Below are 284,289 nucleotides of genomic sequence, written 5' to 3' on the forward strand. Positions count from 1 at the left end.
CACACTCCCCCTCACAGATAAAGCCACAGCTGTCTGGACATCTTGCCCTCTGTCTAACCTTTTGCGGTCTCAGTATTCTGCGGTGTCCTGTCTGTAACCTTTGTCTCTGAGACCTTTGTCTCCTTCGTCATACACTGTGCAAGGGGAAAATGAAGCGGTGGAAACAGGTGCCAAAATAGCTTTGTACCACCCCACGATCTTGGGACTGGAAGATGCGCAAAGGTCACAGCCCAAAATGTATCTGCCTGGTTTGCATATTGTGTCAATACAAGGAGCCTCCACAGAGCTGGCTGACAGCTTGCTTGCAGCTCACCTGTGCACAGCTCACCTGCATTATCAACTCCTGCCTCATGTCCCTCACTTCAGGACCAAAATCTCAGGAGATCATACCAAAATCTCAGGAGAACAAAAGCTCCCCTCCCTAATGACTTGTCTTACTTCATACTTTGGATGCATAACTTTGCTGTGTCATGCTCATGGTAGCAAGTGCTAGCTGACAACAATGTAATATGCACAGATGGGAATGCAGCTTGTACGTAATCTTCCATCAAGTTGTGTGTCAGTTTCTCCCCTCCTCACCACCAGTGAATTTCTGAAATAGCCCTGTAGACTAGGATATAGGATTCCTGAAAGAAGAATGGACTGTGGCTTTACCTACTAGTTTAACTGTTGATTGAATGATAAGTCTAAAATCTGTGGTTGTCCTCTTTGCTGTGCTCATTCATTTCTGGAGCTCAGCTTTCTGTCAATACAACTGCTGATGCAATGTTGAGCCGCTAAGGAAATAGGAATTTGCCTGTGAAGGCACAACCCTACCATGGAGATGCCATTAAAGGTGGCAGATTTCTGCAAGGGTGTCAGGGTAGTGACTGCCAGACAACTACATTGCACACGGATTTCCTAGACAAATTACTCTAGGGTGGCACCTTCGTGCCTATCATGGTAAAGGAAGTGCCAGCAAGGGTATGGGGCATGAATGAGGTATAGTTGGTTGGATGGCAGAAACAGTGGCTTAGCTTCTCACCTTAGACCAGCCTTGACCAATCTCAAGCCTCCCATCTGTTTTGGACTCCAATTCCCATCATCCCTGACCATTGGCCATGCTAGCTAGGACTAATGGGAACTGGAGTCCAACAACATCTGGAAGACACCAAGTTGCATTCAGCAATGGAATAGGCCAACCCTGATCCTATGCATTTGTGATATGTAAGCCAGCCAGTGGATTTCAACATAAAAAGAACACAAAATTATACAAATGTGTATAACTGAAAAGTGTATTGAGTTTCAGGGCTCAGACTTTTAATATTTGAGTTAATAATTCAAAATATGACTTAAGAATATTTGTGGTACAACTGCAGCGGACAGTAAATTAAAAATTACATGCTAAATGAGCAAAAGTTTATTGTATGGACCATTTTAAAGGTAACTTCATATGTTTACATTTAGCTCCAGGCAAACTATGCATCACAGCCTTCTCACTAGAAGAATGTAATAGGAAACCGGAAGATAAGGCTACTAAACATGAAGACTATGTTCTCCACCCCAGTATGGTTCTGAATACCAGTTGCTTGGAATCAGAAGTAGAGAGAGCACTGTTGTCTTTTCATTAGGCATCTGGTTGGCCACTGTGAGAACAGAATGTTGGACAAGATGGGCCATTGGTCTGATCCCACAGGCTCTTCTTATGTTTTTTAAACTCCACAGATGGAACTGAAGCCACTCAGCAATGATTTCTGCAATTCTGACAGTGCTCTGATTGGGCTCTAGTGGTACTGTGGCTGTGCTTGATTAGACCATTTCATATATTACATTCTCTCTCAAATGCCACCTAGAAGGATGCTTGGGATGCTTTGCTTGAAGCTCTGTGAACTAGAATTAAGTCAGTCAGCTATCACCAATCAGCTGCCCCCTGGATGTTATGGGAGTACAACTTCCGACATTTCTGGCCAGTGGCCATGTTAGTTGGGGCTGATGAGAGTCCCACCACATCTGGAGAACATGTTGGGGAAAGCTGTCATTAAACCTGATGTGAGTTAAGCTCTCCTCACACATTAGACACATGTGATGACCGGGGATCAGCCTGCTCAACTGGTCCCACAATTGCTGCCATTTGCCTAAGCTAGTCCTGCCCCCAGCCTCCATGTGTTGCGTGTGGACATCAGAAGCGGAGCCCCTATGCAAAGGTAGCTGCTCATTCGCAGATGTTCCATGCAATTGGGAGCCCAGTTGCACCAGCATCCTGGTCACATGAAGCCCCTAGGCTGGAGCAGATGCTCACAAATAGGGTCTCCTTCTTCAGATGTCTGCACTCAGCAAACAGATATTATGTGGGCAGAGCTAGCCTGGGCTTACAAGCTTGGTGGGCAATGCTACCAGTGTGTCCTTTCTCCTCACTCAGTGCATGAGCAACATGTGAAAGGTGATTTCCCATCAGTATAATTATGCTTACAGTTGAAATGCAAGCCATGCAAATGGAGTATCTATTCATTTCCCCAAGCTTGCTTTGTGTAAGCAGATCACACACACACACCATAAACACTACATAGAATATTTGAAGGTCATTTACTCATTAAATTAAATTTTAACACATCTGTTTGAAACTGGGAAGGTGGCTAATTCTCTAGTTATTATTATTCTCTCTCTTGGCATAATTAGCCTATACTAAATCCAAAGTTGTTTTGATGATGAGTTTAAACTACAGAATGATTGTCTTTAGCTTTCTGCATTCACCTCCCTATTGCTAGAGGGCAGGCAATATTAATCCACACCATACATTTAAAGCACGTTCAACAAAAATTTAAAGCACACTTAAAGCTCCCCTCCCCCCAAAAATACCTGGGAACTGCAGCTTGTTGAGGTGCTGGAAATGATAGCTCTGTGAGGAAGAAACTACAATTCCCATGATTCTTTGTGAGAAGCCATGCTTTAAATTGTGTTGAATATGCTTTAGTGGTATAATGTGGATTTGCCCAAAGGAAGGAGACTTGAAAGTTCAGGGCCACCATGTATATTTTCCAAATCCAATGCTTTTGAAAAACACTTAGGTCATCTAAAGTTCTCATCCCCCTTCCCCCAAAAATGTTTTGGCAGACACAGGCATGAATTTTGAGTCATTCAAACTCCTAAAGGTTCAGCTTTAGGATAGGCTCTGCTACTTGACTCCTGCTTCTTTCAGTTAGAAAATATCAACCATCCATGTACATTTTCTGCTTGGAAACCTGAGCTTCAGTATTGAAGATAAAAACAGTTCCACTTAAGCTGATGCCTTAAGAACACTTACAGGTATAAGTGAATTACTTCCAAATACCATGTTTAGAATTGCAGTCTCTTAGAACTTTATTAGCTATCAAGACTGCACAGTTACCAAGTTAAATGCAGACCATCAGCCTTGTATGGTGGCCTGTTAGGAACTGGACAACCTCTTTGTTTTGCAGGCCTAGGCAACAAGTTGTTTATGATGCTTCTGGAGGCAAGCCCAGCCCTACCATAAAGGGAGGTGACTGATGGGTGCTGATGGGGTGGGTGGTGTCAACAATGTGTTGGAGCAGAGAACAGAGCTGTTGTCCTTCATGTCAGGCTGCAAAAATCCAGGGTCAGTCCTACCTAGAGAGGACAGCTGTATCTGGAGTTGGGGTTTTATTTGACTTCACATGCCACAAGTTGGCACTTCATTGTAATGATCATTGGCCTCAACCATTAAAAATCTGAGCGAATGAGATTTCAGATGTAATGTAACACAAAACATGATTTGGTGTTACAAGAAGCAAGTATGAGCCTCTTGCTTCCTTTCCTCTTTCCTTCTTCCTTTCAAGTTTTTGATCACAGTTTCTGGAGATAACGGCATAGTGCAATTTGGTCTAATTTCACTTAGCTTAAGCAAATAATGATCACACCATGGTTTCAGAACCTAGTTTGGTAACTAAGTGCTGTTAAAGCAAACTGCAATTCTCCTTATTCAGGCATATTCTCAAAACCACACCCAGAAGCTTAAAACTTCCTCCTCTTACGCACAATGAAGGAGGGGGGGGGGAGCAAAAACCTACCTAAAGCTTTTCTGTGGCATGTTCTTGTCACAACCAACCACGTAACGTAACGTCAACACTTTTTAGTTGGAAGTGCATCATCAAAGAATTACATTTTTCAGCCATATCTGACTAGAAGTGAAATTTATTTCTGTTCGTTCAAATATAGCTTGCCCTTCGCATTTTATCAAGGTGTGCTTGCTGTCTTTTAAACTATGCCTCAGAGAGATTAATATCCTAGCAACTGCAGCTATGTTAGAAATAACTATAATAAAGCAGCACTTTAAAAATACATGGCTCCTTACAAAGATGAATGGGCTTTACAGTATGGTAAACTGCCATAGCTCATTTGGACAGGGAAGCAGTTAGGACTTCTTATTCCAATGCGTACATGCATTTGCAACTTCATTCCTGAGAACCTTCGCTCTGCTCATGTATTACTCACTGAAAAATGTGTGGAGCAAGGAGTGAATGGGGCCACCTTCATGTTGCATCTCCCCTCGTTCCTAAATAAGCTTATGTTGTGTGAGGTTGTGTGAGCGGAAAGCCCAGGTTGAGAGCTCCTTATGGACCTCTGGTCCAGTGAGCTCTGTACTGTCTACACTGACTGGCAGTGACTCTGTGGGGTTTCAGGCAGAAGTCTCTTCCAGCCCTACCTGTAGATACCTAGAATTGAACTTGGAACCTTTCACACACAAGGCAAGAGTCTTGATTGTGTGGACCTACTACTTGGAAACTTAGGATTCCTATTCACAGAGTTTTCAACACTTCATAATAAATGTTTCATCTTCTTAGGAGCATGGGTTCGAAGCACCACAGAGGAAAATGTGTGCTCTGGAGAGGCAGAACTAGCACGTTAATTTAAAAATCCTGACCAGAGCCTTCTGCGTCCTTCACAATTGAGCGGGAAGATTACACCATATGCAGTATCTTTTGAGAGGACAAATTCCACACAGGTGAATTTCTAGGAGTTTGAGACTTTTGGTTCAGGTGGCTTTTCTGTAAGGAAGGAAAGAAAGTCATAGGAGCCTTTGAGTTGGCAAATAAGCTAAATGAGATGTCAATTTGTTTGGCTTTCTAATCATCTGAATTAAGTCAATGACTGCTTGTCAGCTTCTGTTCTTAAATGTGCAAAAATAAGTCTGGAAATGGGCACGAACCCAATGCCTGTGCATTGTTGGACTGCCAGATCCAATAACTTATAATTTTCTCACTATTAAGGGAAATAGGCTCTCCTTAAATTAATCCTATTTCCCACTAAATAAATAGTTAGAGGGGGAAATCACTTAATATTGTTTCCAAAAGAATTAGGATTCTTCTAAATTACTCAGAAGTAGGTTGCTGGGTTCCAAAATTCTGTAATATCAGCTAAGTTTTATTTATCTGTTTATTGTACTGATCTCCACTTCGTTCATTTTTGAAAAAATTGAAGCAGTTCACATTGGGCTCTTGGTAATAATTCACCCATCCAGACAGTAGCCTGCATTTGTCCTATTTATTTATTTGTTTCATTTTATTAATTGCTTCTCATGAGGCATCCCAAAGCAATTTACAATATAGTAAAAGCATACTCAGAACAACTGCATCTAAAAAAACTTAGGAGAATGTAAGTTGAGTGGTTATGTGCCAGACCTCATGGGGAATGTATATATAAACCTTCCATGAAGAGGGAATTGTGCACATTTTTCAGTCAACACACATAATCTCCAACAGGTCTTGGGAACTGTGCATTTATCAGCTGAATTTTGTACACTCTCTGCCCATCATGCATAATCTGCAACAGGCTTTGGAGAAATTAGCATATATTGGCTGGTTATTTTTTAAAAATTCTCCTACCACCCGTGGGGACGCGGGTGGGACACCATGGTCTAAACCAGTGAGCCTAGGGCTTGTCGATCAGAAGGTTGGCGATTTGAATCCCCACGGCGGGGTGAGCTCCCATTGCTCAGTCCCAGCTCCTGCCAACCTAGCAGTTCAAAAGCACATCAAAGTGCAAATAGGTAAATAGGTAAACAGCAGGAAGGTAAACAGCGTTTCCATGCACTGCTCTGGTTTTGCCAGAAGCGCCTTAGTCATGCTGGCCACATGACCCGGAAAAACTGTCTGCAGACAAACATCGGCTCCCTCGGCTAGTAAAGCAAGATGAGCGCTGCAACCCCAGAGTCATTCGCGACTGGACTTAACTGTCAGGGGTCCTTTACCTTTTTTTACCATTATGCATAGTATCCAACAGGCCTTAGGGAATGTGCATTTCTCAACTGCATTTTGTACATTCCCTGGGCACTATAAACTTGCTTCAAGCAGTATGCATAGTCTCTGAAAGACATGCCTCTTTTTGTCCAGAAGTGTGCAATCTATATCCTAACAAACCTTTCCACTGATCAGTCAAGCAGCAGGTGCAGGGTGAGGGGACCTCCAGAGAAGATTCAGCATCCCCGTTTTCACCACTTTCAACTGTTTGAGCAGAACAAGGGGGATTTCAGGGACATAAAAGCTTTAATTCTTCCCTCCCTCTCCCAAAATCAGGGTGTCACCCGGTAGTGGAGGGTGTTGCAGGGTGCCACCAATCACCTATCTTTCAGTCAATCTTATTGCTTCTTTTTATTGGGAGGTAGAAGGGGGTGGGCAAGATGGCAGAGAGGTCAGCATGGTGCAAACACACTGGCAGAGCCAACCCAGTACTCCTGCTAGTGTGTTTGCACCATGCAGTCTGCTACTGTTGCTACCACTGAGAAGGATCTAGTAATTTAGCTGGAGTGGAACTGCTACCACCATAAACCCCTTTTCACTCATGTCTCTGCCATGCTGTGGTTCTTCATGCCACATGCTACATATATTGATGTTGGCTTATAAAATTGCTGGTGTATTGATTCATAGTCCTGGATTGGCAGGATGTCTTTAGCTCCTTTAAGCTGGGCTATAAACCAAGAAGAGTACAGCATTTGCATGTGGCGGATCTCACAACGGATGCTGGAAAAATTGATTAATTTTGACTTCAAAAACAAGCTACTTGTTTTTATGTTGTGAACTGCCCTGTGATCTGTGGGTGAAGAGAGGTATAGAATGTTGATGAATAATAAAGAATAATATGTTATTTTCATATCATTTCTGCATATGCTGAGAGCATAGCACTCAGGACACTAACTCCATCATCTGCACTCTTAAGAGGCTTTTTGCAGACCTTCCTAAGTTTTCTTTCAAAGAAGTAATACGAAATGCAAATGAAGAGATCTCCATGGATTTATCCTCTATTTAATCCTGTAAGCTAATGTGGGCGATAGCAAGGCAGCAGATGCTATTTTTAGGGAAACAGCCTAAAGTTCTCATAAATTTTGAGAGATGTTATCAAACATTCTCAAACATCAGAGGGATGCGCAAGTAAGACTAATATCGGGCAAGGATTCAAGGAGTAGCACGTGTCTAACTGATATTAATGGCTTAGGAGCCTCTTGCCAGTCTGCAATGAAACCAACCAGAGAGGCTTAATCTTTGCATGGATGTCACTACAATTGTTTCTAGTCCAAAGCATTTTGCTTCAGCTATCCTCTTCCTTGCTGCTATGAATTCCTGCACTTACATCTCCCCTGAAGTGGGAATAAAAAATATTATAACTCTTTTGTTCCCGGTATCTTGGCTACAAAGAGCATCGTTTTGAGCACACTCTAATGCAGCCTTCACCAGTCTGATGTTCTTCAGCTCTTTTGGACCTCAACTCCCATCAGACCTAGTCAGCACAGCAGCACTTGCTGGGTCTGATGGGAGTTGTAGTCCAAAACAACTGGAAAGCACCAAGCTGGCATGTGCTGCTCTTGCCTCTGCCACTGCTTCACTGCCACAAATAATAAGTGGGAGAAAATTCTGGCCTCATTCATAATGGAGCTGCAGTTGCACCAGTACTTGCTTATCTTCTTCCTTTTTCATTTTGCATCTATATGTCTATTCAATGGCAAACCTGGGAGCAGAGCATCCCTTCCTTTAGGATTCACCTTCTGATCCCCTAAATCCCACAGAAGCTATGGACTCTTCTTATCCTAGAGTCTGTCTGGGACATTTATTTTTCCCTAACCCACTTGCCTGCTCAGCAGTGGCTTGTGTGTACACACACATACACACAACCGCAGGTCATCCATTAAATTTGATACATAATGGTCTCTCCACTGTAGTTTTCAATGTCCACATCTGTCTTGCACAATGCACACCTGTTGTTCTAAACTTTTCATTTCTCACCTGGTCCTTGCTTGCTTGTTTATTCATACATAGTTGTTGACACCCACATTGCCTTGCAAGTTCTATATTTTGCAGCATGCTGGAGTAAGGCTTCTTTTTTTCCTGAGAAGGTGCAATACTCAAGCAGTACATGTTATTTATGTGGAACTATACATGGTGGCGCTGTGGGTAAAAGCCTCAGCGCCTAGGGCTTGCCAATCGAAAGGTCGGCGGTTCGAATCCCCGTGGCGGGGTGCGCTCCTGTTGCTCGGTCCCAGCGCCTGCCAACCTAGCAGTTCGAAAGCACTCTCGGGTGCAAGTAGATAAATAGGGACCGCTTACTAGCGGGAAGGTAAACGGCGTTTCCGTGTGCGGCTCTGGCTCACCACGCTGGCGATGTCACGCTGGCCACGTGACCTGGAAGTGTCTCCGGACAGCGCTGGCCCCCGGCCTCTTGAGTGAGATGGGCGCACAGCCCTAGAGTCTGTCAAGACTGGCCCGTACGGCCAGGGGTACCTTTACCTTTACCTTATACATGGTTGAGCATGCAATCTTAAGAAGCACACTTAACTAGGGTGTAAATCTCATTGTGTTCAACAGAAGGGGTTTTGCCCAAGCACTCTTGCATAATGAAAGCTTTGTGATGGTGTTCCAGAGATTGGTCCAGGATCCCATACAATGTTGGGGCTCTTCATATTGCTGCTGAATGTACAATGCACCCTGTATAATGCAGGGTGTGCATTATATTACAGATATTAATATTGTGCAGCTTGAAGCAACTGGATGCATAAAAACTGACTCCTTTTGGAATAAAACATAGTCCAGGCCCATCAGTATTTGATTCAAAACTTTACTTGCAGAACCTTCTTCAAAACAGAACAAAAAACAAGTGATACATCCAAAATAGTTGCATAAAGTATCTTGTGCATCTCCTGCACAAACTCAGCATCTTATAAGAAATAATTTTACTTCTTCCAGAATTCAAAACTGTGGCTGAATCTACAGATATTTAAAAAAACACTGTAAAAATGCTTTTAAAAAAAGTTTTAAAAAATAAAAATATGGAATTTGCCATTAGCTCACCAGCACTGTCTAGTGTCACATTTGTATAATGCACTTAAAACACACTTAAAATGTTACATTTGCAGTTCTGGGTCTCTTTCTCATTCCAGCCTACATTAGCCTGCATTCTGCGTAAGGCTCTGGAGTTCCTGCAGAGCCCTTACCACAACCTTTGTTGTTTCTGTGGTGTCCACAGAGTGACTAACTGACAACTCCCTTCAAAATGGTGATTTACATTTTAATATCTTACTCATGTGATCTAAGGTTAAACACTCACAAGTTTAGAGCAGAGAACTTTCTCAGTTAATCATGTACTCAGTTAGATCTCAGAAAACTCTTAGTTTCCTGCCATGGAATATCCCCAGTGTTAGCAATACGCATTCAGGTATTCTCCATTTCAGTGTCAATTAACCAATTATTCTTAGCACATTATGCATCGCTGGCAAGGGCACAGCTAGCCAGTGCAACCTCACAACACAATCATACATGCTTTCAATATGTGAGAGGGTTCCTATATATCCTCCCATATAGACGTCATCTTTGTGCATATGTTCTGTTGCTGAACTGAAAAAAGCATGCATAGACTAGATGTGGATGCACATCTTAAAATGAATTTGAAATATGATATGCATTTCAGTGTTTGGCATCAGATGTAACATGATGTAACATGTCATTAGTGTGACATGGTGTGGACAACAGTGCACATTTTCATATGTTTTTTCATAATATTTTATTAAGATTTTCACAAAATAACAGAAAAAAAACCAAGGAAAAAGTACAAAAAAATACAAAAAATAAGAAACAATTAAAAACAATTCCATCTTTCAGAACATATCTTACATTTGCTTGTTTCTCGGACTTCCCCACACCTCCCCCCTTTGTATTCCAATTCGGTTGTTTGTTCAGCAAATCCTTTCCCTCTTTACCTTTATCTTAATTTGATCTTAATATATTTTAACTTTACCTTTCCATCTGTTAACATTCCATTTTTACATATTCTTTCAAACATTATTGCTAAAAACCCCTTAGCCTCAATCGAACATCATTCTATCATTCATTAATTTTGCAGTGTTTATGTAGGTAATCTTTAAATTTCTTCCAATCTTCTTCCACCAAGTCTTCTCCCTGGTCTCGGATTCTGCCAAACAGTGCACATTTTCATCCCCACTGCAGTGGGGATGGGAATTTAGTAAACCTAACCATAGCTCAGGCTGCAGATATACACCTGGATCAACACCAATATTTCTTACTTATCATCCCTTTGTAATATCTAATGTATTTCCCTTGTTTTGCCATTCCAAACTGGTGTCTTTCATATTAAAGTTTTTTTTTTGTAGTTTTTCAGGCAATTGTTATATATTTGAATTGAACTGTTAGATTGAAACCATTTAGCTTTCAGTTTGTGTTCCTTCCCTATCGCTGCTGCCACAAAAATAGTCAAAAATAATAATCAGGAAATTCAAAGTTCTCTTCACAATCCTGTTCAAATTCTATTAAGTTCTTTACAGCTTTGAAGAAATACACAGATTTACAGACTGAAGAAATACACTCTTGTTTTTGTTCTTGTAAATCAACATGATATATGATGCAATGTGTTTTCATATTAGGAAGTGGAGAGATATTATTTCCTGTATTGTTTCCTGCAAATCATTTTGCTGTGTTTATACATGCGTAGGCTATAAAACATATTGGCACCCCATGCAGAGATAGGATTAGGAACAGACCCTTAGATTGTTGACAGGGGCATTTTTAGGTCGGGAGCCTTCAGCCAAATCACCTAAAAACATATTTTATATTATTACTAGACATCTTTATCTAGGGATGTTTTGTTTTTCTGGGACCTTCATTGGAGTCTATTCATCTTGCTCTTTGAAATGGCAAAGTTGAGCACCTTGGTTAGTATAAAAACTATGACATTTTTAAGCTTATCTTATAAAGCTAGTTTGTCTAGTCCCTTATATTAAGGTAAATGAGGTAAATGAGTCAGAGGAGATGGAGAGGAAACCAATTTTCCTCCCCATCTGCACCACACACTCTGCATACTACTAGTGAATGGGTTCCACAGGAGAGAGCAGTCAGTGGGAAAGATGTTGACTTCTGGTTCTCACTGGTGAACCAGCAATTAGAGTCATTGGTGGTTAACAATGGAATCATCTGGTGTAACCAGAAAACATCAAAATATGTTTGTATGTGACATCTTGTTTAATCTATTTAAGCAGCAGTGGAAGATTAAATTTAAACAATTAATCCAAATTGCAGAGAATTTGTAATCTCAGATAACATATGGATCTGTCTTAGAGATGGGAAGGCCTGGGGGTGGGGAATGAAAAATTGGGTAAAAAACCAGGGGTTTTTCCGTCCCCCCCCCAAAGCCGTTTTTTCTGGGAAATTTTTTTTAAAAGTGTGTGGAATATTCAAACCATATCAAACTGTGCCCCCCCCCCAATTTTTACAGAAAAAAACAGCTTGGGGGGGAGGGGGGAACCTGGTTCCACCCTCCACCCCCAATTTTCCCAGTCCCCCCCCCTAAACCTTCCCATCTCTGATCTGTTTTAACAAAATTTTATTTTAAATAAGCCACAGTCATGCTCAGGAAACTGTGATTAGCTTAGTGAGAATAAGCCATGGTTTAAAACAGCTGTTTGAGCTTTCCCCCTCATCCAACCAGAGTTTAACAAACTATATCTTTGAGCATCATTGGGAACTGGGGTTAGTTTAAACCTCAAAAGCAGAAGCTTGATTTCTTCAACACTGCAAATGACAGAGAGAAGCATACAAGCCCAATACTGCCCATGGCTCACTCTCATTTTTGTAAACCACAGTTTGCTGTTATATCTGAACTGACCCTCTATACTTGCAGTTGCTAGTTAGGAATACTGGTGCAATGAAACACTGTCATTCACCAGCGGCACAGAAATATGATGCAACTCCGATACACCGTTTAATAGCAAATATTCATGTTAGCAACCATTTTTGCAGAAAAGGCTTTCCAAAAGAATGTCTTCTTCATTCTCTTGCATTTCGTGTTAAGTTTTATCCCTACCATTTTAGTGAATCCTTTCCAGAGTCCATATGGTAGTCCATCTGTCTTCAGCCTCGAGAGTTCAATCCATAGCGAATGATATATGCATAAATATTAAAGAATAACAAATTGGTTACCATGTAAACATTCAATAATACATTATATGGTCTATTTACTTTTGAAATGAGGAGTAAGGAAATTGAAAGTGGGTAGACAGGGTGCTAATATTTCATGTCATTTAATGAAATAAATATGTAGGTCAGATGAATTACTCTTAAGTGCCTGGGATAGTTTTTTCCCCTCTGGCCTTTTGAAGAACAGCTGTTAGGTATTCAGCTTTTCCTGCAGAGGCTTTCAGAACAGTAGAAAGGTCAGCATTGCATAGTACAAGCCAATTATTTTCCAGACATAACAAATGAAACTGCCTGAAAATAGTAAACTCTAAGTCTGGTAACTTGAAATTGGGAACAGGTGACAGTTCTTCCCCGCTGCCATCGTCACAAGAGTCTCAGAGTTTCTTTTTTTCTAAAGTAATCAAAAATATTCACATACTCCTGTATAATAATGCTGCCTCTGGGATTAGACGCACACAGCCCGATGAGGCTCAATTCAATTAACTAGCACTTCATAGATTTGTGGTGCGGGTGTGCACTGACCACAAGATTTTCTCCAGACCCCATTTTGGTCCTTCGGATTACAGTCCACAGTGATCTGGAAAATTTCAGAGACTGCCCAACTCATTTTGTGGTTTGAGGCTAAGTTCACTTACAGGAAAACAAAGCTTTGTTTGAAATTTAACGATGGCTATAGCTTTCCCCCACTTTATACAGGCATCATAGCCTCTCCAGAGTGGATTAAATGTTTGAAGGGGGGGGGGAATGTAGGCATCATAAACCCTTGAGTGGGTTATGTTTGCTAAATTATAGGTCCAGGGATTTTTGTTCTAGGCATAATAATAATAATAATTAATAAATAATAATAGATTGTTTCAGAGGAGATGAATCCTGCCAAATATCAAAAGGATAGTGGCAGTGATTGTCCTGTGATAGAAGGCTTTGCGTTTACAGGTCTACCATGGAGAAGCCCAGAATTCTTTTGAAGCTCTCCACTTCAGCTTGGGATCTGTGATTCATCTGAAGTCACTGCACACCTCTAATACGATGTTATTAGCCCAAGCTGGTAAATAGCCACTTGCCTGGTTGCTTTTTATGAATAAAAATGGTGTCCAAGAGAATCAGAGAAAGCATTTCTTAAGTTGGAAAGGAGTTTTGTTTCATTTTAGAGATGCGTTTAATGTTTAATCTGGCCCTTACAATGGGTGTAAAGGTTTAAGTTATGTTGAAGCCTGTTCTATCCCTCTTATTGTACCGTGGATGCTCAGGTTGCGAATGTGATCTATGCGGGTTGCACGTTTGCGTCCCACAGTGTCCGCAACCCGCAGTGGCGCATCTGCGCACGCGTGGGTTGCAATTTGGCACTTCTGTGCATGTGCAACCGCTGAAACCCGGAAGTAACCCAAAGAAACACAACCTGAAGCATCTGTAACATGAGGTATGACTGTATATATATTTAGTATATATTGATTTTAAGAATTTTAAAGTGTATTTTTATTGCAGATTTCAAATGACTGGTTTTAATTTTGTGAGCTGCTTTGGGGGCTAGTTTGTGTCAAGGCCTATAGTTAATTTTGTTGTTAGTTCAGTCTAAATATTAATATTTTTATACTGTAGATAAATATTTTAAAACTTGTGCTCTCCCACCTTGAAGCAACTGCAAGGAGGATTTTGTAGGAGATTAACAGCAGTTAATTTGACAACTGAACCTAGGCAAATTGTACTTAATCTTAACGATGGTTTGCCATCACAAGCCAAGTTCAGTGTGGTTTATGAAGCTGCAAGATTAACCGCGTAACACTAAACTGTGGTCAACGTAAAATGGAAGTGGAAGCTTCCAGTCTCCTCACAGTTGGGGAGGAGGGGAGAGAGAGCATCATATAAGCCCCAAACTCACATAGACTTTTCCTTGCAATGCTGAAACAAAATTTACTGTTGTGTGTGCAATGCAGCAGCTGTATTCCTCCAGGTAACCGTGCATAGGATTGCAGTCTAAATCCAGTCTAAATTACATGCATGGGACTGTAAATGTAATCTATTCTATCCACTTGTTTTAATGGAAGTTCTGAGAAACACACCAAATAATCAGAAATTCACTTTACATGTTTTCAGTTATATTTTCAGTTATATTTTCACCAGCAATGTGTTTTTAACAGAGAGGAGCTGGCGCGGCTGGCATACATCATACAAAAGGTGACAGGCTTCTTTGGTGTGTGGACTGAACTCCAAGTGTGCTTGCCTGTGACTTAAGACACAATTCACGCCAGTTAGAAATTATAATAGTTTTGAAGATGAAATCCAGATCAGCTCTCAGCACTGAAACAAAACCCCATTACCCTAATTTATGATATTATTAACTTATTCCATCAGGCTCCTGCTTTCATTAAAGCAATGTGGTTTTTGGTAAGGCTTAATGTTACTCTTTAAGCATGCTATTAAATACTTGCTTTCTCTAAAGCACATACTTAATTAGAAGGCTCTATTAATGCAGGCAACACATTCCCCACCCCCCACAATTCTTCTGATTTCTGCAGCCAAAACTTAACATTAACACAAAACAAATGATGTTGCTTCTCAACAACCTTACAGAGAGAGCCTAAATGTTGGACTTAATTTATTTTTCTGCTTGAATGATGGATGTCATTTTGACTGCAGGCTAGATTTCTCCGTTAGCTTGCCTTTCTGCAGCTGTAAATAAAATCCTCAGCAAGTAAAGAAACCTATGACATGTTGAAATGAAAACTAATATAGTGACAAAACTCCTTGATTATGTACCAGGCAGAAAACATCTGCCCTAAGCAGCATCATGGGACGCGGGTGGCGCTGTGGGCTAAAGCCTCAGTGCCTAGGGCTTGCCGATCGAAAGGTCGGCAGTTCGAATCCCCGCGGCGGGGTGCGCTCCCGCTGTTTGGTCCCAGCGCCTGCCAACCTAGCAGTTCGAAAGCACTCCCGGGGGCAAGTAGATAAATAGGGACCGCTTACTAGCGGGAAGGTAAACGGCGTTTCCGTGTGCGGCTCTGACTCGCCAGAGCAGCGATGTCACGCTGGCCACGTGACCCAGAAGTGTCTCCGGACAGCGCTGGCCCCCGGCCTCTTGAGTGAGATGGGCGCACAACCCTAGAGTCTGTCAAGACTGGCCTGTACGGGCAGGGGTACCTTTACCTTTACCTTAAGCAGCGTCAGGGTGGGGTGCAATGCCCAGCCATTCAGCAATCTATGGTACTGTGAACAGAGAGAGGACTTCACCAGATATACGAATGAAGGTTGTTTATTTATTATAACAATAATTATGAGCATTTACATAGTGCATTTCAAGTGTTGAAAACTCAGATATTCACATCATGATGGTGTTGCCCTGAAGGTGTTGTTGGAATCTAGCTTCCACCATTCCTGACTATTGGCCATGCTGGCTGGGAATGATGGGAATCCCACAATATAAGGGGAACACCAGTTTCTTCTCCCCTACCAAGAAACCTATAAGAGAGGCAAGTATAGTTTTCCATATTTGTGCTCTGCAATCAGGAGCAGAGTGTGGATGGGGAAAGAGAACACACAAGATACAGGATACCTTTTAGTGGATACAGTTTCACAGAAGCAAGGGGTCCATGGCAAGCATCCTTAATTCTGACATGTGCTATCACAAATGCTTCATCCTGCCCACCTGCTGGGCCATGTTGAGAAGATGGAAGCAGGCTACAACTGCCAGCAACTTACACCACTCCCGCAACTGTGGCCCATCCACTTGAGGCAAAGCAGTGGTGGTGTCCCTTGAGGTGGGTTGGCTCATCCTGATACCCTCAAGGTCCCTCCAGTTCCAATATCCCTATCCTTCTTGATTAAAGGTCCTGTCTGTTGTTTGTTAAGGTTCTTGTGAGTTGCTAGATCACCCCTATTTCTCTCACAGGGCTATAATTTCCAGAGTGATTTAACAATCAATCCCTCTTCCCAGGGAACTCTGGGAGCTGTAGTTCTGTGAGAGGAATAGCAATCTTCTAGCAGATCTCAGGACCCTTAAGAAATGATAGTTCTCAGGAAATTTTTTAGGGGGAAGCCATGACTGTTTAAAGTGGTATGGGACTGCTTTAAATCTACAGTGCAGCTGGGGTCTAAACATTCACCTTTATTTTAGTAGTTGTGTTGTTGTGAATGTAGAAATTAGTAGATATTGGGAGAAGCTGACCTGTCTGTGACCAGTTTTTACAATAGTATATATGGTCTTACTGTTCCTTTTTGGATTTCTATTTGTAAGTGGTTTCAAGCATCTCCATTGATGGAAACAGAAGGTTATATATATTAATCAACACATAAATAAATTCTACTTTTAAAATGCATTACATAGTTTTCTTCAAGTTTTATATGGAGCAGAGAGATTCTTACAAGGGATTTGCCCGCCTCCTCCTCCATATTTGACTAGAAATAGCTCAGTGGAGTCCTGGAAATGGGTGGGCGTGTTGCGTCTCCTCCCTTGATATAAAAACTATGAGTTTCCTAGTCCCCCTCCCAAAGACCCCAATCCCCACATGCTGTCTGATGATCACACCATTCAGCCAATTTCAAACACACTCAGTGAGAGATTTTCCTGGATGGATTTTGACAGCGTGTCCAAACAATCTCTTAAAGTAACAATGCTAAATAAATAGTGTAGTGCCTGGTCACTCTTCCATGCTCAGTTCTCTCTGCATCTCCCCTCTAATCACATCAAAAAACCCTCTGGCTTTGGGAGGATGAAGTGAATACAGACCTCAGAGGTTTTATGCCTGTTTGCCCAGGTCTATCAGACTCAGTTGCCAATGCTCAGTGATTTGTAAATGAAGATGCCAGGTCAGGTTACATTTGCCTTTGCACTTCTTCAGGTGGCATCTTCATGACAGCACTCCAAAATCTATCATATCTCCCAGACTGGGCTGCACTCTCCCTGAAGGACAAGGGCTGTTAGAAAGTCATTTGCTTGCTTTAAGAGAAGCTGATTTCTTGTTTTAGGTTTGTAGAGCCACTTATTGGGAACACAGAAAGCTGCCTTATACTGAGGGCTTGTCCACACTCCTATTTGTCCCATGCCTAGGAAGCATGGGTCTGAGAAGTTTTCCCCATGTCCTGCTCTTTTCCCAGGGAAAGCCCAGCTCTAAATCAGAGCAAACATCAAGCCAGAGAAAACCTGAATTGTCATTTGCTCCAACTAAATAGTGGTTTATCCCAGGGGGAAGCAGGAGGAAGGATAGATAAGCCCTGAGTCAGATCACTGATCCACCTAGCCCAGTTCAGTCTATTTTGATTGACAGCAACTCTCTGGATGTCTGGTTGAGGTCTTCTGCATCTCATGATCTGTTTAACTGGAGATGAGTATAAAACCTTCGCTGTGGGTTAAACCACAGAGCCTAGGACTTGGCGATCAGAAGGTCGGCAGTTCGAATCCCTGCAATGTGGTGAGCTCCCATTGCTCGGTCCCTGCTCCTGCCAAACTAGCAGTTTGAAAGCACATCAAAGTGCAAGTAGATAAATAGGTACCACTCTGGCAGGAAGGTAAACGCCATTTCCGTGCGCTGCTCTGGTTTGCCAGAAGCGGCTTAGTCATGCTGGCCACATGAACCGGAAGCTGTACACAGGCTCCCTCGGCCAATAAAGCAAGATGAGCGCCGCAACCCCAGAGTCAGTCACGACTGGACCTAGTGGTCAGGGGTCCCTTTACCTTTACCTATAAAACCTTCAGTTTTTGCATGCAAAGCATATGTCCTTCCGTAGGGCTATGGCTCTTCCCCTTACAGGAGAAAGGTCACTGCAACCTGTATACCTGGCCATCTGCCTGTAAGTTGTTGCTAGGTTGCTGTTGATAGATCAATAGTTAGCCCCTTGCTGAGGCCATCACAGAGAGAGAGAGAGAGAGAGAGAGAGAGAGAGAGAGAGAGAGGAAGCAGCAGGCAGGTACCCTTCATTGTACCTAGATACAGCTCCAGCTGTATCCTCTCTCCTCCAACTGACATGATTAAGGCCACCAAAATCAGCAGCAGAAGAAGCCCTTCTATTGTCCTTAGATCCAACTCCATGACCTGCTGAATGATCTCCTACTAGACAAAGAACTGGTGCCTGAGATGGCTTTTTTTCTCCTCTCTCTCCAACCGCTTTCCTCTTGGGCTGGCTGAACAGAATCAGGAAGGATCCAAATGCTTGCTATTAGAGGTGAATTGGCTGCCGTTATGCTAAATTAAGCCATAAGGCCTACCACCTCCTATTCCTCTGTCCGGCTCTCATCAGCCTCCTATCCCCTCTTTCCTGACATTAACCATCTCCTCTCCAACTTTCCTATTTCACCCGCTTGCTGTTCTGTTTTGCTCATTCCTCACACATCTCTGTGTTCTGCACGGTTTTAACCACAAAGTTGCTGGTCGAGTTTAAATACTGCAGGCATGTCCAAAGTCGTTTTAATGGGCTTAATCTGGCCCTGTGGTGGTTTACTTCCTGGGGTAAAAAAAGGTCAACAACTTTGTTCGGTGCTTTGTTCGGCCCTCGCGCATGTTCACTTCATCAAATCTGGCCCTCTTTGAAAAAAGTTTGGACACCCCTGAAATACTGCATAGATACTTCCTCTGCCTCTGTAATAAACCATGTATTTATGTACCCCAAACCCTAGCTCTGCTTTCCCCCCAACTTGTGCTGCAGTTCTTCTTACCACTGTACACTGTGACTTTTTCTTAAAGATCCCTGTATGTGTATGTCTGTGTATTGCTATACACATATAGATGAGAGCACATGGTACCAGGGGCTTCTGCCAGATCCTAGAGACCTTCAGCTAGTGGAACTGAAGAATAGGATTGCACACTTAATTGCAGCGTAAGTGGGGGAGATGATACCAACGCCACTGAGTAATGAGGTCAGAAAATGAGGGTTGCTCATGCAGTCAGTTCTCATAAATAAGATTAGAACTAGAAGGAAGCATGAAAAAATTGAATGTAATGGCTTGATTTTAATGTGCACGGTAACTGACATGGAAAGAGATTGTGGGGTGTGTAATATTTTGTGGTGCAGGAAGCACAAAGTAAATCTAAGCTTTAAACCTTGCTCTTCAAAACCCCAGCACAATCAGGGCATCGTTTCCTATACTGATCCTAATGATACTGAAATGTGTCTGTGTTTGTGTGTGTAGCCATAGCATGTGCACAGCAATATTTATGTTTTGATAAACATAGATCAGCTCATTCCATTCACCTGAAATTATGTTAAGCTCTTGCACACAGAAAAGTGTTGATCAAGATTATACATCATTCTCTATTTATAGCTGAAAAGCTTTTTTTTAAAAAAAGTGCTATTTTATTTTACCAAAATATGTACATTCAACATTCCTGATGCTTAGCTCCATTTCTTAAAATGGAGCCCAAATTTTTATTTTTAAGCACTGGTTATATTTATGGGATCTGGGTCAAACCGAATGTTAAAACGAATTAAATCAAAGAGGATCGTAATTGGAATAAAGAAGATTCTGCCAGCTCCAGTGACCTCACATGTTGCATGGAAATCAACAGAGCATTGGTTGTCTGGTGCAGCTGTGGTTGCTATGGCGATGCAATCATAGGAGTATTCCATCTGCCGAGGTAGGGACAGCTCGGAAACCCCCTCGCAGGTCTGGAAATAGGAACGCAGTAAACAAATGACTCATCTGATTATGAAGGCAGATTTTGAGGTGCAGCTCTTTTGACCGATCCAGTTATGCTAATAATAAGGTTTAAAAAGATCCTTGTTTCTGAAATGGAGGGCTTGGTCACCATTTTTTTTTTTTTTTAAGGATTTCAAAATGTCAGCGGTTCAGACAAAGACTGAATGGCTGCATGCATGTGCGTGCAAAGCCTAGAAGGTGCCCCTTGGTGCACCCTTCAACATTTCACATTTCGTTGGTCAAATTCCCAGTTGTGGGATTTTGATGATAAAGGATATTAAGCTCAAAACATGCTCAGAGCGGCTGCAAGCAAATACGTCAGACATAAAGATGCCCCTGGCTTTAGGTTTCTTAGTTTCCAGAATTAATTCTCTTTTAACTATTTGTGCTCAGTATCTTTGACAATATTGCAATGTGTGATTATGTACAATTTTGCATATTTATAACTCACTCGTCGGTATCAAGCCTTCAGCTACAGCGCACCTGGCCTGACCCTCTTCAGCACCACTAGGGGCTTTCTGTCTTTAGCAGACCCTCACTTGTCTACCTGTGTCATGAGAGCAATTGTCAGGGGTGGGGTGGGGTGGGGTGGGGTGGGGGAACAGACCAGACTGGACATTTTATACAATTGTCTTCCCGCTTGTGGCTCATGACTCTCCAGCGCAAAAAAAGGTGGCTGCCTTTCTCCCACACTTCTGAGTTTGTGCTATTGAGGCTGCAGACACACTAATCTGTTTGTAGCACAAAGAAGTATTTAAAAAGAAAAGAAAACTGAAATAGTTCACGCTTTTCCTCAACATACTGCTTTCAGTTGTTTCTAGATCCTGCTGTACGCAAGGATGGGTGCGGTAACTTGATATGCATTTGAAAACTTACCCATGCCCTAGGTGAATGGAGGAGAAATTCACAATTGTGATATTGGTATCTAAAAAATGTAGTATAAACACCGACAACTGGGAAACACTGGCCTGCGAGCGCTCCAGTTGGAGAACAGCCTTTACCAAAGATGTAATGGGCTTTGAAGACACTCGAACTCAGAACACAAGGGAAGAAGAAGAGTTTGGATTTGATATCCCGCTTTATCACTACCCTAAGGAGTCTCAAAACGGCTAACAATCTCCATTCCCCTCCTCCCCCACAACAGACACTCTGTGAGGTGAGTGAGGCTGAGAGACTTCAGAGAAGTGTGACTAGCCCAAGGTCACCTAGCAGCTGCATGTGGAGGAGCGGGGACGCGAACCCGGTTCACCAGATTACGAGTCCACCGCTCTTAACCACTACACCAGGAAGGCACACTTGGCAAATCCACACTGTGATTAACTCCCGCCCGGAAACCAATGTCCCCACTGTGGAAGGATGTCTGCGTCCAGAATTGACCTCCACAGTCATTTACATTGTTAAAACCATGTTTATGAAAGACAATGTTACTCGGCTACAAGTGACTGCCAAAGAAGAAGATACACCAACCCAATATTATTGGACAAATGTCCACACGCACACACTTGCTGGGCCCACCAACATCTGTTTTCAAATGGACACACTGGGATGTAATGCAGAATCAATCAGCAATGAGCTTTTATTTTTAGAATGAAACCAGTTTCTCAGGAAGTGCTTTTTAGGAACAAAAGGTAAGCAACAGATCTAGACTGCAGGGGAGGCCACATAGAAAAGTCAAGTACTGGGTCTCCATTGATTTTAGAATAAAATGCCATGTATGGTAGAACAGTAACCATAGTTTACAGCACAGTCTGGCATGCATGAAGTTATTTTATTTTCCCTCTCTCCCCCTTCCGATAAATTCCTATAAATTCGAATTGTTATTGATACAAAATATATTTTACTTAATGTCACCAGTCTAATCAATACATGTTACTATACATCATTTTATATCTGCAATAATTTTGGGATATACATTTTGACACAACTTTGTTAACATACAGTGGTACCTCGGGTTAAGAACTTAATTCGTTCTGGAGGTCCGTTCTTAACCTGAAACTGTTCTTAACCTGAGGTACCACTTTAGCTAATGGGGCCTCCTGCTGCTGCCGCGCTGCCGAAGCATGATTTCTGTTCCCATCCTGAAGCAAAGTTCTTAACCCGAGGTAATATTTCTGGGTTAGCGGAGTCTGTAACCTGAAGCATCTGTAACCTGAAGCGTCTGTAACCTGAATCGTCTGTAACCAAAGATACCACTGTATTCAGAAGTGTTTGAGTGTTTATTTTGTTGTTGTTTTTATGTAATGGTTGCAAATCATATTCTCTGACGTAAACAAATATATATTTCAATGCAACCATGTTAAACAGTTTCAAGATGAAAATGAACAAAAACTATGTCATAAAGAGAGAATAAAATGTCCTGTGAGCGCAGCCCAAATCTATGGATGCAGATTGATGGGAATGAATATTGCATACTGCACAAACAGAAGCTGATGGTCTGCAGAAGCATGAAGTGAATCTGGTTAGTAGCAAAAGGACACTTCATAGTCCCTGTCCCTTTTTAAAAAAGAATCTAGCCGACAGCTCTTCTCTTCCTCACTTGGCGTGCTCTCTCTGAGTGCCCACCTTTGCTGCTTTCAAACTTCAGGCTCGGTAAGAGCTAGAGAAAAATCTGGTGGTGACTGAAGTTCCTTTGCAAGTAGAGCATTCATGCAGACACTTTGGCAGGAGTGCAGGTAGAGATGGGAGAGAAAAGCTCCAGAGTCAAAGCTGAACTTCCATTTCAGTGCTCCTATTTTTGTGGAGGGGCGGCTATCCTTAAACAGGAGGTCCATTCCATCCTATCTGATGGTGGATCTAGGGATGCCCTCCCAACAGGTCTCCAAGCTAGCCCACATTGTGGAATGTGAAACTGGTAATCAGGAAATTAGACTGAATGGTTTGAAGTCCCAAAATACACGTTACAGGGAGGTGTGAGCACAGCTGAACCACTTCCCTTTGTCACACCCACAACCTCCAACGGACTGAATCAGATTGGCGGCTGCTGGCAGGGTGGAGAACCACAAAAAAAGACAAGATGACATTACTCTCTGCTTTCCCCCACCCCCAGCAAACATGGCTGGTGACCAGAGGTAGAGTCTTTTCTGTGGTGGCATCCTGTCTTTTGCAAATTCCTCCCCAGAGTGGTTTTCTTTTCTTTTTGTCCGGCTTTTAGTTATTGTTATGTTGTTGTTGTTTTAACCAACATAGGCTTATGTGGTTTGAAAAACTGTGATTTTTGTTAAGCTGTATTAATATTTTGACTGGGGGGATTCTTAACCGGTTGCTTTAATCATTATCCATCCTGTTGTCTGGATGAAATACAGGGCCAGATTTATAAGGAAAGGAGGAAATCATGAAGTTCTCTGGCTAAGCAGCGTAATTCCCCCCACTTCACTATATTTCTGTTGAGAAAGCCTGGTTGCAGTACATTGACTTCTAGAAAGAAAGCAGTGTAATCTGTGGTGGAATATAAGGGTGAGGGGGTTTTTTGAGGGGGGGGGAGACAGGGGTTACCTAAATCTGTATGCATCAAAAGAAAGTGCAGTGGTTACCTTTTCAAGCAGGCTTTGAAGGTAAAGGTAAATCCAAAATAAAATATGTTGAGGGACTTGCTGAAATCTTCTTGCAGGATAACTCAAATGAAATTTGAAGCTTCTGGCATCAAGAAACCTTTCACACAGAACTTCATAGGACTTAGCCGCTTGTTAGACAAATTCAGAGGCTGTTAAAAACAAATGAAGGATCAACATCGGAATGTTTTATTGGAATTACCTGAACTAAATAATGAATGCAGCACTATGTGAGATCATCGCTCCTCAACCTCCAGAGCATGGGAAGTCACCCAAAGACTTATAATTTGGCATAAAATTTGGACTATTTGATCGTATTATAATTTGGAATGGTTTTAATGTGGCTTAATTTGGATTGTTAAAATGGAAAACTTAATAAATATTTTTTTTAAAAAAAATATGGAAATTTGAAGCTTCTGAGATCTCTATTTATACAAGCTGAATAGAGTGATTCCTCCCTCCCCCAGCTACTATTGTCAAATAAGAAAGTGCAGTTGTTTGCTGCAGGGAACTGATAAATAATAATTCAGACTGCCTGTCATTTAACTACAGGAGGTTCAAAGACATCAAAGCCCACATGTCACACCAAGAGTCAGAGAGCACCGAGAGAGCTTTCGTGAAGTCTAGACTGAGGGGGGTGGTATGGAAAAACACCTACGTCTCATGCATCTTCTTATTTTTGTTTGCTACATGCTGCATCATAAGCATTGCATTTGAGTGACACCAGACAATGAGAAGAGGGGAAATGAAATTAAGTGGAATTCCAGATAGATTTCCCGAGGATGTCTAAAACAGCCCAGAGGTACGTTGGATATATGAAGACCGACGGCAACATATTGCAAGCTGTCAGAAAGTTAACATTTCAACCAAGCAAGAATGTTTGAGATAATCAGACTAGAGATTAGGGGGCTGTAGGACAGCAGAATGGCCCAAAATATTGAATGTTCCAGAGAGGAGCCCTTTGCAGGCAGCCATAAATTTCTGATCTTTTAAAAAAAAAAGCCAGCTCTCCTTGTATTGCACATATTAGCCTTCTTCAGGTCTGAACATGCAAAGACGCATGCAGGAACATGAGAACTGAGGTCCACTTCCTCAGTGATGCTGCACATGCCAGGTGTACTTCTTGGCCAATGAATGACTGGCGTTAGCCTAGAGGGGGCTGTCTGACTTGTGCATAGGGCTTCCAACACAGTGACAGGAACCCTGCTCAATCAGGTGTCAAATGGAGAGCAGAATATCCAAACATGGAAAATCAGTTGCTTAGCAACTAAGTCAGCACGTTGAATCAAAGCCACATGCATCTCTTTCAATGTCCTTTGGGCCAAAATTTAACCAAGCACCAAGTGTTCTAACAGATGGGGTGGGGTGGGGGACACACAGAGATTGTGCCTCTTGCTCTCTGTACGCTTCTTCCAAGTCTGCACCTCTCTATTAGAATCTACTTCAAAATACATTAGCTGCCAATCTTCCATTTTTGCTACTCCCTGTGTCTCATGATAACTTCTTGTAAACCACTTCAATGCCTGTATGGGAAGAGGGAATCATATTAAGCCTGAATTGTTCCCACCAGGACAAGCACTTAGCCAAAAGGTCCCTTAGTCAAAATTCAAACATCTTAGAACGTCTTTAGACTCTCTGTTTTCAAATATCCTTTTGCAAATTTCTTTCTTTCTTTCTTTCTTCCTTCCTTCCTTCCTTCCTTCCTTCCTTCCTTCCTTCCTACCTACCTACCTACCTACATGAGATTTCTTTTTTCCTACTTGAGATTTCAATGAATTTGTGGGGTAGCTCCAATCTCCCATAGTAAGTGCCCTTTTTATAGATACATGACTTAAGTTACTCTGCCCACAATAATTGTTGCTATAACTGGATGGCTGCTTCCAAACTCCAGCGGAGATGATCTCCAGTAAGAAACACCAGGGGGGAAGGGAAGAAAACCAGCTTGTACTCTAAATCCATGCAAACTGCGTGCCCTAAACTTTCAATGCTGCTTGAACATCATACCTCATTTTCAAAAATGCAGCCAGTCATCCTTCGAAGGTTACACAGTCCAGAGTCATATTGGTGGCAATGGGAAGTGCTGGCTTTCTGGGGTTGTGCCCAGTTGTCTCTCTAGCTCAGCCTTCCCTGACATTTATTTCCCCAGTTATTGTTGGATTCTAGTCCCCATCACTCCAAACCAGCGTGGCCAATGGTCAAGAATGATGGTAGCTGTAGACCTACAACATCTGGGAACTCAGATGTTCAGGGAAGGTAGCTCTCACTGATTACATCAGAACTTGACTGAGCTAAAGAACATCCAGCGCTAGGATGATCATATGAAGCAGAGAAAAGAAACTACCATATTAGACTGAATATAAGTCTCACTTTTTCCCCAAATTCCAACCGTGAAAAGTTAAAGTGCAGCTTATATTCACAACCTTACAGTATGCAGCCAGGAGGCAGGGCAAACAGCATACCCACCCGTGCGCAGTCCCCTGTTCTCTCCTCCAAGGCCAAGAAGGGAGAGAGGGAGGAAGGGGAATGGCCACTGGCAACACAGTGTGGCTCCCCCCCCCCCCCCGTATGCAGCTAGGAGCAGCGAGGAATAGATCAGCTTATATTCAGGTATATCTATTTTTTAACACACACACACACACACACCATTTTAAAGGTGCGGCTTATATTTGGGTGCGGCTTATATTCGGGCCAATACGGTAGTTGGACATTTATACCTCTGAGGAGGCTCTATTAATCCATTATCATTTATCATCTTTAATACTGAAAGAAGACTGAAAGAACTAGATCATCTGCTGTCTGTTTCACATCAGTTAAGAAGGTCTAGTCTGTGGCCAGAGACTTAACTAAGCTAAAACTTTTAGCACAACCACATTCACTAGTTAGGTTTGCAAATCTAAATATAGACACGGATCTCAACAATTAAATGCATCTGCTTTGTTAATAAGCATACAAAAAGGGCATGCAATAAATGTTATGCAAAAATATACAATTACACCATTGAACACCTTACCATATCATACATATTTATTCAAAATAAATCTGCCCATAACTAATGTCTTTTGGAGAGTGTATTGTAGAAGCCAGGCAAACCTGTTGACTTGAAATGTGAAATAGTAACAAAAACAGTTGGGTGTATTCCTTCAGTCTTTAGTTCTTTAAGATCATGATTCTTGAAAACCACCTTGATGTCTACCTGTATTGGTGGAAATGGAAAGACGCTTTGGTCTCATCCCATTTGTCTCCCTCTCAGTTTTATTGACTGAGTCTGGCAGAATGCCAAAAGTGACTGGGCCGAGTGTGGGGAAGGTTCATTGTGTGCTTTCAGACAATTAGATTATTTTAAAAGCTCTGTGCCAAGGGAAAGCATGGCAAGGAGGCTTTCCAGTTACAGCGATAACGAAAATAGTTACAGGCAAAATGTCATTTGAAAGGGAAGGAGAAGAAAAGCAGGGGAAAGGGATGAAATGTTGTCCTTCACTTGCTGTCTCTTTCTCTCAGTCTTCCCCATTGCACTCCAATTTCATGAAGCTGGCTCCGGAGATGGAGATGGTCAATGCTTCAATTGCCCCATTTCTTGATCAGAAAGGTGGGTCACTTATCTGGTTCAATGGTTTGGAGCCTGAAGGTGTGTGGTGTGTGTGAGAGAGAGAGCTTGTTCTCTATTTCTCTTCAGCCTAAACTACAGGTGCTGGGTGGAATTCATTCTGTTGTTTAGTTGTTTAGTCATGTCCATCTCTTCGTGACCCCATGGACCAGAGCACGCCAGGCACTCCTGTCTTCCACTGCCTCCCGCAGTTTGGTCAAACTCATGCTGGTAGCTTCAAGAACACTGTACAACCATCTTGTCCTCTGTCGTCCCCTTCTCCTTGTGCCCTCAATCTTTCCCAACATCAGGGTCTTTTCCAGGGAGTCTTCTCTTCTCATGAGGTAGCCAAAGTATTGGAGCCTCAGCTTCACGATCTGTCCTTCCAGTGAGCACTCAGGGCTGATTTCCTTCTGAATGGAGAGGTTTGATCTTCTTGCAGTCCATGGGACTTTTAAGAGTCTCCTCCAGCACCATAATTCAAAAGCATCAATTCTTCGGCGATCAGCCTTCTTTATGGTCCAGCTTTCACTTCCATACAGTTCATTCAGTTTGCATTTAAAGCTGAAACCACCTGATTCACATTTTCCAAAACATTATGTAAATATAGCCATCCTTCAAACTTCTCTGAATTTTGCAGTGCTGTTCCCCAGGGAAGCAATATGTATAAAAATGCATATACTATAGTAAGCTGTGCATGCAAATGCAAATATCAGTGAGAATTGCATACACAGCTGCATCAGGGGAAATTGCTTTTGAAAAATATGTGTATTAGGCAAAATATCATAGAAAATGTGCGTATGGGGGGGGGGAATTGCACTAAAATTGATGGATTTTCACAGAAGCTTCCCAAAATTGCAAACTGATCTGAATTTAAGATTGGGTAAACAGCGAAGTGAGAGAAACTGAAACTGGCAGATTCGCCCTGAATTCCCTCATATCTTGCCTTGGGCTAAAGGACTGAAAACAGTAATACACATATACACAGGTATTTGCTTTCCATACTTTACAAGTGTGTGGTAGGAAACTGTGGTGTATATGCAGCAATTGTGTTTCCAATGCAGAGCATGCAGTTTCCTGAAGAACATCTGCTCTGATATATTTCTTCAGACACAGCATCTTCCTGTGACAGGTTAAGTGGCAGGAGAATGAATAGGCAAACCTAAGAGTTTGCCTATACTTGAAAGAGCCCTAACCTGGAAAGGGAGTGAGGCTCACCTGATGTCTCTGAACAAGATAGGCATACTGGGGCTCTGAAGGTACTTAGGACTCACAAGAAAATAAGAGGAATCTTCACAGTATATATTAGGCGAAATGGCATGCCAAAATCAAAATAAATTTGAACCTGATGATATTTCATGTGGACTTTAAAAAGAGTAGCAAGCAGGTGTCAACAGGTGAAGAACTGAACTTTAGATTGGAAAAATGAGAAGCTGAGAGAAGCCAAAACCAACAGATTCATCCATCCCTAATAAGCAGAGTTGCCTAATTGTTTAGGTACCCTTAATTCTTAGGCATATTCTACCAAAAACCAGTGTGGTGTAGTGCTTAAGAGCGGTAGTCTTATAATCTGGTGAACCGGGTTCGCTTCCCCGCTCCTCCCCATGCAGCTGCTGGGTGACCTTGGGCCAGTCACACTTCTCTGAAGTCTGTCAGCCCCACTCACCTCACAGAGTGTTTGTTGTGGGGGAGGAAGGGAAAGGAGAATGTTAGCCGTTTTGAGACACCTTAGGGTAGTGATAAAGCAGGATATCAAATCCAAACTCTTCTTCAAAATGGAAGTTTTGTAACCCCACTACAGGCCATAGCAAGAAAGACAATGGGGTATCACCTAGCCCAGAGTTTTGCCAACCCAAATTAAATTTGTTTTCTATTGCTTATGTATCAGGGGGTGACCCCCACTTGGATGAATGAGTATTTGGATGCTGAGTTTAATGGTTGATTTATTCAAATTAGTCTTCCGCAGCCAATAGGGAGAATGGGAAGCAGGGATGGTGAGCAGGTATGGCCTGGAAAGAGGCCCCAAAACCAGAGGGAGAGGCTTGGAGGAACACGTCTGGGTTTCAGCCTAAGGCTCCTCAGCCCTTTGTTGGGGGAAAAAGTGCACTGTATCATGTCACTTAGTGGGTAGGGTTGCTACTTTTTGCATGAAGGTCCAAAAGCTAATAAAGATGATGATGATGAAAGTATGGCAAATATACAGAGAAAAATAACAGCTGAATTTCCTGACTTGCTTGTGTCTCTGCTGAAATATAACTTCCTGTTGGCCCAGTTAGCTCTAGAGTGAGTTTACAAAGAATAAAAATTGCCAGTTGTTTTTTGTGCTTTTCTGATGTATGAAGCTCACCAAGAAAAATTAATGAACTGAATTAAGCTACAGAATTACATTCAGAAATGTTTCTTTAGTGGGGTGGGGTGCTATTTAGTAAGTGGGTTTAATTAAAACAAATAGAGGGTGGCATTCTCTATGTTCCACACAGCAAGACCCAAATATTTATTTGAATCTAAAAATAGCCATTTCATTAAGGAATTAATGATCACACGGATTATATTATTACTTTAGCCTGCTTAATATGTAGTTTACTGGAAGCAAAACCACAGGCAAAAGCCATTTCTTAAGCAGCTGCATTGTGTTAAGTTGCAAGCTGTTTATATCATTATGGTAGCTCCAGCACCAACCCAGACCGTGGTGCTGTAGTATTGGGGAAAGCTATATGATTTAGAGTCTAACTCACTCCACAGTTTACTTCTTAAAAGAACAAGCTAGACCAGTCAATTGGTGAAACGGGCATTGTGTTGAATTTTCTGCTGCTGGCAGTCTTCTGTTTTCACTTGTCAATCAAGTTCAGTCCAGTAAGCAATGATGAAGTTTATCGTGTGCATCAAGTCAGCAGAAAATTCAGTATATTTTGCCTTATAGGCCAATCCTGTTCTCCACTGCTCTGAGTTCATGATGCATCATGGCATCTGGCAAAAGGATCCAGGGCTATTCAACTTGCTTCCATACTAAGGCATGACTCTATCCAATCATATTGCTGAGAAAAATCTGTATCCACTGTCTGTGTGACATTCACAAAACCACTGAGGAACTGCTATTAGTCTATCCCCAGCATCATATCTTTGCACTGGTTATCAAATGAACAGGCAAATGTTGGGGGAATATGGAAGAAGGAATAGCAGAAAAGAAACTTGAAAGTAAATGACAAAGCTCTGGACAATGTACCTCTTCTCCGTCTCCCTCCTCCCCTGGTTGAAATTGCCCCAACTAACAAATATTGGGACCTAGGTGGCACTGTGGGTTAAACCACAGAGCCTAGGACTTGCCGATCAGAAGGTTGGCAGTTCGAATCCCCACGACGGGGTGAGCTCCCATTGCTCGGTCCCTGCTCCTGCCAACCTAGCAGTTTGAAAGCACATCAAAGTGCAAGTAGATAAATAGGTACTGCTCCAGTGGGAAGGTAAAGGCTTTGTCATGCTGGCCACATGACCCGGAAGCTGTCTGCGGACAAACGCCGGCTCCTTTGGCCTATAGAGTGAGATGAGAGCCGCAACCCCAGAGTCGGCCATGACTAGACCTAATGGTCAGGGGTCCCTTTACCTTTACCAAATATTGGGGCGACTCAGATGGGTTCAGTTCCTAGGAGTTGGTGCCCCTGCCCTGAGCTATGCCAGCTGGTCATTATAGGAATAACTGTTTAAGAATTTGTGCCTGAGTTTGATTTCCAACTCCCTCTTCCTTCCCTGCCCCTTTTACTTGTGTTGCATGTTGCGCTGTGGTTATTTTGGTTGCAAACCTGAGGGCAGGGATTGCGTTGTTTTAACTGATCAAATGTAAGCCCCCTGGAAACCTTTTTGGCTGAAAAGTATTTTTTTTGCACACACACACTTGCTCCAAAAGAGCCCTTTGAAGTAAGACCAGGTCATTCCTGTGTTCTCATAAGGATCTATCACATGTATCCAACAAAATGTTAAATAAAGTGCCAAAATTTGTTGTGAAAGCGTTTTGGGGAGTGAAACATAAGACATTGATGGAAGCTGGCAAGAAGCCTGGAAAGCAAAGAAAAGTAGCAAACAGAAAAAAATATGGATGTGGAAATCAGGTTGGAAACTACAACAAAGTGGTATTCTGTACTCTTTCTCGTGGTCAAAGCAGTGATTTGTGAGAACTAGAATACCGTTCTAAGGTAAAGGTACCCCTGCCCGAACGGGCCAGTCGTGTCCGACTCTAGGGTCGTGCGCCCATCTCACTCTAGAGGCCGGGGGCCAGCGCTGTCCGCAGACACTTCCGGGTCACGTGGCCAGCGTGACAAGCTGCATCTGGTGAGCCAGCACAGCACACGGAAACGCCATTTACCTTCCCGCCAGTAAGCGGTCCCTATTTATCTACTTGCACCCGGGGGTGCTTTCGAACTGCTAGGTTGGCAGGCGCTGGGACCGAGCAACAGGAGCGCACCCCGCCACGGGGATTCGAACTGCCGACCTGATGATCGGCAAGTCCTAGGCGCTGAGGTTTTACCCACAGCGCCACCCGCGTCCCTAGAATACCGTTCTATGCAATGCTAAACCATGGTTTGGTGTTACAGGGAGGAGCAACATTGACCTTTTGGCTCCCCCCCCCCCTTTGCCCTCCCCTTTCCCCTTCCAGTGAAGCTGCAGAGAGTTTGGAAACTTCTGCTTCCATTTTAAATTGAACATTAAAACAAACCCGTTTGCTACCACAAGGACCCTGGCGCTTGCGTTAGGAGAACGCTGGGTACAGCGCAGAGAGTTTGCCGCCACTTAAAACCTGGCTATTTATAAAGCAGCATATGTTTGTTTCATTTTGTTTTAGCAGTGCTTGATTTATTTGTTTTGTTTTGTTTGAAGAGACACATTTAATTGGACAGCCTTGTGTACATACCACCGGAAGGAATCGGTGACAAGCACTCATATGTCTACTCTGAAAGAAGAATCACTTGATACTTTGTTTGGAGTTTCTCCTCAACAATGAGCGTCCCTGTAGTGGAATACAAATGAAGTTGTACAGCTGGTCACTCTGCAAAGCCTATTAGAGTAAGCTTCATTAGCTCTTTTGTAGAGTTTCACTAGGGGCTAAGCAGCGCTCTTTTCTGTCTTTGTCACTGTTAACGCATGTCTATGCAATCTAAATATAGGAACCTATAGATGCGCAGTTTATTGCCAAGGCGCAGCTGTGAAGTTACTGCGTACAACCAAATTAGAGGAAAGGAACAATTGTAGGGATCAGAGACCTCGCTAAAAGCTATTAGAAGCTTTGACTAAATGGGATATTGCGTCTTCTTCCTCTCTCTTTTTTTCCTTCTGCATGCCAATATATCATCAATGAAGAAAACAAGCTTCATTATCAAAGTAATAATTAGGTTTTTGCTGCCAATTTTTGCTTTTTCTTTGTACCACTCGATATTTTGTATGGGGGGGGGGGACTCCCACAGATGACTATGTCTCCTTTCTTCCTTTTTTCATCCTTGCCTCCTAAATTGGCTGGATTCAGCAATTACAGTTTCAGGCTATTTGTGTTTGTCAAGCAAGCAAGCTTCCACTACACAGCTAGCTACTTGTGTATGCACCTAAACAGCGTGAGTCCTGTCTTAGAACCATTTCTATCACCATCCTGTACATCTTTCTGTACAGTAAGAGCTGTTGGATAGTGGAATGGACTCCATCGCAAGGCGGTGGGCTCACCTTCCTTGGAGGTTTGGAAGCAGAGGTTTGTTGGCCATCTGTCCTGGATACTTTACTTGAGATTCCTGCACTGGATCCCAGTGGAGTACAGGGTCAGATTTAAGGTGCTGGTTTTGACCTTTAAAGCCCTAAGCGGCCTAGGACCCTCGTACCTACGGGACCGCCTCTCCTGGTATGCCCCGCGGAGGACCTTAAGGTCCATAAATGACAACATTTTGGAAGTCCCAAGTCGCAAGGTGGTTAGATTGGTCTCAACTAGGGCCAGGGTCTTTTCAGTACTGGCCCCGACTTGGTAGAACGCTCTGTCACAAGAGACCAGGGCCCTGCGGGACTTGACATCTTTCCGCACAGCCTGCAATAAAGAGCTGTTCCGCCTGGCCTTTGGTTTGGACTCAGTCTGACCCTTATGTTTCCCTCCCCTTATGGTTTTGATCTATGGGCTACTTTTAAAATGAGGCTGCATTTTAACCTGTATTTTAAATTGGTGTTTTTCCCCCTATTATGTTTTTACTGTGATTTTACTGGTGTTAGCTACCCTGAGCCCAGCTCTGGCCGGGGAGGGCGGGGTATAAATAAAATTTTTTTATTATTATTATTATTATTATTATTATTATTATTATTATTATTATTGCAGGGGCTGGACTAGATGACCCTTGGAGTCCCTTCCATCTCTACAGTTCTATGATTCTATTATCTCTACTCAGTTGTTAGCATTGTTCAGTTCAATGCAACTTACTCCCAAGTAATTGTGTAATGCATTTTGGCCAAAATCGGACAAAACCTCTAAATGTAATTCTGGGAACTTTCATATTCTCCTATAATATCATAAGGTATGTATGTATTCCTATGAGGCGTATGTGTATCCTTTGACATTTAAAACACATTTGCCGTGATATGGAAGGATCTAATGTTACATATTTGCTTTTGGACTGACTTTCTGTATGCAGTTTGTCAAAGAACCGTCATTGGTTGTGCACTCTCATTTCATTAATAGTTATTTCCACTCGAATTTAGCTCTCTACTGCAACCTGCTGATATATCAAAGAATCACACATTCAAAAGCAGGTTTCCATTCACCAGCATTTTCTGAAACACAATAGTTATGAAAGAGTTCAAAGTCTCTGAGCTGAAGACAGATTATGTTGGTTGAAATCAATGGGGTGAGTTAGTCGTGACTGAAATTAAGTCCCAATGATTTCAGTGTAAATTAAGTGCAACTGTCTTAGAATCTGATGTTGCTTCAGTGTGGGGAAGGAGTCTGCCCCACCCTGGAAGCCAACCTTGACAGGCCACCTGACAGTTATCTGCCATCATATTGTAGTCAGGTGATTGACAGGTGTGTTGTTCTGCCCTTGGTAGTGGAAGGACATACTACTCAAGACATGCTAGGTTTTTCCTGCATCATTTCCTTAATTCTTCTGCATATATTCTTGGATATAAGGCTTACCGAACTCATGGGACTTCCTTCTGATTGTTTTCTTATTAAATTTATATCCTGTCCTTCCTCACAAAGGAACCCAGGATGGCAAATAGCAGGCAATAAAACAACAAAAAACATCTTTTTGAAAGCATCTTAAAAACAATGCAGCTAGGAGGAATAGAGCTTGTTCTAGCCGGTCAGAAATGATTGTGTCATCCTAAATTCTGCTTTGCAGGAAAATGAAATTATGCATCCTTTAATTGCCAAGCAATCAGGTGTACTTCACAGCTAGCGTCACAGGAAGAAGGAAGCACCTCTTAAACACTTCAGACTAAATGAAAATTACTTAACTAATAAGATGCAGGAGATTTTGCAGATCTGTTGAAGAATGGCAGATATTTATTCATAAAGAGAAAGGCATGGGGGTGGATGGGGGGGGGGCACAGACAGGTCCATGCAAACCTACCATTTCAAATTACAATAAGAGTTTTCATGTCTCAGAAGTATTGAGCTGATCCAGTTTTTCTCTCCTGCGTTTCCATCATAACATGTGTGGACTCTTGCGTCGTATCCGTCTATGCTGTTGTGCTCTTGATTTTGTGGTATTAATGTGTGGTGAGGATTTAGTACCAGAAATGAGCTCACAGCCCTTTCATGCAGACATCCACTCTTAGTCTCCCCCTGCCCCCAGGTATCTTCACTTTAGCAACCTAGTTTAGAACATATATTCTTGTTGCAATGGTCTAAAAATCAGGAAGCACAATTCTGGCAAATATACTTCGAATCACTCAGGAATCAGTTTGTAAACTGGGAAACAGAAACTTGTAGTTCTACTGTGTCACCCAGAGATTACATGGGCTGAGCCTACAATAAACCATGGCCTACCCTCCATTTGTCAGAAACTGCAGACAAACATAACTATGCATGAGTGACAGTTAGTGCGTGAAGGGGTTAAGACCAGAGAGTTCTGTTCCTAGACTTAGCTTGTGTTGCTTCCTGTACCTTACATTCTCTTCGCACCATATAATTGACCAGACTGCATGCGGAAAGCTATCTTTCTGTATTTTGTACCCAAGAGTATTTTACCTGTGTTCTCCTTCCTGCTGCATGGAACAATGCATGAATCAGAACTTTGGATTTAGTAAGTAAAGCTTTTAAACTTATTTAAGAGGGTGTGGTCTGTTCATTGCTAGATGGGTAGAGAAAGGGGGCAAGAGCATTAAAGCAGACTAAATGGATTATGCAAAAGGGTTTAAGAACCTATATTCCATGCTATACTGCTTGTTAACTCAGAGTTTTAAATTCTGCTAAGGTGTCTCTCTCTCGCTGGAGAGTGTGCAAACCCCATGTTTTGATTCTAGGCGTTCAGCCAATACTTTTGTTAATTACCTACACATGGATCAGATCTTTTCCCACCTCCACAACTTTAGGCAGCTTGCTCATACAACTCATTCCAGTGCTATTGTTCTGGGGCTGTCTAGTCTTTCCTCAGTTTCTTGACCAGTTTTTCTGCTTTTTTCACTCATATCCACAGAAAACATGGCTTCCCCCAAATAATCATTAGTAATTTATCCATCACAGGGCTAGTGTCATGGGCCAGGAGTCAGCTTCACCTGTTGAACAGCAGCCTGAAGGGAGAGAAGGCAGAGTGACTCCACCTGCAGCTGATCAACCTTCAGGTAGCCAGAGGAAAAGACTCTGATGAGAAGCAGCTGGCTTCAGCCTTCTTAAGCAGAGCTTCCAGTGGTGGTCAGATGCTGATAACAATGCTTGCAGTTCCTGGCTCTACTTTGCTGCTTCCTGTTCATCTTGACCCTTGACCCCATGATAATCAGATTCCCTGACCCCTGGACCGTCTGACCACATGGATTGTTGTTTGTCCGACCCTAGGGCTGGACCTGACTTTGGATGCTGACTTGCCTCCAGGCAAGTACCGGTATACCTCAGAGACTCTTCTAGTTGGCTGGCCTCCCCTTCCACTGAGTTCTGCATGTGATTGCTCAGCAATGAGACTATGACAGCTACAAGACCCAGCACCTTTAACAAACTACAGTTTCCAGAATTCTTTGGGGGAAGCTGAAATATACTCAGAGTCGCAAAGTGATTTCATGCTCTTTATTCAGCTCATAGTGGTGAGGAGGAATGAATGAAGTCCCCTCAAAGTATCTGCTTTATATACATTATTTACACAATGGGCTGCACATGATTGGCTAATTCCGGAATTCTACTGTAAGCCAATCAGGTTGTGGATTCACTTCTATCTGGAGCATGATTGGGTGGTTCCTGCCAACCAATCATACTGCTGCATTGTTCTAGGACCAATCAGACTGCTGCATTCTGAATCCTATTGTTCTAGGACCAATCAGACTGCTGCCTTTTGGATCCTATTGTTCTAGGACCAATCAGACTGCTGCAGTTTGTATCCTATTCAAATCAGTACATAACAGAAGCCATGTGCTTAAAGTGTGGGTCATCTGCAGTTCTCTTGAATGCCAAGGATGGCAACCCTACAGATTTGTGCCCACTCTTCTATTACGTTAGCAAATGGATTGAAATTGAGTAGAAAGGCTAAGAGTAACATAGAAGCCCTAGTGGGCACTGTCAACAGAACCATTTTAACCAATCAGCTCCCCCTCCCCCACCACCTCCCTTAAGGGTCATATTCATATTTAAATCTGTCAAGCAAAAATTACCAAGCAGGACATATTGTCAGGAAATGGTTTAAGGGCTATCTGTCACCCGCTGTTGCTGAATTAAAATGAACAGAGTTCACTCATTTCACAGAGTGCATTGGTAACTCAAACACTTACAGAGATTGGGATCGTAAGGAACTAATTTATGCAGCAGAATTTTCACCAGAGGAGGCCAGAATGCACACATACTTCAGGCCTACTCAAACCCAGGGATTTATTCTTGGGATATGGTATTTGTTTAATTCATAATTACAAAAGCAGGGGGTGTCAACATCTGCTGCTGCAAGTTGAATGTATTAACAGCTCAGCAGTGAGTGATTTTACTTCTGAGGCTAATGCAGATGTTGCTTTGAAAGCTCATGGCACAGAGTGAAATAATTGTAGCGAGAGAGCAGGCTGACATGGCAACCACAGCCACACATATACAGCAAGATCAGTGGTATATTATTTGGGCAGTAATTATATTGGAAGAATGTGAATGCCCATCACACACACACACACACAGAGAGAGAGAGAGAGAGAGAGCTGAAAAGATGGGGGTATGTAAAATAAGAGTTTCGAAATGACAAGAGTGCTGAAGGAAGAACAAAGCTGTGGTCAGCAGAAGTCAAGACAAATAGTGCACCATATACAATGGAATGCCTTTAAACAATCTGGGCTGCAATCCTGAGATCTCTGGGAAGTCATCCCATGGGACAACAGGATAGAGCATGGGTAGGCAAACTAAGGCCCGGGGGCCGGATCCAGCCCAATCGCCTTCTAAATCCAGCCCACGGACGGTCCGGGAATCAGCGTGTTTTTACATGAGTAGAATGTGTGCTTTTATTTAAAATGCATCTCTGGTTTATTTGTGGGGCATAGGAATTCATTCATTTCCCCCCAAAAAATATAGTCCAGACCCCCCCACACACACAAGGTCTGAGGGATAGTGGACCGGCCCCCTGCTGAAAAAGTTTGCTGACCCCTGGGATAGAGCATATCTCCACCCTGTCAAGCAGAGCAGAAGATCTGCATTTTCCTTGCAGCCACAGAAGTATCTACAGCAGACCCGCCTCCACTGCCGACAGCACAGAAGACGGAAAGGAGGCATTCTGGAGTAGGGAAGGGTTCCCCTGATGTCCACAGAATGGGGAGGGTGGTAGCTAGACCTGGAGCTGGTGTGCTTGTTTCCCCTCCTTTTGGGACACACTCAAAAACCTTCTGCCCTGCTGCCATAAGCCCAGCATGACTTTGGATTTGGTGCGTTCTTCAGTTCCTCTCTCCCACACTTTCAGATGACTCCACTCATCTTTCTCATTACAGAATTCTATTCAGCATTCTATTCAGCAATCTTTTCATTGTGTTACCTGAGGTGCAACAAAGGAAGGGCCTTGATGCAGAAGGCAATTGTTGCAATTCAGAGCACCAGGTTCTTGGCCATGATGGAAGCACAAAGGCTGTTCTCAGATGCATTAATTTACTACTGTTTGTTCCATTATGTTCAAACCCTGCTTTTCAGCCCAGATGGGCTCTCAAATCAGCTTACAATTTAAATTCATATAGCGGTACACAATATCATTAAAGTTGTGTTGATGCAATGACAGAGGTGTACCTAGGGTCCCCTTTGCACCCTTAGCTGTATCGGGCCACCACCCCACCCAATGCTGGGGGGGAAACCCACTTTACCGTAGTAGCCTCATTAGAAATTACATTTTACACAATGAAAAGCAATGAGAAACCTAGACAGCATCTTAAAAAGCAGAGACATCACATTGCCAACAAAGGTCCGTATAGTTAAAACTATGGTTTCCCCAGTAGTGATGTATGGAAGTGAGAGCTGGACCATAAACAAGGCTGATTGCCGAAGAATTGATGCTTTTGAATTATGGTGCTGGAGGAGACTCTTGAGAGTCCCATGGACTGCAAGAAGACCAAACCTATCCATTCTTAAGGAAATCAGCCCTGAGTGCTCACTGGAAGGACAGATCCTGAAGCTGAGACTCCAATACTTTGGCCACCTCGTGAGAAGAGAAGACTCCCTGGAAAAGACCCTGATGTTGGGAAAGATTGAGGGCACAAGGAGAAGGGGACGACAGAGGACGAGATGGTTGGGCAGTGTTCTTGAAGCTGCCAGCATGAGTTTGACCAAGCTGCGGGAGGCAGTGGAAGACAGGAGTGCCTGGCGTGCTCTGGTCCATGGGGTCACGAAGAGTCGGACACGACTGAATGACTAAGCAACAACAACAAAGTCCTCAAAGTGTCTGGAGTGGGGGCAAGGTGGAAAAATTGCAAGTCAATGTGCCATGGTACAAGAAGGATGGGAAACTTCTCCTGCATGTGATCTTGCCATGACAGCAGCGGTGCATCACTGCTCACATATATGTCATAAACTCCATAGTCTGATAGGTGATTTGGGGGGGGGGGGGCTGGCCTGCACCTTTGGTGGGAGCTGATTTCGCCAAGCACAGGTACAACTCTGTGTGAGAAGCTGCTTATTCTAGTCCTTGGAAATCAGTAATACAACACAGGTTAAGCAGACAGGTAAGCAGTGCCACCCTGCCCTGGGGCACTGTGCTCGACTATTTATGCCCTTTGCGTGTGGCACTCTGGCTCATTTAGTCCTGGACCAGTGCTACATGGTTCCGCTTGTATCTCTGATGGAATGCATGCAAGTAGCAGCTAAGGGTGGAAAGATCTGTTGACCTTAGTTCTCTAAGTTTCTCATTTTCCCAATCTTAAATCTGCCATTTCTGCAGCACTCTTCCATTTGGTTTTTTGGTTTTATAATCCTCATGAAAATTATTCAGCATATTACCATGAATGTCTCCTGCTGAAACATTTTTTAATGCATAGTTGATTAACCTACACATTTTTAAAAGTAATTCCTCATAATAAGTTTTAGGTTGTTATTTTCACCAAAATGCAAACTTTAGAAGGCAGCCCTGTATTGGGAAGTTTTTAATGCTTGATGTTTTATTATCTTTTTATATGTGCTGTAAACCGCCCACAATGGATGGGGAAACAGGCGGGACAGGTGGCACTGTGGTCTAAACCACTGAGCCTCTTGGGCTTGCTGATCGGAAGGTCAGCAGTACAAATCCCCGCTACGGGGTGAGCACCCGTTGCTCTATCCCAGCTCCTGCCAACCTAGCAGTTCAAAAGCACCCCAGTGCAAGTAGATAAATAGGTGCCGCTGAGGCAGGAAGGTAAACTGCATTTCCATGCACTCTGGCTCCTGTCATGGTGTACCAGAAGCAGTTTAGTCATGCTCGCCACATGACCCAGAAAGCTGTCTGTGGACAAACGCCGGGTCCCTCGGCCTGAAAGCAGGATGAGGGCTGCAACCCCAGAGTCACCTTTGACTGGACTTAACCATCCAGGGGTCCTTTACTTTCACCTTTACCTTTACCTTAAACAATAAAATTATTGTTGTTGTTGTTGTTGTTATTATTATTATTGTTGTTGTTGTTGTTATTATTATTTATTTAACCTAACATATGCATTTGTTTAAACATTTGTTGGTTGGAGAACTGGGTAACTGCAAATTTTGAAGACTGGCTGTTTTTTCAGTTCTTTTGGAAGGTGTGGGTTTGGTAGATAAATCTTTAAATATGAACTGAATGCAATTTCTCTCCTATCCCTGCTGGTGAAAAATAGTGATTTGGCCAAAAGTTCATGACATTTACTCAGTGATTCAAGGAGATACAGTTTTGTGAAATCATCCCTCCCCCACCCCCAAACTTTGTTTCTTCAAATAATTTCCTTTATTCTTCAGCACGTTTCCTTGGAAGTAAATCCCACTGAACACATAAGGCTTATTCTGTTTCATTTGTTAGTTTATTAAACTTAAATCCCGTCCTTTCTCCAAAAGCAGCCCAGGGTGGCAAATAACAGGTGACAAGACAACAAAAACATCTTAATAACATCTGGAAAACTATTCCAATACAGGTGCAGACTGGGAAAGAGCTCTACTTAAAAGGCCCTAGACTTGTGAGACTACAGTACTAACCAAGTGAAAAGCTGAACATCCAGAATTTAAGTATCGTTACCAAGCCAAGGAAGGTAAAGGAAAGTTCAAAAAGTATAAAAATGTGCGTGCAGTTGCTAGTAAACAGAAAAAGTCTGACGCTGCCAGGCACAAGTTTGCCTCAGGCTGTAAGCAGTTTGTATACGATGTGTGGACTACCTCAAAATGGGGTAGGGTCTTGTATTTATTCTATTATAAGTGAATAGCTTCACTATGATACTTAAGATCCAGAGCAGCAGCTTAATCATGAAACGGACCTGCCACAGATCCTAAGCCAAAACAACTCAGGCAGCTACTGGGCGCTTTGCCAAGCAGACAGATGCTGAGGCTTTTGTTCCCACAATCTGGTGTCTGCCACTGAAGTCTAGAGGATAAATTTTCCAAAGCTCCATAACAATATAGCAGGAACGTCAGGACCTCAGGTTTAAACGTCAGCACTTTGGCTTTCCTTTTTATTTTTGGTGATTGATGCGTATAAAGGCGAGACTGTTTTCTTGGAAAGAATGTGATTTGGACTACTAAAAAAGACAAAAACCAAGACTCTGCAAGCAGGACCTGTGTACAACAACATCCTGCCAACTTGTAATTCCAAGTAACTGTAATTCAGAACAGAGCAGAGCCATTATATCTAGTAGGCATCATGACTAGTAGCCTTTTCCTTCATGCATTTGCCCATTCCTCATTTAAAGCCATCCAAGTTGGTCACCATCACTATCTTTTATGGGAGCGAGCACCATAGTTTTATTATGTTCTTTCAAGTGGGATAGCTCAGTTGGTACAGCATGAGACTCGTAGGTGGAATCTACACACATATAAAAAACGTTCAGAAAATGCTTTTTAAAAACCAGTTGTAAAAAAAAAAAAGTACGTTGAATTTTCCATAAGGCTCGCCATCGCCAACTAGTGTCACATTGTATATTGTGCTTAAAACAAAATTAAAACGTTTTATTTGCAGCTGTATAGCTGAGTCCTTAGGGACTCGGGTGGCGCTGTGGTCTAAACCACAGAGCCTAGGGCTTGCCGATCAGAAGGTTGGCGGTTCGAATTGCCATGACGGGGTGAGCTCCCGTTGCTCGGTCCCTGCTCCTGCCAAACTAGCAGTTCGAAAGCACATCAAAGTGCAAGTAGATAAATAGGTACCGCTCCGGCGGGAAGGTAAACGGCGTTTCCATGCACTGCTCTGGTTTGCCAGAAGCAGCTTAGTCATGCTGGCCACATGACCCGGAAGCTGTAAACCGGCTCCCAAGGCCAATAAAGCGAGATGAGCGCCGCAACCCCAGAGTCAGCCACGACAGGACCTAATGGTCAGGGGTACCTTTACCTTTACCTTTATAGCTGAGCCCTTAATCTCAGGGTTGTGGGTTTGAGCCCCACATTGGGGGAAAGATTCCTGCATTGCAGGGGATTGGACTAGATAATCCTCGTGGTCGCTTCCAACTCTAGAATTCAGTGATTCTGTGATCCCCCCCAGCATTCAGCTTAATCAAATGGCCCTGAGTTCTGTTATTATGAGAAAAACTCCTCTCTGTTTTCTTCAAAGAGAAAGGTGTGGGTTTTCCCCGAATAGCTCTTATTGCAATTAGATAACAACCATGAATTCACAATTTCAGACCAACAGCTGCAGCATGGGTAGACTATACACAACATTTTCTAGCCAGTACTTTATACAGCTATGTTTGAATGTTAGTGCTGATTCATGGAAGGTTTCTTCAAATAATGCTGGGAGTTGTAGTTTGTTAGTTATTTCAGCAATGGAACGGTCTCCCTGGGGAGGTTGTGGGCTCTCCATCCTTGCAGGTTTTGAAGCAGAGGTTGGATGGCCATCTGTCCTGGATTCCTTAGTTGAAATTCCTGCATTGCAGGGGGTGGGACTAAATGACCCTTGGGGTCCCTTCCAAATCTACAATTCTATGATGTTTCACATGTATAGCCATCACTTGATGTTTCATCTGAACAAAACTGAACATATGAAAGACCTCAATGGTGGGGGGGAATACTGTATCTGATAAGACAAAGTAGTTTGAAATTCATGAATGGTAACTGGTCAGCGAAGACCACTATTTCACTCATTAAAATTTCTTTCAGGGCTATGGCCATCATAAAAATCTATATGTAAGCTTACCCTTATTTAAACAGAAAAATGTGATTAAGGAATATCCAGATAATTACAGTAATCAATAGCAAACATCACAGGTGGGTTGTTGTTGTTTTTGCCGAAAAGGTTGAATGGATTATTGTTATGACTTGGATGCATGCATGGGAAGCTACATCTTTTAATTTTCAAAAGGAATTATATATGAAACAAGGCAATTGAACTGAAATAGATTTTATTTCTTTATGAGACAGTGGTGATTGTACATGAGCAAAGTTTCTTAATGAATAGTCCAGCACATTCTCATTCTCATTCTCTCTCTCTCTCTTTCTCTCTCTCTCTTGTTTGTGTGTGTGTATGTTGTTTTGTATTATAAAACCATTCATGGAATTAGCCACTAGAGGGAGGCAGGAATACATAAATTCACAAACAGTTCCAGAGCTAGTAAAGGAGGCTATTCACACGACAAAGATTTGTTCAGTTTGAAAATATTGTGAATAGCAATCAGTGCAAACTGCTCTGGTTCACCAGAACCGGCTTAGTCATGCTGGCCACATGACCTGGAAGGTGTATGCCAGCTCCCTCGGCCAATAAAGCGAGATGAGCGCCGCAACCCCAGAGTCAGCCACGACTGGACCTAATGGTCAGGGGTCCCTTTACCTTTATTGTGCAGGGGAGAAGTGATATTTTGCATAAATGTTTTTTGATAAAAGATGCCTTGATAAGTTTTTTCAAGCCAATAAATTTGCAAAAATTTGAAGGTTCGATCTTTATGTCCCATAGTTAGCAAACATAAAAATATAGAGAAACTAAAGCATCTATCACACCAAGAGAGTCAATTAACTATTTTGCTCTTAAAGAATAAGGGTGTCAAGAGAGGAACATGGGAAGCTGCCTTAAACAGAGTTAGATATCTAGCCCAATATTGTCAGTGCTGATTTGGCAGCACCTCTCCAGGGTTTCAGGATGGAATCTTTCCCAGTCCTTCGTAAAGAGGCGAGGGATTGAACTGGGGTCTTTTACAACGGAAAAAAATGTGCTCCACCACTGAGCAATTTGTTTTGCTTCATGGAGCCTTGTCAGCTGTGAAAACAAATTTTCAAAAGCTTTTATCTTTGCTGCAACATATATGTTTGCCTGGGAAACTCTGTCTTGTACATTGAACTGGCACGGACTTTGAAAATATGTTACAGAACAAGGGAGCTGGCAATTGGGGTTTCCATATTTTTCGCCCTATAGGACGCACTTTTCCCCCTCCAAAAATGAAGGGGAAATCTGGGTGTGTCCTATGGGGCGAATGCAGGCTTTCGCTGAAGCTTGGAGAGCAAGAGAGGTCGGAAGACAACCACAGCCTAGGCAGCCCTGTGGGAGTTCCCGCAGGGCTGTCTAGGCTGCGGATAGCAGCCTGCTTCCCGGAGTGCCGGACGCACTGAAAGCAGAGCGCCCGGCGCTTCGGGCAGGCATCCGCAGCGTGGGGAACCCTGCGGGAGTTCCCGCAGGGCTCCCTACGCTGCGGATAGCAGCCTGCCGCCTGCGCGCGGGCACCTTGAAGCAGAGCGCCCGCGCGCCGGGCAGACATCAGCCAGCCCCACAAGCTCAGGTGACAGCGGGGAGGCGCAGCCCCACCATCCCGCTGTTCCTTGACCTGGTTTGGTTTCCCCGACCTGGTTTTGGGGGGGAAATAAAGCGGGGGGATTTTCCTTTATTTCCCCCCAAAAAAACTAGGTGCGTCCTATGGGACGGGGCATCCTATGAGACGAAAAATACGGTATTTAAAACAAAATTAGATATCGCCCAGCATGGTTTGAAAACAGCCACAATAGATTTAAGTTGAATGTGTATGTGGTAGAACATCCTCAGCTGCATTCTGTGTTGTGAGTCTGCTCCATCTCCAGACCATACTATTTATCATTTCATGTTCCAGCCCTTCCCTTCGTTGTTTCACACAGGAGATATTAGTGTCAGGGACACTAGCAGTTTATGGAGCTCCTCTTTCCCGCTCCTCTTTGGCCAATGGATGGCAAAAGAGATGTCCTGGAAGCCCTAACATTACTGGATTGAAATGTCCAAGCCATTGATGCTTGTCAATATAGCCAAACAATTAGACTATGTACACGCTCTTGTTTACTCTGCATCTAATGCGTCCTACCGCTGGTTTGAAAAGCAGTGCACACACAACATTAGCCACAATCCATATCTATCCTCTTATCAAATACAGTGGTACCTCAGGTTACATATGCTTCAGGTTACAGACTCCGCTAACCCAGAAATAGTCCCTCGGGTTAAGAACTTTGCTTCCGGATGAGAACAGAAATCGTGTGGCAGCGACGCAGCAGCAGTGGGAGGCCTCCTGAACGAATTAAGTATGTAACCAGAGGTACCACTGTACTGCTTTTTGATGCATTTCCCACAAAAACAGCTTTGATCCACATTGAAGGGGGGGGGTGACCTAGCTGTATTTTAAGTTAGCAAGGAGCCTTAGAGTGGATCTACACATGGGGGGGGGGGGAGACGCTATAAATAAGTCAGAAAAAAAATGCTATGTAAAATATATTCCAAAAACATTTTGCTCTCCAGTGCCACCTAGTGTTGCATGTTTATAACACATTCAAAGCACTGGTGTGTTTTTTTACTAATGTAGCTGAGTCCTTAGTCTCTGCAATGTGGGGGTGAGGGAGGCAGTAGGTCAGCAACAATTCCCCCCCCCCCCCACGCGCAGCCACTGCAGCCTTAGGAACTTTTTAGTAAGGTCCAGTCATTACTTTGTGGCACATAGCCTGGCAACTCAGATCATTTGAGTTTGTCTGCAAATATTTCTAGTTCTTACAAAGGCACTGGGGTGGGTGGGAAGCTTCACCATTACAGTGGGAACGAGCTGGAGGTCTGGCACAAACAGCTGTTTATGCAAAGAAGGGTTATTTATAGATTAGAAAAACAAATTAAGGAATCCTGAGGGATTTGGAAGGCATGATTGAATTGAATCGGAAGGAAATAGTTGATTATAAGATTCTAGTTTGTGAGAACAGGCATAAAATGCATGGACATTGGTGTTGCCGAAAGATTGTTCTGCCTCTACCCTAAACCTTAGATAAACTGTATGTGACAGCAGAAGTTTTCTGTGTTTTCAGCACAGAACTGTCCCTGTGACGCAGAAGTATAGCATCATCTTCTGCTATCCTCGTTGCATTCCCTGTTCCCAAGTGGTTCTTGCCTAGCTGTAGTCATAGCTAGTTTACAGGAGAGAATTGGTTAGTGAGAGAAATTGCTGGAGGGGAGGCATGGGCAGAGTTCTTCACTTTCACCACATCCAGAATGTTCCTTTTGGTTCTTAAAAACGAAACTTGCTCTCTTTATGTGACTGGTTCGGCTGCATGCTAAACACGCTATCGGTAGTAGCTAATGTGTTGAAATTTTTATTTGTATTTTTTTTATTTTGCCATTCTCCATCAGTAACTGAGAAAACGAATTTTCATTGGAAATGATCTAAGGGGAGTTAAAATGTTGGTGAAATTCTCATGAGTGAGGTGCTACACTTACTGTACTTTTGTGGTGGCGAAGAGGTGTCTGTGAATGTCCTTTATTTAATCCTACAAATCATCTCACCAGTGGAATGCACTCTGCAGCCATCCCAGGTGCCAGCTGTCCAGTTAAAGCCCAGGGGTGTTTCTGAGTCTATTTTCTTTCAATCTGCAAATCATGTCACCAGTGGTCTGTACTTTGCAGCCTCCCCGGGTGCCTGCTCCTCAATTAAAGCCCAGGGGAGGACAACAGGAGGCAACTCCTCCCATGCAGCTCTTTCAGACCTTTTCAAACAGGCAACTGGGGAGGCTGCAGAACACTGGAGAAATGCTTGGTGGAAAGAAAAGCAAATGCTTGGCCACCTTGCAGCAATAAGGTAAGCTCACAAATCTACACCCATAAAATCCCCAGTGCTATGGAAATGTGGCAGAAAAAGAAAATTTTGTGGAATTATTAGATAGGGCTGTGATAAAATCTATCTGTGGCCAGTGAGGTGGTTCACTAAGCAAACTCACCAGCAGCCACAGTATGACAACAGATCAGGGAAGGAGAGTTTTTTGCCTGTACTGGGGAGGTGCTGGTGGAAGCACTGGAGAATGCATTTTTCTTTTAGCTGCTCATCCAGGACTTATGGAGGTTTCCCATGCAATTTCCAGCCCTGGAAGATCAGAAATTGTGCAGGGTGCCTCCATGAGTACAGGAGGTCCCCTGATTCAGAAATTTGCTCTCCACTTTTTGAATATGATGGGGAAAGTGATTGGGTTAGCGGAGAAGTTCAATGTGCTTGTCCCTACTCATGAGTTAGTTTTACACATGACTGTAACATCTGACAAAGGCTTTAGAAGGCTTCCAACTAAGTCATTGCATGGGTGTGCCAACTTCCGTGAGTTTAAGGGAATTTCCCCTCCCTCTCCTCCCTTCCTCCATATACTCTCCAGATCTGCTCTTGAGGTTCCCCAAACCCTCTAGAAAAGATGGGGTCAATGGGAGGGGGTTAAATAGGGGAGGGGAATGTCGGTGCTTATGGAGCTTGTTCTGCTTCCAGAGTGATTTTGTTAGATACAGCGCTGTCTTTTCACATGATTGTCATGTGAGAAGGGGAAGGTTTCTTCTTGAAGGAATGCCTGCTATCTTTTGAAGCGCATGATCCTGATTTAGTCGTTGCAGCACAAACATCAGGGGAACAACTTGGATGCAAAACAATCAAGGTTTAATTAATCCCAATAGACCATTTTTTCTGTAGCTGTATTTTTTTATAGCTACATCCACGTTTCTCAGAAAGGGCTGTAGCTCAGTCGTAGAGCAACTGCTGAAAGTCCTAGGTATCTCCTGGTAGGGCTGGGAATATTGCCTGCCTGAAACCCTGGAGATCTACTGTCAGTCAGTGTAGATGGACTAATGGTCTGACTTGGTGTACTACATTTTGAATGGCCGTATTTATAATTTCTTATTAATGCACCAAGGAGCTCTACCACATGCTGTGTTTGTTAAGTGTAGAACTGTTTGCTCCTGCAGGCAATACTATGCCACCTTCTTGTGTTTTTAGATTTCCATCTCATAATTCTCTCCTGCCTGTCAAAATAATATAAAATAACTGGGGAGTGGGGAGAAGGGCAACCCTCCAATGGATAAGTCTATTCATCTGAGAACAACTCATTTGCTGGCATTATTAAAATATCTGTAGGTGCCCCGCATTTTTATTCTGGATCATATCACATCTACCAAAGGCTTAAGGATCTTGTGTGTGATGCAAAGGACCAGTTTCTGATTTTGCTACCCTGTGTAATCCACTTGCTCTGTCTGCCTCATTAATTTGCTTCATGAGAGCCAGCAAGCAGAGTTTGACCTCAAGCTGACTCTCAGTGCAAAGTGGTTAAAAGGTTGGTTATAAAGCATAAATGTTCGTGGTAAAGAATAAAGAGGGGAAAGTGGCTCCTTAATGTTTGCACGTATTTTCCTGTTTCAAGAGAAATCGATATCCTTCCATTTTTGGAATAACCCCAAGCCACAGATTGCTGTATGCAAACCACAACTGGTTTTGCCAAAGCAATACAGATATTAGCTCTGATAATTTATATTGGTCCAGGGACATAATAGACCCAAGATGAATGAATCAATTTACTTTCTGCCTGCCTGTCTGTCATCAGATTTTTAAACCTCACATGTGTTACAAAAGCTTGTGTCCTCTTTGAATAATGTGCAGTACTTAAATTCTTCCCATGGAAGCAAGCATGTTTTTGTTTGTGAAAAGAATGCTGAATTTAAGTTAATATATGCATAAGGAGAATGTCTGCAATTACATGTGGTCTTAAATACCAATGAATATTATTTTAAAGGAGCTCTTCCTTAGATCTGACGAAATAAAGGATTTTGAAGAATCCAAGACTATTTTTTGAAAAACCTAAGACTATTCTTTTTTCATATAGTTGCTATTAAGGGCTTTCTCCCCTTTTCTTTTAAACATATGTTTGAAACAGATTTTTAGTCAGGAAATAGCACACAGTTTACTCATCGAACCTTTACTATTAGCTGTGGCATGTACAACAGAGTTCTAGAGAGAATTACCGTATTTTTCCATCTATAAGATGCCCCCATATATAAGACACCCCCTATTTGGCGGGATTCCAATTTAAGAAAAGAGGGGAGATCTATCCGCGTATAGGCCACACACAAATTTTGGACATTATTTTTTAGGGGAAAAATGTAGTCTTATACATGGAAAAATATGGTATATGGTATAGGAAGGTGACTTTGGCAAAAATATATATCTTACAGACATTTTCTGCATACATTCTTAACATGTAGTTCAGGCCCCAAATACATGTGGCAGGCACTTGCATGCATCTTTCCCCTGCATTAAAAAGCAGGTTCAAAATGCTGTCAATCTGAGAAGAATGACAGGAAGAATAAAGAGGACACTACTTCACCCTTTCCCCATATTACCTTCCCCATATCCACTGTGAGCAGCATAGTGGGTCAGAGGAAAAATTCAGGATAATAATGACTGAAAGGAAGAAAATTGTTCCCTCCCTACCTCCCTGCCCACCACTTCCACTCATACACTTAAGGCTATTTTTGTTTTGTTTGTTTGTTAAACTTCCCAGTACTCACCATACTCCATAAATCTTTTCATCCATAAAACATTTCATTCTAATGCTGTGTGAAGTTTCAGTCTCGGTCAAACTGACAAGTTTCACATCTCCCACACACAAGCTGAACTGCAAACATTCTGAAACATCTATATTCCCTGAACAGTTGGAGTATTTGTGAACATTCCATGCAATTGCATCATCTCAGCCAATCCGTGTCAGAGGCATTGCACACACAATACAACAAAAATCATCTGACCATGTATAAAACATCAATCTCCTCCTCCCTTGCCTAAATTTGAAACAGCCTTTTCCCAGGCCAGGGCAGAACAACAAATCCAGTATATGATCTGTCTCATCTGTTGGATCTGGGAAAGCAATATGGTTGTCATAGCAGCTATGAAGTCCTGAACACACCTTTCAAATGTCCCTTTTGCATAGATTTTTAAGTCCCAAAATGCAATTATGTTGTACTCAATACGAGATAAACCCAGAAACTATCTCTGAGGTGGCTGGTCTGTGAAAGAATAATAATTCTATGCTAGATTCTCAACATGAGCTACAGACAGTGGAAGCTGATGGTGGTCTGCTCCAGTAGAGCAGGAACATATTGTTCAATTGCTTCAATCTGAAAGAAGTGAGAACAGCATTACCCAGCAAGAAACATATTGAAAAGGCAGATCGCAGATGGTATAATCTGGAACATCACAAACCAACATGTTGTTTGTGTTCTGTCTATACCACACAGTGATGCATAACCTTAGAGTGATAATTCTAATATTAAAACCCTCCAGAACAATCTTTCAAGAGAAAGAAAGAAAAGAGAGGAAAAAAACCCATTGGTGGTTCTAGAAGGAACTGTTATTTGAATTGCTCCTAGGAAAAGAAGCTTAAGCAGAATTTTATTTTTTCATCATCGTTACCTAGGAGGAGTATTTTGCAGTTCAGCTTTTCATGAAAAGGATCCCATCAACTCCTACAAAAAATATGTGTCATGGAAAGGAGGAGGAAAGTATTTCCAAAAAGAAAAAGGGTGATATGTTTTCTATCAATGTTTGCCGTTACTTTGAGCTAGAAATGGTGATTTTTCTAGTGTTCAAAGCAAGTCTAAACATGGGTCATCATCGCCTTAAAGATAATTAAACTTATCTAGGAAGAGATGTATACTGAAGTCTGTATATGCTGTGCATCCCATAAAGGAAAAAGCAGCATAGGAATAGGCTCTGGTTCAGGCATAGGCAGACTCTGGCCCTCCAGATGTTTGGGACTATAATTGCCATCACCCCTGACCACTGGTCCTGTTAGCTAGGGATGATGGGAATTGTAGCCCCAAACATCTGGAGGGCCAGAGTTGGCCTATGCCTGCTCTAAAAAGGTAAAGGTAAAGGACCTCTGGCAGTTAAGTCCAGTCACAGCCTGCTCTAGTTGATGACAAAACAAGAACTAAGAGCAATTCCTGACAAGCAACCCCTGTTTCATAACAAAACAAATGATGACAACAAAAATAAGTTAAAGATGTGTGGTAAGGAGGGCAAAGTTCAGTTTCTTTACATTCCCATCTTGAATGATCTGTTTTTGACTAACAAAACAAGATGGGAATGTAGAGCAACTGAACTTCCCCCATGTACTTTTGTAATGAAATCAAACTGTTTCCGACTTTGTGACTTACTGGAAAACTGTCAACTTCATTCCCAAAATGGTAAAATCATTCATTTGGATGAACTCCTCCAGCTGCCAACCCAACACTTTTGTGACACCCACAGACAGGGCAAGAAGGGAATAGCCGCCTCTTGTTTTTCCTACCAGCATGTAGTCATCACAATTTGTAACCATTTGACAGACAGGAATTTGTCAATACCCATTTTAAATCCAACACAATTTGATTCAAATTATCTTATTGGTACACCACACACTAGTTGTTGTTGTTGCTTAGTCGTTTAGTCGTGTCCGACTCTTCGTGACCTCACACACTAGTGAGATAGACTAATACAGTGGTACCTCAGGTTACATACGCTTCATGTTACAGATGCAGCTAACCCAGAAATAGTATCTCAGGTTAAGAACTTCACTTCAGGATGAGAACAGAAATTGTGCTCCAGCGGCGCACTTAAGAACAGTTTCAGGTTAAGAATGGACCTCTGGAACGAATTAAGTACTTAACCCGAGGTACCACTGTATGGGCATAGGTATACAGGCAACTCCCGTTTTGCATGAGTTCAAAGAACGTATGCCTGTGCATGCACAGGATGGTTTTGGACCCAGAAGAGGGTGTGAAAGGGGTGGAATGGGGCCAGCTTATTCATGTTCTGCCAGCACACACAGCAACCCAGAACATAACCCCTGCACAATACAGGGGTTGCGTGTTCTAACATCGTTACTATCCCATTTGGTGCGTGGATTCCGACAATTATTATTATTATTATTTTGCCTCGTGTCGGAGTCACTTGATAGTATCAATGCCTGTAAATACTGGTCAGCTATCACATTTTCAGTCTGCATGTAAGAAATATACTCCTAAAGTTCTGGTCCTTGTATCTGGGAGAAATGTCAAGGAACATATATTAACATCTCAATGGCAATGGCTTTTCCTTCACATGTACATACTACCCTGATTCCACCACATTCACTAGATAATCCAAGCAACATAGGGTGCAGCCTCAGAGAGCCCTGAGGCTCACTGCTCTGTGCCCAGACACTGCCTTTTAAAATTAATGCCAACTAAGCTAGAATAGCTGGAGAGAGTCCTGCAATAAGCTGACGCTGATTTTAAATTTCAAAGCCTTGGCATTCAATAACATAGCCCTTGGGCAACTAAACCTGTGTTTTCCATCTCTTGACTTTCCTAAGTGCCCAAAGCAGAAGAGATTATGCATTCGTGTTCTAGCTTCAGACAGGCACCTTGCTGTCATTCAAGCAGAGGTGGGTGTGACAAACAAGGCAGCCACAATGGCATGCATTGCTTTATTTCCTGAATATATATTATATATATAAATATATATATATATATATCTCATTTCTGCCTTTAGTTTCCTTGGTTATGAATTGAGCGCACAAACACTAGTGGAATAAGTTGCTGTTTCCTCTCTTCTAGATGGATGCATGCCATTGATGAAATGGAAGAAAAGGACAGATGTTTGCTGCTGCTGCTGCAGAATTTGTTCCATGCTGCCACCAGATTTCAGGTTTGGATTACCTTTTCATAAATATGAGATATTTTCATAAATATGAGATATTTTCTGGTCATGTAAAAATGACCAGAAAACCACAGAAATTTAACTAAAACGATGTGACATGCCTTCCTGGACGTGCTATTTATATATTTATTCAAAATTATACCGCTTTACCAAATACCCTGGACAGAAATTCATTTGGAGGGTGGTGGAAGAAAATATTTAAGTTCATATGTTACCAGTTGTGGTGTGGTAACACTCATTCTGCTCCACTCATGATTGAAGGAAGTGATCATGGGGTGGTGTTGCTGTTAAGTCTCAAGACAAGATTACCAGCTTCCAGAGTGGGAAGTAACCATGCTGTCAACTCTGCCCATGATACCCACTTCCTGAAATGTTTTTTGAACTGTGTAAAAGCAGCCACACTGCAGTGTGGGTAACACAGGATCTGAGCCTTTTTTGCAGCCATTGTTTGTAGAACCGGATGTCTGGCAGAATCACTTATCTGCATTAAGTGTGTGAGGATCATTGCATCACTGTATCTGATGATGCTGACCTAGGAGTAATAATAATATTATAATAGTTTATTATTTATACCTAGCCCATCCTATGAGGGCCTGTGGCTTGATTAATGCCTTCTGACCCCGTATGGGACAGCTGCATATTCCTGCATTGCAGGGGGTTGGGGTTTGGACTAGATGACTACTTTTAGAAGACATCTGAAGGCAGCCCTGTATCCAGAAGTTTTTAAAGTTTGACATTTTATTGTGTTTTCATGTTTTGTTGGAACCTGCCCAGAGTGGCTGGGGAAACCTGGCCAGATGGGTGAGGTATAAATAATAAAATGATGATGATCCTTAGCAGGGCTGGATTTAGGTTTGATAAGCCCTAAGTTACTGAAGGTAATGGGGCCCTTTATATGTCCAACTGTCCTTTGTCAACAACAAATTGTTGCTGTTTTTTGTGTTGAATATATGCTATATGGTAAGTTGTGGACTTAATATGTATCTAAAGCCATTTGCACATAACAAAATATGTATTTTATCTAAGTAATTGTTGAAAAGTCCAGAATGCAAAGCCCAAGCAGAATGTAGGCACCCTATATATAGAAATGAGCAAACCAGAGATATTTTAGGGAGCAGGCTAGCAGGCGGGGCCCATTACTTACATCATAGGAGCCTACACAACACAAACACTGTTGCTATTTGTAGGTTTTATTTTTTGGGTTTTTATCTTATATTTTGGAAATGTACATCCAGGGTTTTTTTTCCCCTTTAATTTTTTTGGGGCCCCCAAGGGAGTGGGGCCTTAAGCTATAGCTTGTTTAGCTTATACGCAAATCCGACACTGATCCTCAGGGTCTTTACCAACGGTACAGTTCTGGCACGCAGGGGTGCCAGCTTGAATTAGATAGGGGGGTGGCAAGTAAGCTCCGCCCCTCATAATTGAACACAAGATGCAACCTGTGCACACAGCATCTGAACGGCAGTGCCCATCAACTTGGGGGCAGCACCCCCCTTAAATATTTTGATGGGGGGGCATAACTGTCAACTTTTCCCTTTTCTTGCGAGGAATCCTATTCGGAATAAGGGAATTTCCCTTAAAAAGGGGGAAACGTTGACAGCTGGGGGTGGGGGGCGCTACGAAGGGAGCTCGGCCCCTAGGAATGGCTCCTATGCCAGCATGTGGATTATTTCACAGGTAGCAAGGCAGTCCTGCGGAGTGTGGGACCTCCCTCCTGCTTATTCTAGGGGGCATCTGCCCCGAGGCCCCCGCTGTTTCCAGGAGCGAAGTGGGAGCCCTGACAGCCTCGGCCTGTTGCGGGGAGCGGCGAGGAGGCGCTGACTAGACCCCGCTCAGGCCAAGGCAGCCGTGTGACAGAGAGAGAGAGAGAGAGAGAGAGAGAGAGGCGGCTGGGCAGCTGGCGGGGAAGCTTTCCCGCCGGTCGTTCTGCAGAGTTGCCAACTTGGGCGCCTCCGTCTCCGCTCCGATGCCTCGCCTCGCGACGCTTCCCCCCTCCCCCTCAAAAAAAAGGAGAAAAGCGCCGCGGAGGTGAATGGGGGGGGGGCGGGCGCGCGTGTCACGCCTTCGAGGGGCAGAGGGGGGAAAGCGAGAAGAAGCAAGCAAGCAAGCCCCGAGTTCCGCTTCCTGAACGCGGCTGAGAGGCGGGAGTGCTGCCAGTCTGCGCCGCCGCCGGACTTTTCCTGCCAGCCTCTCTGACCCTCTCATGGCTGTGGAGAAAACGCGGAGATTCACCCGGAGCCTGCTGCGACCCAGCTTGGCGTCCGAGCACCGCCAGAGCGCAGCCGCCGCCGTCGCCAGCGTCGTCAGCCGCTGCCGGCTCCAGCTGAGGGTGAGTTCAGTTCGCCTCTTCTGGAGAGCGCGGGAAAGGCGCGAAGAAGCGCCGTCCCGTCTCCCCCCCCCCCCCGGGCGCCGCCAATGAACTCGCGCTGTCCCATCTCGCGCGCTGGCATCCCTTGGCAGGGCGCGCGTACCATGTGGCTTGGAAGGGGGGGTACGGGATGTGGAAGCAGCGGCGCAAAGTGGGGGAGACGGAGGGAGCCCTAGCGCCTCCTGTGGCTCGCGGGGAGTCCCGGCGTTTACTGTCGCGACGAGGCGCGTCTGTCTTGGATCGGAAGGCCGTTGTTTCGTTGTGTCCCCTTCAATAGTATTGAGACTTGGCCATGTGTATAGCGCTGTCGAGCGTTCAGAGCGCCTCCCGTTCGTTCTTTCAAACTTCTAAGGAAACTTTAATCTGGGATAGCTCAGCAGTGGAGCATGATACTCTTAATCTCAAGGTCGTGGGTTCGAGTCCCATGGGTGGTGGTGGCGGGGGACGGGACAAAAGATTCCTGCATTTCAGGGGTTGGACCAGATGTCCTTTTAGACCCCTCCCAACTTTACAATCCTATTATTCTATAAGGGAAATCAGTATTTTCCCACCCACCCCTTTCATATTTGAGCTGGGAACTGGGGAGAAAAGCAGGGCTGAAGCTTTCAGACTTGAGGTTAGCCGAAAAAGTGACACGCAACAGCGTCCGATGCATGTCTATTGGGGTTTGATGCTGGGATCTTACTCTCAGGGAAATGCGGCTGGGATTGCAGCCTTCCTTCCTAAATTCCCCACAGAAGCAAGATTCAAAGCTTCCTGCTCAAACAGCTCTCTTGCTGAGTAATACTATGCATGTGTGATCAGAAGCAAAGCCCACTGTGCTCAGTAGGTTTTACTCAGTAGGGTAAGTGTGCATAGGATTGCACCCTTAGGCATGGTGTTACAGCTGCTCTTTAATTAATAAGATTGTGGCAAAGGTCTTTCAAACGGCATGTTCTGGTGTGTTGCATAGGACCAGCATTCGAAACTCCCAGCATTTTGGGATTTCATTAATGCAAACAGTTTCTGAGTTCTGGGCGCAGTACTGCCCAAAAGATTTCAGACTGAAACTGCCACTGCTGGAAGGAAAGAAGGACCTTTTTCTGCCTCCCCACTTCCAGCCACTCGCTGAAGACTGGAAAAGGGATCCTCATAAGAGTGGGGTGGGCGGGGGAAGTATGGCTTTGTTTTTGCAGTCTTAAGATGAGGACTAGACCATGTGAAAAATGAACATAAGATTCATTCATTTTCAGCTTTGTATTATTTGCGGTGCCCATAACCTAGGTTTAAGGTGTCATTTAGCTCCTAGCTTTCACATCTCAGAAACACTATGTAAGGCATGCTTGGCAAATCCACACCGTGATCAACTCCCACTCGGAAACCAATGTCCCCACTGTGGAAGGACGTGTGGATCCAGAATTGGCCTCCACAGTCACTTACAGACTCATTGTCTTCCATAAACACAGTTTTAACAATCTTACTCAGCTACGAGTGATCGCCAAAGAAGAGGAATAAGAAGAAGATATGACATCTGTTTCTTTGTGGCCATCCATGCCTATGTTGCTCCTGTTGGGCATTGGTGCTTTCAAATAGTAACAACTTCCTGCTTTGTTAGTCTGTTGCAGCTAAAACAGCCAAAGAGGCCTTTAGCTGCTTAAAGCATAACAAAATATATTGTGATACATAATAAATTTATGCCATTAGCATTCCTATACCAGAATCCAATTTATCATGAAGTGGACTAGTCCATGAAACTGTATTCCATTATGAATTTTATGTTTGCAGGTTTCTTTATTGTTCTTGCTTTCTAACAGAGATCCCATCCAGCTACCCCTGTTGCACAGAAAGTGTCATGACCTCCATTGTAAGGAGGGTTCCATTGTTTTTAAAGGGTTTGGGGGGTAGTTACCCACCTGAAAAATCGCACAGTTTAATATAGACCACTGAGCTATCGATTCTGACTGTAACACTTGGGGGAAAGATCTGATGTGTCCTTGGTCTGCAATGAGCAAACATTGCCAAATTATTTCCTGTAATTTTTATGGACATGCGGCAGTACAGGAACATTGGTGCAAACTCTGTGTCTCTTGCATAAGAAGTGGGTGGATGAAGATGTTCCATTCATAAACTGCCTTCATTATGAGTTCATCATCGATTGGCAATGTTTCCCCATGAAAAAATTATGTCTTAACTAGGGAAAATTTTGAATGACCAAGCTGCCATGCGACTATGGCAAAAAACCTACCTGTTTATTGCCATCTATGGCAAGTATGTATACATTATTATTCAGCGTAAGAATACCCTGCCCTTAACAACAGTTTTTGCTTTACATGTATGCAAAAAGCATAACTGGTTTTTCTGATATTGGCTGTTAGAACCATTGGGAGGAATTCAATGTAGTTTTAAGAAGATAGTTCCATCAGTTCCAGCATTTCAGCATACCAGATGGAACAATCTGCCCTCTCCTTCTTCCCCATGCACTATTCTAGGAGTTCCTCTGAAAGCCACCCCCCCCCAAGCCGATGTGAGGGGCAAATCAGGAGAATAGAGGGGTGAAAAGTAGAAGACCTTATATTGCCTTCTGCTGCCGCGACTCATTCATTTATTGTGACAGGAACAAAGTTAAACCTTTAGAATCAACATTGCTCCTCTCCTCTACTCCAGACATGAGAAGGCATTTGGAAGCTTTTGCTTCTGCTTCTGATTAAATACAATTCAGTATTGCATTCAGATCTAAACAGCGGTAAATCATAATGATGGGGTGTGGAACCAAGACAGCTTCATAATCCATAATTTGAAGTTGGCTTGTTGCAAGCAAACTGTAGTTCAGATTAACCTCTCCCCCCTTCCCCCCTTTTTTTGCATTCAGTTCACAAGCAGCTATGGTTAATCACAAGTGAAAGCTTCCAAATTCCATTCTGCAGCTGTGCCAAGGGAGAAGAAAAAGTGGGAAATATATGAGCCTGAGGCTTCGCAAAGCTAATTCTTGTCATGATAAACCATGGTTGATTGTGACATCCAAAGACACTGTCAGTGTGGGCTCGAAACTGCATAATTTTTATTGTTAAGAATCTTAAGTTACTGTTGGCTAGAGTACCACGGATCTGGAAAATGCTATATATTTCTTGGCTATTCACTCGGCCAAGGATTGTAGCCATGTGTGAACTTACAGAAGGAATTCCATCACCAAGTTCATTTTTATGTTGCACAGCAACAGATTTCTGGCAAAAGAGTTTCCAGCAGCAGTCATTTGGCAGTGATAAATACACCCTCTTGAGTAAGTAACATAAATTATTTAGGTTTGATACATCAGAGTTATACAATGTATGTATTTGTATGTAACATTAAGCTAGTATAAATGAGCAAACATGCAGGTTGCTGGAGTGAAGAGCTAAGCCAGGGGTCAGCAAACTTTTTTCAACAGATGGGCGGTCCACTGTCCGTCAGACCTTGTGGGGGGGCCAGACTATATTTTGAAAAAAAATTATGAACGAATTCCTATACCCCACAAATAACCCAGAGATGCATTTTAAATAAAGTGACACATTCTACTCATGTAAAAACACACTGATTCCCAGACCATCCATGGGCTGGATTTAGAAGGTGATTGGGCTGGATCCGCCCCCCCCCCCCCGGGCCTTAGTTTGCCTACCCATGAGCTAAGCCATAACGTGGTTTAGCATCATGTCTGAATCTGGGCTTGTGGTTTGTCTCCCCCCAGACAAGCCACAATCATTATCAAGAGCAAGCCTTAGTTACTGCTCATGGTTTGTCTGGCGTGAGATAAACAATAAACACCCACTTGGATGCAACGCAAAGCCAAGCCATGGTTGCAGCCTGAACAGCAGGACTTGAGGTGCAGCAGTCATAATCTTCACTCTAAGAACTTTAATGTTTGTTTGTTCGTGCTCATGCTAAACCATGGTTTGGCTTAGTGTTACATGCAAACCAGATAATTTCCTAAAAATATTTACCTTGTTATTTCCAGAAACCGAAAATATATATGGTTATTTAACAAAACAAAACAAAGAAACCACCCAAGGGAAAACCTCTATTGTACAGTATTTTAAAACATAATCTAAAGGTTGCACCACACAAATTTACAAGTCTTGCAAGTCTCACTGAAGCTATTTAGCATTACATGCCTATTAATTCTGAAGTTTTAAGATAGGATATTTCTGGCATATTAATAGGCTGGGTCTACACAGGCAGTGGAATGAAACAGGAATTAATGAACTGCATGATTTAAGCTTGCAGGACAAGAATTATATTTTTGAATGTCCCTTCTAAAAAATGTGTGGGCCAGGCCAAGGAAACATCCGTTGAATATATTAATCTACTTTCCTGTTTTGAAATTTTGTGGTTCGATCCATCATATGCCCAGTGAGATAACCAAAAATGCAGCTAGAATACAGAGGTCTTACTAGTTTGGAAAGCATCACATTTTGGATTAATGTTATGCCTGAATTGATCTTATTCAAACAAACCTAATTCAGATTAGATGTGAGGGGAGAGGGTGACCCACTCATGACTATTAACCCTTTCAAGGCAGGGGTTTGATTATTTTAAATTGAATTCAGTATATGTTTATTGTACAGTCCCAATGCATTATATTTTCTTTATCTCCAGTTCTCAGCTTTTGATGAGATGATGTACACATATGCATTAAACCAAAAGCCTATCCACTTAGATGCCAAGTAGGTGTGCCTACTGATTTCTTCTTCTAAACAACTGTTAAAGCTGTAGGATCCCAATTGGATTTTGTATCTGGCCATCAGTATTATAGGCAACACACTAACAATCCCTTCAATAAATTATTAGTTTATATGTAATAATTCATTAGTGGGAATATTTAAGTCTCTAGAATATACCATCATGTTTAAAGATCATTCTGTGTTCATTATTTTGATCTGCAGTTTTCAGTGGATGCAATGTAACTTTTACTTTTCACCCGCCCTCGTTGTTGTTAATTGTGACTGGATCACAGGGCAACAGTAGCTTTTTTAAAAAAAAAGTTTGTGTGGCCTTTCTTGCACATGCTACATATTTGTTAATGTTGAGACTAATGTTGAACCCCAGTGGGTGGTTGTAGGTCAGATTTGCACGATCTGCGGCCAACCCTCCCTCCCTAAAAAAAGCTCAACAACAAGAACTTTCCAAAAATTGGAAGGAAGGGTTGACAAAAATATTTTTGCACTGGGTATCACCTGACCTTGCTACACCTCTGTCCAGACCATTTAAGTTAATGCTTAAAGCAGACCATGGACTGCTGGATGCAGAGCATTGCAATCAGTAAATGTATTCTAAAGGGTAAAGGTAAAGGGACCCCTGATCATTAGGTCCAGTCATGGACGACTCTGGGGTTGCAGCGCTCATCTCGCTTTACTGGCCAGGGGAGCTAGCGTACAGCGTCTGGGTCATGTGGCCAGCATGAATAAGCCGCTTCTGGCGAACCAGAGCAGCGCACGGAAACGCTGTTTACCTTCCCGCCAGAGCGGTACCTATTTATCTACTTGAACTTTGACGAATTTTCGAACTGCTAGGTTGGCAGGAGCAGGGACCGAGCAACGGGAGCTCACCCCGTCATGGGGATTAAAACCGCCGACCTTCTGATCGGCAAGCTCTAGGCTCTGTGGTTTAACACGTCCTGGTTCTAAGCATGTCTAATACTGCCTATTAAAGCCACAGTAAACTATGGAGGGTCATTTCTAGAAACAAAATGAATAGTCATGGAGGCTGCTAGAAGTGGAATTTGTGCAGCTGGTGCTCTGCACATTTGTGCTATCTGCCTGCAGCAGTTGATTATGAGGAACTGCAGTGGAAGATGTGGACACAGCTTGCCATGTGTAGTACCTGCCTCATGTACACCTGATCAATGTAGGAAGTGAAGCGTGATCCATGTGTGTTTACTCAGAAATAAGTCCTCTTGTATTCGAAGGGTCATATTCCCATATACGTGTGCACAGGACTGAAGCCTTAGCTTGCAATCCTGAATGCACTTACTATGGAGCAAGCTGCATTGAACACAGTGGAACTTGCTACAGTGTAAAGCATAGGATGCCACTGTCAGACTCCCAAGGTGCCACAGTGCTTTCCATCTGTTCTCTTCATAGCAGGAAACAAAGCAGGCATTTGTGCTTAGTTCATTTCACCCAGCACCATTTCTGTGTAGCCTTCACTCACCATTCATTTTGGTACAGAAGCCCCACTGAAGTGAAGATTGTACTGCAGCAGTGCTTGGTAGATTGCTCCCTGCATTTGTTTCAGTAAGCCTCTGCATTCTCTTCCTGATGAATGCAGCTGCTGATGTTGAGTTATCTGCTAGGAAATTTCAAAATGGACAAAGAAAGTTGAAACCCATGTTTAATTTCACTCTGTGAGTAATTAGACACTGTGGCATTGGCACAGGATGTGGTTAGGAGAAACAATGGTTCAGCAATATTCTAACACAAATTTTGTGTGGGGGGGAGAGAGACAGAGAAAGACCAAATGGTCTGAAGGTTATGGTTGTAGTCCACTTTCACTGTAGTTGTCCTGTTATCTCTAGTGAGATTCCATTGAATAAATGGTGTCCAACCTACATTCCGTGCTGTTTAATGGGAGCAATTATTATTTTATTTGTACGGAATGGTTCACCCCACTTTAGAGTCAGAGCTTTGGATTTGAATAGACCCAGAATATTATAACTGCTAGGTTAAGTGGCAGGGAATTGGCAGAAAATCCAAGAAGCATTCTTCTCTAGTGGAGTTGGAATATACAGTGTGTCCCCTGAAGAACCAGGATTAAAATGTGAACAGATAGCAGATTTGCAAGAGCTACTCAGCCAACTTTAGTGACTTTCTCTTCTCTACTTTCTCCTTCTGATCTGTCCACAGGAGGTCTGTGGATCCAGCCAGTTATGGTACATGTATGTTAAGTAGGATCTGGCTATATCAGGTTCCTACAAGTGGTTGTTGTTGTTGTTTGTTCTTGCTGTTGTTACCTACATAGTTCCATCACTGTACATGGCACTTTACAGAATACAATAGAACAGGCTACTGGCCTATGGCTTTTCAATCTAATATTCAACATGGGGGAAATAGAGAAAGGGAAGGGAACTAGAGGCAGGGCTAAACAGGGAAGCAATATACATTAGTTTCAGTCACACATCCTTAGCCTTAGTTGCAGACTGTGTTCTACTGGGCATGGGAACTAGTGCGCTGTGCCAAAGGCTTCATGGAAGAGGTGGGTTTTGAAAAGGTAACCCTATGAAGCAATAGAGGTGCCATCTGTTAGCCGTCACTTTAAATAATGCAGATGGGTTTTAGAGAGAAAAGAAACTGGTAATACTCTACAGAGTAATCTGAACAAAAACTTCCAAAAATTCTACTGAATATTCAATCTTTGGTAAATCTCATTTTGTTAAACTGATCTTACTTACTGTAGGATAATTTCTCTCCCTGGAGAAATGTTGTGAAGAGGCTCACTTCTTAACATTTATGTTATCATTCAATAGGCTCAGCTACCAACATATAGATATATCTCATAGCTACTGGAACGGTGGATTAGGAGGCAACCAGAAAAGGGCAGAGGCAAGAATGTGTTGCTTGCAAATTCCCTGGCTGCTGGACTCGCCCTCTAGGAGAGACCAAGACAAAGGGGCAGTTTATTCCTGCAGCTCTGTCCAACTAGCTTGACACCAGAGATGAATTTGTTCCTCGAAAGAGGAGGAGGCAGAAAAAGAGCAAGAAAGTCCAGCCAAAGGAATAAAGCATAACGGAGATGGGAGAAAGGAGAAAAGAAGTAGCAGAAAAAGAGAGAACAAAAATGAAATGGAAAAGGAGGAAAGAATCAAAGAAAGCAGCATCCAAGCTTGGACAGGTGGGTAGATGACTAACAAACTGACCCTTGAATTCTTGCAGATTCCAAGTTAACACACACACACCCCTTAATTTAGGTGTGCTGCTATAAGCTGTTGTAATTTTTAAAGAAGGGACAAAGTTTTAAAGTAACAAAAAAAGAAAGAAAAAAGAAATCATTTGCTCTATGAATCATGCTGAATAGCAAGCATTTCAAAAGGTTTGTAAACTTCAAAACAAACAAACAGCAAATTAGCTTTAGCTTTACAAAATTTGTTGTCCTGCTGTGGCAAAGTAGCAAGTTTGAAGTGGAAGAGCTGAAATAAGCAATTGGCAAATAGCTTGCAGTTGCAGGGGAGGAAATGGACTGATTATCATGAGCTGAGTCAATTGAGCTGAGTCAGTCTTACAAAAGGAGGACTAATAAATTTGCTACAGGTGGCAATATATATGAACGTTGTAATATCTCTCAGACTTGCTATGATTTTTAGTTTCTACCTTGTCACCTTCAGTAATTCCTAATTAGTTCTGAGGATATGATTTTCTATTTCTTGTATTTTGAACTTTGTTTGATGGTTGAAGGACCGTAATAAACATTTGATTTATTGAATCATGCAAATCCCCAACTGCAGACTGAAATAGTCAGGGTTGGCCCACCTGTGAGGCAGACTGAGGCAGCCACCTTGGGCAGCAGAAGCCCAAGAGGCAGTGCCCCCACAGGTGCCCTGCCCACCCTGCTGCCTCCTCTGATGGCAGAGAAGAGAAATTCTGTGAGATATTGCAAGAGCTCTGTGTCACTTTGTGGGCACTGCTGCACAATCCAAGGTAAGGGTGCCTTCAGCAGGGATAGTGGGGTGACTCTTTCCTGTTTTACCTCAGGACTGGAGATGTATACATTTCAATATCACAATGTGCAGTGTGTTTTCATAAAAAGATAACAGCTCTAAGTATGCCCACTGCAGACGTGCAACCATAGCATAAGATGGACAATTTTCACAGTCTTTGCTGCCAGTTTGGCCCCCCCCCCCCTTATACGATAAGAAAAGAGGGAGCGGGAAGGAAACCAGTAGCATATCAAAATTAACCTATATAGGTATAGTATACTGTATACCTATAACTGGGTTAGCCAGTGCAGTGCCCTCCAGGCAATCAACCGCAACCCTCACCAGCTGTGGTCAGCATGGCCAATGATTGGGAATGATGAGAACTGTAGTCCAGCAACATCTGAAGGGACCCACATGGACTACCCCTCTTCTATAACACATCCTACACCTATCTGTCTGGGACCAGAGATCTGCAGGAAAAGGTCTTCTGAAGCTCTGGCTAGTACCTGTGGTACATTGGGTGGTGGTGTGCTACAGGACCTTTTCTGAGGTGTCAGCTATGGAATACCCTCCCATCAGAAATGTGGCTGGCATGAGTCTTGATGGCAGCTGAAAACATCTCTTCACCGTATTGGCCCGAATATAAGCCACACCCAAATATAAACTGCACCTTTAAAATTCAAGGGGGGGGGGGGAGGGAGGAAAAAAGACAATACCCGAACATAAGCTGCTCCTTTAAAATTCACTCTCACACCTGTTCCGTTTTACCATATGTCTATTTCAGCAGTGATATCGTAAAAGCCAATTTTTGTAAGGTCGCGAATTTGAGCCACACTTTAACTTTTCACGGTTGGAATTTGGGGGAAAAGTGAGGCTTATATTCAGGCCAATACAGTATTTCAGAACAGTTGATAAGTCGTCCGTTTGTAATGGGGAACTGTTTTGTGCTGTTTGCTTGGTATGTGTTGCAATACTGGCCTTTATTTGTTACATTGTGTTTTATAATTTCAACAATAATATTTATATGTATAAACCACCCTTACGATGTTGTGCAGCATAGCGGTTTATTAGAAAACATATAAATAAAAATAGGGAATGCTGGTAGCCATGGAAGGCTAGTGTCAAGTAGTCACAAATCAAGCTGAAAATTAGTGTCCTATTGGTTAGTTAAAAAGTGTGTTTGACTTGATGCATACTGGCTTAGGATTGTTCAAAACCCTCATTTCTTAAACACATTGCTATCACTTTTAAGTACAAAAGTGATGGCTAACATTCACATTTATCTTTGGAAATAGCAAGTGCGCACAGGTAGAAACAAAATTGTATGCCAAATATGGTGCATGTGCTCTTTGTGCTGTATCGTCATGGAATATAAAGTACATGGTGATTTCTATTGCTGAGTCCAAATACAGTTTGTTTAGCTTTCTTTTGTTATTGAGGGTAAGATAGACTGACTGGGAGCAAATATGAACTTGCATCGCTTTGACATGTTGACCTAAATTAAATGATGCAGATATAATGGTGTTTAATGAATGCAGCTAGCTTACAAGCACCAGCAGGAGAAAAACACCTCTTCTCTAACTGGAGACAACTGATACCAGCATGGATGTGAAGAAAGGAAAATTAAATCGGATCAACAAAGGAATGTTTTTGCTGGTTTTATTTGTTGCTCTGACTGTTTAGGTTTACATTATTATGAGTGTAGGTCTGTTACAGGGATGGCTTGCCTGTAGCCCACTAAATGCTGTTGAACTCCAACTGCTATCAGCCTTAGCCATCATGGCCAATAACCAGGGATGGTGGGTGTTGTAATTTGGCAACATCTGGAGGGTGACAGGTTAGGTACCCCTGGTTTAAATGTTTCTTGAAAGTAATTTCCCCTTCAAGTGGGTTTCTCTCTGAACCTATTTGTTGTTGTTGTTTAGTCGTTTAGTCGTGTCCGACTCTTCATGACCCCATGGACCAGAGCACGCCAGGCACTCCTGTCTTCCACTGCCTCCTGTAGTTTGGTCAAACTCATGCTGGTAGCTTCGAGAACACTGTCCCACCATCTCATCCTCTGTCGTCCCCTTCTCCTTGTGCCCTCCATCTTTCCCAACATCAGGGTCTTTTCCAGGGAGTCTTCTCTTCTCATGAGGTGGCCAAAGTATTGGAGCCTCAGCTTCAGTATCTGTCCTTCCAGGGAGCACTCAGGGCTGATTTCCTTCAGAATGAATAGGTTTGATCTTCTTGCAGTCCATGGGACTCTCAAGAGTCTCCTCCAGCACCATAATTCAAAAGCATCAATTCTTCGGTGATCAGCCTTCTTTATGGTCCAGCTTTCACTTCCATACATCACTACTGGGAATACCATAGCTTTTACTATACGGACCTTTGCTGGCAAGGTTTCTGAACCTATACTGCTAGTTATAAATACACTGAACCTCCACTCTCCCATGGAATTCTTCCATACTTAATCTAGGAGAAGAAAAAAGAATGGATATGGATTTTATGAAAAAGCACATGCAAAAGGATAGTCAAAACCTTTGGTTAACCTATTTGGTATGAGAAGACCTTATCTGAAATCTAAAAATTACATACTAACTGTAAATTTGAAATGTCAGGTTGAGCCATTTTTTAATTACCCCAAGTCGATTAATTTCTCTGTTTTTTAAATTAAAACCTTACCAATGCCTGCTTTCCCTTGATTATTTCCAGCAGTAGCCATGTGTAGTATAACGTCTCATTCTGCTGAGAATGGGTCGGATTGCAGGGGGCATTTTATCAGGGTTGGACCCACAGCAGGTGGCAAAGGATGAAAGCCCCTGCTCCCCAGATTGGGGCCTCTATACCTGCTATTTAACTTTTAAAAGCCATTGACATAATTGATAATTGTATGAAGGGCATGAATTGTTATTTGCAGTGGTGGATATCCAAGTGAATACAGATAGCAATGATCTGAAATAAGTTTATCTTCTGCCTTCAACAGTCAGATAAACAATGCAAATGCAGTTTTATTCAAAAGCTAGCAGGAGTCTTATGCTATCCACCTTTGCAGAAGAAGCATGACAACCAGATGGCTAAATTAAACATTATTACCTTTTGCTAAACAAAAAAGACTAAGCTAACACAAGCAAATCAGTCATGAGTAAACTCATGATCAAATATGGAGTGAAAAAAGAAGCTATGAAAAGGATGGCTTATAATTTCCTCTCTCGGCATACGCTCTTATTGTTACTTTGTGTTCTGGCACCTACTTCAAGGGTCTGGATGGATTTCTGTTTCCACCCACCCTTGTTCTGGTGGGTTGAGTTTCATAAACGCAGAATGTCTATCATCTGTGAAGGTGAAATTTAACGGCATTTTGTTTTTATGCATGCCAGTTGGTATGAAGGGATGGTGACGATTTTCTCAACAATTGAACTTGCACTTGGGCGGAGCCCCGTTAATTCAATCTACAGTCAGAAGAATAGGTTGGGTCCTGGTGTGTGAGAGTGAGTGAAGTGTCAAAGGCCCAGGGTAAAGAATCACAGAGTTGGAAGGGACCCTGAGGATTATCTAGTTCAACTCCTTGCAATGCAGTTTTCAAGAGATACATCTTCAGCAGCTGCACCTTTGTAGGGAAGGAATTGCGCAGCTTAGGAGCTGCCACAGAGAGTGCTCCTTCCTAAACCACCACTTCCCAAGCTTGCAAGGACAGTGGTACTACCAAGATGGTCCACCTCTGTTGATCTTAACTCCTGGGAGGGTCTGTAGGGCAAGAAACACACATTCTCCCACACTGTTCTCTGAAATTATTGGTCCTGTTTCTTGTTGTTGATCAGCATAATGGAACTGTAAGCACTTCATCCATTTTTCATGAAATGGTTATCTTTGCACTAACTAGTGACGCCATCATGTCATGTGGAGTTGACAGAAATGAAACTTGGGCTGGATGGCATGTTTAAGATGGAACTGCCTTATTATGATATAACTCCTCACACCCACCTCTACTAGCTCTCACTCTGAAAACTGGTGCAGCAAAGCTGTCAGATGTAAAACTGAGACTCTGAAGTAGAAACTGTCAACAGCTAGCAAAGTACCCTAATTTGCTGAGGGGTTTGTTCCTGTTTCCCCTAAATATGCAATAGGGTGTATCCATTTTCCATCCACTGGCTACTTAAGTAGTTTTTAGCAATAATTGTTTTTAAAAATGTAATCATACAAACTTACACAAAGTAGGCAAAGCATACATAGGCTCAGCCCAAAATAATGTCAAAATACTGGGGTATACAAGCAAATGGAAAAGAAGACTAGATTCAAAAATTATAATTTCCAGGTAATAGAAAAGCAGGTGTGAAAGAGATTATTCTGAAAAGATCACAGCCACAACATTTTTGTGCTTCAAGAATATGCAGCAAATAATATTTAATCATAGAGTTAGAACCTGAAAGTGATCTAGTCCTTCTGTGCAGAGCATGTCAGACAGCAATGCATATTATGCTTAAATGAGAATTACCGGTCCATTGTGGATACCAGTTGTTGGGAATCACAACTGAGGAAAGTGGTGTTACACTCTGCTTATGGGTTTTCCATAGGCAACTGGTTCATCGCTGCAAGAACAGGATGTTGGCCTAGATGTATGTAAATCACATTCAATTAAAACTATTTGGAAATAAGATATTTATGGCTGGAATGTAGACCAGAACTCTGAATCTGAAATAGTTTCTCCCAATAATACAATGGCATTTGTATTTACACCCCCTTTTTGAGGTGTGTGTGTCTTTTTTATTTTTACTTTTTTCTGCCTATAATTACCAGTGTTTCATCTCTACTTAAAGCTCATGTGTTGATGTTCTGTTCCCTTAAACACCACATTCTCTACTCACTCGACCTCCTTAAGTGAATTGCCTGTTGTCAAACCTTGTCTTGTCTGCGTTTCTGCTGCTTAACCTACATTTCATCTCGTGAGAAAAAAACCCCATGTCTCTCAATGTGTATGGCACATTTTTGATGTGATTTGTGTCACAGTGTCAAATTGTGTTTATTCACTGTGAAATAAGAAATCAGTCCTTTTAGAATGATAGTGTTCAATTTTAAATGGTTCTATCTTCAGAAATGTATATGTGTACAATGGCTTATTTAAGAAGGTGGCTAAAAGCCCAAGAGGTTATCTGCAAACCTCACCCAGTTATTAGGGGTGCTTGAAGAACCCATTCTTTGTGAATTCTGATTTGAATTTGCTTGATCTGCCCTTCCTTATTAATGTGTGGATAAGAACACAGCTTATCTTGCAGATTTTTCTCTTCTCTTAATTTTGTGGTGCAGTTCTTAGCTTAAAAAGCATAGCAAAAATGCATATATATCAACATGTAGTATAAATTGCATTTAGAAGTTTGTATTTTGTGAGAAAATAGGATAAAAAATATGTACTTAAATACAAAATTTCAAGCAGGTTCTTTTGGAGGGCAGAATCACATATTAATGTGGGGGGGGGGGAGAGAGTAGATGTGTGCAATTTATGTGACACTGACATGGGCCATGAACAAACTGAACCGTCAATCCCTAATTTGAATTTAGTTCAGCTATAGAGACTTCTGATAATTAAACTGAATGTGACTTACTTCTGAGTAAACATGTTTAGGATTACAGAGCAAGTTCTATTAAATTCCAGCTAACTAAGTTCTCTCTTTGTTTGACAGGCACATTTATTTAAAAGTTATCAGAGACACAAGCTGACTCCCCAGTTGTGTTACATGGCCATTTATTCATTTTACATAGTCAACTGAGACAATTTTTCACAGATTAATTCATACTCTACATATGCTGTGCATTTCAAGTATTATATAAATTACCTTAGTATTAATTACCACAATCCCACATGATAGTACAGTATTATTATCACCTAGTGGTGATATTTATGCCTGAGGCCAGATTTGAAAAAGGCACTTGCTTCCTCTCACACTTAAGCACTATGATCTTTTAGGTCTTAGTGAATTAATATAATTGAAATCAATTGGATTTTTCTTGCATGTACTTTCCCCCTACCCATTAATCTTAAGTACATAAAGATGCTATCCAGAGTAAACCCATTCAAATTAATGGATCTAACTTAATAATGTCCTTTAATTTCAGTGGCTCTGCTCTGAGTAAACCTTAGCTGAATGGCACACTCTCATATGAATCCTATCCCAGTCTCAGCTTTCTGATGAAGTATGGTTACTTTGAAAGCCTTTGCAGGGACAAGAGAAACTACGCATTCTAAAGCAAGATACAAAAACAAAGCCATCTCAAAACAAAGCATGGCAATGATGCCTGAGAACAGCAAAGTTTAGGGTTTCCTGCTAGGTGACCAAGTGACTTTAGATAGCTTGACAGGAAGTTGCTGCTGCTTTGAGGTGGCATGTTAAACTTTCTCAGAAATGTGCTTGCCATGTGATGTTTTCACTGTTTGCAAATGCTGTGACTCACTTGCCACGATGAGGAAGAACTATTGACTTATGAAGGTGAAAGCATACTGTTGTGAGTTTGGGGGATTCCATTGTTGAATTAGCTGGGCAAGGGTCGCAATGCCCATATGTACAGGTCTTTAGTATAAGAAAGGAAGTTGCTCTGTGCCAGAGGGCAAATGAGTGGGGGACCCCCTCCCTCAACTGGCTGGTTTAGTTGAACCAAAGAATGGTTCTTGTTGATGTTGCTGACTTAATGTTTTACTTTCTATAAGAAATATTCTCTAAGCATTCTGCCTTTAAATAATATATCCTCAGCAACCGCATCAGAAGCAAACGTGGAAGAGAGAGGGGGAAAGGACAGTGACAAACAATGCATCACAATGGCTTCAGATGTGCAAACTCATGCTTTATGCAGCTATTCCCTAGCAGTTGAGGAAATGATTGATTGGGGTGGGGGGAGCACTGATGTGGAGTGTGGCATTTGCCCACTCATTATGGAGATGTTGTACTGGGGGAGAGAGAGAGAAAGGGTTGATAGGCTGACCAATAAGAAAGCCCAGGGGCGGAGCCTAACTGTGTTTAAGGCTCAACACAGGGGTTTGGGCAGTTAGTTTGGTTGGTTTCTTGCGGGTGGGAGTCAGAGAGAGTGAATCGGATTAGTGTTTCAAAGTACAGCCATACCTTGTGTTACAGACGCTTCGGGTTGTGCATTTTCGGGTTGTGCACCGCGCCGAACCCGGAAGTACCAGAACGGGTTACTTCCAGGTTTCGGCGCTCGCGCTTTGCGCATGCGCAGAAGCACTGCATCACAACCCGCGCGTATACAGACGCGGCGCTGTGAGTTGTGAATACTGCGGGTTGTGAACGTCCTCCCGCACGGATCATGTTCGCAACCTGAGCATTCACTGTATTGAAAACTTGTTTGCGTTTACAATAAACTAGAATCTTTGTTAATACGTTACAACCTGATTGAGTCTGAATATATTACCAGGGAAACCTGGTTGGTGGCAGTGGAAGAGATAAGCCGTGGTGGTGCAGGGTCAATAGTCCGTGGAACAACTGGGGGGCTCTGTGCGAACGCCACACGGAGCTTTGCTTCTGCCTGGGCTATCTGCCTGTAATAGTGATGATCCGTTGTTCAAGGCAGGACTAGGTCCAAATGCTTGCTCCCTTGCCCTTCTCTCATTTAGCTTGGATTAAGTGGTCATCTGGAATTAAAAATTCCTAGTTTTTTAAATGCTAAAGAAAAGTCAGTAGGCATAGTTGCAATCTGGGAAGCTACTTACTTAAAATATTTCAGGGTGATCTAGCTGCCTTTCAAGGGTTACTCCCTAGAGGGTGCCATATGCTTACTAATTTCCTGCAGTTCCTCATTTGTCTGTTTGCTAACAGTAGTATTTTGAAGAAATTATGTCACCCTTTAACTGAGAGATATTGTGATTCTCTGTCTGTCTGATGCAAGAGGTTTTATTTTTCAAATGGATGCTGCTCCCCTTTCTAAAGAATGGAGTGTCTATGCACAACAACAACAGCAGTAACAACAACAGCAACATATTCACCCTCATCAACAGCAACTATATCTGCCCACCATTTGTAATAAGACAGTTCGAGGGATTCAGAATTATCATTATATTGACTTCTCTCTTGATCCATTTCTTTTGAACAATGTATTGTCAGTTGGTTCCTGTGCTGCGACACATTTTCACTTCAATACTGAAAAAGTTGTTCTTTTAGTTTGCACATTTTAAATTACTTTGTGTTTATCATACTCGAGTTTGCTTTTTCATTGCAGAGAGTAAGTGGGGTGCCGCGGGAATCTGTAATTGGTCCTGTTCCAATTTATGTATTCATCGCTGACTGCTAGATATTCCTAGTTAACTACCACTTCTGTTTGCTCATTCCGTAAGTGCTCTGCTTCTTGAATAGTTCCTTTTGTCTCATCTGATCCAGCTTCTATTTTGTGTCACTTTATTGCACTAGATGGACCATTTCTCACAATGATAATGGTGGTTCTTATCCTTTCCCCCCGGGCTGTGAATGTGCTTTGAGTTTTCTTTCATTTGCATGTGTCTGTAACATAGCAGGAGTAGCTAGCTGCAACATATAGCAATGAATATCATATATTTTAAAAGTGCTCTTGAAGCACATTCAGAGTGCTACAGATCTCATTCTCAGAACTGTAAATCACCTGTCTTGGCCTCTAGTTCTTAGGAGTCCTCAACACATAAGAATACGTAAGAGCCAATGTGGTGCAGTGGTTGGGAGAGTATTGGTCTAGGACCTGGGAGACCAGGGTTCAAATACCCACTCAGCCATGAAGCTCACTGAGTGACCTGGGGTCAGTCCATACTTCTCAGCCTAACCTACTGGGCAAGGTTGATGTGAACATTAGATGAGGAGGGGGTGATGGTGAAATATAAATGCAATAAATAAATAAATAAGATGCAATCCAGCAAATGTAAAAATGTTAGTTGTGGCACTGAGAACAATGAGATAGGATGAATGTATGAGTAACTGATTTGAATCAAGGTGATTTTAATAGGTGCTTTTTCCTTGGTGATTTAATATAGCAATTTAGACGTATTGCTTTACAGATGAATGGAGCTCATACGACTTAAGCATAAAGACTTTGGCCATACTGCCAACTGACTGATTGACTAATTATTTCAATTTACATCTTGCCTTTCATCACTTGTGTGATCCCTGCCTAAGTAATTTCAATAAAAAAAGCTATACTGAAAGATAAAATGTGCAATCTTACAAAAATAAATTCTGTCAATGGTCAGAAAGGATATGAACAGAATCTGCACTAAAGCAAGAGAAGTTGAAGAGATCTAACTTTGAAACAAGACCGCAGGCCTTATTATATGGGCCTTTCCAATGGAATCAGCTAGAGAGGGTGACAGTTTTGGAAGGGGGGAAAAGTTTGGTGGTTCAAGCCAAACAGTTGATTTGCTGTGCTGACGGGTTGTCTTCCTCTGCTCAGCCCAGAACACTTCTTCTGGCATGGAGGTGGTAGAGTTTGAGACTCTTAATTTCAGGGTTGTGGATTTGAGCCCCACAACAGGGGAAAGATTTCTGCATTGCAGGAGGGTGAACTAGATGGTCCTCATGGGTGATCCTAGCATGGATGATTCCAATGCTACTGCTCTATGATTCTGTTTTCCCCAATCTTCTTTTTATCAGACTGAACATGCCCAACACCTTCAACTTTTTGACATATGACTTGCTTGCCACAGTGCTGATCATCATTTTGCATTCCTCTTCATCCCTTCCAGGTTGCCTCCTTCCTTCTTAAAGTGTGATGCCCCAGAACACAATAGTCCAAACGGCATGTGCCTAGATGGATCTGGGTGAAAGGATCATCCTACCTTTTGGGTAGTAACCTGGTTCGTTCCAGATGTTTTGGACTACTGTGGCCAGCATCCCTGAGCATTGGCCAAGCTGGCCAGAGATGAAAAGAATTGAAGTCCAATTTGGACTACCTGGATGACACCAGGTTGAAGAAGTCTTCAGTAGATTATTATCTGGGCCCTTCCAGATCTTCAAATCTAGTTTATACATTGCTGTCTGTAAAATGATAATTTCGTAAGATTCCCAGTAAATAAATGGCTGGTTAACAGTAAATAAGTGCAGTTGCTGCTTTCCTTTTCTGCAACCCATTTGGCCTACAGTTGCCTTAGTTTGAAGCATGAAACTCCTCTGGCTTTTCATCCACACATCGGGGTGACCACGGTCAGGAGTCCAAACCTTATGAGGAATGGTTGAGGGAGTTGGATATGTCCAGATAAGAGGAGACTGAGGGGAGCTATGATAGTCATCTTCAAATACCTGAAGGGGTGTCTCATGGAAAATTGAGCAAGTTTGTTTTCTCCTGTTCCAGAAGGAACAGCCCAAACCAATGGCCTCATTTTACAAGAAATGAGATTCCAACTAAACTTAAGGAATAACTTTTTGATAGTAAGAGCTGTTCAAACGGTGGAATGGACTCCCTCGGGAGCTGGAGGACTCATCTGCCTTGGAGATTTTTAAACAGAGGTTGGATGGCCATCTGTCATGGATGCTATAGTTGAGATTCCTGCATTGCAGGAGGTTGGAGTATGATGCTCAGGATCCGTTCCAACTCTACAATTCTACAGTTCTATGAATTACAAAGAGTTTGTCTTGTTCCCTTGGGGTAGGCTTTGTTCTCTTTATGCTTCTTTATAGCGATTATAAGCCACAGCTGCTTCCTAGCCGTATCTCGAGCAATTCTTCTCTGCCTCCTTATTAAAGCATTTAAAGAGAATGGACCTGATCCAGGACTGTTCAGTTCTGTGGGAATTTTCCTCCACTAGTTTTTTAAAGGGATTTGGAAAAGAATTGTCTGGCATCCAGTTGCATGGTGAAATTGGGCCTTGTTGCCATAGAAACCAAACTCCAAGCACTCCAGTATGATATGAGTAAAATAACAGCAGCAGCCTGTCATGCCAGGGACATTAATATTGCCCAAGGCCATGCAGCAGACACTAGAAGAGCAAACTACATACACCATAATGGAAGTTAGTCAAACCCAGACTGGCGCTATTAAGACCAGCAATGATAACTATTTTAGTCTCTTATCTCCCAAAAGGGTCAGCTTCATCCTAATGTGCAGAAGGAAAGTAATGAAAAGATAAGTGGGGCAGGCAAGAGGCAGCAAGGCATCCCATTTCGAAGCAGGAATGACAGCACTGTGTTGCTGCAAGTGTATTTGAAGAAATGAAACTGCTAAACACAAAAAAGTATGCCTTGGACTTTTCTAACGTGTAACTTTCCTATGCACCAGATCATGATTCAAGAGAAGGAGTTTTCTAGTGAGATGACTTGGGGGGGAAAGCAAAGTGTTTCCTGGAAAGATGCCTAACAAAACTTAAGGCGGATAGATGCAAATGCTGTTTACTATACCTGTGTGTCTCTCATATATGCATACATGACAGAGCGAGAGAGAATAGATCAAAGTACTGCAGTCAGTTCGCTCTTGATACAAGCAAAGAGAAACATTTGGCAGTGGGCAGGAGGCTTTTTTTAAAAAAAGCGAGCCATTTAATGGCCCTGGTAAATATTTTCATTTAAATGCTGCCATATTGTGACAGATTACTGAGCAATTAAATCCTAATCAACCCCTGTGTAAAATGGTTCCGGAGAACAGTGTTAGCAGCACCATTCTCTTTTTAAGCAATCCATTCTATGAAACAGCCGTTCCAAAGATTACATCAACAGGAATTACAGGCTTACTCAAGTCCCCATGAAAGTGAATGGCAAGGCTCCCACTGCCTACAAAAGCAGTAGGGCCATGTGTGTGTGCATGCGCATGTGTGTTGACAGAAACAATGTTTTAAAAGTGAAGACAGATGTGACTGCAGATGCAACAGATAGTAAGAAAATAAGCAGAGAAGTGAGAATGCTGTTCCTTCTAAAAACATCTTCCTTGCAACACTCGCAGCTCTCTTCATTTGTGAGAAACGGGGCTTAGTGCCAACTTTCCCTGAAGTACTCTTACCTCACACAACTGTACCATTAAGATCTTGATATTTATCCAAGCGGGGTCATGTGGTTTCTAAGCACCTCTTTTTAGCAGCTTTCTCAATTACTTCTCTGCCAGCAGTTAGAATACTAAGTTGTTAACTGCTCAAACCCTGCTTCTTTCTCTGCATTAATTATTAGCAATAAAACATTTACTAATGCTTCCCAGTTGGTTACCTTGCTTTTTTTCTTTTTCTTTTGAGGGGTGGTCGTGGCTGTGGGGGTGGTTGGGTGGGGGGGAGAGATAATCTGTGCTTAATTCCTTGGAAGTGAGCCCTCCTAGAAAGATTTGCCACACACAAGCTGCCTCTGCCAGTATAAAAAAATGCCACAGTCTGCAGAAGTGTTTGTGTGGGATCACTCACAAAAAAACTAGTCTTGAAAAGCATTTCATAGCTAAACAGTGGTGTTTTTCATGAAGCCACTGGTGTTCGGGCATGAGCTGTGCAACCCGTTTATTGTTATTATGTTGCATTCCACCCCCATCATGTTTTAATACTTTGACATGTTAATTTCATTTGAGAAAATGAAACACTTTCATCCAAAGGTACCAGCCTATGTGCCTCAGTGAAGCAGAAGCTGGATTTTATTTTTCATCCTTAATAAAGCAATACAACAAATTATTTCATTTTTAGTCATCACTGTTTAATCCTCCTTATGGTTGTCATTGCTGATTTTCCTCTGTGTGATTGTTACAGGCATTTAAATGAGTCTTGCCAGATTTTTTTTTTTATTAAACAGCTGGTTTATACTTTTCAGCTCTCTGAATCTGGGATCAGGAGGAGGAGGAGGATTATTGCTAAAGAAAAAAAATTGTTCTGTGTTTTCAGAAACAGTTACTGCAGAAAAAAAAGGGACCTTAATACTCTGTGTGTGTGTGTGTGTGTGTCTCTCTGTGTGTGTGTTATGTTGTTTCAGTGGATCAAATCTTTCCTATATCTGCATCCAAGCTATTTGGTTGTGATCAGATGATTGCAGCTCAAGGAAATGATTGGAGCGAGCTGGCTGGCTGCAGCTGCACTGTAGGCTGTTTTCAGGGACAAGGAGCTACTGTTTTTCAAACATAGCATAAACATAGAAGTTATTTTGTAGGCTTCAGGATGCAGCTATGGGCTGTGCTGCCAGCATTGTTCTGCTTCAAGCCTTTCGTTCAGTGGTACAGAGGAACTGTGCACATATTTGTAGAAGACGGCAAGAGGAATTGTCACATGAAATCCTGCCTCTGGATAGTGATGATGAAATGAGCAGACCCAGAACTCTCATCATAATGGTACAGTATACTCTTTGCATACAGTGACAGCTGAGAGGGGTTTTTAGGACAATTGTTTTGTGATTTCTTGACTTGCAATAGAGAGTGGGGGAGAAGAGGAGAAAAGAGCATTTGCTAACATGCTTGAAACTCTGTGAAACCCTCTAATTGAAATTCTGCCTGTTACCTAACAGAGTGCAATTTCCACTTCTCTGCAGCTGAAACTAGGAAAGGTCTCTATGCAATAGAGAAAAGGGCATTTTGCTATCTGACAGGATTTCTTTCTGCATTTTGTTCTAGTTGCTGCAAACACCATCATTTTATTTTGACTGTAATTTGTTTTGAATTCTACAGTGTTTCTGTCATCTTCCTTCAAAACTTCTGCCTCAGTGGTATTGACACAGCCATATTATAGGGCAAAGTGATTTCCTAGCACCTTCCCATAGTTCCTCACAACCAATTGTTGCAAATGATTCCTTTTAGTCTTTAAGGTGTTTTTTTTTTGTTAATTTTCTTTTTTACGGGAGCTAGAGATTTCTTTACCCTGCCAGTAGGCTTTTCCTCATTAAGAGTGACTTATTAGATTATGAATGAATACAAGAGATCTCTTCGTATTTATTTTGCTTTGGTTGAAAAGAATCGTGGTGACTTGGGCTCAGAGATGTACCTCCAATTTAAAGTAGGTATGTTGGTTGTGCTAGAATTGGCTTTTTCAAGCAGAAGATTTAAGAGTAAGAGCACAATCAAATGGGACCACCCTCCTGCTCCCCTTTCCATTCCCCAAAACACTTCAACTGAATTTCTTATTATTTCTGATTAGGGTATAAAACAAGAATGGTCTTGATTGTTTAGTTCTCAGCATTTTATTTCCAGTTACCATGACCACAGCACAGTGTTTTCAGATGCACTAGTACATTGCAAAGTCTCAAGGCAGGTATGATGTTGCCTCGTGTTAATATTGCTCAGTTCTACATGTTATGCACATCTTTCCCCACAGGGTAAAGTATCAGTGAATTTCATTTAGGTTCCTGCAGCACACTGCACCTGAGTAGAAAATCCAGAATGCTGCTCCATAGGAAAGAGCCTCTTAATTATTCATAGACATTCAGATATATGGAATGTAAAAGGGGACAAGTGTGTTTTTAGTCCCATACTCATACCTTATGTCTACATGGTTCATATAGGATATCAGCACATTCTGTCCCTGCCAGTGGCGTAGCGTGGGGGGTGCAGGGGGGGCCGGCCGCACCGGGCGCAACATCTGGGGGTTAGGGTTAGGGGGCGCAAATCCATGGGTTAGGGGGCGCAAATTACTTGCCTTGCCCCGGGTGCTGACAACCCACGCTACGCCACTGGTCCCTACAGAATACATGTTCAGCTTTCACTTGTGTTCTGCCAGTCTAGACAGCCGACATGGACTATTGTGGTACAAGTGTGGACTGTGCAGCCTCTGTGGCTAACTCCCTGTTTTGACAAAGGATATTCCAGGTATCCTCTAAGTATCATCCAGATACTACTATTAGCACCATTGTTAGCACAAATTGCCTTAGGAAGGGTTTCTCTTTATGGACCGCAGTGGCCTGTCTTTGCAAGTTTCAAAATTTCACGTTCTTTTAATGAACATTTCTGTTTGTAAATGATTTGTTATAGATATATTTATACCAGGATGGTTTAACTAAGGTGAATTAATTCCCAGGATGGTTTGCATTAGGGTGAAAATAAACAATACAAATCCAGATTATCACAGTGAACACAAGAACTAAAAGGCAGCAAGAGTTTAGAAGCCAGATAAAAAACAATCAGTAGGACTAAAATTATGTGCAAAAGGTTTGGGAAAATTTAAATGCATTATCATGGCACCAGAAGGGGGGAAAGATGGAATTCTCTGGGAAGAGCATTCCCTGATTGGGATGCCATGGTTGAGAAGGCCTGCTGAGAAAGGCAATTTCACTAACACCTAGCACTGAGGAATTGTTTAGCCAAAACTTGGCTTCCATTCAGGGCTTATCTTCTTTCTTAATGGCATGCATCACAAGTGAGCTTCCTGAGCAGAAATTCTAAAACACAGGTATTACACTGAAATAGTGCACATGAACAACCTACATATTGCTTTCATATTCTTACATGGAAAGTATTTTACAATGCAAGTGTTTGGCCAGAAAATAGATACTATTACAGGTTTCGGGGAGCAATTGGCAGCCATAACTGCTAGAGTTAGTGAATGTTAGAATTGAGAAAATTGTAGATAATATTTGGAATATCGAAGGGAAGATGCTAGGGCCTCAACTGAGATAGAAGTTGTTAAGAATGGCAAAAGGTGCTGGAAGCAAGTCTATGGAAACCATCAACTAGGCAAGACGTTGCCAAGGTCATGGTGGCAGGCTGTGCAGAAAGAAAAAGGTGCCGTCTTGCACTAGGTTTAGTTAGCACAATCCTGGGTGAGCATCTGGAACCCCTGGAATCTCATGTAGCCATTCAGCAGAGATTGGGGTGGCATATGTAACAATGTTTTGAAACAATGTATTTGGCTGAGCATACATTGAGGTTGGTGGAGTAGCCCCCTATTTGGGTAAGCCTTCCATGGAGAGCTGTGAAATTCAACCACAGAGCTACTTACTTGTGACAAAATGTGGTCTTTTTTGGAATGCTCAAAGGCACATGAGGAGCTCTCACCCAATGTATGCACAGGTTGTCCGTTTTCATTGACATCAGCTGAAAACTTATTATTTATGTGGAAGCTATGAATGTATAATAGAACACTTTTCCATAGAATTACTTCCTTGCTTAGAATAAAAAATAGAAATGCAAAACCATTTAAAACCAGTGAAAGGTGTGTGACGCAATAGTTGCCAACATCTCCTCCCCACCTGGAAGCTTGTATGTTTTTAAAGCAGCTAGATGAATTACATATATTAATCTCTCTCCATTACTGTAGCTGCATGGGAGGGGGTTGTGGGGGGCACTTAATATTGTTGGGATACTGCCAGGGAGACAGAACTATATCCTAACAAATATATGTTGATGACAGGACTGAGCCAGCAGTAAATCACACTGAGCAAATTGGAGTTAACTCTTTATTAGCAAAAACAGGATCTGCATAGGAGTGTCAGGCGTAATGAGCAGAACAACTCAGCTCCAGTAAGTCTTGCCCCCATGAAGCAGTTGCTGAGACAGGGTCCTTGCCTCCCCACAGGGTTTTTCCCAAGCAATCTGAGACTATGCCTGCATGAAGTTAACTTCCCCACCCTTTTCATGCCTCTCCTGGTTCTTGCAGACTGGGGGGGGGGGGAGTTTGTCGCAGCAGGAGGGGGAGACACCCGTGCCTTTTCACCAGCCAGACTCATCTCTGCCTCTTGGCCTCAGCTTCCGCCTCTCCCCTGCCACAGACTATCCCATCTCACTAAGATCTGTTACCTCTTCAGCTTCCAACACCTCTTCCTCCCAGTCTTCTTCCTCTTCTCCCTCTGACCATTCATTGTCCCATCACCACTCTCTGGACTCTGAGCCTTCTTCCCTTGGGGGTTTCCCAGTTGGTTCCTCCCACCATTCCTCTTTGTCCAAACCAGTCCATGGCAGTTGATCATGCAACTGTTTAAAGTCACAGGAGCCTTGCAAAAAATAAAATAGATAAATGAAGCATTGATTTCTATAGGATTTGTATAGTACCCTTTGTGTAATTACATAGCCTCATATCAGTACAGTACTTCAGTGAATAGCCTTTCCCTGTTTTTACAAGCTCAGTCACTTCCTTCTTATTGAGTTCAGAGTCCATAAGAAGCAATCTAAAAAGAAGTTTGCTAAATTTCTGTTTCCTGTAGAACAGAGAAATTTACAAAAGAACCTGAAGTATTTATTCTTTCCAGAAGATGAGGTAGTAAACAGGATTTGTGCCTTGCTCAGCAAATACACCCAAATATTGTGAAACTGAATGGGCTGTGAATTTGGACAGCCATTTGAGACTGTCATTAGAGGCTGCTTGTGTGACTTGGTTGTGTGTTGTGTTTCAGTTCCTTCATTAGATTCTTTGAGAATAAGATCAGTTGTTGCATGGATGGAATTATCAAGCAGACATCTAAATAGCTGCACCTGATTAAACTTTAAATGGTTGAACCACAGTAAGGCTTACTATTATTTGTTAGAGGGCTTCATCCAAAGACCTCAAAGTTGCTACATTTAGTCAGACATTGTATGCCGTATCATCTGAGAGAGACAGTGATTTTCCAATTTGGTTGCTTTCTAGCGTACTCAGAAGTTTTGATGCATAATAATATTTATTAATTATTAAAGTTGATGTATTTATTGATTGTTTTGTATAATGCATCCATCAATGAGATGCTCCAGGTGGATGTACCTAAAACACTAGTACAGCAACACTATGTACATCCTAGAACAATTTCCAATCAATGAGTAGCCACTTGAATGCCAGCTCCAAATACTGCTTTGTGTTCTCTCCAATATTTTCTAATCACAAATAAACATATGACTTTGTGCAGGAGACTTAGCATTAGGTCAGAGGGATTGTTAGTAGTTGGGTCAGCTGAAAAGATACTAGGCTTCCTGCTTTTCAGCACTGGAAGATGAAGGGATGCTCTGTTTCTAACCTGTGTGATTCTTTTCTCCCCACAAAAGTCAATTGTCTTATAACAGGAAACAAGATTTCCACTGGGAAAGGTCTGTAGCAATGTATGTTACCTTGTCTTAAGTGAATAGTTGCCTAGGTACTTGAAGCCATTGTACATCCCAGTCTTCTGTGTTGCTCTAAAGAATGTGCAACCTAATGGAGGCACTTAGGAGGATTACAGGAGTGTTACTGGTAGTTCATAGGAGGTAGTAGGAAGTCATGAGTAAGACCAGGTGTAGGCAGTTTGGTGCCCTCCAGACATGACTGGACTAGTGCCAGCCAGTATAGCCAATTGTTAGAGAAGATGGGAGTTGAGGGCCAAAAAATATCAGGGTACAATGTTGGCTGCCCCTAAGTTGGACTGAAGGTTCCTATGTCAGATAATGTTATGCGAAGCAATCACAGGCTGAGCCTTGTACAACCCTATACTGCCAGGCTTCTGTTTAGACAACATAGTGATATAAAAGAAATAGATAGATGCTCTCTGTATCTGAGAATTAACGACTACAGCCAAGGCTTTTTTATTTTATTTTAAAAAGTCAAGCATTAAATGATGTTTATGAAATAAATATTTTTAGTAGTATCAAAATTATTCACTCAGCTTATAGCATCATTAAATTATCTCATTCAGATTGACTGAAATTACCCATGTGACTATTCAAGGGCTAGAAATAATCAGGCATGGAAGGCACACGTGTGTATACAAAGCTGAAGAAGCAACACCTAAGGAAACAATTGTATTGAACAGGACTAGGAAAAGGTGAATATTTTTTTTGGCGGGGGGGGGGGGGTAAATTACTGGTTGGGATGAGACATTTCGATGAGAGCAGAAATTGCTGGTTTTGGAGTAAAAACCAAAATGTGGTCGGTGAAGCCCTAGAATAAACATAGAAAGACAGTGTTGGGCTAGCTTTGTATTTAAGGACTCACCTGGTTAATGCAGCTACGTGAGCAGGTTGGTAGAGAAGGAACAGATTAATCTCTCTCTCCTCTCTCGATAGCCCACTTGGGCTGTCTACACATTACCACTTACTCCGGCTCCAGCATGTCTATGTTTCCATGTGAGGCAAGGAGAGCAGTGTTTCTCCTCTTCTGCTGCCAGCATGGAAAGAAAACCTATTAGCCTCTGTGAAGCCTACTCCCAGCTTTTTCTTTTTCTTTTTTCCAGGCTAGTAACTTTTTTGTTGTCTTTGCAAAAATAGAAGTCGAGAGAAGAGAAATAGGGAAGCCAGAACAAAATAAAGATTGTGCTTTACTTAGTTTACTGTCAGATTGAGCTTAAATAAAAACGAGAAAGAGGGGGAGAGAGAGATAGAATCCACAAATGTGGCTTTGGTCCCAATTCAAGCCAGTTATAAACAGTTAAAACTATAGTTGGTGTCACATAGTTTTAGGCAGATGCAGAGAGGCTAATTTTACTTTTAATCTATTCTCAGCTAAGAAGCTGCGCCAGACATGTTTGTTTTTCAGCTGCAACCCATTTGCTTGGCGTGTCAAGTAAGCTGGACTTGTTCTTGAGTGTATATTTGTCTTTGGTTCCAGCTCAGTGCAGTTAATCTGGATAGGTGTAAACATACTTAGAAGCTGTCTCCAGGACTCTGGCTGGTAGCAAAAGTCTGTAAACTCAGTGTTGGAAGCAAACAGGCACTTCTTCAAGAGAGGCGCTGATTGAGGAACAGACCCATAAAGCAGAGAGACGAGATGAGGAAGTCAGCCAAGCAAAAGAAAATGCCAGAAATGAAGAGCTTCGTGGGGAAACTAGAGGGGGGATAAAGCAGAAAGATCAAGAGGCAGAGGCAGTCTAAGAGTTCAGGGAAGGAGAAGCCAAATGTAAAATGCCCTAATTAAATTGGCACACTGCTATTGAAAAGATAGTTTATTATAATCCGCTTTCTAACCACTGTCTCTCATTGGTCTATCTTAATACCTCAATTTCTAATTTCCTTATTATGATGATTAGCCTGAAATTTCTTTTCTGCAGTCCTCATCCTGCTAGAAAATCCTTCGATGTTGCGCATTTAACTACCATCTTACCTTACTTCAGGGATTAACATTTAACGGAACCTGAATGGAGAGTGATTAAGCTGTTTCTGGCACAGGCTCCAGAGCAGATCTTCCCATCAAGCAATCAGCACTCGCTGTGCTTTCTTATGGGGTGCACGTCCTTCTGTGAGTGTGGAGTAAGCTCCACTGACATCATCAGCATCACACTTTGGAGCCTAGATTCTTGCAGCTGGACTCAGCTTCGTAGAGCCTGGCAGATTTAGTCTCTGGAATTGTGCCTTTCAGCTTGCAACTCCATAACTCCACCAAATGGCTTTTAGGCCTGTGGAAATTCTGTGTCCACCAAGGCACATCCTCCGGCAGGAGGCAGAGGAAAATATAGAGGGCGGGATCCACATTTAGCTGGTCAAGTTTTATCCTCTGTGAAATCAATGGTGCAAGTGAGTCATGGCTAAGACTGAACTCCCATTAATTTCAATGTGACTAAAACATGACAAGCAGAACAATCTTCATGCCCTGCCCAGCAGCAGTGGGGCTGAATGCAGCAGTGAAGCCACTTCTGCATCCACAGCCCCACTGCTTGTGATGACCAGGGCTAAAAGGGTTGCGGGAAGGTGACATGTGACATTTACCTCCTAGGTGGGTCATAAGGTAAAGTAAAGGTAAAGGTACCCCTGCCCGTACGGGCCAGTCGTGTCTGACTCTAGGGTTGTGCGCCCATCTCACTTAAGAGGCCGGGGGCCAGCGCTGTCTGAAGACACTTCCGGGTCATGTGGCCAGCGTGACAAGCTGCATCTGGCGAGCCAGCGCAGCACACGGAAATGCTGTTTACCTTCCCGCTGGTAAGCAGTCCCTATTTATCTACTTGCACCCGGGGGTGCTTTCGAACTGCTAGGTTGCCAGGCGCTGGGACCGAGCAACGGGAGCGCACCCCGCCGCGGGGATTCGAACCGCTGTCCATGCGATCGGCAAGCCCTAGGCACTGAGGTTTTACCCACAGTGCCACCCGCATCCCTGGTGGGTCATAAGAAAAGTTTTAAATGTGTGTGAAGATGATTGGCCAGTGGGAACCCAAGGGGAGGAGTTAGAGTGAGAGTTGGTGTTGTGTGGAAGTTAGTTGAGAGTTGGAGAAGGAAGAGGGAGGATAAATCTGTGGGTTGGTCGAGTTGTGTGGTGAGAGAGTGAGAGGAACTGTTAGGTGGAGCCAGATAGATAGTTGGGATAATCAGTTAGAAGTTGTTAGGAAGTTGAAGTTGCTTATAAAAATAAACTTGATTATTTGTTAATGTTAACAACTGTCTGGACTCTGTGTGTACCTGAGAGAAACGGGTTGGTGGCAGTGAAGAAAGCAAACACAGTGGTGGCACAGGGTCAATAGACCATCAAACGTCCGGGGACCCTGTGTGATCGCCACAGGAAAGCAATGCCATTTTGCTATACCACCACCCAGGGTAGTGCAGCAAAGAGGCCTGGATCAGGCCCATTGCTGTGGCATAATGCAAACAGGGCTGGCTTAGGATCAGCTGCCCTCCCCCTACCCTCAAAAACACCCCATTTCAAAGGTTACCACTAAGTACCACTAGCTAACTCAACCCACCACTATTTAAGTAGGCATGTTGAGGCCTTCTGCACTGACAGAAGCAGGCAGGGCTGGGTAGAGGAACACTTTTGCCTCATTCAAACCCACTCCAGCCCAATGGATAAGGGATTTGGATTGTGGCCCTATGCAGTGGCCTCAAAATGCATCAGGCTATGGGCAATATTTGAAGGGCTACTGGTTCCCCATTTGATGTACCTGTAGTTCAATATCATCTACTCTAGTTGGCATTTATAAAACAGGAACAAATGGCACAATGCTCTAGTTTGATCCATGATGGCGATTTTGAGGTTTGCAAGCTCTCGCTGATAAATATCCTGGTATGCATATACCTTTCATGATGTAAGAGTAGTTGAGGCTTGGAAATGTGTGCCAGTTCTAGGTAGCTCATGGGCCAATTCTAGGTTGTTCATGTGTTGCAATATCAGGAATAAATTGTTTCATTTCTCTTTATGGCTTCAAGTGATTTTGGACAGAAACAGCAAATGGGTGGGAAATGGCCTTGATCACTTGTCTTTCATATTGTCCGGGTCTCCTCAAGTTCAGAATTAGCCAGATGCTGCATGGATCCCCAATAAAAGACTCAATTTTTATTCCCTAAGTTCAGATCCCTGTCAGTCGTAAGATTGCCAAGTAGCAAGAAGAAGAAAAAAACTAGCCTGCATTGCTCTTGGACCTTGAATAGCTATTTGATATAAAGAAATCATCCAATGAAGCTTTTTGTATCATGGAGATAAATAATAAATCCTTCTAATTGCTTCAGGTCAGACGGCTGTTTAAAGCATATTTAAATGGGCCAACTCAAAATTTGGCAGCCATAAAGGCATAGGGAGGAAATATCCCTTTGAGTCCTGTCACTTATGAGAGCGAATAAGCTGACCTTCTGTGTTTATCTCTGCCTTTGCAATGGTTTTAAACATTTTTCCAAAATAGTTTATTGCTGCTTTTTTTTTTTTACTACCAGAACGTATTTTTAATCATGATCAACATGTGTTTTGCAGTAACTATAATCACTCAGCGTGTAGAGATAGTATTTTCCTGAGCTAATTACCCTATGAAAAATAGCAGTTTTATAGCTGGATGATGACGCCCCCAAGACAGCTTTATATTTAGAAACCATTTTACTTCTTTAAATTAGTGGTGTATTTCCTCTATCCACAGCCCTAATGAACACCATTTCTTCTATTTCGCTACTGGTATTTGGAAACACAAAGGCGAATGGTCATTCAGTTAAACTGGGGAGTCTTTTGATGAGAATAATCAAAATTAGAAAGGGATTCGGATGCTATAAAGACAGACGTTGAATGTGTTGCGTATTTTCACAATATCCTTGGAAGCATATAGGCATGGGTTTGCACCCATTTAAGACATGCTCTAAGAGCACGAGACTAAGCAAGAGGGGGAGAAAACACAACTAACAAGGGTGCTTTTTCTGGGTTGCAAACAAAATGTGAATGTAAACAATGCCAAGCACAATTCAGGCTTGCATTAGGAGAAGCATCATATCTAAAACAAAAGACATGATTGTTCAAAACTGTTCAGCAGCACTAGCTAAGGATAAGCTGGTTTCTGACAGTTTCTTGACAAAAGGGGAAGGAAAGTGACAATAAATTGTGTTTGCTTAACACTTGAGGAAGAAAATCTGAGAAGGTGAAGAAGTAACAGTTTTCAAATGTGTAAGTGTTACAACCTTGCATCAGTTAGCTTCCTAAAGTTTCCTTGCTACACTTTATAAGTAAAGATATACATTGTTCAGCAACCCCCCACTTGTAAGCGTTGACAAAACCCAGTTACCATTTTGATATGTTTGTGACTAAGTATATGCAGTTCAAAACTGCTTTGGACCATGACAGGAAAATGCTAGTGTGCAATTTTGTTTCTAAATACCGTACTTTTCCAGGTATAAGACGCCCCCTATTTTTGTTGAGCTTTTTTTAGGGGAATTGCACGTGTGCCATCACCCCAATCACCCCAGCTGGGGGTTGGCAAAGTGGGCAGCCACTCTCCCCACACCTCTTTGGGCGGGAAACTCCCTAGTGTGCTGGCCCCCAACCAGCTGGCTGGTGGCGCACAGCTTCCCCTCCATGCAGCTGCGGGAAACACTCCCTAGAGCGCGCACCTCCCACAGCTGCATGGGGAGGGGCGGAATTGTGCGCTCACTAATCAGCTGGCTGGCGGTGCACAGCTCCCCCCCCCCCAATCACTATCCATGTATAGGATGACCCCAGTTTTTTGACATGGTTTTTGAGTCACGGAAAAATACAGTATTTGTCTGCATCAGACTTTGGAAACCTTTGGCCTCCACATGTTGTGTTTCCTATTCCCATTGGCTGGCTGGCACAGCCAATGGTCAGTGTTGATGGGAGCCGTTATCCAACAGGATGGAGGGCCATCCTCTTTTCCCCATCCCTGCTGCGAAATGTACTGCCTGAATGGGGTTTGGCTTGTTCAATCAATAAATCACCCAGTAAGGAAGAAAGCAATGAATGAGTTATTGGCAAGCCTACCTTGTGCAAGCTACCAGGACTAGGCTGGTGTCAGGGATCAGCACTGCTGGGTAGCCGACAAGGCTCTCAGCCATGCAAGGGGCCTTCTGCTGGCCCCCCAAGCCTCCAGGTCCTGTTCCTCCTTGTGGCTATTGCCCTGTTTACATATCCTCTCCAGGACTCAAACAGTAGGCAGACTGGAGAAATGGCACAGCATCCCTCTGGCTACTAGTGTAAACTGGGCCCAGCAGAAGCGTGCAAACAAGTGGGCTGAAGTATCAGTGGCAAGGAAGGGATGGGCCCATTGAAAAACGGCCCGTGCTGGGAGCTTCCTGCCTGGAGATCCCCCCAAACCCAGAGCTGGCACTGCTCGAACTTCCCTTAATAGGCAGCAAGTTACAGAAAATGAATGCTGTGTATTGTGGAGAGTGAATCAACACAGGCCTGTCATTTTCAACAGCACCTGCATGTTCCTTGTAACATGTAGAACTGCCCTCTATAGACACAGCTTGTGCTTACATCAGCCTTCCTTGAACCAAAGTCAATTCTGGATTGTTCAGACTTCTCGTCTGTGCCATGCAGACATCAGGAATCATAACCACCTCAACAGATATGGAATTTCCATAGTTGTTTACAGATAAACAAAATTAGAATAACTGTGGAAATGTTTTTCCGTTTGCACTGGAGTCAGCATATACAAAGGAGTCATTTTCTGATGTAAATCTAATCAGATTTGCTGGCTCTTTTGCTTTTTTTTCCACAAAAGCAACTGAAGTGTATATATATGAACAAAACTGAACTAATCAGTAATGTTTAGAAACAAACAATGAAACGAGTATGGTATGCATTTGGCTTTGCTGTAATGTTGCCATAAGAAAAAAAGAAGCAGATAGCATCTTGTCTGAGATCACAGAGGCAGATCCCTAGTCATTCATGAAGTTGGCTGGGTGACCTTGGTACAATCACTGCTTCTCTGGATGTAAAGTACTTCACAGGGCTTATGTATGTTTTGTTTTTAGGCTTCCCTAGTTTTAAGTAGGGGTGCGGGTGGCGCTGTGGGTTAAACCACAGAGCCTAGGACTTGCTGATCAGAAGCTCGGCGGTTCGAATCCCCACAATGGGCTGAGCTCCCGTTGCTCGGTCCCTGCTCCTGCCAACCTAGCAGTTCGAAAGCATGAAGTGCAAGTAGATAAATAGGTACTGCTCTGGCGAGAAGGTAAATGGCGTTTCCGTATGTGCTGCTCTGGTTTGCCAGAAGCGGCTTAGTCATGCTGGCCACATGACCCGGAAGCTGTACGCCGGCTCTCTTGGCCAATAAAGCGAGATGAGCGCCGCAACCCCAGAGTCGGTCACAACTGGACCTAATGGTCAGGGGTCCCTTTACCTTTACCTTTACTAGTTTTAAGTTAAAGTATCAGGTGCTAGTGATGGGATCACATGAAAATAAAAAAAAAATCACCTATCATAATAAATCCAGAACAATAGAAGTCGGGGGGGGGGCAGATTTGCCTAAAAATACAGCAGGGTCAATAAGCTTAATCACCCAAATCACATTCCACCCTGAAAGGCTTGAGAAAATAAAAATGACTTTGCCTGATGTCAAAAAGACAACTTCGCTTGGGAAGGGCATTCTATAAAGCATCCATGGCCATCAGGCTCCATGATTCATGAGTCCCAGCCAGCATGGGCAATGGCCAAGGGTGATGGCTGTTGGAAGGCCAAAGATTCACCATCCAATCCTAAAAGAATTGCCATGGTGGAGAAAGCCTCTGGAGTTGTAAAGATAAACAGGAGACTTCTTGGTATAAGAAAAGCAAACCAGAGATGGAAAAATGGTGGCCCTACAGAAGTTGTTGTACTACCACTATACCCCCCATCATCCCTGACCAACAGCACTCCATTACAACAATGAAATAAATTATTCGGACAGACAGATTGCAAATTATTAATTCAACAATTCTCTGGAATACACTATATTAAGTGAGCCTGAAAACTGTATATTGAAGCAGAAGCTAGTGATTATATCTGCATTATCAAGTGTGAGAATAAAATCAGATATGCCTATATTCGTTATTTATGGGGTAATCCTATGACATGATCTTCTGGGATGGGCATTTTAGGAAGCAGCGGATCTCCAACTCAGCCAGCTGGTTCCTGGTTCAGCTGGGCTCAGTCTTTGTTAAGTCCCAACCCCTGGCTCAGCCAATTTTATGCTGGCATAATTTGCTCTTCCCAGCTCATTCGGGGCCCAGCTGGCTGAGCCAAAGCTCATTGTTTCATTTGAGCTGGTGTAAGTTCCTGAAAAGAGGAGTTCTGGAGGTGAGTGGAGAAGTGGGACCAGAAGGGGGAGGTTTAGGATGGATCCCAAAGGCCATTCAGCTCAGTCATGTGACCTGGCAAGCCAGTGTAGAACACTATTTTAAAGGTTTGCTTTCTCTCTGCCAGGTTTAGACAGAGGAGCAGCAGCTGTTGCTGCTGAATGAGGTTTGGATCTGGTGTAACTTTACATGGGCTTAATTTACACCATCTTGTTTTATGCCAACTTCTTGTGCATAGGGTTGTTCCCAAAGAATACTGTCATGTGAAAGCTAATTCAAGGATTCTTGTGTTCTGTACTTGAAACTTTGCACAGAACTCCAGATCATCCTACATGGAGGGGAAATATACAAAATTAAATTTTATTTCCTCACACAGGCAATGCATCTTCAGCTATGTGACTCACTTATTTGGTGCTTGGAAGTAAGAGAAATGTATTTGTGAAGAATACAAAAATTGTCTCCTTATTCCACAGATCCTGCTTTGTGTCATTTAAGGGTCATCATAAGAAAATGTATTGGGGAGGATGTGAGTTGTGACAGAATAATTCATCCTTAACTACATAATACATTTCTGGAAGGACTGGGGCTACAGCCAGATTTTTTATCTTCCATTCAGCATTCCAAATTCTGACCCTTCTGACATGCAGTATGGCAACAAACATGTTGACTTGGAAATAAGCCTTTACTGAGGTTCAGTGAAACTACCTAATAAGCATGCTTAGGATGGCAGCTGAACTCTTTCAAAACTTTCAGCTCTGAGGAGGTCAAACGATTATTTTGATTCCAGATGTGATTGCTCGTGCAGATAATAATTCGCTTTCCCATGAGTAAGTGTGTTTGGAGTTCATGCTAGGGAAAAAAGAAGAAATCTTGTATCTTCTCATAAAAATTAATCCACAGCCTTTTAGTGTTGAGGAAAATAGCATTTTTGAACAGTGCATATTCTGTATGCACTGAGGCCCTAGTCTAGTGCAACACACACATAATGTTTCATGTGGCAATTTGTGCTTCACAAAGTAAATCTATGTATCTTTTCATGTGACAATCAAACATGGATCACCCAGATTAATCCAGGGATGAGTCGATATGATCTTCCTGCACAAACACCCAACATTGGAAGGCTTCCTCATTGTTAACACAATACTGTCAAATAGTTGATGAAAGGCTACTGATGCAATTCTGAAAGCAATGTTCCATATGTGAGGGACACCAGTACAATCACCTCTGATTTTACATGTATCTGGAAAACTGGTCAAACTTTCTGTTTGTCCAGGAATGAAGTTGTAATGGTTATTTCAAAACTGGCCCCATGTTGCTTTTCTATAACTTTTTTTCCATGCAAGAAGACAAGCCCTAATGACTTTGATCTGAGGTATCTCAAGGAACATACCTTCCATATTCCACCAGTCATTTGCATCCCATTCAGGGCCTGATTTGGTGATTCATATTGACCCTTATCTGACCCAACTTGACCCTCAGTTCCAGACTGTGACCCAGAAAAACAAATCTTTAGGAATCCCATTAACTTGCATTGAGAAATCAAAATCACCATAAATGTATTATTAGTTTTTTACATAGGCTTATTTGTAAACATGGTAGCCTCTATAAGAGGGGACTGCTAAATAGGGCCAAAATTCCAGGTGGGTTGGTAGCACAGCTTGAATAGCTAAGACAAGACCCAGGCAACAAACATTTTATTTTATTTACAGTAAAGGGGATTGGGAAAACTAACAGATATAAGGCTGAGTAGGTACTGGTATGCTAAGCACTAGAGAAGAAAACAAGAAAAGCTGAATATAAAACAACCAAATGCTGATCAACTCTTTGAAGCTTTCTCTCACAAGAAAAACTAAGAAAAGAGTGAAGCAAGTGAAGGGAAAGCTCATAATTTTAAGGCTTCACCATCCCTCCCCGCAAGCACTGTCATTGGGAAGATGATGGATGAGACTTTCTAGTTGAGGAGTGGAAGCAAGACTGCTGTCTCAATAAGCAAAGCCCACCTCTCCATCTCCCCACCCTGGCATTCTAGCCTTGGACTGGAAGGCGAGTTTGTCAATAAGCAAAGTCCAACTCCCCTCCTACCCCGCTCCCCACACCTTTTCCTTGTATGGCGTATCTTTGACTTTTTGCTTCATTTTTAAAGTGTTTTTGAGACAATTGTCTGGGATTTTCTGAGTGTTTCTAAACTCAGTCTCCCTGGACCTCCAAAGTGACTTGGAGTGGGGCACTCTCGCCTCACTCTGTGGCCACCAAAATTGACCCAGGCTGCCCCAATTCAGTTTGGAATACAGACAGATCAGTTGCACAGTCCTAAAACATACCATAGGAAGCCTTCCTTCAGGTGTCCTGTTTTTCAGTGGTGTGTCTGAAAGCTGTAAATAAGATGCGGGGTCTTCTCAGTGGTAGCACCTTGTTTGAAACTGCCTACTCAGATAGATCTGTCCTCTTTTTAACTTTAAAAGGTTTATGAAGACCTCCTTTTTAAGGAATGCTTTCAATTTTGATGGATTTGTTTATGGAGTATTTTATACACCTCATTGGAGTTGAATGGCCAGAAATCTTATTTTAAAGTGCTTTTTATATACTTTGTTGTGTTGCAAGCCCCCTAGAGAGTCTTGATCAGCTGGTTCCATGATTTTAAAAAAGCAAATGAATAGTAGCTTACATAGGAAATTGTCAAGCGTAAGCATTAGACAGTGAATGAGTGTGATCCCCTGCTAAGAACTAGAGAAATATATCTGTCTGAGAAACCAATGTGACTTTGGGTAAAGGACTTGACCTCCTTCTGCTTCAGTCATTTCAGCTGGAAAATTGGGTATAAAGCAGAGTCTGCAGAAACCAGATGTTGTGTCTGAGCTGGGCTTTCCTGCCTAAATTAACTTTTTAAAAATCCTTTCTATAACTACTGCAGATATTTCTGGTACTCATTAGGCAGCCATTCAGAGTTATGTGTGTGGAAATCCAAATAAGCATGTCTGGAAATAGTAAACTGCAGTGAATCTGAATATTCCACAAATCCTTGAAAAGCAGCGGCAGTCAAGATTAAGCTGATTTGGGTTGCAAAGGAGAGCACGAACACAGCCACTTACTCTGCCATCCCCAAATCCATTATCATTTTAATTCCTTCTGTTCTCAGCACACCTGAGCTGGATCCAAATCAGCCCAGGTAGCAATACAGTCTTGATCGTTACTCTGAGGTATATTATGCTGCCTTGAGGTCACAAGTCAAGGTCAAATTGCCTAACCAAAATGTCCAGTTATTTTTTCCATTTTAAAGGTTAATTAAAGGACTGTCTTTTCATTCGAGGTGTGTCTCACCCCAACTTTATACTGCCCCAGCGAGGTGTATTCCACTCCAACTTGAAATTCTTTTAGGTGCAAAGTGAAGAGGCTCATCATTTTTCTCAGGCTTTCAGAGACTGATAGGTTAAGTCATAACTAAATAAATATGAGCCTGCCCAAACTCTTAACAGCAACTCAGAGGCCCTGCTCTCTATCCCCTCCACACTGAAAAAAATGACAGGTGGTGTGAAGGACGGGCCCTTTTCGGTGCTGGTGCCAAAATTATAGAAGATCTTGGGAAAGATCCAGCGGGCTCTGTCTCTTGTGGGTTTTGAAAACCTGCCTTTTCCTTTTGGGATAGGCTTTTGAGTCATACCATTTGCTCTGCCATCTTAAGTTTTTCAAGCTGCCCTAATTTTATTTTACACTATTTAGCTTTCATTGCTAGGGTAGTTTTTTTTAAAAAACCACACGCTTCATTTTAAAAATTGTTAATGCATGATTTGTTGTACATCACTTTGTGCATAGCTAATTGAAAAGGGGTGTGTGTGAATGAATGAATGAATGAAATGACTGGTAAATTGATCTTCCACAAAGCTTCCCTCATTCAGCTCTACCCCCTGAGGATTGCATGTGGAATTTGTTAAAGGATATTGGGTGTTGTCATTTATTGGACTTGAATTTTAAAGGCTTATTTTCTCTCTGCCAGGCTTAGGCTGCCTCACCCAGCAGTAGCCCTGCTCCTGAATGGATTGTGGAAGAGGGGCAATTTACACCAGCTAAACTTAAGCCTGTTTAAGTTTCACCAGCTTCCTTTACTTAGGATTGTTCTGCCTAAAATCAGATCCATTGACTTTAGTAGGTTTAACAGATTTTGCAAGGAGCACAACTGAGGTGTAATACACACACACACAACCCCTGCCATGCTTTATCCTGCATGGCCTCCTCTTCCCCTAGGGCTAAAGTAATGTACCAGGAGCAAAGACTCCAATTAATACACAAGGAAGCAGGGGTCTACGGAACATTTAAACATCACAATTCTGGTGATTTAGCAGGGACGTCTTAGTGATCTTTGTACACAGAAGGGGGAGGAATGCTTTTCCTTTGACAAGTCATCATAGCATCTGGACCATGTACAAAGGTAAAAAATAATAATCCAAAAAATGGTTGTGCTGGTGGGAGGAGGGGTAGCTGATAATATATTTGTGTCATCCAAGACAAATAAAGATACTTGCATAATTGCAGCCAATGCACTTTATTTGCTAGTGTACGCTAGCAACCTTCTGGCAGGCAATGGGGTTGGAGGCAGAAGTGGAGGGTTTTGTTTTTTTTTTTTTTGTATTTTTTGTGCATGGCTGTCTCCTGAAAGGATGCCATCAGCCTATGTTGAAAAAATCCTCTGCAGTTACACCATGCAACTTCAGCTGTTTCTGTGAGTGTTGTTAGTTTTTCTATTTCTATATTTGTCGAGAGGCAGGGGGGAAACATGGGGTCATGAAGAGTCGGACACGACTAAACAACTAAACAACAACAAGGAGAAAAACATATTGTCACACACACCCCTTTCTCCACATGGTAAGAGACTCCAGGGGTGCCTGCACTTATCCAGGGTTTGGTTTCCTTGGAATGAAGGTCAATGGAGACTACGGGGAATTTAGGATATATGACATTATTTACACATTAGGTTGGATGGGCTCCTAGCAACTTGCCTCCCCATTAGGTTTCCAGGGAAGCCCGAAACTCAGCTTTGTGTCCAGCAAGGGGCAGACATGGCTCTGTCTCTCCAGCTTCCATCATTCACCAAACCCACTCACATTCAACAGACACGCCCTAGCCTGTCTCCACCCTAGGCTGATGTGACATCCGGCCAGATGAGGTGGAGAAAGACTCACTCATTTGTCTCTGCGGCAACAGAGCTCACTCAGGTGCAGATGATAGGCATAGGAACTGATTTGAATGGTTCAAGTTTCCTCTTATAGATTCTAGCCTTCCATACACAGCTATAGAGGAAGCAATGAGATGGCAGGTCTTTTCCATCCACTCCAATGAAATACTAGCTACATTTGGCTCCTATTCTTCACATCTTTCTGTTCCAGTGATATCCAGCTAAGTCATACACAGAGAAGACCTGTTAAAATCAATAGCTGTAACTTACTTAGAAAGGTGTCTGTGTCATAGTGCCATTGCCAAGCAACACTCTGTAGAAGTTGGTGGAATGTGGGGCCAAACAATCAGAATATAGCTAGCAGGACCAGTGGTCAGGGATGATGGGAATTGTAGTCTCAAAACATCTGGAGGGCTGAGGTTGAGGAAGTCTGATGTAGACAATCCAGAGACCATGGAATCCAATGATCACAAAGCCAAGGGTCCAGGCGGATAACAGGAAGCTGCAAGGTAGGGCCAGGAACCACAGGCGTTGTTTTCAGCATCTGACTGCTGCTGAGAGCTCTGTTTAAGAAGGCTGAAGCCAGGTGGTTCTTATCAGTGCCAGCTGGTTCTCATCGGTGCCTTCTCTCTCAGCTGGTGGAGTCATTCTGCCTTCCTCCACTTCAGACTGCTGTTCAGCAGGTGAAGCTGACTCCTGACCCTTGACAGTTTGTCCCAGTGATAGGCTGATCTTCCAGCAGAGATCTGGCAGGCATGAAACTCAAGATGGTAGCACTGCAGGTCAGATGCTGGTTCTAAGCTTCCTTTGTTTCACAAGAGGCATTTTCAGGTAGTTCTACCCTGTCATTGTCATCCTGAAGAATCGGGTTATGCAATGAAACCAGCCCTGTTCTACTGATTCCTATAACACTCCTACTTCTGCTACTGGGAATTTTAACAATGTGCCTGATGCCAGCCTGGTACCTACTTGACTCTCCAGTAGCAGAAATTACCCCTGTTGACTTAGAGAGCTGTTTCTAGTTAAAATAAGCAGGGCTAGATGGAGCACTTGCCATCTTCTGTTTGAGGCTGTTCCTTATAACCTAATTCACAGAATACCTTATGCTGAAATTCTCTGTATTTTGGGGGGGGGGGGAAATAGTGCAGAAAAAAGAGCATATGATAAAGAATGACTGGTATGTGACAAATATATTTCTGTCTAGATTACTAACTTTTAGATCATGGAATACTTTCCAGTCTTTTGAATTTGGTCAGTTTCTAAGCTTGATCTCTGATACTTTCCTAAAGAATTTATGGGCTGGATTCAGACTTAGTGTGCTTGAGTAGGCCCATTGAAATTGATGGGAGTTAATCTAGACAGGACTAGTATATATCCCCTTGATGGCAGTGGGTTTCTCCACTATGCATAACTAGGTCTGGAGTCCACCTTATAACTGAGGCTGCTGGGTCAGCACAGCAGCATAATCTGTTTTTAATGATGTAGAGCCATTTAGTGCTTGAGACACTTTGCATTCTGAGCTAAAAATAAAAATTGGTAGGCAATCATAGGAAACATTTGGTTACTTATGAGAGAGGATAAGTTGCAGTGTATAGGAGAACAATTACATTATCATCCAATCGAGTAACCATAATCCACAGGAAAAGCAAAATGGACCGGTTATGGAACTTACTGAGTGCTTTGGTTCTTTGAGGCAGCCTCATCTTGTAGTGCCTATTGGAGCCAAAGACAAACACCCATTCCCCCCTCCAGAAAATATGAAACCAATATGGATTTTGGAGTTTTAGTAGGCTAGCAAAGGTATTTACCTAAGCCCCCAGACCTGCAGTTTGGCAGGAAAAACCAATTCTGGAAGGGCTCCTGTGCCTCCAAATTTCAACTGCTTCTGCCAAAAGGAAAAAAAGATTATACCTGTTTTTAGATACCCCCAAAAAACTGAATGGGGAACACAGAGCTGCTTTTTATACAGAATGGCTCAGAAGTCAAATCACAGTTCAAAGCAGACAGTTGTTGTTGTTTAGTCATTTAGTCATGTCCGACTCTTCGTGACCCCATGGACCAGAGCACGCCAGGCACTCCTGTCTTCCACTGCCTCCCGCAGTTTGGTCAAACTCATGCTGGTAGCTTCGAGAACACTGTCCAACCATCTCGTCCTCTGTCATCCCCTTCTCCTTGTGCCCTCAATCTTTCCCAACATCAGGGTCTTTTCCAGGGAGTCTTCTCTTCTCATGAGGTGGCCAAAGTATTGGAGCCTCAGCTTCACGATCTGTCCTTCCAGTGAGCACTCAGGGCTGATTTCCTTAAGAATGGATAGGTCTGATCTTCTTGCAGTCCATGGGACTCTCAAGAGTCTCCTCCAGCACCAAAAGCAGACAGAATGACTCAGAAACAAATTGAAATTTTTCAAAAGCACTATACAGACAAAAGCATGAATCATGGGGTCGCTGCATACCCCTATAAAATTATTTATTTATTTTTATTTAACAAAATGTATATACTGCTTGGCTGTAAAAATAATAAGCTCTAAGCCTATTTCGTAGGAGGCTTTGGCTTTATGTTTGCTAGGAAGGTTTAGTGAGCTTGATTGGTTATAATGAGGGAGAAAATGGCTTTGTGTGGAACACTAGAATGGCATCAGTGATGGTGTGGCCTTTCCTCTCATCTTCAATAAAAATCTAATGTGAGATACAACTAAGTGTGCCCTAGAGACAAAGACTGTTTTGTCTTCACTGCCTACTCATTTGTATTTTCTGTTCGTTATTACCTTCCGTGAAAATGGTTTCTGGATTTGATTATGTTCCCTTTGTTAATCTGTTAATTCTGTTCTCTCACTCATTTCCTTATGTGTTTAGGTGGTCCATTCTGTGTAAGCCATGGTATGTTTTTTCCTTTTGTTTTATTTTACCTAGTGCGTAAAATAAATAACAATGGCGAGGAGGCTCATTGTCTTGAATTATTGCCGCCATTCGAATAGTCTGTGATTCAGGGCATGTAGCCATGCGTTTGGGGCGGATCTGTTATGTGAAACAGTCACCAACATGGATGACCATAAACCTGGATTGCTTAAAAAGGGCTATTAGGCAAATTCAAGGAGGAAAGGCTATTGATGGCTACTAGCCATGATGGCTGTGCTCTGCCTCCACAGTCAGAGGCAGCAATGCTTCTGAAATACCAGTTGCTTAAAAACACAGGCAAGGAGAACGCTGCTTGTGGGCTTCCCATAGGCCTCTGGTTGGCTACTATAAGAACAGCCGCTGGCCTGATCTAGCAGGATCTTCTTTTGTTCTTACATTCTTAAATCCTGAAGCTGTTGCCAAGGAGTACAGGGCTCATGCCCCTTTAATAATTATGTAGAAGATGGCTTTTCTTCTTTTTTATTGATCACTCGTAACAATGAGTATGTAAGTAACTGTGGAGGCCAATTCTGGATCCGCATCCTTCCACAGTGGGGACATTGGTTTCCGGGTGGGAGTTGATCATAGTGTGGATTTGCCAAGCGTGCCTTCCTCTTAGCATGTTTCTCCCTTGACTCCTGAGTTTGAGTGTCTTCAAAGCCCATTACACCTTTGGTAAAGGCTGTTATGCAACTGGAGCACTCACAGGCAAGTGTTTCCCAATTGTTGGTGTTTATACTACTTTTTCTTTTTAAAAAAATGCCTTGATACAGTCTTTAAATCTCTTTTGTTGACCACCAGCATTACGTTTTCCATTTTTAAGTTCGGAATAGAGTAGTTGCTTTGGAAGACGATAATCTGGCATCTGTACAACATGACCAGTCCAATGAAGCTGATGTTGAAGAATCATTTCTTCAACACTGGTGATCTTTGCTTCTTCTGAATATGGCGTTTCGGCACTGGCAGCATATGCAGGAGCCCTGCCACTCTACCTACTAATATCTCACAGATGAACTGAGGAGTTCTGTGTTTTCTCACAAGCTTTACATGCTCACGTCAAATACAAGTTGCTCATCTGGGAGTCAACTCTTTATTGATCACACAACTACAAAACAGGGTTCATTTGTGATGGTTAGATTCGTAAGCAATGGTAACAGAAGTGGTGACTGCTATGTTGGCTTCTGTGAAAGGCAAAGACCAATCAAGCTGTTTCAAATGATTTTCTTTTATTGGACTGTTTTAATAGGGTACAACTGTGCCTGCATTTAAAAAGTTAATCAAGATGATTGTGCAAAATATTGTTCAACATTTTTTTTTTTTTTTGGTAGAGGCATCTTGCAAATCTCCCTCAACACAATATGCTGTTCTCATGGGAAAAGTCATAGATTATGGAAATGCCTTTCTCAGGGTGGTTTCAATATATAATTTCACTTCCATGCTCTCAAAATCAGGAAAGTGGTTTTGACTAAATATTAAAATACACACAAACATATCCATGCAATGCTAGAGGTGTGCGAATAGAGCCAAAGTTCTGTTTTTGCTTTGCTCTTTAATAAAAAGGGAGAGAAGAGGAATTAGGTAGGCAAATTTCACCATGTGTTACGTTTGTTTGTTTGTTTGTTTGTTTGTTTGTTTAAGGTGGATTAGGAAAGCACTCCTATGCTTGAGCAATACAGTGCAGGAGATCATAGTTCTAAAAGATTAGGTAAATAATGTTTAGATAAAAATTTAAAAGGTACACAAAATGGCATGGATATGAGAGAAGTTGTTATATTTATTTGTTAAATTTGTGTACCACCATTCGTCCATAGATCTCAGGGCAGTTCACAGCATAAAAACGCAAGATAAAAATATAAAATACATAATAATAACAAAAGCAACCCCACCCCCTCCCACAAACACATTTAAAAGGATATAGGATGCTAGTCAGCCAAAGGCCTGGTTGAAGAGGAATGTTTTTGCCTGGTGCCTAAGTTGTTGTCCATTTTTTAGGAATGATCCATTTCACATTGTTAGGAATGAGGTGAAACTTGTGTTCACAATAGTAATGGGAGTGCTAGCTGTAGGTGTGATTCCCCAGGAACAACACTTTATAATTTAAACTCTAGGAAAAAGATCTTCTTGCAATGGACGTGTTGCCTTGGGTAAATCTTCTAGGCTGCCAGAAATATCTGAGTAATTGCCACACTTTTAAGGAGGCCTCAAAAATTAATTGGAATTGGAACACAAGGAAAGCAGGCTAACAATGGTACAGGCTCAGCACAAGCACAGGGTCGAGCAAGGCAAGAGATGCAGAACTGAACAGAAGCAACCATGATGCCCCAACTGTTGTCATGCCCCTCTTGCCAAGCTTTTAAAGATGAGGTGGGATGATCTCACTTATGAGACTCTTACCTTATTAGACTGCTTTATATGGAAACACATGCTCCACCTGGACTGGGGCGTCTGATCCCACCTACGAAGGTGATGCCTGATTCTTGGTGAAAACACTGTGTCTGACTGCAGCTCTGCCACCACTTAATCCACCTCAGATGGTCAAAGCCCTCTCCACTCCTTAATGAATCCCCATGCTGTGCAGGAGTGGTGATGTAGAGAGTTGGCAGATCTTCTCCTCCCTTTCTGATATCTAGAGTCTCAAAGTGAGAACTTCCATCCTTGGGTACCAGCTTTCAAGCCTCTTCTTCATTTCTTCTCCATTCTCCCCCTGCTGCTGCTGCTGCTCCTCTTCTTTCTCGAGCTGCCAAACCATTCAAGATCCCGATGGATCCATGAAAATTAGAAACAATGAAGAATTTGTAGGGGGGTTTTTTGAGGGAGAAGAGAATATTAACTACCTTTTGATGTTTGCTGTCGGATTCCTTTTGGGAGGGAGGGCAGGATTCAAATTAAATATGCCCTTGTGTAAGAATTAAACATTTTAACACAATCTCTTACACATGTGCCATACAACAATGTCTTGAAGGTAAAAGAATGCTTGGTCCATGAATGGAGTTTGCAAATGTGAGATGGCCCACTGTGCTTAATATTGATGCACAGAGGACCTAACAGAGCTCCCAAAATCCCTGGGCTAAATGTTTCAACTAAATAACACCCCAAATTAATTAGGTAGTAGCTGATCAAGCAATTACGGAACATATCCTGTTTTCACAGCAGAATGGAAGGAAAAATGGCTGTCATGGGTAGAGGCAAAGCCCAGCTCAATTAAGAATCTGATGTGCTGTCTATTAAAGGAAATGGAAGACTAGCTTCACGTATTACCAGGAATGCAGGAGCAGAATTCAAAATAGAGCCTTGGGTAAACATGAGGCTAAAAGGCCTCTAAATTACTTGATCCATACTGAAATATCTATGGAATCAACTTCCATCAAGGAAAGAAAAACCCTTGTGGATCACAGTGTGAATGACATGTGCAAATTAAATTACTATTCCCTCTCTGGAAGTAAAGGCATTGGGAAGAGTTCTGGCCTTCATCTTCTGCTTGATGAGCTCCTGTGCTGCGAAAGTCTTCTGGAAGGAAGGAAGCTATTATTACTCTGTCCTTAAACTCTTAATGACTGACTGTTTGTAACAATTAGATGAAAGTGTGAGGTCATGCAAGGGAAAACGGTTGTCTCACATAAGTGATAGCTAAATAGTTGCTGGTGGCTAGCAGCCTGACTCATATGCTGATCCAGTTGGAACAGATGAACCAAAATAGGCTAGGTGTTGTTGTTGTTTAGTCGTTTAGTCGTGTCCGACTCTTCGTGACCCCATGGACCAGAGCACGCCAGGCACTCCTGTCTTCCACTGCCTCCCGCAGTTTGGTCAAACTCATGCTGGTAGCTTTGAGAACACTGTCCAACCATCTCATCCTCTGTCGTCCCCTTCTCCTTGTGCCCTCAATCTTTCCCAACATCAGGGTCTTTTCCAGGGAGTCTTCTCTTCTCATGAGGTGGTCAAAGTATTGGAGCCTCAGCTTCAGGATCTGTCCTTCCAGTGAGCACTCAGGGCTGATTTCCTTAAGAATGGATAGGTTTGTTCTTCTTGCAGTCCATGGGACTCTCAAGAGTCTCCTCCAGCACCATAATTCAAAAGCATCACTTCCAGCTCTCACTTCCATACATATAGGCTAGGTAATCTGCATTAAAATATCCCAGACCCTTTCCTGGAGAAGTCAACTTTACAATGATTTACCTGTCTCAGTGCTTGTTTGTTGAGATCTGTACCAGTTAAATAGGTTATTGTTAAGTGTACCAATTAGCTAGGTAGCCAAGTTGTGCATGACCTAGAAGCCCAATAATTTTGACCCAGCATCCTCTGTGATGTGGCAGAGGAGGGAAAAATGTGAAGTTGTTCATCAATTTTTACTGCTGACAATTCTAGAAGCTCCTAGGTAGCATCTGGGCTAACATGAAATTGCTGGTAGGTAGATGTGGCATGTGAAATATAGAGGCATGACCCAATAGTGCAGCTGTTGACAGATTCTGTTTTCTGGTCGATGGAAGGTGCAGAGAAGCTGGCTAGAAAGGACACGCAGTGGCAGTTGCTGAAGATTACTATTAGAACTGCTGTCAATAATTCCATAGAAGTTTAGACAGTGCCCAGAACCCCCCGTACTTTGACATAGCTTGTGAGAGGATTTAGAGATAGCCAGTTGTCGTAATCTCTTATGAACAGGGAAGACTAAAGAGCTTCTTTAGAAACTACAACCTCTTTTGAGGAGATCCTGCCAAAATGGGGGAGTGGCAGGGGGCAGCAAGGCAGAAGAAGGCAGAGCAGGCTAGGAGCTCATAAACTTTCTTTCTTGATGCTTTAGGTCAGAAACCAGCAGCTTTACTGCAAGCCCTGTTAAGTGTAGCAGGAAATGATGCATGGAGCATGTTATTTGTTATCTAAGAGTGGCATCACCCCTCTCTCCTTGACTCTAAATGACTTTCTCCATTATGTCCTGCATGGAGTCATGGGGTTATATTTGTAGCCAACATGAAATGTCTCACACAAGGAATATTTACATGTTAATCTCCCCACCCGCCTGCCTGAATAGTTGCTCCATCTCTGATAGCAAAGAGGTTGGGAAGAGCAAGGGTACTCTTGCAGGCTGTTGGTTCACCAATTAAAGCAAGCACTGTCTCAACTGAGGAATAAGGTAAAGGTAAAGGTACCCCTGCCTGTACGGGCCAGTCTTGACAGACTCTAGGGTTGTGCGCCCATCTCACTCAAGAGGCCGGGGGCCAGCGCTGTCCAGAGACACTTCTGGGTCACGTGGCCAGCGTGACATCGCTGCTCTGGCGAGCCAGAGCCGCACACAGAAACGCCGTTTACCTTCCCGCTAGTAAGCGGTCCCTATTTATCTACTTGCACCCAGGGGTGCTTTCGAACTGCTAGGTTGGCAGGCGCTGGGACCGAACAACGGGAGCATACCCCGCCGCGGGGATTCGAACCGCCGACCTTTCGATCGGCAAGCCCTAGGCGCTGAGGCTTTTACCCACAGTGCCACCCGCGTCCCTCAACTGAGGAATAACTCATATCAAAAAAGTTTAGATTGCTAAATTACCATGCCTTCAAAATTGTGCATCCCTGAAGGAAAGTCAGCACAATATGCCTTTGATGCTTTATTTTATTTCATTTTGCATAGAGTGCAGCTTCTGTGGTTGCTGGAGACTCAAATGCAGATGCTTCACAGATTGCTGCAAATAAAGGAAATTGGACAGGCAGCTTTGCTGCTGAATGCTACAAAATGAGCAGTGAACTGTTGGTCCTTCAATTGGATATCATATGTCAAGGTCCAGTGGGTTCCGGGGGATGATGGACAAACCTTCCACCACTATTTGAGACACAGATGTCAGTAATTTTCAACCAAACCTAATGGAGTGGTTTCTGTTTTCCCCCCAGTAAGCATTTATCCAGTGCTCTGCAGTCTCCCTGGCTGCTGGTGCTTCCTTGTCTAAAAAAGCCCCATGCCTCATGTCTTCCCCCTGGGCTTTGATTGAAACCTGGACACCCAGGAAGTCTGCAAAGTGCTGATGATTTGTAGAATGAAAGAGGCTATACAGCGGTACCCCGGGTTAAGTACTTAATTCATTCCGGAGGTCTGTTCTTAACCTGAAATTGTTCTTAACCTGAAGCACAACTTTAGCTAATGGGGCCTCCTGCTGCTGCTGCTGCACTGCTGGAGCACGATTTCGGTTCTCATCCTGAAGCAAAGTTCTTAACCTGAGGTACTATTTCTGGGTTAGCGGAGTCTGTAACCTGAAGCGTATGTTACCCGAGGTACCGCTGTAGTCACAAACAGTCCATGGACGCTTGAAAAGTAATGTTTTCGTTTTCAAATGCAAATTCCTATCTAATTACTTGATGTGAAATTGTTGAGAGGGCATGCAAGATAGGGCACAGCACTAGTTCTATGTGAACACCATTTTTATTCACCCAGGACTTTTAGACTGTTGAGCATGTATTCATAATCTACCTTAAATCTGAGGTTAAGGATAACCCAGAACGAAGTGGTTTGGAGGGCTTACTGGATTCCATCCAGGCTGTACCAAAAGGGCATGAGAACAGGAGCTATCTTTTTGAGACGTAACACTGATGAGGGCACATTAATTCACATGACGTGATCCTGCCCAGTAATGCAACCCTTATGCAGAAGTATGCAGATACTTAAACAGGATTGCCTTTATCCTCGAAACAAAATTGGGGAGTTTAACATTTGGGGATGTTACCATGTCAAAGCATGCTTCATCAACTAGAAACATGAAAAGGCACCATTGCTCCTAAACTTGACTGTTGGATTTGAGGACATTTCTGCCCTTACACTCAGGGACAAAGCAATTTATGATTGCAAGATGAAGCCATACACCACCTACTTTTCACTTGCTGGGATGCAGAGGCACAGTCTTGCACCCAGTATTGAGGGGCCCCAGTATTGCACACACTGCTCACCTGTGACGTCATGCACACACCATGTGTTGCACACCCATCGAATTTCTTTTTAAGGAGGTGGTAACATAATGCTTATGGGACGCGGGTGGTGCTGTAGGCTAAAGCCTCAGCGCCTAGGGCTTGCCGATCGAAAGGTCGGCGGTTCGAATCCCCGCGGCGGGGTGCGCTCCCGCTGCTCGGTCCCAGCGCCTGCCAACCTAGCAGTTCGAAAGCACATTAAAAAGTGCAAGTAGATAAATAGGGACCGCTTACTAGCGGGAAGGTAAACGGTGTTTCCGTGTGCGGCTCTGGCTCGCCAGAGCAGCGATGTCACGCTGGCCACGTGACCCGGAAGTGTCTCCGGACAGCGCTGGCCCCCGGCCTCTTGAGTGAGATGGGCGCACAACCCTAGAGTCTGTCAAGACTGGCCCGTACGGGCAGGGGTACCTTTACCTTTTTAACATAATGCTCAGCCTTGGTTTTGCAAACCTTAAAGTTGCCTCTTCCTCTTCTAAACCAACTTGCCCTTCTCGGCTCACCTAAACCAGTGCCAAGCATCTGTTCAGTGTGTAACCATCCAGAGCTCCTCTCTCTTCGTGTGTGTTTAAATCTAGATCTGTTCTGCTCAAATGGTGCTTTGTCACTGACTTCATTGGGATATCGATCCTGTTCAAAATCTGGTTCCACTTATTTTAAAGTGTATGGCTTTATATATCTACTGAGGGAAGTGGGACTTTGCTATTGCTCTTCACTAACGGCTGCACTTGCAGAATTCCTTCTCCATTTTGAAGCTGAAAGCAGAAGACAAAACAGTCTCAGCTTCGTTTGCTAGGTGGAAGCCATCTGGATGAAGTTCAATTATTTATCTTGCCATTGCAGTGGTTGTTTGGGCCAAAACAATGTGTTCTCTGGCCAATGCACAAAAGCCTCCCTTCCTTTGTAAATTCCCTTTAAGGGCAAAGCATATTTACCGTATTTCTCTGTTGGAGAGGCAGGGCAGAGTTGGAGCTATGTTGTCTTCCATTAGGGCTATTCGCAACAACAGCATTCTTCGTCTTTATACAATTTGAACCAAATGTCTCTATGTGTGTGTGAGAGAGAGAGACATATATTTGCATGGCAAAGGTATTTTAGGGGCAAGGAAATCTTAGAATGCTTTCCTGAGATAAAGTGTTGCAGATAATGTCCAATGTCCTTTCCAGCTACTGAGAAAAGAATCTCTACTTTCAGTGAAGTCAGCAGGGCTTGAGGGATCCTGTGTTAACTCCCGAGTCTGTCAGGGACATTTTGCCTTGGCAGTTCTTTTCAGAGTGTCATGCGAGAAGTTTTCAGAACGCCGCCAGTGTTGGTGGTACGAGAGAAAACAAGGACAAATACCAACTTTGTTAATGTTGTGGTTCTTCCTTGGTAGTCACTGGGAATGTCTGCACAGCTTGGCAAAGACGTTTTGCTTTCTTTTCCATTCTTTATTGCCAGACGCCATTGCATTTCAGTACTTCACTCAGTGGGAGTACAGTGAATCCACTCTTCTGCAAGTCTTCAGAGCAAGCAAGCAAGCAGCCCTCCAGACTACAGTTCCAATCATCTCCAACCAGTGGTCAAGCTGTGTGAGGGTGAAAGGAGTTTTATTCCTGCTCCTGGTGATACACAGGCAGAGAGGCTAAGGGTTGGCCAGGGCCTGTACCAGAACCACAATCCAATTTGCAACACCGGGACAGCACTAGAAGCAGAGCCTATGCCATTACTTTCTTATAAGGAAGCAAATAGCTGCCATTCACATTCTTGTGGGGAACTAAAATACTGTGTGTAGGGAAAACATATTGGGTGATTTGGCCACCAGAGAGAGGGATATACTGAAGGGAGCAATATTCCTCTTGAAAGCACTTCCAGTATTTGGAAGAATGGCCATTATTGCCCCATCTGTACAGTACACTTAAAGCAGTATCATGCCACTTTAAATAGACATGGCTTCCGCCAAAGTTTTCTGGCAACTGTACTTTGTTAAGGATGCTGAGAGTTATTAGGATACCTCCTCCATTCTGCTCATGGAGCTACAATTCTCAGAGTATTTTAACAATCCCTCTTCCCAGGGAACTGGAAATTATACCTCCGTGAGGGGAATGGAGGTCTCCTAGCAACTCTCAGCACCATTAACAACAGTTTTCAGGATTCTGTGGGGGAAACTGTAACTGGTTAAAGTGGTATCCCAGTGCTTTCAATGTATAGTGAGGATGGAGCCTATGTTTCCAAAGTGGGAGGTGGGAAGGAAGCAATGCAGAGAATTTCTGCACACAAACATGCCAGTCCCAAATGCTTCTGCCTGATGGAGGAAGTTGTCCCTTGCCTTCCAACTCAGGGTCTGGAGGCCATGGTTAGTTTGGGTCATCAGCAATGGTGCAGTTAGGTAATTTAATGATGTGGACTTAATGGTTGTATGGAGGTGGGGGAGAGGGCTTCTCAGATATTAATGTATATTGCTTCAAAACGTGGAAAGCTAGTTCTGCTGCTTTGGGGGGCCTTTCCTGATGATTTTGCTGAGAGAGCCCCAATGGTCCATCTCTGACCACACCACTGGGCATCAGGTCCAGATTTGGAAGAAATAGGACTGCCCTTTGCTGTGTCCATGTTAGTGGCTGAATGGCCATGTGAGAGTGGGAGAAGAACTTTCCACCCATTTCTTTTTGCCTTTCCATTAACCAATGAGGCCGCTGCCATTGCAAGGGATGGTTATAGGGGTACTGTAAGTACAGATTTTCTGCTTAGTTACTGGAAAGAGACTGTGTGGTTGAGAGTGATGGAGTTGGGTAAGGAAGGACAGTAACTTTCCGTTCCTCCAACAGCCACCCGCAAAACGTGACTGTCCTTTAGAGAGTTCCTTAATGAAGACAATTTTTGTAAGATCAAACCAGAACTGCAATCAACATTTTTGTTGGTCCCCAAAATAGAAGCTTCCATAATTCAGCACAACCCTTTTAGAGGTCTAGCTATAGTGCCAAAACAATATTTGATAGCTTGGTGTTGCAAACAATCAGGTTACTACAATCAGCAACAATTTGCTACATGATGAAGAGCTGTGGGAATTATTTTTTGTAATCAACCAGCAAGATCTCTTGTATGGCAAACGGGTGAGCATATTCAGCTTGTTTTCCACATGTAGTGTTGTACCTGAGTGTTTTTGGAATAGGTATTCGGGGGGTGTTGCTCCTCTGTTTCCATGGATGACCAGCCAGGGATGTGCTTTAGCCTCTGCTAGAATCCAGCCTTTGCTGCTGTTGCTGCAGCTCCCTGGAATTAATGACCAGCCCAAATCAGGCAGGTGTCTGGTGTGATGATGTTTAGGCAACTACTGAAGACATTTTTGTTTTGTAAGGCATTGCCTGATGTGTAACCTAGTCATTTAATCAATTTAATATCTGATGAAATAATGTTGAATTTTCAAGAAACCTTTTGGTTTAATATGCTGTGAAGGGCTTTCCTTGTTTACCCAAGCTCCAGGAAATTTCCCGGAAATTGCAGCTGTTAAGAGCTGTGCCCTTAATGAGTGCATTATTTAGGCAATATTTAAATGGTATGGTATCCTATCCTGTGATTAGCTCCACCTTCACCACTACTATGAAGCTGTATTTGGAGTTCATGCCAGAGTGGTGGACCCAAGTTCCAAATTTGTCTGTTCACTGAAAAAAAAACTCATGGAGTCTGTTCAACTGAAGCTACCATTGCACATTACAAATACCCAACTGGTGACCAGTACCATCCACGTAAAATGATAAGAGTTGGATGGGACTTCGAAGGTCATCTAGGTCAACCCCCTGCCACAGGTAAGTATTGTAAAGCATCTTCTTGTAGCAAATTAAGCGAGAGAATGGACATGATGGAGACCAATGTTTCACTGGTGCCAGCACAATGCTGAACATGAATATATTGCAATGTCAGGCAGACATTTTTCACTCCAGATTCAGAGCATCATTGTGGCAATCATTTTGTGTGTCAGGGCCCAGCTCAACGATATGTACACCATGAACAAAAATTAGCTTCAAACATGTGCAGAGTGGAATTTCCTCTAAAATGAGTCACCATTAACACTTTCTAGATTAGGTTTTCAGATCAGGTTCTCAGAGCATCAACCCTTTTTTAAAAAAATGACAAATTGAAAGAGCAGTCATACAACTGAAGAATAGAAACCCAAATCTGTTTCGTTTCTCATACCTCGTCCTAGAATTCATTCCTCCCAAAGTTCCATAGCCCTTTCCAAAATTTCGTTTCTCCTTTCCTACTGAAGTTGATTTTGTGATGGCAATCTGGATTACAGTGAGAGGTTAGGAAGAGAAATACTAGAATACATGCAATTGTTCAGCATTCTTTATATACATCATTTTAGCTAATTACTTCAAATGTAAGACTTTTTACTAAGCAGCCAGTGACCCAAACTAACACTGCTAACTTTTGGGATTATATTGCTTTTCTCTCCCTCCTGAGGCTTGGGAGCATCACTGGATATTCCTGTCAGTTGCTAGAGCAGGTGTGGGAAACCTTTGGTCTTCCAGAAGTTATTAAACTGCAACTCCTCTCAGCCCTAACAAGCATGGCCAATAGCCAAGGATGATGGGAATTGTAGTTCATCAATGTCTGGAGGGCAAAAGTCCAATGCTCTTCTTGGCTTGTGTGAGTGGCTATTGGGATCTAGGTCTTGAGTTAAGTCTAGCTTTAGTAAAAAGCTTGCTTACCACCTCTGCTATCCCTCCCTCCCTCCCTGTAATCCCTATCTAACCTATTTCAGCTGTTTAGGAAGAGAGTGTGTATGTATGTATATATGCGTGTGTGTGTGTGTATGTGTGTGTGTGTGTGTCTGTGTGTGTGTATGTGTGTGTGTGTATGTGTGTGTGTGTCTGTGTGTGTGTGTGTATATGTGTGTGTGTGTGTATATGTGTGTGTGTGTGTGTGTGTGTGTGTGTATATATATATATATATATATATATGAATTAAACAAAGAAGCAATGAATGGTTCTATCACCATTTAAAACTCATTTGTGCTAGATTGTGTAGTTGCTTTCAAGGGTGATTGTAAGCATCAGAAATAAAGGAAGGCAGCTCTTATTAACTAGAGTTTGGAAACAGGAAAAGAAAATTGATAGAAGCAGGCCCCTAGTAAGTCAGTTGAATTGGAATTGGGAAGGGAAGGAGATACTGCAAATTACTTGGCTGCAGGGGTGTAGTGTGTAGAGGGCCGGGGGGGGGGGCAGTAGCCCCAGATGCATGATATTGAGGGAGTGTGAACCATGTGCCCCCATGCAGGGATTTCTGTCCTGCCTGCCACCTGGGATCTCTGGGACCCAGAGCCTAGCCTGGCCTTGCCGCTGTGTCCCCGGCCCCCTCTCTGAATGGCTGCCCAGCCAATGTTGGTATGTGACCGCCATACTCCATGCCCTGTGCCTGTGCAGCGGGTTTTGTTCACCCTCCATGTCCAGTCCCTGGTCCCACCTGGTGAGAACACGGACACAGGGGTCCTGGGCACCAACAAAGGATGCAACACCACTGCTTGGTTGGAGAGCGGCATTGCAAAATTCAGAAATGTGTGAAATTCAAAGGATGCTTGCGATTCAGTTCACACATGGTTTTGGAAAGTGTGAGTTAAGTCCATTCACCTTCGGATGCCATCTGATTTTCTTCCCAAACCCTCGTTGACACCCTCCATGCAGTTTCCACCTCCTAGTCATGGAAGATTTGAGCTTCTTCTAGAAAATGTCTCCCTCTTCCTAGGGAAGCCTTGCTTGCTTGCCCCTTACTGAAGTTGAAATTGCTAATTGGGTGGAGCAATTGTGTGAGTTTGGGGTAACCAGGTTTCTTCTAATCAGAGTTTCTTAACTGAAACAGGATTTTCTTATGAGTGGGTCTGCAAAGGGAAATATTGTGCCTAAGGCGTCATCCCCACTAAGATTTTATTTGCGGTTCACTGAAGCACCATCTTTTTTATAGCTCACAGGAAGTAATGAGTTATAACTGAGGGTGCTGGGGCTTTTTTTAAAAATGCAGCTTCTGTGAATGCAGTAAATGCTCATACTATACTTCCCCTTCAGACAGTACTGCTAAGTTTCTTCTCTACTCTGAAGCTGGTGTAGCCAAAAGATTAAAGGAATATGCTGCCAGGACTCCTACTGACACTATGAGTTTTAGAGGGAAAGTATTTAAAAGGGAGGCCAGTGAACTCTGGAGGAGAAAAAGGACGATTAGGCGAGTAAATCAAGGAGAAATCCACAGGTTGAGCTGCGTATGTATTATATATATATATCTTTCCTCTTCTTTTGTCTAGTTCTTTTCTCATGCAAGTTCCCCATTCTACGGATAGGGAAGAGAGTGGAATTTGAGCTAGTTAATATCTGTGTACAAAGCCAATTGATAAAGTTGGAGGTTGCATTTCTAGTCAAACAGCATATCATGATTCTAACCCTGTCTGAATGTTACGGAACAAAATTAGCTTGAATCTAGTTTTTAATATTATCTTGGGTTTAAAATTACTCATTTTCCTGTTCCTTCAAGGAAAAAGAAAAAGGGAACTAATAATCTAGATTGGTCTGGCTTTAGACAATATGGGGGTAATTATTAGTATTATTATTATTATTAATTCAGATTGTTGCCTTGCTTGTGTTTATGACATGAAAATGCTAATCTGTCAAAGGAGGTAAATGTTGCATTACAAGAGCACAATTTTAATCTTGGTTATTAGCCAGGCAATTGGCCAAGCAGACTGATTTTCACAATGTTACATCTTCCACCTGGATACACAATAGATTTAAAACACCATTCCTTCCTGATATACATCCTTTGAAAACTGAGGCCTTTGGAAAGTGCTGCTCCTTTATCCCCTGTTATGTGCGTTCATCATGCTTGTTTTTAATTCAAGACCTGGCACAGAATTTTGCATCTTTAAAGTGTTTCTGCTTTCACGGTTTCTTTGCAAAAGGAAGATCCAATTACTTAAACCTGTCAAGAGAAGCTTCAGAAAGCGGAGGCATTTGGTAATAGTCTCTAGGTCAAACCAGAAAAGATTTTGATGATTGGGGATTGGATCACCCCTCTTTGTCATTTTTGTTTAAAAAAGCAGCCACAGAGACAGCCCCTCCCCAGTTTGGTTGGCATGATGACACTGGCAATAGTTAACCCTTTCCCCGTGCAATTTTCCTGATGCAAATCTCCCTCCAGCTGCTCTTTCTATCATTAGAGAAGCATAGTTTCCCCTAATGGGAAAGGAGATAAATGCTGAGGCAATGACGGGGTGGTGGTGGCATTAAACCCTCTCCTAAAGTGCTGTGGCAGGTTCAGGAGGGATGAACAAGATAGTGTCAGAATTGATTAATGTTTGGGAAATGGTTAGGGGGAAAGGCTTATACCCCTCTCTGCAAATGCTGTGTTATCTATGTGCAAGAAGTTAAAGAGACAGTATGTTCACTTGAAGAATACATGTTTTTCTCATGTCCAGTCCCAGGAATCCCATGTTTAATCTTTGGCTTCTTCCATCAAAGAGACTGGATGAAAGATGATGGAGAAAATATCTGCCTGAGATTCTTGAGAGCCACTGTCACTCAGAGTAGATAATTGCAAGGTAGATGGGCATCATAAGCAGATCTGGTATGGCAGTTTCCTCTGTCCCTATGCTAAATCTCCTTTGACCTTTCAGATATGCAAGGAGGGTTGGGGGCATAGTTAGAGGTCTGTACAATTGTGGCCAAGAATTGAGACTTTGTGGCCCTCAACAGATCATTTCCCCTCTCCCGTGATTAGTATTCTATCTGCTCATTCTGAAAAGAATTTTGAATCTTTGACAAGATACATATTGTTTTCTGGTCTCATAATACGGTAAGCCTTGGTTCAGGACTTGGGTTTCTATACAGAATATTAAGATTTTTTTTGGAGCTGATGACCTACTGCCCTGCTTCTAAATGTCTCTTCGTTTTCATCAGGAAGATTTGAAAAATACGTAAATAGTGGTGTATGTTTTGGTCAACCTTATTTGATCAGTCTTATTTTGTCGATCTCATCAGGTCAGCATATGATTTGGGACATCTCATCTACCTCATTCTTATTGTGGAAATATCTCACTGCCAATTAACTAGTATTCTGGATCAATCTAATTTAATGCAGCAAAATGGAACTCATTTGTAGCTTCTAGTTTAATGTTGCAAATAGTGGTTTACTTATCAATCCCCATTGAATTGGCTGGGTGGGTATCTTAATTCAGAATGTGTGTTTCCTTCCAGAGCTGCTAGTTTGAAAGTACATATACAGCATTCATTTATTTCCCAAAAATGCATATGCTGCCAAACTTGGTTGGGGGGGGGGGCGGGAATAACCTGGCAGTCAACAGCATGAAATCAACAATATAAATATATTCACAAAACAAGTTAAAAATACACAAATCAGAAGATCAGATTAATACATCATTATGACTGGATCACCTCTCAGTGAGTGAACACTGGGTTACACAGGGGTAGGACTGCACCAAGAATAATATTTTGTATGTGGGATATGTGTGTGTATGTGTGTGTGAAAGCCACATCCTGATTTAAAAACAAAATATTGGAGCACTAAAATAAAATTGTTGCTTTTAATAACATTGGTGGTTCTGATTTCATATGCAACATGAGCTGAGCTGTTGTAAACTGTGGCTGCTTAAAACAGGAAAGCACTACTCCCTGCATCTTTGAGTTTGGATTAAAATAAGCTGCAGTCACTGTGGCCTGCTGTGGCATTTCTCAGTGGCTTGTTTTGCCTTCAGAAAAGTGCTTGAAACATGGATTCCCTTGACTTCACTTCTGCAGTTCATAACCTATGCCTTCCCACCCAATATTTCACAATTGGAGCACACTAAATATTTGTCCCAAAGGCATTTCTGCTGTCAGTATACGGTGAGTCTTCCATCCTCCCCAGAACAGCTGCAGTTTTCCTCATTGTATTCTGTAAGGCCAAGATGCACTGACCAGCCACAGTGAAGGTGACTATGACTTCTACCATACAATGCATACATAATTCAGAATCATCCCCTAGTTTTGTTGAAATCAGCTTTATAGTATTACTGTGTCATAATGTCTAATAAATCATCCCTCATTCATTTCTGCCACTATGCGGCGAACTGTTACTGGCTTCTTCTTTCGTTAACAGTAATGAAAACTGTTGATTTGAGGCAAGGGTCACCAATCTTTTCAGGCTAAGAAGATGGCATGGGTGCCAGTGGTTGCTGTGGTGGGCCAGGTGTGGAATAACCCAAATTGCTGCCGCAACTGGAAGTGCATAAAAAGAAACAGAATCACAGAATGGTCCTGGTATGCTGCCCCATCAACCCACTAGCCCCCACCCATCAATGGGGGGAAAGGCACTCAAATTGGCTACTGCCATGTTTGCTTATAGAGAGAGAAGCTCTTTGCACCTCTCCTGTGTTCAGAATAGATTGCAGGATGAGTATCCTGGTATCTAATGTTTAAGGGGGGGTGTTCACTGTAAGCCAGTGATGGCCAGACTTGGTCCTCCAGCTGCTTTGGTACTACAACTCCCATCATCCCTAGCTAGCAGGACCAGTGGACATGGATGATGGGAATTGTAGTCCCAATTTGTAGTTTGGCCATCACTGCTGTAAGCAGATGTTAGTGATGCTGGCATTAAATTATGAACTGGTTGCAACTTGCAACTACAACTATTTTTTTTATTGTAGTATGCATCTGAATCTATTTGCACTTGGAACTCCCTCCCCCCCTTTTTAAAACTTTTGCTGTGAAATGTTCCTATCACTTCCACTTATTTTTGTGTGATGTGACAATTGCATATTCAGTTTAGCTCTACCACCCCTGCAGCTTCCCTACAGTCTTCTATCAAATTCAGGTTGTCAGAAATAATTCTAACTTTCAGGAAGCATTCATATGATCTCAAAATTCACCAGGCAGTTTTAGAGCAATCTTATCCGTGTGCTCTTACAGAATATTCACTGTGCCAGGACACAGGATTATAATAGGCAGCCACAATTCTTGTGATTCTATGAATCATTTGATGGCCTCTTAGGCTGCAGTCCTGGGCTCATTTATCTGGGACGAGATCCTTTTGAATTCAAAGGGGCTGAGCAGAAATGTAGAGGACTGTGATGTTAATAGAAATGAATGAAATTTATATTTGAATAACCTGAAGTAGAAGTTATTAAGTACCTTTGCTGCTGCTCTGATTAAAAAAAATATGGAGTGGCTTTAAAGTTTGTTTGTTTTTTAGATTATCTGATCACAGATTTCCCACACTGGGTGTTTCTCAGCCCAATCAACATACCTTACCTTCTTGAGTTGCTTAATATGCCTCATGGACATCCCTATTTTCATTGGAGAAATGTTGGAATGGCCAAAGCTCAGTGGTAGAGCAACTACTCTGCATGCATAAAATTCCATGTTCAGTCTCTGGCATCTCCAGGAAGCATTGGGAAAAGGCTGCTGCCTGAGAACTGGAGAATCACTGTCAGTTGTTGTAGACAAGATTGGGCTAGATCAGGAGTAGGGAACCTCCAGTCTGCAGGTGAAACCTGGGACACCAGACCTCCTCATTTTGCTTGTAAGACTGTTTTCCTTGAGCTGCAGCATCACATGTGGGGCAGGTAGAGAACAGATATGGGGCAGGTAGAGACATGTCTGCATAAAGCAGGATTGAATAACTCAATGGCTGAAGTGTGCAAAGTTCAGTCCTTCTTGGTTCAGGCACACCAAATGGTTTTCCATGTTTTCCACATGGCTGGTGCATCTGAACCTTACAAAATCAGCTGATGTACGGGGAACTCAATGCTTCTTGGGCAGTATCCACCTTTCCCATAGTAGATCAACTTTGACAGGTGGGCAAGATGACAAGGTATCAATATGGTGTCAAATATTGACAGGTGGATGGCCCCGTCAAAGTTGATCTGCTGGGGGTGAGAGAAAAAGGGGTGGGGCAAAAAAGTTCCCCACCCTTGGGCTAGATGGACCTATGGCCTGCTGTGGTATAAGGCAGCTTCCTATGGTCTTTGGAAACTCATATGGCAAAAAACTCATGGCAGATGAAAGCGTATTTGGTTCTGAAATGCTGAAATACCGTATTTTTCGCTCTATAACACGCACCTGACCATAACACTCACATAGTTTTTAGAGGAGGAAAACAAGAAAAAAAATTCTGAATGAAACAGTGGATGTATCATTTTTGTGCTTCATGCTGTGGCCACAGACATGTGATTTGACGGTGAGTTTGGGGTAGCCCAATGCAAAAATCCTGAGAATCCATGTGGATCTGTGCTTTGTAACCACGTTTTTGCACCATTGCAGCCCCAGGCAACAGTGGGTGCGTGATTTTTTTGGTAGTCATGGACATAGTCATGGACATGCTATGTGATCAGATGGTGAATTTGGGGTGACCCAATGCAAAGATCCTGAGGATCCATGTGGATCCATACTTTGTAACCACCTTCAGTATTTTCTCAATGTTCCAGCATTATGGTTCAAAGCCTGCCAAATCCTTGTGGTATTTGGCCCATAAGGCACAGTTGGGTGAAAAGAAGGAGCTTTCTCCACTCTGTGCCTCCATGTTAGGGTACCTCTGTGTTAGAACTGCCATATTTTCACTTCTTGGTGACAAGCTAAATTTTAAGGATGTGATCTAGCCGCAGTCTACGCCACCACAAAGGGCCTAGAACAGAAATGAAAATATATTCAGCTGTGCTCCAGTTTTAAAGGGCCTCCTTTAAAGGTCCAGCAAGTGGGCCCATACTACTGCTCAAAGGTCCTGTTCTCCACCCCCACCCAACCATAGCCTAAATGCCTCATGGACCACAGAGAAGCAAACTGAAACAACCAAAGGTCATAGAGACTAAACATGTTCATTGGCACAAGCTTTTGTGGTCTAGAGTCCACTTCATTAGATATTCGTCAGAACACCAGAATGCGCCTGTTGAAGTGGATTTTAGCCCACAAACATTTATGCTGCAATAAAGTGTGTTGGTCATTACGGTACTCTTTTGTTGCTTTTGCTGCAACAGACTAGCCTGGATACAGCACTGGAAAAAGCAAACTGAGTGGTTAAATGTCTCCATAGGAAGCCACGCTTAACTAAGCAGCAGGCTTTTTCCTCTTGAACGGCCCATTTATGGAGGGTTTGTTTTGTATTGTACAGCTGGCTGTTTGGCTGATCTTGAAAATGCTGAGTAGATCAAGTTTATTGCATTTATGGGTGGGGGTTTAAGTGACTTGTCTTCCAGCTACCTCATCATGATTTTGCTAGAAGCTTCTTGCGAAATAAGGCTCTGTGCAGTAAAATACACCTTGTTTCTGTTTTACTTTCTCTCGGGGATTTCTGTCAGTCTCTTCTTTTTCATTGGGCGCATGGGCAGACAGAAGCATGAGTGTGTTAGGATATTTCCGTTCCACCTTAAAAGGGAGCAGGATGTTTGTGTCACGGCCTGCGTATTTCCTGTTTCACAGGATGTTTCTGTTGTGTCTTTGCTTTCGTCTCTCTCTCTGTGCCGGAACACTGAAGCAGGCAGTCATGTTTTTCTTTGTTCTGATCAACGCAGAAATAAACTTGTAAATAATGCTCTCCTGAGTGCATCTTTCGCTGTGCATTATCTGCTGATAGAGCGTGCATCGGCTCTGGAATGTGGCAAGCTATTTCTGGAGCTCGTGTCGCTAATTGCTGATACTGCGTGTCTACGGGAGATCGATGGACGTCCGGAGACGACGTGGAGTCATGATGGACTTTGTCTCCCTTTGTCTCCCAACAGAGTGTTCCCTGCAGGGTCATAGTGTGTCAGATTGACTGTGTTCTTCCGTCCTGCGCCCCGTTAACTTCACATGTGAGACTTATTTCTGAGTCATGCTTTAAAAAACCTATGCTCTCGCTAAATACAAGGGCGCCAGAATATGAGAAAAGCTTGGCTGTGTCAGAGGAAAGGTCCATCTAGCCCAGTTTCCTGCTTCCCACACTGTCCAACCCTATTTTTCTGGGAATCCCAGAACCAGGTCATAAAGACAATAACCCTACCTAGCTGTTGCTCCCCTACAACTGTTATGAGGGGTACCCTCCTTCTGATTATGGATCATTATACAATGCAGCACTAGTAGCCCTTGAAAGACCTACCCTCTGTGAATTTGTCTAATCTCTTTTAAAGCCACCTAAGCTAGTGGCCATCATTACATCTTGTGGCAACAAATTCCATCGTGGCTTTTCATCACATAATTAGTCACAACAGCTGCCTCCCTCCAACCAGCTGTTCTCCTTTTTCCTACATCTTGCATGGACAAGTTTTACCACACAACGTCCATTCTGCATTTGTGAGGAGTTGCGCTTTCTGTGCGGCAGCAGCTACACTCTGCAACTCCCTGCCCATTGACATTAAGTGGGTGCCTTTGCTGCACTGTTTTTGACATCTGCTAAAAATATTTTTATTTGGGCAAGTCTACCCAAATTTGTAAAGCTTTAGGGATTAAAGGTGGGTCCTGACCTGATCTATCACCTGTTTCAGAAAACTCCATTTATAACTCTGATTTCCCCCCATTCCTTTCCCTTGGTTATCACCTTATGAAAACGTCAACTTTTGGATGGTTTCTGGATCAACCAGTCTCCTGCCACCTCTCACTATCCTGCTCCCCAGCAGTCCTGTGTAGGAAACTTTGAGGACTGTGGCCAACAAGGCAATTTGCCCTTCTGTGGCTACCACACAGGGAATAGAACATAATAGTTACAATGCAGCATGAGGTTTAACACAGATTGTGCTCACTCAGTGGCGTAGCGTGGGTTGTCAGCACCCGGGGCAAGGCAAGTAATTTGCGCCCCCTAACCTGTGGATTTGCGCCCCCTAACCCCCAGATGTTGCGCCCAGTGCGGCCGGCCCCCCCTGCACCCCCCACGCTACGCCACTGGATGCTCCCACTGGTGCAACCACCCTACCCCAACCTCGCTACTATCACCCTGTCCCAACGCTGTCCAAATATGGAGCAGTGACAGAGGTGGATTAAGGGACGCGCAACTGGTTATCACACTAGTGAGAGGGCACTGCAGGGGAGCTGCAACAATGACTTATAATGAAAGTCGAGAGATGTGGATGGGGGTGCCAATTTTTGTTGTGTTGCGCAGGGCGCCGTTGAAATTTGAAAGTCTGCCTCTAGCAGACTGCGTTGTAAGGAGGTTGGCTGTGTCTCACCACACATGCCTTAAGAATAATGAGTCTTTTTCAGTGTGGACTAAGTAATTATAAACCAGGTCCTACCTTTCGGCAGGACCACTGTACCCAACCTTCTCGGCGCTGCAGGTGAGGGTTTCTGGGGCAGAGGAGGTGCCTTGCCAGGCAACCCTAAGCCCCAGCACCTCTCCTTTCCTCGACCCTTTGCCGCCTGCCGTCTAGAAAAGGACTCCATCCCTCTCGCTTGCTCCCGCCCGCCCCCTTCCCACAGACAGCCGCGTTTCCTTCCCGGCTCCCCGTGGGAACAAACGGCCCCTTCTCCGCCCTCCCGGCGAGGCCAGCGCTTCCTTCTCTTAGCCCCTGCCCCGTCTGTGGGAGGCCCTCCACCCTCCTGGCCACCCTCCCCGCCCCACGCCCCTTCATAGGCACGGCTCGTTCGGCCGCGCCGCCCCACACGCGTCCCGCCCTGCCCGCCCCGTCGAGGCGCACGCTCTCGCCCGCCGCCGGCTCCATGGACGGCGGTGGCGCTTACCGCTGCCGCGCCAACCGGCACCTGGAGGGCGGCCAGTCGGCGCTGCCGGGCTCGCTGCTCTTCGCGGCCGGCCTGCTGGGCAACGTGTTGGCGCTGGGAATCCTGTGGCAGCACCAACTCCGCGCGCGGCTGCAGCGCGCCCGCGGCTGGGGGCGCCCAAGGGCGTCCGCCTTCTACCTCCTTCCCTCTGGACTTGCGCCCCCCCAAATGTTGCGCCCGGTGCGGCTCGCACCCCTGGCACCCCCCACGCTACGCCACTGTGCTCACTGGAGATTTTCTGTTAGATTCCTATTCAGCAGTTGTGGGCTTTCAAGACAGGCTTTTAATTTAGGTGTTAAAAAGCAGCTCAGAGGTTCTGCACAAAACCTGTAGGATAGTAATGTGATACAAAAATCTCATCATGCAAAATGTGCCCCCAGGCACTCAAAGGTTATAGTCAACTTGCATTGCATCTGAAGGTGCGATTTAACTTGCATTGCATCTGAATATGCTGTTTTGCCCCATTGCTCCAAAGAAGAGCTCTCTGAGACTGGTCAAATTTTGGGACCTCAGGCAAGCTATGGATGCACTGTGTCTGCTTCTATGAAATCAATTATGAGGATATTTTTAGTCTTCATTGCTGGAAGAGCCACAGCGCTGTGACTGGAACATACAATGAGAAGTTGTAGGAGGTGGGACTTGATTTAATCATTAACAAGCTACATAACATTGAAGCCAGTGCATATATAACAGCTGTGAATTGTAGGGGGAATTCTCTTTGGTTCTGGCACTAGCTCAGACCCAGGTGCGTGTTAACGATAGCTTGTCTATTGAGAATGAATATGGAAGGCTCCATTTTGCAGTCTAGTGAATAAATAGTCTGTAGAAATTGGGTGTAATAGTAGGAGCTTGCTGGTGAGTGCCTCTTTTTATAGTCACATAATCTGCATCTTGCTAACGTAATTCATTACTCATTTAAGCTAGCAAATATCAAAACAGCACTATCAAAATCCAATCCTGCATCATTCAGCCTTGGCACAGAGATTGCCTAATTGGTTCATTTCCAGGAGAGCCAGACAAGTTAAATTCAGGCGAGACAATCCTGAGACTGTTGGAGCTTTAAATTAGAATAAGCTCCATTACAAATCTCCCAGCATACATTGCTAGAAAGAAATGCACTAATTCAAACGCTGTAAGACTTTCCTGACTGCTTTTTATCCCAAGGATCTTGGTGCATAGATAAAATGGTAGCAAAAATTATCAGGATTTTCCATCTCAAACGCAGAGAAAACCTCTCAAAATGCAAGGAGAAGGGAAGTGAATTGCAGAGCTTTGTTTGCCAAATCACAACCAATTTTCTCTGCAAAGAATGAAATCAGCACTACTCAGACTGCATATCCTGAACTTTAGAACTCTGGTTTATTTAGGGTCCTGCAGCTGGGAGCATAGGGAGGAGTTCAGATATTGATCCCCCATCTCATTTCTGAAACAAAATTCAGGCGTTCCCAAACTGTGGCCTGTAAGTTTCATTCTGGTGGTCTGCGGTGTCTGTGGATTTGTGGTTGTAGATGAGAGACAGCCCATCATATTGATTTTAATTGCATTTTTAATTGCTTCTTTTATTTCTTATGTTGTATTTTATTGTACTACAGTTTGAATTCTATGGAATCACAATTGCTACAACAGGCAGAAAAATCATTAAGTGAGCCCACCAAGACCTGCAGCAATTTTCAAGTGGTCCATGAAGTGGGTGGGGGTGAGTCTGGGAATTACTGGCCCTGTTCTCTTTTTCTTTTTTTTAAATCATTTTTATTAAGTTTTACAATAGGTATAAAATGACAAAGACAAAAAAGATAAACCATATCACTACAAAAACAGAAAAAATAGAATAACACACAAACACCAAACAGCGCAAAAAAAAAAAAAAAATACAAATAAGAAAAATAAAAACAGAAACAATTTTTATCCTCATTATATTCTTGGCATTAACTTATTTCATCGACCTCCCCAGACCTTCCTTCCCTGTATTCCCAATCTTATATTCTATCAGCAAATTCCTTCCCTCTGTCTTAATTTAATTTTGTCATAATTTTACTATCATAATATAACTCTATTTCCTTATATCTTTAAATATTAGGTCTTTTTCACTCTTTCAACTTTTTACTAATAACCTTTTACATTCAATCTGATGTCATCAAACATTCATTATCTTATAGTGTTTCTGTAAGTAGTCTTTGAACTTCCTCCAATCTTCCTTCACCGTCTCTTCTTCCTGGTCTCTGATTCTGCCAGTCATCTCTGCCAATTCCATATAGTCCATAACTTTCATCTGCCATTCTTCCAGTGTGGGTAACTCCTGTGTCTTCCAATACTGCGCGATGAGTATTCTTGCTGCTGTTGTAGCGTACATAAAAAATGTCCTGTCTTTCTTATGCACCTGTTGGCCGACCATGCCCAGGAGAAAGGCCTCTGGTTTCTTCAGGATACTGGCCCTGTTCTCTGCCCCCCAATCCATATGTTGAGAAAGAGAAAATGCATTATGTAGGGCTTTCATGCAATTGGTCACCAACATCATGAATTCAGCTCCCTATTTCTTTGAAGTACATGAAAAAGCACCACATCACACAGCAGCCATCTTCAAATTATTTGTGAGCTTTGCGCTATCCAATTGCCCTTTAAAGTTAGTTGGACTAAGTGTGCAAAGCTATTCTCCACTTGCCTTGTGTTATAGTGCCATTTTTGTCAAGCTTCTGCCAAAGCATATAGAGCATATAGGATATTTTATTTACTTGGAAAGATTTATATACCGCTTAATCCCCACCCTCCCAAAAAAAATAATCTAAGTGGTTCACATAATAGTATGAAATATTCTTGGATGGCTTTGGATCACTTAATACTAAAAATCACATTGGTTTAAAATGAATGAATCTATTTTCCTTAACTGTCCATAACTACAGTTCTGGTAAAATAATACTTCGTAACAATATACTTATCTAAAGGAAGTAATATACTATGCAGCATTGGAATGGCTCTACAAGATCCAGTTTAGAACTGTCCAGTACATGACTCTGGGGTTTTGGGGAAGCATAGCTGAACCAACACATGGGAAGTCTAACAATTGTCTCATTTCACAAGTTGTGATTGTGGTGGCACCAGTGTAATACCAGGGGGGTAGAATGTTTTTGCACTGGCAATAGGGACGCAGAACTCAAGGGTAAGAAAAACAAAAGGAAAACATAGACAAGATTCAGACAAAATGTGCTGTAGTAGTAAGAAATGTGAACCTCATAAACATGGAGTAACTTCAGTAAAACCGGTTTCTCTTTGCTGCATAAGCTAATACAATGACCATCCAAAATCAAGATTTCTGTACAGTTTGCACTTTCCCTGCTTGGCTTTCTATCCCGTTGCTTTCAAGTTTGTAATATAATACTGGCAACTATTCTTTACTAATGCTCTTTGAGACAGCAACATCACACTCAGAACACCCGCAGTAACCTTGATCTTAGAACTTCTTAGAAGTCAGCTAAAACGCTAGGGACCATTCTAGTGTAACTGAATTGGTAGGATTTCACTATCTCCTTTATCAGATATCTTATTTGAATACTGTATTTCGAATAAGGCTTGCGTACTCACCTCACATTACCTCTGTAAACTTCAGATAAATATTTGAAGTGCCTCAAAAGTCTTCTCTCTGTGTTTTTTGTTGTTCAAAGAATTTAGGTGCCTGAATATCACTGTGTTCAGTCCTATAAAAACAAACTGTAGAGTGGATGTTTTGCTTGCTCGATAGACTTCTGTTTGTACAATGAAACGTCCCCCTCCTGCTGCAGCCCCCACCCCCCATGCACCCCCCAAATCTGCTCCAGGGGTTGGGGTGGAAGAGAGGATGGGGAAGCTCTGTTAATGCGGTTTCAGTTGCAGGCAAGTGGGATCATCTTTAAGGATGGTCCTGGATGCAGGCAGGCCTCCAAGCCGATTCCTCCCCCCCCCCCAGCATGGGCGGAGTAATGCCGTCATGCCAGGATGGCACCACGATCACCCTGGCTTCTTGGCCAATCACTTTTGTGTGGGGTGATCCTGGGGGGGGGGGGATATAAAATGGCAGCATGACGCGTGTCAAGCACCTGCTTTGCACTGCCGAACACCCACCCACCCTTTATTTTAGATGTCCTCTGGCCTTGCTTTGGATTTTGGTTGGTCATCTGTCTTGGGACGGGTGCCAGGTAGGAATTTTTCCATTTGGCAGATTGGCACTGGCCACTTGTTTTTCACCTACCTCTTAGCAATCGTCACAACTTTGTATGGTTTGGAGGTTAGGCATTGGCTCATTGATTTGTGGAGGAGGAGAGGTCAGCCGAGGGTATTCAATTAAAGGAATCCAGGGCCTGGATCCTGTCCGAAGTCCGCTTGAGGGGCTAGGGCCATGCCAGGCCTCTGGGGACATGGAGGAGAGCTGCAAGTGGGTTCCCCCAATGTATTTTCCTCTTTGGGTGGTTTACCCTTACTGACTTCCTGCAAAGGGGGCAGGAGTCCAATATAGCCCTTTGCCAATGCCTAAGCCAATACCGCTCACATTTCTGTAATCAATAAAGTTGTGGCCTAAAATTTTACCCAATAACCTTGAACCAAAATTCTGTGTAAGTGTGAATTTTATTCTAACGAGGGGCTGGTTTGGGAGCCTTACCACGCAATTGTTTTTTTAGATGAGATAAATACTTCACCCGGTGATTTCTGTGTGGTGGATCTGCATATATTATGGTTTGTCAAATATTTTCCCCAACTGTGGTTCCACATTGACTCATCACCTAGAGGACCACACATTTTAGCTGGCCTAGGTAGCTAAACCAAGCTATATGGTTACCAGGCCCCCATGGCTTTCCTTCAGTCTAACTGTGTTCAGAACCAAGGCCTTAGTTGCTGACCTATTTGTGTGCCCCTTCAACAGGTCATAACAATCCCTTGTTCTCCTTTTCACATCCAAAGGCTTGCCACCAAACACTCAAGCCCAAGCTGGAGAGGGTGTGGGGATCTTCTGCATTCATGTGCCCAGCCATCCCTAATGCAACATAGCAATGGGCATGATCACCATCACCCAGCTGACATGGACAGCAAAATCCTAGCTATGTATACTCAAAAGTGTAAACTGCCGAATTCAACGGGTTTTCCTTCCAGGTGAAAGAGAGTTAGGATTGTAGCCATAATCTTACATTTCAAACTCATTTGCCTACTCAGTGGGCTCTCCAGCTGGTGTGGGCGTGGGTGTGTGGCACATGAATTATTATTATTATTTTTATTTATTTATTTATTTATTTATTTATTACTTTGTATACTGCCCTTTATCGGTAGATCTCAGAGCAGTTCACAACATAAAAATACAAGATATAAAAGACAAAATACATAATAAAAACAAGAATAACCCCTCCCCTACACACATTTTTTTATTACATGAAGATTTACCTTTTATTTGACTACTTCTCCTGAGCACTTTTTTTTTAAGGCTAATATCGCACTTCGGCAATAACAATGCTTTCACGATGGCTTATGAAGATATAGTCCAGCTTCTGACTGGCAATGGAATGGGGCTGACTGAAAAATACTTTATCCTGTCAAAGAGATCAGGATAAATGCCAAGTTAAATAGAGCAATAGTACTTTTTATTTCTATTTCTAGTAAGCCACATGAATTTAAAATGTGTCCAAGCATAAAAGAGTAATGTGGCAGTGGGGGGGGGGGAGGGAATAAGTGTGCAGCTCAGGGAAACATCTGAAATTACAACAGGCTGTTCTGTAGCAAATTTACTGAGAATATTGCCCGTGAGCTGTGATAAGGCATTACGTATGTATTTTTTTATTTTAAAGGACAAGTTCCTGAGCTAAATGTGTTGATGATGTGTGCAGGATGTGTAGGAGGATTTGATATTATTTCCACATGCTATAATTATCCACCACCCCTCCTTGAGCAAGCTAACTATCAGGGATTAATCAGGCTAATAATGAACATTTTGACCAGCTGATGATGCTTTTGTCTCGGTGTGTGCTTTTTCTCAGCACATCTTGCTGTGCATGAAAGCAGCAGATCTCATATTGCGCATATATTGTTTATATATTAGAAACTGAGGCTCCGGAGAAGATGTCAGCTCAGCTTAATGTTGTTCTTGCATCTTGTTTCTGTTTCATCAGCAGGAGAAACCCAAACTTCTAGAACCTTTGGATTATGAAACTGTCATTGGGGAGATTGAGAAGACTGTTGAAAACGACGGTCTCAAGGAACTCATCTTGTTCCCAGATGATGATTTTTCGGTAAGCGACAAATGAAGCCAGAGCTCGCCCAACGCCATTTCCCCTCTAGAGCTCATGGCTAAGCTGGACCAGTTCTTATTGCAGAAGAGAGCAATGTAGCTCTACATCAGAAAACTTTTAAACCCAATGAGATATATACATGGATATTAGGGCATGTCCATGGTTCTGCTTGTCCTGTTTCTAGAAAGCATAGGGTTGAGCATTTTTCCACTTGACTTGTGATTTCTAGGCATGGTTCCCCCTTGTCCAGCAACTTTCCTAGCAAAAACCTGTGCTTTAGCTTCAAAGCCAAATGCAGTTACCAAATGCACCCTTCATCTCTCACAGCAACTTCCCTGGTAAGTTGGGTGTTGCCGCTTGAACACTTTCACACATCAATGTCCAAGACTCTCCCCCAGGGCTTCCCCAAGGGAAGGGGATACTGAAGAGCGTAGCTCATTGGGATCGCCTCTGGAAGAGTAATTTTAAGCACTGGTGTAGAACTGCCCCCACCAGACTTCCCTGCTGGTTAGTCCCTCCAGGAGCCTTGGCCCACATCACTGTCAAACAATCCTCAGCCTTCCAGCCAGCTTTGGCACATTTGCCAGGATGATCTCTGTCCACCTCCACAGCTTCAAAGTTGGATGGAAGACCAATTGCTCATCATGGTCACAAGAGGAAAGTGCCACACACACAGTGGCAAGCGTGGTTGAGCACTGGGTATAACCACTCTTCCTATGGCGTGGTGTTTATCCACTCAGATTACATTTTGCCTGTACTTATTGCCATAGCCCAGTAATCCACAGTACTTAATGAGAAATAATTATTCTCCTTCTGCTCCACCACATCCAGGAATGACCAAAGTTTCAGCTCGGTTCACTAGTTTTCATTTTTGTAGCATAATGACTTACAGATCTTAAAATGGAAGCATTTAAATTCAGGACAAACTACAAGATTATTTGTTCCCGCAGTACTTAGCCTAGGAAAATAAAACATCTCATAAGCTAACTAATTCACTGCCTACTGAAAGGTATTGAGCTTGAGAGATTAGTGTTGCAAAACTTTAGCACTGGTGTTAAAGTTGTGGGTTCTTTCCCACTACTGTGATACCAAATGTGAAAGAAGGGGATTCTTTTCTCAAAGCCTTGCTAGAAGGGTACAGGGTCCAACAATCTCAACACTTCTCTCAGAATGAACTGTCAGCTTTTTGAGATGGATCCTCTCTCTGTGGCAGGTTTGCTTCAATTTCCCCTCAAGTAAATTTTGGGATATATATATATACACACATACGGTACATACACACACACACACACACACACCTCCCCCACCTAACCAGGTAATCAAAAGCCTGTGGAGGGAAAGAGCATTTCCATCTGTGGTAGGTCAATCCAATTCAAGGTCAAGATCCCATCCCATGCAGTTCATGCAAGCCATTTTGCAAATTAGTTCATTAAATATTTTGATTTGGGTGCTGAAATGTTATCACGAATGGTATAGGCTTTTGCTTCTTTCTGTACCAGAAGGCATTGAAAGTGGTGCATTTTAATAATAGCAGGCAATGAGTTTCAGCCACCTCATCTTTTGATCAAGAGATCTGAATGTGAGAGGTATCTCTCTAGGGAGGCTCAGCCAGTTTCCAGTTGAGGTGCAATCTTACTTTGCCATAGTAAACCTCTCTAACTCATGAGAATTTCTGTTTATCCTCCATGCTTAGCAAGGGTAAAGGTAAAGGTACCCCTGGCCGTACGGGCCAGTCTTGACAGACTCCAGGGTTGTGCGCTCATCTCACTTTATAGGCCAGGAGCCAGCGCTGTCTGCAGACACTTCCGGGTCACGTGGCCAGTGTGACAAGCTGCATCTGGCGAGCCAGCGCAGCACACGGAACGCCGTTTACCTTCCCGCTGGTAAGCGGTCCCTATGTATCTACTTGCACCCGGGGGTGCTTTTGAACTGCTAGGTTGGCAGGCGCTGGGGCCGAATGACGGGAGCGCACCCCGCCGCGGGGATTCGAACCGTCGACCATGCGATCGGCAAGTCCTAGGCGCTGAGGTTTTACCCACAGCGCCACCCGCGTCCCGCTTTAGCAAGGGTAGTAATTCTGAATCACAAAAAAATAAGAGATGGCATGCTATAAGACTGCAAAGTATCATTGTATCCCATTGCTCATTGGAGAGGGGACCTGGCAAGAGGGCCAATGTCCCCATGCAGCAGAGTTTCTCAGAGACCATTGACTAGGTTGCTCAGCAACTGCTTTCAGGGGGCTACATCCCCTGGTCATGCTATGAGTATTGGGCTGCTCCCCCAAATGAAGATCTGTGCAGATCTGTTTCTTTCTCTAGAGCTGTGTTTTCATTTTTACAACCTTTGGTGAGAGAATGTTTCCATTTAAAAATGTGAGCTGTTACAACCCCAGACCATTTGCTGCCCTTGTCAGATGCTAAAATCAACTCATTTCAGACTAATACAAACTGCAGCAGTTTAGAAACACAATTACTCTACTGAACAGGAAGCACTTTTGTGGCAGAGTATGAAGCTAGTGGTCTGAGCACGCCTAATTCTCAGAAGGGAAGTTCATTGCAACTTGAAGAACAATACTGAGAGGAGCACAGGATTCTTCATACCCCAGTTCTTTCTAAATATTGAGTCTTGAATTCCTTTTAAGTTATTATCTGTTCATTTAGGAGAATGTGGTGCATATTAGAACAATGGCTTTTAATCCACAAACTGCCCATACGTTTCAAACATGAATTTTAGTGGGTTATTTGAGCAAAACAGCTGAATAATTTCTGTCTCCAACCTGATAAATGGAGCCACAACATTTGTTTATACAATTTTCACAGCAATGTGGCCAACTTGCCAGATGTTTGGCACCTGGCCCCCTTGTCTCTCTGGTGGTTACTACTTCCTCCTCCCATCCACATTCATGCCACATCCGCATGGCATGAAATATACAAGAATGAATTTCAGAGAGGAACTGGGGATTTAAGGCACCTTCTCCCTGATTCTTCCCATCTCCCACAATGTGCAAGCCCAAACTTGCCCCAAAGAATCTTTGCAGTTGGTTCCTGACTACAGTCAATCTTCAAAGAGAGTGACTCTGGTTTAAGCCTTCTGTTGTTTGAGTTTCCCTTTCTTCAGGGAAAGGGCTAGAGCCATGCTCATAAACCAGGGATGATGGGAGCTGGAGTCCAACAGCATCTGGAGAATGAGACATTGGCCATCCCTGCTCTAAGCTGTGTAGAGCTGTCACTTTTCCTTCCAGCTTCCTTTAATCAGAGATGGCATTTTTCATCTCCAAGTCCAATGGGTTAAATGCAAAAGCACATCTCTGATCGCTACAGGTACTCCATCACACCGAATAATATAATAACAATCAATTTCACAACATGATTATGGGGATTACTTGATTAATGGGGACTGCAAAGCATTTTGCCTGGTGACATGTTCTGCATAAATACTAATAATTTATATAGAACACATTACCTTGCAAAATACTTTCCAGTTCCACTCCTTAATCCCCACAATCATGCTGTGAAATTGTGATGTTTCACAAAATGTTCCCTGTTTATGCCAATAAACAGGTAGTGCTGTGTGAAAGAACATTATTAGATATTGAGATATATGTGAGAAGGAATATATTTAGCAATTTCATTGAAAATTCATTTTCAGCAGGATGCAGAAAGTAACAATTGCTTTCAGAGATATCAACATTCCTCCAATACAATTCATGTTGAGCTGATGAAGCAAATTGTTCTGTTAACAGTTTCATAGACTTGTAGAGTTGGAAGAGACCATGAGGGTCATCTAAGTCCAACCTCTACAATGCAGATATCTCTTCCCCAATGTGGGGCTCAAACCTACAACCCTGAGATTAAGAGTCTCATGCTCTACTGACTGAGCTATCCACTGGAAAGTCTTATTCTCTAGCTCAAATGCTATGATGTTGGGGAAGCAAAGGACTCCATTGCTGTATCACTTGTCTCAGAACCAGGTTATCCATCTCTATAAAGCAGATCCCTGTTCCACTTCCCTATTAGACTAAATTGAGAATGCTGAAACATTTTGAATCTCTTTTGTTTAATTGCAGATAGCCACAGTTCCCTGGGAAATAAGAACACTGTACTCATCAGTTTCTGAAGATACAGAGCAAAAAGCAGAGCATTTGTTTGTTAAAGAGGTAAATTAACGTTTGTTTTATCTCCTTGACCTTACATAGGTACCCTTGTTGCTGTGGATTTTATTTTAATTAAAGATTAAACAATGTTATGGCATTTCAAGAAGGCATGAACAATAGCATCTTGATGGGATTTAGCCCAATACAGTCTACACTGTATTGTACCTGCCTCTCCAGGATTTCAGACAGGGAACATTCCCATCCCTAGCTGGAGATATCAGGGGTTGAACTTGAGACCTTCTGAATGGAAAGCAGATGCTCTACCAGTGAGCTATGGCTCCTCCACATGAATCACTACTCCACACAGTGTGGAGTAGCTGTTGTCCTAACTTAGCAAGTATTTCATTTGGGAAAGTATCCTGTTTCCAGTTGTGATCTTCAGAGAAAGTGAGGCGGGAGTTGAAACATGATACTCAACACAGTAGCAAAGCCAGCACTGGCTTCCTTGCTTTTATAAGAAAAGCAATGACTTTCAGAGCGGAACATGACATATTCTATCTGGAAATTATTGGGAACTGGCAAGTTGTCACTTAGGCTAAAGCCTTCCATGGAGCCAAAGGAAGTGTGAAAGCAGCGGTACAATGACAAATGCAGGGAGATGGAATTATGATTTCAATGGGAATTTGGTTAATGGAACAGTCTCAGGATAAGGGCTTTAAACTGTTCCACTTTCCATTTCCAAGTCTATATATAGCAAGTAAACGAAAACCTCAGCACAAAGTATTAGTAGCACCCAGGCTTTTCTTTCCTCTGCTGAGGCTGAAAGTATTGCTAAGGTTCAGAATAAGGATGTTCTTTGTTACCATCAGCAGTAATAAAGGTCACTCAGAAATGAAGGACAGCCTTCCCCAACGTGATGCATCTCAGATACTTTGGACCAAAACTCTCATCAGCCTAAGACAACATGACCAATGACTGGCGTGGGGTGGGAGTTTTAGTCCAACAACATATACAGTAGAAGGCTCTGGGAGGCTATAGAAGGCTCTGGGAGGCTGATGTGGTGATTCCTTTATTCCAGCCCATATAGTTGAAGTGCCTGATGGAATGAAGAGTAAGATCTTGAAAACATTGTTTCCCCAAATATAAGAGAGCCACAAAGTGGTATGCCCTGCTTACAGATGATACCCACAGGACAGACTTCCTGGAATTTAACCTCAGGTTCTGTGAAGACACATTTTCCTATACATTCACTTTAAAAAATCCTGGAAATACAAAATAGTATATAATAACTGGTTTTACATTTATGCCTATTCAATGTTATGGATATTTATTTTGCATGCTATTTATGAACAATATTTAGAATGCTATATGATATAACTTGCATCAACTGGCCGCTTGTCTCTGGTAACCTCTCTCTTACATCATGGCTCATATTATAGATCTGTTTTGTTTTATTGGTACAATTGCTGCAGGTTTGCCATGGACCTTGGCTAGAATAATAATTGATTTGTTTTCACTTTCACAAACTTTGCTGTGCAGTGCAGAGGAAGTTTGTGAAATGCCGCACCCATCTTGGTTAAATTATATTAATTATTCTTTTGTCTTTTTCCCATGCTTATTGCAGGGGTCAAATAGGGCACTGTAACATCCCCTTTCTCTCGCATGTTGTCAAGAAAGAGGAACTGAGTCTAACCTGAGTATATTCAAGAAATGTTTCCAGCTTTCATTTGTAGGATCTTCTAGATTCCCATTCTTACCCCAGTCTAACCTTCCTGGCTGACACATGCCATAATGGTATCAAGGAAAAACATCATATCATCAGCACGCTTTTAAAAGACTTGTCATCCAAGTCTGGCATAATCCTACTAAGGAATATAATTTTTTCCTCATTTTTAGATGTGGCTCTGCCCAGTTTATAGATGGGTGGTCTGGCAGGAAGTAGCATGTTGGAACATCATCTGAACTTTGCAGGGCCCCTGTCTTGCATGTGCTCATCTGTGGTGCACTGCTGTCCAAAAACGATACAGTCCTTCATATAATTAGCTTTGCAGCTTTAAGCTAGTCTTTTACAGTTATTTGAATGTGCTTTTTGTTCTGTTTATATTAGATGTATTGATCTCTATGAAGAAAAGCAACCCTTTTGTATTAAACTGTAGGTCCAAGAACTGTGGTTAGTTGTATGTGTCAACTCTGTATCTATTTACAATTGCTCCAGTGAATATGGCATATTATTGAGAATTAATGCTCTGTTGATCTTCCAATGCATGCGTAACTATTGCATTCCCCCCACTTATAATGACTAGTAAGAGAAATGCCAGTGGAAAAGAAGAAAACTGGCCCTTTCTTAAGAATGCAGTTTTTGTCCATGTGCCAGCCACAAAATGAATGAAGTGTGGGATCTTTTCTGATCCTTATCCAACTCACTGAAAGGGCTTTTTCATTGGCTCATATAGTAGTGTGTACACATTGCTGCTAATCAAATATACACTTAATCATGGACCAGATGTTTACCAGCTTTCTTTCAGAAAATCCTAAACCACGGGGGGGGGGGGGGGACAGAGCTAGGAATGTTCCTGTCCACCTGCTAATCTGCACACAAGGGACTGATCCCCTTATATCCCAGTCCAGCATTTCATGCAGAACTCGCATTAGGTCAAATCTAGACCAAGTTGGTTGCATGTTGTTTCCATTTAAATCAATGAGATTTAATTTAAGTCTTTGGTGACATCAGGTTTAATTAACTCTGTCCAGATACACAACCCATTGCCTCTAATTTTGTGGGAAAGATGTGCTGGGTTGGTTATCTGTCTCTATCTATCATCTATCTATCTATCTATCTATCTATGCTAGTTAGCAATATAATAATTTATGTCTGCACATGGGGCTGCTACCTTGCAAAAGCTAGGCAGGTCTGAGCTGGTCCGCATCTAGATGGGTGACTTCTTGGGAACAATATGGGATTTGCCTTGGATTCCATGATGGAAGAAAGGCAGGATATGACTGGGAGAAAATAAATGTTCTCCTCATCACACACAGGCTGTTATTCATGCAGCAGTTGTACATTGGAGGTTATTGTTATTAGACATTTGCAAACTGACAGTCAAAGCTGGGATAGAGTGACTGACCCTGAAATCATTTTGTGCCATTTTGGGGGCAATGGGGTGGATTTGGCGGAGGTGTCCCTCCATTCAGCCCTGCCAGCTTCCACTAGCATCACTCTGCTGGTTTGGGGCTCCCTGTTCCACTTGCCAAACATGTGGATAGGTGGATTCCCACCACTGGCAGACAATGCGAAGTGCCCAGATTCTAGGCTAGTGCAGCAATTTGTCTGCACTCCTTCCACCCACTGGCGGAGGAAGAGGAGTGCATGGGGAGCACACCGTCCCTGGCAGCGCAATCCCAGCAGGGTGCCATAGCAGCTGCAGCCCCCCCACCGCTGCCGCCGCCCGTGCTGGGTGCCCCACCCCCACAGGCAGCGTGCCACACCCCCAGGACGCACGCCACCCCTGCCCCCGTCTGTTCTCCACTCCCTGGTGCCGGAGCATGAAGCTCCGCCACTGCTTCCACCATTGCCCTAGCAAAATGCTGGTCTGCACACTAGGGCTGCTGTTGAAGAGATGGCCTCATTGCTTCATTAAAATAAGCATTGGATTGCAACCTAACTCAAGGTCATTCTGTACCTGTGGTAGGACTGGTAATCAAATAAACTTGATGTTTCTAGGACTCCTGCCCTGGACACTTGAATCAGAGTAAAAGCACAGATTTAATTTGAAGAACAGCATGTGTGGTCCTTTTTATTTTTTATTTCCTAGCTCTCATCTAAAAATTATTTCCACAGCTATGTTGTGGCACAAGCACAGGACAAAGAGCCAAGGCAGCTCAGCTGACACAGCAGTGCATAAATCAACTTGCTACTAGGCACACTTGCAATTTGATTAGACAATGTTGTAGTGCTCTTAAGGCACTGTACAATTATTAAATCCTGCCACAAAGCTTTAACCCTAATTCTCAAGACAGGATTTAATCAAGTCCATTCTCTTTGTTGTTTACTTCTTGATGAAGTTCCTGTAAAGTTTTTATTCCTTAGCAAATTTGTCATAATATTAGAATAATATAGAATAAACTGGGATTTTTTTTTTTAGTGTGAAGACAAAATTGTCTGCTGTTGTCAACACAGTTTACACGTTCAATGTTCCATTCCTCTTGACAGTGAGGGATCCTCCTTGAGGGATATGTGATGAACTATGGGTACACACAGAGAGAGAATCACACACATATTGAAAGATACCTCACTGTGCTAACGAGTGAGTCCAAGATGAGCAACAAAGCCAAATCATGGTTTGGAAAATCTGAGTTGTGTGGAGGAAAAAGAAGTAGTTCTGCTTAAGAAAAGAAAAAAAGACAGTTGAGATATAATTAATTGCACAGAGGGTGCAATCATTAACTTGATTGGAGTCTTGCCACAGATTCCACTGGAACAGGGATTGCATGCACCATAAGGAATATTAGGAAAAAACAGGGAGGAGGAAGAATGGAAAAGCTTAGGACTGGTGAGCTTGCAAGGGTAGTGAAATTACATTTGGGGGAATAAACAGCACTCTCCATACAATATTGAAGGAAAGGGCTGCTTTTCAGGAGGGAAAGACCCTAAAAGGCCTGTTGCGTACTTTCCCACAAGCTTCTCCTCACCCATTTACTCACCCTTCAGCCCTGCTGATTTCATTGCGTGACTTAATCATGGAGGATTACAACGACTGAATGTTTCTTCTCCGAGGCACAGATCTTGGAGATCCTGTGCACAAGGGTTTTCTTACCTACAGCTGTTGCCTCCAAGAGAATAAATCAGCTGTTGGGAGTGTGTGGGAATGGCAAATATGAGTGCCTGGAAGTGGTCTCCCTCCAACAGCTTCTTGGTGCAACAGTGATAATAGCACAAGGCATTTGGTGGTACATTTGGGATGCAGGACCAGTGTATGTAATAGGTATATTTCTTGGACATGCATAACTTTTTGCACATGTGGGAGTGCATCCAAAAGGGTGATCTGCATTTTTTTCTGCTTGATGTAACTGTCCCTTTCTCATTTTTTTTTTAGGCTTGTAAATATTACAGTTCCCAATGGCACATTGTAAACTACAGATATGAGCAGTACTCAGGAGATTTTAGACAATTACCAAGGTAAGAGACTCTCTATTTTTTTCCTGGTGCTTTAATGTTATTTTTAATAATTATATGTTGGTGTCTAGGTTTATGCTATGAAACTGCCCCTAGCTTCTGGTAAGTTATCCTAGGACACTGTATACACAACATTCCCTGCTATGGCTGCCATTCAGTTCAGTCATAATGAATTCATATCACGTAATTAATCTCCACTGGAATGCATGTTGGGCAACAGCAGCGCTTGATGGACTCTGAACTGGATTTCAAAATCGGTGTGCTGTTGTGAGTAAGAATTGAAGCATAGAGCCTGGGTGTCCTTGACTTAAAGTGTTTTCAACTCAGGTGTCTTTGGGCAAGTCATACTCCCATGCATTCTTATATTATTGATATTTATCTGGAAACATAATGTGGTTCTTAACCCTTTCAAGTTGTAAGAGCTGTTTGGACATCTAAGCTAATCGCTCTTGGGTGTTAAGATCAGCAGGAAGGGCACTTTTTAAATTTCCGCCACCCTGAGAAGCTTCCAGGGAGAAACTACAGAACAGCATGGTGGGGAGGAGGGGAATAGTTTTGCCTGACAAGCTGGAATGCTTGCACTGATAGAATGTTCATTTTAGTGCAACACCGCATTGAATTCCACCCTAGATTACACATGAAACTCAGGGACTAATATCTTGTTGGTGATGATGGTGTTAACCCTAAGGTCCCAGGGTGAATTACAACAATCAAAACACAACATTAATATTAAAAGCAATATTACACAATATTTAAAACAGGACATACATTTCAGACAATTTTCAATCATTCCTCCCCATCTCTGCATGCCCCTGCCCCCACAAATCAGCTATGAAGGGTCTGGGCCTCTTTGGGGCAGATTTAGGGGGCTGGAAAGGAGGAGGAGGAACCCCTGAAAATTGCCTTCCTCCCCATTCTGCTTATTGATGCCTTTGGACAGCAGAGGGTAACCAACTGGATTTTCCCCTCTGATCCTACCAAAAACAAACAAAAAACCCAAATCAGTCCTGACCACATTAACCGGAAGATAGCTTAAGCCTATAAGGATGTTTGCATGCAAAAATCTAATTAGCTGAAAGGGGGAGAGGAAATGTGTACTATTAGAAGCGGGCACTTCTCCCTGTCCTCTTAAAACACCCTGGGAGTAGATCTAATTGAAGAACTCACTCATGGCTTCCTGTACTTGTCAACCCTGTATGACAGGGACACCATTTGATCTGGCCCACTGATGACAAGGACAGCCCATAGAGTTGCCCAGCAGATTCAGAAGGCCCAGCACTTTGAGGGATCTCTTTCTCAGCTGCCCTTCTACATCTCTCCTGTCCTACCCATATTAATAACAGCTTGGGAGTAAACGGGTTGGCCTTTCACTGGACACTTTGTGTCTCATCCCATCCTGACTTCTATTATATTGTAGAAACTTAGAAGTTTGGTGAGGAGATCATTTTTGTTTTAAATCAGCTTTCTTTCTTTTTTAAAAGTGCCTTCCTCCCAGCAAGCTATTTTTCACCAGACCCAAAATAGCTCATAGAGCTTTTATTTTTCAGTACTAATCAGAACCTTGCCTTTGGATTTTGTACTGAGAACCACATGAATTAGAACCGTGCAGTGATACTACGCTGCCAGCATGACTGAAACCTTGAAGCGCTGCACTGGGAAGATTCAATTGTTTCCTCCCCTCAAGGCATGTTGCGTTAACTGGCTGTTTTGGACACTCACAGAGCACATAGATTGGTGAAGAAGTCAGCTGCACTCAAAAGCAATTTTTTTCAATAGCAGGAAACATTTGGAGGGGGGGATAAAAAAAATCTGCACCTAGTAGGCATATAATCATCTGGAGACAAAAAAGCTGACTTTGGGACAGTCTTTTTGTCCTTAAATTGTGAAGTAAGATGACAGGGAAGCATTTACAATGTGTAATATGCCTCATCCTGTGTAGCAGTTAGTATAGATTTTTAATGAGCATCTGACTTCTTCTTTAAGAAGATGTAGGCCAGGCATGTCCAAAGTCCATTTCGGGGGCCTAATGTGGCCCACCAGTTGGTTTAATCCGGCCCCTGTGGCAGTTTATTCCCTGAGGAAAAATTCTAAAAAATCCCCAGCAACTTCAATCCTAAAAAAAGGTCAGCAACTTTGGTTGGTCCTTTGGTCAGCCCTCACGGCCCTCCACTTCATCAAATCTGGCCCTCTTTGAAAAAAGTTTGGACACCACTGATGTAGGCTGTTGTTGAAAAGCAAAACTTTTCACTCTGCAAAGTGAAAGTGCTAAGAAAATATACACTATTCTTTGATATAGCCCGTATATACAGGCTGCTAGTTAGCTAAGTTGTTGGTACAGGAATACAAAGCCCTATGCAACTTGGGACTGAGTTATCTAAAATATTGTGTCACCTGTTATTTACCCAGCTGATTGGTGTGTTCTGCAGGAGAAAGCTGCTGATAGATATAAACTCATCAAGAGGTTCATTCAATGTGATATAGAAATTAGGTCTTCGGCTTGCTCTGCCGCTGCATGTACGAGCAATGGCAGAGCCAACCCAATGCTCCCAAGCTCCTCAATGCCTTACCCACCCACTTCTTACCACTATATTTTTAAACAATGGTGAAATAAGAGGTCTGACTGACTGCATTAGCACCCCCCCCCTCTTTTAAAGGGAATACTCATAATATTTCATGAAGATGAAAATTAATCCATTTGCTTTTCCTTAGGCATGAATGCAGACCAGATAAACTCCCTTCACATTCCTTTGAAATTGATCATGAAGATGTTGACAAGGACGAAGTAAGCACACCCGCCCCCACCAGCATTTTCCTCCTCAGTGCAGAGTATCTTGGCGTTTTCCTTATTTTCATGGAAACTTAATAGAAACAAACTTTGTTGGTCATTGCTTGCTCAAAAAAGAAAAATATATACTTAAAAAGGAAGTGGTAATTGTTTTGTTTAATAGAAAGAAAGTATTCAATCACATAGTATGGCTTGATGTTTTCAACTTGCAAAAAAATAAGGGGGGAGGGAAGGGAAATCAACAAGTCAAAGGAATATTAACCATGTGTTTTGCACAGGATACAACATCCCACTCATCTTCAAAAGGAGGTGGAGGAGGAGGAAATACAGGAGTTTTCAAATCGGGCTGGCTTTATAAAGGGAATTTTAACAGCACAGTAAACAACAGCATTATGGTTCGGGTAAGGAAAGTACTACGTCTTCATTGTTTTGGTTATTATCTATCCATCCTCTCCCTTCTCTGTCTCCCACGATCATTGCATTTCTGCTTTCCATTTTCATTTAGTTCTTTGTCTCAAAATAGAATCAATGAAAGTGCATTTGGGCTGCAATGCTATTCTCACATTACCTTGGAGTGAGCCCTCATTGAATTCAGCAGGGCTTACTTCTGAGTAGAAATGCATAAATTGCACTATAAGTGATAGCAAAGTGGATGTTGCCATTGTCTACCGAAAACGTATACTTGAAATGTTTATCAGTAGTGCTACACTTAAAAAATTTTCTCTGAATAAAACACCTTTCAGAAACAATTTGCAGTACGTCCAATCTTGGTTTGTTTGTTTTCACCTAGTCATTCAAAAAGCGCTACTTCCAGCTGACACAGTTGTCAGACAACTCATACATAATGAACTTCTACAAAGATGAAAAGATATCAAAGGAACCCAAAGGCTGCATATTTTTGGATTCCTGTACAGGGGTTGTGCAGGTAAGCCATTTTGCTGGGTTTTCAAATATAAGCTATGTACAAATGTACCGGAATATGTGTGCGTGTTTCCATAATGTATGTCCCACTTAAACCATCCTTCTGAGGCTGTTTAAGCACATTATGAAAATCAGCAATTGCTCCAATAAAAGCAGCATTAAAACAATATAAAACCATTGTGCAGATGAGGCGGTTGCATCATCTGCTCGCAGCTTCTGTGACACCCTTCTTTCAGTCTAACTGAAAGGCAAGAGTGACTTGCAACAAAATGTTGCACTGTGAAGTGCTCCTGTTCAGGTTTCCAGTCAACCATGCACTTTTCCAAAATATCCCTCTGGTTTGCCATTTCTTGCACTAAAGCAGACACTTAGTGCTCTGTGACCACTAAGCATCCTCAGTCTTCACTGGGCTCTTTGGGCTTTCCCCTTCCACTGATAAGTTACCCCCCCCCCAAAGCTTTTTTGTGCTTTTGCATACCTGCAAAATAACACCAGGGGAGACAAAGCTGAGCCCATGCATCAGCCAGCAAAGCAACAGCTGGGTGGGGGTAGAATTTGCTTCCTCCTTCCTATGACTTGGCTTCTATTGTAGGTTGACTTAGACTGCTGAAAGGAAGAATTCTGTGACCCCATTCATTTCTCAAAGGGTGCTGGGTGGTGTGGCTTTGTGTACAGTAGTGGTACAAAGCCACAGTGCCATTCTCCCAATGCTGGCCTCTCCACTACTTACGTTGACAGGGCTGTAGTATGGTAGCTCTGACTTCACTGCTGTCCCACCTTAGTCCTATCCAGGTAAATAGCATTGATGCCAATGCCAGGATAGTGGCTCTGTGGCTACACACAACCACATATTGCCACTACTTTTTTGAGTGCATATTATGATAACCCATTGTAATTGACCTGAGGGTCATTCAGTAAAAAAGTAAGATATAAATATTTCAAATACATAAATACCTTGAGGCCCCTCGCAAACTGTTGATCACGCACATGTCTTGAGCATGAATGCCACCATTTTGATTATACTGTATATGGATCAGTTTGCTTTTGGTATATAGGCTAATACATGCAGGTTGAAATACAGGTAATTGTGAAACTACTGTGTAAGTTTGTACACATGTACAATATCTATATAGATAGAGAGAGAGTGTATGTGTTGACTAAGATTTCAGTCCAAACTCCCAGTCTATCAGGCTGACACACGAAACTACTGTTGGCATTGGCCAATGAAAATCCCTGAAATGAGGCATTTTGGGAGACAGAGAGGAGGCAGAACTGGGATGGCCATATATCCACTGAACCCTGAGCCAGTCTTACCACCATCACCTGAAAGCATTGGGCCTGAACTGGGCCTCTTTGCTGTACCAGCCTCCCCCAACCAGCATGAGTGGCAGGGCTGTGGACGTGGTGGCGGCTGCACCACTCTGTTAGGCTTTACCACTGCTGCTCAGGCATTTAGTTTGCTCCATAAGTCATACTCAGAGCCCTCAAAATCAATAGAATAAAATTACCGAAGTCATATTCCAAGTGTGACTCACACCGGATATCATTCACAAAACATCTCCTTAATGTAGTTATCAAATTGGATGATTGAGTGACCCAAATCATTAATTGCTTTAAAAGAAGAAGAAGAAGAAGAAGAAGAAGAAGAAGAAGAAGAGATGCCAATACATTTAATGACGAACTTTTTTGCTACATTTTGTTGAATGGACAAAGTAGAGCTAACTTAAATTGCACCAGATGTTTTCTGGTGGTGTCATGCGCTTGCCAACTTCGAAGCAAGAGAGTGAATCATCCTGATCTAGTAGTTCTCGGACGTTTGAGATGATACTGATGCACACATGGAGTTCCACGTGAGCCATGAAAGATCCCTCTTCCTCTTGAAAGAATGGCCTAACTTTTGGGGTCCTGATTCATAGCACTTATCCTTATGACTGCTTTGGTTGCTACAAATATGTTTTCTTTGGGTTCTTGAGGTTTTCTTAAGGCACTTTGCTGTGTAGCTGTGGTTGCTCAACCAGACTTCCTGGCGAATACTCAAGTTTTACAGCTGTACTATATTTATCGTCTCTGCTGAACAGAGGAAGTATGCCTCAAAAAGGAGATACAAATACTCTCTGACTGACCACAGTACCTCCAACACAGAGCAATGTCTAACTTAGTTGTAGCATCCATTCATATATTTCAACCATGCAAAATACAGAGTGTGTTTCTTCTACCGTATAATACAAATGTTTTCTCCTACCTGCTTTTTGTAATTTCATCAATTCAAGAGAGAGTTACATAAATCTATTTGCTAAAAAAGATGGAACTTGTTAGAGAAGGCTGGTAGCCTAGCATGTCGAATGTTAGTCATAGTTGTTTTTCTACAGTGCCTTTAAGTAACACATTACATTACTTATCCCATTTATTCAAAAGGAGCAAACTGAAGCACATTATTTTAAGGTAGAGATAGGGAACCTGCAGCCCTCTCTGGATGTTGTTGAACTCCATCTCCCATCAGCCCCTGCCAGCATGACTAATTGCCAGGGACTGTGGGAGTTGTAGTTTAACAACATCTAGAGAGCCACATATCCCCTACTCCTATCCCTCACCTGTGGAAAAAAATCCCATTTTTTCCACATACAGAAATATCTCAGCATTCTTATATTTTAGTTAATGTTGCAGAGTCCACCCCCCCCCCTTTTGAAATACAATTATGGTAACATAGATATTCAAAGTTCGCTTTATCTTGTTGAATCCTGGCTAGCTTTTGTTTGGTAAGTTAACCAGGAATGGGGAACCTGTTTCCTTCCATACATGGTTGGACTCCAGCTCACATCAACCCTATCCAGCATGGCTAGTCTAGATCCATATGTCACACACGTGGAACATTTGGAAATGTTAATTCCAAGCTTTGGAAAAGATTATTTGTTTCCCCTGTCTCTTATCAGGTGGTATTATCAGAGATAAAAATGAGTTGATCCAGAGAACAAAGTATTGTTGGACAAGAAGTGTGAACGAACAGACCTGCCATTTGCAACCTCTAAATCAGAACATCTAGAACGTTTGTTGTTCTGGAAACCAGAGGTTTCTCAGAACTCAACAATCAGAGGAGAAGAAAGTAGAAGTCTGAGGGGCAAATTAGATAAGATACCTGGAGATCTGTGCCCAGATATTCAGCAACTTTTACTTTAGTTAAGTACATGTGTATTGTCTGTTGAACCTTAACTGTAGGCTAGGGACAATTAGTTAATTGTGTCACATAGCCAGTGATGAGGGTGGGATTCAGATCAGATTGGGATAGCAATCCTGGGACAGAAAGTATTTCTCCATACCACTTTCTCAGGCTTAAATTGCCCTCCTGGTGCTATTTTTCCTATTGGTGAAAACTTGCAGGCACCACATGTTGTAGTGCAGCCTCCCAACATTCTAATTCTCTATGTTTGCTCTTGGCTGTTCAGCTGTTTGGTGTGAAATAAAGTATTTCACATCATGGAAACTCAATATATCCAGTCCATTAGAAGTACTGTATTCATAGTTGTTTTGATCTCCTACTTTCTCTGGCATATGTGATTTGGGGGGGGGGGGTGTTATATGTGGATTAATACATAGGCCTGAGTCTGTGTAACATAAAATAGCTGTTGGAAAGTTAAAACCTAAATAAACTCTAAATGTGAATTACTTCTCAAGCCACTCTATGATCTTTTAAGAGATGGATAGTTCCAGTAGACATTAGACATAATCTGGGCTGAGCCTGGAATATCTATCTCAACCTATATGATGTGGTGTTTGTGACATTCTTTATGTAGACCATAATGTTGAACTTTAAGTTAAATGTGGGAGATACTAAAGTCTAAAGCCAATTTATCCAGTAGTAGGAGCAGTAAAGAATCAAAAGGGGGGGAGGGACACACACATTATATTAGCTTTGCCACAGAAGGAAATATTTGGCTGCAGATATGAAAAAGAAGCTTTTGCACAGAACCTTGTAGGCTTGCCAAAACTTTGAAGCACATCTTATAAATACACATTGAATTCCTGTTGTCTGGTATGTTTAAGTACTCAGCATGTGAAAATGATTTTTGCTATTAAAAAAAAGAAACTCGATAACGTTTTGTCATCTAATTTGAATGACTTTGCAGAAAAGGTGAAGTGCCCAGTATAGAAAACATTCAAATTAAATGACATTTGTTCCTTGCTTTCATGAAGGCAGTTCATTTGCATCTTCTTAATAAACAGAGGATTCAGTCTATAGTTAAATCCTTGGCAGATTTTTAATCTTCCAAGAAAGTCACATCTTCCAGGATGCTTTCTTGTTCTTTAAGAATTGAATGAGATGCAAGGAAAGAATAATTTGAGTGCAGATTAAAAGAGAGGGCTCTCCCTTTGTATGTGTTTCTTGGGAGAGAAAGTATTTGCATGTTATGGAATGCTATAAAGAAGTCGTTTATAAGGAATTCAATTAAGTCAGCAGACAGAGATCAAAGGCCATGCAGTACCAGTAGCCATGTAAAACACTAGCTGGCTTTTATATTTCAATGCATTTCAACCCATTTATTTTGCTTGGCTTCCATTGGAATACACTGTCTCTTTTTTCTATTAATGTTATTTTCTGTTCTGAACATTACTTTGCATTTTGAGAAAATGCTTGCGTGGGATGTGGGGGTGTTGTTCCCAGCACTTTTCTGAATACAGTTTAGCCTGTCTGCAATTATTGAATATCAATCCAGTCTCCTCTTTAAAGCAAGGATAGCCAATGCAGTGCTCTCCAGATGTTGTGGACAACAATTTCCATCAGCCTCAACCATTGGCCATGAAAGCTGTAGCTGATGGGAGTTGTAGTCCGAAACATCTGAAGGGCACTGTGTTGGCTACGTCTGCTTTAATGTGCTAATCAATAGCCATTTCAAGCAATGACCTGAAAGATCTGGCAGTTATTACAGAGTGACTAATCTAGTTTTATACAACCAAGTAGCAAGGTCCATCAATCTGGTGGCCCCAAAAGCATAGATACTATGTAGAGGCCAGCATAGAGAGTATTATAAAAGGTAAAGGGACCCCTGGCCATTAGGTCCAGTCATGACCAACTCTGGGGTTGCGGTGCTCATCTCGCTTTATTGGCCGAGGGAGCCGGCGTACAGCTTCCGGGTCATGTGGCTAGCATGACTAAGTCTGGCAAACCAGAGCAGCGCACAGAAACGCCGTTTACCTTCCCTCCAGAGCAGTACCTATTTATCTACTTGCACTTTGATGTGCTTTTGAACTGCTAGGTTGGCAGGAGCAGGGACCGAGCAATGGGAGCTCACCCCGTCGTGGGGATTCAAACTGCCGACCTTCTGATCAGTAAGCCCTAGGCTCTATGGTTTAACCCACAGCGCCACCTGCATCCCTTTTAGAGAGTATTAGAGCACCATTAAAAATATTGGTATACAACTGCCTTGTGCAAACTTTCTGAGCATTATCAGCTGTGGACAACTTTCAACCTTACTATTATAAGCAACTATGTTTGTGGTCCCACATACAGTTACTTGATAGTAAGCCCAAATGAACTGAGTGGAACTGGGAGACATTATTGGATCAAATTGCAAAGCATCTGTTCAGGGATAGTCCTGATGGAAATAGACTGAAACTTTAAATACCTAAGACTTAGCAAGGCTGTAGCTCAGTGGTAGAGCATCTCTTTTGTAGGTCTCAATTTAAATCCCTAGGAGAACTGCTGCCAGTTAGTGTAAACAACACTGACCTATGATGGGCGATTGGTCTGACTCAGAATAAGGCATTTTCCTATGCTTTTTCTCTTGTTTGAGGTATAGGAGGTACAGAAACCTTCAATTGCTTCTACCACTATTGATTCCCAATTACCCGCCTAAGAAGAACATTTGTATCTGCAACTTACAGATGCTACTTCTTGTTCTATTTGTTCAATATAGGATTTGTCATTATAGTTTAATGCTTTTTTCCCATTGCTTCCTCCCTGCTTCTTATAAATATCTTGATCCAATAGAATAACAGGCTTCGAAAACATGCCTTTGAGCTGAAAATGAATGACTTGACATACTTTGTGCTGGCAGCTGAAAATGAGCAAGATATGGATGAATGGATTTTCACTCTCAACAAGATCCTGCAGATAAATCCAGAAGGGTCCATTCAAGAGAGGAAGAGCGCAGACATCACAGATCTGAAATTTGGTAACAGGGAATGCTTTTAATAATTTTGGGTGCATTGCATTTTTTTAAAGCAATGATAAAAGTAAAGCTTTGTTTCCACCCTGCCTTTTGCATAGATCTGTTGAAGCATTAATTGTTCGGAATCCCTGTTGTTAACTGCATAGTGTTGGTTGTTTTAAAAGTTTTTCTAGGTGTGCTGCTCCCCATAGTGTCCTTCAGAACAACATGGTACAAACCAGTACAGACAGGGTATTAGCAAATGCATTTCTATCACTTTGTTTCCATCTAATTTATATATTGGGGCAGGAAGCCACAAACCAATCACACTGTTAAAGGTTTAGGAGACCTTATATAGTGAGACCTGCCCTATGATTCAAAATACATTTACATCAAAAGAGACGCAGTGGAAGATCCTATGCTCTTATTAATCCTCCCTTCAACCACAGGGCATATCCTGTGGTGGGCTCTACATGTGAGTCATAATTCCACAAGAGAATCGCAACTTTTCTTTGACACATGCAGGAGAAGATAGTTACTTGACAGCCACAGAGATGTTCCATTGCTAAAGAGGTTTTGTGATGAGAGTGGCAGTCCTTGGCTAATTGGTATTGATGAAAAGATTATTAAAAATGTATCTCTAGTGGTTTTCTTTCTAGATAGACCAGTGGCGTAGCCTGGGTTGTCAGCACCCGGGGCAAGGCAAGTAATTTGCGCCCCCTAACCCGTGGAGCCAGGTAGGGGCAGAGAGCTGCGAGTGTGAGCGCCCCCCCCCCGATGTTGCGCCCGGTGCGGCCGGGCCCCCCCTGCACCCCCCACGCTATGCCACTGAGATAGACATTGGGCAGTATCTAACAACGTAATTCTGCTGGCTCAAGGACTTCTGGCTGCACAACAGAACTTCCTCTCCTCTCCCTGCACACCCTCCTAAAACTGCTCTGGAAGACTAGAAGTAAATCTGGGGCAGATATAGGAGGTGCATGGGGAATGGAGAGGAAGGGGAAATTATGTTGTGTAGCTAGAAGTTGTAGCGCTAGTAGAAGTATGTTACTGATAGGCACATAGAGCTGTTTGGCAGAGTTGTCCTGCTCTTTCCCCCTACCCTGCCATTTGATGAAAGGAAGCAGGAGAGCCCCTGTGTATGCAGAGCTCCTGTATCATATCATAGATTTCATTATTAAAGAATTTGGGAGAAATTAATCTTCAGTTGTTAATTAGGCAGCTCCTATATGATATCGAGCGACAAAATAATCTGGCCACAATAAGGAAATTTTGTCCATGGTATGATTATTTTCCACTTAGTCATTTTGACACGCTGGCACTCTGTTTGCAAAATTTAACAATTCCAAAATACAGACACACTTTCACTTGATTGAATAAACTGTCTTCGGCTGTACTTGAGGGTCGGTTTCAAAATATTCCGCTGGAAAAATGGTTATGTCCCTGTGGAGATGGCAGTATTGAGTCAGTGGCTCATGTGCTTCTGGCTTGCACACTTTATAAAGAATTGAGGAGGTTGTTACCCCTCTATTATTGGCCATGCTGGGTCGCTCAACCATTGCTACTGTGTCCTTTCTTTTAGCAGATCAAGATGATCCGGTGACAGCAAAAACTGCAAGGTTTTTAGCAGAGGCAATTAGAATAAGATCTGTTATTTGATTGTTGATGTAAAAACCCCAAAATGTATTTTCTATAGTTAGGTTTTTACCTCTATCTTCAGTACATTTTATTTTATTGCTGTGGCTAGTGGCTGATGCAAATAAAGATTTTTCTGATTCTGAATCTTCAGTTGTGCTTTTCGTTTTTTAAGATTTGGAAGACATGTCGATGAACTATGATTGTCCGCAAGAGGAAACTGATTCTGCAGAGAACAGCCTGCATCCAGATTTTTCAAAAGTAAGAGACTACCGTTGTTAAAATAATAATAATAACTTCTGTTTGTTGCATATGCCAAAGCTAAGCATTCATATCTGTGGTCCAAAGTGTCCTGCTCTAGTGGCAAGATGCACCATGCAGCTCCAGCATTGCAAACCAGCCTAGGACCATTCAACTCTCCTCATCAGGATAAGCACATAAGAAAAGTCCTGCTGCATCAGGCCAAAGTGTCATTTAGTCCAGCATCCTTTTCTCACAGTGGCCAACCAGATGCCTCTGGGAACCCTAATAGCAGGACCTGAGTGCAACAACATTCTCCTTACTTGTGATTCCCAGCTGGTATTCAGAGATATGCTGGCTGTGACAGTGGAGGTAGAAACTAGCCATCTTGACTGTAAATCTGTCTAATCCCCTTTCAAAGAATCCAAGTTGGTCTCCATCACTAGGCCTTGTTGAAGTAAATTCAACCATTTAGTAAAATTGCTCCTCCAAATCTAACCTTTCCTGATAGGAGAGAATAGGTTTTGCTGGTAACAGCTGCCATCTAAAGATGTATCATTTTAGCATAGTACCGGGTGCAAAATGGGTGTAGATTTGGCTTGCTGGAGACATTGTGACAGATGACTTTGTCCACAAGCCATTCTAAAGGCATCTTAGCTGCTATGGAGCCATTTATGTGGTTAACCTCAGTTGTAAAGTTTTTAAATAGTACTGGGAGAAATATGAGGCATAGCAGAATGCACCTGTTAAATTTACTTCACAGTACATGCTGCCACATTAATACTGGTGCTTCATGATATTTTTTTCATTGTTAACAACAAGGAGTTTTGTAGATGGCAGGAAACAAAACTGAAATCATTTCGGCTTAATGATTAAAGTGAGTTTACAATTAAAGCAAAAAAAAAAAAAACCTGGTTTGGAAAATATTTATCCGAACAGCTTGAGGTTTTTCCAAATCAGAGCACGTGAATGTAAATTTGACTCTCTTACAACAATTTGCATACATAGTGTCAGATTTTGAAGAGTTGCCTTGCCACTTACTGTTTATGGATTTTTAGCTTGGTATTTGTTACTTTGCTGTTGGCAAATTTATAATTATAATTTATAATGTGGTACCGGTGCATCTGAAATAATTTGCTACAGCACTGGAAATAAGTATGTATTTTAATTACAAACAACACTATTGGATGAAATTAAACATAGTCGATAATTAGGTTAAATGGATTACTCAAAATAAGACAGGATTATCTGAATTACACCAATGTGATATTCTTGAATGTTTTGGAGATTCTGCCCCAGATTAAATGTAGATTTCCCACCTGGGTTTGCTTTGCAGGCACTGGAAATAAGTATGTATTTTAATTACAAACAACACTATTGGATGAAATTAAACATAGTCGATAATTAGGTTAAATGGATTACTCAAAATAAGACAGGATTATCTGAATTACACCAATGTGATATTCTTGAATGTTTTGGAGATTCTGCCCCAGATTAAATGTAGATTTCCCACCTGGGTTTGCTTTGCAGGCTAACATTCAAAAAGAGGGAGAAATACCAGAAACAAAAAGAGACACAAATTATAAATTTGAGTGTGTGTGTGTGTGTGTGTGTGTGTTGCAGGGAGGGGGGAAATAGCTTTGTGGGTCAAATTTGAAACCCTGACATGAAGCAATTTGAGCTAATATGATGTTTACCTGTAGAATAAGAGAATGTTGTTGTTGTTTTTGCAGTACCTCACAGAAACAGAAGAAACTGTCAGAGCATCTCGAAATATGGATAGGCTGAATCTATTCTCCCTAGATCCTGATATTGCTGTAAGTATTATTCTTTGTTGCTTTATATTGTTAGGTGAGAGAAAGCTAAAAGTGACCAGCATGTCCACTGGGGAGACAGCTGTGCCATTCTCACTGTTTTGCCTTTATTATTTATTATTGCTTTGATTTATATGATTTCTTACCTACTCTTCATTGTAAGGTCCAAGGGCAGATTACAGTAATACAAGCATACAATTGAAAACAAGTAGAACAGTTTATATACAATTGTAAAGACAAGTTAAAACAAAAGCAAAAGCTGCAGAGTATAAATTAAACAAAGTGGAAAGGGTCGGTTCAACAAAACAAAAAAAATACCTTAAATGTCCGGGGTCAGAATAAAGAGGCTTATAATCAACATACAATGGAAGCTGTGTAATGAAAATGCTAAATGCAGCTCTGTGTGGAGGGAGTTCCACAGTTTACTGACGCTGCTCTGTATTTTGTATAGTTGCACGTATTTCTAATGCTCTGTATTTCAGTGTTTTGCCTTATGAGGAACGGCTAAGGGAGCTGGGCATGTTTAGCCTGGAGAAGAGGAGGTTAAGGGGTGATATGATAGCCATGTTCAAATATATAAAAGGATGTCACATAGAGGACGGAGAAAGGTTGTTTTCTGCTGCTCCAGAGAAGCGGACACGGAGCAATGGATCCAAACTACAAGAAAGAAGATTCCACCTAAACATTAGGAAGAGCTTCCTGACAGTAAGAGCTGTTCGACAGTGGAATTTGCTCCCAGGGAGTGTGGTGGAGTCTCCTTCTTTGGAGGTCTTTAAGCAGAGGCTTGACAACCATATGTCAGGAGTGCTCTGATGGTGTTTCCTGCTTGGCAGGGGGTTGGACTCGATGGCCCTTGTGGTCTCTTCCAACTCTATGATTCTATGAATGTTTGCTGTAAACTGCTTTGGGCACAGCTCATTGTGGGAAAATGGCATAGAAGTAAACTCAATCAATCACAATTTAAGGGCTGCCACAGAGAAAACTCCCTCCTGGGCCACCATCCATCACAATTATGAGGGCATTGGAGCTATCAGGAGTGTCCCACATACTGTCTTTCTTCAAAAAGTAGCTTGTAAAGAAATGCATTTTATGCTGTCTGTCACTGGATCTCTGATCTTACAACTATTTCCCAGAAAAGTCTGTTTTTCCTATAAATTCTGTATACTGACGTCAATCAGCTAATTATCCCAGTGTCTTTATTCCAGGCCTTGAATCCTCAAAGAAAGGAATTTCCAGCAGCAGATTCATTGCTCAAGCCTTTTCAGGAAAAGGATGCCAAGCGAATCATGATAACATGCAAATCCCTTAATCTGAATCTTCAGGCTTGTGTTTCTGATAATGAAAGTGACCCAGTCACCAATGTAAGTCTTAAGCAGAGGTAGGGGGGCTTATATCAAGACACTGGCCATGGTCAGGCGCAATATTGGCCAGTAAAGCATAGGGACATTGGCCTTTCCATGAGCTGCATGCTGGTACATACAAGTTCAAGCAGTCTGCACTTTGCTCTGCCCTTCCTGGACTGGAAAAAACAAACAGTGAAATTGCTGGCTTAGCATCACATGCAAACAAGTGCTAATGGTTAGAGGGTCAGGCTGGTACCTGGGAGACCAGGGTTCAAATCCCCACTTAGCCAGGAAGCTCACTTGGTAATGTTGGGCCCAGTCACTGACTCTCCGCATAACCCACCTCACAGGGTTCTTGTGGGGATGAAATGAGGAGTGGCAGAACCACGTTCACCACCTTGAGCTTCTTGGAGAAAAGGTGCGATGTAAATGCAATGAATAAATATAAATGAATAAACAAACCATGAGCTGAAAGCAAAGAACAATTCTTCAGAACAAAGAACAAAAGAAATTTGTGAATGCGTTTTTGAGCTGTACTTTAAAGTGCCAGGCAATCTCTTGGTGACCTTACCCAAAATGCCTTGCTCTGGGGGAGCAGTGGCTTAGCGTGGGTTGTCAGCACCCGGGGCAAGGCAAGTAATTTGCGCCCCCCCCCGCTGCACTGTCCCTCCCCCAGATAGTCCCTCGCTCTCTCTCCGCACCGCACCGCACGCCTGGCACCCTCCCCTCCACAGTGGGTGGTGACCCGGCGGCTCGGATCGGATTCGCACAGCCAGCACTGCAGTGAGAGTGAGTGAGCCAGGTAGGGGCAGAGAGCTGCGAGTGCGAGCGCCCCCCCCCCCAGATGTTGTGCCCGCTGCGGCCGGCCCCCCTGCACCCCCCACGCTACCCCACTGTGGGGGAGGACACCCCCCCCCCGCTCTTTCCTCAGAGTGAAGGTAGAAGCACCTGTGGCTGATCAGGCCAGAAGAGGAATATGGAGCAGGAGTGAGAGAGGAGGGAGGAGATGGTGGCGGCAATGAGAGAGGAAAGAGGAAGTGGTAGGCAGGCAGAAAAGGATAGCTGTGCCAGTCTCAGGCTGTGTAGTGTCTTTTGCTGGCCCTGTTGGGGAGAAACAACCCATGAGCCCTGGTTCCCACATAATACTAGGCCAGATGTGCTATGTGGTTCATTTCCCCGCTCTAAGAAAGGAGCAGCAAAGCAGAGACATTGAACTGTGTTGCACGGGTGCAGTTTCTGTAGTCATGATTTATGGCCAGTGTTGCGTGTGAATGAAGCCACTGCTTTGTTTCCTCAAGAGAGTGATTCAAATCCCTTCTGAAGCCTGTTGCTTTTCATGGGGATTTGGTAAAAACAGCCGGTTTTATTCTGCATTTTTATTTTGCTGTTATTTATGTATAAAGAGTGGTGATGTTATATAAATCAATATATATAAACAACACTGAATGTACACATATTTTTGAAACATAGTTTCCTTCTAGATTTAAGATAAATAAATAAAAATATGATGCTAAGCCTCTTTTTCATTTTAATATCCATCTTAATAGGGGCTTGCAACTACCTGACCTTAATCAGTACAAAAGCTGGCTGCATCAGGCTTTAGATCAAACCTTATACAAATAAATGATTTTGTGTGTCTTTACCTATTCACTTTTATGTAATGTAATTTGGGGCATGGAGCCTTGGGAGCAAAGATCAGTGTCTGCTGTCTGATGAGGGACCTTGGAGCAGTCTTTAAGCTGAAATAGAACTCATCTCACTGCACATGGAATAGAATGCAGAATTGCAGCCCATGGGTTGGACCCAGGCTAAGCTAGTCATGCTTTACTCCTATTGAAAACAATGGGACAAGTTTGCTACAACTTTCAATGGAACTTAAACATGACCAGCTTATACTGGATCCAATTTAACATTTCTCCAGAAAACTGTTTCTAATTTTTACATCAAAATGACAAAATAAAAAATAACTGTTGCAGAAGTCCAACATATAATGTATCTGTTGAAATTAGAAACTAAATAAAAGCTGCCTTGGAATAAATTACAAAATACCAGTTCAGATTTTTGCCAGTGTCTATGTTACAGAGGGCAGGTTGAAGGGCCTGTGTCAGTAGGTTCTGACAATGCAATTTCTGTGGTTTTTGGAGAAGACATTGATTTCTTTCATTAGCAGATGACATCAGCAGTGTTTATTTTGCACATGCCCATCAATACTTTTTTGGCAGGATGAAAATGCTGGCGAAATCATAGCTGTAGTGAGAATGGGGCGAGTGCATAATTGCTTTTATTTTATTTATTTGCTAATGCAGGATTTCCAAAAAGTGGAGAGCAAGCAACTATCATATGGCGTCTTAGTCAATGGGTTGGGACAGGTCGATAGAAATTGCAGAAATTGATAGAAACACATTTTATAAACCTAGCTGAAAGCATATCATCGAACAAACAACAGCCAAAGTAATTTAAAAGGAAAATGCACACATTTGCTTAGGTCGCACATAACACTAAACCATGGTTTAGTGCTATGTGGATGAACTTCACTGAGCATGAATGAAATGTGGGCTTGCACACTCCTCTCCCCATCCTCTGTGACCAGGGGGACTGCCAGGTTTCTTTCCAGTTTTAAAAAAAATCTGAGCTTAGCATTACATTCAAGCCAGGAACTCAGGTTTCAGAGTCTGGTTCCTTCAATATGCCAGCTTCAAAAATTTTTGTTTGAAGTTGCCTTGTTAAAACTGACCAGTGCTAGCTTGAAACAAGGATTCCTAGTTCAAATGTAAACCAGATTTCATTTACTGGCTCCAACTCTTTAAAAACTTAGAGGAAAACACCATAATAAGCATTTTCTTTTTAGTTACTTTTATCAGTTACAGACCCGATGTAGTCTCAAACAAAATTCAACTTGGCCTTCCCAATTAAAACTTACCCCGGTGCATTAATTAGCAAAAATGTTGCTTGTTAAGTTGATTAACAATGCAATTCTGTCCATGCCTACTCAAAAGTAAGTCCCATAGAGTTAGGGTTGCCTTATTTCACAAAGTGAAAATCCAGACACAAAAGTTGTTGAGGTTTTTTTGCAAAGTCTCCCCCCCCCCCAAAAGAAGGTTTTCTTTTTTACCTATTTGTTAGGTAATCACCAAAAAATCAACACTTCCTATATGGGCTGCTATACGCCCAGTTTTTTTCAGACATTTCAGCCACTTTCCAAATTTCCGTCCTGATGCCAATTTTGACAGATGAATTCAGACTATGTCCAGGAAATTCTGGATGCATGGCAGCCCTACATTGAGTACAACCGTCCATATAAACATGTATATAATTGCAGTGTAGGGCTTCAAACCTATATAGACTCCTCTGGAAAGAAGTTGCCTGAATTCAACAGAGGAAACTTCCTAATACTGTTTCCAATCGTCTAGTTCAGTATGATGAGACTGGCAGTGGCTTTCCAGGGTTTCAGACAGGGAGCATTCCCTGGCCTACCTGGCAACAGGGGCAGAGGAAGGGGGTGCGGTAGGAGTGGGGCACCCCAGGTGTCACCACTGAGGGGGTGACAAAATGCTGACCCACTCTTGGGAGTGACGTGGTGGCTTGGGCACCCACAAGCTCCAACATGCCCCAAACGGTCCACACGCCACCTCCCCATCAGCTGTAGGGCAACTGGGTGGAAGGAAGCAGGCAGACTCTTTTGAGGCCCAGCGGAGCATCCCGCCCCGTCTAGACCCGTCCCATGAGCGGCTGACCCCGGCCCTGGGTGCAAGGCACATGTGCCGCCTCAGGAGCCCAATTGGCTTGCTCTGCCGCTGCCTGGCAATGCCAGGGATTAAACCTGAGACCTTCTACATGCAAAGCCGAAGTTCTGTCACTAACCTATGGCCCTTCCTCAGAGATGAATGGGGCCAATTCTCCTTCATGGTGAGAGTTGAAGTCACTTCTTGCTGCTTCTCAGTCCCATGCCTTATGCCACTTGATCTGAGTTACAATGCCTAGGATTGCACTGTCAACCTTGCAGCTTTAGCCTGCTATTATTCTGATTTTTCACTTTTCGTTCCTGCTCTTTGCCTCCAGATTGAGCCTTTCTTTGTCAGTGTGGCTCTTTTTGATATACGGGACAGCAGGAAGCTCTCTGCTGATTTTCACGTGGATCTAAACCATACTCTGGTTAGACAGATGATGTCAGGTCCTTCACCCTCATTGGAAAATGGTACTATTGAGTCTGCTGGCACCAAAGACGAGGAACCACAGGTCAAGGGGTTTCCAGAAGAATGGCTGAAGTACCCAAAACAGGTAACTAAAACTTCACTAGTTCCACAGGCATTTGCTTTTGACTCCTTAAAGCAGAAAATTATAGTTATTTATTTATAACTTTTTTTTCTGTTCTTTAGCTGAAAAGGCTCTCAGTGTGACTTGCTAGGCTCAGTAGTGTAATAGTCCCTGCCCTCGCAGCCAAGAGCTGGGCTTGGCTCATGGGAGCCTTTAGTTATTTAAACATTTCTCTCACATATTGGGACTTCTTCTGTCTTAGTGAATTTCGCCTCTTGTCTCCACAGGCTGTTTTCTCCATAAGTAACCCTCATTCCGAAATAGTTTTGGTGGCAAAGATTGAAAAGGTGCTCATGGGAAATATTGCCACCAGTGCAGAACCTTATATAAGGAATCCAGACTCTAACAAGGTAATGTGATCGAAAGATGGAATGCCTTTTGCAACACAGGGGTCAAGTTGAACATTGTACTGAGAAGCCTCCTCAGAACTTGCTTTAGCAATCCATAGGACCACGGTGGATTTTCAGTTGCATGAACAATCTGCTTCTGCTTGTTTCTCATTGTCTGAGTATCTGATAGCTAAGTAATTGAACCTGCTGGGCTATGGTACTGATGGTTACAAATCCCTCCCCTCCCATAACTCAGCTAGGTCCATTGATGAAACCAACATAATGGTACCAGTTACTTAGAGCGGTGGCAGGCTGCCCTTCTCTAGAGGCCTTCAAGCAGGGGGATAGACAGCCACTTCTTGAAGATGCTCTTACTCTGTATTGTCCTGCACTGGCAAGTGGGTCAGGCCCGATGGACAAATGAGCTTCCTCCAATTTTATGGCAGACCATTGGTTGGAGGAATCAACAAGTGCTTGAAATGTGCAGCTTTCATGTCACTCTTTCCTTGTGAATAATTAAAACTTCAAGTGATCATCCAGCAGGGTAACATTTACAGTATGTTTATGGGATTTCAGATAGTTTCTTTATAGGAATTATTAATTTGTGGTTTCTTTTCCCTAGTGGGCCCAGAGAGTGTTAAAATCAAACAAGCAATTCTGCAGCAAGTTGGGGAAATACCGGATGCCCTTTGCCTGGTCTGTACGGTACGTAGCTGCCTTTGTAAATGTCATTTTCAGTGATGGATCATACCAACAGAGGCTGCGAAGGAACTGGCAAGGCACAACAACAGCACTACCCCTATATAGAGGACTATGAATTGGTATAGTTCTCCAGGGCAAGCAAATGAAGAGAGCCAGTGTAGGGTAGTGGTTAGAGGGTTGGACTAGGAGAGCAGAGAGCAGAGTTCAAATCCCCACTCAGCCGTGAAGCTCAATGGGTGACTCATTGATGGTTTTGGGTAGGGAGGATCCATTTCACTGGTATATGTATATACCATTGGTATATGTATATACCATTTCACAGTATGTGTATATGTGGATGTGTGTCTTCCTTCACCCTCTAAATACCATTCTCTCTCTCTCTCTCTCTATTCCGGACTCCTGTGACATACCCCATTCTGCTTTCCCTTCCTCAGTCTTCTGGTCTGTTCCCCTTTCCCTCCTACCCTCTTGGTCACTCCACTTTCTGTTCAGCTGCTGATCTGAACTTTAAAAACTACACAGAGCAGAAAAAGGAAGTTGGGGACATGATTCTCTCTCCCACTTCCTGTTTCACCTTTCTGTGCTTTTCAAGGCTGGGCGGAATTTCATTTCACTATTTTAAATTGCACGTTAGTTTGAAATAGAGTGGTCCAGTGAGTGGCATTGACTTGACAAGTAACTGCATCTCACACTCATCCCATTTAATTCCTGCTCTTATATGTTACCAGACAGACAAGGTACCAATCCATATACAGGTAGCTCACAGACTGCAAAAGCAGCATTTAAATTAAAGCACAGGATAGCTTTAGCACGGCTGGTAATTGTGGATCAATAGTCCCTTCACATAACCAAAGTAAAGTTTCTGGAGTTTGTAGATTTATCCACGTTTTAGGCTCAAAAAGTGGAATTTGCCCTAGTAATTGCACAAGGCTATAAATAGATATTTCCACTAGACACATACAACATGCTGTGCAAAATGTGGCTCGGCTATGATGAAAAGCAGAAATCTTGGACTGTGAATGTGCTTTCCATTTCTTTAATTTCTGGCTATAGTACTATTCCCATTTAATGTGGATTTTTATATTTTACTTTGTGCTATTATAATTTAAAGCAGGCACATACAGCCATAGTGTAATCTTTACCCTTGAGTCACTCCTAATCTGACAGTATCTCAAGCTGGCCACTAAAACTGCCCTTTGTCACAACAGAAGTTTCTGTGTCCTGGAATTTGGGTTGTTGCCCTGTACACTTTCCCAAGAGGCAATAATTGCAGCACACATTAGAATTACAATGTGAGAAGTCAGTCTCCCTTTCTCATATTTCTACCACAGCTGCCAGAGTTTGCAAATAGGATTTGTACTTGGAGACCTCATTTCCCACAAAATATTTTCCATATAGCCTTCCTTCCATTCTATTATAGTCAAAAAAAGGTGGGGGGAAATGTGGCCCTCCAGATGTTAGTGAATGACAGCTCTCATCACCCCACGGCTACTGGGCATGATGGCTAGGGCTGATGGGAGTGGGAACTGAACAACATCTGGAGCACCGAATATTACCAGACCATTTTTGAATCCAATATGTAGAATATCTCAATGACTTGTAATATTAGAAGTATCCTTTATGTCTGATTCTATATCTACCTAACCAACTGCTTCCCCAATATCCAGTGGTGGAGAATCTGAACCTGTATATCTTATGAAGGAAGGGCTTAAAACTAAGAGGTGAAGCATCAGAACCTAAACTTATCAGTTCTCTGAGTGGAAACTCACTCTTTTTAAAAAAAAAATAAAGAAAAATATTGTTACAAATTGAAAAATTTTCAACATAAAATACAATAAAAGCCAAACTAGTCTTGGGGGGGGGGTAAAGGAGAACCAAAATAAGAAATAAAAAGGAAGAGAGAAAAAGGCAAGAGAGAAAAGAAGAAATAGAAGAAAAAGACATAAAAGCCGACTGTCACAATTATAACATAAACTTTATGCATATTCAGAAAAGTAGACCCTTCCTAGGAGCTTCAGTGGAAAGTCACTCTTATCATCTTATCCCATGTTTCCTTTCTAGAGAATAATTTTCACATTGGCTTACCTTGTTCTTTTTAATAAAAAAAGCATGCTGTTTTTCAAGATGGGGACAACTGCATCTTCAAGTAAGCTACAGAAGAGATATCAAAAAGATAAGAAAAAATGTGGATGGTGGGAAGATCAAGGATAATGATCCCTCATACCTGTCAGGAAAGGAATAGGGAGGGAGAGAGTTCAAAAGAAGCCAGTTTATTTGTATGCATGTGCCTACGGTTGCTTAACAATAGTAAGAACCCAAAGTCTCCCAACTCCACTGTACCCCCAAATAAGGCTGCTGAAGTGAGAAAACTTAAGGTGAAATGGGGAGTAGACTTTCATGTGAGCTCAGTCTTCCCAGGCAACAAACAGCAGGTGTCCCCCTCAGCACTGATTCAGTCATTGACAGGCCCTTCAGCTTCTGTCTACACCCTCCCTGAGCCACTAATTTATACTTACCTTGGGACTGTAGTAAATACAAAGCAGATCCTGGAGCTCTTAAGCTTGCTCAGCCCTTCTTTAAAGCTGCATCCTAGAAAAACATCCTGATTCTCAACACTTTCTGTCATGTCATGGCAATGGTACAGAATTTCTATATATGATTCAAAGTGTTGGTGCTGACCTTTAAAGCCCTAAATGGCCTTGGTCCAGTATATCTGAAGGAGCGTCTCCACCACCATCGTTCAGCTCGGACACTGAAGTCCAACGCCGCTGGCCTTCTGGTGGTTCCCTCAGTGCGAGAAGTGAGGTTACAGGGAACCAGGCAGAAGGTCTTCTCAGTATTGGCGCCCTCCCTGTGGAACGCCCTCCCATCAGATGTCAAGGAAATAAACAACTACAATGGTACCTCGAGTCTTAACCTGAAACTCTTCTTAACCTGAAGTACCACTTTAGCTAATGGGGCCTCCTGCTGCTGCCGTGCTGCCGGAGCATGATTTCTGTTCTCATCCTGAAGCAAAGTTCTTAACCCGAGGTACTATTTCTGGGTTAGCGGAGTCTGTAACCTGAAGCATATGTTACCTGAAGCGTATGTAACCTGAGGTACCACTGTATCTGACTTTTAGAAGACATATGAAGGCAGCCCTGTTTAGAGACGTTTTTGATGTTTTATTGTGTTTTTAATATTCTGTTGGGAGCCGCCCAGAGTGGCTGGTGAAACCCAGCCAGATGGGCGGGGTATAACTATACAATTGTTTGTTTGTTTGTTTGTTTATTATGCAGCCCTGTGGCTGCATCTTCAGAAGTCAGTCTCACTCTGTTCTGTGAGGTTTATTCCAAGGTGGCCAAAAAGTGTAAGAGGACAGGACACCTGCACCTTTAAGTGTAGCATGGGAAGGCGTCAATTCCCTCATCTACTCCACCATTAAAGGTGCTCTGGTCACCCTAGTTTATTCCCAGGTAAATTCCCAGGTAAATATGCATAGACTTGTACCCGCAACAAGAATGGAGGTACCTACTTGATATTATCCTAAGTGCTGCCAGAAATCTGGTGTGTGGTGTGAATATTATTGAACTACTTGGATTTCAATGCCCACGCCACAATCTGACTGACGTATTGCTGAAAACCTCCAGATAAATTATGTTTACTTTTAGGTTTGGGGATTTTTTTAAAAAAAAGATGGAATTAATAAAAAGAAAGCTTGAAAGTAGAACTCAGTGGCAAAGGAAGGAACTCATGCATCCCTAGAGATAATTAACAAAAGCTTGGTTTTCATTTAATATATTGTTTCCCCTTTGTTACAGACCAGTCTTTAAAGATAATCAGGGAAATATTGACAGAGATTCCCGGTTCTCACCTTTGTTCAGGCAAGAAAGTAGCAAAATTTCAACGGATGACTTAATGAAACTCGTCACAGAATACAGGAGGTAAGGAATCATTGCTTGGCTGTGTTGATTAACTCCTTTGCATCAATGGTTTTGTTTGCACAGAAGAGATGAGTGCCAAAACAACCACATTACATGGAATGGTTTTCACATTAGTCAGTTGCATGCCAAAGTGGGTTTCCAGCAAAGCTGTTTGGGAAAACTGGAGAGATGTTTGCTGCATTAACAAACTTTATGGCCGCTTGATTGTAGTGCTGAATGGAATTAATTTCAGTTGAAGCAAGGGGAAAGTGTAGGAATTAAAGATATATAGATGCATTTCATGGAGGAGTGTTTTATCAGGTATATTGACTAAATGGAAGTACAAAGGTGTTTTTTTCTTTTTTTGCCAATTATTTTTATTGCTTTTTCATAATTTTTAACAATTTGTCACCAAATTAATACAAATTAATACAAATTTAAAAGCTGACTTTCTACCCACCCTGATGTCTCCTCTATTTTCCTGCCTCTTTTGCTGCTCCCAATGAAATAATCTTTTCAACTATCATTTCAAAATCCATTCACCCCCTTCTCCCTACACATCACCTGTTCCATTACCAATTTCTGCTGTGGCTTTTGTACATGGCTATAAAGATAAAGGTAAAGGTACCCCTGCCCGTATGGGCCAGTCTTGACAGACTCTAGGGTTGTGCGCTCATCTCACTCTAGAGGCCGGGAGCCAGCGCTGTCCGCAGACACTTCCGGGTCACGTGGCCAGCGTGACGAAGCTACTCTGGCGAGCCAGAGCCGCACACGGAAACGCCGTTTACCTTCCCGCTAGTAAGCGGTCCCTATTTATCTACTTGCACCCGGGGGTGCTTTCGAACTGCTAGGTTGGCAGGCTCTGGGACCGAGCGACGGGAGCACACCCCACCGCGGGGATTCGAACCGCCGACCATGCGATCGGCAAGTCCTAGGCGCTGAGGTTTTACCCACAGCGCCACCTGCGTCCACATGGCTATAACCTGTTCTCAAAATAGTCAAGTACAGTAAATCCTCTTTTATCTATTTATAATAGCCATTCATCAATTTTGAAACATTTCCTTCTGATACCTCTTGAGTAACACTTTTCCTGAGAAAGACAGATCTTGCTTCCTCCCAGACAACAGACACACATTCCTCTCTAACATGGACTTGAACATTGCTGTCCCAGTAATAAACAACTCAAGCCTCACTGGTGCTGTGTGCAGAGGGTGAAAATGAAATCCACACACACACACACACACACACACACACACACACATCCCCCCTCTAACACTGCCAGTCTCCCAGGATCACCCACCCTTCACATTTCGCCAAATTTAATCTGAATTTTTACATACAACCGGCTCATTAATAAATCATTAATAAATAAACATAATCCATATCTTTTCTTCTCTGCTGAAAGTCTCTGAAACTGTCAAGGTGGTATACACTGTGGTCCGTCCTATCCCTTTAACATTCCTATTTCCAACTTCAAGCTCCAAGAGGGGTGGGTTGACGTAATCTCAACAAAATCCATATCTCCTCTCCATCCTCCCCCCTAAACTAATAAATCTTCCTGCACTCCATCCTGCAGATCCTCAGTTCCATTACATCCAACTCCACAGCTCATTCTCTTCTGAGTGCTTAACAGACAGTCAGTCTAGTTCTTACCAATCTTTTCTTCTTTACTATTTTTATTTCACAATACAAAGTTCCAAGGGGTGGTCAAAATCCCTCAAAAGTCCCTCAAGGTTGTTACTCTCCTCCTCCTTTCAGGCAAAGTCCTTCATTATAAAATAAACCCATCACAAAGAGGTATCTTTAAAGTCCACTCTTCCCGAAAACTTTGCATTCCATTACTTTTGGGATGGTGGATAACATAGATCCCGAGAAAAGAAAAATGTCTTAAAAGAATGGCTTTCCTCCCCTCCTTCCACCGTTCAAGCAAAGAAGAATTTAGCATCTTTCATTCTTTCCAAACCTTTCCAAACAGTTGATTTTCTCCTGCAGCTTAAATCAGGATCTTTTGGGGGTTGGGGGTGCCTCTTCACTCGCCAATTATGTCCGAATTCAAAGGTATTCTGCAGCTCACCATGGTAGCTGGTTGGGGCTGTCCTTGGACGGAGCCATTGAGCCCAGTGCCCTTAACTTTTCATCTGGGAGACAGGGATTTCCTACCCTGCTCACAAACGACAAAAAAGGCATTAAGGGACAACCACGGTTCGTGCCCTTTCAATACCCTCGAAAGGTTAGGGGAGACATGCCCCTTTCCACCCCGCATTAATCTCCGTCTGGGAACCCTCCCGGGTACCGAAGCACCCAAGAGGATGACTTGCCGGGTTCACTGCAAAGCAGGAAGTCCCGTACAGAGTTGTTTTCACCCAGTAACTGCTTCATTTCATTAAGGGTCTTTTTCACCCCTCTCTATGTTCATGTTCAATGATTTATAAGAATTTAACAAAGCAAGGCTTCTGTGTCATCTTTGGAACTTTGATTATATGTTCAGGCTCCATACAGGAGCTGGTAACCCAACTGCTTTAGGGCTGTGTACAGCTCCCTGGGAAGGGATGCGGGTGGCGCTGTGGGTTAAACCACAGAGCCTAGGACTTGCCGATCAGAAGGTTGGCAGTTCGAATCCCCGCGATGGGGTGAGCTCCCGTTGCTCGGTCCCAGCTCCTGCCAACCTAGCAGTTTGAATGCACGTCAAAGTGCAAGTAGATAAATAGGTACCGCTCCGGCAGGAAGGTAAATGGCATTTCCGTGCGCTGCTCTGGTTCGCCAGAAGCGGCTTAGTCATGCTGGCCACATGACCCGGAAGCTGTATGCCGGCTCCCTCGGCCAATAAAGTGAGATGAGCGCCGCAACCCCAGAGTCGGCCACGACTGGACCTAATGGTCAGGGGTCCCTTTACCTTTTACAGCTCCCTAACAGGGCTCTCAGGACAAGCCTGCTTTGGGTTTTCTCTTAAGCCACGGGCAGAGAGAGTCCTAGGGTTACTCTGTACTTCAGGTTGCAGTACAAAGTTAATCTTCAGTGGCTGAATCCAGCCTAGTTTGCTTTTTCAGAAGCTACGGCAATTCGTCATCAGCAAGGCTTTGTTCTATATGGCTTAGCAATTCTAGCCTTGATAATGCTTTTCAAATTTGCCATTGAAGAGCTTTCAGCAATGGAATAATGGTCACCTAGACAGAGCTTTCACTTCGTTCCTCATCCCTTCATTGTTACAATGCAGAAGCTGACACCGTTTTTTCAGCTAGGCGTAGCTGAATGACAATGCAGTGAATATTGCTTGGAGTTATTTCCTACCATTATTACAATAATTGTTGCTGAAAAATAACAGGAATAAGATTTAATAAAAGAGTTCTTTTCCTGACAGTTACCTCACTTCTATTTGAGAAGAAAAATGGATTTTGCTGTAGTTCAGCAGTTCACTAAAATTTAATGTTTTGCTTTATTCTTTTCTTTGTGCCTTAAATCACTAATTCCATTTTCCTTTATACTTGGGGGGGGGCAGGTTTCCTCCAAATGTTGCTGGACTATTTCTGTCAATAGCCCCAGGCGTATGGCCAATGAAAAAGGATAATGAGAGTTATAGTTCATCAACATCTGGAGGGCCAATGTTCCCTAACCACTGGTCCCACCATTAATTTGTCCTGGGAACTGTTGGTCTGTGAGAGGTCTCCTATCAGCTCTCAACACCATTAACAAACTACAATTCCTTGGTTTCTTTGGGGGAAACAATGACTATTGAAGTGGATTAAGAGTGCTTCAAACATATGGTGTAGATGTGATCTATGTCTGTGTTCATTTACAACTGCTCTTGCTTATTCTGTCCGTGGCACCTTTAAAAAATATTCCTCTGATGTTTGCAGGGCAGAGAAGATCAACAAAATTCAGATCATACCTGGCAGCTTAGAAATCACAGTTGATTCTGTACCTTTGGAGCACCAAAGTATGATTCCAATTTATAATTTCTAAGAAATTGCTAACCATTGTGATGAGACACTGGGATCAAGTGGGGGGGGGGATGAATATCACTTTTTTTAAAAAAAAGGGTTGTTTTTATTGACTCTGTGGTTGCTTTGCATAGGAGTGGAGTTTTGTGAAGGAGTTTGGTAGATAGGCAGTTTTTGTACCATTAACAAATCTGACACTAGGCTACATTGCACATCACCATGTCTGTGTTCCACAGAATTTCATGGATAAAACCATTTGCAATTTCAAACATTCCATACAAGCAGCAAAAGTAGAAGCATGACTGTCTTAGTCTTCCTTCCCATGCATTTTCAGACCTTGTGTGATGGAAAGAGATGCCTTTTTTTCTGACACGGGGACAGAGATAATATCCCCCGTCTTCACACGAGCCCTAAGAACATGCACAAAGGAAATATATGTATCACTCGTGTTTCCCCTTCTGCCAGTTTCATAGGATTTCCTCCTTTGTCAGTCGCACTTCAACAAATTCTGCATCCATAGGCATCTGCAGGAATTTTTCCAGGTGGGGGAAGGTCGAAAGTAAAACACTGAACAGGGAAAGCAGGCTGATTTCTCACAAAAACATGAGATGAATAGTACCTGTACATTTTACTTTTGTATCGCATGTTCTGGGCAACCCAGTCAGATGGGCAGCATACAAATAATAAAAATGCTACACATGCTAGAATTATGCTATTTTTAAAAGGTAAGCCAGGAATTTGTGGATTACGGTTCATCCAATTGGGAAGAAACAAGCCCCCCGCCCCAGTTCCCACCCTGTGGATGCCCATGTGTGCATCTTTACATAGTGTGTATCTTTACATAGTATTATGTAAAGACAACTTCAGTCCAAAGCTTTCCAATTACCCAAATATTTATCCCAAACAGGAGGATATAATATGCCAGTTCTGGAGGGTTTCCCAGCCCAGGGAACCCCCAACTCCCCCCAAACTTCACCCAGAAAGGAAAACAGATGAGAGGGAAGCAGCACTCATCCCTCACTGCTGCTGGGTGCCCAGCAGGGTTTGAATATTTCACATCTTCCAAGATTCAGCACTCCCCAATCCCACCAAGATATTGCTCAGCCAAGTATGAGTTTTGACCCAGAAAACCAACGTCTGATTGATTCATTCATCCATCAAGAGCTGTGATGGTGTGGTTGTTGTGGGGGTTGTAGGGAAGAGGTATAAGAAGCCCTGCTGTGTTTGCTGGGCTTTCTAGATTATAGCCCATAATAGTAAAAGGCTACAGTTTTGTGACTAAAGGGTTTCCTTCCTTTCTTTTTCTTTCTCAAGATTGTGTGACATCATCTTTTATTCCAATCAAGCCATTCAATGATATCAAGGAGCATCAGCCCACGGTAGAGGTGGAAGAATTTGTCCAAGAATCGACAAAGTACTCCCAGACTTATAGAGTATATAAAAACCAAATCTACATCTATCCCAAACATCTGAAATACGATAGCCAAAAATGCTTCAACAAGGTATGCCAAAGCAAGAGCCTTAGCACAGCAACCCTCAGTGTGTTTACTCAAAAGTAAGTCCCTCTTAGTTCAGCGGGACTTACCTATCGACTAGTTTGTGACTAAAATCTCGATTCCCTTAAACTGAAGGATTCACAAGCAGCTTTCAGTGCATAGGTTAGATCCCTAGCAATTAAGTGATGCTTTCAATTATTCAGCTGCTTGGCCTCAGCTGTTCTCACAAGGGATTTGAGTGCGATTAAGCAGTTGAATGCTAGCTTCGTTGCTCCTTGAAAGCTCACTGTGCTCCTAATAACCATTCACCAAGAGATAATTTGGCCCTTAGTTTGCAACGAATATAGAATACGTCTGAACCCTATTCACCTTTGGAACGCCCAGTTGTACACGCATTTATGTAAAAATAAGACCTGTTGATTTTATTAATAGCATTTGGACCTGTATAGCAGAATTTCCTGTGGAACAGGCCTCTCGTTTCTGTTTGTTTCTTTTGCTCAATTTAAAAAATGCATTTCGTTTTCCAAAATCTCAATCAGGGTTAATGAACTGACAAACTATAGCAGCTAATGATATTAGAGAAGCAGCTGCAATGTAATGGAACCAGGATTGATTCTAAACACTCTTTCATTAAGATGTGCTTCACTGAAATAAATGAGACCTGCTTTAAAGCAGGGCTCAGCCGCATAGACATACCCTGTTAAAAAAAAACCACATTTAAGAACGCAGTATGTCCAAATTCAGAACTCCAGTGTTAAACCTGAAAAAATAAACATAAATTAATGATCGTTTTGAATATTACTATATACAGAATGCGAATTATAACCAAAGCAAGGTTTAAAAGTGAAGGGTCGGCTTTCTGTGTTCATATACTCCAGTTGATAAGAGGTTAAATATTTTGCAGTCTTCTTTCTGGCTTCATAACACTGCTCTGGTTTGCTCTCAACTTGGCAGCATAGTGCCAGATTGGGAACAAAGCCTTGTATTTCACACGTCTTTAATTTGCATGTAATTTATGAGCTAATAATTTCCATTTGCGCCTTTCTCTTACAGGCACGGAATATAACAGTCTGCATTGAATTTAAAAGTTCCGATGAAGAAGGAGCCAAACCCATGAAGGTGAGCAGAGATGGATCTCATTCACAAAGCAATAGGTCAAAAGCAGTTTCTTTGGCAGCCGCACGACTGAGGCTGTTCCATGCATTGTTTGTATTTCCATAACAATCCTTTATAATGACAATTATTAGTAGGACTTCTGGAAATGCTTATTCTGCAGTACTTAGAATCATAGAATTATAGAGCTGGAAGGTACCCAAAGGGTCATCTAGTCCAACCTCCTCCGATGCAGGAATCTCTCTGCCAGAGGACTACCCAACTTCTGTTTAAAAATTCCAGTAGAGTCCACCATCCTACACTGTCAAACAGCTCTTACCATCTGAAAATGATTCCTAATGTTTAGTCAGAATCTCATTTCCTATCATTTGAAACCATTGATTCAGGTCTTGCCCCCTGGAGGTAGGTAAGTAGGTAGGTAGGTAGGTAGATGAGAGGAGATTGTACACTGGACTGTTTCATGTGTGTGTGTGTGTGTGTGTGAGAGAGAGAGAGAGAGAGAGAAACAGTCCAGTGTACACTGTCGTCTCATATAAAGTACGATCCACATCAATTCTTCCAGCCCCATTATGACAAGAGTTCATATTAGTTATGAGAATCCAGGTTGATAAAGCCTTCAGAGCTTTGAGCACTTAAAGCAGTTCTTGGGAATACAAAATGTTACAAACGAATTAAAGCACAATCTATTTGAACAGTGTATCTACGGAAAGCCTGGTGGACCACTCTTTGCATCAGCAGCATATACAGCTGTTCTACATCATTCACAGAACCCTGATTTTTATGATGAGGTAAGCTTATTTTATTGTGACTTCGTACATATTACTACTATTTAGGATACATTTAACAGTTAAAGCTCTCGGTCCCGCCACCCTCACAGGCATGCTTGGTGGGGACACGGGAGAGGGCCTTCTTGGTAGCTGCTCCCAAATTTTAGAACTTCCTCCCTAGAGAAGTTAGACTGGCTCCTTCCTTGTCGTCCTTCCATTGGCAAGAGAAGACAGGCCTTTAGGAACTGACTGTTTTTAAGGAAAGGGCTGGGGCTGTGAGGTGGTTCTATACGCACACAGAGTTTTTGAAAATGATAAGATACACAGTCAATTATTTTGTTATTTATTTATTTAATATTTATAAAATGCACTGTATATGGTGTACAACATAAAAACATAATACTACAATAGCATCAATTAAAACATCAATAAAGGCAGGTTAGTTGAAAAAACACGTTCCAAAGGCTTGCCTGAACAGTGCTATTTTTTAAAAGACATCTTTTAAAAAGAAGAAGAAGAAGAAGAGTTTGGATTTGATATCCTGCCTTTCACTCCATTTAAGGAGTCTCAAAGCGGCTAACATTCTCCTTTCCCTTCCTCCCCCACAACAAACACTCTGTGAGGTGAGTGGGGCTGAGAGACTTCAAAGAAGTGTGACTGGCCCAAGGTCACCCAGCAGCTGCATGTGGAGGAGCGGAGACGCGAACCCGGTTCCCCAGATTAGGAGTCTACCGCTCTTAAACACTACACCACACTGGCTCTCAGTGTAATAGACTTATGTAACTGGGTAGAGTTTTGTACTCTCATCCCCATTTTATGCACAAGTTCCACAGCGTAGGGGCAAGAGGGGAAGTTGACTGTATTAAAACAATGATAACTTAAAATCAGGCTCAAGCCATCCAGGATCCCCCTCTTGCTCTTGTTTGTGTCCGTCTCAACTAAAGATGGTTGCAACATTTTACATTTCAGGTGAAGCTTGAGCTGCCTACTCAACTCCATAAGAAGCACCACATTCTCTTTTCATTTTATCACGTCACCTGCGACATAAATGCGAAAGCTAATGCCAAAAAGAAAGAGGCCCTGGAAACATCAGGTAGCTATACTTTGATTGAAGCCATGATTTGTGTTGTTCCTGTATTACGTAGTACCATTTTAGGTCAAGCATTTATGACAAGATTAGTTTTTTGTGTGTGACCTTTGTTGCTTCTCTTTATTTCAACAAAGCAAAATGTTCTAATGCTAATTAGACCTCCTTTTGGGTGCAGTGGGATATGCTTGGCTACCTTTGTTGAAAGATGACCAGCTAGTGTCTCAAGAACACAGCATACCAGTGGCAACCAGCCTGCCTCCCGGTTATCTGAGCCTTCAGGATCCTGCAGCTGGAAAGGTATTGTGTAGCATTTGAGTTTTGTGTCTCTCCTACAAAAAGAAAAGTGTCTGTGAATCTTACCATTTGAAATCTTTATAGTATTTGTGCAGTTTTATTATCCTTGGTGTCTGACACTGCCTTGCTGAAATGAAGGCAAAAGGTTCGCTTTCTACATATGATAAGTTACAGAAGTAAACCTCAAGCTCACAGACACACATTGCCTCATGTGTACTCTGTGTGTGTGTGTGTGTGTGTGTGAGAGAGAGAGAGAGAGAGAGAGAGAGAGAGAGAATCATCTCATACAACCACATCCTTTTTCTGTGGTGGCCGGCTCTGGTAGATAATTGTTTATGCATGCATTGCTTCACCTGGCACATTTTGCATGCAGTGTGGATTGCTTGAGAGAATTTTCTTCCATGCTGCACCTGCTATAGAGCTGACATAGTGAAGTACAGTGTAAATATGCCCTTCGTATTAAGACACATGGGGGTTTTTCTTCTAGTTGTTGGTTATAATCCCATACATGTGTGGAATCACATACTGAACAGCTACTTCTGTTCTGGACATCTACAAATAGATGCAGCATTTCTCTGGTTCTGGGTAGTCTATAAAATGTGCGGTGACATGACTTTGGATTAGGGGTAGTGGACATTGTGCTGGTGTCCAACAACGTTTAGGCCTCATCTGCACTTTGCATTTAAATCAGCATCATATCACTTTAAACAGTTATGGCTTCCCCCAAAGAGAGTTATTACGAGAAACCTTTTACCATCACAGAGGGAAGAGGAATTGACTGCTAAACCACTCAGAAACTGTAGCTCGGTGAAGGGAATAAGAGTCTCCTAACAACTCTCAGTACCCTTAACAAACTACAGTTCCCAGGATTCTTTGGAGAAAGCCATGCCTGTTTAAAATGGCACGATACTGCTTTAAATGCGTAGTGCAGATGGTGCCCAGTTGGCTACTCTTGCTTTTGATAACACTGTCGGGGGGGAGGAACCAGTGCCAAGGGCCTTCTGGTGGTTCCCTCCCTGCGAGAAGCCAAGTTAGAGGGAACCAGGCAGAGGGCCTTCTCGGTAGTGGCACCCGCCCTGTTTAACGCCCTCCCACCAGATGTCAAAGAGAACTACAACTACCAGGCTTTTAGAAGACATCTGAAGGCAGCCCTCTTTAGGGAAGCTTTTAATGTTTAATAGACTATTGTATTTTAATATTCTGTTGGAAGCCACCCAGAGTGGCTGGGGAAACCCAGCCAGATGGGGGGGTATAAATAAATTGTTGTTGTTGTTGTTGTTGTTGTTGCCTAAATTGGACATGTGCACTGAATTTTACATTTCCAGTGACAGGAGGAATTTGGCTCAGTATTTCTTTTTATAAATTTAGACATGGTGATCTTTATAAATGTAGACAAATATCATTAGTTCTGCCCATGTGTTTCCGGTATTCATACACTTACCACAACAGCTGAAGAACTCACTACAGGGAAGTGTCTCCATTCTGAAAATAGTACCTCTGAATGGATCCAACAGAAGGCTGAGGTTCTGAAAGGCTGAAAGTTTGGCTGCTTAATGGCATCCTCTCCCATTTTCCCCCATGGAACAATCCTGCGCCATGCTTTAGCAAATGTTACAAATCTAGTGTTACAAATTAAGGAATTGACTAGAAATACGTGCTGTTTGTATTGTTTGCAGCACAGTGGAAGTGACGTGAAGTGGGTAGATGGAGGGAAGCCACTCTTCAAAGTGTCTTCATTGGTTGTATCGACAGTTTATACTCAGGTGAGCACCTTTACAAAAATTTATCTTGGTGAAAGGCAGTCTGTGTGAAAGGCTGAATACAAAGGCTGTATGTAGAATATCTGCTTAATGTTTCAGTAGGGTCCCCATGGTTTTCATTTTACAGATGCAGTATTGAATACGAATGTATAGATAGGCAAATCTAAAAAAAGGAGTATAAGCACTGATAACTGGGAAACACTGGCCTGAGAGTGCTCCAACTGGAGAACAGCCTTTACCAAAGGTGTCATGCACTTTGAAGAAGCACGAACTCAGGGCGAAAAGGAGAATCGAGCTAAGAGGAAGTCACGTTTGGCAAACCCTCACCGTGATCAACTCCCATGCAGAAACCTATGTCCCCACTGTGGAAGGACATGTGGATCCAGAATTGGCCTCCACAGTCACTTACGGACTCATTGTTAAGACCGTTTTCATGGAAGGCAATCTTACTCAGCTACGAGTGATCACCAAAGGAGAAAGATAGACTATTTAAACTAAATAATAGTTTAATAAATTGTAATAAATTGTTTAATATGGATATTCCATACTTCCTCAAGGAATTACGGTGGTACCTTGGTTTAAAAACAGTTTATGAACAACTTGGATTAAGAACACTACAAACCCTGAAGTAGGTGTTTTGGTTTGTGAACTTTGCCTTGGAAGCCAAACATGTTCCGCTTCCTGTTGAGTGTGTTCCATTTGTAAATTGAGTTCCCCACTGCTATGGGAAAACACACCTTGGTTTAAGAACGCTTTGGTTTAAGAAGGGACTTCCAGAACGGATTAAGTTCATAAACCAAGGTACCACTGTATACAAAGGTTGTCAAAACAAAAATTTCACAGCAGTCCTGAGCTATGGTTGGCAGCAGCAGAACAACAGATCAGCCACCACATCTGAAGCCCTGGTAGCTTATGCTGGGTCAGGGGAGGTAGGGTGAAAGGCTGCCTTCATTTTTTTGTGTGTGAGAAGCCCAGATCAAGCCCCTTTCAGGGGAATGGATGGGCTTAGCTTGTGGAGATTTATGGTTGGCTGTACTCTGCTTTATCCTATTCTGGGGCTCTGTGCTGGCTGCCACCAGCAGTCGTGTTCGATCCATCAAGCTTTCCATGATAACAGTGGGGGCCTCTGGTGGACAACAGCAGCAGGTGGGGGACCTCTTTCACATTTGTCCAGCAGCACAGATCCATGGGGTAAGATTTTGCACAGTAAATAGCTAAAGAAAACAGACTAATTAATCTTTTTGCAGAAAGGGGGAGGGTGCAGGTATTAGTGAAAATACAATCTTTTCTAGGAAGTCAGTGACACTGCTGACACTGCAACAGATCTGATCAACGCTGAATAAAACATGAAAAACATATATAAAGGAGTGGTGCAGAAGTTAACTGTATCAGGCTAATTTTTCATTGTTTCATTGCTTGCCATTACACTTCTTTTCACTGTCATTTTGTGTATCACTTTGAAATAGACTGAGTGTCAGTAGTTTTGGTGTTGTATTCCGCTGCTGCTGAAATAGTTCGATGGAATTTGATACGTTTTTAATGATGAATTCGTACTGCTGTTTTGTTTCTTGTTCATATATGGTTGAATTTCCCTCTGCTCCTATTGGAGGAAGAGCAGAATACAATGTGTACATGATGTAGGTATAAATAAGTAAATCATGTATTTTGCTGCTTTTAGGATCCATATCTGAATAGATTTTTCCAGCAGTGCCAAAAAAGGAACAGGGATCTATCCCAACCACCTACCTCAAACTTTATCATCTCCTGTAAGGTAAGATGATAAATGATAATGGCAGTGTTAATGATAATGATGCATTTGATAGTAGTGATAAAGATGAGATTACCACTAAGTAATGCTACGTTTTGCTTTTGCCTTTTGAATAACTCCCATTGTATCAGTTTTAGAAATGCACACATATTCACAATAATGGATGGCATGTTGCTGAATAGCTCCAAAGCAACTTTGCAAACGACACTGATCCCCCCCCACACACAAAAGGTTTACCCCAAAAGTTACAGGCCCATGGCAAGTGTTTAATACCTGCCCACATAAGTTCACCATTCACAGCATGGGCTGCTTAAAAAATGGAACTTATCCTACTCTCTCCCAAATGAAAAAAATAAATCATCCTGCCTGGTCACACTGATGTAACTTTTATTTACCACTGGTGATCAGGCAACTGGTTATTTACAACGTTGTTCTGGAGCATTCAAGAAAACTCCAGGGTACACAATGTTTGCTTTCCTTGTTTGACTCCCAGGAACTGTATGACCTTGTGTGTTGCTGTTTACTGTCCTTCCCATTCATTATGTGAGTGCATAGGTGGTAGAACGCCATAAGAGTATCCTTATGTCCGGTAGAGATCAGTAGCGGCCTGCGTAGCAGCATATTGCTGGTGCTTACCAGAGAGGGGATAAGGCATGGGGAGCTCAGAGCTGTTTGGGAATGTAATCGCAAGAGCGTCTGATTGGCTCTGTTGTGCCACACAACCCTGAACTCCCCTTGCTTCACCCCTCACCCTCTTTCTCCAATGAGAGCTAGCGACATGCTATGTTTGGAAGCCAGGAGATCAGCAATGCCCCATGTACAGCACTGCATGCCTAATACCATAAGAAGAGCCATGATGGATCTGACCAGAGACTCATCTAGTCTACCCTTCTGTTCCCACAGTGAGTGACCAGATGTGTTTGGGAAGCTCACAAGCAGGATATGAGCGAAATAGTTATCTCCTGTTCGTATTCCCCAGCAACTGGTATTCAGGCATGATGACTCTGATCGGGGGGTGGGAGGGGTTAGTATATAGCCATCATTGATAGTTTTGATGTCATTTATCGTGACCAGGCATTCTTTTATTCTCCCTGAATATGTATAATCCCCTTTGAAAGTCATGAAAGTTGGAGGAATCACTGCAGCTTGTCCTAGGACACCAAGTTTAGGTTCACTTTTTTTTGAACAATAATTGTCTTATTTACAGATGATCAAATTACCCCTTTAAAACTAGCTCATAACTCTTTGTCCATCACTATTTCTGATGTCACTTTTGTCATGAGGTAAATGTGCATATTGCAGTTTGTGATCCGTGATGCTCTTGGAACAGCCATTTGCACGTTTTCATTCAAGAGCGTTTCCCAAAATTAAATTTAGCCACTTTAAAAGCGAAATCTGAAGCATTATGTCATTCTTTTTGGGGTTTTCCTCATTCAAACAGCTGCAACATATAGAGGAAGTAACAGGATGAGGAAATGTGGTCATTAACTACACCCCTCCCTTTGTGGTCAATTTTCCACAGCTCAGTCTTTAGCAATTTGCTGGCACTAAGGCTTCTCTTGAGCTTTCGTAAGGCAGCCTTCGCCAATGTGCGGCCTTTCAGAGGTTTTGAACTACAATTCCCATCAGCCCCAGCCAGCATTTACTGCCTGGAGCTGATGGGAGTTGTAGTCCAAAACCTCTGAAGGGCAGCAGGTTGGTGAAGACTGCCTTAAGGTTTAGAAAACAGCAAGCTATTGTAGAAAATTCTCCATTAATCTTGATATTAATTCATTTTTCACACTTCCCTTTGTCCAAGAAGCTCACAATGGCATACACTGGGTCACTGTATTTTATCCTTCCTTAACTCTGTCATTGTTGGCTAACCATGCAAGGGTAGAAGATTTCAGATATAGACACTTAAAGCTGGTTAAGTTGAGAAAGTGTTATCAGATCAGTGGCACCCAGGCAGCTCCATAAATCCAAAACCACATCTCCCTGCTCCATGTTCAACACTTGAACAGCTATACTGCTCTGGCTCTATCTTTGCATACCTATTTAAAATACAGTTTAAATCATAGGTGATTTTTGGTACAACTGTTTCTACAGCAAAATATAACTCTACTTTGATGAAATTACATTAATGTGCAGTTGTCACAAAGCAGCAGAGAATCTGCCTATCTTTACATGTATTTTTGTTTCTTAACCAGAATTTGCTTAAAATTGAGAGGATCCATGTCATCGTGAATTTTCTGCCTGTGATTCTGAACCAGCTCTTCTGGGTGCTTGTACAGAATAAGGAGGATGAGATTACAACTGCTGTGACCAGGTTTATTTTCCATTGTATTTGTTTCATGTTTGCAGTGTGTATTGGGAACATAGGGAGTTGCCTTAGTCCCTCTAGCTCAGTATCGTCCACACTAATTGACAGTGACTCTCAGGTGGGGGTCTCTTCCAGCTGTACCTGGAGATTCTGGGACCTTCTCTATGTAAAACAGCTACAACTTTCCCAGCAGGTGCCAGACAACCTCTAGTCACACCGAAATTGGGAATGCCGTCTTAACTTTAAAAATGGCATTCATGTTTGAAAACATCTGTATATGCAGTTTTTTTGGGAGGGGTAGAGGCAATTTTCTGTGATTCTGTCATCTACACCAAAGCGGTCACATTTATGGGAAGGGATGGGCAGAATAACTAAGACTGTATTTAGAATGCTCTTCCGCATGACACATCTCTTGATTATCTGTGTGTTTATTTTTGCCTTTGTAATGTCTTGATGAAGTTTTCAGTTCACTTTCACTAAAATCACCAAGCAGAGTTTTGCAGCTGACTTCACAGAGGCCACAACTTTGCTAAATAATCCAATATGTTTTTGATATATGTAAGGTTGGGTCCATTTCATTATACCCAAACTCCAGAGTAGATTGTGAAGTCCAGAATGAATTTTTGTAGAAAGTAGTGCTTTCATATTTAATTCAATGAAAAAGGCTGGATTTTTCTTCTTCCGTTCCAGAACTAACTGCCTTAATTTCATAGGCAGAACGGCACTGGAGTTTTATGATACCTTTATTAAAATCTCTGTATTAGAATTTTTATAGGCTTTGAAGGTAGGAAGCAGCCTTATATGCAGTCAGACCATTGGTCCCTGTAGCACAGTACTGCTGACTAAAAATAAACATTAAAAAGCAAATATGGAGCGAAGCATTTATCCTGAAGTTATCCTGTGCATCAGTGCTCCCAAAGCAGGTAGCAATGCAAGCCCCTCGAATTTCCTATGTCAGCTGTTGGCTTCTAGAACCCGAGTTAACCGAGTTAACCAGGGACAGTCTATGGGATATCTAACAATCCGGGATAGCAGCTGGAAGCAGTGGAAAACGGAGCTGGAATAAGGGAATTTCCCGCAAAAAAAAGGGAAGGTTGACAGCTATGCATGGCACCCTGGGGTTCCTTGAATGATGGTCAGGGGTGCCACGGGCAGTGCTGGCCTCTTCCTTCCTTCCTTCCTACCTTCCTTCCTTCCTTCCTTCCTTCCTTCCTTCCTCTGCCCTGAGGACTCCCAAGAAGAGAGGAGAGGAGGCTGAGGGAACACTCAAGAAGAAAGGGTGTTTGAAAAAGGGCGAGAGGCGGCCAGCTCTGCAGGCAAGGGGTGACATAACTCGGCTCCTGAGCCCCACAGAAAGAATGTAGTCAGTTAAGGGAGCCATAGACTCAAAAAGATTGAAAATCTCTGCCTTAATTAATTCAATTTTCTTGTGTTCCATGCTGAATGTCAAACAACTCCAAGGGAAAAGGTGTATCTTCATGATCATTCAATAATTTAACTTTACAGGGTGCTTACTGATATTGTTGCCAAGTTCCATGAAGAACAATTAGACCACTGTATCCAAACATACGTAAAGGTAAGAGCATTTAACTCACTTTTTGATCATCTCTGTTACATTACATACCTATCTCAGGTTTCCTCTCTGATGGCAAGTAGCATTTTATGTTGTTGTAAGAGGTGTGTTATCTTCCTTTATTAGCTAACTGTGATGATTTCATCAATTTCTCCTCTTACAAGGAATTGACAAATGGTCAAATTGGCTTCGGTGGTCAATTTTAATAACGATGCTTTTCTGTGTGCTTTGAAATTGCTTGTGCCGTAATATTTCCTTATTTTTCCCCCATTATTTTCTTAAGAAACTTTTTTTTTATTTGTCCAAATTACAGTGCTTTTGTACCTGCTTATGGTATGTTAAATATTTTTAATCTTCCAGCATGATTCTTTGCACATTATCGTGAGTCTGCACTGCTTGTTATGCCCCTTCTCCATTCACTCCTCACTCAAAACTGCCATTGAACTTGCCGGGATATTTAGGAAGCTGGCACCAAGTACCTTAAAAGCATATCCTTGTGTACAGAAATTCAGTGCAACCACTTAGAAGTCCCTGCTGCAGACCTCGATTAGACTAACTTCCTGAAAGGAGAAAGAATATCCCCCAGCTGATGCATCTTCGGTGGATGGGGAAGTGATACTTTTTTGCATGTACATACATAGAGCTCTGTGCACATTCAGTACATTACATGCAGTCTTTTTACCAATACCACCCTTGGGGCAGATAGAAATCATGCATCATCAGACATGTGCATAGGAGTTCAGGCAGCTAAGTGGTTCCCAATTAGCTAAGTACTGCGAACACCCTGTTTTTTCAAAAGCCAATCCATGGACCCCCCTGCTTTTGAAAATTTTGATACGTCTGTGGTAGCTTTTGTGGTATGAATGGTGCCACACACCTCCTGGGCAGGTTACACGGACAGCCTGGCATCCATGGAGTTATGTGCAGTTCCTAGATCTGTAGCACATCTTCCAGTTTATGGATTTCTGAATTGATATGTACCACTTTATGTGCTGCTTACAATACAGGGACGCAGGTGGCGCTGTGGTCTAAACCACTGAGCCTCTTGGACTTGCCAATCAGAAGGTCAGCAGTTTGAATCCCTGCGATGGGGTGAGCTCCCGTTGCTCTGTCCCAGCTCCTGCCAACCTAGCAGTTTGAAAGCATGCCAGTGCAAGTAGATAAATAGGTACCACTGCTGCAGGAAGGTAAACAGCGTTTCTGTACGCTCTGGTTTCTATCACGGTGTTCCGCTGCACCAGAAGCATTTAAGTCATGCTGGCCACATGACCCGGAAATATGTCTGCGGACAAACGCCGGCTCCCTCGGCCTGAAAGCAGGATGAGCGCCGCAACCCCATAGTCGCCTTTCACTGGACTTAATCATCCAGGGGTCCTTTACCTTTACAATACAGAACTGTAGCTCAATAGATAATAATGAACCATGTGATCTTCTCCAGTAGCAATAAGAAATAATAGCTTGATTTACAAATAAGTTCCAACTGTTGCCTGCCAACATGCCTATCCCCAGACAAATCTGACTTTGCAGTCTCTTGAAGGGATGGCAAAGACCTAGAACATCTTACTCCAACCAGGCTCCCTGCATCTCCCATGAAACCCAGCCAGCATGGCCTTGAAGCCTGGGGCTGAATGGAGATCAAATCCATATCATCTGGAGGCACCAGGTTAGAAAGGACAGAACTGGATCATATTGAACACATTCACATGAAATGTTTCCATATGAGAATCTCTACTGTACACTTATCACAACAAAAATTCCTTGAAGTAAGAAAAAAATAAATAGTGTGAATCAACTCACAGACACTGGCAAACCTCATACAAACTAGTTCAAAAGCAGCAGTTTAGAAAATTCTGTGTTTCAGTGAACAAAGGAATAAGAAAATTTAGAGAGCAGTTGGTGCCAGCCTTCACCTCTGGCTTGGAGTTACACCGTATTAGTCCAGCCACTTAGAGGATTTCTAGAGAATAAGTGGTACATAAATTTTGTTAAAAGAATAAACTAGTGAATTTAGGTCTGACTCACATGTGCATGTACATAGCTTCAGAATCATTGCTTAGTGATTTTCCGCCGAATGTTTTAAAAGGGAATGTGTGAACTGCTTCCATTGTAAAGCATTGTGTTTGAGGTGATATGAAAGGTCTAACTGTGGTGTTTGATATGTGATAGCTATTTCATCCATGCAGTTCATCCTTGAAACAAAAAGTGAATGTATTCGTCCTCGCTATTAGGATATGAGTGTACAGTAGTTGAAGCACTTTAGGACAGCAATGACCTAAAGCTAAGAATTACGGTTATCGGTCCATGTCTGTATTAGGGTGAGATTTACTGAGTACTGAGCATCCATATATTGTCACAGATCATGAAGATTTGCAGTTATCTCAGGCAGATATGCCATCAGAAATATTAAGTGTTGGGATATAAATCCTTTACTGCTTCACTTTGTGCCTAGAAGAGGCATAACAAAAAATAAATGGAATCTACAGTAGTTATACATTTTTGTGAGAACAAAACAAGAAACACTTTTTTCATTTGGTTCTCTGAGTATTACACTGCTGAATTTTGGCGTAAAGAAAGCTTACACCTATAATGAGTAAAATAATAAAGTGAGTGTGATAAAGGAAATTAAACACCTTTCTTATGTTCAAATTGTAATTGGATACAGCATACAAGTGTGGGTTACGCGAATGGAATGAACTAGTATTCATTCTGTATGCTTGTTGTTGTTTTTTAGCGAAGGTTTAAGAGCTTATTGCTAGGAATAGTGCCAGATTATCAAACAGGCAGAGAAGGCACCGGGCTATAGGCCTCACACCTTTTAGGGGCCCCACAACAACAGATCAAAATAATATTGACTTGATCTTGAAAGAACATAACAATCAAGCTTTCTTAATTCAATGTTATCCCACTAGAGCACGCACATGGGTGAGGGGAGGGATTTTTACTGCCTAGGGGCCCCGGGGCTTCCACAGGATTTAATCTAGCACTGGCTAGGAAAAAAAATGGGCAATGGATAGAAAAACTACCTTGCAAGAGAAAGAAGCAACCCTATAATTAACAAACATTCTGAAGAATGGCAAGGGCTATTCTGCAGTTGTAGCTAAGAGAATGAGCTGTGAATCAGGCACCTTGAATTTTACCTCTGACATGAAATCACTATGTGGCCTTTAACAAGCTACTCCCTCTCAGTCTAAATTCTCCAACTGCTGCATAGGGATATTAATACACCTCACAGTGTTGTTGTAAGGATTCAAACAAGATAGCAGTTCATATGTCATGATGAACCCCACTCACAAAAGGAGGAAACAAGCCACAGCCCTTGGCTAGCATCATGGCCATATCAGAGATCATGGTTTGTTTCGCCCCCAACAAACCATGATCTAATATCCAAGGTTTGCTCCTGGCTTACTTATGATTTGCTGGAGTGAAAGAAATCACAATACCTGGTTTGGATGTAATGCTAAGCCAGGGTTTGTGGGAGAAGAGGGGCAGAATGAAACGATCACACTCGTGTATGATAAGCCATGCTTTATATTTACCATAATGTGCAAATGCAGCCAATGTATGTAAAGTTTTTTGAACACTCAGAAGTGTTTACAAATAATTGTTGTCGCTGCTGCTGCTGTTCTATGATTTGGACTTGCATCTGCTGCAAATGAATTATTGCCCTTTCCCCTTCTTCAGATATTCGTCACAAAGCATGACACCATTGTTCTGCATGACAATATCAAAATATACATTATCCCTATATAAATCAGGAAAGAAAGAGATGCTGTAGGCCAGGTGTGTGGGATCTTTGGCCCTCCAGATGGTGATGAACTACAACTTCCATCAGCCCCAGCAACGGTCGGGAATGATGGGTGTTGTAGTTCAGCAATATTTGGAGGGTCAAAGATTTCACATAATTGCTATAGGACTCTGTTCTTTCAGACTGTAGCCTTGCATCTCCTATAGGGTCAAGTTCCAGCCTAAGAAGAGTGTGTGATGAAAGGTTTATTAGGGAACAATTTCAAGATCAGTTAAGCTTAATGCTGTTTCACAACATACCCAGTACATAATTCCTTGTACAAGTCACATTTCATTAGCCAAATTATGCCTGGAGTGACAGTGATGCAAAGCTTAGATGTAGTGTATTGTTCAGGTGTAAATGACTGAGGAATGTGTAAGTGTTTAATTAGTTGTTGCTAAAAGTATTCACTGACATAATATGCTCAGAGCAGCATTGGTTGAATGGCTGGTTTGCCCCTTCGTCCCATATTTCAGAAAAAACATTAAACATTAAATGTGTGAGTTACTACATTCCATACATTTCCAGATTGGCCAGTAAGGAGAGTTTATTGCTAAAGAATGGTGCATGCGCAAGCTAATTGCATCTGTTGGTGATTTTGTGCTGCCAGGATTGAAGCTTTAATATTTAGATGTATGTGTTCAACATTTAATTGCCTATTTCAAAAGGCATGTTTTGAAGTTATTGCTATTCACCGTTATCAGAAGACTTGGCTTCTGTGAGTAAACTTAAAAGTGGTGTGACCCTTTAGAAAAAAAAGAGTGTGAATCAAGCATTAATGTTTCTTATACCAAAGTTGTAGGTAAAATAGGAATGTGGACCATTCTTGTACTCATTTGTTAGTAGATAATGATTGCCCTGTAAAATGAGTTTTTGTTTCTTTCTTTGTTTTACAAAACTGCCATAACATTTACTTCAAGGGTTGGCTCTGTCCACACTTTGGTGCAGGGTCCAGTGTTTTCATGATTTGGAAAGCAAAGAGCAGGGGATCAGTTAATGAAACCAAAAATTTCCAGAGTATGTGCTGCATATACACTATTCCTCTGAGGTACAATCAAAGCACATTCCCTCCCCACTCAAATAATTATGGGCATTGTAGTTTGTTGCTAGGAATTGTAACTCTGTGATGGGTAAGTTACAGTGACCAGAATTCTTTGAAGGAAAGAATGTGCTTTGAATGTGTTGTAAATATATAGTATGTATGCATCCATATTCACAGTACAATCCTATACATGTCTACCCAGGAAGGAAACCCATTGAGTTCAAAGGACCGTTCTCCCAAATTCAGCTATACCTTAGAGTAATCCGCATTAAACTCAGCAAGACTTACTTCTGAGCATACTTGTGAAGGATTTCACTTCTTTTTAATTACATCATAGCCCAGTCATCAACATTACATGTATTTGCATTAAAAACTCTTAAATAGCTGGACAATATTTAGTGATTCATTATGCTTGTACAGTAATGGTCATTCGATGAATTAATCAGCTGTATTTAGAATACTCTGAGCAGTGCCAAACCTTAATCCCTACTCCAGTTGCAAGAGACAAGTTGTCCTCATGAAGCCACTTTTAGTCACAGAGTACCCACACAATTTTATCTTCATTAAGCGGCGGGAGGTAATTTGCATTGGGGACTTGCCCTGGAGGGAAGCAGTTAAGATCCCTCACAGCTCCAAATCTACATACACACAGAGAGAATTGCTTTTAGAAAATGATGTTGGGAAATACATGATCCAAAACCCCACATTGCACGTAGCTCAGTCCATAAAAGCAGTATTTCCAGTGCCAAAGGTAGAAGGACTTAAGGAAAAACAGTGTTGGGCGCTTTCCTGTCTCAAAAGAAGCTTCCAGCTCTTCAGCCTGAAGTGCTTATGCTATGAACAGCAATCCAGGATTTCTGCAGTTTGATAAACAAAAAGATATGGAGATTCTGATTATTGCCATGGCCTCAAGCATTCATACATAATTCCTATTCCTGCATTTATTTATATACAGTGGTACCTTGGTTTAAGAACAGTCTGGTTTAAGAACGATTAGGTTTATAAACTCCCCAAAACCAGAAGTAGTGTCCCGGTTTGAGAACTTTACCTTGGTCTAAGAATGGAATCCGAACGGTAGAAGGGCACCGGCGGCAGGAGGCCTCATTAGGGAAAGCGTGCCTCAGTTTAAGAACGGTTTCGGTTTAAGAATAGACTTCCGGAACGGATTAAGTTCGTAAACCGAGGTACCACTGTATCTAGAAAGCACATAACTCCTCCTGAACCTGAAGACTCTGAATTGATACACTTCTTCCTTTCATTCTTCTTGAGAAAGCAGAAATGAGAAATCAATTCAATAAATTCTGCTTTAAATATAAAGACCACTGTGACACATCTGTTACTTCTGTCAGATGTCAATCATTTAAAGCAAATAGGAATGTTACACTGAGTCTTGGGAGATCAGCCTTCTCACTGCCAACTATTCCTCTGTGTATGCGGATGATGTTTTTATTATTGTTTTTATTATATATATATATTTAGTATGTATTCAAGACCAAGTCATTTGAAGAAAGAACAGTTCACGAGGAGCTGGCCAAGAATATGACCGGTCTGTTGAAGTCAAATGAACAAAGAACAGTGAAACATGTTTTAAAGGTGAATCTTTCTTCTTTTCCAAAGCTACAAGTTCTAGAAAGGTTTGCATAGACTTACCATTTTCTGCATGCTCCTTTTTTGTGTGTCGTTGGCTTTTTACTGCTCCATACACCAGAGAGTGCTTGACTTCATTTGTGTTTGTTGGGTTATCCATTCCACTGAAGTGAACAGAGCTGTTTGCCCATCTACGGGCTTCCCAACTGGGTGCCCATAGAAGTTCATATGGGATTCTTGACTGGGGTGTAAGCATTTAAAGTACATGGAGATATGGGATGAGATCCAACGTGGCATTTGCACATGAAGTTTGAGAGTTACATTGCACAAGCTGTAGTGCACAAGCTTAACTGTTACCTAGTAATAGGAACAGTTGTGCTAGGGTTTGCACAACATATTTTACAAGTGCAAGGCACCCATTAGATTCAGTTGTTGCCCTACTCTAATCTAGAAATCACCCTGAAGTCTGAAAGTTCACACCAAGTTGATCATTCAGTTTTGGTTATTAATGAAATGAGTGCTATATGCTCTATGGACAAATATTAATTTATTAGTGGGTTGTTGTTTTTAATGAAATTATAGTACATTCCTTCTGTATTCAAACATATACAAACTGGGAATTAAATTAGATGCCTGATTATAGAAGAGCAAGTCAGTTTTCTCAGAGTGTTCACAATCTTGCCAGCAGCTTCTGGAAACAAGATGGCAATATGTGGAATATTTGGACCATTGAAACTCCAAATGTGTTTGCTTGTTTGTAAAACTTTTGTTTGTGCCTCAGCTAAATTACAGAGATCATTCTGATTTTAGGAAGGAAACTATAAAGTAAGGGTGAACAAGGAAAACAAAGAAATGAGCATTGTTGTCATTGTGATAACTTACTGCTCTCTCTTTTTTTCAATTTTAATAGCACTCCTGGTTCTTTTTCGCAATTATCTTAAAATCAATGGCTCAGCATTTGGTGGATACAAAGAGAATACAGGTAAGACTGTATGCTGCTCTCCATTATGAATAAGCAGATATCAATCTTTACAGAGACACACATTTAAAATACCTTACTTGAACAAAAACATCCCTGAGCATACTTTGGCATATACCCATTGTTACACACACCTGCACATAATTTGTATTAAACACCTCTATATATATTCAAACCCTGAAGTTAAAGGTAGAGCTATGCAGCTAAGAAAATGCATAGCTTGGCTCACAGACAGCCAGCAGAATCAAATGTGTATCTGGCAGAGAAATGAGGCAACAGCGACACATCTGCTGTTTCGGAGAGATAATTGCACAGAGTGTGCATGACATAATCCTTATCTTGTTCCGTCTGGCAGAGCCAAGGCTGTGATTACTCCACAGTCCCAATTATATTTCATTAGGCTGTCAGGTAAACACTTTCTTAAGCATAGTTTTTCCCTCCCAGAAATAAGCTAAGTAAAAAAACAAAAACCCATTAATATCCCCTTCCTTCCCTCCCTTCCCCTTAAAAAGTAGCATTTGCCAAGATCCAAAGATGTGTGAGCTAGTGCATAGACTGTCGCTTCTCACAAATTAATAATATAATGGCTGCACTCTAGGTACAGGAAAGACAATAACTCAGTGGTAGTGCATGTACTCTGTATGCTGGAGGTTCCCAGTTTAATCCCCAGTATCACCACTTTAGAGTGACCTCTTAAGAGAGACCTCTGCCTGAGATCTCAGAGAGAGCTTCTGCTCATCAGTGTAGACAGTGTTGGATTAGATGGTCTGACTCAATATAATGTAGCATTGTACATTTTTGTGCTCTCATGGCGCATTAAATGTAATTTTGGAGCATGGGTGGGACTTCCAGGTGTACTACAACATCCATAATCCCTCATAGTTGACCATGCTGGTAGGACTTATAGGAGCTCAAATAAAATCATTTTTTAATTGTTACAATCAATAGCTAGTAGTTGAACAACATCGGGAGGTCACAGATGCAACCATCCTTCTGGAGGACCCCCCCCCTCCCTTTCTTTGATTGGAGAGCTGCTGCTCAGTCAAAATAGACAATACTGAGTTAGATGGCTCAATGGTTTGTATTACTATAAGTAGGTGCAAAACTGATATAATTGCCTCTTCCTCCCTTCCAATACATGGTTCTGAAGTTCTGAACCAACATGAGATCTACATTGAGATCCTGCCACCTGAGGCAGTTGTCTCAGCTGGCTTCACGGGTGGGCCACTCTGCCTAATAACCTATTCATGAGTAATACCATCAAATTCTCCTATAGAGGGCTTATATTGATAGCTTTGAAAGTTGTGGCTTTGTTGGGTTTTGTAGCCTGGGGAGAACCAGTGGGGAACTTTGAGTGGTGGCAGGGTTAAACTTATATTCTAAAGAAGTCATCTGCTGTCTGTTCAGATGCCTCGCACTCAGAGATTTCCAGAATCCTTCCAAAATGAGCTGGATACGCTCATCATGGTGATTTCAGATCATGTTGTTTGGAAACACAGGGATGCTCTTGAAGAAACAAGGAATGCAAATCACAGCATTGGCAGGTTTCTGAAGGTAAGATGCTTTTACCGCAAATAGCCTTTACTTAGCCTTGGTATGGTCTGATCTACATTTTACGGCAGGGATGCAGAGGTCATTGGACTCCAATTCCCTAGCCGGGCCAGCCAATGGTTAGGCATGATGGGAGTTGTAGTCCAGCAGTATCTGGAGGTTCCTCAGCCCTGTTTTGCAACATCCATAAAGCCACTACAAACAGTGTGGATTTTCTACATATTGCTGACACAATATGTTGTTTGCCTTCAGCTTGGAACAGTCAGAACCTGGAAGCTGTGCGGCTACACTCCATGTGGAGAAGCTCATGCTAATTTAGCATACTATGCAACTTTATCATACTACCTTACAGTTTGTATTTATAGCCCTTTATAGAACCAGACACCTGGTTTTCACTGACACTAGTTCTAGCAAATCACAGGTTGCAGAGAAAGCATATTTCTAGTGCCATGTCAAAAGCTTTATTTATTTTTTCCATGGCATAATGTCAGTCCAGGGATATATGGGGTGGGGGGTTGGATTGAATCCATGCTTGTCAAACCTATAGTTAGGCTTCTAGACAATGCCTTACATTGGCTTCCCCTCCCCGCAAAAAAAGAACCCACATTACTGTGACTCTTCATCTCTTAGTGCCATTTATACAGAGTGACTTCCTTGTTGAGCTGAAAAGTGCTGACAAATATTTGGTCCCCTAGACCAGATATGGTCCACAGTCAATTTATTGTTTGACAGGATGATGATAATTTTGGTGCTTTGTTGCCTTTCTTCTGCTAATATAATCCCTTTCCAGAGTGAATGATTAAAATAGCTCAATTTTTATTCTTAGCGTTGTTTCACATTCATGGACCGTGGATTTGTATTTAAGATGATCAACAGCTATATAAGCATGTTTGGACCAGGTGACCACAAGGTAAGATAAATTGTGTGTGTTTAAATGTACAGCCCAGTTCTTCAGCAGCTGAAAGAATCAGGTGTTAGGATTCTTGCTCCATGCCTGCAGTCATGGGATTGTTTTATGTCACATGACATGACGGTGTATGTTTTCTTTCCACTTAGTGGGAAGTGACGGAAACAGGATGTTTGGTATTACTGTGTTCCGTGATGTGGGACTATTGTCCTTTGTTCTTTCTCTTTGCTGTCTGATGAGAAAGAGGAAGGAGCCAAGTCAGAATGCTCCGAGTGTATTATATGTAAATAAAGTAGATTAGCCAAAATGCTGTGCTACTGAGTCTGTTACGCAAACTGCTAACACTCTGCAGGATCTGTAAGCATGCTAACGCCTCTTGGTATCAGTCGCTGTGATGTTTGGGCTGGAGAAAGCTTTTGAAGCTCCCAAACGACCAACCAGGAGGGAGAGAACATGCCAGTCAGGCATGTGTCTCTGCCAGGGTCCTACACGCAAGTAGGACAATTTTAACATCAGGATTAATATGAAGAGAGTGTTGGTCTCTACAAGATATTACTTTTCTGTTGCATTTATAATCAAAACTTTACCAAAACGTAAGTGGAAGCAGTTATGCAACATTTATCTATACAGTGCAGCCCCTAAAGCTATACCCAGTCTTACTACACAACCCAAGACTTCAGACCCCTCCAGACTATTTTATTGAGGGTGCATTCTGGCCCAGTAACAGTGCATCAGTGGTGGAATTATTCTATTTCAGTTGGTTCTGTGGTGCTTCCCTGATGCTACCACACTTTTGCTATCCAGAGGGGCAACAAAAATGAGACCAACCCAAAGCATTTGCAGACACAAACAGTATTCAAAGCGGGATCACATGTGACTGCTCTGACACAATCATGTGCACAAATCATCATGGATGTGCAGTAAAAAGGATGCCTACATCAGCAGGGCACTCTGCATACTGCATTTTTTCTCGAAATACACCCCTTGTTGAAAGCTTATTTATAAGGGAAATACTGAAAGGCTCTACCCCAGCAAACTGTGCAATATCCATATCTGTTCTACATTCCCTTGCTTCTTGAGTAAATAGGACTGCTTACACAGTCCTTTTCCCATGGGTCATAGATAGTTCAAACACAAATGCAACATATGGGAATTGTTTTCACATTTATTACACAGTATATCCTGCCCTCTCCCAAAGGGTATCCTCTTATTCAGTACAATTTAATGCTCATATGAAATAAAATATATTCAAGGATCCAAAATAAATTACAGTGAAATAACAAAACAAAACCCAGTTTTACTTTACATGATAGACCACTAGTTTCCTCTTTTCTGTGTGACCTATATAATGCAAGTGTAAATCTCCAATACTGAGTGCAAAACAATCACTATTGTAACATTTCAGATTTTGTTCCAGTATAAATTTGACTTTCTTCAAGAAGTATGCAACCATGAACACTTCATTCCTCTGTGCTTGCCTATGAGATCTGCAGACATACCAGGTAAGGATTTCCTTATTTATTTATTATTTCTTTTCAAGGAAAACAAACTTTTTTTTATCCTAAAGACACTTACATGGAACTAATCCCTAGGGAAATCAATGGAACTTTGATGCTTAATCTAATTATATGAAGGATCAATGTGCCCATTTTGCATTTCCTAAGTAAGCTCATTGTATAAAAATGTAATTGTTGTCTTTCCCCTCCCCTTCTATTTCTGCAAAATCACTTAAGATCCAGCAACACCATCAGAAACAACACAGCAGTTTCATGCATCAGGTAAGAAGTGAATTGTTTTACTCCTTCCATGACCATCAATTAATGAATGAACACACTGAGAGGTCCAAATCCCATTCATAGCACTTCTGAAATTAGCTACAATATTGCCTGAAGCCAAGCATTTACAAATGTTGATAGTTGGGAGTCAGTTTGGATGTTTTCCATATTATGAGATCTTGGATGAGACTAATATCCGCCAACCATACCTGACAGAAATATTTGCAAAGATAGCTAATATTTTATTGCCTTAGGAACCTTTGAAAAATAACTGGTTCAATCGAAAGAGCTTTGTGAAAATATAATGAGTTTTTTAATAAACAAAACAAAAGTTAACTGGATAATAGCAATGGCTGATAATAGTCCTAGCCTCTTGCTGGCATATCTGTTTCTTGGACATGCATAACTTTAGTAATATGCAGTGAACCTCTTTCCTGTTCTCTTCAAGATATTCCAGAGTATACTGTGACAAATGAGTTTTGCCGAAAGCATTTCTTAATTGGATTACTTCTGCGAGAGGTTGGGTTTGCACTCCAGGAAGATCAGGATATTAGGCACATGGCCTTGGCAGTACTAAAAAACCTCATGGCGAAACATTCCTTTGATGATCGATATGCCGACCTGGTAAATTTTTGCCTTACTTGCATATTCCTGTGTGCTTTTGAAATCTACCAGTCAGCCGCCTGCAGTGAGCTTTTCTCTTTGAATTTCATTTTTCGCCCCAGGAGAAACAGGCAAAGATAGCAAACCTGTATATGCCCCTGTACGGCATGCTTTTGGACAACATGCCAAGGATATATATGAAGGACCTGTTTCCATTCAACATAAATACGTCCAATCAGGTAAACGAGAGTGAGCTTCCGTTCCACAAATTCATTTTGAGTCATTTTTGGTACGCTTTCATACAGACTTTTCTGTTTTCAGATCTGTCTTTGGTGGGAGAATAATTAGGTTAATTTATCAACAATTGACCCAAATTCACTAGGCTGAAGGCCCTTAAATGAGTTACACACTCATATATCTACCTCGAGGGCCCTCAACAGACTTGTGTTAGCCCTTATGGATTAATTAACCGTACATTATATAGAAGCCTGTACATAGCCCTGTCTAAAGAGGCTTCTCAGCTATATTACAGTAGTATCTGGATTATCCAGCTATTGTTCTAAAACCCTGAGAGGTGACTGTGGCTATTAAAAAATAATAATAATGATGAAGGACAAGGGGAAGAGTTACTATAACACAACGAAGGACCAATTCAAGCATTCGTTCACATGGTCCACTCTTGTGACTGTAGTAGCTTAGTGTTCTCACTGATGTCAGAGATTTCTTGTTTGGAAGAGCCTCCATAGCAAAACCATATGAAATGTTGTGCTGCTCCCACTCTCCTTAGCCCTTTACAGTGACTCCCAACTTCTTATGCTCTGGGAGACAACCCCACCTGACCAAGCAACTTTCAGGGGGAAGCAATCACCAGAGGCGTTGCAATGTGGGTGCAGTCCGGCCCGGGTGCCACCTCTGAGGGGGGTGACAAAATGCTGTGCGGCAGTCAACATCTGTGAGAGATGCTGCAGCTTTGACGCATGCAGGCTTCCCTCTGCTAAAATGGTCTGCCAACCAGCTTTCTTTCAGGTGTATGGTGACCGGCAGGCTCCTAATTGCAAGGCACACGGTCCCCCCAAAAAGCTCAACAACTTCGGCTTCTCCCCCCAAAATGAAATAAAGTCAAACCATTGTTGCAGGCAAAAATTAATAATAATAATTACAATGTTCCACAATAAATGTTCCACAACTGGTACCACCTGACCTTGCTCTGCCACTGTCAACCACTGAGTGTATTCATATTGGCTGACTTGATGTACAGGGTTCATATGCCAACCAATACACTTGGCTTAGAAGCAAAGGCAACAGAAGGTCCCTCTCCTTGCTCTACATGCATATGTAGACACAAGTAGCACACAAATAGGGCTTTATCTGAATTTGATTTGAGCACACAGGAAAAATATGTAGACGGAAATATGAAAGATTAACTTGGTAGTGATTATAAGCTCTCCTTGGCATTAATCAGCAGATGCTGGGTTGCTTTTTATTTTTAACATCATGCCAGAAAACCATTCCAGTAGCAATGTAATTATATAACTATCAAATTAACAGGCTGTTTTCGAAAGCTGATGATATGAGTGACTAAATTTGTTCCCTTGTTCTCATTGAAATCCAGGGATCCAGAGATGATTTGAGTACTACTGGTGGATTTCAGAGTCAGGCAGCAATGAAACATGCAAACTCTGTAGATACCTCTTTTTCCAAAGATGTTCTTAACTCTATAGCAGGTACGAAAGCAGGTGGGGCAGATTGCTCCACCATGAGGCTTGTTACCAGTTTTTAAACTCTGATTATTTCCTTAAGATGCAAGGCAAGAAAACTTAACTTTCATATTATATATTTTTGTCATCCAAAGAATGCCTGAGTTAGTTTTTCAGTTTGTACAGCTACAGCACTCTCACACCAGACTTTATCTTATTCCTTCTGTTAATGATATCAAACATGAGCCCAGCCCGTTCTTGTTTTAAGGAAGATTAATCCCTTTGGGATTTCTCCATGCTTCCTAAATGTATGCATATTCTTAAATATTCCTTTCTCCCATAATTCCAGGGGAGAGGAGTTAATCAGTTTATTTCACTTTCCCCTGCTTTGTAGTTAGGACTGTAAAAATTGGTGCCCAAAATAAAAGAACAGGTCACATTGTTCTCTACTTGTTTTTGTAAAGTAAATAATTAGAATTGTACGTAATTATAAATTGTACCCAGGAGGAGTGACAGATTTACCAGCACATCTGAAGCCTTACTGGCTTATGCTGGTCAGGGTGGGAGGTTGGAGAGTGTTTCTTCCCAAAAAATTTTGCTGTGCCAGCTCTACGTCAGTGCAGTTGAAGGGCCCAGATTGGTCCCATGTGGGTATTGGACCTAATGGACCAACATAGAATCCAGCAGATTCATGGCTGGCCTTCAGCACTCTGTTTTTAGGCTCAATGCTGTCAGTCACCATCAGGAATTCAATCCACCACACTTTCCACAGCTACAGCAGGAACATGCAGAGTGGCAAAACACCCCAATACCCCAATCAACAGCAGAGGTCGGCTGAGCTCAGAAACAGGAGCATGATTAACTCCTTGTCCTGTCAGAGACCTTCCAAAGGCGGGATACAAGTGTTTAAAATAAATAATAATAAATAAAATTAACTCCTGGCCCAAATGATACAATAGAAATACTGTTCGATGTATGTACTTATATCTCTATACAATACTAATTGTGCGTAATAAAATTCTTCATTTCAGTGATCTTTGGTCCATTGTGTCTCAGAATGTACCTAACATCATCAATAACAACAGCGCAAATATCCCTGTATATTTATCATCCTATGTCAACAGTGTTTCATACACTCAGACCCATGGCCATCAGTGTCTTTGTTAAGTGAGCTACATTGTGTTCCACAACTGTGTCATTTTTCCACCCTACACTTTGAGTTTTCATTCTTCTGCCTAATTTTTGTGTCCATAAACATCATTTTAGCATGTTCGTTGTGGGTTTTGTTTCCAGCTTTTTCATCAGTAGCTATTTCTGCAGCAAACCATGCTGACTCCAGAGGCTCCTTAGCAAGTCTCGACTCTAACCCAAGCACGAATGAAAAGAACAGTGAGGCGACAGAAACCTGTGAAAAGGTACGCATGCGTGTGAATGGTTGGAAACCATTTTCAGAATCTGAAGGCCTCCAAGTCACTACAAAGATCCTTTGTATTTCACTCCTAACAGATTGTGAGGCCATTATCCCTGATTGGGTCAGCTCTTCGGTTTGACAAACTAGATCAGGCTGAAACGAGAAGTCTCCTGATGTGTTTCCTTCACATTATGAAAACAATTTCAGAAGGTGAGGAAACCATAGAGTGCAAGCATTCACAAAAAAAAATGTTTCAAGCTTCATTTGGGAAAGTAAATAAAAGGGGACATGATAGCAGTGTACAGTGGTACCTCGGGTTAAGAACTTAATTCGTTCTGGAGGTCCATTCTTAATCTGAAACTGTTCTTAACCTGAGACACCACTTTAGCTAATAGGGCCCGCTGTGCCGCCATTGTGTGATTTCTGTTCTCATCCTGAAGCAAAGTTCTTAACCTGAGGTACTATTTCTGGGTTAGCAGAGTCTGTAACCTGAAGCGTCTGTAACCTGAAGCGTCTGTAACCCAAGGTACCACTGTATAAGGTTACACATGGTGTGGGGGGAAAGCAGATAGAGTCAGGTTTCCCTTGCTTCAAATAAACCTGAATGTTGCATGGGAAGAAGAAATTATTTCTTCACACAGCGCATAGTTAAACCATGGAATTCATTCCCACGCAATGGAGCAGTGACCGACATGGATGACTTAAAATGGGAATTAGATAAATATATGGAGCATAATGCTATCATGGCCACCTGCCATGAAGAGTATGTTCAACCTCCAGAGCTGGAGCAATATGCCTCTGAATACCAGTTTCTAGGACTGACAAGTGGGAAGCGTTCTGCTGCATTCATGTCCTCAACTTCATTTGTATCCTACATAGCTCCTCCCCCTGGGCTTACCTCACAAGGCTGTGAGAATGGTAGTGTACCAACTGGCCTTTGGAAGGGGCTGTAGCTCAATGGCGCATCATCTGCCTTGCATGCAGAGGATCTCAGGTTTAATTCCCAGCATCTCCAGCTCGGCAGGGAGAGACTCCTGTCTGAAACCCTGGAGAGCCACTGCCAATCGGTGTAGACGATACTGAGCTAGATGGACCAATGATCTGACTTGGCATAAGGCAGCTTCCTGTGTTCCTATGCTCTTGTTTACAGACTTCCTATAGGAATCTGGTTGGCCACTATGGGAACAGGGTCCTGGACTAGCTGGGCCTGTGCTCTGATCCAGCACGGACCTACATTGGCTCCCAGTACATTTCCGAGCACAATTCAAAGTGCTGGTGTTGACCTTTAAAGCCCTAAATGGCTTCGGCCCAGTATACCTGAAGGAGCGTCTCCACCCCCATCGTTCTGCCCAGACACTGAGGTCCAGCGCCGAGGGCCTTCTGGCGGTTCCCTCATTGCAAGAAGCAAAGCTACAGGGAACCAGGCAGAGGGCCTTCTCGGTACTGGCACCCACCCTGTGGAATGCCCTCCCATCAGATGTCAAAGCGATAAATAACTACCTGACATTCAGAAGACATCTTAAGGCAGCCCTGTTCAGGGAAGTTTTTAATCTGTGAAATTTTAGTGTATTTTTGGTTTCTATGGAAGCTGGGGAAACCCAGCCAGATGGGCGGGGTACAAATAAATTATTATTATTATTATTATTATTATTATTATTATTATTATTTTCTTAATGCTTTGAGTCAGCTCTTTAATTGTGGGCAAATAATAGATTTATATTTTTGATGTCTCTTTCCAGATACATTGATCTCCTACTGGCAGAGAGCCCCATTCACAGAGATAACAGACTTTTTCAGCATTTTAGAGTAAGCTCACTCTGAGGTTTGTCCTTCTAAGGCTGTCATTGGCAGTGACTCAAATAGAACGAAGCAAGGTGTAAATACTGGGTTTTACTGACATTTTGAAAATTCTAAGCCTCAGATCCACATATGCGTTGTTTTTAAACTGTTAAAGGCCAATTATTTCCAGTCTTTGCTGGCCTTTTGAAATATTGTTCCCTCTCCCCACCCATATACCTAGGAAACCTGTGAATCTCAAACCTCTTCTAATAACATCTGTGCCTAAATCATGGTGTGTTATGGTCTTCCATATATAGAGAACAGAAAATGTTTTCATCATATGCATTCCTGACCCATCATGGGACAAATTCCTTCCCCTTCTTTCTGTTGTGAAACAAATGAAAATTATTTGCTCCCTATGTCAGCCTCACTATAGATCACATGCAATGAAAGGGCTCAGAATCTCCTAATATCTCTTAGGTGATGATCCTATGCATGCATTCCTCAAAGTGAGTCCCATTCAATTTACTTCTGAGTAGACATGCCTAGGATTCTGCTGTCCTCAGCATTATGCACATGATACCTATAGTTTGCTATACACAGAGCCAGCTACCTGAAGGTGAAAGATGTGGATGTGCTCAGTTATTAATTTATGGAAATATTTGTATACCCCTGTATCATTTTAAAAATATCAAAGCAGTTTCCAGCAATGGAAACATAAGACCATACAATAAAACCGTAAAAAGCAGACATCAATTAACCATTGTGGAAGGATGTGTTCTTAATTGCCTGCATAGGCCTGGTGGAATAGAAAAGTTTAAATTTGGCACAGAAGGTGCCCACTTCTTTATAAAACTACCACAGAAAGGATAGAGAAATTATTACACTGTCAGTTCTGTCTTGTTCAGGAATCCTCAGCCCTGTCAAAAGAGCCAAACTAGTTTAACCTCTAGAGCAGAGATGAAGAACTTTGGCCCTCCAGATGTTGTTGAACTCAAACTCCCATCAGCCCAATGATACGGGATGATGGGAGGTGTAGTCCAATGACTTCTGCTCAGAATTGGATGTGAATCATGACTCCCAATGCAACCCTTTTCCTGGCCTGCCTGCTTCCAAAGGCATGGAAAACCTGAGCTTAAAGGTGGTTTGTAAGTCTTGTAAGCTAGATATGGTTATGCAAGCTTGGTCTTGCTGCAGTGCCATACTCGTGGCAAGAGAAAAAAAAATGGTTCAATGTAAAGTGTGTGTATGCTGGAACGTTAACTGTGTGTGTTTTGCAAATATAGCATTGTTATATAAGATGTGTTTAGGCACTCACCTGAACATGCAAATGCTGAAAGTGTGGTGGGGAGGGCATGCACACAACCCCCTCTCCCAATGCACATGGCTCACCCCACTCAGTTCCCAACCTTTACCCAGTGGCGTAGCGTGGGTTGTCAGCACCCGGGGCAAGGCAAGTAATTTGCATCCCCTAACCCGTGGATTTGCGCCCCCTAACCCTAACCCCCAGATGTTGCACCCGGTGCGGCCGGCCCCCCCTGCACCCCCCACGCTACGCCACTGCCTTTACCATATTCCAGAGGCAAAGCCTGCAGAGGAGAGGGCTTCTCCTTGCACTCACTTGAACATAAGTAGAATTGTTTCTGCAATCGGGGACCCTGTTAAACCAAGGTTCCTCACCCCTACAAGACCTTCTCTGAACAGTATGAAGAAAGTTGGAGACTTAGGGGATGGACACATGCAAGGAAGAAGGTGTGCATGCCCTGTTGCTGTTCAAACTTTCGACTTTATGCTCAGGTGAGTGCCTGACCATCCCTGTACTATCAAACAAAAACTATCAGAGCCTAACTTTTTCTTTCTTTCAGGGTTTGCTTCCAAAATTTCAGATATCTTGGGAAACGAAACATAGTGAGGTAAGTTGTGCTTTAGTTATATAACATATGGCAAGATGAAATTTCAAACACACTTTGAAGCTGGCATGTAAATGAATGACCCAAATATCAGTGTGTACAAGTTCAATCCAGACTGGCTTTTTTCTCAGAAAGCTGAGCTCCAATGCACTCAAGCTGGTAGGATTCCATGTAATGCTGCTTCCCTTGTTACTACCAAGAAGATAAGTAATTAGGTACATGAAAAAACTTAAGGAGGGTTCATCCCTGTGTACAAAACTTCTAATTTGATGGCATTAGCAGCTGCATGTTGCTTTTAACTTTTCCTATGACAGGTAGTATAAAAGGGATCAATAATACTTTGCAGTGTTTGCAATCCAATACCTTCTTGCCTCTTCATTTTTTGGCCACTATTTCTGAAGTATGAGGCTATTTTTGCAGCTGCCAAGGATCAGGCACGCACTTTTCCTTGGCAATATTATGATGGTTTGTTTTTCATTTCCAGCAGCAACAATGAGCTGCTCTGTCTGCTACATTTCCAGCAGTTATAAAATGAAAACAAACTATTGGTATTTTTATTACCTTTTGCCTATTGTGTTTTTCATATGAAAAGGGGCAACTCAATTCATGTTTTCTCAGAAATAAGTCCTGTTGCGTTCAATAAGGCTGACTACATAAAAGCATATTAAGGATTGCAGCTTACAACAATATTATTATTATTATTATTAGGAAAATTGCTGCTGCTTTTAAGGTTGCTCAAACAACACAGAATAATGGAACCCTGAAAGGCTCTAACTCATCCTGCCAGACCTCTGGACTTCTGCCCCAATGGTAAGATACATTTTGCTACTGAGCTTTTAACTTCATTCCAAGCTAAAAGGAGTCAACAGTAACCCTATCCCATGCTCCTCTTCTTTTTCGCTATATTTTTTCATGCAATTACTTCAATCTAACAAGCCACATGAGCACAATATCTTTGTAATGTTTATCTTGTATCCAGTTCATCCCATGCACTAATAGATCCAGCCAGTTTTGCAACTGGTTCACCTCAGTGCTGTGAACTAGGCTGCTTTGAGCTTACAGCTCCTTGGGCATGACAGCTCTGCCTTGTGATCTGCATGTAGACCTACCACAGGCAAAGCAGCCAGTGTGCAAAGCAGAGCTATACATGGCTACATCTCCCCGATATTTTCATTTTTTACTTAAAAGCAAAGTGCTCCAGATTTGTTTCTGCAAGCTGTAATTAACAGAACCTGTATCTTCCACCACCTCCCGTTGTTGAGTTTTAGTACTTTCAGATAGATGTGTGATTTAGAGTAGAATCTTAATCTCATTTACAGAGATATAAGCCCCATTGAATTCAATGGGGCTTACTTTTGAGCAATCATAAATTAATCAAGTGGGAACTCCTCCTTCTCCAACACCAGCATTGCAAAAAGTTCAGAGCCTCCTGTAAAAGATGGAAATGTTGATGGGTTCCCATCCAGTTCACTTTTGGTTTTTTGACTTTAGGAATCCTTAGGTATTGTGATTAAAATCCCTGCTGTGCTGCTTTGGTTCGTTGAAGACAGTGAGATGAATCTTACTGTTAAGGGCTGAACGTTTTGAATCTGCTCTGCTTGTCGGCTTTAAGACACATTTATATTTTTATCCCATGGTTCTTTGAGAGCCACTTTGTTCATGCACAGCTAATTGAAACTCAACAGTTGCCAGTATAATAGCCTTGTGTCATGGCGAGTGGCTGGACCAAATGAAGCATGAGGGGGAATGATGCACTCCTTTGCTTCTCGCTCCAGAATAAGCCCTGATCTCACTTTACAGATCTGAATGAATCCTTTCACTGGGCCATTGTATTGCGGCATGTTTACAGGAAAACGACCCTGACGCCTCGACAAAACAAAGGCCTAGCAATGAGGTGTACTGCAGCAAATTCTTAACCCACTGCTTCACTCTACTCTCTCCAAAGCAATCACTTGGTCTTTTTCTTGCCATTGTGCCTTTAACTTAACAAGACTTAGAAGGCTGTATCTTAAGAGAATCTTGATAATTGCCAGTGCTCCTTCTGATTGTTTTTGAGAGCTTTATTAATTGGAAGTTCTGCTGTTAAGAAATCTGTTCTGCTGCTGAAGCCCCAGCCTACACCTCTGATAAAAGAAAGATATGCTTATCTGCAGGACCTATAATAGCAGGAATGGATACATGGGCTACATCCAACGTACCCCTGAGAGGTTTTTTGGGGGTTTTTTGTGGCTTGTCAACATCCCCCTCCCATTTTCTAAAAAAACTCTTAAATAATAATAATAGTAATATTTTAAATTCCTGTGCCCTGTTGTGATGCCATGATGGGGGGGAGGGGTTTGTAGCCCTCCAATAATCATCTGCTTTAAAAAGAAAAAAATAAGTATAGCCATATTAATACCACATATGCTTTATACTTGTTTCTGCCTTTTTAAGGAGAGGTATTAATTTAGCTAAATATACAACCCATTAAATATATTTTATTGCTATACAATAATATATCCGGGCAGTGTATAGCTATAAGACATAAAACACCATTAAAGATTGTGCACAAAAATGCAGAGTCTGTGACTCAAGATTCAGTTTTCCAATCCTGAACCCCTTCTGTCATTGGTGCAGCAAAGCATGAGGAGACAATTGGCAGTTTACCCAGGTCCCTAAAGTTACTTAACACATGTGTACAAAATTTCAGCTAAATAATCTTTCTAGTGAGCTTTATATCCCACTTTGCTGCCCATTACTTCTCCTTGCTTCATTACATTCATATTGGGAGAAAATGGAATATGTCAAATAGAAACTGGCATCTTACTCTATAGGCTATTGAAGCAAATGAAGAACTTTTGGGACACAGTATGTATCATTTAACTTCTCATTTTGCAGGATACATTCTGCCTCCAGCGGTGACGTCCACAAGCACCACAGGTCTCAAACTTTACCAATAATACGTGGCAAGAATGCCTTCTCCAACCCTAAACTCCTGCAGATGATAGACAGCACCATTGCAAGTAAGCACAAAAGACCTAGGTGTATGTTGAATTTTGTTTTAATATCAGCTGCTGCCGTGTGGGTAATGAGTCTTTATGAGTCTTATTCCAGAGCATCCATTAAAACAACTCATTCAAGCTTATATCTTTAGCAATTTAGCTAAAAAAATAACGGTGATAGAAAGCCTAGTGTTTTACACAAATGCTGTTAAAAAGACCTCCCCTTCACTGTTGGCACTTGCCATTAGTGAATTGGTCTGCCCTTGTTGTCTTCAAATACATTTTCCCATGACATTTGTTTTGTTGTAGGTGGTTCCAATGAAACAGATATTGTGTGCTACGTAGATACTGAAGCCAACATTGCCACGGAAGTTTGCCTTACTATTCTTGACTTATTATGTCTGTTTACTCAACATCACCAGGTATGATTTCCATATGACAAAATCATGCTTTACATGAAAATCACAGTGTTCTATTATTTACGCCAACCTATTATAGTTGCACAGTTTTATATATATATATATTGGAGAAAGACATGACCGAAAGGTATCATATCTGGGTAAAATCTACGAATCATGCTTGGAAAAGTAAGTGGAATGTGCTAGGCCCAATGCACCTTGCATTATGTATCATTATGATATGCTTTTAACCCTCTACCAAGATTCTTCTTACTTCCTACTTTCGACTGTGCCCTGTTTCTTACATACAGTTGCATAGACATTCGTATTTTTCTGTGATAGGCATTTGCAGAGATGTAAGCAATTCACCTTTCAGACAGAAAAATGTGCATGGCTACATTTACTGTTGATGTACCCTAGAATCTGAGGGTGGTGTTTTTTCCTCTGCAATTCACAATAGTTATGCAGATTTAGGAAACGTAAGCAGGTGAGCAGGCATATGATATAATATCAGAAAGTTCTGCAAAGGTTAAAAATGTATATTTACTCTCTCTCTTTTTTCCTTGGAGCTTTTGCATGCAAGGCATGTGTTATAACAGTAAAACATTGCCCTAAACTAAAGTTTCAGTAGATTGTGGCATTGTGCCAAACAGTAGTGGTGTGACGTGCTATTCAATGGATCTCCCTCAGGCTGGGTTGCTGCAGGTTTTTCTGGATGGAGAGAGGGAAAGATAAGACAACAGTGAGGTCCGTACTGTGCAAACATCTCAATAGGAGTGTCTGATTGGCTCTGCCAGTGCATTTGCACTGCACTGCCACCTCAGCTTTCCACCTTTCCTTCTTGGTATGCTGCAACAAGCTGACCAAAGGGAGGTCGGGTGAACAGTGCAGCCCCTGGTGGCAAAGCCTTCCTAGAAACATAGGTTTTGATGAAAGGAGTAGGAGGAGGAACATCATGGAAGTGTCCTGGAACTTCCTGGCCTAAGGGGCAGCAAGTGGGGGGAGGTAGAATTATTTTAAGGGAGAAGATATTATTTGAGATACTTTGGGAGGTGGTACTGAAGCAGCTGACTTGATATTGTGCTGCTAATTCTGTTAAAGCAGGCCTTGCCCATTTGGGCAGGAGAAACAGATGCAGAGAAAGCCAGGCAGTTTAGCTTTTGAAAGACTGAAAGATGTTTGTTGGCTCGTTTTTCAGAGACAGCTGCAACAATCAGATTGCCAGAACACACTGATGAAGAAAGTCTTTGATACCTTCCTGCTGTTTCTGCAAATCAATCACTCTGCAGCAGCCCTCAAGCACGTCTTTGCTGCTCTTAGATTGTTTGTGAGTAAGGTACGTCCCTGCTACAGTTAGGTCACCGGTGATAAGAAATGCTCGTTTGTTGTTTAAACCAGCATTGAAACCATGTCTGCCACATAATTGGTGATCAAGTTGCATCCTGGAAATCAGTACCGAAATACAATTTCAGATAATTTCTCATAGAAATTTGTATTTTAGATTCAAAATTTTACCTCAGACATTGCTTGCTATAGGCATGTTATCAATCTGTTGGTTGTTTTAAAAAAACAAAGCAGATGCTAGCTATCAAATGCTAGAGTTCCAACAAAGGCATTGCATGTCAGCTGTAATATTTGATCATAGATCGATATTATTGAAGATCAAATACAGCCAAATATTAACAGTCACGTCCTTTCTTATAACAAATATTAAAATCAAATATGGAATTAAATTGAGCTTTAGCATCAAGCAGTAGATATTTGATACCCAGACAACATTCAACATTAGAGTTCATAAAGAATTATTTAGGAGAGAAAGTCCAGGATCATTATTATTTTTTAAATCTAGTTCTTCAGCAAAGCTCCTTGTGTTTGTTCATGGACTACTGAACATACGCACATAAGAACAGACCTGCTAGACCAGACCAAAGGCACTTCTAGTCCAACCCTCTGTTCTCACCAGATAGATGCCAGTGGGAAGCCTTTGCAGTCCTACTCATACGTCTGCAGCATGGAGTTGAACTAGCCTTCCCTTCCTCATTGCCCATTCCAGCCACAGCTTTTCCCCCCACCATCTTCGGTCATTGCTTAATATGGCAAATTTTCAAAAGCCACATTTGTGCCAGATAAAGACAAGCCCTTCCTACGGTGAAGTACTCGAAACAGAATGCGAGGAGAATGCTTTTCTTTCGCAACGTGTGATATTGTAACGCCGCCAGTAGCATATTTCTAGGGCCAAGGGAAACATTAGACAAACCCAGCAGGAACAGCTTTCAATTACGTGGCAGACTGTCAGGAGCCTGTTTAATAGTGGGAGAGTGGAGACGTACAGATTCATAAGACGCTGCCTTACACTGCATCAGACCATTAGTCCATCTGGCTCAGTAGCTCTACTCTGACTGGCAGTGATTGTCCAGGATTTCAGGCAGGGAGTCTTTCCAAGCCCTACCTGGAGAACCCAGGGACTGAATGTGGGACCTTCTTCATGCAAAGCATGTTCTCTCTGCCACTGAGCTGTGTCCTTTCTCCGGTCATCTGAGCCACCCACTCCATTGTCTGGAGTGAATGGATTTGGATGCTTCCTTGAAATATCTATGGTGGTTAGTAATCTCATCTCAACCGGTGGCATGCAGGGAATAATGTTACTTATTCTCCGTAGTCTGCTCAGCAGATCATGTTATTACTCAGAGAAATCTCAGTTCATTTATTCATATCATTAATTGGATACTATATTTATTTGGATTTTATATTAGATACATCCTATCAAAATTAAAGAGGAGGAGAAATCCCATCAGAAGCAAAAGCAAATGGGGACTTAAAGCTATTTCAACCACTTCTTAGGATGTTTTTAGAAGTTATTGAGGCAGAAGGGGGGAGCCCTATGCTTTCCTGGAGTCCGTGATCAATAAGAGTTGAAGGGTGAGGCAGCAGCCCTTACATGACCTTCCATCACCAGCATCACTGCAACGAACTGGGAGGGGTGAAGCAGCAGCAAAGTCGGTGCAAGTGGGGGCATCCATTTGACTCCAGTGCTACATCTGCATCCCACCAACCCTGCTACTGCCTCACTCCTCCCAGTAATCTGCAGTGATGCCGGTGAAGGTGAGTTCATGGAGGCGCCCCCATTTAGCCAACTCCTACTGCAATCCAATCCAACCTTCTACCCAGTGGCGTAGCGTGGGTTGTCAGCACCCGGGGCAAGGCAAGTAATTTGCACCCCCTAACCCGTGGATTTGCGCCCCCTAACCCGTGGATTTGCGCCCCCTAACCCTAACCCCCAGATGTTGCACCCGGTGCGGCCGGCCCCCCCTGCACCCCCCACACTACGCCACTGCTTCTACCTATACACTGCAGAAATCCAGAGCTAGAACATCCCCGAGAGATGACTGTCTATAGTCTCTGCCTGAAGACTTCTAGTGAGGGAGAGGTCTGCTTCCCTAAACACAGCGACCATACAACATGTTGCTCTCTGAGTGTTTCTCCTGCCTCGTGCTCGCTTGCAACCATTGAGCTAGGTGTCAGGTAGCCACATATGCAGCAATACTTGTGTTGCATCCCTAGGACATGTACACCTGGGTGAATCAGAATGACCTTGAGCAATGATCTTTGGAGATCACGGTGGCCCACGCAGATAATCTTGTTGGTGTTTTTTGTGGGTCACGACTAGCTCCTTCTCAACTGTAGGCAGTTTATAAGTGGCATGAGGTCTTTGATTGCCTTCCAGCACTGACAGATGTTGCATTTGTGTTATAAGAAATCTCTTATGTTGTAGCAAAGGTGTATCTTTGTCTCCATAGTTCCCTTCAGCATTCTTCCAAGGGCAGGCTGACTTATGTGGCTCATTCTGCTATGAAATTCTTAAGTGCTGCAATCACAGGTCACGGTCAACACAGATGGAAGCCTCTGCTCTGCTGTATTTCTTCATGAGAAAGAACTTTGAATTTAATAAGCAGAAGTCAATAGTCAGGTCCCATTTGCAGGTAAGTAAACACTATGGTGACGAATAAGCATCCCACACAGATTACTTTTTGAATTTCCTGGTCATGGCATTGTTTTAGTTTTTGCCTCGACTCAGTCTAGAGATGAGCATTGTCTATGTGCAGATTATCACATAGAGTTCCCAAGGACTTCTGTTCTTCCAGTCCTGCTGTACCTTGGCAAAATCTCAAAAACCTCAACTTTTCTTTTTAAACTAAAGGAAAGTTTCAGGTTGGAAGGGTGCAGGTTTAATTCTGGAAATGCAGTCCACAGCATTGAATTCTTATTGAGACACACTTAAAGGTAAAGGTAAAGAGACCCCTGACCATTAGGTCAAGTCGTGACCGACTGGGGTTGCGGTGCTCATCTCGCTTGATTGGCCGAGGGAGCCGGCGTACAGCTGGTCACGTGGCCAGCATGACTAAGCCGCTTCTGGCGAACCAGAGCAGCGCACGGAAGCGCCGTTTACCTTCCCACCAGAGCAGTACCTATTTATCTACTTGCACTTTGACGTGCTTTCAAACTGCTAGGTTGGCAGGAGGAGACACACTTAGTGTCCTATATATCCCTGATTATAATTCTGAAATGTGGCATGGGGCACTGCCATCATTTGAGTTGTTAGTTCCCTCTTTGAGCATATACATGGAGACCCAGACAACTACTTGTACTATGGTCCATGTTGTAACTCAGTCAACATAGGATCCTCTTTGTACTAGGTCAGACCCTTGAGCCATCTAGCTCAGTATTGTCTACATTGGCTGGCAGAGGCTCTCCAGGATTTCAGACACAGGACATTCCCAGCCCTTCCTGGAGAAATTGATGGTTGAACTTGGGACCTTCTGCATGCAAAGGAGATGTTCTGCCCCTAAACTACAGCCCTTTTTTGCAGTCTATTAAGTTGTACTAGTAGTTTGTCTAAGGAATAACCACTTGCTAGCTTGATTTACTTATGCTAACACCTCCTTTTAATGTTTTTTTAGCTCATCAAAGCTGTAAGCCAGTTGATTGCAGATGCAGGCATTGGAGGCTCCCGGTTTCAGCATTCATTGGCGATTACAAATAACTTCGCTAATGGAGACAAGCAAATGAAAGTAAGAAATGACTGGTATTACTTACAACTATAGATAGATGGTTCCTAATCTACATTATCCTCTATTACAATCTCAGACCTTTCTGTGAAAATCTTCCAAAAATATATTTTGCAAAAGGAATATACTTAATTTTCTAATCACTCTGAGATGCATAATTCAGTCCAGTCCCTACTGCTAATATCTATGCAGGTACTGTATTGTATTTTGTTTCACCACTGCAATTACTGAAGCTATTTCTAGAGTAAATAAATTACCCAATATTGACTTGAAATTTGTTCAGAATCATTTAGGGTATTGCTAAATCACACCAATTTTTGTGGCTATTGAAACAGTTGTTCCTGGACACCCTCTCCCCTGCTTTATCAGTACAAAGTCTGATGAAATTGTATATTCTGGTAGATATTCATTATAAGCTTCTTCAGGAACTAATCAGGGCTGAAAAGTAGGGCACCAATGTAATAAATAAAAAGATAATGCTGATAAGTATCACATGGACTGGGTCCTTTAGAAAAAATAGATCAATGTCAGTGGAAAGCTGAAGATCTCAGTACAGCATGAGACACTGAATCTCATGGTCATGGGTTCAAGTCTCACATTGGCCGAAAGATTTCTGCATTGCAGGGGGTTAAACTATATGGCCCTCGTGGTCCCTTCGGACATTACAGTTCTATAAACCTTCTATAAGAGGTTGCTCTTTTCAGTCTGCTTTGTATGCTACTGGTAGCCTCATCAACAGTGTTCCCTTGGAATTCTAAGAGACCAAAAATCAGTGCAGTTTTGAAATCAGCAATTAAAATCAGTGCAGTTTTCAATGGTTCAGTCTGCCATCTTGATTCAAAGTGACATCTGGTTGTATCCAAACGTAGACAAAAACCTGCTCCCTGATCTCACTAACCTTCATGCAAAATTGTGTTACAGTATCTCAAGAGGTGTCCAAATGCTTAGTGAATGAATAACTTTCCAAAGTATGTATTAGATTCCTGGAGAGGGTTCACAAAAATGTATTGGGGGTCATGGCTTTTTGCCTCCATACACATCCATTCTGACCCAGTATCTTTTGGCTAACTCCTATGACCTTTGGGAAGTCTTGCATATTCCACCTGCCCTGTCTGCGGCTAGATGTGCAGCTACCACTTTGTACATGATCAAGGTTTTGAATTGCATGACAAATGCTATATAAAAAAGATGATGCACAAAAAAGGAGTGGCATGCAAAGATGTCAGTAACTGTGTATGAGCAGGAGCAGAAGCCAGCAAGCACAGGATCCAGTGGTTGTGTGTATGGTCCACTATGTCATCTATGCCAAAAGTATGTGATTTAACATGGAAACGGAAATTCTGTAAGTTTAAAAGTACACTTCTGCTGCTTCTCCTCCCCAAAGAACAGTAACTTCCCAGCAGAAGTGAAAGACTTGACCAAACGCATAAGGACAGTTTTGATGGCTACAGCTCAAATGAAGGAACATGAGAAGGACCCCGAGATGCTAGTGGATTTGCAGTACAGTTTGGCAAATTCATACGCCAGCACGCCTGAACTGCGTAGGACTTGGCTAGAAAGCATGGCCAAGATCCATGCTAGAAATGGTGACTTGTCAGAGGTAACTTGCAAATACTAATGATTGATTTTGTATCCAAAAGGGATTGGGAGGAGCACTCTATATGAGTCTGACTTAAATGCATCTGGCTGGAGCAGAGCATGTATTATCACCCGTTGACATTTGCTAACAATTATTTTGTTAAAATGCAGGCACTTTATTGAGTATTACCGTGCATCCTTCCCCACCCCAAAAGAAACCTGATTCAGAGTTCAAATTATTTTAGACTCCTTTATTTTCTAAGCTCTTGCAAGCACATGACCCAGATTGTTGTTTTTATGGTTGAAATCCTGATGCTCTCATTTAGCCATACTCTTAGCCTTTTTAGGCAAATCTCTTGGTAACTGGAGCTTAGCTCAAGTAAAGTCTTCAGCATCACTTTCTTGTTTTGCACAAACATTCAGACTAATAAATCTGTCAAGTGAAGCTTGGCTACCTTTCTGCAAAACACTTGCCTGACATTTATGAGGATAAAGAAAATCTGTGCGGCTTAATATTAACACTTGCATACAATTTCTTGTTGCAGGCTGCTATGTGCTATATCCATATAGCTGCCCTCATTGCCGAATACCTGAAAAGAAAGGGTAAGATAACTTTATTCCAAGGCTAGCATTGATGCAGCAAACAGTAAAATGTGACCGCCTATTTCAATCTGATGAAATTCATGTCCTTTTGTAGTTATCCTTTAAGCAGCTTTGACTCGTCTCAAATGTTTCCCATGTAAGATACTACAACAAGTAAAATCAATGGTTACAACCTTGCATGTGGTGTGAAAATGAAGCTTAACTCAATCTCTTTTGGGAAGGGGGACATTTGTATCTCATTTCTTTAGTGTGTATCATTAAATATGCATGTATTAACACATACAGATAGCAGAATGCTAATAACATCTCACACTATCGTAGGTTACTGGAAAATGGAAAAGATATGTACCTCTCGTACACTCCTGGAAGATGCTGAACTCTCTGATAGTAATGTCTTACTAACAACTCATACTGGAGGAAGTGAGTGTTCTAACCACGTCTGTTTATGTGGCATAGACAACCACATTTGACCCACACCGATTGCAGAGATTCAACAGAAGAAGAGATTAACTGAAAAGGGAGGGAATATCATGATGCATATTTATATTCTTTGACATTGGGAGGTGTCAGGTCTTCTCTCTGTTTCTGTCATTGGTTGGAAGACTGAATTAGAAGAAGTCTTTTACTGCAATGCTGTATACATTTTTCTTATAAGGATTACTCCAAGACAACTTCTCAGGTCATTGACTTTCCACATTAAGGTATGCATGGGGTATGCCTGAATAATAATCACTTAGCAAACCCACCAAGATAAACAAGAAAATGAAATTTGGTTGCCTGCAAAGGTCACTCTCTCTCTAACACACACAAACACACACCAGGGCATGATAAGTCAGCATGGCCACTTCTGCAAGCTGCCCATGGGCAACAGCAACCCTGTGCCCAATGACCATGTATGTGGAGTGGGGTCCACCTATCTCCGTACCCTAGTAGTTCTAGCTACCTCTTGTCCCACCTTTAGTCTAGTGGTTTCAAGGTCCTGGTAGAAGGAATATCTAGAACATGGATGGAGAACACACGGCCTTGGATATATTGTTGGATTCCAGTTCACATCAACCGCAGCCAAATGGGAACCACCTAGAAGGCCAGAGGCACTCCATCCCTGATCTAGTAGCATCCAAGAAGGAAGTGGGGATCAGTAGTGAGATAATTCTCACTGCTTGTTGTAGGTTGCTTAGTTTTTCTCAGTTTTAGATTATGCTTGGACTGCATTTTGCATTACTCTTGTAGGTTGCATTTTCCTTGCCTTGCTTTCTAATAAGGATGGGAGAAAGAAAAGGCATGTAAATCAAGCTACATCTACATCTCCCTCGAGTGGAAAACCTCCAGTCCTCAGATGGAGGCATGCATCCATTGCCTTAGAACTGGACTGTTGCCACGTAGTTGAGGAAATTAATAGAACAAAAAAACTCCTATACCATGAATTAATTTGGAGGACCCTAATAACATGGTAGCTCTTCCCAGTGAAATTCCATTCTTCCTGCATTTAGAGTTCAAAAAAATCCATGTAACATCATTCTGGTGATTTTTTTTTTCTGTTTCCAAAAGCAAAATAAAATATATTTACTGTAGTGGCAAAATCGAAATCATAAGCCAATTTAGAGGAGAAAGGGAGAAAATGTGACCACTCACAAATATTATGGTGATAGTTCTAAGTCTTGAAATGAGTGGATCAAATGTGAATTTCAACAGTTTGTTCTCTCAAAATCTTTCAAAATGGTTTCAGGCCAATCCAAGATTCAGGCCATGTTCAAAAGAGGCTAGATTCTGTGCCGGCAGTATTCATTGCCACCACCTTGCCCTACCCTCTTTTCCCAAACCACCTTGGCAAGGGGGCAGGATGATGGGGAGGTAATTCATCTTTTCATAACTTAAGACTAAACACAAAGCATATGATTCTGTCAGCATTTTTTTATTTATAAAGAATCCAGGAGCGTTGTTTATTTATGAATGGTCCAAATAAAGAAATGCCTTGCCATATTAGCAATACAATTATTTGGGACGTTTCTCAGTAATGCTTTTTGAATAAGAATATTATTTGCCAGAATCATCCAATCATAACTTTCTGCACCCTTGCCAATAGGTTAATGAACTGAATGGAATTCATAAATAACCTATCACAAAATTACCCCATTCCATTTGTTCTACTCGCCCTTTGAGCTCTGAAAAAAGTCCTTTTGATCAGCATTTCTTTAAAGCATTCTTTATAGTAGCATCCTCTTCTTTTTAAGAGTGTAATATTAATAGATTCATGGGGCCCTTTCTCTTGTTTTTTTAAAAAGGCTTGTTTTCTATGGGGTGGCCAGCTTTCCTCAACATTACACCAAATATTAAAGAAGAAGGAGCTATGAAGGAAGACTCTGGAATGCAGGATACACCATATAATGAGGTCAGCAGTGCTAATGTTTACACCCTGATCCCGTGCATGTTTTTTCAGAAATAAGTCTCACTGGAAAGCCAGTGTGGTATAGTGGTTAAGAGTGTAGTGGTTAAGAGCGGTGGACTCGTAATCTGGTGAACCGGGTTCGCTTCCCCGCTCCTCCACATGCAGCTGCTGGGTGACCTTGGGCTAGTCACACTTCTCTGAAATCTCTCAGCCCCACTCACCTCACAGAGTGTTTGTTGTGGGGGAGGAAGGGAAAGGAGAATGTTAGCCACTTTGAGACTCCTTCGGGTAGTGATAAAGCGGGATATCAAACCAAACTCTTCTTCTTGGTTGTGTTCATATGTCATGCTATATCATTGTTTAATGTGACGTGCATGAGCTGGGATAAGCCTGAGTGAGCCATAGGCCTGCACACTCACCTCTTCCCTGTCCTCCTAGCCAGGAGGAGAACCACAGAAGCTTTTACCGTCAGTTTCTTATAAACTTTACATTGTCAGTAGTTCTGATTAGTTTCAAAACCAACCAACTTCAAAATATGGGTTATGAAGCTGACTTGTTTAAACTAACCATAGTTAGTGCAATCCACGATCGCTGGTTCAGATGCAATAACCAACCATGTTTAAGGGAAATTGAAAGAAAAAGCCTTCCAAAGATTTCCTCTCAGCACACAGGAAAGAGAGGAGAGGGTGAAGCACAAGAGTAAGCCTCAGGCTACTTCCAGCTCACATGTGTTGTGCTAAACCATGGTTTACTGTGACATATGAACATGACCAGAGGGACCTACCTAGAACAATGAAACCATACATAGGATTGCAGCTACATTTTACTTTTGCAAAAAACCAACAGCAGTTCTTCATCATCACAGCACGAGTACTACATATCCACAATTCTAATTTAGCAGCAGAAGTAAACCAATCTACAAAAATATAATTTCAACAGTGCTCTCTGAGGCATAACCAGGAAGAGTGAGAACATCCCACTTCCTTCAATGGAGGTTGCATAGGACAAAATCCTGACAAAATCCTAATTGATAGATAAATCCCCGATAGAGGGTAGGCTTATCATTGCCAAACCCAAAGTCCTGTTTCCAGTGTCTTATTGAAATGTTTACTAGCACAGGGGGAAGCTGGGAAGAGAAATCAGTGCTATTTGCTGGATCGTCCATCAAGGAACTGAAATCTTCTAAGAATCTTCTAAGAAGCTGGGGATTGTCAGAACTTTGAACAATGTGTTGAGGGACCCTCTTTTTCTATGAAAGAAAACAATACCTTGAGCAAAAGCCATACGCTCCAAAATGAAATGTCTATTGCCCACAGAAAGCATGCACTGAAATAAATTGGTGGGTGTGTCCAGTTTTGGAAGAAGAGGCATCCTTTCACCCCATATATCTGAAAGCAGGAGAATTGGAGCTAGTTATATCAATGTGTTTGATAGCTGATTATGCATGTAGCCTTTCTGGGTCTCAGAAAAGTCTGTTGGATTTTATCCTCATGTGCTTGATCTGCAACCAATATAAATAATCTAGCAGATGTGGATGGTCTTTCGTTTGTGTCTGATGTTCCTTATGACACCACACTTTTGCTGAAAGTTAGGGCAGCTTCTTGGATGCCTTTACTATGCTGAAACCTCATGCTATCAACTTAAGAAAGATAGTGGCAGCATGTGAGCATGTACATTGCAGTGCAACACCTATTAACACACCTACCAAAACCAAGCAGCCTTGGCATGTAAGATGCAAAGATGTCCTTAGACGTTTGCTTCAGTTACTTGCTTCACTAATTTCATAAACCAGACCTTTGACTTCAACTATATCAACAGTATTAAGACACAGATTTAACATTCTTGTTACTTGTGCGATTACAGAACATCCTTGTGTCGCAGCTGGAATTGTGTGTTGACTTTTTGTGGAAATCTGAAAGATATGAGCTCATTGCTGAAGTTAACAAGCCAATCATTGCAGTGTTTGAAAAACAGAGAGACTTCAAGGTAAGAAAAGCTTAAAATAAGATCTAGCAGTTGCTCTGGGAATTGTTCTGGAAAATGCCATGGCATAGTTGGACATATTTTCATTTTTCATTCTTTTTTCCATGTTATTCCTCCTTTAGTGGCTAAAGACTTTGTGTATGCACACTTTGTGTATGCAGACTTTGTGCCTATGCACAGTGACAAAAGGCATGGTGGTGATGCAGGGGACAGTTTCTAGGCTACAGTTTTTTCACTCAAGGCTGGTACTATCATCAGTACAGCTAGGCAGCCACCTAGGGCACAGGGCTCAGAGAGACCATCTCAATGTGAATTGGGTTTGTTGGACTCTTCACAATTCTGCACACAGCAAAAACCAATGTGCCAGAAGCTTTCTGCACTCCTGTTGGCTCACCCAGGACAGAGGGTGTTCATGGCATAAGAAAGACACAACAATTTGCTTTGCCTGTGTAATTCTGTTATCCATGTCAAGCCTGCTTCCTCCAGCTATGGCGTTGCACTATAGAGAAGTGGCTTTCAATGCATTCAGCTATATGTGAAGGGAAATCCTGACACCCCAGTACAAAATGTGCACACTTTTTAAAAAAACATTTTATTTAAAAGTTTTCCAACTAAGACAAATAATATGCCCAACTTTCTCCTTTTCCCTTCCTTGCCTACTCTCCTTTCCCTTCCCTCTTCCATTTAAACACTTGCCCGTACAGTGAGCCCAAATTGGCATTGGTCGAGTCAAGCATGTGTGGGGAGCCTCTTGAGAAGTCCTGTAATACAAGTGGTTCATAGAGAGGGAAAATAATTAATAAATCCATGTAACAATTACAATTAAAATTAGTGAAACCTTTTTTTTCCCAAATGCAGCTTTTGTTTTGAGTATATACAGAAGGAGCAAGTGGGAAAAGATTAACTCCCATAATTGACATAGGACTTACGCACTTTGCTTATAATGGCGAATGTGGCTAGACTAAAGCCTCTTAAATCAGTGATCCAGGGAGCTCCCAAGTTTAATGCAAAGTTGTATTGAAGATCAGTGCTTTCGCTTTTTAAAAAGCCTATTTTTACTTCATTCATTCTTCTACCTTCAGAGACTGTCAGAGTTGTACTACGACATCCATAGATCTTATCTGAAAGTGGCAGAAGTCGTGAATTCTGAGAAGCGCTTATTTGGACGGTACTACCGGGTAGCATTTTATGGGCAGGTGAGTGTCTCCAACATGTTTGCGAACATACAGATACCATATACATTTCTAAAAGACAGTTCCACAGATGCTCTTCTTAAGGAAAGTATAATAAGAAAACAAGATGATAGGGGGTGATATTAAGGATGATGCTAGCTGACTTACTATTAAGGATCAAATTCTGAAATCTTTGCTGAAGAATGGAGTGAACCAGTGCTACCATCTGCAGAGCAAAAGTCAGGTCTTTAATATAAATATATATTTAATTGAGGCAGTGCATAAGCAATATTGATGGGGCCTTGCACAAGAAATTGGCTGTTTCCCTGCACATCTAGATACAAGCCTATGCATGCTTACTTGGGGTGTAAGTCCTATTCAGCTTCCAAATAAACATGCATGGGATCAAATACAATTAACATGACAGCCGTGAAGCACCATGAATGGTGACACAGAAGTGATTGATCACTAACCATGTTTACCTCTTTGAGATCCCATAACATACCTCATAGTCCTTGGAGGTAGTCTAAAATTACGGCAGGTCTATCACTTTCAACTTTTGTGGCATCAACGGACCCAATAGCCAGTCTCATCATTTCAATTGTTTACTCGGAGATAAAAGAGATATGCACATTTTCTAATGGGAAACAGAGAAAAGGGGATACAAATACCACCTTTATTCTCTGGCGATTCCTCCTGCCACTTGACGTTTGTCATGTTATCCAAAATTATCCCTACTACAACTGCAAAATAGTTTTAAGCCATCAAGGTGTATTTTTTCCCCTATGTGGCCTGAAATCCACATCCCTGCATTAGTTGTATTTCTCATAGACTCTCTGGCTTTGCTTTCTAGCTTGCCTCTGATGCTCTCTGCAGTACATTGTAGAGTAGTCTTGGAGCACGTGCTCTTTCTGCATGCTTGTATTGGTGTAGTGTGTGCTTATGCTTGCCTCTGCTATACACCAGTTGGTTCAGGGGACTAAGCATGCTCTCTGAGAGAGTGCTCTCCAGGCAAACAATTCCCCCTAATCTAATGAAAAGAGGAGGTGTGTAAAGAACAGATTGATCTGAATCATTCTGTCTGCTAATTAGGTTTTAATGCAGAAATTTGCTCTTTTCTTCTCTTGGTCTTATTCAAGGCTGTGGTAAGTTGTCTATTCTTTTGCATGCTTTTTCTTTAATTCTTCTTACTCATTGTCTTCCCTGTATGAGTTAACCCTAACTTCAAGTGCTTTAGCATTCAATGTGAGAGGTGAAATGACATTGCTTTCACTCATTTATATGCCGTGTCGCATCTTGCAAAACTAATTCTTTTGTTCTGCTTTCTGAAATTACAGCTGTTTCTTTGCTGTTTACATACTTGAGGCTTAATCCTGTTCCTCTGTCTAGAGGAAACAGGTTCAGGCCATGTCTCCTTTTCACTGAAATGTCCACTGCAAGCAGATTTGCCAGTTATGTATTTGCAGAGCTAAGAAGGTATTTATAGTTATCTCCATCCCCACCCACAGTGAAACTATTTCAGGGTCTTGTGCATGCATGGCATTGTTGCCATGAATTGTTGGGTTTATTGCCCAACTTAGATACCTATCTCTGCGCAGCTCCTCAAATAAATGCTCAAGAGGCCAGAAATCTTCCAGAATATAACTGCAGACCAAAAATAGGGTGCCTCTGGCCCTCTAGATGTTGTTGGTTGTTTGCATATCTGGAACGGATTCAAAATTGAAGGGCGTAGTCTAGCCAAGCTAGAGGTGCAAAGCATGGCTGGTGGTGGAAGAGAACCTTGGACCTCCAGTGATCAACCAGTAAGGGAGGAGGTAGCCCCAGTCAGCTGGGACCTTCAAAACCAGAATCCAGAGATATCCTGTAGGAAGCACATAAGGCCAGGCACAGGGGTGAGAGATCAGGGCTAAAACAGAAAGCAAATCAAGAGGGGAGATGGTGAGGGAAAACAAGGATGTATAGGAGGAGCTACACAGCTGTTCTAGGGCCAATCTATACCTCACCTACCTGACCAAGAGATGAAGGAACAAGGAAGCCTTTGCATTCCAAGGGGACATCCTGGCAGATAGGCAAAAGAGCCCATGTGGCTGGCGATGTGGACAGCCAACCACAGGCTCTCCTGAATGCAAGTCCTGTGCTTAACCCCAGTCTCACCTGCTCACTCATTTGGCACAAGGAAAACCCTCAGAATTGCCCCCTCTCTCAAGGAGGCAGATGCTTCTATTAAACTTGCTTTTAGTGGAGCCCAAGTGATGTAACTCAGGGCAGAAAAGAAGAGACTGTAATACAAGTCTCAAGGCTATCCCTTGCTGTATCCCAACTGATTAAGAGCCATTTTGGCAAGAAGGAGGAGGAGGAGGAGGAGGCAATAAATAAATGGCTATGAGGCAGAAAGGACTACAAGAGGTTTTTCTGTAATCATCAATGGGCTGCTGTTACACCTTCCAGACCCTGTTGCAGTTGCCAGACTTGAAATAAAACATTCTTATGTGGCTGGAAACAAGCTGTTCAGGGGGAATCACAAGGGCAAAACCCAGTGCAAAAAGCTGGGAATGGACAGGGAATGACTTTGGCCCTTGCTTTTCTGGTTTCAGATGTAAAAGCCAAAGAACCAGCCAGTTGTCATTTTTAATTTTTGCTCAGTCTGCAGCTTTGATTTATGAAAGGGAGGGCAATGTGAAAAAGACCAAAAAAAATATGGAAGAGTGGACTTTAAAGTTGTGTTCATGTATGGAAAATCTATTGTAGTATGTGATATCGCCCAACACCTTTCTACACGGTTAAATATTTCAGTGCACCCATTTATCGAGTGGCAAGGAGATCTTCATCTACTTGGCTGTTGTAGCAGTTCTGTTCACCTAAGCAAGGATGGGAATCTGCTGCCCCCCAGATGTTGTTGGACTTCCAGCTCCCGTCATCCCCCACCAACCAGTGGTCAGAGTTTGTGGAAGGTGAAATTCAACAACATCTGGAGGACCACAGGTTCCCTGTTCCTGATTTTGAAGGTGTTTATTTCAAAATTATTTGAGGCTTCGAAATACTTTCTTTGAGTTAGCATCAACACCTTATCGTCGTGGTGATTGTGAACTTGCAGGTTCTCTTTCCCTGGCAATATTATATATTATATATTATATATTATATATTATATATTATATATTATATATTATATATTATATATTATATATTATATATTATATTATTATATATTAGAGGCTGCTCATTATGCTTAGCAAGCCAGCAGTTTATATTGAAATGTTGGTCTCCAAACATACTCAACTTCACAGTCCAGTTCAAAACCATCGAGAGAGCTAAACCTAAGAAACTGAAAGAAGTTAATCTTCCAAGAAAATTGCAGAAATTTCCCAGGTTTAAAACATGTTGTTTAGTAATACCTTATGAGAAAGCTTCTTGGTCAACAATGACTCTTTTAAAAAGAAGCAGAACTGCTATCATATTTCGTATTCATGTATGTACAGACATTAGTATTTCTATGTAACCAGCTCTTTCTTGGCAAGAATGCATTTGATGAAAAACCCACAGAAGACTCCAATTCTACGGTTCACAAACACAGATCTGAAATACAAAATTCCTAAATGAGGATTTCTGGGGCTCACAGAAAAACTATGTGTTAGACTTCACTATTCATAAGCCAGCCTGAACAGTAGACAAAAATAATGCTTCACTCAAGTTCTGTAAAATAGGTGCAATTATGTGTACCTAAGGGTGTTTTGAAAACCGTAAAGTATTCACAGAGCTTCTGACTTCTTAATTGCCACCTCCAAATGTTTGGCTGCCAGGAGAGTCAGAGTGAATGAGTCACCCCAACACAAAAAGAACGGTGAAAGGAAACACATTTTCTTCCTACATCAGGATGCTTCCTGATGAGCTTGAGGATTCTGTAAACATGTGGAGGAGGCACAAAGGAAGGATTCAATAGTGGCACAGCACTTCATAGGAATATATCCGGAGTCGGCTTTGTTTTTACTGCAAAACTTCACATTTTGAGAAACATGGCAGTCCTCTGTCAAGTTCTTGCCCTCCATTACTATAGCACATAGTCAGGCTTAGGGCTTATCCACACTTACTACAACTCCCATCATCCCTGACCACCGGTCCTGCTAGCTAGGGATGATGGGAGTTGTAGTCCAACAACAGCTGGAGACCCAAGTTTGAAAAACTTCAGTAGACTAACAACACAAGCCTGTGTATGTTTACTCACAACCAAATCCTACTGTGTCCAGTCAGCTTTTCCACCCACTAAATTCTGTTTAGAGTTGGCTGTTAACCCCTAACATGCTTCTAAAGCATTTTGTCCTACTTTAATTGCAGACTTTCCCCCCTGTTCTGTTTATTTTTCGCTGAATAGTGGGTTGAACATATATTAATGGCGCTGTGAGATTATTTCACATCTCCTGTGACAATTACTGGATTGCACCACACGGTGGTGCAGTCTCCACAATATGCGGGTGCCCCTATTATACTGTACTGACTAGTAGTTTGCTCTCCAAAGAGATTTTCTTTCGCATTTCACATCAGAGTTTTGTCCCACTGGTAAAAAGCTTAGATTCATCCTGTGCTAATATACAGAGTTTGGTTTTCTTGCCTCCCATTCCTTCATCAAGCACACGCTGCAGCATTCAGATAAGCTGGTGTGTGTGGTTTGCTTTTTGTCCCTTATCAATTAGATATGTTACACCTTCCATCCACAGTGGATTGCTTGGAAGTATTGCCTTGCTTACTTTCCTCTTAACTATTATGGTTTGTATTTTAAATAGGGCTTTTTTGAAGAAGAGGAGGGCAAGGAATACATCTACAAAGAGCCCAAATTAACAGGCCTGTCTGAGATCTCCCAGAGATTGCTGAAGCTTTATGCAGATAAGTTCGGAGCGGACAATGTGAAAATAATCCAAGACTCAAACAAGGTACGGGGAAAAAATTAGTGCCGCCAAGACTCTGAGCACAAGGTAGCTGGAATTTCTGCTGCACAGGCCCCGCTGAAATAAATGGAATATGTGCAGAAACACATTCTTATGTGGCTCCCAGCATTTCACTGGGATTTGCAAAGGAAAAAGTCCTGATAGATTGTCCTCAAAGATTCTGGACGTGAAAGGATGTTGATTTCTAGCACACCTTACTAATCACAGTGCTGTTCCCTTGTTAGCATGTAGTAGTGCATAATACTTAAATGAGCAGGTCAGAGGCTAATTCCCTAAGCAGCAAATAAAGGAAAGTTTATTGTTCATTGCCAAATGTATTGAAATGTGGTTGCATCCAGAGAGTAGACCAGCTGGAATTAATCGACCTAACTTACTCCTATCCATTCATTTCAGTGGGTAGGATTTAATTGGAGGCAACCCACTATAAGAAAACACTTGGTAAAATCTTTCTGTACAATGAAGGACTGGAGGGGTGAGGGCCTTGTGCCCCTTCCACTTTTGGTACTTGCTAGGCCAGACTTTCCCAAGCTGGTGCCTTATGGACTACAACTCCCATCAGCCCCAGCCAGCTTGGCCAATGATGGGAGTTGTAGTCCAACAAACATTAGGAGGCCATCAGATTGGGGAGAGCTACACTAGGCTATTGCTGAGAATGAGAGATCCATGAGCACCTATAGCTCTTCCTCTCACATGGCTGCAGTTCACTTGGTCTCAGTAGCTTGCCAGAGGTTGTATGGAAGGCTGGATGAAGATATAGATTTAGGGATGAATTGTATTTGGAGTTTCCTCTGATTTGCTTGCTTACTCTTTTCCATTCAGAAGACTTGAAATCACGTGCCTGAAATTAGATATTTAAAAAATAATCTCAGACATATAACCTCAGACATTGTTGTTGTTGCTGCTGTTATTATTTATTACCTGCCGTTCACCATAAGCTTACAACATTACGTTGTTGAAACTTTGCAACCATAAGTTTACAATATAAAGATACAATATTGAAAGCAATTAAAACAATGTACAATTCTATAAATAACTCGTTGGGTAGCTTAACCTCAAGCACCAAATCAAAGTGCAAGCAGGAGAAGTTTGCATGTCTAACTTCCAAGTGAAGGGTTGAATCATGGTGGAACTGCCACCAAGAAAGCCTTCCTTAGGGATTGTTGCCTTTCACTTTCTGTCATGAGAACACTCCCCCCCCACACACACACTTTAGTCAGTAGGAATGCCCAAGTACAAAATTCATGTGCACCCTGTTGACTGCAAAGAGCGCCAGGCTGTATAAACCACTGCCATTCTTTTCAGAATGCACAGAAAAAGGACTCTGATCTTCATTGCCATGTCATTAAAAGAAAAAGGATGGGGTTGTTTGCGCCTCCCCCCACCGCCGCCCATCCCCACTACCATTTGTTGCTATATCTGTCTTTAATTAATGTTTGGTCATACTCCCTATTCTGATCTCAGTTGTTTCATTTCATTCGCCGTGCCTGTCCAGGTTAACCCCAAAGACTTAGATCCGAAATACGCTTACATCCAAGTGACATACGTCACACCCTTCTTTGAAGAGAAAGAAGCTGAGGAGCGGAAGACCGACTTTGAAACGCATCACAACATCAATCGCTTTGTGTTTGAAACACCCTTCACGTTGTCAGGGAAGAAACACGGAGGGGTGGAAGAGCAATGCAAGAGAAGGACCATTCTGACAAGTATGATGGTTGTTGCATTATTTAGTGCACAAGGGAGGCTTGTTGTAGAGCTGCCAAAGGTTGCGCTCAGGGATGTATAGTTTCAGGAGGGAATCTTTGTTTTTAGGACATTTGGCACGTGACCTTTTTCCCCTCCCAGGACCAAAGTTCTTCATTGCTTTTGTTAAAATTGTGTGAGTTATTGGTTCAGCAAAAACCTTATTTGTTCCTACAATCTGGATCTCATTTTCCTATACCAAATATAGTACTGTGCCTTAGAACTTCCATACACAAAGCCTATAAAACTCATATGAAATAATCCATGTATTTTTTAAAAAATAAATAAAAATAAACAACCACTGCGGGGGGGGGGGAGAAAGAGAGGCAATATCTTGGACATGCCTACTGAAACAAAAGTGAAAGCTATTCCACATTCTCAGCACTGCAAACAAACAAAACCTGTAGTGCATTTGCAAGCAAATACAGAGAAGTTTCTGCAAAATTGAGCAAAGGTGGAAAGATGCTATTTTGCCATCCAAGTTGGGCGGGATGCAGGCCTGTGTTGGACACTCTTTAGTTCTGTTGAATGCCCACTGAGCTAGCTGTGATCAATTTTGTCCCACTGATTTCCTGTACGTGTCTACTCAAAATTCCCATCACGTTCCATAGGACTTACTCCCAGTTAAGTGGGCATAAGATAGCAGCCTAAAGTGATTAACATAAAGAGAAAGGGACCCCTGACCGTTAAGTCCAGTTGTGGACGGCTCTGGGGTTGCGGCGCTCATCTAGCTTTACTGGCCGAGGGAGCCAGCGTACAGCTTCCAGGTAATGTGGCCAGCATGACTAAGCCGCTTCTGGCAAACCATAGCAGCACACTGAAACACCGTTTACCTTCCCGCCAGAGAGGTACCTATTTATCTACTTGCAGTTTGACATGCTTTCAAACTGCTAGGTTGACAGGAGCAGGGACCAAGCAATGGGAGCTCACCCCGTCACTGGGATTCGAACCGCCGACCTTCTGATCGGCAAGCCCTAGGCTCTGTGGTTTAGACCACAGCGCCACCCGCTGATTAACATAGCCTGGATCAAAAACTACTCCTTTTTGGTAAGGCTGCTGTTTCTATAATAAATAATAATTTTTTATTTATATCCCATCGTCCCCAGTCGAAGCCGGGCTCAGGGCAGCTAACAACAATAAAATAATACAACATTCTAAAATCATTTCATTATAAAATTAATTCAAATCAAATTGATGGCAACCATTGGGCTAGAGTTCTGTGAAGACTGCCAAAGGAGGGAGTCAGGCTGTGCCCTGGCCAAAGGCCTGGTGGAACAGCTCTGTCTTGCAGGCCTTGCGGAAAGATGTCAGGTCCCGCAGGGCCCTAGTCTCTTGTGACAGAGGGTTCCACCAGATCGGAGCCACAGCTGGAAAAGCCCTGGCTCTGGTTGAGGCCAGCCTAACCTCTCTGTGGCCCGGGACCTCCAAGATGTTTTACTGAAGCTTCTTTAGAGTTAATCATGCTGGACAGGTTTCCTCTTAGCATCCTCATTAGTAGAAGCCCTGTGCAAGGACTTCCATTTGTGCAACAGGGCCTCCTCCCCCCCACGCCCCCCTGAGCTTAGCTTGGGGAAGTCTGGAGAACCCACTACACTAAACCCACCCACTAAACAAGCTACACAGTTTATGCAGATGTAGCGACTGAAAGAGCATGACATTGAATTCCATCCCACCAAGTTTGGGGAAATTTTTAATGCTTGATGTTTTTGTTTGTTTGTTTTCCTTTCCCTCTCTATTTTTGTTGGTAGCTGTTCAGAGTGGCTGGGACAACCCAGTCAGATGGGAGGGGTATAATAAATTTATTAATCTTATTATTTGCCCATCTTCTAATTTACTGGAGAATAAATTAAAAATAAAGTGCTAGATTTTATAATAGGAATGATGTCGTTCTTTTACTCTGAGAATAAACTCTGGTGTGTAGTGATGCAGTTTGTTTATTGTGTTCATCAGCATTCAGAACATTTTGAAAAAATATTGAAAGTCCAGTAAACGGATTTATTACATAAGCACTGCATGAATGATGGCTGCATTTTAATTGTGAATATGTTAATGCCTTGACTGCAGGAGAAGGGGAATTTTCCTTAAACGTGCCCTCTTGTGTTTGCATGCAGCCAGCCATTTATTCCCTTATGTCAAGAAAAGAATACAGGTCATAAGCCAAACAAGCACAGAGCTGAACCCCATTGAAGTAGCCATTGATGAGATGTCTAAGAAGATTTTGGAACTCAATCAGCTTTGCACAATGGAAGAAGTAGATATGATTAGGCTACAATTGAAACTACAAGGAAGTGTCAGTGTTAAGGTAAATATGACTTGGTCCTTCATTGAGGCTTAAGGATTTCAACATTTCAGATTACGCGTCATCAAAAGGAACAAAATCTCCACTTTTTTGTCGTTATTCTGTTATGGACTTTATTACTCATAATTAAAAGCTACCACAATCTAAACCTGAAGTATGTGCTGACAACCCAAAAATCTCTCACCTCTTGAAGATTGCAGTATGCATGAAAATATTATAAGGCTAAAACCACAATGTCCCCTATAGGTTATAAGCAAGTAGATAAATTGTTACCTATTTTTAAAATATATATATATAATAAAATGTTTTGTACTATAGCAGCTGGAAATGGACAAACACAGGGCATCCCTTTTTATGTAAAAGGTTTTATTAAAAAATTTCCATATTACAGTAAAATTAGAAATAAACAAAGAAGAGGAAAAAAATAATAGAAATAAAGAAATGAAAAAGAGAAAGAGAAAGAGAGAAGCTTGAGACCTATAGGAAGTTATGGAAGTTCCTACCAGGATTCCTATCCTAGACCTTGCATTGCATTGCTGTTTAAGCAAACTGTTTTCAACCTGAGGCTGACAGTTTCTGCCACCTCAGGTGGAATTTGGAATCATTCTAGGTAACAGAACAGGATTTAGAAAAACTTTTAAGCTCCTGACTGTTCCTTTGGCATCCCTCCCCACACCTGATGTCATGTATGAAGTCTGGTGTAAGGTGGACAGGCATGGCTTCCCAAAAACAGCCTGGCAGGGCACATGGGGAGGCCTGTGAGCCAAGTCCATCCGTCCGTCCGTCCCCAGCTTAAAGGTGTGGATAATTAAGCAGAACAGAAATCCTGTTGAATAAATGAAAAGAAATGGCAAATATTCACAAGATAAGATAGCATAGGACTTTCTCCAGCTTTGTCCTTCCTTGTTAAAAAGCAACATGTTTTATCTCTCAGGTAAATGCAGGACCAATGGCTTATGCGCGAGCTTTCCTTGAGGAAACAAATGCAAAGAAGTACCCAGACAACCAAGTTAAACTTTTGAAGGAAATCTTCAGGTAAGCTTTTCCATTCCAGAGACAGCAAGGCAATCACTCCTTTAAGAAATGTTCAGCAAATGAAACTAAAGCTATTTGACTTAACGTTAAACAAATCCTGACAAAGCACCAGGCGGCAAACACAGAACCGCATTCTTCAGTTCATACGCAGAGAGAGAAATCCCTTGAAGTTCAGTTGTGTCTGTCTCCATCACTGTTTAAATCCGTAATGAGAGAAGAATACTGTTTTGCATTGCCTAGATATTAAAAATGTGGCGTTTCCTGTGCTATGCAGGCAGTTTGCAGATGCATGCGGACAAGCTCTGGAAGTTAATGAGCGGCTGATTAAGGAGGACCAGCTGGAATACCAGGAAGAAATGAAATCTCATTACAAGGATATGCTCAGTGAGCTTTCTGAAGTTATGAATGAACAGGTTGGCGATTCTGATTAATCTCCTTGTGGCTGATGGCTTGGACCTATTTTATTTCTCTTATTCCTACGGCATTAGAGATGTTACAGGAGGCAGCCTGAGTCTGGTTTGGAGAAGAACCTGGGGAATGGGGGATTGGCAGTCCAGCTGGAAAGGAAGGGACAGGTCTTCCAACTCCCAAAGTTCCTTCACTTGGAGAGCAATTCCTGGTTGCAGACACCCCCATCTCCACTCCTCATCCTCATCCTACAAAGCCTAGCCCTACCAGTGGTGATGCTCTGCCTCTCCGGTCAGAAGTAATACTTCTGAATATTGCTAGAAACCACAGGAGGAGAGAGGGCTCTGGTGCTCAGGTCCTCCTTGAGAGCTTCCGCACAGGCATCTTGTTGGCCACTGTGAGAACAGGACGCTGGACTAGATGGGTCATGGGCCTGGTCCAGCAGGCTCTTCTTGTGATCTTAACCTCCAGGCCCCAGACATACACCCCCTGCCTTTTCCTCACATCTCACTAGGATTCAAGTAATATCAACACTGATCAGGAAAAGAAATGCAACCCACCATGTTGTCCATTAGACTTTTCCTTATGCCCTAGCAACACATCTCTGTCTCTGCCCCATCAGTCAGTACAGCCTGCAGGAAGAACCCTAGCCTGCTGGGACATCTCAGGTCTCACAGGAGGCTCCAGGTTCAAATCTGCACTGGAAAAGGAGGGGAGCCCACCCCCATTCAGGTACAGCATCCTCAGTGATATCACCCATCACCTTCCTGCTGTTCTGCCCATTATGCCAGCCCCACTGGGTTGCATCTGAGGAGGCCTGAGCCAACTGACTGCCTCCTACACCCTGGCAGTGGCACCTCTCCCACTTGCATACCCCAAGAGTCCTGCCCTTCCAGAGCACCTGAGTGAGCAGACAGCCACGGGAGATGCTTGGGTATAGGGTTACCCCTTTAAGCTTGCTTGGAAGATCTCAGCTTTCACCACCTCAGCACATATATTAACCATGCAAACTGAAAAGGTCAACTCTCCTGTTGTAATTTTACCGCATCCAAGTATAATGTGTGTGTCTCGACCACAAATAGCCCTTAACTGCATTTTCTCGCCTGGGCTTTGGGGGTTGCTCATTGCGTTGATCATTGTCACATTGTTTGTGCCTTCCATGGCAGTGGCATCTTCATCAACATTTCTCTCTCTCTCTCTCTTTTTTTTCTGACAGCTCTGTCATGGTCACTGCTTATACAACTTCTCTGCCTCACTGTCTAACATTTCCCTCAATACTATAGCCAAAAGTGGTATGTTTGGTTTTCTTTATGTCTACATGCTCCTTTACTGTCATACATCCTCACTTGGCTAGTCTTCTGTGTAGCCCAACTTTTACTGTCTACTTAGGACATCATCTCTGTTTCGATTCTTGTAGCGTAGGAATGGGCAAGGCTTTTTTCAGCCAGAGCTCAGCTCCGACACCTCTCAGATGGATGCCATTGACATAAGAGAATAAGGGGAAAGTTTGTGGTGAGCTCGGCACCTCTTTATCTAGAAAAATAGCACTGGGAATGGACATGAGTCACCATTTCCTTTAAAGAGCTTAGGACATAATATGGGATCAGAGAGAAATGTAAGGATAGGATACATTGTACTCTGGTTTAGGCCTTTGCGGACTTATAACTGAGGCCCATTTCCTATGTTTATTTTTTAATACACACACTTCTCACTTGCATTAATATTTCTTTCAAACATTTGTGCCCCACAAACACTATTATTTTTACCTAACTTGGTAAATGTGATCTATAATCACAGCAAACCAGATTCATATACATGTTTTGAGACATAGAAGTGCCGTAGCAATCATGTTTTTTTTAATTGTTGTTGTTATTGTTGTTATTATACTGTTACATCACAAAAAGAAAAATGCCCAATGATACATTAAACCTGCAACAAAAAACATAAAAATATTTAAAAACCCAGACATCAATGAACCAATGTGGAAAGTTATCTTCTTAATTGCCCGCATAGGCCTGGCAGAATAGAGAAGTTTCCAGTTGGCGTTTAAAGGGTAGTACAAAAGGCACCTGCTGAATCTCTATTGGCAGAGTATTCCACAATGCTGGAACGGTTTCTTCTTGTTGTCAAATGAGCATCACCAATATGGGAAATGACCAGCAAGGCTCCATCTCAGTGATGGAGCTGGGATATAAGGAAGTGTTCAGACATCGCCTGAAGATACCCTGGACCTAAGTTGTTCAGGGCTTTGTAAATTAATATAAGAACCTTGAACCTCTCTCTGTAGCAGAAGCAGGATGGTGATGTTACAAAGACAGAAGAAGCAAAAGTTGGAATCAGGGCAGGGGTTTTTTTTGGGGGGGGGTAGTGTGTTTTGCTTTCCTCTTTCTATTCAGGGAACATTCCACCTTACAGGATTCCGGAAGGGGGCTGGGGGAGGAATGAGCAAGGTGGCAAAAGGCCCTATGCTTGCCTTCCCTTTCATATGGCAGTAACTGCCATCCAGTACAATCCTTGGAAAGATATATTTTAGAACAACTATGTTTAATATAGTGCAATTGTATTGATTTCTGCCAGTTTTTCTGCATCTCATAAGTCTTTTTAAAAAACTTGTTCTTTAAAAGATCACGTACAAGGAGGATTCGGCAAAGCAGCAAGGAGTGGAACCAACTTATTCCCATGCAATCAGTAGAACAATCACAGGCCCACCTGGGCCGCTGATTGCCTCCAGTGCTGACATTTGATCGCTGAAATTGACTTTCGACGGATTGCTAGAAAACTGGGATTATTCTGAATAAGCAAAATCATGATGGATCCCACGAAAATGAAACGCGGTGCATTGTTTTAATTTATTGAACATTTTCAGTGTTTGTTTTTTTTAATTGTAAGTTTGATATTTTTAATGTTCTTGCCTTTCCTGATATTTGCACATTTCCTATGGTTTTCTTTATTATGGTTCAGCCTTTATTAAACAGACTGAACGTGGTATTTCCATTGAAAGTTCAGTTTCTCAACAAGCCTTACGCTTGCTGTAAATGATAATATAATCTAATACAAGTCCTAGTATACATATATTTTAAAAGTCAAAAGTGGATGTTTTATAACCTTTAAGAATATTGCGATTGTAAATAGAAGATGTGTAAAATATGTCATTTTTACAAAGTTTTTAGTTAATAATTACTAAAATGTGGATAACGTTTCAGATACAATTATATTAAAATATTTGTCTATGTGTAGAAAATTACTGATAATTATTTCTTCGTGATATGGGAATTCATCGGCATGTTGCAATGTCCATTGGGAATGCACCATACAAGTTGGGTCCTGCAACAGAAGTGTTTCAGTGTGCAGTGCTTTGTTCAGGATTCCATGCACTCAATTTCATTCACCTTTCCCTGCCTACTGTATTCTCCTTTCTCCCCTGCATAAAAAGTTCTTCATTGATCCTATGGTAAGATCCATTGGGATGAGCTGTTTAAGGTGCAGCAGATCTCCAGATCATCCAGCAGATTACAGGCTCAGCTGGGCTCAGGAGGCATTGATCACCTCCCACTCTGGCATTATAAACTTAAGGTACATTCACACACAATTCTGCCTGTCACAGGAGTGGGGAACCAAACACTCTCCAGATGTTACTGGATTTCCTTGCTGGCTGGGGTTGATCTATCTCTGATCTATCACATTTTTATCTGGCCCCTCCTCCAAGAAGCCCAGGGTGGTTTGCTTGAAGGCTAAATGTGATTTTATACTCCTTGAGAGTGTTGGAGTCCAACAACTTCTCTGTTGTAGATCTTCCTGCCCAGCCTTCTGCTCAATGCAGGAATTTCAGAGCTGGAACATCCTTGTGAGGAAGTTGTCCAAACGGTGCTTGAAGACTTTGCCTGTCTTTAAAGGTGAGGAGCTGGGATTGTTGAGATGCAAATGAGGTTCCCTTGTGGGATAGTCCTTTGAATGTTGCTGACACCTTCCTAGCCCTTGCTGAGATGAAGTTGATTTAGAAAGGTGATTATCTTTCAAAGTTGGATGAATTTGCTGTGATTTAAAAGGGCTTGTGGTACCCTTCCTGGTTGTGTTGGGTATTTGAGTGCAACTGGGGTATGAGCTGTGTGTGTGTGTGTGTGTGTGTGTGAGTGTGTGTGTGTGCGCGTGTGTGTGTGTGTGTGTTGATGGATTGATAGGTGCATTTGTGAAGGCAAAGAATGGGATGTGTAGCTTAGTATGTGAAAAAGTTGGGTGATATGTGTACCCAGAGGGAAGAATAAGTGAAGGTGTGTATGACTGTAGAGAGCAGTACGTAATGGAGATCAAACAAGATGTGTTGAGTGAGTGAAAGACATGGGGGGCGGGACTGAAGAAATGGAGTGAACGGCGATCCTCCATCCTGCTCAAACCAGAGAAGCAGTCCCATCACTTTGTGAGTTGCCACTGGTTACTTTTCTCATTGGAACACAGCAATTTTGCTGACTCGGACAGTCTGCAAATATATAAATCAAGGCAGTTTTGATAATAGAGGGAAAGGGTAAAATTTCATCGTTCTTAAATATTATCCTTTACCCCCTCTATTATCAACTTTTGCACTTATTTGTGTATTTTACTCACATTCATGGAAGATAACTTGTAATACGGGGGGGGGCGGGTTGCTTACTCATAATACACTATACTGCTCCAGTTCCCTTTTCTCATTTATATAGTGCTAGCATTAGCTTGTGTGTAGATAATTGTTCCGTCTGTCACCTCTATAATACACACTGTTGAGTGAAGTGCTCGCTTGTAATGAAAATCAGCCTGTGTCTCATTATCAGCTTCAGCCACATAACCAAATGGAAGGAATGTGGATCTAATCTTCATGCTGGTGAGGACAGCTCTGCCTTTCATATTCAGCACTGGGAAAATTAAAAACCACTAAAATCACAGGGTTGTTAACGAAAACGCAGTGTCTGAAAGTAACTTTTTAGTTACACGGTGATCTTCTAGGAGTTGCAATTCCTGCATTGCTGAGGAAAATATAACAAGAAAATGCCTCTGTATGTTGTTAAAAGTGCTTCTTTCTGAAGGTTGGTAACAGTGATCAGGAGGAGCCGGTAGTGTTTTTCCATTCTCTGGATAGAGGCAAGGGGGTCCTAATCGGAACAATTTATTGGCCCTATATTCTGTTACCTGAGCACATCACTTTTCCTGCTATCATCAGGACCCTTGAGCCCAATGTCACTAGTTATGTTTTGAAACGAGGGTTGGCACTAGCTCTAGCACTGCTGTATCCCTCCTGGTCCCAGATATGGTACAGCCATTTAAAATGCCACTCGTGACTTAAGCACGATGTAGACATCCTCTGGGAGACTTTTCAGCTCATTTGAATCAAAAACACCAGCACAGCCGTGACAAAGTTTCCAAGCAACAGCAGGACTGCTAGAGCAGTCTTAGACTAACATAATGGTTCTGTAAGATCTGAATATACAATGTATAAGTAGTGGTTATATGCTTAATTTTGCAAATGGTTTTAGTCTTCCTGGAGTGATCTTGGTTGCTTGTGTGCTTCAGATGCTGAAGTGAGAAGGCCTGGTCACTCTGGTCTGAATATTTCATAGAATCATAGGCTGATAGAATTGAAGAGTTGGAAGGGATCCCAAGGCTCATTATTCCAACCCCCTGCAATGCAGGAATCTCAACATCAGGGCCGTCTTAAGTATATACTTCACCATGGTGCAAAGCTCTCTCCGGCGTTGCCGCCTCCGCCCCCCGTTTCCCAGAGTTTTTTTAGAGAGGACGGCACTGCCGGCAGGGCTGGAGGAGGTGGGCAGTGGCTAGAGGGCAGCTCCTCTGGTGGGGAAGAGGCGGAGGAGGCTGGAGGCAGCACTTCCTGGCTCAGATGGCCGCTTCATGCCGTGGTGGCCATGGCAGACGGAGGCTCCAGGCACAGTGCTGCTTCGGTGCGGCATGGCGGATGCGGGCGGCGAGTTGATGCTGGGAGGCGCCGCGTCCAGCCTCTGCCTCTTCCCTGGCACCCTCTAGAACATGGCGCCCCACACCACTAGCCTCTATGGGTAAGATGCCCCTGCTCAGCATGCACACCCCCATCCAATTTGATACCATGCCAATGTGCTAGTTTTATTGCTGCTTCATTGTATATTTATTGTCCAATATAACTGCAGAATGTGCAGTTGTAAATAAGACACACAAGGCTGCAATCATAGACACACTTGCTTGGGACTAACTCTTACTGAACTCAGTTGGGCTTATTTCTAAGGAGAAGTATATAGGATTGCAATGAAAAGTTGCAATGACGTGCAAACTTACTTGGTAGTAAACTCTACTGAACTCAGAAGGACTTGCTTCCGAATAAACATACAATTTAGATGCATATTTTCCAATAAGGATGCCTGGCTAATGGAAATCAGTTTTAAAATGCTTGCTGTGCAAACGCTTAAAGCCACCAGCTGTGGCCCAGAAAGAATATAACTTCATGTATTGATTTTCCCTACCTCTACCAGATAAGCAGGCAGGCACACCTCCAGATGCTAATGTGTAGCTCATATGTTTTAAGGTATATTTGTAGTTCAAGCTGGCAATTCCTGGAGAAGTGCCTGTTTGACACTTTGAGGCTGCCCTTACCATCCTAGAAATGTGAGAGCTGGTTTCAGTTCTAAAACCGCATTTAGAAAAGAGACACCTCTTCCAATTTGCTGTGCTGCTTTTCATCATTATCAGGAAGAAGATACAAATGTAATTACAGTTGTGGTCAAGCTACAAGCTACTCTATCCATAAAAGCAATTACCCTTGAAATTTCTTTCATTATGTTCAGTTTTTATGCCTGGCAGTATGTGTTAGTAACTGCAATATTCTTAAACTGTTGAGATGTTCTGTCACTCTGAGCCTTGATTAATGCTACTGTAAAGCCACCTGAAATCTGAATTAAGATGTCATTGCAGCCAAGCACATTTCTATTTATAAATGTAGATTCTGGTATCACCAGCGCTTTTTTTCTTTAAAAAAATGTTTAGGGGTACTCTCATTTTGCTACTCATATTGACATACTGCCCCTCACTGAGACCAAACTTGGATTCACAAAATGTTTAGGGGTATGCGTACCCCCAGAAAAAATGCACTGGGTACCACAGAGTATTTCTCTTTTCTGCAGCCGTGCTTAATACACTCCCCAACATTAATATACACACACTGGTAGAATTAAATAGAAGGCCTCTGAAAGGTCTGAAATTTACTGGTTGACTTGGGGCAATCTCTTGTGTGCTTAATTCCTCTCCTAAAGAGGAATGATAATGGTTTATTGCATTTATTATCTCCAAAGAACTCAAGGCAGCATACATCCTTTTTCCTGGATCCAAGTATGCAGCTGACCCAAGGACACCTAGTAAGCTTTCTTGATTATTTACACCTAGGTCTCCTTAGATGCAAAGCCTAATGTTCTAGCACAGGGTTTTGGAGCTTATGAGAGTTGGAGTCCAACAACATCTGGAGGGCCACAGGGTCCCAACACCTGCTATAGTGCATTGACACACAGCTGTGACCTTCTTGCCCCTTGGCAACAGTTGCCTTAGATGCCTAATGATTGGGTGGGCTGTGGAAAAAAAAATGGGTGCCAATCTTGGAGGCCACCACTCTACTTGGATGGACCTAGTCCTGCACTCAGGCTACAATCCTATGCACACGTACCCATTGTACTCAAATTGCTTGCTTCGAAGTAGAGGAGCATCAAATTCCGCTGTAGATGGAAAGGTAACTAATCTTCACCTTAGCCTGATGGATTGCTCCCTTTGTCCCAGTTGCTTAAGCCTGGGCTATACCTCCATCCATCAACATATCAACCTGTAGACTCTGTGGTGTAGTGGCCAACTACTGAGCTATGAATCAGGGGCTTATCATTTTGAACCTCACCCCCTACCATTAAAAAAAACTCTCTAAGAGATTTCAGACAAACCACTCTCTCTAATCATCAGAGAGATTGTTATGTGCTGAGTTGAATAGGATCCAAACTGCAGCAGTCTGATTGGTCCTAGAACAATAGGATCCAAATTGCAGCAGTCTGATTGGTCCTAGAACAATGCAGCAGTATGATTGGTTGGCAGGAACCACCCAATCATGCTCCAGATATAAGTGAATCCACAACCTGATTGGCTTACAGTAGAATTCCAGAATTAGCCAATCATGTGCAGCCCATTGTGTAAATAATGTATATAAAGCAGATACTTTGAGGGGACTTTCATTCCTCCTCACCACTATGAGCTGAATAAAGAGCATGAAATCACTTTGCGACTCTGAGTATATTTCAGAGATGGATGATGCTGTTGGCCCACCTTCAGGCACGGGGGCCAAAGGCAGCCCTCCAGTCCTCTCTCTGTCTGGCCCTTGAGACTTTTCCTAGAACACACACACACCCTCCCCAACCCTGCTTTGCACCTTTTGAGTATTTTCACCTTGCCAGAATGCATCTTTGAACTCTGATAACGCTTCTTGCTCACCCAAGATGGAGGCTTGATAGGGAGAGGGACAGTGACATTTGTTGCTCCACCCACCTTTGCTACTGGCTCCACCCACCACTGGCATGTGGTCTCAGAAGCTGGCAGAGATGATAACAAGGCCCTCGGTTGATAACGTTTCCTCACCCCTGCCTTTCAGGTTGAGGGCCACATTTCCTTCTGGACAAATTACCAGAGGCCACATGCCAGTGGTGGGCGGGGCCAGAGTCCAGAGTGGGTGGAGCAACAAAAGTACGATACAGTAGGCTAGTTTCTACACACACACACATACACCTCCCTCTTGTGCTCTATCAAGGAGCTTAAATTCCATCCAGGAGAAACATTCTGGACAGGCAAAATTACTCAAGAATGACATGAGGTGGGGTTGGTGAAACATGGACCTGAGGAGAGTCCTGAGGACCAGACAGATGGTTTTGGAGGGCTTTCCCCCTGGTTCTGAGGTTCTCCACCTCATATTATGGCTGGTTTCTACATTGCTTTTCTCACCAGGCAATTAATCTCTGTGTCAGGGGGGTGGGACGGAATGTATGAGGAACTTAAAATAGAGATCCCCTCCAAATTCCTCACCAGGTTTTAAATAATTGGATAGTTTCAACCATCGCAGCAAGGCATTAATTACTGCAAGATGTTAATGAGCTGCCTCTGACCTTCCATCCTCTCTAAAATATGACAAAATTAACATTTAGACAAGGTTTTCACTTTGGGATTGTTTTGAAATACTTTTCCACTTCCCTCACTTGGGCTGCCTGCCTAATAGGTTGCCCTTACTTGTGAAATGGAAACAGGGGCTGAATTTCTCAGTTCCTTCTTCAGATCTGTGACATGAGAACAGCAGAGCATAAAATAGATACTCTCGAGAGTTCTTGGTCACGGAGTAGAAAAAAACAACTAAGAACAAAGTGACGTTTAGCTTCTTGGCCCTCCTTTCGCAGTTTCCCAACACGCCACTCAGAAATGTGAGTCAGTTTTCTTTGATCCCTGTCTAGCAGGACCATTAGAGACAGTAAGCACACGTCAAGGTTTCGTGCTTAGAATCCCAGACTAGAGAGTTTTCAGATTTCCTGTCACGTATCACAAAACTGAGCAGTGCCCAGGAATTTAGGGAGGTTATTTTTCCTCCGGCCATCTAGTCTGGTGTTGTCTTTTCAGCCCGGCTGCATCTCTCCACATTCCCAGCAGGGGACTATTCGAACCCCCTGCACTCTGATCCTTTCCACAGGAGCTGCCACGGTTGTAACCTTCTGCATTCCAAGCATATACCCTGCCACTGAACTGTGGAGTGCTTTGTGTCTTTCCAATCTAATCTAAGACCTAGAACAAACCTTGGATGTTATAACCAAGGTGGGTGGGAGAGGGGAAGCATCACAAAGCACTGATGATAACTTTTTATCAGGACTTTAACCCTCCAGTCCTACTGTTGGGCAAACTGGACAGGATTCAGACTTGGAGGAACAGCCGGAAACATGTCTTCCAATCAAGAATCTGTCAATTTCCAGCAGTTGTAGTGCAAACCTTGACTGCAGATGCTAAGCTATTGATCACTGGTGAAGTGCAGTATGAAAGCTCCTTGGGATTATAGGTAGGTATTATTTGGCCTTACAGGCTGATCTAACAAAATGGGGATGGAGGGGAGAATGATTAGCTGGAGTGCCTGGAGGCAGTTGGAGGACGGATGGCGGCTAACAAATTGATGTTGAATCCTGACAAGACAGAAGTACAGTTTTTGGGGGACAGGGGGCAGGCAGGTGTGAGGGGCTCCCTGGTCCTGAATGGGGTAACTGTGCCCCTGAAAGACCAGGTGCACAGCCTGGGAGTCATTTTGGACTCACAGCTGCCCATGGAGGCAGAAGTCAATTCTGTGTCCTGGGCAGCTGTCTACCAGCTCCATCTGCTACGCTCGTTGAGACCCCACCTGCCCGCGGACTGTCTCGCCAGAGTGGTGCATACTCTAGTTATCTCCTGCTTGGATAATTGCAATGTGCTCTATGTGGGGCTACCTTTGAAGGTGACCTGGAAACTACAACTAATCCAGAATGCAGCAGCTAGACTGGTGACTGGGAGTGGCCGACAAGACCATATAACACCAGTCCTGAAAGACCTACATTGGCTCCCAGTACGTTTCTGAGCAAAATTAAAAGTGTTGGTGCTGATCTTTAAAGCCCTAAATGGCCTCGGCCCAGGATGTCTGAAGGAGTGTCTCCACCCCCATCATTCAGCCCGGACACTAAGGTCCAGCGCCGAGGGCCTTTTGGTGGTTCCCTCACTGCAAGGTGAGGTTACAGGGAACCAGGCAGAGGGCTTTCTCGGTGGTGGCGCCCGCCCTGTGGAACGCCCTCCCATCAGATGTCAAGGAAATAAACAACTATCTGACTTTTAGAAGACATCTGAAGGCAGCCCTGTTTAGGGAAGTTTTTAATGTTTGAAGTTCTATTCTGTTTTTAATATTCTGTTGGGAGCTGCCCAGAGTGGCTGGGGAAACCAAACTGGATGGGTGGGGTATAAATAATAAATTATTATTATTATTGCTTTCATCATCAACTAAGGGGAATGGCCCTAGTTTGGGGGTAGCGCATCTGTTTTGCACAAAGAAGGTTCGGGGCTCAATACCTGGTGTCTGCAGGAAAGGCTGGGGTTTTGTACAGGTTCTGTACAGTTGCTGCCAGTCAGTGTCAACAAATATCAAACTAGACGAACCAATGTTCTGACTTAGCATAAGGCAAATTCCTTGTGTTGCCACCTGGTCACAACCTGGTACCACTAGCATTCAAAACTTTTGTGAACTTTAATAGCACACGCTTTTCACAAATGAAGGTTTTCTGCCGTTGGGTAAAATTGGACGAATCTATTGAGGTATTATTTATGCATTAGTTGGTGTCATCCCAACACCCCTAAAGGAGTTAAGAGTTATGCATATTTTATGTTTAATCACATCTTCAGCGACACCAAACCACAGGCAAAGGTTTCCATTTCAAATTGAAGACTCATTTAATGCTTAATAGGAATCATTCCTTGCAGAGTAATTATGTCTCGATATTCACAGGGGAGGTTTTATTAGATGGCCCTTGGTTGATTGCAACAGGCATATTTGGTTAATATTGAGAAGGAAGGGAGAGCATTAAATCACCCTCGCATTGAATGTGACATACTTTTTCCATACCCAATTATGAGAAATTCCACATAAAGGACACATGAGCAGTAAAAAGGATGGCAAGAGCCCTTTGTTGCATTAACAGGAAAAGCAAAACAAGGGCCGGATCAGACAGCATCTCTTTTGTGCTCTTAGCAAAACCTCCCACCCAGTGGTGGTGCAGATGTTCTTGCAAGGGGTGTACAGATGAATGCTTGGACTGTTCAGAATGTCCATCTCCAAATTTGTGCCCAAAGGCAAGTGCCCAAACACATGAGAAATAAACAGCTGTAGCTGTATAGTATAAGTAATAACATTCTTTGTCATAATGTTCATTATAAGAGGAGTCATCAACCTTTTGGGCTGAATTTCCAAACTGGATAAACTGTTGTGGGCACCACAATCACACACACCACAACTCTCGGCCAGAACTGAATGCTTCTTTTAAATCTAATTTCAGGTGCGGGGTTCAAATTTCTGCAGGTTCCAGGGATGCGGGTGGCACCATGGTCTAAACCACTGAACCTCTTGGGGTTGCTGATCAGAAGGTTGGCAGTTCAAATCCATGTGATGAGGTGATCTCCCGTTGCTCTGTCCCAGCTCCTGCCAACCTAGCAGTTTGAAAGCATGCCAGTGCAAGTAGATAAATAGGTACCACTGCAGCAGGAAGGTAAACAGTGTGGTAACGTGTCCTATTTTAAGATGACACTCTTCAGTGGGAAAGGCTGCCCAATCTAATAGGGCTATGCACCAGATTTGGCCAACGACTGAGTCAAATCAGGCAGGTTTGGAGGACCTCAGATGAGTCAGGTATGTGCAGCCACAGATTGTTGCAAGTTAGGTTGGATAAGCCCTGGTAATCCTGCGTATGTGCCCATCAGGATAGTACAGAGGCCCAGAAAACACCTTTCTCAGAACACTTTTCAAACTTCATACTGACACCTTATTGTCCTATCCATAGCATCAAATTGTTGTTGTTGTTTAGTCGTTCAGTCGTGTCCAACTCTTCGTGACCCCATGGACCAGAGCACGCCAGGCACTCCTGTCTTCCACTGCCACCCGCAGTTTGGTCAGACTCATGTTTGTAGCTTCGAGAACACTGTCTAACCATCTCGTCCTCTGTCGTCCCCTTCTCCTTGTGCCCTCCATCTTTCCCAGCATCAGGGTCTTTTCCAGGGAGTCTTCTCTTCTCATGAGGTGGCCAAAGTGTTGGAGCCTCAGCTTCACAATCTGTCCTTCCAGTGAGCACTCAGGGCTGATTTCCTTAAGAATGGATGTGTTTGATCTTCTTGCAGTCCATGGGACTCTCAAGAGTCTCCTCCATCAAATTACATCACATCTATTGTCATCTTGCAGCAGCAACCTTCCATGATATGGGCTGGGACCAGCCTGGGGTGGAGAACACATAAGTAAGCGTGGCAGATGTAAAAGTAGAAGTATTGATCAGTTAACTTGTATGATCCTTCTGTCTTTCATCAGAAGGGTAAAGATCTTGCATAGTGGCCAAATCATACATGCCACGTTCCTACAGCTTTCTTGTTGCACAGAAGACACCCTTCACATGCTGCTTGGGTGTCCATGTTGTAAACCCAAGCCACATCCCTTATGCAAGAGACATTAATGTTGGTCCAAGTGGGTTAATGTGTCAAAATCAAGCAACTGATCTACCTGAGCCACGTTTTCATACCCAAGCTCCACTGTGGCAGGACTTGGCTGCATAATCCTTTGATCTCAAGGGTTGTTTCTTCTGCCTTGCCTTTTCCATCCTTGACTAACAGCAGCCAGATAAAATGTCTTGCGCAGGAAGCCATAAAGGCTCTGGCTTTGGTTGAGTCTCTAGGAGAAGAGACTTACAAATTCAGTAGCAGCCACCCAGAACGAGGATGTCTCCCTATGCTTAGTGTGCTGTGGGTCTCACACAGTGCACACAGCAAGATTCAGGCAGTACATGCATATATATGTGGTGTTTACTAATAACAGGCAATTAGTCCTCTGCCCAGCCCAATCCTGGAAACCTTATTCACTACTCTACCTGGGAAGTTCTAGTGCTGAATTTCTGACAAGACTTTCCTGTGTGCAACACCACCTACTGGATTGGAGGTGTAACTGCATATGCAGCACCTGTTCAGTCAAATGGCTCCTCATTCACCTAGAACATGAATAATTGAATCATAGAGTTGGAAGGGACCCCCAAGGGCATGGATACAGCCAGGATTTTTGTTGGAGGGGGAAACTGATGTGATTGGTCAATTAGTTAAGTATTTCTATTGTTTTACTTGATCTAGGGGAAACAGCTGCCCCCTGTCTCCCCTTGGCTATGTCTATGCTTGAGGGTGATCAAGATCAACCCCCTGTATTGCAGGGATCTCAGCTAAAGCATCCATGACAGATGGCCATCCAACCTCTGCTTTAAAACCTCCAAGGATGTCCATGTTTATATGCCTCTGAACTGCATTAGGACATTTGTGTAAAAGGTAAGGCTTTCACTGTATTTGATCAATGATATCTGAAAAGCAGAGAGTTAACATTTCAGTGACTAAATCATTAGTTTATTAGATAAATTTGCATTCTTCCTAAAACCTTCTTGGTTGAATTTATCCCAGGCGAATGACTTTGGTGTCTGCATATGTACATCCATCATTTATGGGGGGGGGGGGGGATCTTTGCATATCTGTAAGCGCATTCCAGGCTCACAGTGATTATTTGCAAAACCATTTGGCTTTTGTCGAAACAACAAAGAATTGACCTGTCTAAATTTTGGAACAGCAGAAGCAGCTCAGCATAACAAATGGCTGTAAACAGCTGCTTAGCAATTCCAGTAGCAGAGTAGCTGTCACCGTCTACTGAAAGCAAGCTTTTATGAGGAACACTCTAAATTCCTGAGGCATCCTCCTTCACTTATGGGTCATAATGTTTGCCAAATAGAGTGGGACACATGCCGCGTTTGGGCATGTTTTCTCCATCTGCCTTGTTTCTGAAAGGTCCCATTAGGATGTCCTGGGAGCTGGACCGGGCTTCCTCTGAAGTGTTGCAGCTATTATGCTATAGCCTCCCTAGGGAGGTTCACTGGTCCATCTCACTGCTTAGTTTTAGGCAACTGTGTGTTGTTGTTTTTCAGCTGTGCCAGAAATGTAATTAGGTGCTTTCTGATGAATATTATTGTGTGTTAACCTTGCCACGATTCAGGCCTTCTGCACAGAAACACACAGAGCAGAGACAGGGAGCTGGATCGAGCCAATGGGTAGGATTCTGATCTCTTCCTCTCTTCTCACCCTGCAGGTCTTGCTGTCACCTTCCACCACCTGTCATCATAGCCACATCTTTACCTGCTCCATACCTGACACCATATATGATATTAGGTGTAGGGCAGGTAGGTGTGGCTGTACCCAAACAGTTTCAAGGGCCAAACTGGGAGCTCTGGAGAGCAATGGATCTGAAGTTCTCCACCACTGATATATTGGAGGGAGCATGGCCATGCACACTAACTGGACCATCCCCATCTCCACGGGCTGCAGCTTCACACCTTCGTGCATTGGGTGGGAGGGCCAAAGGAGGATTCCTCATGAGTTCAGGTGAACATGTGAATAATCCTCTCTAGAAAAGGGAGCTCCAGTCATGCAAAGTTCCTGATTGTGTAGATGAGTCTACCAGCATTCAGCCAAACTGCCCTTCTGGCATGGAACTAATGGATGGGGATCCTGGGGACAGAGACAACCTTCCCCTTTCATGTATTCTTTGAAGGCAAAGGTTAAAAGGGTTCCTTCATTTTGCTGGTATCTATCTGGTTTGGTCGTTTTCTATTTTATTCATTTATTAAACAATTATGGCCTTGAATGTTCCATATTTTCTTGCCTTGGGTGTCTTTGGAAAAAGATGCATGAAATTACTTTCCAGAAACAAATGACTACAGCAGATATTGCCTATACAAGATCAAAAGGTCATACGCATTCAGACTCCTCTAGTGGAAGCTGATTGTTGACAGAGTGAACCAAGAGGTCAGAAATGATACTATAATTGGGTGCTTTTGGTATCACTTAGCCTACACATGATCCCTTGCTGGGGAATATAGGAATAAGAAACTTGAAGACAGAATTCTGTTTGAATCTCTCACATGCCATTGCTTTTCACTCTGCAAACTTTGATACCAATGAGATGACTGACCAAAGCCTCTTAGTAAAATTGCGAGCACCACTGGGTCAAAAATGGGCCTTGTGCTAGTTCATGCAAAGGGAGGGTAATAACAAATTGCTTGTGGCCTCTGATTCTTTTTTTTTAAATTTCCCTTTGGGGCAAATTAAGTTTCTTTACCTCAGAGATGCGGGAAAGATGTTGCAGATGTTGCTTTGGAAGAAGCAGCTTCAACCCAGAGGGAAACTGTTAGAACATGACCAGGCGAATTTACCTTTTTCTCTCTTTCCAAAACAAGATGCAGCCTGAAAAATGGTCATCTTTCAAAATTTGCGCTTCTCCAAATTTTGCAGTGCAGTTCTCCAGCCAAGTAATGTGTACCGAAATGCAGTTGCTAGGGTAAGGAACATGTATAAAAACATATTTAGTGAAAATAAGTATTAAAATGCATCCTATTTGGGGAAATTTGTTTGCAAATCTGTATATTAGGCAAAAATCGCATATTGTAGAAAGATGATGGTGAATTTTCATAGGGACTTTTTTTAAAATGCAAACTTGTGCAGAAATTTGGAGAATTGAACTTATTACTGAAAAAATGAGAAATTGGGAGAAACTGAAACTGACATGTCTGCCCATCCCTTGTTGTCACACAGGGCAGAGAGAAGCAGGCTTCACCCCAGTCTTTACGTCTGAAGAAAGTCTATGCATGTATATGTTAAAATGTGTACCTGGCTACATACAGATGTTTCATTGTCTGAACCTATATGCTCCCTTCCTGCCACATGTTCACTCATTTGATTTTGTTTTATTTTATACAACACACACACACACACACAGAGAGAGAGAGAGAGAGAGAGAGAGAGAGAGAGACTGTCAGCTGACATTAGCAACTAAAAATATTCCATCAATTCTGATGGATTAATATAGGCCAGGGGTAGCTAGCCTGGTGCTCTCCAGATGTTATTAGACTACAACTCCCATCATCCCTCACCATTGGCCATGCTTGCTGGGGCTGATGGGAGTCCAACAGCATTTGGAGAGCATCACATTGACTGCCCCTGATATGGGTAGTGCACATCGACTGCAAAGTGAGTCTCATTGTATTTACCGAACATCTGTAAAGGGCTGAGCCAATCATGGCACATGCACACAGTCTTTACTATGATTAGCCACTTTGCATAATGAATCGAAATCGCTCTCTTCCAAGGTGATAAAGTGGGGTGGAGGGACTTCAGTTCAAAGCATACAGGTTTTAAATAATTTCTGTGCTGATCAGAGAGTACACTGAGTTTTAATATTAATGCCAAATCACAGAAGGAAAATTCTCAGTGCTACGGGAGGGCATTTTGCTGCGCAGAAATACTCGCAGGGAGTAGGTAACAGGAGCAGCCCACGATATTGCCTTTCGTTTCTAATGCAACATTCATGCTTGATGTGTCTCTCCTTACCGTCCCAGAATATTGCTGTGCACACTTTGTTCAAGCAAATGCCACAAGCAAAGCTGAGCTGTAGCCGGGTGGAAATATATTCTTAGTTGGCAGCCAGAAATGCATTTTTGTTTAATGGGAACCGCGGGGAACTGTGGAAAGGCGTTGTGTCCCGTCCCCGTTCCCCCCCCCCCCCCCGCTCCCCCTCAAAGTCATTTCTGAAAATGGAACTTCTCAAGAAGCTGAGAAGGGAACAATGCATGTTGGCGGAGGTGAGAGAGGTGCATGCTGGGTGAACTTGGCTTCAGCTCAGAATCATTCTGAGTCTGGTGCATTCAGCAGCCCTGGACAGGATAGGATTGCTGAAGGCAGAATGCAGCCTTCCAGCATGAGATGCCTGAACTTGACAGGTGGGACAAATGCAGAAGGGGACACACACACACACACACGACAAATGCTGTGTTTGAATTATCGTGCCTACACCCCCACACATTGCCACTTTCACAGGGCCAATGTCTTTGCACTGAAATAGCTGCCACCAAAGGAAAACTCAGTTTGGAAAAATGAAACCCGGAATGAATAAATCATGGAGGGGCTCTTCAAGCCTTGACAGTTTATCCAAGGCTCTTTGGGTGGTGAAAGACAGCACAATGCTGAGCCCGGAGGAGGGAGTGCCATTGTTCGGGTGTGTTTATGTGCCACATGAGCCCCTCACCTTGGATTCATGGTTTCTTTTTAAAGCAAGCGGCGCCCAGGTTGGCTGTCTGGCAAGGAGGTGGGAAATGGACGGGAACAAGCGGCTCATGCAGGTCATCCACGAAATGCGCTCGGAAATCATCAAGCTAGAGAGAGAGAACAGAGCCCTCCGGGGGCAACTGACATGCAGCAGGCAGAAGGCAGCAAAGAGAGAGGATGGAGAAGGGGCCGAAGACAAAAAGGACAAGGGCTGGAGCCTCGCGGACTCAGTCGAAGAGGCCGCTGCTTCGCCGGTGACTCTGCGCAGGAATGTCTCAGCAGGCTCTGCTCTGACACTACAGGAGCAAAAAGGTACCCATGATTCCTGATGGGGCAAGTTATGACTAAACCTTTTGTTTAGTGACCCTTCCTGGACCAGAGGAAGAGGGAGGATAGCCAACATGGTGCCCTCCAAATGTCATTGGATTCAGTTCCCATCAGCCCCAGCTGGCATGGGCAATGGTCAGGGATGAGGGGAGTTGTAGTCTGGAGGGCACCATGTTGGCTAACCCTGAGATAAGCTAAAGTATTCCACTGATAGTCGCAAGCTGCTCTGGGTAGGCCTCAGAAACTCATCCTGTTACACTCGGAAATTAGGACAGCAGTAATTATTATTACTTTTGTTATTTTCATTTTTATTTATTGAATTTACATACCGCCCTAAACCCGGGGGTCTCAGGGCAGTTCACAGAATGAAATCAAGATATAAATGCATAAAATACCTAATAAAAATAAAAACAACAACCCAATAGCACCCCCCCCCAAAAAAAAACCACATTTCAAAAGTAGCTGTTGTAACGAGGCATGAACTAAAGGTTGAAATTAGAGTTCTGATATTACAGTCTCCCAAATTGAGGCAGTCTAACTGACATACAAATGGTTTGTTAATTATGTAAATCAAGTTGTGAGTTGGGAAATGGCTAAGCACCACACGTCACTGCTTTTTGTTTACCTCATGCAGCCTCTTACCTTAACAGCAGGGAAGTGGAGTGTTGTTGTCGTTGTTGTTGTTTTTCAAAATAATAATAATAATTTATTCAATTTATATACTGCTCTTTATCCAAAGATCCCAGGGCGGTGTGTGACATTAAGAACATAATTTACATAGCATGATAATAAAAGACAATAAAAAACAACCACAGAAAAATATCATAATAGCAGTCTCCCCCCATTTAAAAGGCCATAGATTGTTTAAAGTGTTGGGCTTTCCTTTCATGTTACATGAAGAAGGCTTGTATTCGAACCTTGCAAAGCCTAAATGAAAACTAAGATGTCTAAAGATGGAATTTGGCCACACTTTCCTGAAAGTAAGCTTCAGGCTGGACGTTTTGCCACTTGAGGTAAATAAAAAATGAACCTACCACTGCCTCCAACAGCCATGGGTACACCATGCTGCAGGTCACCACCATGACAGTGATGCAGGTGTACCATATAACCATCCTGTTGCTCCACAGATGAGTCTGTGGAGTAGAAGGCAGGGGCACAGCCATGTAGGAGGAGGTGGGGGCAAGCAGCAGGCTCCTTGGGCCCAGAACTTCCACCTGAGGCGACCGCCTCACCTCAAGGGCAGGCCAGCCTTGGGAAGCCTCATTAAAAACACAGATCTCACAGATTCTCATAGGAATGCTAAGAACAGTGCAAGGGGGGATCAGGCTCATTTCCCACAAAACCACTGGGGAGAATGGCGCCAGCACATTTTGCTTTCTGTCACAGGACAGAGGGCAAGAGACTTCCTTTAAAAAAAGAGAGAGAACTAGAAATCCAGTCCAGCTAATGGTGTAAATGGGCATTGGGTGACATGCCTAAGATCTGGCCAGCTGGATAACATGGCACCCCTAGTTAAGTAGCATTTTGCAGCATATCAAAAAGGTCTTTGGAAATAGCCAAGAATTAGCCGACAGTTCGGCACAAGTTGCACATAGTAATAATACGGGGGGGGGGGGGGCATTTTTTGTTTGTTTGTTACTATGGTATGTATTTTTGTGTTTTTATATTATTCACCGCCCTGTGATCCTCAGATGAAGGGCGGTATAGAAATTTAATAAATAATGATAATAATATCTCAAGGAAGTCTCCAGTTTGCAGTTTAATTGGTCTTTTGCATTTGCAATCAATTTGGCTCCAGGACTGGCTGCTCTCACATGTAAGAATCCCCCCTTGTTCCCTTGGTTCCAGTACAATTCAGATCTCTCTGTTTTTTGAAGATGCTGTACAACAGGAAGTGAGGGGGCCTATGTCTCACAGGCTAGGTCTGACCCACTGGTAAATTTTGTCAAGCCCACGATCCAGCCTTTGAAAGGTCTCCAGCAAGTTAATCTGCACTTTTCAAGGGTGGCACTCCTTGGGTTGGAGGTTATCAGCCAGCCTGTGCTTTCATGTCAGAGCCAGTGTGGTGTAGTGGTTAAGAGCAGTGGACTCGTAATCTGGTGAACCGGGTTCGATTCCCTACTCCTCCACATGCAACTGCTGGGTGACCTTGGGCCAGTCACACTTCTCTGAAGTCTCTCAACCCCACTTACCTCACAGAGTGTTTGTTGTGGGGGAGGAAGGGAAAAAACGATGTTAGCCGCTTTGAGACTCTTTGGGTAGTGATAAAGCGGGATATCAAATCCAAACTCTTCTTCTTCAGAGGAATACCTTCTCAGGTGAGAAGCTGGTCAGTGCTATCTAACAGTGGAGATTGATCCATTAGGATGCATGGCCAATTTCCCCACCACCTCAGTCAGATTCCAGCTGATCTGTTAGGTTAAGATTGTCACTCCGGGCTATTAATGAGAAAGGTTTTTTATTTTATTTAAAAAGACCAAACTACATGGATTACAATCTTTGCACAGGTAGCATTATGACGGTGAGACGTTATTCCATCTCCTCATCTGTGCCTTCGCTCCCTGGCAACAAACACCACAAATCTGACAAGAGGAATCCATTCAAGGGAGCCCTAGATGTGAAGGAGATAATCAAGCAGCCGGCCTTTCCCACAGATACACAACTAACCAACAAAGAAGAAAAAGGAGTTGCAAAAATTCCACCCGATTGCCTCTCCAGCAGTACATCCAACAAAAGGAGATCTTTCCAAGACCATGTTTACAAATGCAGGTAGGCCCGACTGAAATGATGGTTGAAGCTTCAAGAAATCCCTTGTCAGGTTATTGAACAATGCAAAAGTCTGGTTACCTGATGGCTCCAATCATTTTATAATGTCAGAAGTTGGCAAGCATTGGTATTGCTTCCTACAGCTATGGGACTGGACTTGAGCATATTTAATTGAAGAATGAGCTTGATAAATCTCATGACCATATCCTTCCATTAGACATCTATTTACGAATTATTTTATTAATAGATTCTTTATTGTCATTACACAAGTGCAACATTGCACAAGTGCAACGAAATTGGATGCCATCCCTTAAAAACAACAAAAGCAAAACAACAACAACAACCAAACAAACCACATTCCAGCCACACCCACACCAACACCCATCAAACTCCCAGGTCACACTATCGAGTTACAGCATTCAAAAAGGCCACAGCTCTTGGATAGAAACTGTTTTTCAGTCTATTTGTCCTTGACTTGATGTTTCTATATCTCCTGCCAGAAGGCAGTAGTGCAAACAGACTGTGTCCCGGGTGAGATGAATCCTGCAGGATGTTGTTTGCTTTCCTAAGACAACGGGAACCGTACAGTTCTTCCAAAGATGGGAGAGGATGACCAATAATCCTTTGGGCTGTGGTTATGACCTTCTGGAGCACCTTCCTCTCCCTAGCTGTACAACTGGAGAACCAAGCACAAATACAGTATGTAAGAATGCTCTCTATGGAGCCTCGGTAGAAGGACACCAGCAGTCTCTCACTCAGATTGTTCTTCTTCAAAAGTCTGAGGAAATAAATTCTCTGCTGGGCCTTCTTCACCAGAGCAGTGGTATTTGCGCTCCAAGTCATGCCCTGATCGATAGTTACTCCCAAAAACCTGAATTCCGCCACCCTCTCCACCCGTTCCCCGTTGATATACAAGGGCTGATGGCAAGATGTCCGCCTTTTTTTTTCTGTAATCCACCACCAATTCCTTGGTCTTAGCCGTATTAAGAGCCAGATTGTTCTCTCCACACCAAACACAGAGCCGCTCCACCTCGTCCCGATAGGCGGACTCATCCCCTCCTGAAATGAGCCCTACCACCGTAGTGTCATCAGCAAACTTGATGATTTTGTTGCTGGAATAGATGGCTGTACAGTCATACGTATAGAGAGCATAGAGCAGGGGACTCAACACACAACCCTGTGGTGAGCCGGTGTTAAGGCTAAGGGCTGTGGACTACCTTCAGAAGTTCCTGCCTGCTGTAAATCTTTCTTGCCCGGCCAGACATACTCAGACCAAGTAAAAATAATAAAAACAAAACAAAACGCTAAGGGAGAGCACTAAGCCGCAGCGTCTATGCGCGCCGCCATCTTGCCATTTAAGAGATTTATATTCTGCTGTTCACCCAAAATTGTTTACAAAAAAAAGGTCAAAGCATATCCGGTGCAATATTGCAAGTTGTAAACAGGGATGGAGAACCTGTGGCCCTCCTGATGTTGTTGGACTGCAACTTCTATCAGCTCCAGTCATCAGGGATGATGAATGTCGTGTTCCAACAGTATCTAGATGGCTACAGAGTCCATATCCCTTGTGCAAAGCACGTCAGCTTTGCAATGCCAAGTTTCACTATCATGGCAATCAAGGGGAAGCTTACGGGAAGTGCTCTGTGTGACTCAGGCTGCAGTCCTAAACACAATACCTACAACGTTCACCTCATTGGCTGTAGTAGGACTTGCTTCTGACTTAACATGCATCAGATTACAATCTCACTTGTAGAATCACAGTCCCCTGTGAGCAGCATTCCAGTTATCCCACCGGTGTCTTTGGGGCGTGAATATCTATTTAGAAGAGTTTTGGATGTCTTGACTATAATTAGTTTCCATATGAGGAGCAGGAGCCTCAAGAAACATTTTTGCCCTATTCATAAGAGGATAGCTTCACCAGGACCCTGAAGATGCACATGAATGTTAACTGTCAAGCAATGCCCAGTATTTGCTTCAGAAACATTTGCTAACAATGCGGAGCCATATTTGCAGATGTAAACCCTTTGCAAGTGTATACAAGTGCATGATGCCCTCCAGATAGTGTATCCAAACACACCATCCAATCATCCTGTCCATTGTTAGGGATGATGGAAGTTGTAGTCCATCAACATCTGCAAGGCTCTACATGGCTCGTCTTGTTATAGTGCACTTTGGCTTTGAAGTGGTTATTCCATGAGTCTTCCACGTTGAGTAATTATTCTTATAAAAGGAATGCTGGAGGATTTCTCTAGATGAGTAGGAAGTACAGTCTACACCATGGGGGAGCAGAAAGGAATTCAAATAATTATTTTTTTAACATTATAGTCTGGGATGGATTATCATGCTATCCAAAAGGGGGGGGGGGGGAATTCCCCAAAAGGTATACAACATGGGTCTGCAAACTTAGGTCCACGGGCTAGATCAGGCCCAATTGCCTTCTAGATCTGGCCCACAGACGGTCCAGGAATCACTGCGTGGATCGCCAGCACGTGTGTTATTTCTCTCTCCCTCCCTCACACGGTGGCGGTGGCGGCAGTGCCTCCTCCCTTCCTCCTCCTGGCTTCTCCCTGCCCTGCCTAGAGAAGGAAGCGGGCTAGGTTTCTTGGTGCCAGCAGCAGCAGCGCTCGAGCAGCCACCATTTTAAGCAGCCCCTCTCCGGAGCCCTTTTGCACACCGCTCATCATCCCTCCACCACCACTGCCGCCAGCCCCTGCTGCTCACAAGGCACAGGTAAGCAGCCACTGGGGCTCATGGTGCTCTTGCATCATTTTTTCCCCAAAATATAGTCCGGCCCCCCACAAAGTCTGAGAGACAGTGGACCGGCCCCCTACTGGGAAAGTTTGCTGATCCCTGGTATACAATCTAGGACAAAGTTGGCAACCTGTGGCCCATAGATATTATTGACTATGGCTACCATCAATCCTGACCATTGGCCCTGCTGGCTTGGGCAGATGGAAGTCAGGGTCCAACATCTGGAAAGCTAATGGTTCGTCAGCCCTGATCTAATTCAGGATATGTTTGCAATGATGAATTATGTTGTATTGATACATTTGTGATCCAGAAGGTAAAACATAGCGCATAACATTTTGTTCCAAATATCTTGCACATGTTTCTTTTTTCCCTAGGGGTAAAGTAAAGGCTGTCAGTTTCCTGTTACCCATGGACATGTCACGTTATTCAGAAAATCAAGGCTCTTTCACGTGCTCGCAAAATCAGAACACAAAACAGTTAAGCACCATTATTGAAAAGGACATGTGAGCCGGTGAATATTTAAAGGGCCGCCGTTGACTTCAGAGATAAACTCGCCTGAAGCGAGAGCCCTGCATCAGATTACATTTCTGCAAAGCTGTTTGGCAGAATGCCCTCAGAGAATCACCCAGGCCAGCATGGCAGGTCATTGGCAGTTTGTTTTGCAAAGGGGGGAAAAAACCTGTGACAGAGACTGTCAAAAGCCTGTGTGAGGAGGGCTGAAAGAAACCCACTGATAACAAATGCCTCTCTGCTGTATTTTATTTTTTACTTCATGGTTTATTTCCGGAACCCCATTAAACAGCATTTTATATAACAGTGTTCACTGTGGTCTTTTTAAGAGCGTGTAATATAACCTCCCTTTACTGCTCAAGCTGCCAGAAATATAGAAACTTGTAAAGAAGAGGAGAGAGTGTCTATTTTATAAAGCTTTAAAAAGTATGTGAAAGAAACAGAGGAGCATATCAGTCTTTCAAATAATAAAATTTTGGTTTGTGTCCATTTGCATTTAGCCCCTGAAACATTCTGACAAATTACTAAAAACATACATATTAAAACATGTTGGATTTTAAGTATTCCCTTTTTGCTATGCTTGCTCATACAGTACCTGATGACTGATATATGCATTTAATTGCTCTTGTAATTAAACTGTTACTAGCAGGAGATATAAAACCAGCTTCCATGAGTAGGCATTTTCATTTTCCAAACTCAAGATTTGATGGCTAGTTTCCTCTAGCTAAATATTCCTGAAGAAGGAAGACCATAAGAGCATTGCTGGATCAGACCTAGGGTCCAGACTATGTTATGCTTAAAGTAGACCCAATGAAATAATTGGGACTTAAGTTAGCCATAACTAACTTAATTGATTTCAGTGAGTCTACATGGAGCAAGATAGGAGTCTGGATACAACCCAGGCAAGAGTGAGGTCAATGGCCATGAGATTAGAAGAGGCAAAAGGTCCTCAAAGATGCTTGGCAAGCTGAATGCTGACACTCAAGAGTACTGAAGGAGTTTGTGGGTGCAATCTCAGAGCCCCTGTCCATAATCCTTGAGAATACTTGGAGAACAGGTGAGGTTCTTGCAGACTGGAGGTGGGCAAATGTTGTCCTCATCGTCAAAAAGGGTGGAGACGCAGATGACTGCTGACCAGTCACCTTAACGTCAATACCAGGAGAGGTCCTAGAGCAGATAATTCAACAGTTGGCCTGTGAGCACTTAGAGGGAGATTCTGTGATTGCTAGGACCCAGCATGGCTTTCTCAAAAGCAAGTCATGCCAGATGACTCACATTTCTTTTTTTCATGGAATCACAGGCTTGGTGGATCAGGAGAATGCTGTGGACATAGTGTATCTGGATTTCAGTAAGGCCCCCATGATATTCTTGCAGAGAGGCTGGTGGGGCGTGGGTTGGATGCAGTAACTGTTAGGTGGATTTGTATCTGGTTGGCAGACTGAGCCCAAAGAGTACTCACTGGTAGTTCCTCATTTCTGGAAGAAAGTGACAAGTGGGGTGCCACAGGATCCTGGGCCCATTGTTGTTCAGAACCTTAATAAACTACTTGGTTGAAGGAATTGAGGGGATGCTCATTACATTTGCAGATGACACTAAGCTGGGCGAGTGGCTAACGCTGTGGAGGACAGAACTGGGATTCAGGATGACCTTGAAAGATTGGTGAGCTGGGCCAGAACAGACAAAATGAATTTCAGGGGAGGACATATGTAAGGTTTTGCACTTGGGCAGGAATGAGCAGCTTCACAGGTATGGGATGGGCAACATCTGGCTTGTTGGGGATGCATGAGGTTCTAGGGGTCATGGTGGACCACAGGCTTAACATGAGTCAAGAGTGTGATGCAGCAGCAAAAAAGGCTGCTGTTGTTCTGGGCTGCATCAACAGAGGTGTGGGGTCCAGATCCAGAGAGGTGATGGTGCTTATGAGGAATTGTTGAGGGAGTTGGGTTTTCCCTACTTGAAACATTTCACAAAAATGAGGCCTTTGGCAAAGAATGACATTCTTACTAAAAGATCACTTTGCAAATGATAGGCGCTTCTTTTCATGTCACAAAAGCAAGTGCTAATTTGATGTCTCATATAAAACATTTATTGTCCAAGTAGAAACTATACCAAACACCAGGAAAGTGCCTTCACAGTGACACTCATACAGATCTGCATATATGGAATTTGCTTGGAAACCAGCCATCGATTTCCAGTGAGCTATGCATGGCAACCATGGCTGCTAACCTTTTCTGATTTTTACTAACATGGGTAAAACTAAGATATAAAACAGTTGTGGGTGAAATCAAAATACATTCTGTTCTCTTTTTTTCCATGTAATGCTAGTGAAGGTGTTTCAGGGCCTAGTACAGGACTGAGGAGACACGGGTGGCGCTGTGGGTTAAACCACAGAGCCTAGGACTTGCCGATCAGAAGGTCGGCAGTTCGAATCCCTGCAACAGGGTGAGCTCCCGTTGCTCAGTCCCTGCTCCTGCCAACCTAGAAGTTTGAAAGCACGTCAGAGTGCAAGTAGATAAATAGGTACCACTCCGGCGGGAAGGTAAACTGCGTTTCCATGCGCTGCTCTGGTTCGCCAGAAGCGGCTTCGTCATGCTGGCCACATGACCCGGAAGCTGTACACCGGCTCCCTCAGCCAATAAAGCGAGATGAGCGCCGCAACCTCAGAGTCGCCCACGACTGGACCTAATGGTCAGGGGTCCCTTTACCTTTACCTTTTACAGGACTGAGGGGAGGGGAAAGGAGCTATGTAACTCTTTCCTTCCAGGTGCAAATCCTTCTCTGGGCTGCTTTCATCCTTAAAAGGAAAACACACAGATTCCTATATCATACTGTTTGTATATGTGGGTGTAGAGAGCAAGAGGGGTAGGGGATATTGGGCAATTTAAATTCTAAGTGAAACAGCTTCCACTGACCATTGTCTTAGGGGTCATCTACACTCAGCTTTTGCCCCATGCTTTCCCAGGCACAGGACCATTCCTGGTCCATGTCTGGGCTCTTTGTTTTCCTCCACCACTTTCCCCAGGAAGACTTTAGCACTGAATCGGAACAAATGGCAATTTGCCACTTGCTCTGATTCAGTGGTAAAGAGTGGGATTTTGTGGGGAAAGCACTGGCGGGGGGGAGCGCTTGAGCACAGAGCTTTAAAGCGCAGAGCTGTGCCTAGAAAACACAGCACAAAAGCAAAGTCTGGATGAGCCCTTAGTAGAGCTTAAATGCACTGCCATGTCGATTCTATCCTCCTATGTTTCTACTTTCTTTTTCTTTTTTTGGAAGTCAAACACAGTTTGGGGATAAGGTGACAAAGACTTTGAAATACGCGGACATCTGGAGCACAACTCCCTTCAATCTCACACAACAAGATGTGTCATGTTCATACACAGAAAACAAGTCAAGACTGCAAACAGGGAAATACCCAGAGTTTGCTTCATTATTGCTACCAGTGATTTCAAAATATGTCAATATCAGTGCACTTGATGTACTACTACTGTATGTGAAGTCAGGACTCCAGGAGAGCAACAGCAAAACATTACGTTACAGAACACACTTGTACTCTTCGACTTTAAAACTCAGGAGCTTCTTAAAGCAAATTGCAGAAATTGGATCGGACATTCCTGATCCGCGGCGGCGCTGCTGCTGGCTTGCTTCTGCCTTGTGTAAGATGATAAGGATCTTTGCTTGACTGCTGTTCACCATGGAGACTTACATTGGTCTCTGAATCACGAGGTTTGCCTGTAAAGACATGTTCCTTCCATGAGAGCTCTTAAAGATGGCGGGCCCTGTCTTAATAACAGCATCAAGCCTGAGTCTAACATGATCTTGAAAATCTGGGGTCATTTTAAAGCCTGAGAATGGAGAGAACTGCGATGAGAAGCTCTGTTTTCAATGTCAAGTGGTACATCAGGGATACCCAATGCAGTGCCCTCCAGATGTTATTGGACTCCAACTCCCATCACCCCCAGCCAGCATGATGGGAGTTGTCGTGCGACAACATCTAGTGGGCACCGTGTTGGCTATCTCAGTGTTATGTTGAAGGAATCCTCTCCCAACACCCCTCTACACTCCACTCTGTGAAGAATAAACCCATTTTAGGTGTTTTCTTGCGTCATCAATATATATTTGAGTACAATAGGACAAAGATTTTGCTTAGAACACATTGAGAGATTTTTCTTAAAAAGCTACTCTGAAACAGCCTCCCATTTCACAGGGGCCACAAGACCTGCTGGACAGAAATACTGATATAAAGTTTGAATGAGCATTTTTTTCATCTAATACATGCTATGACTTTCCAGACCATGTATTCTTGACAAAAGAAAAGAAAAGACATTTGCACCCTAGTTCAATCATTTTATACTGCATGCATTTTCTAACACAGAGCTTCATCTCTCTAGTAACATGAGAATGTACATAAAACCCAAAGCTAAAACAAGCAAAAGTCAGGCTGCTTGCCTTGAAATATCTCCAGAAGCTATAAGTTCGTTTGTGGGTTGGACTGTTTTCCTTCTTCCCAAATGAATACCTACCCTTGCTATGCCTCTACTCAGCCACTAACTTGAATGTGCTGTGATTTGAGAGCCAGTAGCGTGAATGCAAACTGGTGCATCATATGATGTCAGTATCATAGAATCATAGAGTTAGTTATCAACATCAAGTTATTTCTTAGTGCAGGGCAACAAGGCAAACATGACTGCTGTGTCTCCCATCAAAGGTTGAAGTTATTGGAATCCTGGCAGGACTGTCCCTGGGAGGGTGGGGGCAAGGCAAATCATCACACTGTGCCCCCCACGTTGCTGCCCTCTTCCCTCTGCCACCCATCCTACTCTTGATGGTGAAGGTGGTGGCAGGGTGCCCCTCCATGCCCCAGATTACATTCTTTCTGTTGTCATTCTCTGTCTCCACCTCTTCCCTCCCTGCCTTCCTGTGAGGAGACCCATTGGGTGGGTAGGAGGCGGCTTGGTGGGGCTGCTGGCCTTGGTCACTGCTACCAAGGATAGAGCCCCTCAGGACCATTGCCCCACCCCAGAGGTGGGGTGTATCATAGCCCCATTCCCACAAACCCTAACTTCTGCCTGACTTCTTAATACAGTGGTACCTCAGGTTAAGAACTTAATTCGTTCTGGAGGTCCATTCTTAACCTGAAACTGTTCTTAACCTTAAGCACTGCTTTCTCTAATGGGGCCTCCCGCTACTGCTGCACCGCCACTGTGCGATTTCTGTTCTCATCCTGAAGCAAAGTTCTTAACCCGAGGTCCTATTTCTGGGTTAGCGGAGTCTGTAACCTGAAGCGTCCGTAACCTGAAGCGTATGTAACCTGAAGCGTATGTAACCCAAGGTACCACTGTACCTGCTAAGTCCTTTACTCTTGATTCATTTCTTCCTTTGACGCTGGTGTGTGCTTCTATGGGGCTATCTGCATATTTCATTGCTATGATAGGAAGCGATGTCTCATCTGAATCTGAAAAGGAATAGAAATAGAAATAGGTACGTGTCATTTATTTTTTACAGCTGGGTCCTGCATCAAAATATTACAGTATGGCTTCTCCTGTTAACTTTTCCAGTAAGTCAGCCATGTCCTCCAACACAATACTCCATGTTGTTTTGCCTTCCACCTGGTTTTCTGTTCCCCACCCCTCAAAATTCAGTCAGCTTTCCATGGTTAGCTTGCTCACTTCGCTTGGAGTCCCTTGTTTCCCAATATCAAAAATATATATTTTATGCTTCTGTTAACTTTGGAGTTCCCTCAAGCCTGCTGATCTCTCTCTTCCTCCCTCTCTCTCTCAAATATATTTTTATTAAGATTTCTTAGTTTACAAAAATACCCGCAATGTCTCTTTTTTCAAGCTGCGTTTTCTACAGATCAGTTTCATTTGTTGTGAGACATTAACGTTACATTAGAAAGAAAAGGGGGGAAGAGGTGGAGGGAGGAATGGTGAGTGGGGTGGGGTGGCCATGCTTCTATTCTTCTACTTAGTGTATGTGTGGGGTTTTGTGTCAGCATCACATGTGGGTTCTCTTACTATTTGCTTGTTGTATTTCCTTGGTAGTGAGAGATGTTGGGGGTGGCCTAGGGTGTGATTTGTTGTCTTTGGCTGGCTGTAGTGAGATTTGTTTTTGTGTTTGAGTGGTGTGTGTGTGTGTGTGTGTGTGTGTGTGTGTGTGTGTGTTGATTGCTAGGATTGCAGATTGATTCCTGTGCTGTGGACGGATTCTTGTTGTTATCTTGTTGGGCTGTGTATGTGATAAAGTGCATGATGGGTGATGCCCTGCTGACAACATAAGCAAGGGCACTCATGGCCTGAGCATCAGAAACAGCAAAATGATGAAATTAAAAGGAGTCCATTTGTTCTCCTTCCTCTACCTTGTGGACATGTGTTTTGGAATGCTTCAGCGCTGCACTCGAGAGACAGCTGAGCAGATTCATGGCTGGGAACAGGATCCCTCGGTGGTCTTCCCATGACCTCATCCTCAGTTGCCATTGTATTCCGGACCAGGAAGTAAGTGTGCATTTTCCCTTTGCCCTTTACATCAATTTCTCCCCTTTCCATCATTTCAAAATTCTTGTCCTTTAGGCACCTGAAACATAAATAAAGCAGCACATCTAAGCAGTGGGTTATGAAAATGGCACAATGACAATAATTATATCAGCCTCTAATGTGGAAAGTTCAACATAGCTTAGGTTCTGTTGAAAGACCTGGAATGGTGACACAATGGTAATTTAACTAGCAGAAGCCTATAAAAGAACATGCATTGAAATGCTTGCCTTCCAGAATGACTCATGGCTATAGAATGAAGGCTCTGAACTCACAGCCCAACACCTTCAAGCACAGGCTCTGCACCTGCCTGAAATATTAGTGGTGTTGTGACAGTGTCCTGAATGACATGAACTGTGCCTGCCGTTTTGTCACCACTTAGCAATATCACTGTTCTTATACAATGATGCTTATGTCCCAGTGTTCAGTGCAAATCGGTGGGGCCCATTCAGGTGGGATGCTATAAATAAATACTAGAATCTAAAAAAAAAACCCACTCATTCAGAATTAATTAAAGTCAATGGCTATTTTCTTTAAAATGCAGAAAACGCAGGTGGAAACATGCATTTTATTGCAGTAATTCATCCCTTCACAGAAGCAAGGATTCTTATAAGGCTTCTTGTCTACATTAATGCCTTTCTCCACATTTTTCTCTTGTAACATGCATTTAAAGTTCATCTCAGCCAGGGCAGACAAACAAGACATTCCATATCACCACCCAAATTACTGCACTAAAAATGATCCCACTGCAATTTTCAGCAAAACAAGGATCTCACGTTAACCCTAGGGGATCTTGAGTGTGGAAGGTTGAATCTACACCCAGAATCTAAGGATTCTTTTCAGATGATGTTGATATAGCTAGGTCACCATCATCTGTGAACAAACCATTTTAGGAACTTCTGTGCTCTAAATCGTGCCATCATCTATCTTGTATTTTCAAAACCACAACCACAAAAATCACCATTCCCCAGTAAAGTAGAGCTCAACAGCCAACATGTAAATGACATGTATTTTTGTAGGAAGGGAACATTTGGTAATTAATTCTACTAATTTGGGAACAAATCTAAATACTTTTAAAGTAGCTCCAATAAGAAAGCAAACACTATCCTATCACAAGGGTGGGTGGGTGTGGGTGCTCCCCAGCAGCTGATATTCAGAGACATATTGCCTTTGATACAGGAGGCAATCTATTCCTTATGAATAGTAGCCATTAACAGCCCTATGCCAAGTCAAGAGTTCAGTGCAAAGCACTCTTAATGGATTGTCTCAGAGCTTACTCACTGATGAACGCTGGCACTCAGGTGAATTTTGCTTGGTACCCCGTGGCTCTCCATCCGGGATGCTATATTCACTGTGTCTCCAAACAAGCAATAACGTGGCATTTTTTCTCCAACAACTCCAGCAAGGACAGGCCCTGTGTGGATCCCAACTCTGATCTGAGCAAGAGTTTTTGGGGGAAAAGATCACTTCCACAACAGGTTTCGTTTCAAGCACAATCTATCCATAAGTTCTAAAACACAAACTAAACAGTCACAAGCCATAATCCACAGTTCCCTATGATGAACTCTGTTTAATAATAATAATAATAATAATGTTATATACTGCTTACATGCCAAAATGGCTTGTAAGCACTGTTGAACCCAGGCCATAGTAATTCTTCATAAAAATTGATACTATTCATAAGCATTGTGGTGCATGGTGGGAAGCAAATCTATCAGGCTGTTCTTTCTGAGAGGCAGAAACTGAAGGTCTAGCCCTGAATTCAAAGGTCTGAAAATAAGTGCAATTCTCTCGATCACGCTTGCAAGGACATTACTACAGCTGACACAGGAGGACACAATCTACCAGGAAGGTCTTGCTCAACATCCCCAACCCTTTAAAAGAAAATGGAGTTATTGAGTACACAAAATGGGAACTTCTATAACTGGAATGGGGGAATCTCAGGCCTCAAGACCAATCCTGCAGAGACATTTGTGTGTGCTCATGGTCTCCTGTCCTTCTAGCCCTTGTATCTCACATATAAAAACATAACCTTTAGCCATATATCCCCCAGTCCAAATCTGTGTGCAGAGACTAGCCCTCCTGCATGATCAGGGATCCCTGTTGTGTTAATGCACAAGCCAGCTCCACACACTCATCCCTTTGCATGAGCAAAGCTTCCTGTTCCCTTGAACTGAATTATGGTACCCTTGCAGGGTTCAGAGCTCTGTGTGCACATTAAATATCTTGCAATTGACAAGAACTGATGGCCTTTGGGACGTTGGTCTTTAGTCATCCCAGCGAACTTGTCGAGCCAACCAACGGAATCTTTTACATACTGGCTTTTTTTTATTATGACAGCCTAGAAGCCTACAATTTACTGCACATGACGCACAAATCAAATCTGAGATTGCTGATCATTATGGCCCTACATTGCGCCATCTCCATTTGCAAATAGTAAGCAGATAAAGTGCATGTGTCTATTAGCTACTCACTTGAATAGGATTCCCAGACACTGGATTCTTTATGTCTTGTGCAGCTATGATCATTCCCAGCGCAAAGTTGGCAACCCGTTCAGCATGTGTGGATACAGGCACAGGAACACCCCCTACTACCATGTAGGCATCTCCTATGGTTTCCACCTTTAAAAAAGAAGCAGACAAACCCTGCCATGCCAATAGTGTCTGCCTGAGCTTATTATTATTCCAGGATAAGTGCCTGGAATCCCTGGAACATCGCACCGCTCAGAGATTGGGGTGGCGTGTTAACACTATAAATACTTTTATAAAACAATGAATGAATTGTGATATTAGTTAGGACTTGCCTAATTATTTTAAGATCTGGTTTCGGGGAGAGAGGGTTAGTGTGAAATATCGTTAGCATGGAATTCTCACATTTTTGATATTCAAATTATTTTAACACATAACATTGCTGTTTTGAACAATAATGCAAACTTTTTTTCTTCTTCAAGTATTACAATGCATTCTGTTTGTGATTTTGCGCGGCGTTTTTTTAAAATCACGGCCACCCTCTCTTCTGATACAGCTACTGATAAGCCAGTGCACAGAGGCCATAGAATGGACCAGGGCCTCAGAGGAAAACAGTCAGGATTCTTGCTCCCTATAACAACACACAGGGTGACCTCAGAGTCCAAAAATGGTTCCTTACTCCAGGTTTTCCCTAGTAGCTTCTCAGCACAGGATCCTGTCTGTTATATGCAGTCCTCATAAATTCTCTCTGGCATCTCAGGCTTGCCACGGAGTTTTTAACCTCAGATTTACTGCCCTCCCCCCCCCCCCCCCAGCTATCCCTTTCTTTCACAGATGTTTCTCTCACAGCTGTCTCACCCTGACCTTCTGCTTTATCTCTACCACTCCTCCGCACACCCCATTTTCCTATTCTCCCACTCTCAATTCATATTCCTTCCAAACACCTTCATGGGGCCAGAGGTCACCTTTGCTTTTTATCTCTCCCTTGCTGCTGTGTGCTAGTCAGCACACTTCCTCCTCAACTTCCTTTGTGCATTTTGCTGCTGCTACTTGCATCCCACTCCCTCAGGCCCACCTGGTGTCTTTCAACAGGCTGCAGTGGGCACGTGAGAGCCTCGCCCACATTGTCATCGCAAAGACATTTCCACCCCCACATTAAGGGTAAGCAGATGGAGAAGATACACACACTTTAGACAGGATTCAGGCAGAGCAAGGCAAAGGGAATGGGGGCATCAGAGCCCAGGTATCGGGAATAAGACAGGAGAATTTTACCTATCTCTTTTCTCCTTTCTTTTATAGGGGCTGCTGAGAAGGTGGAGCCAAAGAGAGCAGGGAATTACAAGGTACCAAGGGGGGGGGGAGGAAGAGGAGGGGGTAGAAATGGTCCTTGACATCTTTCCCCCTAACATCACTTTCATGAAATTGTGGCTGAACATCTGTCACTGACCTTGTAGACATCATGCACTGTGGTCAGCCTGTCAAATCGCAGATACATCGCATTTAGCAGGAGGACAATCTGAATAGGTTCGCACTGGGCACAAATGTTGGTGAAAGTTACAACATCGCTGAATAATATGGTGCACTCTTTAAACTCTCCTGCAAGCCCAAAAGGACAAAGGTTAGGAGTGGGGATAGTTTAGTGAATAAATGTGGTCAAGACTTGTACCTATACTCAAGTTATTCATTCATTCCTAGATATCTAGATCTTGTAATAAAAAATAAATAAATTATGTAGCTAAAATTCATGCACCTGCACAGCAAAAGATCCAAACAGCCAACTATAAAATTATATATACATATGATATAGCCTGAGGATGGGGAAACTCTGGCCCTCCAAAAGTTGTTGAACTCCACCTCTCACATTAGCCCCAGCCAGCGTGGCCAATGGTTTGGGATGTTGAGAGTTGTAGTCCAACAGAACTTGGAGAGTCACGGACTCTCACCCTGATTTAGGCCAAGAGTGATTCAGTCCTTTTTGTTGTAAGAGTTAAGCACATGCTTAACTCTCCATCCATATAAAAACAAGAAGAGCATTGCTAGATCATATCAAAAGTTCATCTGGTCCAGCATTTAGTTTCACAGTGGAGAACCAGATGCTTCCTACAAGCTTCCAAAGCAAGACCTGGTGAGAACAGCCCTCCCTTGTTCTTTCTCCCCAGCATCTGATATTCAGAAGTATGTGCCCTCTAAACAATGGAGGTGCTCTGGGGAACACCGATGAACTAACTACCTTCTTCCCTGACTATTAGCCATACTGACTGGGTGGGAGACTGGAGCTGAAGTTCAACAAATTTGTGAAGGACCCCAAGTTTCCAACCCTTGGTGTTAAAATGAATGGTTAATGGCAACATTAGAGTAAGGGGAAAGGGAGCCTGGACCAATTTTTCTCTGAAGTTCCTCGTTTTGGTCTTCCTTACAACTTAAGCACCTGCACATTGGCCCCAAATGTTTTATCTGCCTCACGCTCATTCACCTGCCTCGACTCGTTTCCCTTCTTTGAGCTGGTTGGCCACATGCTTTGGGAGCATGGCATAGAGAAGGGCTTCCGTCTTTTTCTTCTCCTCCTCGAGATGCTTTGACAGAATCCGCAGCTCCTCTTTCTTCCTCTCGAGCTGATTAGACAGCTCCATCTCAGCCAGCCGCTGCTGGTTCAGAAGGATCAAATCCCTGGTGACATCATGGGGGGCAATGTCAGCGATGTGCATGTGCCTCTCTTCCAGCTCATGCAGCGTGCGCAGGAGAGGGGAGCAAAGGTACAGCATGCACTGGACAGACTCCATCCAAATCATCTGACCTGATTAAAAAAAAAATACAGAATCACAGGTACTTTTCCTTCATGCTATTCATTCTAGTTATTTAAGTTTTTGGTTGCTGTTCTTTCCCTCTAGATTATATCTGCATTGTTAAACTTCCAACCCTTCACTAGACTTCTACTCCACCCAGTGTCAGGAGGTCCTACACACAAGTAGGAGTCTAGCAGAGACACATGCCCTACTGGCATGTTCTCTCCCCCCTGGTCGGTCGGGAGATTCAAAAACTTTCTCCAGTTCGAACATCACAGCAACTGATACCTCAGAGGCATCAGCACACTTCAGGATCAGCAGAGTATAGGCAGTCAGTGTTCAGACTCAGTAGCGCAGCTTTTTGGCTAAACTACGTTTATTAACATATATATACTTGGAGCAGGGACGCGGGTGGCGCTGTGGGTTAAAGCCTCAGTGCCTAGGGCTTGCCAATCGAAAGGTCGGCGGTTCGAATCCCCGCGGCGGGGTGCGCTCCCGCTGTTCGGTCCCAGCGCCTGCCAACCTAGCAGTTCGAAAGCACCCCTGGGTGCAAGTAGATAAATAGGGACCGCTTACTAGCGGGAAGGTAAACGGCGTTTCCGTGTGCGGCTCTGGCTCGCCAGAGCAGCGATGTCACGCTGGCCACGTGACCCGGAAGTGTCTTCGGACAGCGCTGGCCCTTGGCCTCTTTGAGTGAGATGGGCGCACAACCCTAGAGTCTGTCAAGACTGGCCCGTACGGGCAGGGGTACCTTTACCTTTATACTTGGAGCATCGTAACTCAGCTCCTTCCTCTTCAGCATCATACAGCAAAGAAGAAGAAGAAGAAGAAGAAGAGAAGAGTTTGGATTTGATATCCCGCCTTTCACTCCCCTTCAGGAGTCTCAAAGCGGCTAACAATCTCCTTTCCCTTCCTCCCCCACAACAAACACTCTGTGAGGTGAGTGGGGCTAAGAGACTTCAGAGAAGCGTGACTGGCCCAAGGTCACCCAGCAGCTGCATGTGGAGGAGCGGAGACGCGAACCCGGTTCCCCAGATTACAAGACTACCGCTCTTAACCACTACACCACAAATGTCCTACATCACGGAAACACAGTAGTAAAAACATCCTGTCTTCATCACTTCCCACAATGTGGAATGAAAACATACACTGTCATGAGATAAAGCCAATCCCATGACTGCAACATGGGAAAGGAATCCTAACACCCAGAACATATAAAAAGTTGTCTCAATTATTACAATGAAGACACAATTTCAGAATTCAAGGGGAGGGGAGAGGGTTAGGGAATAAATTTGGGGGGAGGGTGCTCCCATATTTGCTACTGTCCAGGCTACAGGCAGAGGGGAGTAACAGTGGGTGGGGAGTGGGTGTCCCACCCCTCAGAACCTGGCCTGAAGCAAGTGCCTTAACACTCTTCAAAGGTTGCCCAGCCCTGCAGCCAGCTCTTCATTTAGTCGCTTTAATCATGCCTGACCCCGATATTTATGGAGACAATGAGTTACCTCTCAGTTCTAACATAGGACGCTGCTTCCAAGATTCTGGCATCATCTCCCTCTTGGTCCGGAAAACAAACTGGCTGTTGATAAATTTCTGGACACTGGAGATGGTGAATTTCACTTCAGGACGTACGATACTGAAATATTGGTTGAGGCGAATGCCCAGTGTCTGAAGGCCTGGCACGATCTTTTGAATGCTGACTCCGGCTTGCTTCACTCTAAGCTTAAAAGATAGAATCACAACTCTTTAGCATCAGCACCCTTCAGAATTGTCTTGCAATCCTACCTCTGGAGTAAGAACGAGAGCAGCCAGCATGGAATGGTAGCACCACAGAGCCAACCACCTGGTAGCATTATCACTAGGTTGATAGGGCACTGGCAAGGTTAGGGATGATCATTGGCCAGGCTTGCTGGAGCTGGTAGGAATTGGAGTCCAACACTCCTGCCAAGGAGTGTGGTGGAGTCTCCTTCTTTGGAGGTCTTTAAGCAGAGGCTTGACAACCATATGTCAGGAGTGGTCTGATGGTGGTTCCTGCTTGGCAGGGGGTTGGACTCGATGGCCCTTGTGGTCTCTTCCAACTCTATGATTCTATGATTCTATAACATCTGGAGGGCCAAAGGTCCCCCATCCCAAAGGTAAGTAAACATGAGAGGGAAGTCCCCTATTTCCAACCCCTTGCTGCTGCTCTGACCATCCTCCATGAGTTGGAGAATGATCTTCTGAAGTGAGGGGGCCTCTTGTACGCATGAAAGCTTTGCTGTACATTTTAGAACCCTGAATGCATGCAGGGAAGGGACAGAAGGCTTCCTGCTTTAGAAGATTGGCCTACCATTGATGGAACACCATCAGAAGAGTGACAGGGGGCAGAGGCAGCACACTGATCCTCACAGCCCCCATCCTATGCCTCTCTACTTAACGGCTGGAGTGGATTTTGCATTGTCTCACGTAACAGTATTACTGGGACCATGCTGGAATAATGGTGAAAAGTAGGCTATAAGACGATGCTCGATTGCCGTCTGGGCAATTTTCAGCAGCTAAGTACTGGAAGGGTAGTTATTAATCCCGGTATTAATATATTATGAAACAGAATGTCTCAGGTTAACTTATCATGCGAACAAGCTTCTAGGTCAACAGTAGGCAGTAGCAGTAAACAATTTATTACATTAGGTGATTGAATCTGTAATCCTATGCCTACTTGTCTTGGAACGAGTCCCACTGAACTCACTGTGATTTTCTTCTGAGTTGCTATGCAGAAGATTGTGTTGTAAAATGGCTACGTTTGGTTCACATATGTAGGGAAACGAGTTATCTTTAGTTTGACTCACCTCTTCATCAAATACAATGTGGAAAGGAAGCCCATTGCAAAATGTCTTCGGATCTACGCAGAGGGTCTTAGGATAGACAGGATCAAATCCTTTCAGAAGTCGTCCTGCAATAAGGGGGGTGGGGTGGTAATTTCAATCCTACCATAATTCCCTGATAGAATCAGTACCATTATTCAGGTAGCATGATTCTGCAAGATAATTTAATCCTCATTCATAAATAAATTCATTTCCCTCCATCTTCCTCCAAGAACTCCAGAATAATGTACATGGGGACTTTCCATGTATATGAATATGATGTGATTGGAAGAACAGGCTAAAGAGGTTTCCATTATAAATTAGAATCTGGAAAGGGTTTTCAAGAATAAAAATTTATGACATGTAAACATAACCATTATCTTGTGTTTTTCCTTAATACAACGTGGTCGTTTTTACTGGGATGCCACCATGGTGTAGTGATTAGAGTGTTGGGCTAGGACCTTGGAAAACAGAGTTCAAATCCCAACACAGACATGAAGCTCATTGGGGGACCGTGAGCTATTCATCATCTCTCAGCCTAACCCACCTCACAAGATTGTTATCAGGGTAAAATGAAGAAGGTCCCCTACCTAGACCCCCTTGGAGGAAAGATGGGATAGAAATTAATAATATTCAATGAAAAAGCCTGGGTTTTAAATGCCATACTGAAAGCATTAATGAATGATGCCAAATGCTTTTTTGAAAGTTACACTTTTACCTTTTCCTATTGTCACAATTCCTTTAATTGTTTCCCAGTGACTTTTCTTGACAGGGCATGTCGAAGGGGGGCTGGCTTTATCCCTGTTCTTGTTCGTGGCTCTTTCAGTATCCTGTGGAATGAACCCAAAGCAATTGCCAAACTGTTAAAAAATTTAAAGTGAGACGTGTACCAAGGTCTTTGCATCAGCAAAATAATTAATGTAATAATGGAAGGCACAAGCAACTTAAATTTCTTCCTATTCATGAATTGGAATCCGCTTGGGATATCTTCCAGTATCCTTCACTGTTTCAAACTCTTTGGAGGCAGATATCCAGAGTTTTGAGCATATGCCTGGATTCTGAAAATGAAGTGTCTTATATTGACACCTGTTTTCTTTTTTCAACAATAATAATAGTAGCAATACTACTAGTAATAGTAATTTCGATGATGATGATGATGATGTAGAAGAAGACGACAACGTATTACTTTAAAACTGCTTTGATGCTATATATTTTATATATAGGTCTTCCTGTCAATGCATACATGACTCCATACAAAAATGAATATCACAGTACCTCTTTAGTCAGCTGTTTTTCCACCAGTGTTCCTGAACTTGAACGGAACGGTGAACAGGAAGAGAACTTATTTCGCCTTCTGTATGAAAATACAGGTTTTTGTGTCACAAGAAATACAATGTGTTCCTTTTTCCCTGTTCTTTCTTCTTCTTCTGACTGATTGACTATTTCCATGGAAATTTCAATGTTGAAAAAATCCAAAGCTGCTGCACCAATGATTCCTGAAGCAAAAGAAAAAAAACTAGGTGTTATTGGGGATATGCAGTGATTTGTTCTAGGCGCCAGTTTGATGCTTGGGGGTTCGAGTCTGATTCATTCTCTTGCCTCCATCCATTCACAAATTGGGAATTTGTTGAATGGCTATAACTTTCTCCCTCTGTTAACGGAAGTGCATGAAATTTGCAGGTATTGTAGCCCATAAAGATTGGATAAAATCTGCTAAATTACAAGTAAATGGGTCCAGGGGCTCAGGTGCTACATACTTTTAAAGTGTTTCTGGAGTGGGAAGGGGGGGAAGGGATTTACTTTCTAGATAAATTTTTAAAAATCCCTCTGATTGCAAACTAGATTTGTCAGTGAGAGCAAAAATCTTCCTCTGCACCTCCTCCCTACTCTGCCTTTTTCTTTTCTTTCCTCCATCACCCCACCCTAAACTAATACTAAGCTTAGAGACACTGCTTTTGCTTTTAGCAGACACTTGTTTGCAGCATTCCCCCCCCCCCCCCCATGTCTGGATCATCCATGTGCCATGAAACACGTCAGGGGTTCCTGCTTCAACACATGCCATCTTGTAGAGATCCTGCTTCACTTCAGACAAGCCCAAAATGCCTCCGACACACCTTGCTTCATTTCAGGATTATGCCAGAACAGTTGTTATACAAACTCTGATAGCACAATCCATACCAACCAGCCTAGCTGCTGTATTCGGACAAATTATAGTATCCAAGAAGTCTTCGATGGCAGCCCAATAGACGATACAACAATGTAAGTTTATTGTTCTAGCCAAAGGCCATGAAAACCCACGGCAACAGTACCAATAAAAAAAATACAGATCATACATCCATTATACAAGCCAACAGCCATGATGTAAAAGAAAGGTAACCGGAGACACCAAGAAACTCAAATCCGGATTGATTTCAAATTAAACATCTGACTCACCATAGCAATTTATTAGGGTTGTCATATGTCAGGAATTTCCCAGATATGTCTGGGATTCAAACGGTGATAGTAGCATCCATGTGGAATTTTGAAAAATTGACAAAATGTCCAGGTTTTTGCCAGCAGAACCAGAAAGTGTGTACTTGAGTATCACTCTTTGCCTCTTTGGGGTGAATTTTACATCTTGAAATATGGCAACCATAAATTTATGACATTTTAACTAAGTCCTTTTTCCTGTTTGTTTGTTTGTTTGTTTGTTTGTTTTTCAGTCAGTGCATAGAGGGCCAATCTTTGTTACAAAGCTATTATTCTCTAATATATATATATATATATATAATAAGAATGATGGCAGGAATCAGCACGACATCACACCACTGGGACAATTGCTAGTTTATAGCAAATGGAGGGTTTGGAAGAGGTCTGTAAAGAGAAAAACACAGTGTGCAGGACATTCAGAAGACATTAATCCAATAGCTGACTATTCCACCTTTCAAAATCCATTCCAGAGGAAACTACATACCTGGAACAATATGGCACAAGCCTCGCCTGTCTGAGTAATAATGCAAATGCATCGACCCATCTTCATTCTTTTCCACCCTAAATGAAGGAGCGTTCATTTCCTGAAAAACAACCAGAGTTCTTAATAATCACGCACCTCATATTTCAGCTCATTTTTCAATATTGCCCTGAAGCAAATGGGCAGCCTTCCTGGGCACCAAATTAAGCACGTGATCTGGGCTGTGGTGCTTTGGTTCTACCAAATTACAATCAAGGTATGGCCGAAATTAAGCTCACTATTTAACAAATATAGAAAAACAAGTTGTATTCCAAAGTTCTAAGAGGTAGGGGGCATTCTATGACTTAATGTTACATCCCTCTGGATTCTCCCCCCCCCCCAAAAAAAAAAAACCCTGACTGGACTCAAGCATCTCTGCTCCATATGCAATCAAACAGCAGCTAAATATTTCAAGTCCAAGGTCAATACACCCAAAGTAACTAATCAGTGTGAGTATGTATAATAATCATAGACATATCTCACATTATGCTGCTGTGAACATGTGCTGTGTATGTAGAACCACAAAAGTTATTTCCACTTACTTGGTAAGACAGACTTAGGTAGCTGTGCAATGCATCCAGATTCTCTATAAATTCATAGAGGTTCCCTCCCAGAGTCCGCAGCATATGGTCATAACCTGATCGCTTGCAGAATTCAAAGAAATATTCTCCAAACTGCTTCAGGACCATATCGGGGGGAACATCTGGGAAAATAATTGTCTATTAATTAATCAAGATCAAGAACCCAGTTTAACTCGGGCTGTGTATACAGCACACATTTAAAGCACATGACTTTCCTGAAAGACCCCCAAGAACTGTAATACTTGGGCTACAATTCCCAGCACCCTTAACCAACTACAGTTCCCAGGATTCCTTGGGGAAAGCCATGTGCTTTACAAGTGCTTTACATGCAGTGGTGGCTGATGCAGACCCTCCAACATTTCTCCAATGAAAATAGGGACATCCCATTCCATAATGTTATTATATATACCCCACACATCTTACTGGGTTGCCCCAGCCACTCTGGGCAGCTTCCAACATATATAAAAGCATAAGAAAACATTAAACATTTTCTAAAAATATTCCCTATACAGGATTGCCTCCTTCAGACGGCTCGGGGGTCGGATAAGTCCAACATTTCTGCAATGAAAATAGGGACATCCTAAGGAAAAGTGGGATCAAATCAGAAACCAGGATGGCTTCTCTAAATCAGGGATACCCCTGGAAAATAAGGACACTTGGAGGGTCTGCTGGTGGGGTGGAGCAGACAGGGCTGCATTACTTTCCAAGTCATACGTACCTAGCATTTTGCATGCCTTATCAATCAGCTGCATTGTGATTTCATCTCTGTAAACTTCAAAAGTCAAAAAGGTATCCTGTACTCCAGTTTGGACTCTGTAATAGAAATAAATATTGGCTGGCATATTAATAACATTTTTAGGGTTCAGTCTCTCATTCAGTCAGCTGGCCTGCTACTACTGACCCCTCTTAGGATCAAGCCATGTGATGAAATTTTGGGCAGTATTCTGGCATATAGTCCCAGAGCCGGCTCAATCATTAGAGAGGCTGCGGCCACTGGGGCCAAAGCCCCCCGCAGCACACTCATGGGTGTCCCACCTGCCCACCACCTCTACCATCGGCAGAGAAGCACCACCGCCACAAATGCCAATTTTGGGCACAATTGCATCCATTTGGTTGAGATATCACCCAAAATTGGCCCTGATGACTGTGCAGCTTCTCTGCCCACAGCAGATGCGAAAAGGTGTGCGGTGTCAGCAGTTGACAGCATCAGTAGAAGGCATGTGGCAGCAATACCAGGATAACAGCAGCACTTCCTGTTTTGCTTCAAGCAGTGAAATGAGACATTCTGCCCTAGTATAGTTCTTTCCCGCCATTTTCATGAGGTAATCATAGGGGAACAGAAGCACACATGCACATAAAGGGTAGTGACATGTCCTATGACATCTGCTGTTGTGTCATGCCATGGTCCCTGGTACAAATGCAATTTACTGTGGGATAGGTAAAGGTAAAGGGAGCCCTGACCATTAGGTCCAGTCGCGGAGGACTCTGGGGTTGCAGCGCTCATCTTGCTTTATTGGCCAAGGGAGCCGGCGTACAGCTTCCGGGTCATGTGGCCAGCATGACTAAGCCGCTTCTGGCGAACCAGAGCAGCGCATGGAAACGCCGTTTACCTTTCCGCCAGAGCAGAACCTATTTATCTACTTGCAATTCATGCTTTCGAATGGCTAGGTTGGCGGGATTACTGTGGGATAGGTGTACAATAATAATAACAATAATTTTATTATTTATACGCCGCCCATCTGGCTGGTTTTCCCCAGCCACTCTGGGCGGTTCCCAACAGTATATTAAAAACACAATAAAACATCAAACATTAAAAACTTCCCTAAACAGGGCTGCCTTCAGATGTCTTCTAAAAGTCAGATAGTTGTTTATTTCCTTGACATCTGATGAGAGGATGTTTCACAGGGCAGGTGCCACTACAAAGAAGGCCCTCTGCCTGGTTCCCTGTAATCTCACTTCTCGCAGTGAGGGAACAGCCAGAAGGCCCTCGGAGCTGGACCTCAGTATATCTAACAGAAAGCCACAGTTCCATACCACAACAGGTAATGCAATGTAAAAGGAATGTTAGAAACCAGGGAACCAGGAGAGATGCACTAGCATTATAACCAAGGAAACTAATGCAATAATCCCCAGGTCTCAGCACACCCATAGATAATGCTGAACTTCATGGGCTGGCAGAGCGGCTCAGTATAAGGCAGATTCCTATGCTCCTAAAATGTGGACCCTGAATAAGCCCATAGCAGTCAAGAGAATATGTCCAGAGGGAAGGAGGGAGAATATAATGCTTTCAGTTAGAGTTAATAACACTTCCTAAGCATGCCTGCTGTAATACTTTCAAAATTTGATGTGGCTTCATTCCAGTATGATGAGTTTTCAGCCGCTGCTCTGTCACAGAAATGTTCACCGAACCACATGCCATTCTATATCATTTTGCATAACAAATAAAGCAATTAGAGGAGAGTAGCATTATGTGATGAGGCAATCTCTTGCCTTTGTTTCAGTAATTGTTTCAGGTTATCCTCAGAGCAGGGAAATCATTCTCCTGCAATATTGTATTCCTTCTGCTTTCACGTAAATATTCTTTGGCTAAAGGCATTTTCTTCTGGGTGGTGAGGGGGGGAATGGACAAATGCTGAGTCATGGTGAGAGTCTTGTGCTTCCAGATGTTAGGCATGTATGTGCTTTTACTTTCCTTTGGGGGTTCTACAATTCTATAGATTTAATCTAATTTGTAGTCCCTGCATTCAGTCTCTCTGCTCTGAAAGCCATACATATTGCTTTGAGTTGTGGGGGTTAGGTTGCCTTGGCTCTCTTCTAGTTCCTGGAATAGCCAAGCTAGCTTCCTGGTGAGGTGAAGAGCCATTAAGCGAACAAAGGAAGTGGCTTGGTGCCAGAGAACAAATGGGTGGGCCCCCTCCCTCAACTGATGAGAAAGACAAAGGCAAGAGCTGAGAAATTGAAGCAGGTGGAAGCCTGAGAGAGAGAAAGAGGCACTTGATTTCTGCTGGAATCCAAGGCTGTGGCTTTTGGGGAAAGCAAAAGCCTCTTGGGGGTGTTAATTGCTGTGAATCTCTCCATTGTGGGCTCAGGTTGTATATATGTGTAAATAAACCATATATCATGAAGACACCGCAGTGTCTGCTGTCCCTCATTCCGAAGAAAACACGAACCCTCAGTAAGCACCTGGGACCCTTAGAATCTCACATCGCCCAGAGATTGGGGTTACATGTAACAATATTCCTTTCCTGACTGAGTAATGTCTTTGCAAAATGCTGCCACAGTATCAATTCCCTCCACCTGCCCCAATCCCAGGGCTCTGAACTCTGGTAGCAGAGTGTACTAGCCTTTGCAAACATGGTGCCCTCTCTAGATGATTAGATCTACAACTCCCATCAGCATGGCCACACTAGCTGAGACTGATGAAAGTTGTAGCCCAAAATATCTGCAGTAGGGTTGGCAAAGGTTGGGGTTGACAATACTGGGATCGACAGACAGACCAAATGATCCACCTCAGTAGGACAAACTCCATGTGCTCCTGTTATTCACTGGCCTGATGTCTAAGACTATGGTGTGTTGGTGTGCATAAAGAGAAGCACTTGTCAACTTGTACCTTGCAGGACACTTCCTAAGATTTCAAAAGGTGTTTCTGAATTATTAGTGTTGTTGTTGTTGTTGTTGTTGTTGTTGTTGTTGTTGTTGTTGTTGTTGTTAAATGAAATCACAGAGGGAACAAAACAGAAAGTCTATGAATAATTCCTCCAGGTATAAATTACCTTAATTTCTCCCATACTTCTTCACCATATTTTTCAACCACCAAAGACTTCAGGCATGTGTTGATGAAGCCATACTGCAAAAGCAAATGCATGAAAATGGGAAAATAGAATGTTCTCTTTTAAAAAGCTACATTTGCATCACATTGGATGATATTTGCATTTATATTTATTACATGAAACTTTGGCTTGCTTTTACAAAACGAATATGCATCGAATACAGAATCGGCCAGATAATGAAGTTTACTATTAGTGTCTTCAGGCTTATGCTGTAATTCAGAATTCTAAAAATGTACCATAATAGTCTACATGACAGACTTGGATAGATCAGTTGGTAGAGCATGAGACTCTTAATCTCAGGGTTGTGAGTTCAAGTCCCACAATGGGCAAAAGATTTCTGGATTTCAGGGGGTTGAACTAGATGGCCCTTGTGGTCCTTTCCAACTCCACCATTCTATGATTCTATGACTGTAGCTGGTGAGTCCAACAACATATTGATGTGACCATGTCAGCCCGACAGTACTGAGCTAGATGGACCAGTTTCCTATGTTTTTGCTATTCAACATCCTTACCGGGCAGAAGCACAGAAACAGGAGCAAAGGAAACAAACACACCGTTCCCTTAAAAGTCAGGGAGGAATTTTCCATTTTCCTGATTCAGGGGCACGCTCTCTGCATAGCTTTCTCTGCATGTCTGTGTGACTCTTTGGTACTATTACATAGCATATGAGAAAAGACTCTACTTTAGATGTCCAATAATAGTCGTCCAGATTAGTAATTCAGATGATGTGCATCCCCAAAAGAAGTGCCTGATCAAAATGACCTACTTGGGTCAGTACAATTACGGTGAGCTCTTGCCCACCCATTCCTCTTAGTTTTCTCTTCCCCCAGTTCATCAATAAGCACTTTTCTTCTGGACGCCCTCTGAGCTCCTTAAAAAACGAATGTCCTCCACAATCCCCACCCTTTACAAGTTTGCTGCATAGGGAGCCTTTCTCTCTTGCCTCCTTCTGCGTGCCTCCCGGATCCATAAATAGGAGAAGGCATCAAACGCTCTGAGGTGTGAAGCAGAATTGAATCAGCCCCGAATCCCACTGTGTTCAACGGAGCTTAGAGATAAGCGCGTCTTGATAGGGTGGCCGTCTTAGTAACCGCAGCGCCTCTCTGCCCAGCGGCGCTGATGCGTCTCCAAGCCGCTAACTGGATTGCCAAAACCAAGCGCTGTCCTAGCGCACCACAACAAATCAGGGGCAACTGGGCTTGTCCGTTTTTGTTGTTTGTTTGTTTTTAAATGAGAATGTGCGTAATACTCTTTTCTTGACTTTTACTTGGCGCCAGCAGACGCTTGTGCGCTTCGGGATATTTTATTTACTACCTCCTGAATCCAGACCGACGTGCGGCCAGACGCCCCCTATTGACATCAGCCACAGTTCCTCGGACTTCATTGGAGGCTAGGTCGGCCACTGACGTGAGGAGGGAGGGGACAGCTACAGGTTGCCATCTCCAGAATCTATTGATGCTGGTCCTCCAGCCACTTGACTGACGGGCGTCGAGTGGACGTGGTCGCCTCTGCTCGTGGCGCTGGCTCCTACCAAGACGGTCTTGGCAAGACCTTAGCATGGTCCTCAGCTCCCTTGCTCCAAAGTTACTAAGGCTGTTCCGGAGCAAAGTAGTTGAGGATCCCTTGCTTTTCTTTCTCTCCGGGAAAAGCAAAACAGAGCTAAACTGGCAACAACGCCCCCCCCCCCCAAACTTCCCTCCCCGCCGCCCACTGCTCAGAGGCTTTTTCTAAAATCGATTTTACACAAAGTCATCGGCATCTCCTCCAGACCCCGGATCCCTCTGTTAACTTTCAAAACAAAAACCACCCGTGGAAGATCGGTGGGGGTCGGTGGGGGAGACAAACAGTCGCTACTCACCATTCTGGCGCATGACTCAAGCGATAGAACCGTGCAACATTGCTTTATTCCTGTTGCTCAGGGTAATCCTTCTGGCTTTCTGCTCCTTCCCCCGAGACGCCACGTTAGTTCGGGGACCCTGGCCAGCTCCTTTCCGCGGGCGGAGAGCTAGGATGTCGTGACACCGTGGAAGGAACCAGCCTCTCCTCGAGGGCTCGGAAATCTGAGCGGCGAGCCTGCAGCCCCCATGCTCTCTCCCCACCCACCCCCTTCTCCCGAGCCTCACAACCGGCTTCTGGCTCTGTCCTTTCTTCCGCTGCAAGGTTACGATCGGCCTGCCACGAAGTCACCTTTGACTGCCTAGGATCTGAGCAGCCCCGTCACGAAAACAGCGCCTCTTTCTGCGCGCTGCATGACTGCAGCGCCTCCATCTCTAAGTGCCAGAGCGCAGCCTTGCCTTGCCTGAGTCGTTGCTTCTGCCCGGAACTGAAGGCGCTGTCCAGGGGTCTCTGGTGCTGAAATGGCGAGCCACAAGAGCCGCGAAGAGGCTGATTGGTGCCTTCAAGCCTGCGGGCTGTTTTAGATTACATTTCACGCATCTGATGGAAATGGCTGTGGTCTAGGGAAGCTTACGCCACAATGAATTGGTTAGTCTTTAAGGTGCCAGAAACTGAAGACGGGCCATAGGTCTGGAACAGAGCACATGTTTTGCATGCAAAAAGGTCTCAGGTTCAATCCCTTGTGTCTCCAGGTGGGGCTGGGTCAGTGTGGGCGATACTGAGCTAGATTGTTTACTTATTAAAATCGAAATTACTTATTAAATCGAAATCCCAAAGCAGTTCAGGGCAGCAAACACACAAAGGATTTCCAGTGCAGATGCAGACCGAGAAAGATCTCTGCTTTGAAAGGCTTGTTGGAAGATGAAAGTCTTCAGTAGGCACAAAAAAGAAATGGCACCTGTGGTCTGGCTTGGTATAAGGCAGCTTCGTATGTTCCCAAGACACTTTCTGGTTTTTGCTGCGACAGAATTCATGCTGAAGGGTGGCTCTGCTATGTTGGAGAAATAGTAGCACATTTTCCCACAGGGGCTGAGTCCCCCATGAACCTCAGAAATGCTCTTCAGTGGTCATCTTGGAGTGCTTTCAATAAGTTGGGGAAAATGGGAGGGCTGCTTATCCTCCTCCCTAATCTACATGCATTTGCAAAATAGACTTCACGATGAAAATGTGCAAAACCTCTGTGCATTTTGTTTTTGTCATGAGGTTTCAGTGTTCTCAAAGAAACGTATGCTTGTGGAACTAGAATGTCTCAACAGCACAAAGTAAACAACAACAAAAGCCAAACCTGCTGAGTTATTTATTGTACTTTTCTGCTATGATAATAGGACCCAAGTCTTCCCAGATCCAGACACTAACCAGATCTGTATCTGCTTAGCTTCAGGCAAGGTTGCATCATGGCCCTTCAGACTTTGCCAACAAACCCCAGGAAAAAATAATTCACAGATAAACATCAATGGCTCCTGTTCTACCTCCACTGTCAGAGTTAGGATGCCTCTGCATCCCAGTTGCTGGGAATTGCAGATGGACAGAGTGCTATTTGGCTCATTTCCAGCTAACATGCTTCACCCTGGCATCTGGCTGGCCAGTGTGAGAACAGGATGCTGGACTAGATGGGACATTGGTCTGATCCAGCACCCTTGCCTTATGTTCATAGGTAAGAATCACAAAGATTCTCATGGATCAAAATTGCTGTAAACTGAATGCTAGCTAAGCTTGACCATGAACAGATATGACTAGGTCCTTCTTAATCCATATTTTGCCAAGGGGCTTATGTTTCTTCCTCATGCTCCTTGTCTCTTGTAGATAATATGAAAATGCATCATCCTAAATGAGCAGATCAGTCAGCTGCGAAACTAATACTGAACTTGAAAGATGTTTTCTCTTTAAACCCTTAATGAAAAATCTAGTAGTGGAAATTCAATTGCTACTTTGGAAAATGTACATAATTATTATTCAGATTCTACAAGTCTTACAGTGCAAGCCCTGCCATGTCAACTCAGAAGTAAGTCCTACTTAATTCAATGGGGCTTACTTCCAGGCAAGTGGGGCTAGTATTGTAGCCTTGAGCCCATTGAACTCAGTGGGATTTACTTCAAAGTAAACATGGTATTACACCACCCATTTTTTAAAAAGATACTAATGATAATTTGTCCCTAGACAAATTAGATCCAAAATATGTAATTGCACTAAGGTAAAGGTAAAGCTACCCCTTCCCCTACGGGCCAGTCTTGACAGACTCTAGGGTTGTGCGCTCATCTCACTCTAGAGGCCAGGAGCCAGCGCTGTCCGCAGACACTTCCGGGTCACATGGCCAGCGTGACAAGCTGCATCTGGTGAGCCAGCGCAGCACACGGAACGCCGTTTACCTTCCCGCTGGTAAGTGGTCCCTATTTATCTACTTGCACCCGGAGGTGCTTTCGAACTGCTAGGTTGGCAGGCGCTGGGACCGAGCGATGGCAGCGCACCCCGCCGCGGGGATTCGAACCACCGACCATGCGATCGGCAAGTCCTAGGCGCTGAGGTTTTACCCACAGCGCCACCCGCGTCCCATATGTAATTGCACTACAACTCACCATTTTCAGCCACAGTTAACAATGAAGAGAGGGATCTTTCACATTCCATTTATTCCTATATTCATATTCTGAAGAATTTATTAGACATCAACGTGTTTTTGTTTTGTGTTTTTTAAGTGCGGTTTGCTTTCTGTTGCAGGTACTCCTCATTATTTCGGTAACAAAATACGTAACTGTGTCTTTTTAAAAGAGAGAATATCCAGCTTTGGCATGAGCAGCGTTTACAGAAGGGACATTGGCATATCCAAGTAGCGCTGAATTTTGGAGTAATTTCATGCCTGGCATCTGAGGATTTTATTTTTGAAAAAGGCTGCTGTGTTCCCTGAATTGAAGATGGACTGTGTAATTTGTAAGCGTCTGGGCTATGATAAAGTGCAGCTCCACATGCTTCCCCATTATGGTTTGAAGCATAGAAAATAGAGTGATTCATTTGGCTGTTTAAGAAAAATGGTTCTTAGTTCATCAGCAAGGCAGCAATAGATCTGGCAATAGTGTGGACATGATCCAGCAATGAAACCTGCATGCCAAGCAAAGCATTTCCCCTGTGGGCAATGTGAATATGCACACAAAACCTCCCTGCATGTGAGATCTGGAGGTAAGCCAACCGATGCAGTCCATAGTCTGCTCTCAAAACATCCATTCATTGGATAAGTGTTTCATTCTCATTATATCACACAATCCCCAGCCCACCGACCAATATTTTTCATGGTTCCAGTTATTCATCTCAGGCTATGTTGATGTTAGTACACTGTACAGTTATGGGTGCATGTAGCAGTTGCCAACTAACGCACACAATATGTGTTGAAGACAGATGCAGTTGTGGCCATGGGGGCAGCATGGGAGTCTGCAATGCTGGATCTTCCCCACATTTTCCAGATTTCCCCGGACCTTACCGGGATCTCAAAGGCAGAATTGACATCTAGGTGAAATATCTGAAAGGTGGTGCTTTTTCCTGAAGCTTAGGCAAGTCAATCAAAAAACTGGCTTTGGGGTTTGTCAGTAACTTTCCTAAAATTTAAAAAAAAGCTTGTGGGGTGTCCTGGTTTTTATTTTTTGAAATATAGCAACCCTAGTTAAGGCCTCCTGAATCCCAGGCTGGCAAGGACACTAAAGAGGCAACTGCAAAATGAGACCCTTTGTGTTCATTTGTTTTTTATCCAGGTAACCTGCATATCTTTCTGAGACATTGAAGATAATTGGTAAGAGACAAAACATTTCCAAATGGATGGATACACTGTATGGTTACTTCCTCCGTGAAATCCTTCTGGAAATGTTTTGATTCCTGGTTGAATAGCTCTACTTCAAGAAGCCAAAACCTGCATGAACAAAAGCTAAAATCAAACACTTAGAACAATTATTTTAGCCTATCCCTGTTTTTTTTTGTGTGTGTGTGTGTGTGTGTGTGTGTGTTTCTGATACAGCAGGACCATATTGATAGTGTAATATCTTCAGTTTTACCACTAGAGGGCATTCCTTCCAAGTGTACATTTAGATGTGTAGCCTGAGTAGAAAATAGAATGCCTATTTCTAAATATTTAGGTTCCAAATACAGTGGTATCTTGGTTTACGAACTTAATCCGTTCCGGAAATCCATTCTTAAACCAAAACCGTTCTTAAATTGAGGCATGCTTTCCCTAATGAGGCCTCCCGCTACCGGTGCCCTTCCACTGTTCGGATTCCGTTCTTAGGCCGAGGTAAAATTCTAAAACCAAGACACTATTTCCAGTTTTGCAGAGTTTGTAAACCAAATCATTCTTAAACTGGACTGTTCTTAAACCAAGGTACCACTGTACCAAGAACCAAAGCAAGAAGCAGGGAGAAATACGGTTTTAAATGCAATAATCTAAACTGATTATAGAATCATAAGATACTTTTACATATACATACAAACATACACACACATTAATTAAGACTGAAAGTTTCAGCTCTAAAACCAAGGCAAGAGTGCCAACTTCTTTAACTGCCTGCCTATTTTATTTTTTATATCCTGATTAGCTTTGGATCCTTAATTTTGACTCTCAACACAAAGTCCTCCGATGAGTGCAATTCTCTCATTCCATTCATAGAGTGAAAACATAGGATCCTGGCCAGAATATACCCCAAGTCCATTCAATAAATGCCAGCCCTTAATTTCCACTACCCCACTTGAACCGTAAGCGCGCGCAGAAAGAGTGGTCAAACCCACTTCTCCCATCCTTTAACCTTATATAGCCTTTTATAATAATAATAATAATAATAATAATAATAATAATAATAATAATAATAATAATTTTATTTATACCCCACCCTCCTGGGCCAAGACTAGGCTCAGGGTGGCTAACACCAAATATATAATACATTAAAAACACAAAATCAAACGATTGATTAAAATACGTTCAAAATCACATTTAAAATAAAAATAAAATTAGGTGGGAACCCACGAATCACAACCGTAGGGGTAAGGAATATTAAATGTTCACCAGGCCCAGCCACCTGTGCTGGTCCCATGTGGGTCGATAGAAGGAGCCAAGACGTCACTTACATACAGGGTCCCATAGAAAAAGGGAAGAAGGACGAAGGAAGGGGATCAGACTGGGCCCAGACCAAAGGCCTGGCAGAACAGCTCCGTCTTGCAGGCCCTGCGGAAAGATGTCAGATCCCGCAGGACCCTGATCTTTTGCAACAAAGCATTCCACCAGGCTGGGGCCAGGGCTGAGAAGGCTCTGGCCCTGGTCGAGGCCAGTCTAACCTCCTTGAGGCCCAGGACCTCCAAAGTATTATTGTTTCTGGACCATAAGGTCCTCCATGAGGCATACCAGGAGATGCCCTTTCCCCCATGAATTTGACCAATCACCTTTCAAACCACCAAAGGTGGTGGCCATCACTGCCTCCTGCACATCTTACAAAACACAAGATGAACTGTGCATGTTTGCCTAACAGAATTCAACGAGGAGAAGGCTATTCAGGTCTGTCTCCGAAGAAGGCAGTTCTTGTGTTCTTATATCCTTCATTTGAATGTAGGCTTTATCTTTCTCTCTCACCCAACACACCCACTACCCACCCCTTGCATTTATGTTGCAGTGATAGAAAAATTTCTGCTAGACAGAGTCATCTGTAAAGCCATAACAGTTACTCCCGATAGTCCAACTATCTCAGCAGTTCATCTTCTAAACATTTCAGTCTGCAGGCCTGAACACCAGAGCTGTAAGGGAATATTTTCTCCGCACCATTTCTAGCAAAGCACCTCAATTGGAATTCTGACAGCTACTCTGCCTTTATTTGACATGTTTCACTTCCAGGACAATTCAAAGCAATTCTGTGACAAAACTTATACTCACCTTCCCATTAAACTGCTATTCACTGCTGACACATAGAGAGAGAAAGTATTCATCTCACTATAGTTTAATCATATAGCAGGTGCTGGTGGTTGTTGTTGTTAAAAAAATGCTTCATATGGAGGAATCTTCCTGGTTGGCCATGCTACTCAACTATACATATAAAGTACATCTCAATATGAGAAAATAAGTTCTGAAGGTGTACTGCTGTGCACAGACTGTACAGTGGTATGTAATTTAAAGCGGCATGTAATTTTTAAAAGATTAATATTGGCACACTATTCTAAAGATAGTAGGGAAAATTGACAGGGGTTTCATATCAGATTTCTGTAGCAGATCTGGAGACAGAAGAAAATTCTTAACAGATTCTAAAGGCTGTCTTTTGGATACATGAAATTGCTAAAAATGGTGCATTTTAAGAGGCCTTGTATTTAATGTTTTATACCTCATAACTACAGGAATATTATAAAACACACATCAAACGGGTATCTTTTTTTAAAGCAAAGGATTCTATGCAAATCTAGTACATAGACCCATTTTATTATTTTATATAACCACACAGGTGACTAACCAGAATTCTGAGGGCTATAAATCCTTGGGCTAATTTCATGCAGGTGGCAAGGAGGGGGGTGGAAATACAGTGGATGCTTGGGTTGTGAATGTGATCCAAGCAGGAGGCACGTTCACAACCCGCAGCATTCGCAACCCGCAGCGCCACATCTGCGCACCGAAAATGTGCAACCTGAAGAGTCTGTAACCCGAGGTATGACTGTATGGGGTACCAGAAACAAAGGGAGGTGAGAAGAAAGGGATAAAGGCATTGGAAAGAGAAAGGTAAAACAATGAGATGGCTTCACCTACCTTTAGCTCTGGTCCTACCTCTCGTCCAGGAGACCCCAGACAGCGTAGCTGCTTCTTCAGTGGCAGTGCAAGCCCATCCAGGGCAGGCAATTGACCAATTTCTCAAACCCAGGACCCACCCTCCCACAGTGCCTCCATTTTTTCGGGATTCAAGCTCAGCTTATTTTCCCTCATCCATCCCACCACAGCATCCAGGGCCCACACAGCCTCTCCTGATTCAGATGTGATCAAGAAACAGAGATGAGTGTCACCAGCGTGCAGATGCCACCTTGCCCCCAAACTCCTAATGACCTAATGTTACCACCGAATAGGGCCAAGAAAGGTGAACCTGAAACAGTTCATTGGCATGATTAAATCTTCTGACATGTTTTGAGTACCTACGTTGGGCAAGCAATGGCAAGTTCTTCTATATAAAAAAGAAAGGTGCTTCCAAAAAATTGACACAGCATGCACTCCTTTGTCTGAGTTTCCTGGCTTAAAAAGAAGTGGAATCATCATTATTTCCTCTAGTAACTCCCCACTCTCTAGACCCCCACCCCCTGCTATACCAATAAAGCACTTGATTCTTGAGGCTGGGTTCTCTGGCACTGGGAGGGGAAAGATCCTTTCCCACCTTCTGAAACCTTCCATGCAAACCCTGAACAGCATTCCAAAGCTACTGTTCCAGCCCAGCTGGAGTCCTGCACAAGACTATTCCTGTTTGGGGCTGGGGCTATTTGTCTTGCTGGTTTCCCCTTGCATATTCATGTTCTTAAAAGGTTCGTGAACAGTATAGGAGGAAAGCTGTGTCCTCCTTGCTCATCTTCTACAGAAATAACTAATGGGTGCACGCATTAATGTGAACACAGCTATAAAAGCAATCAACAGCTGGAGTTGGTTTGGCAAGTTTGTATTCCACCCCCCACCCCATGTTAGAAAGATTCATGTGTTAGATTCCTTCAGTACTCCCTGGAGTTCCTTCTCTGCTCTGGGTTACAGACTACAGAGGAATCACTCTCAGTTAAAGCTGACTCAGCAGCCCTCTGATCATTCCTTGGGCAAGACTCCACAAACATAACTCAGAATCATTTCCTTCAGGGTCTCTTTTAGTGTTACTTCCCTTAAAGGTTGCCCCGCAACAGCTGTTCAGCTTCCCCACAATTCTTTCCGCTAGAATCTTACTCAATGTTGCTCAGGTTTAAGTTTTGCAATAATATTACCTGTGACAACCAGTCATTGGTCAGGCTGGGGCTACTACCCCTAAACCTCTTAACTGTGGCGTTGTTAAGTAAATTGGATTACTCCAGAGACAGAATGACTGAGGACTATGAAATGCAGGCACTATAGCATATCTGTATGCGGTCTTGAAACATCTTGCAGAGAAGGGTGGAATTTAAAAGAAGACTACTGTCACCACTTAAAAGAGAGGTGATTAGCATGCTGTGTTAAGGGATTTGCCTGAAATTGTGTGGTCAAGCTGAAGGTCTGAAGAGGGCTTTTAAGTGTGTTCTATTAGGCACACTTAGAAACCTCCCTTCCAGCAGGAATCCTGGCTTATTGGGATTTCCCATTTGGGGGAGAGTTTCTAAGTGTTTTCAGTAGAAAATGGAACACACTTTTTCCTTGAAGAAAAAGTGGGATATAAATGTAACAGACAAGCAAACAAATGAAGAGCAAATACAAGGGTGAGGGGGGGATATGGAGATCAGTACAGTGGTACCACAGGTTAAATACTTAATTCGTTCCGGAGGTCCATACTTAACCTGAAACTGTTCTTAACCTGAAGCACCACTTTAGCTAATGGGGCCTCCTGCTGCCACCGCGCCGCCAGAGCACGATTTTTGTTCTCATCCTGAAGCAAAGTTTTTAACCTGAAACACTATTTCTGGGTTAGCGGAATCTGTAACCTGAAGTGTATGTAACCTGAGGTACCACTGTAGTTTAAATGATAACACTGATAAAAATGTCAACATAGTAAAAAAGGGGGGGAATTAGTATAGGTTCCAGATGAGCTTCTTTAATGACAGCATTCTCCCACTGGGAGACCACCATTGAAAAAAGCCTCTCCCTCATAGACTCTCTCTGTTATGTCAAGAGTGAAGGAACACTCATAGAATGGCCTATGTTGATGATCTTAAGGCCTGAGTAGATACATATGGGAAGAGGTGATCCTTCAGATCCAGGAGATCTGAAGCTGCATAAAGATTTATAGATCAAAACCAGCAGTTTGAATAGGTTCTCCCTGAGAAGGTCAGGAAAGGCTAAACTACAAACCCCTAACAAGGCACTCTAACCTGATGCACTGAGGAACAGCTTGAGTTTACACTACATATAGATAAAACAGAGCCTTAGCTTGTTACATCTAATGGATACCAACACAGAGCTTAGAGGAGCTTAAAGAGGAACAAGTGTAAAAAGATTTTAAATGGAACGGAAATTGAGCCACAGCTTCCTTTCTGTTTCAGCGTTAGTTCCTGGGAATTCTTAAAGGGGTTGGCAAGCAACCTCCCTTGATTCCACTGCATGATGGGAAATATTAATATTAAAGTAGGCTGGCAATTCAAAGAGGGAAATGAAAGGACTGGCAGGAGGTGTATAATATTCCTAATTAACATGGAGGGCTAAATTAAATGACATTTGCGAGTGAGAGATTATTTATGAATAGGGAAGGCACCCGTTCATCCAGTTTCAGCATTTAATGGTAAAGAGATCACGTCACCTGACTGGTTTTAACCAGGCTATCCAAACTTTATATACTCAGGTATATTGAGATGTCCAATCTCAATGTTATATACTGGACATTTTTTTTCCATTTGTTTATAGGTTTTTATTGAATTTTTAATAGAAACAAGGAACACCATCAAACAAGACATAACAAACCATAATAAAACAAAACAATACTTACTTTATAGGAATATGGGGAGTGGAACCAGGCAGTGGAATGTGTGGCTGGCAGTGCAGACCAACCCAGTGTGTTCATTCATTTATGCAAACAGATCTGTACATGGAGTCCCCATGTCTGAAAGTTTTCCATCTTGCTTGTACTTTTGCTTCTCACAGTCATGTTTGTAATTAATTGTCACGCCTTCTGTCCATTGTACAATCAAACTTAAATATGCATACCTTAATTCGGGTCAAGGTGTGCTTGTACAAAAATAATTGTACAATGCACAGAAGACGTAACAATTAATTTTAAACATGTATGCCTTGACCTGAATTACTACATACGAGAGAGTAAATTTTAGGTGGGAGCTGTTAACTTGTACTTCAAGCAACAGTTTCCTCTGTCGTATATTACCGGTAAGTTGCTTTCAATTAATGGTTTCAATAGTGGTTTCCTATGCTACGTGATAGGTAAGTGTTAACATTAAAAGCATATTCTAATCATATGCTTAGGACTAGTTATACCTCAAGAAGCAGCCATGGGGGCTCCCAATCTTGGAGCTCCTTGGAGGAAAAAGGTGGGATATAAATGCAAAAAATAAAATAAAGTAAAGTTGAAGAAGTAGACTTCTCTGTAGGAAAACTGAAACTATGTACAGTGGTACTCGGGTTAAGTACTTAATTTGTTCCGGAGGTCCATTCTTAACCTGAACCTGTTCTTAACCTGAAGCACCACTTTAGCTAATGGGGCCTCCAGCTGCTGCCGCACCGCCAGAGCACGATTTCTGTTCTCATCCTGAAGCAAAGTTCTTAACCCGAGGTAATATTTCTGGGTTAGCAGAATCTGTAACCTGAAGCGTATGTAACCCGAGGTACCACTGTATTAGATCTCCTCCTTTGTTCCCCCTATGTAATTGTAAATAAACACAACCAGGTAAGTGCTCATAGGTTTGTAGCTTTAGTTATCAGCCAAGCAATCAATGGATTCATAAATCTTTCTATGGCACATTGCCCTCACAGTTGTACTGCATGATAGGTCATGCCTTTGCAAATAGCCTTCCAGTTCATCCAGGTTTCTAATTAACCATGTGCATTGGATCTTTAGAATATATAAACGATGCAGCATTAACTTCATGTAGGCTCTAGCAGTTATGTGTTTTCATGTGTAGGTGTGTCATTAAAAGGCTTCCTTGAAGGACAACTTTGTGATGTAAACATAAGATGGGCGAGTCCTTAAACGAGCAGTGGCACCAATGCATTATGATAAGCTAGTTGTTTGTTTACAGTTCTCTGTCCTGGCAAACTGATGTCTTCAACTGCACTAGATAGAAGCTTGAAATAATTCTGCTGCACAGGCAGAAGCAACACTCGGAAGTTGTCCACAGGCCAGCAAACGCCACAATAAATCCAGCAACAGAAAGTGGTCCTGGAGACAGCCCCAAGTGGTGTCAAAAATTCCCTCTTGTACCCCAATATTCCTACACTATTTGGGGAGTGAAGTCCTTGGTTGGGCCACCCTGCTGAAGGCAAGAAGTATATTTTCTTCCTTCTCTGTGGTGGGGAGATGTTCTTCAACCCTATCCACCACTGACGGTTTAGCCACCTGTCCAGCAGAAATATCTGCTGCTTGACTTTTGCTGCGTTATTTGGCATAGGCATAGTAAACCATGTATAAACGGCTGCTGAGGCTAAGCTAGGAAGTAGGAAGGGAATAGAAACACCTGTGTGAGGAAGTCGTAGAACATGGCATGCTGACACCAAGAGGCAAACTCCACCCATCTGTTTCAGTGCTACAGATTTTCTCTGGCTAGACTTGTTTTAAAAGTGTGTCATGGTGTAATTATAACATCCTTGTGATCTTAAGCCTTTCCTTTCAAGGTATACTAAATGGCAGCAGGCCACCAGGGATTATTCAGGATATGGTAGACACCTAGTAGAACAAGATCTGGTAGAACAAGGAGGATGCTGTTTTTCTTCAGCTTGGCTTGTTGAATTAAGTCAATAAAACCAGGGCATGAGGTACCAATAAAGATGATATATACCATCTAGCACAGATTTGTGCATACATATACTGTATATATCCAGCTGGATCTATGAGAGTTGGAGCATCATCCTATACATGCTTTCTTGTATGTAAGTCCCACTGTGTTTGATGCAACATTTTCAATTCCCCAGGGGACTGAAACTTGAAGTGAATTGCACATTTACAGCTATTTTGTGATTTAACATATATTATGCTGAAAATTAGGTAAAGAGATTTTTATAGTGTCTCTTTTCAAAGTGACATTTGTGCACAAAAATATCTACAATCTGTAAAGGGGGGAAATCATAGCTACCGTCAAAGTGTCCCAAAGTGTACATGCATAATGGTAACAACATTTCTTGAGAAACTAACAATACAATTCTATGCATTTTTGAGAACAATTAACTTTTATTACACGGTCACAGAACTGATGAAAAGAAACTGAAACTCAAAAGTCATAAAACTCCAACAGTTATACAGAAACAAACTAATATACAATTAACCTAAGAAAATCCCTTGCAGCAGAAAAAAGGAATCTAGCAACTGTTACTGTTATTATTTTATTTGTGTCAGCCAATAAGTAGGCCAATTTATAATTCACAAGTCCTTCCTGGATATTTTAGTAGAATGGGAGTGAAAAATTTGTTTCACCCATCTCTGGAAAAGTACCATTTGAAAACAACATGTCTTAATGTTTCTATTGCTCTATTCCAGGCATAGGCAAACTCAGCCCTCCAGATGTGGAACTAAACTCCCATCATCCCTAGCTAACAGGACCAGTGGTCAGGAATGATGGGAGTTGTAGACCCAAAACATCTGGAGGGCTACGTTTGCCTATGCCTGCATAGGGTCAGAGCCATTCAACATATGGAGTACCCAAAAAATTGCCACACAGTACAGCAGAAGGAGGACAATTAAATCATATACATGTTTACTCAAAAGTAAGCTCCACAATGCTCAAGGGATCCTGCTTCCAGGTAGGTATGTACAGGACTGCAATCTAAATGCATTTGTTAAACAATATATACTTATATATCATTTTCTAAGAACAATTGCAAGACAGCACAAAATGGAGAAAATGAAAATAATTAAAGTGATAGGGAAGAAGAACTGCTTAGCATATTACAGGGATCACCAATGCAGCATTCACAGGCACCATTACCCCTTCTGGTACCTATGAAAGATCTTAGTAAATATCCACTCAAAATTTTTTGCTCTTCCTGCTCAGTTCCTGTTTGCACTGAGTCAGTTTCTTCTCCACTGAACATGTCCCTTAAACATGTACACACTTTACTGGAGGGCAAAATTGGACACCCACCCTCCCATCTCTTCTGAACTGAGGAGACGTGCAAAGAGCTTCTCTTTCTGATTGTGTGTGGTAGTGGCTGCCTTTTCCCTCATTGATGGGGCAGCTGATGGGGGGCAGGCCCACACAATTCTGAAGTCCTGTCTTTTTGTTTGATTTAGTCATATGCCACTTTTCCACAATGAGCTGTGTCCTACTGCAAACGTTCAAAGCATCAATATACAGAGCACTGGGAAACATGCAAAATACAGAAGATGACGGTTAAATTAAAAGATGACAAAAATCAACCATGTAGCAAAAAACAGTATAAATTCCATATTACAAAAAAAACCCTTAACAATCTAGTCTTAAGCACATAAATACAAAGCAAAACAAGTCAACCAACAATTAAGTTTCTGGTACCAGTTTTGCTGTACTCCAAGCAGCCTGGCTTAAATACAGTTCAGAGGGTAGATGGCATCCGCTTGTTAAGATAGGGTAGGTATTATGCCATAACCCCATGACCCCGGCCTGGTTCCCACAGCACATTATCAAAATTCCAGTGTGGAGGCAAGCTGTCTAACAGCTTGTTATGTTGATGCCATTTTTTGGTGGCAGTAATAAGAGCATGATATGCAATCTCTGCAAAATAATACTTATAGTTCTATTGCATGGCATACAAAGCAGTTTCAGTTGAGATGTGCCAGCTTGGTGTGACCGGTTGGTTACAATATACTGTTTGTTTACTTTCTGCAACTGTGATTTTCTATTTGTGTGTATTTAGGTTATGAGATTTGGATCATTGTTCTTCCACTGGTGGGTCAGGAGTTTGAAACAGATCATGTAGGATATCCTGGCAATTGGGGGGCTGTGTATCCACACCTGCCCAATGATGTTGTGGGTGGGTGTATACCAAGATCACAATCACTACTTCATTCTTGATTCACCTGGGGCATGTGTAGGAAGGAAGAGGCATGGGTAACCTAATCAAGGGGAGGGTTTTTAAATGTGTACCAAGTAACCACACCTTCACGGACCACAGAATCTAGAATTTATATCTAGATTGAAAGCAGCACGCTGAGGACGAGCATGAGCAATTCTGGAATGAAAATGAATATTTTCTGGAATGAAAATAAAATATATTGCGCTACAAACGGGTCAGTATATACACACAAACTGTAGAGTCATGTTCCCTTAACATAGTTTAGCTAGACCTTTGCATCCATAACCCATCAACCAGAGTAATTGAAGGGTGGTAAAGGGCTGGAATTCCTCCTGCTCGTCCAATGTACGCTTATAAGTTATGAGGAGATTCTGATTCGCATTTGAGATAACAAACAGGAAACCAGGCAGAGGTAGTTAGTTATTATGAGTTATTTAAAGCAGACATCGGAGGTGTGATCTTGAATATGCACCCTCAGATTCAAATAACAGGAAGCTAGACTTTGTATATGTATAATGAACAATGCTGAGTTACAAACACCCAAATATACGTTTAACTTCAGGCAAAATAATGTTTTCACTGCAGTTAATGCTGCACATGTGAATAATATGATGCATACCTATCCATCTTCACAAGCCTGAAGGCTGCTTATTTACAAAGTTCTTATTGTCTAAAATAATTGGTACTGGAGCTCAAATCTGCTGGATGTCACTCTCTCTGCCTTGTACAAAAAGCTGGCCCTATCATCTCACTCTATTTAGCCTTCCACAACATTGTACCCTCCAGATATTATTGAACTACAGGAAAACAAAGTTGATCACTGGTGTATTCTTGACAGCCTACTGACTGCCACAGAAGTGACTTTCAACATAATAGGTTATATGGCTACAGTACATTGTATCCAATGTTACTCCTACTCTCAGTAGACACATTGAAAATAATGGATATGACTCACTTAGTTGGGTACAACTGGTATAAACATGTGACTTCAGAGGTTACATCCAGTAGTGGACTTTGGGCTCTGAAATTTCAGTAGCAATGCTAAAATTTGGTGCCCCCC

The 284,289-nt window shown here is 42.6% G+C and overlaps 3 protein-coding genes across 28 annotated transcripts; 2 read left to right on the forward strand and 1 right to left on the reverse strand.

The window, feature by feature from the left end:
* The first annotated feature begins 27,023 nt into the window (after positions 1-27,023).
* DOCK10 (dedicator of cytokinesis 10) lies at positions 27,024-224,434 on the forward strand. Of its 25 annotated transcripts, XM_083442506.1 has the most exons (58): positions 27,024-27,204; positions 52,812-52,902; positions 125,971-126,087; positions 130,154-130,243; positions 135,274-135,356; positions 138,063-138,135; positions 138,417-138,539; positions 138,929-139,063; positions 145,043-145,226; positions 147,013-147,098; positions 148,811-148,894; positions 150,097-150,252; positions 154,294-154,512; positions 154,776-154,898; positions 155,500-155,582; positions 159,380-159,502; positions 163,336-163,415; positions 164,734-164,921; positions 165,969-166,034; positions 166,724-166,816; positions 167,765-167,888; positions 168,061-168,182; positions 169,856-169,942; positions 171,618-171,710; positions 173,897-174,015; positions 175,516-175,585; positions 181,888-182,001; positions 182,906-182,977; positions 184,382-184,528; positions 185,352-185,435; positions 186,838-186,934; positions 187,166-187,210; positions 187,656-187,831; positions 187,933-188,049; positions 189,423-189,534; positions 190,801-190,922; positions 191,014-191,128; positions 192,658-192,724; positions 194,563-194,610; positions 195,316-195,417; positions 197,485-197,609; positions 197,898-198,010; positions 199,185-199,322; positions 201,784-201,966; positions 202,945-203,055; positions 204,437-204,652; positions 205,176-205,233; positions 205,555-205,653; positions 207,516-207,622; positions 209,483-209,605; positions 210,685-210,804; positions 215,550-215,696; positions 217,204-217,414; positions 219,563-219,753; positions 220,685-220,785; positions 221,060-221,198; positions 222,410-222,485; positions 223,818-224,434. In XM_083442506.1, exons 2-58 carry the CDS (start codon positions 52,816-52,818, stop codon positions 223,883-223,885), a joined length of 6,552 nt encoding a protein of 2,183 aa, XP_083298632.1. In that variant the 5' UTR covers positions 27,024-27,204; positions 52,812-52,815; the 3' UTR covers positions 223,886-224,434. The 25 variants fall into 25 exon arrangements, 24 of the variants coding, with proteins under 24 accessions (XP_083298632.1, XP_083298648.1, XP_083298630.1 ...); XM_083442522.1 differs by lacking the exons at positions 27,024-27,204; positions 52,812-52,902 and adding an exon at positions 54,980-55,243 and having other exon boundaries at positions 125,968-126,087; XM_083442523.1 differs by lacking the exons at positions 27,024-27,204; positions 52,812-52,902 and adding an exon at positions 55,020-55,243.
* An 11,670-nt stretch (positions 224,435-236,104) lies between these two features.
* CCDC195 (coiled-coil domain containing 195) lies at positions 236,105-245,652 on the forward strand. Of its 2 annotated transcripts, XM_083441016.1 has the most exons (4): positions 236,105-236,183; positions 239,110-239,415; positions 241,938-242,199; positions 245,322-245,652. In XM_083441016.1, the coding sequence occupies exons 2-4, from the start codon at positions 239,151-239,153 to the stop codon at positions 245,452-245,454; spliced, it is 660 nt and encodes a 219-aa protein (XP_083297142.1). In that variant the 5' UTR covers positions 236,105-236,183; positions 239,110-239,150; the 3' UTR covers positions 245,455-245,652. The 2 variants fall into 2 exon arrangements, with proteins under 2 accessions (XP_083297142.1, XP_083297141.1); XM_083441015.1 differs by lacking the exon at positions 236,105-236,183 and having other exon boundaries at positions 238,918-239,415.
* Positions 245,653-247,527: 1,875 nt separating this feature from the next.
* Positions 247,528-270,062, reverse strand: LOC310678593 (guanylate cyclase soluble subunit beta-2-like). The gene is made up of 16 exons (XM_083442679.1): positions 269,331-270,062; positions 267,416-267,489; positions 264,361-264,455; positions 263,604-263,764; positions 263,026-263,125; positions 261,348-261,568; positions 260,791-260,902; positions 260,058-260,161; positions 258,738-258,954; positions 256,926-257,246; positions 255,900-256,048; positions 254,459-254,605; positions 253,266-253,420; positions 251,813-252,027; positions 250,799-250,909; positions 247,528-249,186 (listed from the first exon to the last, which is right to left on the reverse strand). Exons 1-16 carry the CDS (start codon positions 269,331-269,333, stop codon positions 249,035-249,037), a joined length of 2,337 nt encoding a protein of 778 aa, XP_083298805.1. The 5' UTR covers positions 269,334-270,062; the 3' UTR covers positions 247,528-249,034.
* Between the last annotated feature and the right edge of the window lie 14,227 nt (positions 270,063-284,289).

Source organism: Podarcis tiliguerta (assembly GCF_965153285.1).
Source record: "Podarcis tiliguerta genome assembly, chromosome: 5".
In the NCBI taxonomy this organism is placed as follows: domain Eukaryota; kingdom Metazoa; phylum Chordata; class Lepidosauria; order Squamata; family Lacertidae; genus Podarcis; species Podarcis tiliguerta.

Coding starts and splice junctions, on each gene's coding strand:
- DOCK10 (XM_083442500.1), top strand. CDS start 76,986: ATGGGCTGTGCTGCCAGCATTGTTCTGCTTCAAGCCTTTCGTTCAGTG. Junction 187,832..187,932: donor ATGATCGATATGCCGACCTG/GTAAATTTTTGC, acceptor TTTTCGCCCCAG/GAGAAACAGGCAAAGATAGC. Junction 190,923..191,013: donor CGACAGAAACCTGTGAAAAG/GTACGCATGCGT, acceptor CACTCCTAACAG/ATTGTGAGGCCATTATCCCT.
- CCDC195 (XM_083441015.1), top strand. CDS start 238,932: ATGAAACCCGGAATGAATAAATCATGGAGGGGCTCTTCAAGCCTTGAC. Junction 239,416..241,937: donor GACACTACAGGAGCAAAAAG/GTACCCATGATT, acceptor ATCTTTGCACAG/GTAGCATTATGACGGTGAGA. Junction 242,200..245,321: donor GACCATGTTTACAAATGCAG/GTAGGCCCGACT, acceptor TTTTTTCCCTAG/GGGTAAAGTAAAGGCTGTCA.
- LOC310678593 (XM_083442679.1), bottom strand. Junction 261,569..263,025: donor CTTGTGCCATATTGTTCCAG/GTATGTAGTTTC, acceptor CTTTTGCTTCAG/GAATCATTGGTGCAGCAGCT. Junction 253,421..254,458: donor TGTCTGGGAATCCTATTCAA/GTGAGTAGCTAA, acceptor ACTCTTGCTCAG/ATCAGAGTTGGGATCCACAC.